This window comes from Melopsittacus undulatus, chromosome 6 (assembly GCF_012275295.1).
Source record: "Melopsittacus undulatus isolate bMelUnd1 chromosome 6, bMelUnd1.mat.Z, whole genome shotgun sequence".
Taxonomy (NCBI): domain Eukaryota; kingdom Metazoa; phylum Chordata; class Aves; order Psittaciformes; family Psittaculidae; genus Melopsittacus; species Melopsittacus undulatus.
In genome coordinates, this window is record NC_047532.1 from 38,687,405 (window position 1) to 38,975,762 (window position 288,358).

The following is a 288,358-nucleotide window of genomic DNA, read 5'->3' on the forward strand; positions in this document are numbered from 1 at the left end:
TTGTGTCCGATTCTTTACACTAACCATTGTCTGCAGCTGAGGCTATGTCTAGCATGAAATTGTAAATGAAAATGACTCAACTTCCATAGAATTTGTACCCAGCAAAACTTTTCATTTCAATGTTTTGAGGCCAGATTGATTAAAATATTGGTTGTTATTCATCTTCCTTCTTTAACATGAAGATAAGAAAGTGTAGATCTATCCCTTCACTTTGCCATGCTTCCCAAGCTCTCCCATAAATGTTTGTTAAAAAAATGTTTCATTTTCTTTCATAGCTAAAGATAAAAATGCCCCAAATCAGTTAACTCATTAATCAGACAAAGTGTAGATCATTCTCTGTGAATTTTTTTTTTTTGGGGGGGGGTGTTTTTGTTTTTTTTTGGTGAAGTACTCGGAGACTTCAAGTGATAATTCATGTTATAGCTATAAAGGCAATTCTTTTTGTAGGACAGAAAGTTAATGCACAGAGATTAAGATGGTTATAGCTAAGGTATCTTGTAAATCAGTTCAGACACTTGAATTCTAAGTAACTAATTTGGAATCTTTAATGCTGATCTGTATTACTAGAAGATTCTACAATTCATACCAAATTTAGCTGTGGTGTTTCTATAGAGATGCAATTTAGCATGAAAATTGCTGAAACATTTTGACATTGATTCTGAGACTGTAGTACATAATATCCTATTTTAATACTATTACTGACTCCCAGCTATTTTAAAATATAGAAATAAATCCTTCATTTCAGTAGGAGTCATGTAATGAAATATGTGAAGATACAAAAATTTGTCTCTAATATAAAATAAAAAAAGATAATTTCTCTATGTGTTGTAATATGCAACAGCTTGTTACATCAAGGATGAGTTAAGAGGAGTATTGTAATTTAAAATTCCACAAATGGGCTAAATGTTTATAGGTCTGTAGGGTAGGGAAAGGGAAGAGAAAATGTTAGTCAGTATAGATGCTAGAATTTTGCAGAAGTTAGAAGCATTGATTTGGGTTAGTTTACTTTATTGGCAATGACTGCAAGATTACTTTCAGAATAGCTTGAAGTGTTTCTAGAGGTGAAACAAAATTATCTCCCTGAACAGTCTATTGAGCAGCTGATGTGAAGAGAGAATTTTCTGGGGGGTTTCATCCTAGAAAAGGAGCCAAATCTGATGAACATGGTGAAACTGAAGATTCAGTGATTATAATATTATTACACAGGAAATTTAGTTTGGGTTATTTGCACTGCATGGCAGATTTTAGCAACTCAGATTTGGAATAGCAAGCTGAAGGAAATCCAGGGAGTTAAAATTACAGGATAAAGAATGCCTGTATTTTAGTGGAGAAAGAAGAGAAGCCTGCAGTATGGTGATGTTGAAAGCTAAAAGCTGGCCTGTGGTCAATCCAAATCAACTCATGCCTAGAGTTTGGGTTCTGCTCTGGGTGGAAAGTCTTACCCAGCTGTGAGGCACAAGCCTGAACTGCTTAAACACATGAGGTTTTGACAGGTTTGGATCATCCTGGTAACTCAGGGCACAGTGTGATATTGAGCTACCTTGGCTTTGTCAATGAGACACAAGTCACCGTGGTTGGGGAGGTTGTCCTAGATTTTCTTAGGCAGCATATGGTTTTGGATATTTAATTCTGGTCTTTAGATAGTTGCTGATGCATTTGAATGAGAGTAATTTAAACCCATTCAACTAAGATTAAATAAAGAATAGAAAAAACCCAATGATGATGGAAGAGAAGACAATCGATCAGATGTGCAGATGGCCATTATGAGCTCACGTATCATCCGCTTGAGTTCAGGAACAGAAATGGAAAAACTTAAATACTTCAATGTAAATTTTAGCTAGAATCTATCGTTTGTATGCATTTGGAAAGCTTGGATGAATTTTAACAATGCATAGTTGCTTGAACTGTGCATATGTTCAGTCAAATTCATACAGGTGCAAATCTTGAGGGAAATGGTTTATACCAGCTTTAGGATTGTTACAGTAGCATGCATCTCCAGTTGACTGTAGCATAGAGCTGTTTAATTTGCTTGCATTAAATACCATATGTTCTCACTTTGTGCCAAACTCTATACCAAACATTTGCATGCTGTTGTCAGTAATATTTACTTTAGGAGTAGTGCCATATCATTTAAAAACCCACTTTCTAAAGCTCTGCTCTGTTTCTGCAAAATGTATTACTCACAAAAATTTTAGTCTAGGAGCAACACGACTGTTCTTCCTTTGGGTGCATAAGCACTTCTATAATTTGTGCTGTCAAAAAAAGTATGCAGGTATGTGGGCCATGTACCACCATTACTTAGCTGTGGTTTGGGTTTTTTGTTGGTTTGGTTTTTTTTATGCCATTGTGTTCAAAACAAAAAGCTTTTCTAAGGAAATTAATGTGCTTCCTTTTTAACTATATATTCTAATTTGAACTAATATCCTGCTGTGTACAAAACCCCCCAGACTTAAATTGTTTTGGCTTCAGGAAATGAAGGTAATGAAGTGATTAGTAGACTATGTGGCTAATTAGGACATTTGACTTTCATTCCCATGAATGCCTGTGACTGAAAATCTGCATCTGTGAAATGAATGCAGCTATATTCAAGTAACTTGTAAAGAAGATGCTAAAAAAGTGTTGGGATCCCTTGTTAGAAACACTTCAAAGGAACAAACCAGCATTAGCTGCAGTGGGGTTTGGGGCTGGAAATCCTGATCTTCAAGGATCTGAGGCTGCTGCTGGGAATCACTGCCATGCTTGGGTAGAGAGGGGACTTAGTGCACTACACAGGAGGGAGGAAAAAAAAATACAAGGACTATTTCAGAAATTTTCAGAGTGATCTTCAGAAAATCTGGCAATACATCATCTGTCCTAAGCTGCAGCAATGCTGATTTCTATTCCAAGACTCTAGTCATCCAAGGCCCCTCTTTGCGGTGCTAACTCACCCTGCTTGTCCCAGCTTTGCTTCCATCATGAAGGTAAGAATGGTAACCTCTCTGGGTGTTTGGGTGCTAATGGGTAATACACAAGTCAAATCCAAGGTATTGAATAGGTATATTCTCTAAATACTCCCAGGAAATAAATAAATAAATAAATAAATAAAAACCCACAAAAGACTTTTGAATATGTGTGGAAAAAAATACCAACCCTGAAATATTTGTTTGTGTGTTGTAACCCTGTAAAGTGCTGTTATTCCTTACTAAAAAGGTTAAGTATTCAAATGTTAGATAATGCTGAATTCTACTTCATATGTTTGGGTTCTTTGTCATCTGTGTTAATTTTGCTTATTTCTGTGGCTCTGGATATACATGTACTGCTCATAGATCCTATTAGAGATCACTTTCTAAAGAGCTCAACAAAGGTTATACCAGTATCTCATTTCTGCTTTTGAGTCTCCAGATAATCACAGGGAACTTATTTGGGTACTAATGTGGAAGTTGTTAAGTGGATATGCATGACTTCCACTGAAAATCAGTGCTAATTAAAATATAATTATTTTAAATTGTCATGATACTTTAGAAACAATATTAGAAACACGGAAGGGGAAATTGAACGAATTGATTTCAAATGAGAAGCTCATGTCATCCAGGCAATTATGGTGGTTTTAAATGTAATTCTTCTGAAACAAGGGGTAGGTAAGCAGAGGTCAGGTAGTGCCTGAAACAAATTAACAACCTGATCCAGTCACATTGTGGAGCATTGAAGGAATCTGCACTAACTAATTGCTGTGATTTGTCATTATTGTAGCAAATATTTTGGTCTTCAAGGCAATGATGCACAGTCTGCTTTTCACCTAACTGCTCTTAAGAACCAGGGAGCAATAAATGCAATAAAATCATTAGGATAAGGTTTAAAATGGCACCAGTGCACAAAGTGAACGTCACGGTTTGCTGTTGCAGGAGGCTGTGGAGGGTCATTGCTCTGACATGTCCAAAAAGGAGATACACAAAAATGTGAACACCAGGTGCACAACTAGACCTTACCAGGTAGGGATGTACCCTCTGGTGTCAGCAGTCTGCCAGGGACTTAACTGATGGTTTACTTGCAGCGAATGTATTTGCAGCCACTGAAAAACTGGGAGAAGTTATCCTTGTCCATGTTATGTTTAAGTCAGGAAGGAAGTGAAATCAGATACCATATTAAAGGCTTTAAATTAAAATTAATTGATAGTCTGTATTTATTAGATTTCTATTTATATGAAGAAAAAGGTATTTCTCAAAAAAAAACCCCACCCAAATTACTAAATCTGTACTCATATCCAATGATAGCTGGAAATAAAATTCAAAAAACAGGTTATTAACATCTGTGTATGTAAGAGCCTGTCCTGTGCCTTGTGCAATGAAGACTGGTTTAAATGCAACCACCACTGTACTTTTTTTCTCTTAAAGTAACTGTAAAAGTAACAGTAATAATAAATTAAAACAGGTGTAAATTTTAAGGAACTCCTAAAATTAACTTTCAAATTAAGGAAATTTTTTTCTTGCTGGAAAAAGCAAGAGACAACTTGGAGGGGAGAGAGTATGGTGATAGGGGACATTTTGTTAAAAGGAGTACTCTGGCCAGGGGAAATGACGGTCACAAGGTTAATATACAGGTAACTTAAGATTAAATACAGCTTCTGAATCATGGGAACACTGAGCAAAGCAATGGCTGGGAAAAAAGTAAGATTTGGTGCTTAAATAAGTTTTGGGTCAAGTTTTGCATAAAATGTAGGATTAGATGGGAACAGGTTCAGGAAATGCCATATTTTTCTTTGTAGCAGAAATATGTGTGCTACGTGTAGTTGTGACTGCTGTGATTGTTCCTAGCAATTTATTCACCCTATTATCAATTAAAAGATTTCATTTAAAACAAAAAAGATCAGATACTTTTTTTTTCTATAAGACTTTTGGAATGCATTTATCTCTTAGGTATTGTTTTCGTGATATTATTTAAGACATGTCAGATACAACAGAGATTAGTATTTACAGATTTTTTTCTCCTTAATTATATTAAGAAAATGTGATAATAACTTTAGATTTTCTGTTGTAAGTTTTAGGTTGAAGCAATAACCTGCAGGTAGCTTAGGATGAAGAATTTTTAGGAAAGATGCTGGAAAAAAAAAGAAGATAAAGCTGAGAGCAGTAGTTCATGAAAGAGCTAACAAGATGCTTGGCTGCAGAGAATGGGCTGCTTGAATTCAGTTTTTTGGTAAACGTGGTGTGTGCTCCTTACTAGTGATCCTTGATTATCCACAGTGACAAGAAAAGGTAATTTTGAAAAGTGCAGTTATGGGAAGCATTAGAGCTGTAGGATTTGAGCTGCCAGGGGTGCAGGTTGCTTTTTCAGACTGAGTTTTTCAAAGTTCTTTTTCTTGCAGAGAAAACAAGATGCTCAACTGAAAAGGGTAGGTAAAAGTGACTCTTGAGGTTTTACTATTAATCTTGAAGATTTCAGTGTAATCTTGACTTGTTTTCAACAGCCCAATAAAGAGAAATCTCTGTGCCTGGAGATACACAGGTGATGATGATTATTATTAATTTTTTACTTTTTTTTTGTTAAAGTCCTACTGTTTTAGACATTCAGAGCTTTTTGAAATAACAGAGAGGAAACCCTGCAGATACGGTGACAGAAATGGCAATTACTATAATGCCAGGTCTTAGATGTCTACATTGATCACATCATGTTTGGGCATCAAGGTCTGTGGACTTTGAAAAGATGCCTCGGAGGAGAGAATCTCTGTGAAGGGGTTAGCTCCAATCTCCTGGATAGGACCATAACCTTCCAACTTCTTCACAAGGTGACAGATTTTGTGCCAGTGGAATTGGGCATTAAAAAACAACCAGTGTAATATGGAACAAATTGTGTATGATGTGATGTGAAAAAGACATGAAAGTTTCACTGGAAGAAATAAATGAAAATTCAGAGAGTATTTATCAGGCTGGAAGAGAAAATTCTCTCTTGAGACTCTGAGGGTAGGTCTAAGAAGTTCACCTAGAAGAAATTCTTCTACCAAAACTGGGCAGGGGTGGGGGATTCATTACTGTGGAAAATGTCCATAATTTCTCCGGGTGTCCCCAGGAACATCCATAAGACAGGGAAAAAAATAAAATATTTTTATTTATAGAGGGGAATTTCTTCTAAGCACCTTTCTTTTGCAAACATGATTTTATAATGATGAGTAATTTGGGAAGCAGATGATTTTTGCCTGTTATTCTAAGCACCTTTGGGGAAATGTGTGAGTACCAGGATAGGAATAATAATTATAATAAAACCACATGGTCTTTAATCTTTACTAACAAATTTTCAATGCTTATTTTTAAAGTGATAGTCAGAAATGATGAATCTCACAGACTTAGTGATACCATTGAAAGTAGATAAAACAATCTTCTTAATTCATTTGCAGATTCATCCATTGACTTCCAGGCTGATGCCAGGAAGCATCTCCATTCTTGTTGAACTCAGCACTTATACCTCTGTTTTCCCTGATGGCCCTATGGGAGAACGCAAGCATGGGTAAGGCTGGAGATGGCAATGGATAAGCATCACATTCTTCAAGAACTGCAATTCTGTTGTAAAAAAAGTGCTGGCTTTGTACTTTCAGGGGGAGTCAGAAGTTGTAACTGAGCTTGGCTCAGCATGATACCCAAAGCCAGCATGTGTCAGTCCTTTTGTATAATACTGCTCACTAATTCTAGCCTTGAAGTATGTTTTCCTCTTTCAGCTGTCTCTTCATAGAGAAGCATCTTTCCTCTTTTTGACTGTTTCTCTCTTTCAGCACCATGTGCTGGTGTTTCCTTCTCGGGAGGTACAAATTCTGCAGCCTTTCCCACTTTTGCTCTAGAAGCTTTGAGGGTGAAAAAAATAGAAAGTTTCCTTCTGATAACCACATGTCATTTGCATTAATTTGCGGTTACTGCCTCCATAATTCATTTGACAAGCTCAGCCTTTACTCTGGCAGAGGATTCATCTCAGGAACCCAAGTGTGTCCATATACTTACACGTGAATCTGACACACGGCAATGTTCTTGCTATTTACTTTACTGTTGGATAACGGAAGGTGGTGCCTTTTAATGCAGTGCATATGACTTTGACTACTATAAAAAATTTAAGGTGACAGTAAATAATGAAATAGCTTTGTTTTCTTTCAAAAGAACAAACAAGCTGAGAGGGGAGGGGAAACAGAAGCATTAATTTTTAAGCTGGTGGGGGGTTTTTTGTGTTTGTTTTTTTTTATTTGTGCAGTCTGGGGTAGGAGAAAGAGAAATCCAAAGGGATCAATCAAGAAATTATGCTTGTGCATGATTCTCCTGTGTTGTGGTCCTGTACAAGTGCTCTTATGAAGATCAGAGTGCTTGTATGTGCTTACTCAGCCTGCAGCAGGGCTTTCACAAGTACACTCCTTTATAGTTCTTTATAGGGGTAAAAAAAGTCTTAATTGTCAGGACATATATCATGCTCTTTTTCATGAAGGATGTAAAACCAAGCTCAACCTACTCTCATCTGGCATAGCAAAAAGATACTGCAAGTTAGACCTTGTCCCAGGAGTGAAAAAATGAAACTCCTTCAGTGGTTTCCTCTTTTACCTCCCCTGATAATGGCAAGTAGGAAAAAACTGAACACCTCTGTCCCTTTAGAGTTCTGCTTCAGCTACTGCTTTTAGGGTCATACCTGTGGCATTGATTTTCACTTGACTTATTTCTCCTTAGATCACTTTTGAATTTGAAGATTGTGCAAATAATATAAATAGCAAATAGGGATATTATAAATTGTTTTTCATATAAAATCCTAGGGTAGCCTCAAGGCTGTAATTTGAAATAATGTATTTGGTCAATACTGGCTTCTGTTTCAAATACCTGCAAAGGATGCAATTTAGATACAAACCAGCAATATTCATCGGGATCCTTAAATTCCTGATGTCTGGTCACAGTGAGATAGGTCACAGCTGATAATGTCCAGTACTTGAGAGCAGGGATTTGCAATCTGGGACATGGAATCAACATGTTTCTGGTAACATGATGATGTGGCGAGAGACAGAAGCCTTCAGGAGTAGGGCTTAAGTGTGCTAATTGTTTCTGTGCGGCCATATAGCTTTTCAGTCTCCAGCTAGCCTTGCTTAGTACTTCTGCATGGGTGCTCTCAGGGTTTCCATCTACAAGATTTACACAGGTAAAGGGCACAAGCTGCCATGCAGACATGCCCTGAATCCATTTTCTGCCACTGGTGTGGTCAAGAGCAAGCCAATATAGAAAACTGGATCTGCTCTCTGTGAATGCCATGAAGAACAATTGAAGAGGTTTGTTACTTTATTCACTGCTGAAGTGCTTCTCTGCTGTTTAGCAAGACAAGTGTTTTTGTGTGATGCGCAGCAGTGACACTGTGGGTGGATGCCTTTATGCACTGGGGATGCTCTTGAATGCAGCAGCCTGCTGTGCTGTATCAGGACAGTGCCAGAGCAGCACCCCTGTGCAATTCAGAGCAGTAGCTTTCTTTGTGTGCATATATCAGTCTTCAAATTTTGGGCTTTTATCCTAGTTTAGAAGTTATTTCAGCTCTGCTACTAAACAGGACTTTTGAAGAAGAGACAAATAGAGTGAATCAGCTGTGGGAACAATAATGAGTTTCATATTCTGCAAAGATCAGAGATAGGGTGACACTTTAAAAGCATCAGGTACCTGAACATTCCAGGTATTTAAAAAATGATGCAGCTGTAGTTCAGTTTGGAGAAAGTCTCATTTCTTTGTAACCAGAACATCAGTTCCCTTTTGAAGCATATTGTCCAGACTATAAATATGTTTGCTGCTTAGAAATTTTATGTAAACTGCTGTTTGCATTGCTGTGTAAACTGCATACTGACTGCTGCTTTGTAGTCAGAGGCTCCCCTTTCAGCCTGTACAGGCTGCCGTCTGTGTTTCCTTCTGCACAGTGCCTCTACAAATTTCTTTCACTGTAAATCAAAGAGAAATTCGAGCAATTATTTTTGTTATTCTCTTTACAGCCTTAAAGTTTGTGGCCCTCTCTGAATGTTGCACTTCTGAAGTCTTTTTTGTGCAGAATGCAGAGGTATTTGTCTGCACCAACAGGGAGCTGCCTATGATATGTATCTATTTACATATGCATACGTATATATACACGTAAGCTGGTTCTGGTATCCAATGATAGAACATGTGGGAATGGTTCAAAGCTGCACCAGGGGAGGTTTAGACTGGACATTAGGAAGTGTTTCTTCACTGAGAGGGTAGTCAAACACTGGAACAGGCTTCCTAGAGAGGTGGTCAATGACCCAAGATTGTTAATGTTTAAGAAGCATGTGGACAACGCCTTTGACAACACACTTTAAATTTTGATCAGCCCTCAATTGGTTAGGCAGTTGGACTAGATAATCATTCTAGGTCCCTTCCAACTGAAATATTCCATTCTATTTTATATATTTCCTTTCCCCTCACTAAGAATAAAGATAATGTGTATTGTGATGACCATAAGCTCTAAAAGTGGCCATTCCTAATTTTGCAGTTACTTAGTCTTTATCATTATTTCTAAATACCCTTATGCAAGGTTGGTAGAAATTGGTTACGTCTTTAGATTATTTCTGCAATATTTGAACACTTCCTATTCTAAAGAAGTGATCAGGTGCTTTCCTAAGGGGCAAAAGGACTACCACTGAATGCAGACAGGCACAACTATGTTGAGAAGCTGCTGTTCTCTGAGAAGGGAACACAGGGTGTTATGCAGAGGGTCATGCTGTTAGTTCATCTAGGAAAGAGTGGATACCAATGATAATACACTTAAATAGAAAAGTAAGTATCAGTGCTGAAGTGAGTCTCCATCCATAAACCTGCTTCTCTTAATCTGCCAGAGTCTGAATGCATCAACTGGGCAGTATTTAACTAGCAGTTGCAAGTGCATGACTGAGTGGCCCTGGCAAAAATCTCATCAGATGAAGGCTGTTCCCTTTTCTTTCTCTGGAGTGATTTATGGGTCCCTGAATCCTGATTCCCTTAGTTTCTTCAGTGCAGTGCAGTGTGTGAGCACTGCTTTGTAATGCTGCAAAACAGGGGTAGCTTTATTGATTAAAGTCAATAAAATTTTATACTGCTTTAGTGGATGGACCAGTTTTCACTTCATTTTTTACAGATATTTAACCAGCTGAAAGCATAGAGCAGGGGCTATGCATTTTAGCTTCAGGAGAGGAAAAAATGTTGCATACCAGCTCAGCAGGTACTTCTGTTTTGTTTAAAGGAAAGTTTTCAGTTCAACAGGTAATTTTTCTCCAAATATAAAAATACTTTTTAATTGCAACCAATCTAGCATGATTGCTTTTATTTTAGAGCATGATGATGATGAATCGTGCTGAGATAATTGGCTTGAATAAACTGTCCCTACCCACACAAATAAAAGATGGCAAAATTTGATCTAGTGTGAACACGTGGTGTTCAGGCAGGAGGGGAAAACTTCCGGGGATACTGAGGCTGAAGGCTAAGATTAGTGCTCATGATCTGCACCTATTAGTGATTTTTAAATTTTACTTCAAAATGTGCTATAGACTTCCACCTATTAAAATGAATCCAAAGTGCTGTAAATACAGTCATCCCTGTTGAGGACTGAGTAAAGTCTAGAATAATTCCAGGATATTGTGAAATTGTCTCAGGCTTGTTCAATGGTTGAGAATATGTGTGGGGTAGTTATTAGAGACAAATACTGCTTGGAGTTTTAGTCTGTGGTGATCTGCTCTTGCAGGTTTTAATTTTGTGGGAGTGTGTTTGTAAGTTTTAGACCGTTTGGGGAAATTTAATCAGAACATAATAATACAATTTTTTTTTTTTAATTTTATTTTTTAGCAGTAAAGGTTGTTGAGGATTTTGCAGCCTTTTTTTCGCTTTCCTGTGACACTCATGGCCGTAAATATTTGGCAGAGAAGTAAAAGCAGTTTTTCCTGATTGAAAGATGACAATTTCCAGGGGCTCCTTCTTGCATCCCAGACACCATCTTTATGTTAGCAAACAGCTCCAGACCATTCTCTGTTCTTTGGTAGGAGGGTTTGCACCATTTTAGCAAAGAAAGAAAAGCTGCAGAGATTCTTGACAAGTTTTAGGGAGGTCAAGGGGGAATTCCCTAGTTTAGCTGTGTTTGAATCAGACCAAGAGAAAAAAATCTTTTAAAATAATTTTTTCTCGTTAATCTGTAATTGTTTTATAGTATTATACTGTGAAGCCAGTATCTTAAAAATCTCTGAAATGTACCTGTGTGTACTGTGAAGGAGATATGTTGATGCCATTGTGTTTGCACACAACTGCTCTGAAGAGGGACAGAGCTGTTGACAGTGTGCAGTGCTTTCCCAGCTTGGCACTCCAAGGAGCTGACAAGCAAGGAAGAGCTAAAACAATGTCAGCTCATGTGTGTAGGACAAGAGGCTTCTAACCTTGCAAAGAAAGACAAGAGCTCTTAGTGGAGAAGATGGCTTTCCTGGACTCATTGATGTGGCACAGAGGGTGAGAAGTGCAAGACGGGGATGCAGCAGAGTTTTTTTTTCCTTTCTGAGAGCTGTTGTGCATCCCACCCAGCTCCCTTGTAACCAGCAGGGAACCGCTTTCCCTGAGCTTATGTGCAGCTGTATCTTTTTTTTTTGTTGTTGTTCTGCATTATCACCTGAAGTATCACTGTTGTGCAAACAGGATATATTTTTTTTCTTTTTCTGGACTCCCCTGTGAATTCAGAGAGGCTCTTAACCTATTTCTGCATTGCAACTTACTGCTTCAGCCTGCTGAGAGGTGAATGTGCTCCAAGCACACATCTCCTTTCTTCCAGTCAATAATGGTTTAACATCAAACTATATCGTGAATTTAAAAAAACCCCAAACTGTTACAGAATGGTCATCAGAAATATTAAAGTCTAATTGGAAGTGAAAGATTGGAGTTAAAAACTTCATTATAATTAATATTATTGCATAAGCACATAGAAACAGTTATATGTACAATTTTGTAAATCATTTCATCTAAACTGTGTCATTAATATTAGAAATATTTGGCTAGGAGACAGCAAAATTGCTGTATTTATTATGAAGCTAATGAGCTAGACTACTATTATACCTAGAAAGAAAATTCTCAGTAGATGACAAATTATTGGTATTAGAATGGGTAATTTTTATAATTATTTTACTTTGCACAATACAGGAGAGTTTAGAGGTTCATAACAGATTTTTATAATTATAAAGAAAAAATATTAATTCTTACCAGTAGTCAAGTAATACTGCTATATGTTAATATGATAAATGAGGTCTGAAAGGAGAGCTATCATTCTGAGCCAGCAGTCCCAGGAAAGATTACACTAAAAAATATCTTAAATAGAAAACACTAGAAAAGCTCATGACTGAGGATGGATAAAAAAAGATGAGTAAGAGTCACTGGGTAAATGAAAGGGGAGAAATAGGAAACAGGATGTATGGCAAAGAACAAAAAGTAAATGACAAAGAACCAGATGGATTTGATATTAGACTCATACAGCAGCAATATTACCTGTCCAGGAACTTGGGGGGATAGAATGAATAGTGTTGGATTGTGACAATTTAACAAGTTGTTGCAGGTCTCTGGAGAAATATGGATGTGGTTGGGATATTTCTGTCTGTAAAGAGTCAGAGTAAATATGTGAATTCAAGTATACCAAAGCATGCCATTTAACTGTCTTTCTGTTCCCAGAGATGGTGGCAATGGTCTAGCATTTTGGAGACTTTTGGAGTTTGAAAACATTGGCTGCACTGTATTGAATACAGAGCTTGTATTTATGAGATTACATAGCTTTTTGCTTAATATTCCTTTCCATCCTTTCCTCTTTTCTATGCTTTTTTCATACTATTTTGTCTTTTCCAATAAACAGTGGTAATACAGTGAGAAGTGGCAAGAGACTTTAATCTTCTCAGCTTGTGTGATGATCCTCCCCGTACTCCAATGCTCTAGAATATGGTGTCCTTGGGCTGTTCTCAAGCCATACCTGCTGTGGGATTATCTATCCCAGCAGCAGGGATTCCTACAGAAGGCCAGGTTAGCTGACGGTTAAACATGTTGTGTCATTTCTTCAGCAGTGATAGCTGTCTCTAACTGTATGTAGTGTGGATAACTGAATGCAAACTGTGTATACTGTGCATATGTTTGAGAAGGGTTTGTGAAGAAAAATAGTGAAGTTTGCTATTTTAGTTCCACTTCAGAATTTGTGTATTCCTCTCAGCTATGTCAGAGTTGTTCACTTACAACTTATGCCTCAAAGACATAGAATAGCTGTGTGCAGGTTGAAAAGCTTTGTTAGACAATTGTGTGCATTTGTGAGTGGTATGAGAGACACTGAAATAAACAATTTTTTTTTTTTAATTTGATGTACTTAGTGTTTGAAATCTGAGAATCATTTTCCTCTTTATTCAGTGGTGAGCTTTTACTTTCTTTTCAGAGACCAGTTGAATAAAAAGCTATAACAAATATTGAAGGTTTAGAATTCAGATAGCTCAAAAAAGTGTCTCTCTGACTTTCATCATATTGTCCATTCAAAAGATTTTGTTTTAATGATTTGAAATAAATTGGAGTCTGAGGTGTTTTTCAAGGACCGTTTAGCTGTGAACAACAAAATAGCTGTACAAAATACAGCTGCATTCTGCAACAGTTAAATGTACTGAATGGAGAACAATTGATTGAGTACCTTAAACGTACGATGTCCTCCTTCGAATCAATGAAGAAATTGCTGAAGATGTCATAATTAACTACGAGTGGTATATTGCCATTTCAGAAAATGTGTTTCATGCAGATTGAATTATTTAAGCAATGCTCTTTTCTTCTAATTGACTTGGCCAGCTCTTGTGTACATTAGCATCATTCATTTGAACTGATGGCAGCACCTAGTAACTCTAGCTGGAGAAGAGGCAACTGTGTCATGGAGGCAGCAATAGCACATGCAGTTGCTGTCCATCAAAATGCTGAAAGATACAGGCCATTGAAAGTATATGAGGATTTGTGAAACACATTATATAGCTCAGTGATAGTTGTTTTTTCTGCATGTGAAGCTCATGTGCTGTTGACAGGGGGAAGGGCAAGTTAAGCGTAATAAACAAACATAGGATTATGGTGCTGGGGATAAAGCTATTCACAGCTCCCATGTCATGATTCTTGATCACAGCTTTTGTTTCAGAGAATTAAGTGTAAATATCAGCAGTCCTGATTTTTGCAGCCGCGCCTATGTGTTATGAGTTGAGACTTGTTGCAAATGCAGCATTTTATCATTCCCTGATCCATATTCACCTGTATGAACAGTTTATTAACTTTGCTTAGTCAGACTGTGTATGTTGTGCATGTGCATGTCGGTGCATGTGTGTTTCCTTCTGTCATCTCCAAGGCAAAAGCTGTCTGTGTAATCCTCACAAATGCGTTGGAACAGAATTTTCTATGTATTTGTCATTGGGGATTAAACTCCATGCTATCCATTAATGCAGACATACCTTTGACTCAACACTGTGTCTGCCATGAAATTGTAAGTATAATCATCAACTACATTTGCTCCCAATGTGCAGCTTTTGAGTTAAATGATACGGGAAAAAAAAAAGAAAAAGCAAGGAGGGGCGGAAATTGTTTAAAAAATGTGCGCTAAGAGCAGACACAGAAAATGCTTGATCAAAACCCAGCTGAAGCTGCACAGTATGTGGCATAAAGCTGGATGGGTTTGGCTTCTAAGAAAAGCAACAAATGGGCTAATGCTATTCATACACTCTTAGGGGGGAGGTTGCCATAGAAGGAGCATGTACATTTTACAGTTACTTAGCTGTAACAAGGGACTGTACTTCAGCCTTGATTTTTACCAAGGTGAGAATAACCCTGTGAAAGGAGGGCATAAAGATAGTTGTCCTCCACACTCCCTGCCCAGTTTAAACATAGCCATGGTCTGTGTATACAGTCAACTCAGTGCAAAGGGAACACAAAGCGTCCCAAAAGTACCTGCTTTCCCATTATGGTGGTCACTGGGGTCTTTTGGGATTTGGTTGGGTCTTTTTTGCTGCTTCTACAATACCCAGACCAGCAGCATAGGAACATGTACTTTGTCGTGTTTCCATTTGCTGAGGAGAATAACAAAGCAGTTGCTTTATGGAAAGGGGCTCTCTTAATATAGCTGTTTTATAGAGGCTATGATCTCTCTAACATTGGAAAACCACCTCAGTAACTAATCCCACCACCTGACACCTGGAGAGAGCCAGTGTATCATGTTCTTGACATGGTGCCTGGACACACTCCAGGCTGTGCTAGAAAGCCTGTGATCATCTGAACCCAACATTTTGCTTTTGCATGAGGCTAAGCAGAGTCCCATTTGCTTGATATAATCTTGGCCTTGCTGATAAGTTTTCTGAATGCTGCTTCTCTGTGCACCTGTAGAAATACAACCTTCAGGCCCTGGTATTGTACCTGGGGACTGCTGATGGTCCTTCATTTGTGTGTGCAGATCACAGCCTGCATGTGCAGCTTCTGCCTTGTGGACACCTCCATTGTAATCAGAGTTCATCCCTTTAAAGACACGGACTAATCATGAAGGCAAAAACTTAGCAGTTCAGAAAATTGCTCTGTGTCCATTTTGCTAATGGCGTCCAGGACAAAGCTATTGTATGTGGTCTGCGATTCTGGGAATACCTATGAAAAGAGCTACTCAGCGAGTTGGTGTCTTTTTCCCTCCTGCATGTGACTATTTGAAAACATGGCATTTTTCTCATGGGTTTTTTTACCTTCAGTCTTGGAACCAGGCTGCTGCTCTTACCAGCTCTCTGTAGCGTCTTCAGTGAAAAAACTTCTGTAGCATGTTCTTTCACCTGTTTCTATGGCAAAGAATAAGCACTTTTTCTTACACTGATTCACTGATAAGCTGTTTCCTCTCAGGAATTAATACGCAGGAGTACAGTTTGTGGTATGTGGCAGCCTATTCTTTGTCCTGAAGAATTGTTTGTGAATAGAGCACCATCAAGATTTAGTTGCAGCCTCTTCTTAGGCTTGTTGCAGCAGCTCTTGGGCTTTTGATTGAAGGTGGAGGTAAAAGGACATCAGGAAAGGCAGACAAATAAAGTTTACACATACGAAGTAGAGAGTGCTCAATAACGTTTAGAAGGCAGAAGCTCTACTTACAGATATTAATTTTTTTTAAGGTTTTTCTTAGCACCACTGATAAATTATTTTTTATGCAGGTTGAAACTCTGCTTTTATGGACATCAAAATTGAGAAACAAGATCAAAGTAGGTCTTAGAGTATAGTTTGCTTGAGAGTCTTTTTAGGGTTTCCTCCATTGTTGTTTGTATTTCCAGTTTTCTTTTTTGTCAGGCTGCTTCCTTGCTTGTCTAATTTCATGATGAATCAGTGCTTTGGGCCTCCGCAATGGAAGTAACAAATGTGTTGACCAAACAGTTTATAATGCACTACTCCCCTGAGTTTTATTTGGTTTTTGGAGGGGTTGGGGTTTTTTTTTGCAAGCCATATGGTAGGAAATTATATGTTGAGAAACAGATCTCCATAAGCAAGAGAAGGCTATGAAATAATGAAACTGATGATTGTGATCTAGCCAAAAGTCTGTGTTTGGGTCTGTCAGTGCATTTCACTTGGTTGTAATGCAGTGAAAGGAATGAAAAATAAATAAAATAATAATGAAAAAAAAACTTTACTTGAGCCCCTTAATTAAAAGCAATGATGCCCTATAACTTAATGGCTAGTGGGAAGTGGAACCGAGTGACATCTTAACAATAGCAATTAGGTCAAGCAGCAGGCTTTTAAATTAGTTGGTTTAGGCAATTTTTAAGAGGTTGGGAATGAAGATATTTACAGAGATTGCTGCAGGTGGAAGCTATGATCTGGGGCAATGCACGAACATAGTAGAGCTGAATGCTATCAACAAAATTGTCGCTAAGGAGGGTCTTGATACTCGACAGAAATAGGGTGCTACACAAGCAGTAAACTGGAAAAAATAAAAACATTTAGGATGGATAATATAGATGTTCCTTGAAATTATGGAAAAAAAACCCCAGATAAGCCTGGAAGGAAGAAGGCTGAGGGAGGGAGGAGGAATGGAAAAGTAGGTGAGGAGAGAATTGAGGTTATTGCAGTGATAAGCATTAAAACAGGACTGTTTGCCAAGACCTCCCACTGTAAGATAGCAGAGAGCTAGTTTTCTGGACAAGAAGATGTTCTTGCATACCCATGCCTATCACTAGGGTTAAAGAAATGCCCATTTCTTTATATGTTCTTGCATACCCATACCTATCACTAGGGGCCTAAAGTAAGCCACAAGGTAACACTGTGTTATTGCACACTTATGGTGATAACGATAACTGAGATAGATCCTGAACTAAATTAGAAAAAAGCAAAAATGCTAATTTTAGCTCTTGCTCTGAAATCCATGTCTGACAGAATAAACCCAGCATATTTAGGAGAGCCTGAGGCTTTTTCATGAGGCATGAAGAATGCCTAATGCACATTTTGAAATTCAGCAGATAATGTTTTTCAGTTGCTGTTATCACTCTAAAGATAACTCAGCTCCCCCTTATCTTTTTCTTGATGTTAGTTCTGATAAGTATGCATTTCTTTCTATGACCTAAAGCAACTTTGAGAAACATTTTTTTTTTAATTTATGTATTTTTCAGCCATTTAACAGAAGAGTTGCAATCCCAGAAGACTGCTTGCATTCATAGAGTACTTCAGCTTCTATATGCACATTCTACTCCAATAATAATCCAGAAAAGGATGGTAAGTTTTCCATACATGTTTTGTGCCCTAGTCACTAAGAAAACTTAGCATGTAATTTATTAAATCTGATAGTTAAAATTAATCCCCTTCAAAATGGAGGAAGCAATTGTTCAGAGAAAAATATACTTGCACAGGGCAAAATTGCTATGTTACACAGGAAAGGGAGACCTGTGTGTGAGGAGTCAATAACTCCTGAATTTTAAATTGAAGTTTTATTGTATGTCAGCAGAACCTGTGTCCCACACAAGTCACATAAAATGACACCTATTTAGTAAAACAAAAAAATCCTCAAACAAAAAAACAAACAAAAAACACTCTAAAACACTATTTTAGGATTATCTGTTGAAACAAAACCTCTCCTTCTGTCCATCAAGTGGCACAGGTTATCTGCATCAGCATGAGGCATTCGGTGTGTTCTTCAGACCCCTTTTCCACAGCAAGACCTTTTTTCTGGGACCACCTTTCTGCCCTTTCCTTACCTATCACAAGCTCTGTAAGGTCGTAGAGGTTTCACCATTTATCTTCCTTTCCCTAACCTACATCCTTTTTCTCTATAAATTTTTTCTTCCTCAAGAAAAGGCAAAACTGAAGAGGTAAGTTTGATCACCAAAACACCTGCTAAAATTCGCAATGGGCAGTGAACCAAAACAATCAATTATTCAAACAGTTCTAGTCCCAGGGCTTTCTCTTTAAATCTAAGAACACTTAATTTACTTGCCTGCTCTTCAGAAGAATATTTTTGGTAAATATATTTTACATACAACAGAAAATGTTTAAATATAGGATTTGTGTGAATCTGTGTTTTATTTTTTTTGTAAATACAAAGTATTTCAGCTATTGTTTTTGCAACAGTAAGGGACTGAACAAAAGTAAAAAGCCTTGCTACTCACATACATGTATTAAGGAGGAGATGGTTCATTGGAGGACCTGAAGGCTCTCAAACTGTGGAGCAGATGTCAAAGCTTCACAGAGTGGCTGGGAAACCTTAGTCATCTTCCTCTTGAGTCTAAGGCGGAAAAGTTGTGCAGCTGAAACTAAAGAGTTTAAACTAGGACTGTCCAGCTCTTCAGAACAGGTGTCCTTAAAGACACTGAAGCACTAGGTTTATAAAAGGAATTTTGCACCAAAAATATATCCAAGAAAAGTATATTTCCAAATTGTCCTGGGAGTGAATAGTCTGTCTGGAGGCAGCAGCTGAGGTTGGCCTTAGTTGCTCAGAGAATTCCCACTGCAGGCATTTTCTCTCCTGATGTTTATGAAGATGAAATATCTATTTTATTATAATATATGTTGCCTTCAGCAATCAAAATTATTGCTTGGCTCAATAAGAAATCCACAGAAAATTAATACCAGAAAGATTTTTTAAGTTAATTTGGGAAAATCTTTATGGAGATGTACATTATGCTGTTTTTCTGGCGTGAAAAGTATATTTTTTGACAAAGCATTGGAGAAACAAGATGCCTGCCTTGGAAATCTTTAGACAGATGCTAAGAAAGCTTGTCATTTGGTCTTACAATTCCATGGTTGTGTTTTTTGGTTGTGTTTTTGGTGTGTCTGTTGACCAGGAGGGTGTTTCTTTGTTTAGGTTTGGGGGATTTTGTTGGGGTTTTCTGGTTTGGATTTTAGTGGGTGTTTTTTTTTTTTTATTTCTATTCATCTCACATAAAATCTTAAAGTTTTGAATATTTCAATTTGTTGCCTTTCTAGACATATGTAAGAATACCTATATGTTTCTGGTATTTGCATGCAGAAGGGGTATAGGAAGCATAACTTGCTGGGCCACCTAAAGTGAGGGGCAAAGGGCAAATCAACTGCCAGACTTTGCAGCTGCCATTTCTCACTTGCAACTCTGAGTGAGCATGTGGTGTAAGTATCCAGTAGTAATTGAATAAAGGAATTTCAACAATTACTTTTGTCATGTTCAAATTTCACAGTTAGGACAGCACTTTCCTCAACATGCAACTGAGGTAATTTCTGGGCTGGTTTTTATTTGGTTTTGTTGTTGGTTTTTTTTTTTTTTTACATTTTGTTTGTGGATACACTACTCCATGAAAATCTTTCAGATATATCATTGACTAAAATAAAAATTTGCTCAAGGTATGAAGATCGGCACAAATTTCAGTGGTTTCTATTTTGTCAGCTCTACTATTTTATGAGCCATCATTTTACATATATCTGGTTAGGATGAAGGAGAAAGGTATTTCTAAGGTTAACGTTATGTTAATGGTAAGCATGTTTTTGGCTTTTGTAAAACTTTTTCCATAAAGAATATAAATACAACAAAGAAATTTCACTTCTATTTGTGCTTTATGATTAATGTGTTGGAAAATGATTCACAGGTCTCAGGAACCAACACAAAAAATGTCACTTACCTTTTTTTAACCTTATTGATTTCAATAGATGATAGATTTAGACCTTCAAGCTTTCATATCAGGAAGCCAACTTTCATAATTTTTTCAGACAAGAAGAAATTACCTGTTCTTAAATATTAAGTCAATTTTCTAATATCATTACAAAGGATAGAACATAATGTCTGTCCATGCACATATTAGTGTAGTCTGCTTTGTTATTTCTGAGCCTGGGATGTGTTTTCTGAGCATGTCAGCTATCTCTGGGCCACTCAGTTGGCTGACTCATAAAATGCCATTGTAGAGGAAAACTAAAAAAGCCTTGTGACTATGATATTGATGAGAACAAAGACTAAATAATAGTGTCTGGAAAATAAAACTGTACATTCAAATCCCCTTAGAAAAGTTTGGTAAAGGACAGAGGAACTGGCTAACTACTTTTGCAGTCAGGGGACATATTTTGTTTCTGCACATATTCTGTCAAAATAACATTTTTTTTTTAAGCACCTCTTGGAATTACTTTGACTGGGTGGCTATTTGAAGCTGTCTGATATTTCCACATTTGGAGTCCTGTTTTGTTTGTTTTTTTGTTGTTTTTTTTTTTTCCTTCTATCCATCATTTTTTGTTTGTGCTTGGTAAGGCACTTCCTCTTACTCTGATTTTATACTCTTTTCCCAAGAGAGTTATATCTGGTTTAGTTTCTCGTCTATTGTTTTTCTAAGCTAATCTTCTTGTTTTCTTTAATTCTGTTGTTGTCTTTCCTATTTAGCCTCGTTTTGTGTGTCTTCATTTACAAGCTTTCCTTTATCTAGTTTTGCTTGAGAAAAAATGCTTATTTTGGCAACTGTTTTGAGGCTGCATCTATTTTTCCTTATATTTTTATTACCGTGACAAATCTTTCTATTTAATGATATCTTGCTAATGGAAAGAACACCTTGTTATCTTTGTTGCTTCATGTTCTCCATGGGCTTAAGGCTCCTCTGCTGACTTTATTCATTCATACTGTAACATCCACTGCAAGTGTTGACTTGTGAAGGATGTGCACTTGTCATGACCAACTGCAATTTTTCTATTTTTTCATTTGAGCTCTGCCTTTGAATTATCTGCTACAGTAATTTTGGTCACAGAGGAACTGAAGATGTGTTCATTCAGTGCATAGGGGAGAGTGATGCTGTCCCACGTTCAGGATGCTGAGTCAGTGGTTGGTAGGCGTTCACACCATCATGTATGCTAATGACAGTTATTTTCTGAAATTATGAGCAAAAATCTATTTTTATATTTTCTTGAAAACCCATTCAAAAAGTTACCTTTATTTTAAAGCTGAAAACTTTCCTTTCATGCTTTTTCCTAAAGAAAAGTTCCTTTTTCTTTTTTTTCCCCCTTAATTTATATTATTATATGTCCATTCTTAGTTCTCCAAGTTTTTTTTCCTTAATCTTTTTCAACTGCTTTTAAAAGGTAATTAAAGCTATCATTTATCAGGGAAAGACCTTAGGCCTCATTCACTTTCTGTACTGCAAGTGACAGTGTAAAAGGGGCTAAATCAAGCATTTGACATTGCTTTATTCATAGTTAGAACCTTGATATATTCATAGAAGTGTTTCTGGAGAAACTTTTAAAAGGTGAAATATGCATTTTGAATGCTGAGTTATTACTAAATAGCATGACTAGTATTGTTTCAGAAATAGGTTACAAAATGCAGTTTTGGGGTCTGTGTTATATATATATGGTATTTTTATAGATAAGCATCACCTAAATAAATACATGTATGTGTAAATTGTATGCTAAGATTACACATGTGAACTTGAATAACCTTGTTGGAAGTTCATCTGATCATGCCCAGGTAATATATGCCTCTTGCCATGAAAATGAGAGTGTGCAACTTCATTTCTTTGGCTCTAAAGAAAATAAGTTTTGAACTGATTCTAAATGTGGTGGATATAATTCACAATAATTTGTTTTAACCAGCAGATGCAATTCATAAATATCTGTTGGACCAGTGACTACCAAGTTGGGTTTCACATGAAACAAAGTCAGAAACCTGGGACCTTCATTATGTTTTACTGTGAGGGTGGTGGGACACTGGAACAGGATGCTCAGAGGAGTTGTGGATGCCCTATCCCTGGAATTGTTCAAGGCCAGATTGGATGGAGCTTTGAGCAACCTTGTCTAGTGGAAGGTATCCCTGACCATGGCAGGAAGGTTGGAACTAGGTGATCTTTAACATCTCTTCCAACCTGAAACATTCTAGGATTCTGTGATTATAAAAGAATCATGTATCTAAATGATGTCAAAACTCTATGGGAAATCTCATTAGACAACTAATGGGTATCTTCAAACTACCCAGTAGCTTTGAAAATAAAACCTTTGGTCATACAAACATTCCTAAGGCTTTAATTATCTATTTGCAAACAGCATTATCAACTTAACAGGAATGTTGTTATCGATTTTGTCCAAAGTTTTCCCCTTTATATTTAATACCATTGGTTATGGCAGCCCTTTGCTATCTGCCTTTTCTGCAGCTCTCTTGTGTGCTGTTATTCAGTCATTAAGAGGGTCCTGTACAAGCCAGCATGGACTCTCTGCTCCTGTAAACCACTGATTAGTTAGTTGGACTTTGCTTGGGAATTAGACCAATATATTGAGTGCCAGCCTGTGATGCTTTAGGAACAATATAAAATGTATGATGGAGAATACCCAGCTGTAATTTCATAATGTGGAAATTGATCTTAAATTATTCCTAGAATTAATCCCACTTTTATTACAGAAGTGTGCATGTAAGAGCGATTGTTTCTTACTGGAAGGCTGTATAACCCACATAGGTGTATCTACTTAATATAACGTGCCAGAAAAACTTAGATGCCATTAAAAAGCTATAGTAGGTGAAGTGCTGCCAAACCTGAGGGATGTTAACATTTCTGACAAGATTAACAGCTTGGGGAAATCGGACTCCCTGCATTGATCAGCAGGTTGATAGGAAAGCTGCCATAGCAACGGGGACAATATATTGTTTTCATCTATCAATCATCTCTCTGGGCTTGACTGGGAGACATTGATGCTGCATTTAGTTGGTGCTGTAAGGCAGGATGCTCAGCACACCCTTAAAATATAATTGCATTGCTCTTTGTCCTTTGAGCTCTTGCACATCCCATTGTACATCTCTTTTTAATTCTGTTTTGCTGACAGCAGGTTTTATAAAGGTGTATTGAATACCTTTTGGGGGGGTGGGGAGGGTTGTTTGGGGGGTTTTGGGTGGGGGGTCGGGTTTGTTTCTTTTTTTTTTTGGTTGGTTTGGTTTGTTTTAATTTCTCTTTGAAGCTGTAGCTACTGAGGCTGGAAGTGGGACTCCCAGACCTCATCTCCTTCTTGGTCTGTAGGAGTGACCTACCAGGATGGAAAAGCATTTTCTTGAAAACTGATAAGTAAAGGGTCAACTGAGTATAACAGTTCTGTCAGAATAAAAAAGCCATTAATTAGCACTTGTCATCTGTGACAGTCACAGGTAATTCCCCCACTGGCAGGTCTTTGCATTTGTCAAATAGATTGCTGTTATTCCTTCGACAACTGGACCATGAAATCTAATTTTACCAGGTATTGCTGTTTACACCAGGTTTTGAAATGCATCAAAATAAGCAGGGAAAGTGTCTGCAAAGTACCAGGAACACACAAGTGCTCCTCTCAGGACCAAGGGGCTTTGACCTGACAAATGGCAAGTAATTAATAGCAAACAGCATATTGGTCTCGCATGACAATTTTTGAGGTCATAATAAAAAAAAACAAAACAACAAAACATAAACTACTTATTGATGATTAGCAGCAATAAGTGAATGCTTGAAAGACAATAGGAAACACTACCTGGCTTTCATTCTGTAAATTATTTATTATTAATGAAATTGATGATTATACACTGAGCTATCTTTCACATACAAGTAGTAGCGGTTGGCATCTTAAAGTAACTGTGTTTTCGTTCTTAAATAGAAACAGCCTAGGAAGTTTTGTGCGGGTATGGCATTAGAAATTATATAAGTAGTAATGCAAGAAAGATACTTCCCATTTTCAAGGTCAGAATTATCTGTATAAATTCACATATATGGCATGTGCTTTCCTTAGATACTACAAAACACAAATGTCTCAGCAATTACTGAGAAAATTTGCACCCTATTAAATTTTAGGAAATTTCTATTCTTGGTTTCAGTGGAGCAACTGTTTCTTCTCTAGAGTAAATACATGTTAGACATGGGCAGGATTATGGACATTGTGGAGTAACTACTCATGTTGACATTGTCTTCCCAAGACTTTTTTGCTTTGTACACACTGCACTGATGTTTTCCCTTGAGATAACTTAGTCAGGCATGTATTTTGGAAAGCCTCCAATTCTCATTTCAACTCATAACATGCAACTGAGCACATGCTTTTGAATCTCTTAAAAACCAAGCATAGCATGAAGGCTGAAATGATGCATGACTATGTGTGTTAGTAATAGAGCAGGGAGCTTGAAATGGCCCAGGCATGAGCTTCTTTGTACTGGTGATATAGCTGACCTGTAGGGTTTCATATTTCAGGACTCGTGGTGTAAGCAATTGACACTAATAATACTTGGATTTTATGTGATCTTCCTACAAACAGAGGTAATATTGACTCTAAAGGAAGAGGTCTTCACCTAATTTGCAACAGATCTCTCCTGAGAATTTTTCTGAAGGAAGAGAGTGTAAGGGATTCAAGTTAACTATCCAGAAGGGAACAAAAATGGCACAGCAGGAAGAAAAAGATTTCTTCAAAAATAATTATAAAATGTCTTTTTGCTATGTGACTTTCCAGTAACTCTTTATTGTCTTTGCTCATCCATTTCTCAGTGTGTATATCTCTGTTGGTGCCTTGCAGACTGGTGCTCTGATTCCACATGATGCCTCTGACAAAATGATGATATAAAGGTGAGTTACTCTTACAAGACAGCTGATGTTGGAATTGATTATTTTTTTTTCTACTTTATCAGCAAATACCAAACCCAGCTTTTCCTGCACTTGCCACCTTAGATACCAGCATTTCCTCCAATACTTGGTTTCACTATTGCTTTTCTAGTTGATTATTTCTAAACTTTTAAGTTTTGCCAGTGCTATCTTTGTCATATTCCATAAGATAGCAACTTTCCACTTTACATTTCAGAGGTTTCTGGTGCTGAGATTGTAGAAGCATACATACCTTGTATTTGTCAGTCATCAGTGTACTGCTGCCTGCCTTGATTGATGTACTTCTATCTCTTGTAATTTGCTGTATCTTGGTAGCTTTCTCTCCACTTTTTCATGAGCAGGAAACACTGGCTACTGCTCTCCCATAAAAATAGTTTATATATATCAATCAATATTACATGTGAATGTGGTCTTCACATTTGTGAAAAGTGCAATGTGTTACAATGTTCAGAAATTTTATAAAACTGTAGAAAAGTTTGTTCCTTCCTACAGTCCATAAATACCCATTCTATAAAAAAAGATTTACAGTGCTGTATTTGTGGCACATAAATGCTCAAGTTACTCCATAATATTATTGGAATGCTTTTACTTGTCTATCCAGCTTGGATTTGTGTGTGTGCATGGATATGTGTAACTTATTTTTTGCAACTACCATTGCTATTTTAGCTATTTTATCTGATTTTGCATTGTAAACTTCTTTCTTACTTTTGCTAGAAAGATAGGTAATTTTACTTCCCTCTGTATGAGATGTGTGTTTGGAAACTTATGACTATTAAGTAAAAAAAGTATATAGCGTTTCATTTACTCTCAGCCTGCTTTTTATTTTCCCTCTACAAGCCTTTAAAATACTTGTAGCACGAGAAGAAGGTGTTCATTTTGCAAAGGCAGCTTTTCAATTAAGTTTATTTTTTTTGATCAAACTTAGCTCTCAAGGAATTCTGGTTCCTGCTGGCTCAGAGAAGAAAAAGACTTTTACTGAATATTGTACTGTTCTGAAATTTCAGAAGTGCTTACTAATCACAATATGCAAGTCTTTTAAAATATTTCATAAATTCACCCAAAACTATGACCTATGTTTCAAGAGACAATAAAGCTTGATCTTACTATTAAAGTAACTGGATAAGAAGTGGCAAATAGGTGGGATTTCTCCAAGCTTCTGGCTACTGTGAAATATAACTATGACTCATGAGCACCACTGAAAGTGAAAGAGACCAAAACGACTTCCACAGGAATAGCAGGAAAATTGTCTCTTAACTCGATTTTATGTTCATGCATATTTAACTTTTGGTTTCTGTATTTGAATAAATAATACGTACTTTTATATCATATAATCATAGAATAGTTAGGATTGGAAAGGACCTCAAGATCATCTAGTTCCAACCCCCCTGCCATAGGCAGGACACCTCACACTAAACCATATCACTCAAGGCTTCATCCAACCTGGTCTTGAACACTACCAGGGATGGAGCATTCACTACCTCCCCGGGCAACCCATTCCAGTACCTCACCACCCTAACAGTAAAGAATTTCTTCCTTATATCCAGTCTAAACCTCTGCTGTTTAAGTTTCAACCCATTACCCCTTGCCTATCATTACAGTCCCTAATGAAGAGTCCCTCCCCAGCATCCCTACAGGCCCCTTCAGATACTGGAAGGCTGCTATGAGGTCTCCATGCAGCCTTCTCTTCTCCAGGCTGAACAGCTCAACTTTCTCAGCCTGTCTTCATATGGGAGGTGCTCCAGTCCCCTGATCATCCTCGTGGCCCTCCTCCAGACTTGTTCTAACAGTACCATGTCCTTCTTACGTTGAGGACACCAGAACTGCACACAGTACTCCAAGTGAGGTCTACACGAGAGCAGAGTAGAGGGGCAGGATCACCTCCTTCGACCTGCTGGTCATGCTCCTCTTGATGCAGCCCAGGATACGGTTGGCTTTCTGGGCTGTGAGTGCACACTGCTGGCTCATGTTAATTTTCTCATTGACTAACACCCCCAAGTCCTTCTCCTCAGGGCTGCTCTGAATCTCTTCTCTACCCAACCTGTAGCTGTGCCTGGAATTGCTCTGACCCAGGTGTAGGAGCTTGCACTTGGCATGGTTAAACTTCATGAGGTTGGCATCAGCCGACCTCACAAGTGTGTCAAGGTCCCTCTGAATGGCATTCCTTCCCCACAGCTTGGTGTCATCGGCAAACTTGCTGAGGGCACACTCAATCCCACTGTCCATGTCAGTGACAAAGATATTAAACAAGACCGGTCCCAACACCGATCCCTGAGGGACACCACTCGTTACTGATCTCCAGCCGGACATTGAACCGTTGACCACAACTCTTTGAGTGCGACCATCCAGCCAGTTCTTTATCCACTGAGTGGTCCACCTATCAAACTGATGACACTTCAATTTAGAGACAAGGACATCATGTGGGACAGTGTCGAACGCTTTGCACAAGTCCAGGTAGGTGACGTCAACTGCTGCACCCCTGTCCATCACTTTTGTAGCCCCGTCATAGAAGGCCACCAAATTGGTCAGGCAGGATTTTCCCCTAGTAAAGCCATGCTGGCTGTCACCAAGCACCTTTCTCTTTTTCATGTGCCCTAGCATGCCTTCCAAGAGAATCTGCTCAAAGATTTTGCCAGACACAGAGGTGAGACTGACTGGTCTGTAATTCCCCAGGTCATCCATTTTCTCCTTCTTGAAAATGGGGGTTATATTTCCCTTTTTCCAGTCATCAGGAACTTCACCTGTCTGCCATGATTTTTCAAATATGATGGCCAGTGGCTTTGCAACTTCATTCGCCAGCTCCTTCAGGACCTGCGGATGGATTTCATCAGGTCCCATGGACTTGTGTACATTCAGGTTTTTAAGATGTTTTCGAACCAGACCCTCTCCTACAGTGGGCCCAAGGTCTTCATTCTCACAGTTCCTGCATCCGCCTTCCAAGACTTGGGTGGTGTGGTTGGAGCCACAGCAAAGAGTCATTAAGAAGTCATTAGAAGTCATTAAGAGGCAAAGAAGTCATTAAGAACCTCAGCCTTCTCCAAATCCTGTGTAGCCAGCTCTCCCCATATCTTCCAGAGGGGACCTACATTGTCCCTATTCTGGTTTTTATCTGCTATATACCTATAGAATCCCTTCCTGTTATCCTTAACATCCCTAGCCAAGTTTAATTCTTACTGGGCCTTAGCTTTCCTAACCTGGTCCTTAACTTCCCAAACAACATCCCTGTATTCATCCCAGGACACCTGGTCCTTGCTTCCACCTTTTATAAGCCTCTTTTTTCCCGTGATTTTTTCTCAGCAGCTCCTTATCCATCCAAGGAGGTCTCCTGGCCCTCCTGCTGCACTTCCTTCTAGTCGGGATGCAACACTCCTGAGCTTGTAGCAGGTGATCCTTGAATGTTAACCAACAGTCTTGGGCCCCCTTGCCCTCTAGGGCTATATCCCATGGAACCTTGCTAAGCAGGTTCCTGAAGAGCCCAAAGTCTGCTCTCTTCAAGTCCAGGGCAGTGAGCTTATTGCACGCTCTTCTCACTGTCTCGAGGACCTCAAATTCAACCATCTCGTGATCACTGCATCCAAGACTTCCCTGGAGAGTCACATTTCCAACGAGCCCTTCCCTGTTGGTGAGCACGAGGTCAAGCAGGGCACCTCTCCTCGTCGACTCCTTTATTGCTTGCAGAAGGTAGTTGTCTTCCACACAATCAAGAAACTTCCTGGATTGCTTGTGCCAGGCCGTACCGTTGCCCCAACAGATGTCAGGGTGGTTGAAGTCCCCCATGAGAACAAGGGCCTGTGAGTGTGAGGCTTTTCCTATTTGTCTGTAGAGTTCCTCATCCACAGGTTCCTCTTGATCAGGCGGTCTGTAACATATCCCCCCAGTAATGTGTCCCATCACCGATTTCCCATTAACCCTGACCCACAAACTTTCTGTTAACTGATCACCTGTCCCCAGACAGAGTTCCATACTCTCCAGCCTATCCCTAACATAAAGGGCAACTCCCCCTCCCCTCCTACTGGGCCTGTCTTTTCTAAAGAGCCTGTAACCTTCCATTCCAACACTCCAGTCAAAGGAGCCATCCCACCATGTTTCGGTGATGCCTATTATATCATAGCCCCGTAGATGTGCCCACATCTCTAATTCCTCTTGTTTATTCCCCATGCTATGGGCATTTGTATAGAGGCATCTGATCCGAGCTCCAAACGAAGCCGGCTCAATGGCTGGAGTGGCTAGAATATTACTACATTGCTCAGAGATATCCTAAGTGGTGGTAAGATGATAAGTTTCTGGCTTTGATGTGTTTCAGCTTTTTCTACAGGCTATGAAGCTCTAACCATTGAAAGTACCATAAGAGACCAAGGAAAATAATTAAGTGAATGGGCATGAATCAAGCTTTATGAAAAAATGCTGATTTATTTTTTTGGACTCTATGTACATCACCCAACATGTCATAGAATCATAGAATTTAGTGTTTGAAGGACTTCAAGGATCATCTGGTCCATCCTTTCTCAACAAAACATGACCTAGGCTAGATGGCCCAGCACCCTCTCCAGCCAAATCTTCAGTGCTTATTGTAAGTGTCAGCTGATATCAGGGTTATTATTATTTAACATTACTTCCCGGGCAGTGAATCTGATCTGCTCAGAAAATAAGGATTAAATTCTCTGTACAAAAACTTTCCCTGCAATTTTTCATTTTCAATTCAGAGACTTCAAAACAGCTTAAGGTAAAACATTTAATACTGGGGAAGAATGGGGTGTCAGCTTTAGAGAACAGAGGGAGGGTCACATTTATCTTCAAAAGCTTGGCCTGGACATATAATTAATGTATTTTTCTTTAACCCTAATGAAAAAAAGGCTAAGAAAGATCTGAATACTGTAATAATTAAAAAGGCAGAGGGAAAAAATACAATAAACAAACAAACAAACAAAAAACATAAAAAAACCCCAAGAAACCCAAAACAAAAAGAACAAAACCAAATAAAGAATTAACCCAAGCAATATACAGGTAATGTTTAGGTACTATTTACAATATGATAACGTAAAAAAGGATGACGATTACATTTGGAGCAAAATAATTGCTACAGTACTAGCAATTATACTTCTGAGATTGGGAAGAAGAAAAATTTTATGCAAGTGTTGAAAAATAGAAAACTAGGAATATGTATCTCAAAACTAATGTAAAAAAATTATTCAAAATAATGCAAAGTCATGTGACTTGGAAGCACGAATATGACAGTTATTACTGAATCTTAGAAGATTTTAGTCTTATTTCAGAATATAATGTGTGAACTAGAAGTTCTGAATCTTTATTTGAATGCATATGCCAAGTGTATGTAAATCCAATCAAATATTTTTTCTGTGGTAGTTCATGGTTGTACAATGCTACATTTCAAGTAACTTATCATTCTTATCCCGAAAAAATTTCATTTGGGCTACATCCTGAAAGAGCAAAGAATCTAATTTATTTCATAAGAACATAAAACCCAGTTATTTTTATTAAAATATTTATTTTTTTTTCTATGAAAAGCCCTAATTTCAGCTTATTAATAGAAAATATTCATATGTAAGTCAACTCTCCTTAATTATCAATTTTAGTTAATTATGAATTAAATTTAAAAAAAGAAAAATTACATGTTTAAATTACAGAAAGGAAATAATTCCTTGATTACTATGGCAGAACTTCTTAATCAATGACTGGACCTGCTTAGATTGAAAACAACTGATTTTGGTGGTATCTATCATACAGAGAAGTGAAGTTTCTCACACTTGCTTGTTTCATACTTCAGACATCAAGGGAGACCTGAGCTGAATTGCAGCAAAAGTAAAATTGATTGAAGTATATACTTTTGCTACAGGAGTGGGAAATGTAACAAATTTCAGGTCAGAAACAAATTCATAATCCTAGCATCTAAAACCCAGTCTTGACTCTTGGACAGGCAGATATTCTCAGGATCACATGCGACATCACAGACTGTCAAGGAAATGCTCAATTTTATTTTTTTTTTTAATATTTTTTATTACTTTTTTATTTTCTAGCTTCAACTGTCTCTTCCAGGAGTAGTCACAACCTCCTGACTTGAGCAAATGAGTTCCACATGCACCACAGGTCATTTTGAAATCCAGTCAGAAGAGATACTAATTGGATCAATCTTCTCCATTGTCCTGGGTTCAGCAGTAGCAGTCATTTTTTCTCCTTCTTGGTAGCTGGTGCAGTGCTGTGTTTTGACTTTTGGGCTGGGAACAGTTGCTGATAGCAAGTATGTTTTGAGTTACTGCTCAAATGTTTGGTTTGTCCACGGCCTTTTTGGAGCCTCATGCTCTGCCAGGGAAGGAGGGAAACAGGGAGGAAGTAGAGATAGGTCACCCAATCCAAGCTGGCCAAGGAGGTATTCCATACCACAGTACGCCATGCTCGAGGAGGTAACTGGGAGTTGGCTGGAAGGAGCTGGAGCTCCCTCTCTTCCGGGTTGGGCTCGTTTCTGCAGGTGGTATCGTACTCGCTCTCCTTGTTTATTTCCTCTATCATTGTTTTTATTAGTGGTAGCAGTAGTGATTTGTGTTAAACCTTAGTTACTGGACAGTTTTTATCTCAACCCGTGGTAGTTGCATTCCTTAGGTTCTCCTCCCCATCCCTCCAGGAGGGGAGAGGGGAGGTGTAGGGAGGGTGTGTGTGTGGTGCTGCGGGAGACTGAGGTGGGGTTTTAAACCACGCAAGCTGTGCGGATTGGTTTAAGTCACAACATCCATGAACACACATGATTATAATTAATTTTGTGGTTTTAGCTATTTCTTACACCCCTTGACAACATATTTTACCAAAAAGAAAGATTTTTTATGAGATTCAAAGATAAACATTCCTTTAGTTACTACTTGTATCTTGTTCTTTGGTCCAGTTATGGCAATTGATTTTGAGGTAAAATTGCTCCTCTTATGAACTGGAAAAAATTGATAGAGAGATGTATGATTTCTGAAAACTTACAGCTGTTGTGGTCAGTTGTTCCATGTGATCATGCTTACCAGATTTCTAGATTTAACAATCAATAAGGGTCATGACTCATGTCTTGGTATTTTCCTGACTACTTTCTACTATTTCAGAACTCTAATTTCTCATGCTATACTTAAAAAAAAAGGCTTTTTTTTTTTAAAGCCATTTCTTTAAGTGGTTGGGGTGAACAGCGCTATTTGAGATCAGCCCTTGAAAGAAACCAGGTTTACACTCCAAGTGAAAAATGTTTTACTGGAACTTGAGATCTTATAGTATACTTGGCTGCTATTTAGACTCTTCTCAAAAACTTTAGGGTTCATCCTGGAACATCCCTAGGTATTCAGTAAAGCAAATACAGAAAATGTTAGTATTTGCTTTAGAAATACAGACTAGAAGTATGTTTCAACCCAAAAAGTTAATCTGTCAGTATCAGGAAAAGCTATGTTTAATACACTGTGGATATTTGTTTTACTAATTTAACTAATTTGGTTGGACTGAGTGAATGTTTTTTAATTTGGGGGGAAATTCTGGATGGCTTTACACATTGCCTGGCATCTTTCCTCGTGAGGGTAGCTATTATAAGTGCCTGGTTGTTATTTGGACAGTTAATGTTAGTTACTTTATTTATTACTGCAGAATCAACTGATTTTTAGAACAAGTAAAGGGAATATATATATATATACACACACATGTATATACACTAAAGCTTCTGCCACTGATTATATTCTCTTTGACCTTTTTTCATTCTGTTTCTTACCAATAAAATTTAAAAGACTTTAAATCAATGTATTAAAAACTGTTGAAATATGCATAGTGTTGTTCTGTGTACTAGCAGATCGCTCTGTATGTAGGGTTTTGAATATGGGTGTTGAAGCAATGTGTTCATATTGCATTTTTGTAGTCAATCCAAGTCTTCCCATCATGTTTGTGGATTTGAAAGTGAAAACTTAGTACAAACAGTGAAATAACTAATACCAGTCAAGCTTCGCAGTCCTCTTGAGCATCCTACTGCTCAGGCATGTGTGAATGCATGACATAAAGAGCTGCTACTCTTTCCCCTTGAGCTGCCTTTCAAAAGGGATTAATCTGATTTATTTGATTGAATCTTTGAGCTCCATTCAAAGACATCCTGTATTTCAGGAGGAATGCAAAATTGTGTAATAAATTTCATTATGGTGTCTCTTCCCAACTAAATCAACTCTCCAAGTTATATTTAGCAGACTACCATACTTCTGAACTAGTGAAACAAATTTGTCTGGGCTTTCAATGGGGGTCAGTAATGATGTAATCTAATGCCTTGAATGTAGGTTTTTTTTTTTTTTTTTTTTTTTTTGTACTGTGTACTCTGGCTTCATAAATGCTTGAAAATTGTAAAATGCAGTATAAACAGAAGAAAGGCTGGTTAACATATAAAACTGTTATATGTATGTTACAGTTACAGAAATATTATATTTGAAATGCTTATTTTAAAATGTGGATTATCCGTGTATTTCTATAATCTTCAAACCAGATGAGGCTGAAAAACAGAGACTATGAGGCATTGTCATTCAGATCTGGAATGTCACCATCCTGAGAGAGAGGAACGTGATGGGTGAAGACAAATATGCAGCTACACCAAAAAAAAAAAAGTGTTTTGACCCCTTCATGAGTCTTTCATTCATCCTGTTTAAAGTAACACACCAGACAAAATACTGAATTTTATTGTTCCATGATGTTACTTTCGGATGCTCCTAAATAACTCATGTTGCTACAGCTACCAAGACTCACCTGATAAAACACATTTTGACTGAGTTAATCATCCCATCCTCTGGAGTCATAAAAGTGAGGCAACAGTTCATCTTTTCTGAAGGGTAGAAAATAGAACTTGAAGCCTCTAAGTCTGTTATGCTGTTAGTTATTAGGAAACTGTTCCATGCCTCATTTGTATAAACTCAGAAAACAGAGAAGAAGGAAAAGAGATTCTGGAATATTTGTCAAACTATGCAGTCCTATATATATTCTGGAAAAGAGAAGACTGTGCGGTGACCTTATAGCAGCCTTCTGGTATCTAAAGGGGGCCTACAAGGATGCTGGAGAAGCACTCTTCTTCAGGAATTGTAGTGATAGGACAAGGGGTAATGCGTTTAAACTTAAACGAGGGAAGTTTAGGTTAGATAAAAGGAAGAAGTGCATTACTGTGTGTCCTGATTTAAACCCAACCACACAGTCTCTCTCTCACACCCCACCACCCCCCCCCCCCCCCCCCCCCCCCCTCCCGCTCCCGGAGGGATGGGGAAGAGAATCAAAAGAATGCAAAAGAATGTAACTCCCATGGGTTGAGATAAGAACAGTAACTAATATATAACACAAAACACTGCTGCTACTACCAATAATAATGATAAGAGAAATAACAAGGGAAGAGAAGATGGTACCACCCGCTGAAATGAGCCTGACCCAGAAGAGATTCCCAGTTACCTCCCCGGGCATGATGTGCTGTGGTACGGAATACCTCTGTGGCTAGTTTGGGTCAGGTGTTCTGTCTCTGCTTCCTCCTGGCCTCCCTTGCTCCGTGGCGGAGCATGAGACTCACAAAGTCCTTGGTCAGAGTAAACATTACTTAGCAACAACTAAAAGCATTGGTGTTATCAGCTTTGTTCCCAGCTCGAAAGTCAAAACACAGCTCTGCACCAGCTACCAAGAAGGAAAAAAATTGACTGCTACTGCTGAACCCAGGACACTGTGAGAGTGGTGAGGCACTGAAAAAGGTTGTCCAAAGAACTGGTAAATGTTCCGTCCCTGGCGGTGTTCAAGGCCAGGCTGAACAGAGATTTGGATTACATGGTTTATGACAAGACATCTGTGCCCATGGCAGGGGGTTGGAACTAGATGATCTTAAGGTCCTTTCCAACCCTAACCATTCTATAATTCTATGAATTAAATGAGACATTGTAGGAAATAAGGGATATCATCCCCTCTAGACAAGTAGTCCTTTGTTTTCATCTTCTTACAGGTTAAGGTGTGCTTCTTGGCTTCTTTGGGGCTGAGCTGTCCTGAATCCCTAACAGAATATTTTGAATGCAGTCAGATTTTGAGCACAAATTAGAAATGTATAAAAACAATGGTTAAAAATTAATTCTTTCCCTCATCCCCTATGCCTTACTTATCCCAGCAAGTTCCCCTTTGATAGCTATCTCTCTGATTATTTTCTGAAATTTAAAAAAATTTTGTCATGGTCTGCATGGCTGTTTGCCCTTTGAGGCCACTTCTCTTTAATGATTTTGATGTTCAAGGCAAGAATTGTATCTTTCTGAGTATGAGAATACATGATATGAATTAGATCAAGGTTTTTTAATCCTCTCAGGCAGGTTTCAGAAGCCCTTTCAATTGGCAGAGATCAGAATAGACAAACTTTACCTAGGGGTACTGGTGCAATTTCTGTAATGGGAATGAAGGGAGAAATAAATGACAACCTTTGATTGTCCTCTGGCAACATCAGCAAATAGCGTTTGGATTTCCTACATTGTGCAAGACTTGGAAGAAGAATTTTGATTAGGTAAGAACTGCTTATCATAAGAGACCTCTTCTTTTTCTCAAGAAACTTCTTTAATCTTAGTTGTTTTAATAATTGGATAATATCTGTTGCTGGGGTGGGGTTGTTTTTCCTAGAATGCAAAAATAATATTTATTATTGCTTGTAAATTTCACACTTTGTTATTTCTACAGATTTCTTTCATGACCACCTCCATCTTTGATCACATGTATCTTTGTGCACTCTTCACCAAAAAGGTTCTCCAAACAGGCATTTTATGAATAAATGATGACAGTCAGAAAAAAATATTCTATTTCAAGTCCAACTTCTGCTTTAGTTCCTACAAACCTGTGAAGTCTCCTGAACACACTGGATGGCTGCCACCAGCAGCAAAGTCACTATTTAGATGTGTAGTTTGAATATACAAGTCTATTAGTTTCTCAAAGCCTACAGCCCACAAACTTATTTCTAATGTGATGATTTTCACTGATTTAAAATAGAAGGGGTGTAAGTTATGTATATAATTAACACCTGAAATTATAAGCTAGTGAAAACAGTTTAATTTTGTATTACGTACAAAAACTGCTTCATTCTTTAAACAGTCCAAAAGAATATAATCAAATCTTACAAGTGGCTTGAACAAGAGGTAGCCCTGTGCTAGAGAAAAAATGAGGGGAAAAAATCATTGGCTAAGAACAAAACAGTGCTTTAGGGGCCTGTGTTGGACTGCTGTCATTTGAAGTGTTTCTACACTTTTCCCTGTGTGAAGGGGAATGCTGAGAATATTTTAATCCTTTCTTTTTTGATGCCTGGGCACAGAGAAAAAGATTACTACAATCCTCTAAAAAGCAGTGTTTTTCCTTGTGCTTAAATGTGTTCTCTATACAGTCCCATGTAAAAAGCTGATTTATTTTAGCATGGATCAGAACAGGAGGAACACTACATATAATTTGTTTCATTGAGCTAAGTAAGCTCTTTTAAACAGCTGATGCTCTCTTCTGACTCAACAAGCATTTCCTAGCATTTTTACTACATTCTACCTTGCAAGATTAGGGTATTGCCTATAAACAGTGGGTCTACTGGTTAGCATAATATATTTGCGTAAACAGGACATAAAAAATGATTAGTTATATGTTTTCCTCCTATTTGAATCACATAATCAGATTGAATTGTTACGCATGCCTGAAAAAAAAATTATGGAGCAGTTCAAGTAATTAGAGCTATTGTTTTGAGTAGATGGAGAAACACTAATGAATATTGCATAAGTATTAATAAATAACGATATTAAGGTAACAATAGACTGTTTTCTTATATAATGTTCTGTTTGTTGTTCTGTATCTGCTGTTATAAATCATGCAGGATCCCTTCAGCTTCTAAGATACGCAGAAATAGCTTTTTCAAGGTTATCAGTTTAAAAATTTGTTTTTGCCAAAACCATCTGGTTTACATGCTCACCTTAACCCCAAATGGGAAATGGCATGAGGAAAACATAATTATCATTGAAACTGTGTTTGGATATTTGTACAGAAACCATGCCCTTGTTGAAAAACGTGAATATTGGTGTTGTGGTTTAAACCAAGTCCCCCAACTCCCGGAGAGTTAGGAAGGAAAATCCAAAGGATGTAGCCCCCACGGATTGAGATAAGAACGGTTTAATGGCTAAGGCATAACACAGAATCACCACTGCCATTACCACTACAAATAATAATGATACAGCAAACAACAAGCAAAAAGAATACAACACCCCACCAGCCACCAAACCATAACTCACTCCACCCTGCCCGGCTGAGCACCACGTGCTCCCTCCTCCATTTTCCTCCAGAGCTCTACCTCTCCAGCTCTCTCTTTCCCAGTATGCATCCTGGGCATCACGTGCTATGGTATGGAATACCTCATTGGCTAGCCTGGGTCAGGTGTCCTGTCTCTCCTTCCTCCCGGCTTCCCCTCCTCCACCTGGCTGGAAAAAAACCTTGAACAAAAACACCCTCAAAACATGCTCAAACCATGACAATTGGCAACTGTAGAAATAGCGCAGTTGGAAGGAATGGAATGACATGCTCAGCAAAATAAAAAGAAAAATAAAAAGTGCTTATGGAAATAAAAATTTAAAGATTGAATTCCAAATGCTTTCTTCTGTGCAACATTCAGAAGGAAGACAGAGCATAAAGTGAGAAGCATGAGACTAATGCAGTGGAATAATCTGAGGACTTTATTTAAATGTAAGGCTATAAAAGAAAAAATTGAATAGGCTCACAGAAATAAGGATTTCTATTGCAGAAAATTTGTGAAAATGTGGTATTTCAGTATGGGTACTTCTAGAAAATGAAAATACAGTGCCCTATTTGCAGAGGGACATGGCTGATTCCCAGCTAACTAGAAAGTGTTGAAGTTGCTGGCAGGAGAACAAAAGCTGCTACAGCCATGGTGTTCATGTTGCCACAGGCAAGCCCATGGAAATGGTCTTGTAGGTAAATGATTACAGTGTGAGTAAGGGGCATAGTTTTAAAGCTCTCATAAACTTCAAATGCATAAAGCTGTGTTTTCAAGACAGTCATCACATATATTTTTCTCTTTGGTCTGCATTGTGAGCCGTTCTTCAGAAAGAGACAAGAAATTATTGCATTGCATCAAAACAGAAGAGCTGCTGCATTACATAAATGGTCCCTTGGTTTCCTTTCTGTTCATAACAAGTTTCTCTTCCTGGATTGGTATAGCTGTTCAAGCTGCTGCAGGGCTGGGGAGGTCACTCTGACCTCCTCCATATGCAGCTCAAATAAGATTTCTTGAAAAGCTTGCTATTCCCTTCATGTGCTGTATCTGCCATGACCACAACCTTCCCCATATTTATATTTCTTTGTTCTGGTTTGTCTTGCCACTGCAAGGCCTCTGTTATGCAAGCGGATTGACCTGGCTCTGAGTAGTACCTGCACATCTATGAAAAACACTTCCTCTTTCACTGTGTCTTTAGAAGAAAAGAATGGAGGAGAGGACTGGGTGAGGAAGCAGCTTTGACTGAAAACAAAGGTGAGGACCTAATTTCAAGTAATTAAATTACTAAGTTGTCTTTTACAATCAGATCTTAAAATTTCAGATTGAATCAAGCAAACCAACAGACTAGCAGGAGATTTTATCTTTTCGATTGCATTTTTTTATAACCTTGTTTTTCTTTGTACATTTCATGTGATTTCAAGAGGCAACATAGTTGTGGAAAGGCTGCTCTGAACTGCAGCTTTCATTGAACTGAATGTTTTGTACTAATTTCAGTTTTGGATTTGCTACACTTTCAGCATTTTGCAACTAGACTCTCCCATTTTATAAAACTTGTGCTTTTGGTAGTACACGTATTTCCCTTGTTAGCTCTAGCTTATGGGGTTTATGTTTTGATGAAATGAATTAGCCTAAAGATAAAAAATGCTGCCCTAAGTTGCTGCATAAGAAATAAAATTACTTTTGCACAATATGTAAAACAAAACAATGTAATTGAAAAAGTTTTAATTCAGGGAGACTAGAATAAATATGACGTTGTAGTCTTGTGCCTAATTTTCACATATTTTAGATAAAGGGCACAGATTGATTTGTTGCAAGCTCCAAACAGGGGTAACTCAAGAAATGAGGACTTAATTCCTTTCTATTCCAAAATACACAGGTTTTAAAATTCAAACCACTTTTTAACGCAATATCACTTGTGCCAATCTCTGATTAGGTATAAACAGGGAGAGATATAGAAGGGTGCCAGCCTGCCTTAGACATAGCGTCCCATCATAATGGCAAATTCCATTTTTCTAAACTGAGGTATGCTCAAAAGATGCAGAAAAGCCAAAATTTCAACCTCATTTTGTGGTACTAAGGAAGATTAGTGGGTTCTGCACTCCTCTTCCTCCTGTATACCCACACTAAGAGGTGATTGTCCCAATTGGTTTAAACAGAAGGCTCTACTGAAGTTCCCATTTACTAACTGGACACAAACTTATATGAAGGATATCTTAAAATCTGCAGCATATCCCTTGTTTGGCCTCTGGAATCCTTCAGTTTTGCAACTGTGCTCTTAATTCCAACTGTATCTTTGAGAAGTTGACTTTAAGGTGATGATTCATCTCCATTATTCAGGAAAAAAAATAAAAGAGATTAAACCATGAGAAGTCAGTAATTTGGCAAAATTGAAAATGTCAGTTTTAGAAAAATAAATCCAGACTCTTTCCCCTCTATCTCCTCCTCCCTGCAAGTACCCCTGAATCTTATTGAATCTTATATTGAATTTTGTGACTGATTTCAATATCAAGCAGAGTGCAATTGTACCTCCCAATTAATTTTTATTCCATGGTTGGAAAATTTTATGGACTTATGTAAATTTTCTCACAGTTCCAGTCTTTACCTCAGTAGGTAAAAATCTTTTTTTATGGCTTTTCTCCTCTCTTTAACAATCAGTTGGGTTGCAATGAGTTAATGTTTTCACAGTATAAGGGTATGGGCAGGAAGACCTGCAGGCAACGGGATATGATATAGACAGACTAGAAATGAAAACATACACAGCAAGAAACAGGGCTGGGAAATGACTACAAGCCTTAACAGTTGCTCCTCTTAGACTAAACCACAGGTTTTACACCAAACTTCACAAACATTACAGCCAGTACATAGCTAGAGAAACAAAGGTTCTATATGATATATAATGGCACTGGGCAGATGTTAATCATTAATAAAATCTCTTTGGCTGTTTTGTGCTCTAGTAGTGAGGATATAAAACAGGAAATGGAATTTAAACACTTCAAAAAGTCCTGTGGAGAATTTTACCCTCAGTCGGGGTACAGTGAAGGCTTCAGAGGTGGGAGAAGAAGCAGGTTGGAAGCAGCTAGGGAGCTCTTTTCCCATGCTTTTTTCCCATGTGGGTGAAGAGCAGTTCTGGAAATAACTTTATTCTAAAACAAAACAGTGAAGTACGTGAACTCAGAATACAGCAAAGCCTGTGGTGTTTTGGGGATTTTTTTTTTCTGTTTTGTTGGAGATTTTTGTTGTATTTTTCTTTTTCCCCAGAAATGTCTCCTCATACAATTGAGGACAAATATACCTCTGGGAACTTCAGGTACAATGCCCAATAACAATTAATTTTTTAATGGGAAATAATATGAGTAATGCATCATTACTGACTACCATAATGAAAGTTTATAGCAGTTTCATTTTGTGCTATTAATAAACAGGCCAGTCATTAACCAAGAATGTATTGGAAATGCTGTTATTGAGTTATTACATTATATTATTGAATTGTTAGTTTGAATACACAGTATGCTAAATGTAGCATTTAATTGTAAATTACTGCTTCATTGCTCTGTATTCTAAAGGAACAGTACAATATTTCACTGCTCTAGTTTTCCCCTTTGGTTTTATACTGTGGTTTTCCACCATATATTTCTGAAAATGTTCTTTCTTTAGGACCTGGCTTGCCATTCACTGTTTTGCTCCAAGTCATTATTTTGATGAAACATGTAAGAACTAAAAATGGGAAGGTAATAGTGTAATGTTTCTTGAAATGATGTGCAGTGCTTGGAAGAATCACAATACTTGTACTGGGAACCTTCATGCATGTTTCCAGAATAGCTTTTTACATAGGAAAGGTAAGGAATTTAATAGCTGTCTCCCTTCTAGGGGCATGAGCATGATTAGTGCACACTTGCTTTTTGTAGAATGACAAACTAATTACTTCTTCACTGCTAAGATAATGATTTTAACATGCTAAAAAAAATTTACTATTTTGCAATTTTTGTACATGTATATCACCTTATAATTATGGGATTTCCATTTAAGACTATGTTAATGAAAAGTTTCAGATTTACAGTCAACAGGTTGCTGAAAGTCATTGAGCTTCAGACTTTGATTCAATTTGGGTATATGTAAAACTCAAAGTAGGCCTCAGAACGACAGTTGAGTACCTGGAAAACAGGATGCAGTTTTGATAATTGTACTCTTCACAATACAGGAAATTTACTTTGGTGTTGGAAGATATTAGATTTCTGAGCTTAAAAATTGATATCTATCTGCATTAAAAAATATTGAATTCAATATATCATCTGAAGGCCATGGTTCTTAGCAGCTGTAGAAATCATTTATAGTATGACTGCTGTTCAGTTAGTTATGTGAAATGAGCTTGTGGTCTTGGTCCAGTTCTTAGCTCTTGGCAGGGGCCTTGGTCACCAAACTGCACATCAGCTCTATGTCTTTTATCTTGTCTTTCAGCAGGGAAGAATGTATATGGAAAGTAAATTAAGGTACTTATATGGGAAGGTGGCATGACCAGTGAGTCAAGTGACAGATATTAATCCTAACCCAACACATACTGCATTTTCAAGGTCTGAGAAGATAGCACAGTTGACATTTAGATATCATTCAAAGAATATTCTCAAGAGTGGAGATCCTGGTAACAAGAATATTGGGAGCAGCAGGGAGCAGGAGGAGTCTGTGGGACTAGTCCTGTATAATCTTCATGCTTTAGCTTCTTTTAAGTATTTAAAGAGTAGAGGCCACTGAAGGAGCAGAATGGAATAAAAAGAAGGTGAAAAGGAGATGGTTCTAGTCATAAAACCTGCCAGAGAGCTATGACTTTTTTTACTGATGTAAAGTTCCCGGTATACCTCACTGAGTCCACTTCTTAAGAGGAATATTAGATTTCTGAAAGGAATATTTTTCTTAGTGAAAGCATCTAACTGTCAAATGGCAAAAATAGATTTCCTCTCAGTTACTATTTTAAAGGTTTCTGGCTTTGGTTTAGGTAAATTATGTTTGGAGATCCTGTCTTCTGTACCACCTTTGTGGAAGGTCTGTTTCTTAATGTCATTACAAGAACAAGAAATAGTTCTGTTGGTTTTCCAGTTTTCCTCTTTTTCTCTTTTGAGAGTTTATCGCTGCTGCTCTGCAACTTCAGGGTCTACTTCTCCTAGAAACTGGGGACACGTACATGGAAAAGATACACTGACATAGTTGTGCAAGGGGACCAGGCTATTGTTGCAAAAGCTTCAGTGTTGTGAGACTGTTTATGGCCACACACTGGGAATCTGGGAACAGAACAAGCTATCCCTAAGGTAGGAGAAAGACAGAATACCCAAAAGATATTCAGGAACGTCTCCTCAGTGATTTTCTGCCTTTCTCCACACACCATAATATTTAAATATGTACTTTAATACATAAGCCAACACTGCTTTTTCCCCTCCAGACAAACTCAGCTCCTTTTTATCAAGGTAAGCTCTTAGAATTTTCCTTGTCGTGACATTCTCTACATGATAAATATCTCTATATGCTAATGACACGATACTTGAACAGAAGTGAAAAACTGATGCTTAAAAGTTGGTTACTGGCAGTATAATGCCACTTACAGAAGCTTCTTGTTTTTAAGAAGGCTCAGTTACCTTTCTGAAAGCCCTAGAACATCACAAGGATAATGTTTCTTTTCAAGAAATCTCTCTCTTTAAGCTTCTTCCTGATGGGAAACCTCTGTTGCTGAAAGGTGGCAATTAATCCTTAAACAAAGACATATTTCCTGCTGGTGTCCAGTTACACAAGAACCATTTCTATCTGCTAAATCTGACCTTCTTGTGTTATTGTCTACTGTCTTATAAACATCTGGTATACTTTTTCTTTCAAATAAAAATTTATTTTTCATTTTACCATTGTAGTAGCTCTAGATGTTTTTTTATTTCATGGCAACATCCATGGGGACAAAGGGCTAATAGTGAGATTAAAATCCCTAAAACAATTTTCTTTGATATCCACACCCTCTTCTTGTTCTATTGGTATATTCAGAAGTTAGAGACAGATAAAAGCTGCTTTGTTAAAAGTTCATCTCGTGTCAGTGGAGAAATTGTTCTCTATAGCTTATTTCCAATGTTTGGACCAAATTGATATTTCAAAATTTATTGTAGCTGTCCATTAAGAGATAGATGTTTCTCCTCTTATTCAGCCAAAATTTCCATTGTCCTTATTTCATTACTAAATTTTAAACAATTCTGCTTGCTCCTTTCCCTGTCATTAATGGGGTTGACAACTATCAAGCCAACTAAGAAGACAGAATACTTATGTTAAAAGGGAATAAAAATTGATGGTTCTGGAAAATAAGGTTGTAGAACATACCCTCAGAATAAGCCTTCCTACTGAGTACCCTTCTGATAAAGAAGAGATGACTTCCAAGAAGGTGGTCCTCCAGCAGGGAGGGAAAGTTATAACAGTCCGACAAGCTAAGGCATGGACACCAGTACTGTGGAAACTTTGCTGAAATGGGAAGTAAGAAGAAGTTAATAAGCTGTGAAAGAGGAAAAGAAGTCAAAGTACCAAAACAGTAAAATAAAAAAATTCTTAGTCTGTCTCTTCCAGTCCTTTTTCTTATTGTTGCTGGCTGTTTTCAAATCTATTCATAGCGATATATTTAACACTTCTGTTTGGTTTAAAAATTGAAAGTACATCAAGGCTAAATATAAGCATTTCTCTTACTCTTTGTTCTCTTGTACAAAGACTGTAGTTAGGATTCTTCACTACCTTGCACCTTGAGACACTAATTACACATGTCAAATTAGGTGAGGACTGCTACTGCCAACATCAGAAGAGAGTTTTGTTTGATGTCTTACACCTTTCCTCCACAAACTGAAATCACTGCCAGAGGTGCAAGACATACTAATATCTATCTACCTACCTACCTGTTTGTCTTAAGAGAAAGCTTTCTCATTAAAATCTGGGAGCAAAACAGTGCTCATTGCTTTTGACATCCTGCTTTTATAAAGACCAGTCAATTAACCGTTCCTGTTCCACTTCACCTCTGTGAATCATGGTCAGATGCACAGGCAGTACTTACCTAAAGGCAGTTTGAAAGCTTAGTTCAATAACAGTTGTGATATGAGTTGTTATCTTTGTGGAGGTGTGATAAAAAGAGAAAACATGTTTAAGGTAAGTTTGACAAATTAATAAATCTTTTTCATAAAACCTCCCTAATGATCCTTCAGTATCTGAAGTAAACAACTGTAATCATCTTGTGCCTCTGCCAGTTTTCAGCACTCTGGAGCAGATTTAAATTCCTTTTTGCTCTGCTGTTATCCTTCACTGCATTTCTTCACCCAACTCACTCTTTAATGTGCAGTCAGTACCCCATGTCTATGGAGACTCACTCATTGACCTGTTTGCCATGGTTAAAGGTAAGCACATTCAAGAACCCTGGGACTCCAGCTCACATGTTCCTTCTGAGAAGGATCTTTCATTTATCTGATCTTTACACCTTTTTGCTCTTCTGCATAAATAACAAAGATAAGCCTATATAAGGCATTTGTCGTTTGAATACAACCTGTAGCACAGCAGAAGCAGAGATAGCAAAACATACGATTGTATTTGGAGAAAAGGGACAAAACTACAAGCCTTGATAAAACATCAGAGACATCTGTGTGTGATACGTCTACTGGGGACTGGGTATAAGCCTTCAGAAAATGTGCCTTATAGTAAACAGGTTTCAAGGAGACAGCTGTCACAATTTCAACTTTGAGCAATGAATACTGTCAATATAAATTGCCATCATAAAATACAGTAATTGTGATTTCCAGGAGTTTTACTTTCCTATTTATCCTGCTGCTCATACCCAACTAAGTGCTGTAACAATATAAAAATACATAAATTTGCTCAACTGCTAACAAATATACTGTTTAATTCAAATTGTTTTTTAAAATAGCTTCTTAAATTCTATTTCATTTTGTTATTTTTGGATTTATTACTGATTTAGTTCATAAAAGTGTTGGAATCCAAAAACTGAATTACAGTCCCTCTATTTTTCTTTTCTACAATAACTATTCTTGATTACTTTCCTACAAAACTATTCTTGATTACTTTCCTTTAGTTCCTCATGAGATAATAAAATAACAGCTTTTTATGCTCTATTTAAATTTTGAGTGCCAGCCAAGATCCTTCTCTCCCTCTTTTAGCATCCACTTTAAGTGACTTTTGTAATTGGCTATGCCCTCCACATGTAAAGTCTCCCTTCACCATCTTTGCTGATAACTCCAGAGATTTTTAGGCTGGGAAATTATAGGTCATGCTTCCCTAGTTATGCTTCTGCCAAGAACTGAGCCCTTAGGAAATTCGTGCTCTGAACTCCTTTTCCCCAATTTCGAGAAATATATAGATATCATGAGCAGATGGTTACATGTAATTTTGAAGGTCAACATTCAAGCAGGTTAGAAAACTGAAACTGAATATCTACCTTCACTTCTGAGTTTTGTAAATTTATTTAATTGATCTTAAACTCATTTTCTCTCAGAATGACTCAGTAAAAGCACTAAAAGGACAAAATTCAGTTTTAAGTAAAAATATTAGTTTGTCTCAAGAATCCTGTTGATTTGAAAGGGTCTTTGACAATAAACCAACCAAAGTGTTCACTAAAACACACTAAAGATTTGCATGCTATAGACAAGACCATAGAAAATAGACAAATATATGCTTGCATGCATGTGTTTATACAGACATCTGCAGCTGATGAGGTCTTTCTCTTTTAACCATAGGTGTTTCTGCCCACAGCTTTGTTGTGCTGAGTAAGGTAAAACTCTTTTCATCCTTCTTGAGGCTTGTTGTGATGTCAGTGCTCTTCCAGCAATATTTAACTGAAACTATGCCATGCACTATATCTGTCATATATTCAAGTCATATGAGGTAAAAATACAGCGGGGTGAATCTGGAAATCAGAACATGATTGCGAGGCTTCAAAGGACGGAGAAAGAATGCAGAGCTCAAAGTAATGCAGAGCTCAAAGTAATCCCATTCAAAACTGCTACACATTCGGAAAAACATGATTTCTCTCAACAATCTTATCACAAATCTCTGAGAAATTAAAAGCAAACAGATAAATTGACAACTAAAATGCACCTCAACACATCCTAATTTTTGCTATATTCTCTAATCTGCAATGGACTAATGTTACAAATTAAAAACTTGGATTTTAACTATGAAAATAAACTCTGCAAAGAAAATATTAGACTGCTTTCACTAGAAACGGTGCTTAATTGAGGCTGCAAAAAGGAAAAACCAGTCAACAGCAGGGAGAACTCATAATTGTGAGCTATTGTACTCATATTTTAACATTACAAGTATTCAAATGTGAGATGTGATTTCTCTGTAAGTCTGTGCTCTTAGAAGAGAATTCGCTTTTGGAAGACCCTATGATGTGTATATCCTCATGATGACTCACTAGATCTTCTTAATCCTTTCTCTTCTACCCTCTTATTATTGTTAAGCATTATTAAGACTTCTATTCATAAGATCTTTTTTTTAATATGTCTTCTGAGATGCATCAGAGATGCTTCTATGTTAAATATGGTATCACTTTTAATGTTTTAGTTGGTATTTTTATTTCATCCTGTTTCCAAGAATTCCTGTTTTTTAAAGAATGGTTCAAAAAATTGTCATCTGGCTCATGCAGTAAAGGTGAATAGATATGAAAATATTTCTACTAATATCTCCTTCAATCGATATTTTTATCAATCTTTCTTGGTTCTACTACTTTAAAGGTCAGTTCACTCCTTATTTAGAAGACCAAACTTTGAAAACCTCTCTTAACAGAGCAGTGACCTGGAATTTTGGTTGTTTTCTCATTTTCTTACAGTACAGCTCTGCTTGGGCTTCACAAGACCTGCACTTGAGAATAAGAAATCTTTTCCATGACATGACAAGGACAAAAACTCCTCTGGATTGCAGAGTTAGGGTTAAAATGCTTTTTCTGCAGTGTATTTTGCTGTACCTTGCAGTTCCCACCACTACTATGTTGTTGCGTTTTTTTACTCTCTCCTCTGCTGCCTAGTACAACTCTTTCTCTTGCTTCAGTTGGTTTCATCCTTTCCCTTTTGTCTTTTGTGTTTGAAGGCAAGGTCAGAGTGTGGCTTGACTGTGTGGGCTCCCAGCAGAGCAGGAGGTAGCTGACGTGAAAGCCTGGTCTGTGCCATAAAGGGGCATGGAGGACACCTGAAAAGGAAGTTCTAACAAGAAAAAAGAAAGCTGGAAGAACCCAGAGGTTTAAGGCATAACCCTTTGGAAACAAGAGGTCAGGTAAAGGTTTAAAATTATATATATTTTTCTTCTGGCTTTGATGGAAAGTTCCCTTAGAGCCCAGCTGGAAGAAAGGGCTCAAAGTGATGGGAGGGTTTGCAAAAGCACTGATTTTTCTGCTTTATCGTCAGTATTGCATACTTTGCAATACCCAACGTCTTTTACTTTGCTGTTCGAAAGTCTGTGGAGAGAAGAGTAAATTATACCCTTCAATGACAAATTGACTGTATGAGTAAAGTGCACACACAGAAAATTAATTATAGCAACTTTAACTGAGAAAAATTCCTTCTTCCTTCCTCCACCCAAAGAATGACTAAGGTAATGTTGCCTATAACAGCTTGCAGCATTATCAGTTCTCACTTCTTGTAGCTACATCCTGTGCTTTGAACAAGGTCATATAATGGGGGGAGGTGACTGTTTCTTTGAGCTCTGTACCTGAGATGGCTCAACAGACAGAGTTGAGGGGATCATCAGGCACTTTGTTAAGCTTTTATAAGCAATATAAACTACTCAGGTGAAACACATCAAATAGTCACACCTCTCTTAATTTAAAAAATTCAACTCCATGGACTTTTTGCATGAAAGAGCCTGCTTTGGCAAATTCTTTATGCTTTCTGCATAAATTTGAAATATGTGGTTTCACTCTATCCTTATTCCTAACCACTTTTTAAGAAAGAAATCCTTCCTTCATGAGAGGTATCCCTAAACACACAGGCAGCTTGGTTGACGTCAAAGGGATTAAGTAAAGGTTTTCATACTCAGGACGTACTTACTCTTTTTCATCATCTGTGAAACATATCTTTGACACTGGTTGACCTCATTTAGAAATCAGAGTAGATTGTATAACCTTCAGTTTCTAGAAAAGCTACATTATGGTGACTTTGATGATTTCACATTTTTACCCATTGTGAGACACTAGTATCACCCCATCCAAAGCTGCTGATAAAACTTGCATAGCCAGTATTGGTTTTCTTATTGCTTTTGTGAAAACTGTTAAAAATAATTTATGTAAAAAAGTTTTTTGCTTTTTTTTTTTCTGAAGTGTAACTATTACTATTGAGAGATGCAGTTTTATTGTTTGGCCTCTCTAGAAAAACGTCTTATAAGATTTAAATCAATTGCATGAAGGAAAAACCCAACGCATCCAAGCAGACAGCTTGGTATACTTTACAAAAAATTATTCCAACCTACTGCAAATTTTTATAATGAAAATTATAAACTATAAAGAGCAATCCTGGAGGTGGTGGTACAAATATACTTTGATAGATTATATCTTAAATCAAGAAAACCATATGCATATTGAATAAAGTCATAAAAGTATGACATTTCAGTTCCACTAGCTGTAACATTATTGGGTTTTGGGCAATTTTTGAATGAAAATATGAAGGGAGACTATGAATCCTTTGCTTTCCCTGAGGCTGGTGAAGGTAAGTACAAGGCACAGGCTAGCTCAGCAGCAGCTTGAGGGTAGGGGCTGTGTGTGCACGCTCATGTTTTGCAAACACCCACAGTCCAAAAGTTCAGTTGGCTATTAGATGACTAATTTGATGCTTTTAGTTAATATTACTTAAATATTCTTGATAAATTATTGGATTAATTGGGCCCTAAATTTACATATAATGTCTGATACTAAGTAGTTATGCATTCATTATTCACAAGTGTTTGATGAACAGCTTATGAAAAACAAGCAAACAAAAAAAACAAAACCATCAAAACAAAAATCCCAACATTAACTGTGTATTTTGTAGGATGATTGACTCACTACCAGTGACAAATTGTTTGTCCATGACTAAATAGCTAACCAAAAAATCCTTTAATCATAGAAGTGCTGAACCCAGTTGCACTTAAGTGCATTGTTGAGACAAATATAAATATCCTAAGAAAAAACAATTATCAGTCAATAACAGAAATAGAGCTGTTGTAGTTGTGAGTATGGAGTTCATGACCTATTTTAACATGCTTACACTGAAGAGTGGCTTGGAGCTGAATTATGAGGCTGGACCTGATCTAAACATGCAACTGAACAGCACAGATAAATTGCAAATAACCATAGAAAACTGGCTATAAACAACATGTAGGTCAAGAACAGATTGCTTTTGAAACAGTGCAAGGTAAACAGGACTATCCTAAGCTTCATCAAATTATAAATTCTGAAATCAGTTCAGTTCTGTTGTTTTTCACTTTATTCAATGTCAAAAGTCTCAAAGGTCTGAGGCTATGGAGGAGCCATTGATGGATTTTTTTGATAACCATATATGATCTGAATTGAATTTTTAAATTTTAATTTTAATTAGTAAGGTAGACAACTTGTTATAGCAGCACATATCTATAATACTGCTAAGCCTCTTGACCAGTGTGACAATGTGTGGAAAGGTGCATGTTCATTCCTTCACTAGCCTGGGGAAAAGAAAATGTCAATCCATAAGACAGTACTGGAAATCTTTAGGAATATGTTCTGTTATTAATGTCTAAAATGCCCCTCACCACTTGAATAAAGAGCAATGAGCTGTTTATATGAAAAACCTACAGAAAAACCTACACAAGCTATTTTAATTGATTGTTCAGTCACCTGCAAATGAGGCCTCTGGCTACAAAATGCAAATTTGCCTCAAAATAATCTTGTTCATATGATGAGATAAAGGTCTGCTGTGCTTTGAATTTCAATAAGGTTGGCTTGAAACTCTCTCCTCTGAACATAAGTTATATATATATATATGAATATATATAGTATAAGTATACAGATTATATAATTTAAATGTAGGCATAACATCTATTTATTTATATATATTTAATAATGTGGACTTGTAGACAATTCCAAAAGATAAAAAAGATACATCACATCAGGTTTTGCTATTGAGTGAAAACAGAGATGTTAGCTCAGGGGAAGTACTAGCTCCTACTTTAGTTATGAATCTGCACTTTGTAAACATAAATTATACACTTAAGGAGATGAAAAATCATATAAGCCAATGTTGTGGCGTAAGCTGAACCCAGGACAGCCTCTGACAATGAGCCATGTCTTGCACAGAAAGAACAATGAAGTCCTTAGACAAGACTTGCTGTTCACTGCTGTGTGATGGGTATGTATAACCCCTTTCTTGAGTTCAGTGGACATTTTCTGGTTAAAGAAATGTAGTCACAGACTGGGGCCTATTATTATTGAAGCAGTGGACTTTCTATAACAAGTCAGATCAGCTTAATTAGACCTGAAGCTGAATGGCATCTTCTACTGCTGGGAGAGGGGAGAACCAAAAGACATAAAGTTGAGAAGCAGTAGACAAGTTTCCATGGCTTGTTTAAGCAGGTCATTCTTTACAAACATAACGGTGGAGAAAGAACTGTAGAACATGTTCTCTAAATGTTGATTCCTCTAACTGAATAACAGAGCTATATAAACAGCTTTTGTCTTTTGTTCAATGATTTTTGTTGAGTCTCTGTGCCCTTAGCCTGACAGTCTCTGTTTACCTCTAGCAAAGCTTGATGTTCCATTAACAACTGGTGGCAGGGTCCTCTGCTCTTCTTGGATATCTCCTTTGGTCCCCATGGTAGAAAAGCTCTGTCTCACACTCATTTGGCAAGAGCTTAAAGAAGTGTCAGCTGAAAGTAGTGATAGGACACTTGTCACCATTTGTCTTCTAGATCATCCCCTCAAATCCTGGAATATTTGCTGCATGTTGTATTTTTCTGGTATTTTTGCCAATTGTGTCTTAAGTTATCTAAATTATAGGGTTAATACTTCTTTTCTTGAGAGACTATTCCCCAGTCTAATATGTCTTACTGTTGAGGAGATTTCTTCACATGGCTTTAAGCTATACGTTACCCTACATATTTTTTTCAAACTTAGTTCATCATTTTATGTAGTTTATATACCTATTTAGCCATTACTTACCTAAATGTTGCATACTTCACTCATCTTCTAGTCTTTAAGTATTTTCCTCAAAGGTTATTTTAGCTCAGTATACGATTTCATTGCTAATGCAGAAGAAAAATTATTTTTCCAGATTTATATTACTGTAAATGTATTAGGGCAATATCTGTACTTATTTATACCTCATGCAGTGTCAGTGAATGCAAATGTATTAAAAAAGTATAGAAATCAGCTTGCTGGGCTTGTGTTGCACTTCGGACAGCACTAGGTAATCTGAAGTGACATCCAGCTGAAAAACAGCAAAGATCAATGATCCAGAATACAGTGCCTTTGCACAGGCATATATCTTTGCCATCTGGTTATTGAAGAGGCAGAGGAGTCATGTTGGCCTGTGGTACAGAAATAAAAAGTACATGTGTGTTTGTACATACATATATCTGAATATATGAACATACAGGCATATGGATGGCAAAGAGCAGTGGAGCTGCTTACCAAGAGAATGAATAGGAATGAAAGCATGAAAAGAAATTTGTAATAATTGGTATTTTTCATGTAATTACATTAATACTTTTGTATCCTTTTTGCTGCAGTTAGGGAAATGCATGCATTCTACATTTTTTTCTTATTTATAGGTACTAAAAATGTTCTGTTGATGCATACACTCTATTCTGAGCATGGCAGCCTTGTACTGTGCTCCAATCTTTCTTATTGACTTCAATAGCATGTGAGCTGCACAGAGGACTGTGTTAAGTTTCAACTTACTGAAATTCACATCCTTGAACTGTCAGAACCCTTGTATAGCTGCCTGGTGGGGGGGTGTCGTACAGTTCTCAGGTCAGTGGTCTTGAGTTTGATTGGGGAAGTTATTCCTTTTGAATTCTGTAACTTTCAATTCTTGGCTATGAGAAAGTGTTTGGAGGCCGTAGTGTTTAGGCCATCTGCCAGTGTGAAACCCCAGCCTGAGCCCCTTGGGATTAAGGGAAGAAACTTCTATCGGTTATTTCTGATGTTAAATCAATATAACTTTTCAGGCATGTGGCACTTTCAACATTCCTTCAAGAATGTCATGTATAAAGATATTGGAAGGCATATTATGGGGCATACAACCTCTTAATATTCCAGGCAAAGAGATCCTCCACAGATGTTGCCTCTTCACTGGTTTTCTTCAGCATGATGTTTTCCTTCCCACATATGATATTTCATGCTTGTTAGCTCTTGGCAGAGACCAGGAGGTCCTGGTGGCCTTTCACTGTCTCCATCCTCTACTGGCAACTTCTAAATCCTGCAATAACCTGAGACTTTTTAGTTTGTCACAGTCTGCAATATGACAAAACTATCTACAATCCAGTGCCCACACCTCCAAAGGCACCGAAGATAAATATTACTATTTCCTTATATAAACAACTACATGAACAAATGTTTTAAAATCATAAACAGAAAACCCACAAAGAGTAAAATAAATTTTACATGGCAATCCTCATAAGAACTGTAAAAAATTAACACCAGAAATACCTCAAAACTGTTGATACTCTCCAGGAGGATAATGTACAACACCTACTACAACGTGAATTTTGTAAAACTGTATACCCAGTCTTTGAAGCATATTTGAAGTATATTTGCTCCTTAGACACTTGGAGGAATAGGAGAATACTTTTGCACACCCCTGTGCTGGACAAGCCACCGAGGTGGTGCAAACTGCTTCTTTGTAGCCAGGAGAGGGACCAGTACAAACTGCAGCATAATAAAATCTAGTCTTTTAATAACCAGGTTTATAAGAGTATTAAGAGCTTCCATGTTGTGTGAAATCCTCTCCCCTTTGCTTTATGAGGGTATTTGATATATACAGTGTTCCTAGTTTTGTTTTTACCTGACACAAGACTACTTTTTATGGACTTAACCTTATCTTTCTTGTCACAGCTAAATCTGTATTAAAGGCTGCTCAAGAAGAATTTACCTGGCAACAGATTTACTTAAATGCCATCACCTGGATCCTTATCAGTCCATGAAGCTGGGGAAAACCTCAGGGAACTTCTCTGGCCGTTCTTATGATTCTGGGGTGGTGATGGTGTTCATTGAGCTGTGCTTCCCAAGGAACTGCAGTAATGTAGTGAGATAATAGTAAACAAGTAATGTGGTGAGTTAATAGTAAATAAGGTGAGACCTATGGGCATTCTGGAAAACTGCAATATCTATTTGTGGATTTCTTGCTCTTTAGGTGTCTATTTATCTCTTCTCCAACAGGTTCTGGGGAAAAAATGTCTACCAGAGGCTGTCTAACAACTTGGCACCATACCAGCTGGACTAGCTGGAGAGTTGTTTTCAACTGCAGCATTAGTGCTTCCAGTGTCACTGTATATGAATTTCCATGGGGCTGACAGAATTCAAACAGATATCTACATGTTGCCTATATTTATTAATCCCTTCTTGCAGCTGTTGTAAGTCTTCATTGGTTCAGTAGTTTTCCTGGCTGTCTCTATCTTGTCTTAGTTTTGTGTTGCACTGTTGTTCCCTGTAGTTTTATGTCCTGGGTTCAACAGTAGCAGTCATTTTTCTCCTTCTTGGTAGCTGGTGTAGTGCTGTGTTTTGACTTTTGGGCTGGGAACGGTTGCTGATAGCAAGTATGTTTTGAGTTACTGCTCAAATGTTTGGTTTGTCCAAGGCCTTTTCTGAGCTCATGCTCTGACAGGGAGGAGGGGAAGCTGGGAGGAAGGAGAGACAGGACACCTGACCCAGGCTAGCCAAAGAGGTATTCCATACCATAGCACATCATACCCAGGATGTAGCTGGGAGAAACCCAGAAGGGCTGGAGGCTCTGGGGGGATGGAGGAGGTATCGGTTGGTGCTCGGTTGGGCAGGGTGGGGTGAGTTATGGGTCGGTGGCTGGTGATATGTGGTATTCTCTTCACTTGTTATTTCCTTTACCATTATTGTTTGTAGTGGTAGTAGCAGTAGTGATTTGTGTTATACCTTAGTTATTAAACTGTTCTTATCTCAACCTGTGGGGACTACATTCTTTGGATTCTCCTTTCTAACTCTCTGGGAGTCGGGGGAGCAAGGGAGGGAGTGAGTGCACAAGCTGTGCAGTTTGGATTTAAACCACGACATTTTAGTATTTTTCTTTTCTGTGTAGTTTCTTGTGCTGAAGAAAGCGTCACCTACTGCTCACCCCAGGCTGAGTTGGCAGAAATAAAGTAAGGAGGGAAATGGGTGCAAACCTTCACACTTGTAGTATAAAGGTACACAACCCCTGAAAGCTTGATTTCAAATGTGGACAGTACTTTTATTTCTTTATTTCTTTTTAAAACAGCAGCTACACTGCCAATCTCACAGCTGACTGTAACTGTTGCGTTTGCTTCTCAGAACCAGTAAATAAAACTGAGAAAATGGTGTCAGCATTGTCAGTCTTGACCTATGTGAATCTTATTGAAGTATCTAAAGAAATGTGACTGTAATTTAATTACCTTCTTGTGCTCCACAGAAGAAAATAATAAAGAAAATGAGCATTGTGGAGTTAAACAGAAAAACATTCTCTATGATTCTCCAGTGGTAGAAAAGTAGACCAGATTATTTCCTCAATTTATTCAGAAGAGGAAAAAAGAAACCTACCATAGAATATTGGCTACCAACTGTTTTCTTGGATATCTTCAGGGAAAAATGAAGCAAAGGTAGTAAAAAAGTAACTGAGAAAAAATTACAGAACGAATTATATATTTTTCTTTTATTAGGGGAAATTGTACAAAAAATAAATATAAGTAAGTATTGAGTTAAAAAAACCCTAAGGTAGTAATGGTAAATGTTCAAAGACTCAGAAGTGGCTGAGCTACTTATATATACACATAGTTTTAGTTCAGCTTTTTCATATATTTGCGTTAAAATAGTCTTAAAGTAGTTGCTCCAGTACAAGGCTTTTATACTTCAGATCTGTTCTCCATTCTGAGTTTTTGATTCCCTGTAGAACAGAAGCTATAAATGAAAATATATAGTCCTTTCAGTTTTGAATTGGGAAGGTAACTTTTAAAATGCTACATTAAGCTTTCGAGCACGATATTTCTGAAAAACAAGACAAGATAAATAAGAGAGTTGGGAAGAGTGCAAATAAAAGAGAGAAGGGTTTATAACATCTAACTTCAGGAAAGTTGAACGTATTCAGCTTAGAAGAAAGGAATGACAATAAAGTAACAGGCTGCAAATCTATAAAGTGATTTCATGGGAGGAAGAGGGACTAATTGCTTTTGTCAGATTTTAAGATTAAATTAAGGAGTTATGGGGCTAAATGAGAAAACAAAACAAGAGGCTTTAATGCTCCTGCTATAGGACTGTGTCTTCAGTTATTAAAAGTTTTGCTGAATAGTGACACCATAGGTTAATTTGTTCTTTGATGAAGTTGTATTATTCAGACTCTCTAAAAACAAGTTTTAGTTGAAGTTGTCCGCTTTCAGTAGTGAGATTAGATAAAGTTATAAGGAGTATAAAGTATGCTTTAGGAGCAATAGTTGCACATGTTGAAATGTTTTGGTTTTGTGCCTAATTTTTCTTTTCTTAATATTCTTTCCTTTTAATTAAGAAGGAGAACAATATTAATTCTTCAGGGGAAAGCAAGAAGATACTTTTCCATGTTTTGAAAATGCTCAGAAAGTTCGAAATCCATAATAAAGCAGGAAAAGTGTATTTCCTTTGCCCCCTTTCTCGTCTCTATCTTTCTTAATTTTGGGATTCTTCAAAGCTTCCAGGAAAAGTGTATTGACAGCAAACATGCTTTTCTTAGTCACCTTCAGTGCTGCACTAGTAATCCATGGCCCCTGGTGATCTGTAAATCAGGAACTGAAAACAGCTATCTGGATAATGAAAGCTGCAGGAGTACTCATTTAAAAGTTACTTTGCAGAAATTATGATTACTGAGTCTTGCAGCAATGTACGTAGGCATTGTCTCTTGACTTCAATGGAGTCAATTAAAGCCACTTAATTAGGGCAGTTAGTAATCATCTGCTAAAATTACAGACTTTGTGTTATAATTTTTCTATTCTAATACCATTTGAAAAATGACCGTATGCAGACAAATTTGGTTGAACATTTTCTTTAGTTGGCAGCTTGCTCTTGCTCTAAATGATTTTTTTATATATATTTTTTTTTAATTTGGCAGGCCTTTTAGTATTTGAGACTTACAGGAACAGAACTTCTTGTTCAGGTGTATATTTTCCCACTTACTGATGATTTCTCCTTTGAGTCTTTGTTATTACTCATGATTAAACCTTCTGAACTGAGACTTGTGCCTCTGTTTTCCTTGGCTTCCTCCTCCTCCTCCCCCATTAATTTATTAATCATGAAAAGCCAGCAATCTTTCCTTATGGAAGACTGCTGTTTAATGCATTGGACTAGACTCTTAGATTGCACTTTGATTTTGAAAAAAATCTCTTCTCTCTTTGAAGCAGTTCCGGGACAAGGAAACGTGATGATATTTCATTAAACATACTAGGGAAAAAGGCAATGGCAGAAGCAGATCCTTTAAATCTTTACTACCAGCACTGTGCCAGAGGGGCAATGGGCTCATGACTGCCTGGGAAATTTGCTTCGCAAAGTGGGGTGGGAGAGACCTTGGATCTTATCAGGAAAGGCAATCATAGTTAAAGATTTTTTATATTGATTCTTTTTAACTTCTACTAGCAACAAAAAAAAATGTTTTTACACTCAGCAGGGATTCTGTTATTGTACTCAGTCTGAATGGTTATGTCTAATGTGCCACCTGTAATGTCCCCAAATGGGCATTTTTTTCTGACTTGGAAGTAATTCTCCAGAACACAAAGCAGTCCTTTTGGATGTGGCTCACATTTAGTTTCTGGAATTGATTCTATGAGAAATATCTTTAATTTTGATTTTCTCATGTTTGTCAAACAAATGGGAATCCAAAATATTGCCGGAATTATTTTCAAGCAAAGCATTTGACAGTATTGAAGAAAAAAACAAAACCAAAAACATGCCCCCATAAAAAAGGATGGGGTGGGTGTCAGATGAGTTTGAAACACCTCTGCTTTCCTGCTTTCTAGGTCCCTATCAATAGCAGACCAGTTTTACATACTGGCTGTACAGCCAGGAAATTACCTGTCAAGAGGGAATAAGATCACAACAAATGATGCAGCCCACAAGAACAAAGTGCTCATGGGAGAGGAAGCAAAAGGTTCTCCAAAGATGTTCACACAGACAAAGCACTTCCTTGTCTCCCTTTGCCTTGAGCTGAACCAAAGTACCTCCTGGGCACCTGAGTGAGCATTGCACAGCTTCTGAGACACAGAGTGGATAAGGACTAGCAAGACTCCAACATGTATGTCCTTAAGAAGATACAGTAGTGATTTTATAAGGCAATTGCATCTCCACTGGGCTGGCAGGTTTTATTTCTCCTTTGGAGGATGGGGACACATTCTGGCTATGCGGCATACCTTGCTTCTTTGCTGATATATCAGAAACTCTTTTCTGTTTTGCTGGTCAGCCTGGAAAAGCATCTTGCCTTCTGAATTGAAGTAAATCTGCTGCTGCTTTTTCTTTTTTCTTTTTTTTTTTTTGCCTCCCCCCCCCCCCCTTGTCTTTTTTCCTCTTAGATTTGTCTGCAATCTTTTCTTTCTCCACTTTTTTCCTTTTTTTTTTTTTCTTTTCTTCATAGATAGACTCTTAATGGATTATATTTAGTCTCAATTTGTGCAAAGTGGAGACCCTTAAATCTTTAACATAAATATTATGCAGGGAACTGTCTTCATCTGGGCAAATTCTCTTCTCAGTTGCATGTGTGTATCCAGATGTATTGGACTGAAGTCAATAGATATTTCAGATTTATTTTGGCCTTAAAATTCCAAATCTGAATTTAAACTCAGTTTCATAGTATAAGCATAGCCCAAATGAAGTGGGTTTTAAATAAGCACATTTGCTCAATAAATATGTTATTTTGTTTTTTTTAAGTATTTCTCAGATTTTAGTAATAGAGAACCATACAGAATGTTCCCCTTACATTTGTTTTATCTATGTGTGTGCATGGTCTTGCTCTTGTGAAAAATGTGGTAAAAATATATCCGTGTGACAGACTGAATTGTAAGAATTCCTACAATACAGAGATCAATAGCACATGGTGGAACACTGTTATTAAACATAGCAGTACCTCAGTAAATGAAAAATCCCATCAACTTTCTATGAACCAATATTTTTTAGATGGAGAATAAGCCATAGATCAAGCCTTGACAAATTCTTCTGTTAAATAGATGAATATTTTGGTTAGCAGCCTCCATTCCTCCTATTGGAGGGAAAGTACTTCATGTTACAGAAACAAAGTGATTTTTAAATTATATAAAGGAATACACAGCTCCAAACACAAGTGTTTTCATTCAGAAGCAACTCTTCTCAAATGCTGGTGCACTATAAATTTAAAAATATGCTTATTTCCACATAGGGATAATTCCTGTTCTAGGGGAGAAAGTCTTTTCTGTATTTCTGACATTTTGGAAAAAATGAAGTTGTTTTGTGTTGTTTCACACAAACTGGTCATGGATTTGTAATTCTATTAATTTTTTTTTTCCTTCACAAAAAGAAAATTTAGTAGTAAAATAATAGAATATTAAAATCTAAACTTTTCAAAAGGTATTATAATTGACTTTTTTTTTTTCCTTTTCCATCCTTATTTCATAATTGATTTGCAAATTGAAAGTTATTGCAGGCTTTATTTCTCAGGAATTCATTTTTTTTGCTTTCTAATTGAAAATGGTAACGACCTTAAGCCTGAACTCAAGCTTCCATGGCTTTTATTTCCATTAAGTTCAAGTTTTAATGTCCTATTTTCTTCTTTGTTTTACAGATGAACGCAAGAAAGACATCTTGTAATGACAAATTCAATTGTGAAGTGACAGCTGTCAACTGGACATAAGTAAGCAAGTGGAGTAACTTGGTTTGTTATATTTATGGACTAGGTAAGACTCTTTTGTCTTTTTTTATGGCTGGTTTTATGCTACTGATGTGCTTATGCACTGTCAGTCAGTATTAAAAACATTTTGAAGTTACATTCTTTACTGTGCTGATAAGACCACATTAATAAGGAAGCCGCTAAACTACTGTATATAATAATAAGTGAAATATTTGTGTTAAACATTCTTTGGAAACAAAGTACTGTTAGTTTTTAAGACTGTAAAAATTAGTTGTAGCAGACAAAAGAATAGACTAGTAATTTTCAACCAGGGACCTGGGACCTTCTAAACTACTTTTAAAAGGCCTTGAAAACCCATTGGTAGCATGTTTATGTACTTTCTAGAGAACTTCCACTGGAAGATATCCAGATAGGTGCCCATAAATTAAGGAATGCTGAAAAACAGCCAAAGCTGAGTGCTTTTGAAAATTCTATTTTTCCTATACAGATTTTATAAATAAAGTTAGGAAATTTAATAAGAAATGTTAACTTTTTCATTTAACATTAGTGGTTTTTTTGAAATTATGCAGCTTATTTTCACAATGCTCTGAAACTTTTTATCCAAAACTGGATGCCATTATTATAACTCTCTCTATACACTGGAAGAGAAGTCAGATTTTTCTATAAACATATATTACACAGCTTGGCATTATTTAAATGCATCTTCTCACTTCTGGTAACTGCAGGATAAGCTGAAAACAATTTTTCCAAAACAGATTGAAATACAATATCCAAGTAAAAAGAAAACAGTGTAATGATAGGGGAAGGATGTGTGACTTCTGTCAAATACTGTATTAATAAACCACCAGAAGAGAAAAAAAAGAAAAAAGATAAAGTAGAAAGTATCAGAAAAGATAAACAGAATACTTAGGGGGATGCCAGTAAATAATACTTAGGGGTACTATTAAATATCTAAAAATCTTTTCTGAAATATTGTTATATGCCTATATAGTCTTTTGGTCCCTGTTCGTGTATTATTTGCACGTTCCTGTAAATCCCCATCATCTCTATTTACTAGAGCTCTATTTTTTTTTCCTCCTGTATTTGTGACTGACAAGGAGAAGTAATATAATCTCAGAAGTGGTAAAACATTATTTGATGGTTGTTCCCAATACACCCCATAGAAGACAGCACAAATAGCTTGCCAGCCTTTTTACTCATCTTTCCTGTCTCCAATTGATGTGGAATAATTTTAATAAAACTCAATGTGAAATAAATTGGCTTTCAGCAAACATTCATTGCAGCCTGAGATATCAGTGGAGAATTTCTTTATCCAAGGATATTCATTCTTTTATTAGTTTGACATTAAAACTAAAACTAATGTTTTCCTTTTATAAATAAGATAAAGGAATTTAGTCTGTACCTACCTTGACAGGTTTTTATGGACACAAGATAAAAAGTTGTTGATGGTTAATGATGTAACTATAACTGAACTTATCTGCTTTCCCAGTAAGTTGAATGTAACTGTCTCCTGGTAGTGTCATTTATGCAAAAGACTGAGGAGCCAAGGAACATGGGCTGGAAAGGAGACAGAAGCGTGGAAATGAAAGCGCTGACAACCTGCTTCAGTGATGAACACTTCTCACAGCTTTTGGTGAGCAAGAATTGTTCAGGCCACTTAGTGCAGCTCCAGACCATGGCACTTACCTCTATACCTTCCCTTGCTTTTATGAATTGGGTCCTTGAGTACAATGTAGCCTTTAGAACCCACTTTTCTCCAACTGACCATGCTGTACTCTCTGCTCCTCTGCAGGGCTGATTAGCCTAATGAGGTGCCTGTTTGCAGCTTCTCCTCATGGATGAAGAACCCTAATTCTCTCTCTGAATAAATTGTTTTTAGTGACCCTGTACTATGGGGAAAGACCATGGGACTAATAGCCATCATCTACCAGATGAACACCTGGAAAAACAATGAGCAGGAAAAATTTCAGATCAACTGAATGAGCTCCAAAATTATTTGAGCTCAAAATTATTCTCCCTCTCATCTCATGCGTTAAACCCAAACTAAGAAAGCCTGGGGCTGCGTCCCAGCATCAATGCAGATGCTCATTTTCATTAAATGGGGGTGCATTGTAGATGGGAATAGCATGCCATCACCAAGGCTCAGCTGTGGCTTTTCATGGCAGTAGGAAGAAAAGGAGAATTTTATGATTAAATATGTTGCTAAATTCTTCTTCAGGCTGTATTTCAAGTTTCTAGGGCTCATTTAAACAACTGCAATTTGTTATTGTGACTACTTTGCCACTAAATGTGCAGAATTAAAGCTTCCCTTAGGCTGTCCTGCACAGTGCCTTCCTATCCACTTGTCAGAAGAAAAAGAAGCTTTTCTAAGATGTAAACTTATTAAATGTAATAGCTGCATAATCCCATACCCACTGAAAATGATCTCACATCATAGGACAATACATTCAAAATTATAACTATTTTTAAATTACTCATCCATGCCTGTGAAATTCAATGTCTGTGTGCTGAGGGATCCCATTATAAGTGTTGTGAGTATAACTTTGGCTGGCCTATTTATTTCGGCTGCTTCTCTGCTATGTCACTGTGACACTTTCTAAGTGGCTGTAAGACTGCAGACGAGAACCAGGTATTTTCTATATGAGGCGATTTCAGTCAACAGTTAAGTCTTTTACTATCTTTGCATACTGAGGTGCCTGCATCTTCTCAAGTATCAGTGGGTTCCATTAAAGTTTCTTATACACCACCATCCATCAGCAAGTGCTGTGGAAAATGTAGTTATTTTTTGTATATTGTGTTTGAAAGTTTGGTCATCATTCATAGCTGTTTATATGTCAAATACAACATCTGAAGTCCCAAAACTGTACCAAATAAGCACATGTAGTCAAAATATCTTTCAAAATATGAGATATGCTACTAAGATACCTCTAGATTATGTCAACAAATATAACATGGAGGATAACTCTTCCTATAAATGTATTATATAAGCACACATGATAAACTTTGAAACACAAGGTATTTGAAATTTCCTTTGATAGAGATGCTTCTCGCTAAAGCAATTTCTCTCAAAGAAATGTGGATCTAATTTGCCAGCAGTGATTTGAAAGAAGAAATATATGTATTGATTTTTTTTCCACATAGGATAGATTTTACTCCAGAGCAGGGAATGGGGAGAGAGGACAAAAGTACTCAGTTTGTCTCCCATATTATCATATCATCAAAGGCTTCCTGTAAGCAGAGATGTTCCCCTCCATAGATGCCATAACTCCATGTATCACCAAATGGTTTATTTTTAAAGCTTCTATAGCATTGTGTGTTAAGAGTGATGTTCTAATAAACCCTGACTGCAGCTAAAGGCTTCTGTAATACCCAGTCAGTTTGCTTCATTGCAGATTAGTATTTTAATTTAAAGGTAGAGTTTTTAAAATAAGCTGGTAAGGAAAAAGCATCTTGACAAATGTTTCACTGTTTTTCTCCATGCAGTAAGTGTGTTGGAAGACCAGTAGTGGTGTTACTCATCTACTTAACACACAAGCATGAGAGGAAGATAGCAAATTTTGGTAGGGTATCATGTAATGAGGTATCCTCAGCACCATTGAGACTTACTTTATATTAACAAAGGTATTAATTTGAAATGCAATGGAATTATTTGAAAGAAACCATAGATTAACACTTTTTAAATGTTTTACTGTATTTTCCAGTTGTGTTGATAACCAGAGATGGAAACAGTTTCAGAGTGGCAATTCCCAAATTCTACTGTGTAAAGCCACTAAAATGAGAAAGTTCAAGCATTTGTCACAGGTTTTGCAATTATCTCTGAAGTCAAAAGTAGTCACGTAACTAAAAGTAAAATGCATGATTTTTATAAGATCTTCTGATCACATATCATCTGGGGCAAGGTGATGCTGAGCTTTGTCCTTGTTATCTGTTATTTTAACAATGGTACTTTGGAGCCTTGCAAGTATTCTGTTGCCACCAAGTCCAAGGAAGATATGAAAAAAATGGATAGGAATGACAGGGAAATGAATGGACTGAGGAACCCATGCAAAATCCCTAGCTCTTCTATTTGAAGGGCTTAACAGTCATTTTGTGCCTAGCCTTACAAAAGGAGCTCATGTTGTCCACCTAAGATCATTGCTGGAATAACAGAAATGGCCTGGGGAAGAATACTCAAACTTGAAACAGAATTTCGTGAGAAAAGCTGAGAATTTTGTTTCTTATTTACCACTGAACTATACAGAGAATGATAGGCTTCACAAGGGGAAGAAACAACAGTATCATAAAAAAACTGCAGTCAAGAAAAATAATAAATACTAAGTGCTTTGTTGTACACTTAAGTAATTGAAGTTAAAAAACTTCTGTGGGATTTTTTTTCCCCTTCTCATTAATACATTATCACAAAGAAACTGTTGCGATCTTGTAACTACTCCATTTTGCTATTGTTCACCTTGAATATTTAAATCTCAATTTTGATATTTACACAAATAGAGGCTTTTTTTGAATGCAGCAATATGAGAGTAGAATGCCTACACTTTGAATCTAAATCAAAATGGCGGTATTCTGCTGTTCAAAATCCAGACTGCATTCTGTAGCTAAAGGAAGATTCTCTTTACAGTGTTTTGCAGGTGCCATTGAAGCAGAATCACTTTCTAACTTAGCAGTTACAACCTCTATACATCTTTCTCTGCATTATAGGACAGGTAAATGCATATTGCTGGGCCACTTCCATGCTATTTGAGTCATGGCATTTTTTTTCTTATATTTTGATTCCAAAATATGATATAGGAAGCAAAATCAATAATGCTTGTTTTTAAGGTAAAGAGCATGGCTGGATAAATAATTCATAAGTCATTTGATCAATGCAACTTCAGAATATATCCACCAACAGAGAACAATTTTCTCAGATGTACACATTATCTGGAATTATCCAGTTATTTTCTTGGGTAAATTTTTTAAGTCCGTATATTGACCACAACTAATTTTAAATAAGCACTTCCTATTTGTGCTCTGCTGCTTCTTTGTGACCTGCCAGGTCTGAGTCACCTTGTGCTGCCTGGCTGATTGTATCAGCAGCACAGCTGTTCCCCTGCAAATACCTGATGAACAAGCGTGAATAAGCCCTGAAAGAAGGGGGACAGATGTGAAGGGGGAGAAGCTTGTGGGGTGGGGGAGGAGGAAATTTCTTGGCTCTGGTCACAGGCAGACAGAAAAGTGAGTTAAAACTTGGCTGCAGTGAACTGATTTGAACATGAGATTGGTGCACTTCTCATCCAGCTCTGGATGGACAGTCTGGAGGCTGCTACACAGTTACACTCCCACAGTTCTGGTATCTTCCCTGGAACATGGCAGCCTCTTCCAGACCCTCAGTCCACAGTACCAGGTTAGAGCTGGATGTAAATAAAGCATCCAAAATACATGGGCTGGATAAGTTCATGGATCTGCATGGTTGGTAGGGCAGCATTAAGTTACGAACAGCATGCATAATTGTATCCTATATTAATCTTGCTGTTGGTGGATTGCTACTCCAAGCTGGAGTTTCTGCCTTTGCTTCTGCTGGACAGACAATGGGTGGGTGAAGGTGTAGAGAAATTTTTGAATTGTCTAGTAAATTCAAATGTATACTGGCAAAAGAGAATGAAGATCTGTTTTCAAAGCACCAATAACAGTGCTAATACTCAAATATGTTTTATTTAAAGCACTATATTTTGTTAAGGTACATACATCACATTTATGTTATGAATAGCTGTTTAGGGCATCAGCAGGTGTCTCTTTTGGAGGCCTTCAGAGCATGTGCACTTTCTTGAAAAATGTCATATTAATGAAAAAAATATCCCTGTCATTAAGAACAATGCAGCCCTTTTCAAGTGATATATTCTAAGGACATATTGTCTTGAGTCTTGTCTGTTATCCTACTTATTCTTTATTGGCACTGTGGAAACAATAGTTACAAATACATTAATCTTACCATACTCTCTCTTAATCATGCATTTTGAAGTATGTAATACATTTATCTTTCAGTCCCATGCGTCTGATCTGAATACTATAGAAATCAATGGAACAATGTGCAGTGCTTTCAGGGAATAGTGGAAATGTTTTAAAAGGAATTTGGGACACATTAAAGTTGAAGATATTATTTTGTGAAAGGCAAAGTTCAGAAAAATGTTTGTGCTGGTGATTGGCAGAATCCACTATCAAAAAAATTCAGAAATTACAAAGATGTAAGCACATACAAAAGAGGCATTAATTGAAAGTTATTTAATACTCAAGCTTCGCTTGCATAGTTCCCACACTAGGTTTCTGATACACATCTCCTAAGTCTTGTCTATATCACATCTTTTATATGAATTATTTGTTTTTCTCCACTTTTTGACAAGTGTTATCTTGCCCACTAAAAAACTTGCATCTGATGACTGTCCTAGTCCATTACTTGGAGCTTGCAATTTATTACTATGAATATTTGTCCTGGGTTTAGCAGTAGCAGTCATTTTTCTCCTTCTTAGTAGCTGGTGCAGTCCTGTGTTTTGATTTTCAGCCTGGGAACAGAGCTGATAACACCGATGTTTTTAGCGGTTGCTAAGTAATGTTTACTCTGACCAAGGACTTAGTGAGTCTCATGCTCTGCCAGGGAGGAGGGGAGGCCAGGAGGAAGCAGAGACAGGACACCTGACCCAAGTTAGCCAAAGAGGTATTCCATACCACAGCATGTCATGCCCGAAGAGGTAACTGGGAGTTACCTGGAAGGGCTCTCTCTCTTCTGGGTTGGGCTTATTTCGGAGGGTGGTATCGTATTCTCTTCCCTCGTTATTTCCCTTATCATTATTATTATTGGTGGTAGCAGTAGTGATTTGTGTTATACCTTAGTTACTGGACTGTTCTTATCTCAACCTGTGGGAGTTACATTCTTCCGATTCTCCTCCCCATCCCTCGGGAAGGGGGGGTGGGGGGATGAGGAAGGAAAGAAAGAGGGGGTGGTGGGTGAGAGAGAGACTGTGTGGTTGGGTTTAAACCACGACAATATTTAACTAGTTTCTCTGTTTTAAATTGTTGCAGAATCAGGTTTCTTTGTTCCTAATGTTATTAACAGCTTATACATCCCTGAATGTATTATTTCTCATTCAGCTTTCCAAGTCTGACTCCTGCTATGATCATACAAGGACAACAGCTCCCATGTATAGCTAATAGGTATTTAGCCATTATATCAGTTCTGCAGCTCTTTGCTCATGTGCAAATTTACTTCTTTATCTTCTTCCAAAACTCTTAATTATTTTTACTATAGCATTTACATATAAAAGAGGAGCCAGGGTGCTGATGCACTTGTTTATCCTTCTGATATTTATTTCCGTGTTTTTGCGTGCTCCTATCTTGTTGTCTGTCTTGGCAAATTTCTTGGCTGGGGAACTTCCCTTGTAACAGATTTAATTTCTCATATCCCTACTCCATGAATTGTATTTATGGCATTGTATTTATATAGAGATTATAGGTAATTTTTCATATGTTCTTATAATGTATAGACTTAAACAGGGAGAGTATTTTGTAAGTTATGTTTAGGAGCTTCATCATCAAATCCTATTTGGTTTTTGGATTTCTGTTCCAATTCCCATGAATCCCTTTTGACATGCCTTTTTCTTCACAGAACAATTTCAAACAAATTTTCTGATTGCTGGGTGTTGTTTCTTCTTGAGCAGGATAGATTCCTCTGAGGTAAGATTTCTGAAGTTTCGTATGTGCTTCTCTTATCGTGACTGAGAGTATTAGTATTTGATTTCTGCATACTTTCATTGTCTTGAGTTTCCTAAAATTTTCCATATGAATAAACCCATGGAGATTTTGTTAGGTGCATGTGGATATAAAATAACTAATTTTTAAATCTGTTCTTGGCTTCACTGCAATCTTGTATGTCTCAGGCTTATTCTAACCACAAGAAGTTTTGCTAATCGTCTCAAGAGACAAAATGATTTTTAGGATATAGCCATGACAGTCAAACACTGAGGCATCCCAGTGCAACAGCAAAAAGTTCTTATGACAGTATAGCTGACTTCCCTAATCAAAATAGTTGATGAGTACTAGGATAACTGTTGGTATAATCAGTTTGCAGCTACACTAGGAAGACAGATGATATAACTGCACAGAGAGAGATCAGCACCATGAATAAGACTTCAGCATTTTTGTATCTCCATTTTCAAACTGTAAAATTGAGACTTCCTATGGAGGAATGCCATGGTTATCAATAGTTTCATATTATATAATTGAGTACTCTGGTAGTGCAGTAAGAACTGACATAAAATACTAACCAGCCCAACAACGTGATAAACCATGTAAGTGATACTGTAGAACAGAAGCTAATTCTGTAACATTTATGTTCAAAAAACACCTCTGTTAATCTGGTCAGTAGTAAGACCAGATGATATGGTATGAATAGCATGAAATGTTAGTGTGCAAACATCTTCCATATGTCCTGTGCTTTCAAATATTCTCACTGCATTGCTTACATTGACTCAAAGACACTAAAACTGGTGAAAGTTTTGTGGATCTGTGGTATTTGGGAATTAGACCCATGGTAGAGCAGTATTCCTAACTAATTAGTTCAGTTAAATTGTTGGATAGCCAGGATTGTTTTAAACTCAAAGAATGAACTACTTTTTTGGTCTACAGCTTGTTACTAGTTCAGGGCTAGGTACCTAAGCCAGTGTAATCCAAACAACGTATGCTATACGTACACGTTTGCTGACTCAAGCCTCTGCCTGTGTAGATTATTCCATTTCCTCATATGGGCTCTCCTGCTGTTATGAAAGTCATCCAGGTAATTATATCATCTTTTCTTCCCTAAAGTATGCTGTGCCTTAAGCCTTCAGTTTATCTGGTGCTTTACATATTTTTAACTTTTTCTTCAAATGCCCCAGTATTTGTCAGGTCATTTCATCTTATCACTGCAGCTGTGATCACATTTCAGAGAACAGAATTAACAACCTACATTCTAGAGTTTGTTTTTTAACTCTCAGAAAAGACAACCAAAACTAAGCTCTCACTGTTCTGAAGGCTTAATTCATTTGTCTTTCACAAATTAAGTCTCTAATATTCAATGCAAACCTTCAAATATAAGTCTTATTTACTGCAGATCTTCGGACAAAATCTGTTTCCTACATCTTTGCTTACAAAAAAAAAAAATAAAACAACCCCATAAAACCCACACACATAAAGACAAGGAAACAAACAAACCCACTAAACCAAACAAAAAAAACCCAAACCAACATCTGCAGCTCATTTTTTATATTTGGATAATACTATTACAAAGATATTTGAAGCAAAAATCCAACATGCAAAAATGCATATTGTATTACCTCAGGTATATGAGAATGAGTTACTAGATTTGAGCCTTATTTATTTTCCATAACAGCTTAAGAATATTAAAGAACAAGTTATATAGTAGTCACTTGTTTCTTTGTTCATGTTTTTGTTGATGAAGCACTTGGAGTTTTTACCTGTGTTGTTTGGATTTTTTTTTTCCCTCAAACTTTGTCAAACCAGAATATGAAAATAGGACACTGTAACAGACTAAGGAGGGGCATTGTACAGCAGAACACAACCCCACATCTATCGGTGATGGAGCCACAATAGGCATGTAGTATCACACTATGGTTTTGAAGTTGACTCTGCATGAACAATGCAGTTCAAGAGCTCTGAAGCTAGAAAAGTTATCTGCCCCATGGTGACTGCTGTTCAAGGCACACACTGCTGCTTGGCCATTTATGCACCCACTTCGAATGTCAGCCTCATCCAGTGCCAGGAGAACCAGGAAAGGAAAAGGTGGTCTCATGCAGGATCAAATCATTAGTATTACTGAATGTTTGTAGATTGTTAAAACCTGGTCCTCCTACCATATGAAATGGTGTCCTCCACCTTAGCCAGTTTTGACCTAAGAATTTAGGGGCTGAGTTTGTGAACTTCCAAATGGGTCTAGAAATGGTAGTTGGCTGTAAGAAATGCAGGTCTGCATATTGTCCATCATAATATTTTGGAGAAGGTATTGAAGTACAGTGCTGAATGTTTGGTTTCCTTCTTGTTATTTCTTAATTTTAAAGTGTCTGTTATCTTCAGAATGGCCAAAATCTCTTGTAGAGGATTAATACACAGCAAAATTAGTTAACACCATTTAACTGCAGGGCAACACCTCAAGTCTGTAAAAGGCTGCCTTGCCTTTGATGTCTGCAGGAGTCTGGAGTCTGGTGAAAAGAGGGCACCGGAGGGCAACTGCTTCCCTCAGAAGTCTGAATCCATCAAACAAAACTTTAGGACATTGTTGTAACTGCTGAAAGAAAAGCAAAACCCTGATATGCATACTGCTTTGTAGAATTAATTTGTGGAATTTACAGATCTTTAGTGAGTGAGTGGACTGAGAAACAGAAATGCTTTCTTAATGCTTCACTTTATATACCCTCCACAGTGATGGAGTCTTGCCACAAAATTTCCCATCCAGGATCTCTGATAAAAACAGGGAAGTTGTGAGTGCCCACAGATGAGGTGGCTCTAAAATGACATTTTTGTGCACACAAATACAGATTCCATCACTGCAAGAAGAAATAAGAAAAGGAAGACTGAAGCTTTTTCAATACTGTAGCTTCAAATCTTGATGATGAAATTATAGTCTGATCACAGATTTAATAAGAGGATGCTGGTGAAATAAAAGTAAATACACATAGCTACACACCTGTGCAAGGAATTTGTACATAGAGTTAGTGCCCTTCTCTACTGGACTAGGATTCTCATCTAGATGCCTCACATAGTCATGGGTGTCCTATCTGCGGAATTTCATTTGAAATCATTAACTAGGATTTTTAACAGTAATATAATGGTAACTATAAATGCAAATAGATTTCACCAAGCACCAAGAAACTTGGCAGCTGTATTTTCTTTTTATCAAAAGCAGAGTATTTTTTGAAATATTATTAGAAATTCCTTGTTTTGAAGCAATTCCTGGTAAAGATAAAGGTTCAGTTCTGTTACATTTAACAAGCAGAGAAATGCTTTATCAGTATAAATACATGATCAGTGAATTTCTTGGTTTGTTTCAAATGTGTCAACATATTAGAAGAAATGAGAGAACAGATTGATGCCTTATGTTGATATTTATATCAAGTTTTAAAGATTCATTTTCACATGGGACCAGCTTTAAAATTGTGTTTTCCTTTTCTAGAGTATAACTGTTGCTTTATGAACATCTGAATTTAAGGATTTTAAATAAGTTATTGGCAAACTATATTTACTTTTCCATGAATGATCTGTGCTATTTTTATTAAAGTAGAAGAGCAGACTTTTCATTTTGCCTCCTTTTTATTTTAGGTGTTATATTTAGCCTAATTTTAAAGTCAGCTTCAGCATTTAGTTTCACTTAAAAGCATACCAGTTTAGTTTTATTTGTAACTAGAAGTATGGAAAAGCAGTGAACAAAAATCCAGAATTATTGTTTTGATTACATCTCAAGCCTACTTTTTAGTAGCAAGGAAATATTTCAGTCCTCTTGACTTCCTGCTATCCTTACAGAGACTGCCAGTTACCGTATAGTCACTTGTCCACCAGCCACTGGACTGACACCACCAATTAATCTAGTTTATGTCCCTAACTAGCGATCAGACTTACAAACTCCACAAACCTTAATGGCGAAGTGGTGATCTCACTGTAAAAGGCTGCCTGGTCCCTTTTGACTTTTGCTGGCAAGATCAAGGTCCAGGACAGCAGTCATACAGCAGAGGTGACTCTGAAAGAGTGGAGAAAGAAGCAACACAGAACCTTTAACTTTGAATGGTAATACTCCTTTCTTGTGCTGTTATGTGTTCAGACACATTTGCAAATAATTATTTTCAGTGTCTTGCTGTTGCATTCAAATTTGTTAGTACAACCAATTCTCACTTTCTTTAGAATCAGATAATTTCTGCTTAGAGGTAAAGCTTCACTAGCCTTCACAAAGCAATATGAAAAGGGAATGTCTGTAGGGCTATGATTAGAGATCTGTAAAACTACTTGTGGAAATACCGGTGCCTGACAAGTCATTAATGAGATCATTAAAAATATACAAAAATTCAATCTAATCTGAAAATAAGAGACTTCTTGTAAAATGCTTTAAAATATATTAAAAACCTGTTAGATATTTTAAAAATGCACAGTGAATTTTTCTTCCTAAAATAGGGCATTGACTGACATACCAGTGGAAGATAAATATCAGTACTTAAATCAAATTGGAGGGCAGGCTGTAACTTTTCCCATCTATGGAAATATTTAATGTGTAAATTGTGCAAGTATTTGAAATGGCAGTTTACAAAGCCCCTTAGGGATATGGTGGTGTGGAGACTGCAAGTCTGATCATACCCAAAGGTAAAAACATTATTGTAAAAACATTGTCTTGACAAATACGTTCCTTAACGAATTTCATCATGCAATTTTATTCTTAGAAATTAGTAACAAATTCATCAAATTTAAACCATCTGTGGATTGGAGCCCGGGAAATGGAGTTCTGTTTGCAAGGACAAATGCTAAAGCTCGAGGCTTTAGATTTATTAATTTCTCATGTGCCTGGACTGGACAGACTTGTGTCATCCATGAAAAGTCAGATCACCTTGGACTGTCAATGGAAAAGCCTTATCCAGCTGGATAAAAATCAAACATGTAGTAAGGTTCTGGTTCTGCATTAAGTGCCTCACATGTGTGGTGGGATGAGCTGACTGGTCCATTTACATCCAAGTTGCTAGGCAGCAGAGAACATAGACAAAGCCCTGGCAGAAATGGTGGCTCCAGGAATGAAACTCTGACTGATGAAACTCATGGGGTAAGCTACTGACCTGATCAAACACTGCCTGAATACCCCTTGGTGTGAACCATGCCTGGACACTGCAGTCACTAGTCATCAACATGGGCATGTCAAATGATGTTCCACATGCTGAGAGATAGAGATCAATAGTCCTCACTGTGGTGCTGCAGTGGAAAGTTGGGGAATCAGCTCCTGCACACCTGATCCCCAACCCAAAGGGCAGCGCTCAGGCTCAGAATACATCAGCTCTCCATTTGATAGACATATTGTCCATAATCTCTTGACAGACTGTTGCAGATAATCTCTCTATTGATTTTTACTTAGAAACACCTTGAAATATTCAATCACTAGTAAAATCTGAAGTTTGGTTTTCAAGACATTTAACTTAATTGGAGGCAAGGCTTGTTTATTTTCTGATGAGCAATCATAGAGTTCTGCTTGGTTTTTTAAGTAAAAGCATCAGACAGACAACTGACAACTGAGTCAAAAATCCATCTAACTACACTGAGCTCTAGCCCTGCAACTGGACTCAATTTGGACTCTTAGTGTCCTTATACTTGTTTGGTTTTCTTCCTTATTTTCTCTCTCTCCTGGTCTATTTTCCCAATTCAACTGGGGGAAAAAAGTCCACATATCTTTCTGAGCCTGTGTTTCCTTAACAGCATGCACTATTATTAATATGAAGTGACAGATGTCAATGGGCCCAGTTTGGAAGGACAGGAAAACTTTCTGATTGCCTTTCATTTTGCTTTCATTATCTCCCTTTCTCTTATTATCTCCACTCTGCTTCAGATCAGATATTGTTTTTTCTACAGCTCCTTACAGATTTGCTAAGAAGCTGCTAAGGTGAGACAAAGCTGTAGGTGCAAAGTTTGGGGATTGAATTAGGTGTAAAGATGGGCTTGCCCACTGGGGTGGCCTTCCCATATCTCATGCCAGGTGGCTGGTTTGGTGCTTACCTCTTCAGGAAAGACAAAAATTACCAAACAAGGGAAGGCTAAGGTATGTAACTGGCAAGAATATGGAGGAGCTTCATGTCTTCAGGGATTTTTTTACCTTGAAGTAAGGCCAAGTTTTTAGTGAAAGCACAATGTCTTATTTAATTGTAAGTTCCTCAGGGCCCTTGCAAAAAAGCAGTAATATTTAATTGCATAAATAATATACCTAAATCTATATCAGATAATGTCTCACTTTTCTATTTATTTAAATGATCAAAGATGGTATTTTATGACTAAGATAATTATCTGACTTTTTCTGTTTTGTTAAAACGGATGATATTTAGACTAGAAAAGAAGAGTAAGAGCAGCCATCAATGGGTGGTTTTATTGGTGAAATTTTAATGTTATTTTTAGGCAAATAATGAATTACTTTGACTAATAACTACAGAGCCAGACATGATTCATTTTCATAATTAGGCTGACAGTCATAATCAGTCCTGTAGTTTCAGTTCATCTGATTATAAAATCTTGTCTTCTTTTCCCATATCACATCTTACCAAATTGCACCCCCTGAAATATGATGTGCTTGATGGGTCTTTGTTTGGAGAGTAATCAGAATAACTTTTGCAATTACAGAGCTATAGCTGCAGTAGGTCAGTACCCAGCCCTGAGATTCAGGCCATAGCCAAAGCTTGTGGAATGTTGACAAACTGGAAGAGCTTTCAGCCTTTGCAGATCATAGTTATTTTTGTAGAACAGGTAAACCTACAAAACTTTAGAGGAAAATCAATCTGTCTTGGAGGAACTGAGCACAGCCAAACTACCTTACACTTGTTGAGCATATGCCAGCAGCCCTCAAGGGGACTGAGATAAAATTACACTCTCTTTAATTATGCACATAGATCTGAAGGAAAGAAGTTACCTTGCATGTGGCAAGAAGCTTTCATATGTTCTAGGTAAGACAGGTGGGTAATTTCTCAAAAGCTGGCCTGTATGACACTGGATTGAGATAGAATCATAAAATCAACTATGTTGGAAAAGACCTTTAAGATCAACAAGTCCAACCTCTACCGAAGGGCTGCCAAGTCCACCACTAAACCATGTCACTAAGGGCCTCATCTACACAGTTTTTGAACATGTCCAGGGATGGTGATTCTACCACTTCCCTCTGAAGCCTGTTCCAATGGATGGCCACCCTCTTGGTGAAGAGATTTTTCCTAATATCCAGTCTAAACTTCAGCTGGAAGAGCTTGAGGCTTTTACCTCTTGTCTTATTGCTTGTTACGTGTGAGAAGAGACCAGCCACCTCCTCCCTCCATCCTCCTTTCAGGTAGATGTAGAGAGCAATAAGATCTCCCCTGAGCCTTCTCTTTTTCAGACAACCCCAGCTCCTCTACAAGGATGCTGGAGAGGGACTTCTCATTAGGAACTGTAGTGATAGGACAAGGGGTAGTGGGTTAAAACTTAAACAGGGGAGGTTTAGATTGGATATAAGGAAGAAATTCTTTACTGTAAGGGTGATGAGGCACTGGAATGGATTGCCCAGGGAAATTGTGAATGGTCCATCCCTGGCAGTGTTCAAGGCCATGTTGGACGGAGCCTGGGTGGCATGGTTTAGTGTGAGGTGTCCCTGCCCATGGCAGGGGGGTTGGAACTAGATGATCTTAAGGTCCTTTCCAACCCTAACTATTCTATGATTCTGATTCCTCAGCCATTCCTCATAAGACCTGTGCTTCAGGCCCTTCATCAGCCTCAATGCCCTTTTCTGGATCTGCTCCAGCACCTCTCAATATCTCTCTTGTAGAACTGAGCACAGGATTTGAGGTGTGGCCTCACAAGTGCTAAATACAGGGAGATTATAATTTCCACAGTCCTGCTAGTTATGCTATTTCTGATACAGGCCAGGATGCTGTTGGCCTTCTTGGCTGCCTGAGTACAAGCTGGCTCATGTTCAGCAGCCATCAATCAGCACAGCATAGGTTCCTTTCTGCCAAGCAACTTTCCAGCCACTCTTCCCCAGGCCTGTAGCATCACATGGGTTTGTTGTGACCAAAGTACACAACCTGGTACTTTGCTTTGTTGAACCTTATGCAATTGGCCACAGCTCATTCATCCAGCCTGTGCAGATCCCTCTGCAGAGCTTTCCTACCCTCCAGCAGATCCACACTCCCACCAGACTTAGTGTTGTCTGTAAAATAAACATTGCAAAGAAGCTTTCTTGCTTCTTTTTGTGAAGACTATGTACCCAGCAATATTGAATATTTGAGAAAGACACTGGAATTGGTTTATTATGGAAACTGATAGCAACTCTTTTATTTCAGTAATCTATTAACTTTAATAAAAAAAACAACAAAAAACACATATATTCACGTACATTGAGATGTTGTTTCTTCTGTAGATAAAAATGTATTATCTACCTTTGGCCACAGTCCCAGAAGTAAGACAGACAAGTTATTTGAACCTTCCTGGGAGTTCCCACAATAGTTTGCAAAGTGTTTGTCATATTGACATGTAGGAGAATAAGCATTTATTTACCATCAAACTGTAGAGCTTTAAAAAAAAATAAAAGCGGGGGGGTAAAACTTTTTGGCATGTGCAAATAGCATATAAGCATATTGCCCTGGTGTTGAGGGCTGGGTGGCTCTTAGGCAGACAACTTTCATTCGTTGCTCCCTCTGCAAGAAGAAACACTCCTGTAATAACAGCTGCCTCACCTTCTCAACTGTGTTTTTATACTGTAGTTCACACTTTTGCTTGTTGACAGATTTAGAGCACTTTGTGAAAACAATAATTGGCTTGGGAATATAGCTGGCATGCTTCCCCAGAAAAGAGCTTGAATTAGATGATTGCCTTAGGTCTTTCATTAACTGGTGAAATTAATGCAATGTGCTGCTGCAACTGCCATGCCATTTCAGGAGCATGCTGAAATCTTACTGCAGGAACCACGAGGACATCATTCACTGTTCCCCCTTCCCAGCCTTCCCTGGCTGTGCTGGAGCTTTTTGGCAGCTGTTGTAAACATAATAATTTTAGCATTTCTGTAGTGGTTTCCCTCATTGGAGTTCCCAGGCATCCCCCAGGTGACATCTCTTTGCTGCACCATGGGAAGGATCTGTAACTCCAGATCTGTAGCACATGGATCATCACACTTTGATCTGTAAAAGCAAAACTACAGAAAACTTTCATTCTCCTAAAGATGCAGTGCACTGTGATCTCAATCTTTGGAATCTTATGAATGAGCTGAGAAAGCTGCGATGTCCTAAGATGCAAAGGTGAGTGCAGGAGCGACCTGTGGCTGGGTGCTTGATGCAGGGCATGTTGTGAATGCTGGCACGATAAGCACAGAGATGCTGAGCTGATCTGTCTCAATGAAAGGATGCTGAAGATGGGCAGGGAGGTCTCCTGTCTTGCAGCACTCCCCATTCTTTCTCTGGAAAGAAGACAGAGCTGGCCAGGGGTGAAAACATTCAGCTGGGGTATGGGTTGGTTTATTTTGGTTTGGTTTTCATTTGGGTTGGGAGGGATGAGGGTGTTGTGTTGCTTTTAGGGGTTTGGTTTTGTGTTTTTGGTTTGGGTTTTTTTTCAGTCTTTTATTTACAAAAAAATAAAATCCCTTTTCATGAATCTGCAGAAATGTGCTTCAGGAATTTGCTGCAATAGTATCATAGTCTGGCTATTAATATTACTGCCCTAATCCTGGATTTGGATGTGCTTTTGTGGTTTAAGCCAGGTGCCTTCTAGAATAAAACTACAAAATTGTGCACTTTTCAAAGATTTGTTAATAGCACAGGAGTAAAATGTAACCTATTTGAGTTTTTTTAATATATATATGTATATATATAAACCTCCTATCTAAAAAAGAATATCTGAAGTGATTCAAAGATCCTGATAGAAATCCTGTAAAGGTGATCTTTAGATTTATTGTTAATTATTATAGAATCAATACCTAAGGAGCTAAAAAACTTTATCTGTGCAATAATTACATGTTTTCAAAAGGAAGAGAGATGGGATAAAAGGCAGTGGGAGGGTAAAAACAGAATTATCATGTAAATTTGTTTTGGAAAGAAAATAAGGCACTTTTTTATCTAAGGCATCCCGGTTTGTTTGGCTGACTGTGGTTATATTTCCTTTGGGAAAAAAAAATAAAATCCAAAATCCAACTGATTATATACCTTACTCTTGGTTTCATTCAGAGAAGGTAATTTTAGGAAATTAATTTCCCTCGTTAGGTTCTGTAACTCTATACTAATTTTCTGAAATTATGTAGGGAAGAAGAGGTAGACTTCTCTTTAGATATGAAGGTATTTCAGTAAGAAACCCTGGAAGTTTACTATTTCTGTCAGTTTAGAAAATACTGTTAAGATGCCTGATTTGAAGTCTATGAAGTCCCTTATAAACCCCCTGCTTTGGAACACTTGAACACTTTAAAGCTGCTACCATATTTCTGTCATGGATGTGCTACTGAATGAATCAAAACTAAGCACATGCCCTTAGGTTAGACAAAGTCTTTGAGTCAGAAAAAAAGTTCCTATTCAGGAAAATCATATATGTAAAATATAATTTGTCTTGAAGTGCTTCTGACACTGTATCCCTGAAACAGCTCCTGCAACTAAATAAGAAAAACCAGAATTCATCCAGAACGCCTTTCTGGTTGGTTGTTTTGGTGGTTGGTTTTTTTTTTTGTTGGGTTGTTTATTGGGTTTTTGGGGTTTTTTTAAGAAGAAAGTAAAACAAGATAAGTACTACATTGAGCGAGTCTTCACATTTGGAAGTCGATCTATATTGATAGCAATTTGCTTAGTAAATTCATATATATTAAGTTATAATATAATTCATTATTCCTGGAAGTGTAGATATCTCTATAGGTGGTCCAGGCAGTAAATCTAAAGTAGTAGATTAAAGCAAAAGTAGTAACTTATAATCTATTAAACCTAGCAATACCACATGTACTACAAGGCTCCTCTGTATAACACAAATCTGTGAGATGGATTAAATATTTCAACACATCTACACAGAAGTGGAGTATGTGAAATAAAAAAATAAAAAAATTAACCTCTCCCCATCCGAACCCCAAACCAATTCAAAATGTTATATGATATAACTGTTGAGATGGCTTCTGCAATTACGTTCCCAGAAAATTTATACTCATATTTTTAAACAGCCCTCAGAAATAATAAAAACATAAATATCGCTGGCTAGAAAATTACCACAAGTTAGTGTTACCTCCCAGTGTTTTCACTGATATGGAAACTGACAAAGTCTTCCTGAAGTCCTTCCTAAAGATTTTTTCGATGAGGGTTTTCTCCTCCAACAGCTCTCATTGAGACTATCAATGAGATTAACATTTATTTTCTCAGGCTACAGAGAAAGCCACAGTTTAAAGTCTTTGAGAAGATTACGTTATGGAAGCTACTGAGATGTGAGGTAAAGTTTCATTATGACTAAAAATTAACTACGAAAATCAGGTGAAGAAAAAAATATCCTCAAAGCAACAGGCAATGGGGAGGTTTCGCTGTTAACAGTGAGATCATAACATTTGCAGAATAAAAATCTCTTGATATTTAACAAAGCTAGACAATATTAGAAGAAGTCAAAAATGCAAGGCAAAATGGTAGTGCAGAGGCTGATACATCCATTGTTGGCAAATAGATCTCCATGCAATTCTGGACATCAATACAAGATTTTCATTCAGTATGCATCAGTTTTCAGACTAGTAATCAAAGTCGTAGTGTGCACAAAGTATAAGGACTACAATACAGAACAGGGAATAGGTGTTATTCTGCTGATGAAAGCTAGATACTCAACCAGAATATTCTGTTAATTGCTAATCAGTCTGTCAGAAAGAAAAAATATAGCAAAAAAAATATTTCAGATATACTGAGGCAAAACACTTGATTTCTCAGAAGATTTCTATAAAAGCTGAGAATCAAAAAAATAAGATGCTGAAGACAAAACAAATCAAAGGGAATATGCTGAAGTTGCATTTCCCAGTAAATAATTAATGATGTACTGATAGTAAATTAGCTGCTGCTATTTGCTGTTTTAATAATACAATTAGAAAAGATAAATTGTCAATCACACAATTTGCTACAGGAGAGATACCTATGTATTAAAAAAAAAATCAAACAAACAGTAATAGCAGAAACCACTGCTGTAACTTTAAGTGTATCAAACAAAGCTCAAAGTTTAACTGGGAAAAAAAGTTATACTTGGGAGCCTGAATCTGAATCGTAGAATGGTTTGAGTTGCAAGGGACCTTAAAGATCATCTAGTTTCAACCCCTTTGCCACAGAATCCATCCTTGACTTTTCTGAAGAAATACACGTCAGCATTCCTTTAGGCATATTTCACCCTCTGGCATTCGGTTGGAAGCTAATTTCTTCAAAGAAAAAAAAAAAACAACTTTTGATTTCATTTACCTGTGACAGGGTTTTTATAACTTTCTGTGATGGATTTGTAGCTGCCCACTGGCAGGAATAAAATGAGGTGGCCATGAGTCTGCTGTAGTAAAGAAATTCATTCACCCTGTGATATGTTTCTTGAAAAGAAACTGTAGGTTTGGTTTATACATTGGCTTAACACTTCATATTTAATAGATTAATATTAACCAATATAGACTGTTACAGAAGGAACACTGATACTATGGATAAAAATATGTGTGCATTCAAATATCTTTTTTTCTTTGCATTCACATTTAGAGATAACTGTAGGTGCTAAGCCATCCAAGTATAGATCTGTCTGGAAAATTTGAACTTGCTGTTTTAAACTTGGATTAGAATCAAACCTTGACTGTAAGGATCTTATTTCTATTAATGTGTTACAAGAACTGTGCTGAAGGGCCAGCTGCTAAAACCCTGCCACTAGCTCAGGGAGAAGATGGAAGCAATTTAGATTCCATCCTCCTGAATATGAATCAATTTACCAGTCTAGTCTGCTAGAATGACTTCTCACTGGGACTCCCAAGCATACTTCACAAGAGCAAAGTTTTAGGTTGGTTTTTTTTTCCTTTGGAGGGAAGAGGTTGTTCTCTACAGGGTATTCACCCTTCATCTCAGCTTCAAGCAACATAAGAACCACAATGAGTCATACACAATATGGCACAGGCCAAAATTTTCAGCATTGGATAGTGAAAAGTAACTACTGAAATTCTAAGGATCAAAAAAAAAAAAAAAACCAAAAAACCAAGCAAATCCCTACAGCCAAAATATTTTAGTATAAAACCCTTCTAGTAAAATTCAGATCCTTTACGCACATAGAACTAGATTACCACAAATACCTGAGGCAGCATCCAGATTTGCAGAGGACTTGCAGACACTCATCTTGGAGGAAAAAAGCTGTTCCTTTGTTAAGCTAACGTCTAAAATCTTAGTAAAGAAACAGGTTTTAAATGACACAATCATAACAAAACAAAAACCCATAAAAGTAGATAGTATCACCAATATAAGGTAGTGAAATGACAGATTTGGACTTGAGGTCTAAAAAGTCAATACAGAATGGAAGAAGTTGATTAATGCTCTTAAATCACAGTAAATAATGACAGACCTTCCAGAAAAACAGACTTTGCTGGTTATGCTTTTCAGTATAAGAAATGAAGCCACAAGTTGAGAGTAGAACAGTAAATATATGTATAAATATATATAAATAATAAATATAATAAATGATAAATATATATAAATGATAATTGGGAATAAAAAATCGTAAAAGACAAGTTAGTGTGTTAAATAAAACATGAACAAATGGTTAACAACATTTTACAATTTTGTTTAGCCTACACAGGACATCTATGTCTGTCCCACTTCATTTTGAAATCTAAAGTATTTATGGTCAGTAAATTTATGAATTTAGTCCACACACATATTCACATGCACACCCCAAATTCAGCATGGCAGAGAGGCTTAAACAGACTATAATAGGCTGAGAAAAGACATAAACACTGATATTTTGGTCTATTTATGATCCCTGACTGACTTCAGTTGGGCCATGTTTTTAACTGAAGGTTTTATTTGTGACAGCTTGGAGGAGCCTACATATCTTAAAGTATTCATGTAACATAAAGATCTCTGAAATTAAAGCTAAGAAAACCTTTATGCTCATGTTTGAATTAAGTTTATGTTCTAAACCATTGTGATGGTGTGAGGTTAAACACATGCAGTGACAAACATATGCACATGGATAAATATGTGGTGTTTACTACAGCTGTAATACGTATAATGATGCTAAGTTTTATTTCTCCTTTGGTTTAAAACTTTTTTTTTTTAACTAAGATTTTTTTACTGCTGCCCTCTTATTGTTAGTCTTCTATCTTGGCCTCAAAACTCAAGTAAAAGTATTGTCTTGTATATTTCCTACTTTAAGCAAAGCATACAGGTTTAATCTAATGCCTTGATTTTGAATGCTTCATAAATAAACAAAAGATTGCCTTTAACATTTTAATAGTTGTTAAAGCAGCAAAAGAGATAAAAGAAAGGTAAAGGACACACAAAAATTGAATTAAAGCATTTCCCAGATTTTGATGACAAAGTTACAAGGAATAAATCAATTTGCAGTCACTCTGGACAGATAGCTAGGACTGAGGCTGAAACTGTTCCCTTGGGAAATGTGCTAAAAGATAAAAGGAATCATATTCTTTATTTTGTGTGAAGAAACATAGAAAGGTTTTTTACAGAACAAGAGATATACAAACCTTTTCCAGGAAAATGAGAAGAGAGAAGACCATGTATATTCTATTTCTAACATTTACCAATTAATATTGTGAAGATATTTCATAGAGTTTAGAATTTAAAGTGAAACATGTACATCAATTATGAGAATTCAATTATTTAGAAATTTAACAAGGTTTCATACATATTGCTGTTCTATAATTTATTTTAAAGGAACGGTGGGTTCCTAATCAAGAGTCCCAAATCCATGAACAAATATTTCCCCCTCACACCTGTCCTCCTGCTGCCTCTGGTAAACTAACTGCTTAGATGCTGTGATCCAGAGCAGATGCAAGCTCCCTGGGGCTTGTTTGCTTAGGCCATGTTTCCCAGTGCCTTTAGACTCCCAGAAATAGAACCTAGCTTATATGGGTTTTATAATAGAGTGCCTGGGCAGTTTAGGATAATCTCTATTTTTTTCCAAACTTTGCCTTCTACACCTAGAATGTCTTCAGGGACATATGTTGTCAGTGGCTTTACCTGTCCCTCTTTTTCTACAGTATAGATTTATGATTATGTGTATTTTGCACTGTAGCTGCCTTCTGTCTTGGTCCCTATCTTTCATCTATGGCTTTTGAAAATCTTGAAATCAACTAAGATCCTGCTTAAGTACAACACTTTACTGAGACTTTCAAGCTTTTGATCCTTAAGTAATTTTGAAAGTGTGATATTCATTCTTCAGATAAAATGCCAAAATATTACCCTTGATGTATTACATTTTTTCTTCCTCAGTTGCAATGTAAAATTTGAAGTGCAACTCATCACCAGGATCCCTGTTGTGCATTGGAAATTGCTTGCATACCTGAGGCTGCTCTCTGTCCCTTCTTTCTCATGGCCAGATTCAGTCCTACTGATGCTCTGAAGATTCTTCATGTCCTGGTGTCTGCCACAGGGGAAAAGAAAAAACAGGTGGAAATGAAAGTCTAACATAACCTCCAAGGATGGAGTTACACACTCTTGGCCACCCTCCTCATTATGGCAGTGGGGGATTTTAATTTGGAACATGCTACTCATCAGAGTAACTAATAAATAACTTATTATTAACAACTTATTTAATACTTATTAATAAATAAATAAGTAGCATTATGAGATGCTGAACAATGTCTCATGATGCTGCTGTAACCAAGAGAATAATGAATGGTGGTAACTGCTGAAGAAATCATCTGTATTCTTCTGCTTGGTATCCACATTTTCTCTTAGGCTGATATAGTCATTCTGGTACTTAGCTTCTTCTTTCCAACACGAGCTCTTCTTTGCAGAAAGCTGCTCAGGGTTTCATCTGTACCACTGCTTCACGAATGTGGTTGGATGGTTTGTCCTTCTAGACCTTGCTTCAGTTCTTGGACCTTCAGTGTTGGCTCTTGATTATAGCTTATAGCAAGTTCACAAAGTATCACTTGAAGTAGTGTTATGGAAAAGATCTGTAAACCTGTTGACTACTTTTTAACATGTCTGGAAATTTTCTTTGATTTTCTCTCATATTTTCTTATTTGTTTTTTAAACATTCACCAAGAATCCCTAAACATTTGCAGATATTTTACATTTTTCTCAGAGTCATTTACTGTCCTTATTAAAATTTTGTCACAAAAACGAAGATTTTAATCCCTCATAATCATGCATCAAATGGCAAGCTACTCCATCTCCTCAAACTTTACAGCATTCTATAACTGGATTAACTGGCAACTGTTGCTCTCCCCTGGTGCAGTCTCAGCAGCCTGCAAGGATGGGGAATGGCCTGTTGATGAAAATAAAGCATTTTAAAAGGTTGGTGTGGTTAGTCAGGCTGGGGTTTTGTTCTGTCCACTTGCTAACTCAGGCATGAAGATTTATTTTCTGTTGATTTATCATCATGAATCAAACTTGAAAAGACTAAACTCAGTAACGACAAAGATGAATTTGTGTAGTTTTGACTGTAACAAGAGAAAGAAATAGTGAGGGGTGGGTTGTTTTTTTTTTTCCTCTGCTTTATATTTTAGGTGTGTGTGTGCTGCTAATTGAAACCTATTTCCTGGGCTGCAGCTGGTGGTGTTACAAGTGGAAGTGCTCCTTCAGTACAGTAGCTAAGGTAATATCTGTTAGGATTTGAAAAGATTCAATCTACCTCAGACAGCAGATTAATTCTTTTATAGCATATGATACATGGGAACAGTTAAAAATTAATTTCCATATGCCAGAGCACTCTTTCAGTGTTTTGGAAGAGACTAAGACAGTGATTAAATCACTCTGGAAAACACTGGGCATTCCTACTGCTTCAGCTTCGATACCATGCAGAGGAGAGCTTCTTGGTTGCTCAAAAAATAGGTATGAGACTCTTGCATTTTATCAAACAAGAAGTCATACCAACCATCCTTTAATGTAGCTAATGAGCCTGGGTGATTTAAGCTTGGCTGTATCTGTCTGCCCCTATCAGCTGAAGAGAGAAAAGGCAGCTGCTTTCTGAAGAGGACAAGGTCAATGAGATGCTCTAGGAGAGGTGAGGGGCCACTCTCTTCCCATCTGACAGAGAAACCTAGCTTTGCTTGTCTGCTGGGGGTATGTCACAGTGCCCATTTCAGAGCATATAGGTGTTTCCTATATACTTAAATGTATGCTTGCATACCTAAAAGCTTGTGGTTAAAGGCTCCTTTAAATAATGATGATGCATTAAAAAGATTATAGTTTAATTCTTTTTTTTTTTTTACAGCTATAATATATAGTCTCTCTCTTTCTCCAAGTTTTGTAGCATGAGAATTATTTCAACCCTGATACAAAGGAGTTTTCATGGTAAATCACAGTACTTGGTGTTGGGGTCTACACATACTGCTAAACTGATATCCTTTGGATCCATGTCTAAACACTAGTAGTGAGAAACATCAAAGTTATACTGCAAACAAATGTCTGGATACCATTTCTAAAAGCACATTGAAATGTTCTGAACTTCAGTTCCATGAATATTTCCCTCCTGATCTGTACATGGAGTGTAAGTGGTTGTCTAGGAATAAAACTGAATATTTAGATATAGTCTAAAGACCAGTAGTCACATTCAGTGAAATCTGCTTAACTGTGCAGTGGTTGTGGTTGTCTATGTAACTGGGAGAGATGGCAAAATACTTAAGCACTTCTAGTGAGTTTTGTGTCAAAGCTATTTTATAATAAATTTGTCTTCAGCATTGTGCTTTGTGTTGTTACAGACCAGATTATAGTCCCTTTTTCAAACACAGCCCTAATTTCATCCCAGATGAGACAATATCCCTGAAACATATCCTTTTAAGAGGAGATTTTGTATTTTTTTATGGGGTAATTGGACAAGAAATGACATTTTGAAAAATTAGGGATTTTGAACAGTCTGAAAATGTTCAGTATATTTTTGCTATCTCATAACTCAAATGCAGCTTGACCTAAAAGTGTTTAATTTGCTATGTTGCAGTGTCATTACTTTGGGCACATATAGTGCAGTTGAGTTTGGAATGCTTTGGATATCCGAATCCAGCATATTCTGTTAACATTCATAGGGATGAGCATTATTTTCTCTTTCCACACCCATTTCAATTTTATACATATATATATGCATGTATATATAAATCTTGCACTTCCAGCATAAAAGTCACAAACACTCAAAATAGGTGAAATCTTTTCTATTCATACTCCACATGAGACTTTGAGTGCTACTGGGGGCTTCAGTAGTGCAAAATGATAATGCTACCATTTATTCTGGGCAATTTAAGAAATAATCTAGTCAGCATATTTTTCCAAACATCCTTTAAAAGAATGTGATTTCATAAATATAGCCCTCTTAGTGAAACATTTTTTCTTGCAAAATTATTCAACTTGGATGGAGTCTTACGGGTATCTTAGAAATGTCACCATTCCAAGGAGAAGATGTTTACAACATTTTTATCAGGTGGTTTTAATGTCTGGAAGAGGTGTGGGATTCTTATTTTTAGGTTCTGTCTTTTTCTTCTGTTCCTTCCAGCTCCCCCAATACAGGTGTTTCCTTGGAAACCCTGGCTGTCAGATGGCATCATAAAAATACGAAATGACACCAAGCTGTCATTTGGGGGAGGTGATTATTGTGCAAATAATGTGGCAATGCTGGCAAAAATCTTGGGTTTAGTCCTGTTCCTGAAAACTATAATTTCAGTCAAGATTTAGGGGAGGGAGGAACCTGTCTCTGCTGCCCTTTGCATACCTTGTTGAGAACGAATATTACTGTGAGGAAGAGAACATTGCTATGCAGCTGTATAACCTTTTTAAGTCCTGAGTTGTGCTCCTGGCGCTGGATAGATTTGTTGTCATGAAAGCTGTATACTAGGTTGCATAACTCTTTAGAGGTGTTTATGTACAAGCTCTCCCAAGGGTGATGTTTTATCAAACCTTATTACAAAAACTCTCCTCTCTGCAAGCTATCAAATTCTTATTGAGTGATTAAAATTCAGTATTGCACCTGGTCAAGGATAAGCCGCAGCTGTCTTTCATATTCATGGAAGTAAGCTATAGTACCTAGAAATTTCTGGAAGATTTTATTTGAGCCATGGGTATCTTGTGCTGTGGTCATCTATAGAGTCCTGCACAGGTTGGAAGGTTGGTTTTTATTTTATTCAGATTTTTTTCACTTCTCTGCATAGCTTGATTAAATGATTAAAAGTGCCTTGATTTACTCTTTTCCTATCTCTTCTGCCCTCTGTGCTTACCCAAAACCCTCTCTTGTGTTATGTCTGGACTCCTTAACTCCTTCATCAGACAGTGGAATTTCTCTAACCAGGTTTGGAAAATAAATTAGGTTTCATTACTAAAATGTGCCACTACTACTGATTGCATTAAAGGAAATGAACGGCAGCTGGGTTGTTATACATTAAGAATTCAAAGCTAGTTTCTTCACTGTGTTGGAGGTTAGGGAAGGAAATGAGAGATTCCTGGCAGGGTGTTTTCCACCAGAGACAGGCAGCCTCTTTGCTGTCTTCTGCCACCTCTTCCAAAACAGATCAAGTCTGGAATAGCAGCTGCAGTCTCAATATTGACAATCTCTCCCCTCTCATCTACCAGTAGAAGGGAGAACACTGGGGCAGTCAGAGCAGGAGCAAGTCCTGCCTGGATGAACTTAACCATCTCTCAGACTCATGGCAGTTCCTTGAGCTCACACTGTACTCCTGGACTTCATGTGGATTTTGCTCCAGGCTTAGATTCTATGAAGATGAATTCTATTTTTGTTTGTCTGCAATATGTAAATCCCTGGCAGCCGTTGTGTTTGAGGATTATGGTGCATGAGCTTAGCCAAGGTAAAATCCATGGTAGTGGAAGTACTGTTGCTCTGCTGCAGGGGTTATTTTGGTGGGATATGCCCATCAAATGTGGAGCAAGTGTTGGAGCTTTCAGCTAATTGGATTTAAACTTACCAGCAGCTAACACATGGTTTACAGGATGCTTAAGATGTGAATAACAGTGTGATGACTGTCTAGGTACTAAGGAAGGATTTGCACATGGCAATAGTTTCTTTTCTGGGTAAGGGATAGCAGTGCTGCTGCTTGGCAACCCTGAGCCCATGGTTTGCAAAGCATCAATCTGGGTGGCAGGGCAAAACTGAACTGTCGCTGCTGCCATACAGATTTATGGATACTGCTAAGATGTATGGGGTTGTCTTCAAACAGACCAGACGTGTTTAAGACACACCAGGTGACCTGTGACTGAAGGAAGGAGCACCTATCCATTTACATTTTCTTCAAGTCTTGGAGAATTGGTCTGTAAGCTCTCTATCAAGTGTTGCCTGACAACATCTAGGAAGGATGTTTTGCAACATCTATAAGTATTGCCAGGCAACCTTTACCTTTACAAAAAGAGATATGTTTTCTGGGGTTCCTGCATCAGTTTGTGATAGATCCATTTTCTTAGTTAACACTTTATATAGCCAGTCTAGACTTGCTTATTTCTCAAGTTTTATTTCTTTTCATTATGGTCACTTTGCCTCTTGGACCCTATCCATTCAGTTTTCTCCACAGTGACACTAGGTTACTTTCACAGCAATTAACATGTACACTCTGAGTTGTCATTATTACCACATAACTTGTGTGTAACCTCAGTTACAGGCATCTCTTGTCCTTTTTTCCTATTCTGTTGTTGGTTTGGGTTTTTTTTTCTGTCATGGTTTGAGCATGTTTTGAGGGTGTTTTTGTTCAAGGTTTTTTTCCAGCCAGGTGGAGGAGGGGAGTCTGGGAGGAAGGAGAGACAGGACACCTGACCCAGGCTAGGCAATGAGGTATTCCATACCATAGCACGTGATGCCCAGGATGCATACTGGGAAAGAGAGAGCTGGAGAGGTAGAGCTCTAGAGGAAAATGGAGGAGGGAGCACGCGGTGCTCAGCTGGGCAGGGTGGAGTGAGTTATGGGTTGGTGGCTGGTGGGATGTTGTATTCTTTTCACTTGTTGTTTGCTGTATCATTATTATTTGTAGTAGTAAATGGCAGTAGGGGGTTTGTGTTATGCCTTAGCAATTAAACCTGTCTTATCTCAATCCGTGGGGGCTACATTCTTTGGATTCTCCTTCCTAACTCTCCGGGAGTTGGGGGACTTGGTTTAAACTACGACATTTTTTGGCGCCCAACGTGGAGCTCGAGGGTTTGAGATAAGAACAGATCTGAGCGGATTTATGGTCTCTTGTCACAATGCTGATTTATTGGCTCTTAGAGGTTTTTCTCTGGATCTCGCTGTTTCGGGATTTTGCCGGGTACTTTGTGTATGGATTGGATGTGTTTGTCAATCATGGGGCTTGGGCTAAAGTTTTTGTTTCACTGTACTTTGTGTTGGAGGCTTGTAATACGGTGGGGCTCCGGCAGCAGGGGGGGATGGACGTGGCCGTGGACTTGGACTTGTACCAGGCCGTCCTGCTGCTCTTCGGCGTCCTTGTCCTTATCCTCATCTGCGTGAGGCTGCATGAAGCCAGGAAGGAGCGGCCCCGGGAGCTGCCGGCAGCTGAGGCTGCCAGGGAGAGCAGCACGGGGAGCCAAACGGCTGTGGCAGAGCAGCAGGAGCAGGCGGGGGAGGAGCGGAGCAGGGCAGTAGCTGAGCAGCGGGATCAGGCAGCGGGGGGGGTGAGTCCTGCGGCCGTTCCCGACCCTCCGACGGCCGAGAGTGTCCCCTGGAAGTCACCCGCCGACCCCCAGCAGGATACAGGAGACCACACAGCATTTCCCAGCAAGGCAGAGAAAGAAGATCTGAACTCAGGAGAAGAGAAGCTGGTGGTGGGAGAACTGGCAAGCAGGGCAGCTACATCAGCCCCAGTGACAAGTGCAGCAGCAGCACCTGAGAGTTCTGACGGTTATGAATGGCTTTTGGGTGCCCTTGGGACCTGCCTGCTGATTGTGATGGTGATCGGCATGTTGGCACACACACAGAGTGTGTTCTACCCACGGCCATTTTGTCTGATCCCAAAAGTTAAGCAGAGTCAGGTTTGGGTCTTGTCTAGGGTTAGACAAGGATATAGGAGCACCAGGAGACTGTCCCCAAGGCTGGACAGACATGAGTGGCAGGGCATGTGGGACAGTATGGCCAGGTATCTGATCCACTGGGCCCCTCCAGTGCTTTGGAAGCATTGGAAGTGGAAGGCAGCTGTATGGAGTCCCCAGCAGCAAGCTGTAGAACTGCTGAAGGGGATGGTGAATGATTTTGAGCCTGGTGGGCCCAGATACTTCAGGCTATCAGTCCAGAGATGCAACATAGAGATGTCTCATGATCGAGGGGTGGACTTAAGAGTGATGGTGTATTTGAAAAGTAGGATCTGGGCATGACGTGAATGGTATGGAATAAGGGGTGGATAGTGTCATGGTTTGAGCATGTTTTGAGGGTGTTTTTGTTCAAGGTTTTTTTCCAGCCAGGTGGAGGAGGGGAGTCTGGGAGGAAGGAGAGACAGGACACCTGACCCAGGCTAGGCAATGAGGTATTCCATACCATAGCACGTGATGCCCAGGATGCATACTGGGAAAGAGAGAGCTGGAGAGTTAGAGCTCTAGAGGAAAATGGAGGAGGGAGCACGCGGTGCTCAGCCGGGCAGGGTGGAGTGAGTTATGGGTTGGTGGCTGGTGGGATGTTGTATTCTTTTCACTTGTTGTTTGCTGTATCATTATTATTTGTAGTGGTAAATGGCAGTAGGGGTTTTGTGTTATGCCTTAGCAATTAAACCTGTCTTATCTCAATCCGTGGGGGCTACATTCTTTGGATTCTCCTTCCTAACTCTCCGGGAGTTGGGGGACTTGGTTTAAACTACGACATTTTCCAATTTTTTTTTTTACCTAATTGCTCACTAAAGTCAGCTGTTGCTTTCATATCAAAACGAATAATTATTCTTCTTTCAGCTGAGTTGTACTTATGGAAATTGTTATGAAATGGGAGTGATTTCTCTATTTTGGCACAGGTCTTTCCTGTTCTTTTGATGTTGATCTGTGTATGACACTTAGAATTTTGAATATACATTAGAAACTTCCTTCCTCAATTTTGCTGCTGCTGCTTTAAGTTTTTAGAGGTTTATATCATACCTGTAGGGTACTTTCTCTATTTTTAGAGATATATGTGCCATTGACAAGTGTATACATTATATATTTTATTCATCTGTGTATTATAATGGCCCATAAAGAGCTGATTAATCACAGAATCACAGAATCCCAAGGATTGGAAGGGATCTTGAAATATCATCTAGTCCAACCTCCCTGCAAGAGCAGGGTAACCTTGAGTACATCACACAGGAACTTGTCCAGGCGGGCCTTGAATATCTCCAATGTAGGAGACTCCACAACCTCCCTGGGCAACCTGTTCCAGTGCTCTGTCACTCTTACAGTAAAGTTCTTTCTGATGTTAACATGGAACCTCCTATGCTCCATTTTACACCCATTGTCCCTTGTCCTATCACTGGGTATCACTGAAAAAACCTAGCTCCATCATCCTGACACCCACCCTTTACATATTTGTAAACACTGATGAGGTCACCCCTCAGTCTCCTCCAAGCTAAAGAGACCCAGCTCCCTCAGCCTCTCATAAGGGAGATGTTCCACTCCCTTCATCATCTTTGTGGCTCTGCGCTGGACTCTTTCAAGCAATTCCCTGTCCTTCTTGAATAAAATGCTTTGTCAGATTAAAAGTCTAAATGAATCCTCCATGCCATCAAGCTGACACTTGAGGTTTCCTTGAGAAAATAAAATATCACTGGAAATCATAGTACTGAATAAACCTGGAAATTCAAATGTTTTACAGGTGGGATATGCTGCTGGATCTGTAAGACAGTGCTCAGGGTAAAAAAACACTTCATCACAGCCTGTAGTAGCTGTGAACATGAACTGTGTGAGTGTGTGTGAGAAGCTGGGAAATTAAAGTTAGGGGAACTGAGGTATGAGACATAGAATATAAAGAATTAAATGTATGTAATGTCTTTCTACTCCTTGCCTGAGCAAGGAAGCAGGTAGAACAGAGATTTTCTCATTCATTCAAATGTAAGTCCACATTACTTGCATGTGTGAGTTAGGATTTAACAATGTACGTTACATAATGATGGAGCCCTGTCCACAGGGATTTAAAAATAAATTCACCCACAGAAGTACTTTCTCATTTAATATCCACATATGCATATAAAAATACCAGCAAACACCATCTATCAAAACCTATATAACTATTGCACAAAGGCTGAAAGAGAACAAATTCTCTGCCTCCAAAACAGAGAAATTGCCATATTAGAGTGGGCTGGAAATGCCCCTGTTTTAACCTCTACTTCTCATAGCCATTCCTTAGAAAGGTGTGAGAAATCTGTCACAGGCAACTGGGGAATGATTTTCTCACAGGGAAATGTTTTTTTCCTTCCTCCATCAGTTAGCAGCTGATCTCTGGCCTGAAGTGCAAGGCTTCATTTCTTTGCTACAATTATTTTTATCCTAGGTAATGTAAAAATCTCAAATATTTCAAAAACCTTAGAAAACAGATACAATATTCACACAGTGTGAAAAGGAAAGGAAAGCATATTTCTTTCTCGTTTTGTTCTTCCTCCACAGAAAATTCAGATCATAAAGAATCAGACAAAAATATTTGAGGAAAGGTCACTCTACTGAGCGGCTTTGAAACTCAGATAAAAGTACAACGATAATCCCATTATAGGGTAGTGTTAGATGCTTTAATTCAATCCTATATAACGGAGACTCTACAGGGGACTTCTCAGCCACAGACCACACAGAGACTTGCCTGCCTACACAAAGTTTTTGTGCTGGAAAAGAAGATGTTGGTGACACCTCAGGCAGCCAAAGCCAACCTGGGACAGGGGATGTGATGGTTTTCTTGAGTGATGATAGGGGGAAATTGCATGAATGTGGTAATGCTGAGGAAGAACTTTTCTATTCCAGAAATGTGACACAAAGACTTATCTAAATTGCAGCTTTTGTAGACTTAAGATTTTCTTTTTTTAAACACTTGTTCATTCTCAGACTATTCTCCTTGCCCAGAGAACCTGTGGATGCAGCTGTTCAAGTCCATTGGATGGGGCTTTGAGCAACCTGGTTGCAACCTGGGGGATTGGAACTAGATGATCTTTAAAGTTCTTTCTAACCTAAACCGTTCTGTGATTCTATGGTAATGAAAGGGCTCCATTATAAACCTGTGGCTGTGCAGCCTTCCCTGGTGGGGTGCTAATTTACATAGTGCTACTGTGCCATCCCCATTGTGGGTGGGAAGAGGCACTTGGCACCTTTTCCTGCTGATTGAGCACTGTGAGGCCAAGTAAAAGATTTTTATTTTCCATTTGGGTAGTTAAATTCTGCACTCTCTTCAGTTACTAACTTCTATTATTTTAGGAACCACAGCTTCAGTGCCTGCAGCACAAAACCTGTGCCAGTGTTACTAGGTCAAATCTGATGTCCTCTATTTATTTTATAACTGAGCAATAAAGGTCAGTTTTCGTCTGTGAAAGGTTATTTTTGAGTAGACATTGAAGCAGTAAGGTACAAATGGTGATAAAGCTATCTTTTTTAAAATGTCTCTTATTAATGTACAAATATTATGGGGTTTGGAGTTTTTTGGTTTTTGGGCTTTTTATCTTGAATTAGAAAACACCAAGTGCAGCTATCTTTGCTTCTCATCTGACATAGCTTTGCCAGCCTCTTCTTATCAATGCTTAGCCAGTTGCAATTATTGTCGCTCTTTTCAGCTAGGTTAATAAGTCTCTGCCAACTAAACAGAAATTTATGTCATAAATAGGGATTTTACTAAGTGCTCTGAATTTGCTGATATTGTTTTAAACGTAAGAGCTGTTTTAGAAGTAGGAGTGGCAGGCACAGCTATACTTTCTTCTTTGAATTCACAAATTGCACTGGACAATTCTAAAAAAGTTGAGTGCATAAAGAAACTTTTTCCCTTCATTATTGTGAGGAATTATATTTTTTGAGAATAGCAATTTAAGGTAGAATAAACATGAGGAAACGTGCACAGGATAGAGCTTTTGTAAAACATGCAGTTAAAACGTATAGCGTATTGGAAATCAGTGTGATGCCATCTAAACTACCACTGAAAGCATTCACGAGTCACACGTATACAGTATAAAATACAAAGTTTTAGTAATTAAGAAATATACAGAACCAAGAAATATCTAGAACCCAAGGACAGCTGGGCTTCCCTTGCCATGTTTTCTCACTAGCATTTCTAGGAAATGATCATATATGGGAAATAATGCGATAGACAGATAGATGTTGATGAGGTCGATGAGAAACTGAACATGAGCTGACAGTGCGAGCTCTCAGCCCAGAAAGCCAACCATACCCTGGGCTGCATCAAAAGGAGCGTGACAAGCAGGTCAAAGGAGGTGATCCTGCCCCTCTACTCTGCTCTTGTGAGACCTCACTTGGAGTATTGTATGCAGTTCTGGTGTCCTCAACATAAAAAGGACATGGAACTGTTGGAACAAGTCCAGAGGAGGGCCACGAGGATGATCAGGGGACTGGAGCACTTCCCATGTGAAGACAGGATGAGAAAGTTGGGGCTGTTGAGCCTGGAGAAGAGAAGGCTGCGCAAAGACCTCATAGCAGCCTTCCAGTATCTGAAGGGGGCCTACAGGGATGCTGGGGAGGCACTATTCATTAGGGATTGTAGTGATAGGACAAGGGGTAACGGATTAAAACTTAAACAGGAGAAGTTTAGATTGGATATAAAGAAGAAGTTCTTTACTGCAAGGGTGATGAGGAACTGGAATGGGTTGCCCAGGGAAGTTGTGAATGGTCCATCCCTGGCAGTGTTCAAGGCCAGGTTGGACAGAGCCTTGGGTAGCATAGTTTAGTGTGAGGTGTCCCTGCCCATGGCAGGGGGGTTGGAACTAGATGATCTTAAGGTCCTTTCCAACCCTAACTATTCTGTGATTCTATGTAGGTACTCCTCTGAAAAGAAAGATAATTTCAATGCCTCTCTGACGCTAGTATCTGGTTCCACCAATGATATTTCACATCTCTTCCTAGTGCTTCCTGCTAATAAATGCTTTTATTTTTACCCATCTTGGGGATTTTGAGATCGTAGGGAAGTGACACATAAGACACCAGTCACCTGTGGGGTGCTCAGCAGCTGTGTAAGCCATTACAGCTTTCGATGGTGTCCCTTGTCAGGAAGTCTGAGCAAGCTCATGACTGTTACATAGGAATTAAGGATCTTTTTACAGAAGGTAAGGGATTTACAAATTATTGCCTCGGAAAAAGTTTACCTTGTTTAAAAAGAGCATGCTTGTTATAGAACTGTGGGGCAGAAGGAGTAGTGGTGGCTCCTCTTCCTCCTTGCTAGTCTTCTGTACTCAGTTGGTAGAGGAGATTTTCAGTTCAACATGTATTTATGAGTGACTTCAGGCATAGTACATGTTTTTCACAAGGTTTTTCATTCTCTTTGTTAAAAATAAACCAAAGGAGCAGAGAGACCTCTTGCACCCAATAGCAGAAGCCTGTGCTGGGGAGTCACAGCAGAGTGGGGGAACAGCCCTAAGATCATCTGTCTGTTGCATCCTACCTCTGGCAGTGGCTAGGACCAGATGCCCAGGGCCAGAATGTAAGAACTGGGCAACACTGAGAGATAATTCCTCTGGAAATTCTCTCCCAGCTTCCAGTAATCTGCTGTTAAAGGTTTTACTGACCTGGAAGAGGCAGCTACATCATTGCATTTAATAGCTCTCAGTGGAACCTTCTCACTGCAAAGCCTCATTATGCCTTGCACAATGGGATGCAGACTTGATCAAGCAGTCCTAAATTAGAAATTTCTTATTTGTTAATGCTGGGTTATGCCCCCCTCAGAAACATTCTTCTAATATGATTTAAAATGTTTTACATGTATATGTACTTATGCAGTGGTTCTGCATGAAAACCCAGCCTCACAACCGCTCTGAAGTTGAAGTCATTCTAGTGTCATCAGCATGGATCAAAAGATCAGTATACTCAACAAAATACTTTGGTCCTGGAGTCCAAAGCTGTGTCTGAAGATTGTTCATGACCACAATGCAAAGCCCTGGATGAGTTCCCTTAGACAATGTTTCTGTTTTGTGGCAGTATTGGCTTTTGCACTGAGAGGAAAGGGTTAATGTTTTAAAGGCCAGTGGAGATTTTTTTAAAAAAAAAACAATAAATTTATACACTTTCCTTCTCTTACTACATATGACTCGTGCATAGATAAAAAACATCTGCTTCTTTTGGAAAGAAAAAAAAATAGTTACTGTGAGGAAGAAGCATGAAAATGTGAAGGGACTCCTTTGGCAGGAATGAAGTACAGCAGGTTATGTTTTGACATTGCAGTGTTCTCTGCAGATGTTTCAAGGCATAGGTGTATATAATCATGAAAGAAAATACTGCTTTTCCCTCCCACATTAAGCTCATGCTTTATTCTTCAGTTTGTACTGAAGAGCAATGGATTGATCCCACCTCTGCTGGACTTCGAGGAAAAGTTTATTGAAAACCTCAACCCAGACGCGACTCAAAGGTATGGAATTTGGACTGCTTTTGTTAACCGACAAATAGTTTTGATGTGGATTGCAGTTAGGAAGCCTTTTGTTTTTATGTATGATAAATCCTAAGGCAAAGCCTCTTTATATGTTCATAGGATCATAGAATCGTAGAAGAGTTAGGGGTGGAAAGGACCTTTAATATTATCTAGTTCCAACCACCCTGTCATGGGCAGGGACAACTCACACTAAACCATGTCACCCAAGGCTCTGTCCAACTTGATTGTGAACACTGCCAGGGATGGAGCATTCACAACTTCCCTGGGCAACCCATTCCAGTACCTCACCACCCTAACAGTAAAGAATTTATTCCTTATATCCAATCTAAACGTCCCCTGTTTAAGTTTTAATCTGTTACCCCTTGTCCTATCACTACAATCCCTAATGAATAGTGCCTCCCCAGCATCCCTGTAGGCCCCCTTCAGATACTGGAAGGCTGCTATGAGGTCTTTGCGCAGCCTTCTCTTCTCCAGGCTCAACAGCCCCAACGTTCTCAGCCTGTCTTCATATGGGAGGTGCTCCAGTCCCCTGATCATCCTCGTGGCCCTTCTCTGGACTTGTTCTAACAGCTCCATGTCCTTTTTATGTTGAGGACACCAGAACTGCACACAATACTCCAAGTGAGGTCTCACAAGAGCAGAGTAGAGGGGCAGGATCACCTCCTTTGACCTGCTGGTCATGCACTTTTTGATGCAGCCCAGGATATGGTTGGCTTTCTGGGTTGTGACTCCACACTGAAGCTGGTTCAGGTTCATTTTCTCTTCGACCAACACCCCCAAGTCCTTCTCAACAGGGATGCTCTGAATCTCTTCTCTGCCAACCTGTAGCTGTGCCTGGGATTGCTCTGACCCAGGTGTAGGACCTTGCACTTGTCATGGTTAAACCACTCGTTACTGATCTCCAGCTGGACATTGAACCGTTGACCACAGCTCTTTTCATGTCCCCATCCAGCCAGTTCGTTATCCACTGAGTGGTCCACCTATCAATTTAATGACTCTCCAATTTAGAGACAAGGATGTCCTGTGTGAGAGTGTCAAGTGCTTTGGACAAGTCCAAGTAGATGACATCAACTGGTCTACCCTTGTCTATCAGTTCTATAGCCCCATCATAGAAAGCCACCAAATTGGTCAGGCAGGATTTCCCCCTAGTGAAGCCGTGCTGGCTGTCACCAAGCACCTTTCTCTTTTTCATGTGCCCTAGCATGCCTTCCAGGAGAATCTGCTCCCAGATTTTGCCAGGCACAGAGGTGAGACTGACTGGTCTGTAATTCCCCAGGTCATCCATTTTCCCCTTCTTGAAAATGGGGGTTATATTTCCCTTTTTCCAATCATCTGGACCTTCACCTGACTGCCATGATTTTTCAAATATGATGGCCAGTGGCTTTGCAACTTCGTTCTCCAGCTCCTTCAGGACCCGCAGATGGATTTCACCAGGTCCCATGGACTTGTGCACATTTAGATTCTTAAGATGTTTTCGAACCAGACCCTCTCCTACAGTGGGCCCAAGGTCTTCATTCTCACAGTTCCTGTGTCCACCTTCCAAGACTTGGGTGGTGTGGTCAGAGCTTTTGCCAGTGAAGACTGAGGCAAAGAAGTCATTAAGAACCTCAACCTTCTCCAAATCCTGTGTAGCCAGCTCTACCCATATCTTCCAGAGGGGACCTACATTGTCCCTACTCTGGTTTTTATCTGCTATATACCTATAGAATCCCTTCCTGTTATCCTTAACATCCCTAGCCAAGTTTAATTCTAACTGGGCCTTAGCTTTCCTAACCTGGTCCTTAACTTCCCAAACAACATCCCTGTATTCATCCCAGGCTGCCCGTCCTTGCTTCACTTTTTATAAGCCTCTTTTTTCCCGTGATTTTTTCTCAGCAGCTCCTTATCCGTCCAAGGAGGTCTCCTGGCCCTCCTGCTGCAATTCCTTCTAGTCGGGATGCAACACTCCTGAACTTGTAACAGGAGATCCTTGAATATCAGCCAAGAGGCTTGGGCCCCCCTGCCCTCTAGGGCTGTATCCCATGGAACCTTACTAAGCAGGTTGATAAAATGTTTATCAATTTTGATGAAAAAATTGAGGCAATTTTGTAATCAGACCTATTAAATTCTTACTAATGGTGTCTTTCTAAATAGGTGTTGTGCTACCAAGGCTCTTAGACTCCAAAGTATGAACAGCAAATGTTGCAATAAAGATGGTCCAAACTGCTAAAAATAAGTTGTTCGGGGGTTTTAAATGACATTTGTACTTCCAGCACAGAAATTAATTTGATTGTCACTGACAGAGCCTTTGCTCCCTGTGGATTTGTCTATAGAACTGTTTCTTCAGGGGACAATTAAAATGTACAGTGCTGAGAATAAGGGAGAAGAGTATGGACATAGTATAATAATAACAACAGATTGTGTCTAAAATGTTCCTTTCATTACTTGCTTCTCTTTAGATCTCTTTCCTGGTTTGTCTCTTTATCTGTGTTTGTTTTGCATGCAGCAGCAGGATGCAGTGTCTTCATGAATATATTTCCGCAAGTAACTTCACTAGAAATAATTTACATTTGATCATACATTTTCATGGGACCCAAAATCCAACCGAGTAAAGAACCTTAGATCCAAAGAGTATATATATTGAAAACCAAACCCAAATAAACTAAAAAACAATCTCCCTCCAATAAACCCAACCCTCTGTATACCCTACTGATACTCTTATTTCTACTCCTTCTCTCTTCCTTTACTCTTGATAGCTTGTAAATGTGAATTGAACAGCAACACTGCTTCAATAAATTCTGGATCAGGCTCCCACTGTTCCTGTATCACCATAAAGAGCATCTCTTTCAAAAATTTCTCAGGTTTGTTATAGCTTCCTAGAAAGAAAATCTCATTAAACCCTTTGAAGCTAATAGAGAGGACATTCTGAAGAACAGGAATGAAAAATCTGACCCAGCTATGTCTGTGTAGCTGCAGGTAAGCCCCTGCCTCTCAGAGCCTAGGCACAGTGGGATAGCAGTACAGCATCTCCAAAATACTTTGAGACCTATGGAAAACTACTGTATCATTCAAGTTTTGCTGGTCTATTACAGGCCTTTGACCAACTTACAAGATATATACACAAGACTGATTTAATTGAAATGCTTAAATAACATCATCTTCCCCTTCATGTGCATACATTATTTCCAGTATTTAGAGACCTTCAAAAATTCTGGAGAGGGACATTTTTACAAGGACATGTAGGGATAGGACAAGGGGGAACAGATTTAAACTGTCAGAAGGCAGGTTTAGATTAGAAATAACAAAGAAGTTCTTTACTGTGAGGGTGGTGAGGCACTGGAACAGGTTGCCCAGGGAAGTTGTGGCTGCCCCATCACTGGCAGTGTTCAAGGCCAGGGCTGCACAGGGTTTTGAGCAACATGGTCTAGTGGAAGGTGTCCCTTTAGAAGGTTTGGAACTAGATGATCTTTAAGGTTCCTTCAAACCCAAATCATTCTATGATTCTATGATAATGATAAGCTAAGACCTATAATTATGAAGAATAAAACACAGAAGAAAGTGTCTTTGGAAGAGAGGCATGAGTGGTCATAGGACACCGAAGCCTGTCACAGGACACAGAGCAGGGAGTCAGGCCTTGGAGAAGGGTTTTGTCTCTCTCTGCCCTTGCAGCTCTTTGAAAGTTCTATTCTGTTGTCTTCTAAAATCCTGATTTTAAGCTAAGCCTTGGGTGAACAATTAGTGTGTGTGTTATTGCATATTCCGCTACACTTGCCTTAAAACCTGCATGATTTCCTTTCCTGAGCTGTCTGTAGTTCCATAGTCTTTCTGTGCAAGTCTTCATCTAGCATCTCAGCCGAGTTAGCTCCCAGGGCTTATAGTACACAAACATCACTCGCTTTGCTGTTCAAGTTGCTCTTCAGAACCTGGTGCCAGCAGTTCCTCAGCACCAGGCTGTTATTGCAGCTGAACCCAGGACCCCCTGAAATGGTGCACTGGCTGTAGGGACTGTTAATTATAATTTTTCTTTCTTTTGCATTTATAGGTAGAAATGCTTGGGTTTGTATTGGTTTTATTCTGGGTTTTTATTACCAAAATACAATGTCATTGGATACATAAAGAAAAGCTAGTAAAATATACTTGGCTTGCTAGTCACTGCCTTTTAACAGGCGTATTCAACATGTAGATGGGATTAGAGAGAGGTTACCTAAGTTCAAGTGAGAATTTAAATGTAGGTTCATAGATTTTTAAAGCCAGATGGCACCACTAAGATCATCTTGTCTGATCTCCTGCATAACACAGGCCATAGAATTGCACCCATTAATTCCCATGTCAGGCGCAATGTAAAAGAAATATGTTTCCTGCAGATGTTTTACTTCTTCATCAGGCCAAAATCTGAACTGACCCCATATCAACATTGAAATTAGTGCTATTAATAACCCAGATTGCTGCAATATTAAAGAGGAATGCTTTCAAGGTCTCCACTGGAAGCTTGTTGGCTTGGTTGCAAAATTATTATTTTTTAAATTTTATTTTCATAAGATAGATGGAGCTGTACATTTGGGTTTAGTAGTATTTAGTAAAAACTCTAGAGGGAGGATCTGACAGCCTTGTTCCGTGATGTACTGGCATGTCGGAACAGCATATGGTAAAAAGAGGAAAAAAACAAGAACCAAACCCAAACCAGAGCTTTTTAGAAACATCCTGAAAATTGTCTTGGTGAATAAACAAAGGGGTTTTGCTACCGAAAGTACAGCAGCAACAACAAAAAATTTTGTCTGATTTTCCATTCTTTCAGAAAATAATTCTTTTATTTGTTCACTTTGGGAGCTTTTAATTGATATTGTTTATTTTTCCAGCAGGATTTCTCACTGTCTTGGGAAAACAATGGACCTATGAAACTTTTCCAACCACAAACCTGTTTTTGATGAGCCCTAGCCAAATCTTAACATTGCTGTGTCAGCCAGCCAGTGCAAATGTTTCACAAAGTACTGTGAGCCTGGCTCCCTGGTCTTTGTTCACCCAAAACAGCATTTCTTCTTTTGAATTTTATTTGGTCTGACAGGAGCTAGGCAAGTGAATAAAACATTATGCAACATGAATATGATTACAGAATTAAATGTTACATGTGTAGCTGGTTTTAGGTAGGAATAAAAAAAAAAGAGTGTGAGTATTGTTAATTTTTCAGCATTAGCTGAACTGAGTTATATTGGGTCCGGCTCAGACCTGGGAATTTCAGCCTTTTGAGTAGTCCCACTAGAGATTGGAATGTTTCAGCACTGCTCCAGAAGGCGTACTGAAATGAGCATCTGTGAAGGGGTAAATGGTAAAGGACAGCAACTGGACAGGGAGTAGAGGATTAGTAGATAGTACTATTAGTAGATAGTAGGCTATTAGCAGAAGAATGGATGATATGTATGCTAAAAGGCCTTTTGGAGGCTCAGCCTGCAGTGTCTTTTCTTATCTCTCCTCTCTGCAGTGACAGCTTGTGATAATATGGTAAAAGCTGGTGTGGAAGTTGGTAGTGTAACCTAGCCTGCTGTGCCTCAGCCTTTTGCAGCTTCAGCTTGAGAGGGTATAAAACAAATCCTGTTTTAGTCATGTATCCTATCTGAATGTCTTTCACATAGACACAAAGGTAATTGTGGGCTGTTTTTGCATAGCTTTCAGAGAACACGTGCTAAAAGTAATAAATAAATAAAACTCCACAAAACAAAACCAATCCTCAAATGTATAAAATATATAAGACTTATTGTGGGACAGTCTGAAAAGGGGTAATCCCTCAGCTGAGATCTCCAGAAACAAGCAACAATCCTTTCCCGACTGTGGCCGTAAATACCCCAGTATTCCTCACTTGCTTCCTGGTCAAAATGTATTTCATTTGCAATCCACTGAATAATCTTCACAGCCTATAAGCAGTCTTTAAGCTGAAAATACATGCTATAGGAAGAAGGAAGAAAATCTTTTGGTGTTAGTCCATAGAATTTACAACTCCTGACAGGATGCCTTTTAGAAATGAAGGTTTCAACATGGCTTAGTACACACACGCTATAATTTGTCATTTCTCTGAAAGTTCATTGGCATTGTCAAGTTGTGTTTAACTCAGTAGGGAAATCTGAATTTTATCCTTAGTGATTTCATGAACCATTTTGATAGCCTTAAGATTTCCGACTAAAACTGCACCTTCAATCTCCTCCTCACCTCCTCTTGAATTACTGTACTACTTCACATGACTTCATTATGGAAATTATCCAAAATGAATCATGAATGGATTCTTTCAAACTATGATTGTTCTTTAAAAGGATTAAATGGCTGTTCATGCTGGAATACCTGCATATCTGGAATCTCTCTGAATACATGTGTGAGTGAGAGTCCCTCATGCTATAGACAAATAACAGGCACTGGCAAAAATCAGTTGTTATGTTGATATCAGATAGCACATTTGTGTGGTCTTTGGATGAGTAAATATTCCATCACCATGTCAAAATGAGAATGTTTATATCAAAACATTCTGTATTTTTCACTGTTTTATTATTTTTGTTTTTTCAAACTCTGCTGTCACATGCACACACACCATTGTTATGAAGAAGTTCTGGACAGTACAATTTTATCTGATAAAATTGAAAGACAATTTTTATAACCAAAACCTCGTGCCATTAAGAAAGAATGCATTTTTTTTATGGTATAATGGAGCGTAATTGAAGTAAAATACTGGTTTGAAGAATCCTTTCTTCAGTTGTAGTCATTGTATGTGAATTGGATCTGCATTGTATTCCTACCAAAGGACGTGAGACTTTAAGACAACTTTGTCATCAGAATCCAACAGGGCACTATGCTGACATTGTCTTTCAAACTGAAGCTTGGTTATCAACTTGGAGGAGGGCAAGAATGGAGGTGATCTCTTCCACTGACTCTGCAAAATTGACTGTTGGCTAAACTCCACGAGTAGATTATTACTGTGTGCTTTTGTTTTACTGCTTAGACTAGACAAAGCTGGCTGAGGGATATGGGATATGACAGAGCATATTACTGTTAACAAGTGCTGGTTTCATCAGGAACATGGGGCACTCTTTAATAACAGTGCCTCATACTGCAAAATGTACTCACTCTTGTTCTGAAGGAGATTTGAGAGGATCCCATACTGACATGTTGTCAGAGCATCACTGAAGTGAGAGAAGTAAGGTATGTGTTAATGTGACAGATATGAAGAGAAGCAGGACTCCATGTGAAACCATTCTAGGGCAGAACCAGCTGCCATAAGTAGAACACTGTAATTGGATATTTCCTCTTAGGCTTCTCCAACACTTGCAAAGCATTGCAAGGCTTATTTGAGGGGATATTTGTTTTGAGAATTGATGTGGTTAAACCTGCATTATGTGTAAATAAGGTGATCTAGATATAACACTGTGAAAATACTAATAGATCAAATTTTCTTTTTTAATGTGATGCATGTCAGCTTACTGAGGTTCAGATGTTGCTGAAGACTTACTGCTCCCCTGGTTGTAGTAAATCATTGCAGAGAACTCACAAACAGATAAAAAAAGCCTTCACATCTCCACTTCACCTCCTTACTATCAGCCCCTTACAGAATTCAAGAGTGGAAAAACAGTACCCTTCCAAGAAACTTTAACAATAATTTTTGTGGTTGTATTGCTAAAACCCCACTTAATTAAGTAATTTCTTCTTACAGATGGAATAACTCCCTGCAATCCATACATAAGTATTTAATTTTAGGTAGGTACCCGGATTCCAGTGATGAGTGGTGCAAACTAATCACATTTCATAAGCATACTTCCCTCATAATACATTTTTTTTTTGTAGACACAAAATAACGATTCTGCTTATTTTGCTTAAATTTTTCTTTGCTTTTGTCTGTTTAAATACAAAAAATGTGAAAGTGGAGGAAACCCTGTTGCCTGTGACAAATTAAATATGTACAGAATAATTAATGCACAAGATTTAATTTTTCCCTACTTCTCTATAAAGATATGATAATGTTCTGAACCAAAATTTTAAACTTCATATTACTATGTTCTATTCATAAAAACAAATGCTACTTTCCTTTCACAGCTGTTATTTAACATGCAATATATTACAATGCCTAATCCTGCAGCTGTTATTCCAAGCTTCTGTTGTTGAGCTTCAGATATTCAAGGAAATATGCATGTAATTCAGTTTAATATAGGTCTCTCCAATGGACTTCATAGGCTTAGCTTTGCAACCAGGTTAAACCTATTGATCTCAATTTTCCCGTGTACGAAACCTAAACATACAGTTGAGTACATGCAGAAATGGAGCATGACAGTCTTATTCTAAAGGTGTATCACTGCAAGCAGAAACATCTTAGTAATCTATGGCTTATTGAGAAGTTCCACCCAAAAATTTAGCCATAGTTTAACAGGATAAATCAAGAATTCAGATTCAAAGCACGAACAGTATGTAATTTGTGAAAATAAACTCAGTAGCTTCAAATTCACAGATCCTTTTTCTCTCTCTCTGCTGAATATCATCTTTCTACTTGTTTGTCACAATAATATCTGGAGTTTCATGATATGCAGGCTTTGGCAGCATTATTGACTTTAAAAGTTCCTCTCTCCTTCAAGTTACATTGTATTCAACTCCCAAGAAAAGTTCATATTTATACTATATAGATCTGCTCCTATTTATTTCAAGAATAAGATACCATTTAGAAAGAAGTATGATCTCTTACCTCTTCAAGAAGCGTCTAAATGTGTTTAAAATTCCAATCCTAACTATTTGTAAAAGTTAGGCTGATGGTACTTGATACCTCTTTGAAGGAATCATATCAGGAATATGCCCAGCATAGCAAGAGACTGGACTTCATAAGCCAGGAGATCAAATTTTGCTGATAATTTTTCTTAATTATGGTTTTGGGGGCGTTTTACTCAGGGCTATTTGGCTATATTGGTAGTAAAAATAATATCCCATCATAGCTTTGACACCCCCAACAGCCAAGTCTCTTCCATCAATTTCTACTCATCTCTAAGGACCCCCCAGTCAATCTGTCTGCCAAGGTATAATTAATTTACACTTTGTAGCCCAAGGAGAAACAAACAAATGTCCATCATTTTGCACGTTCTAACACATGAATGTCTTAGTATCTGGGATCTTACTAGTGTTTATTTGAATACTGGTAATAAACAAAGTTGTATTTTTTTGCCCTTCATTTCCTTCTTGATTGTAATAAATCAAATTCAGGCACTAATCATATTAAATCCACTTATTATTACAATAATTCATACTAATAGAGGGCCTGACCTTGCTGCTTCTACTGTAGTTATTTGAGAGGGGAAATGGGTATCAGCTAAAATAATAAAAAACGAAACATCATGCCTCAAAATTGCCTGTGGTTTAAAAAGTAAAACTTATATTTGTGTTCCAGCTACTACACTTTAAAGTATTTGGTGATATAGAATTTCTGCAAAGGGCAACAAAAGCTGCATGGTTCTTAGTCCAGCTCATGAATACATTTGCTTATTGGTTTGAGAGCCTGAACTTCAGCATCTCATCTGAGAGATGCAAAAGGCCTGTTGTCTGGAGCTCCTGTTTTAATTGAGAAGATTTTTTTTTACCTTTTTTTGTGATTTCAGGGAAATGTTTAAATAAATTTCATTTTACTGGAACTGAAAGGATTTTTTTTTTTTTTTTTTACAGAATAGTGAATATTGGTACATGTTGGTGAATATTGGTACAATTTTCATCTGAAGATTTTTATTCATTTTATCCCCTTCAAATCTGGCACTCTATTTTCTCTTCCACTTCTGAACTGAGCTGTCAGAATGCTAAATTTTAGGATCTAGAAATGTGCAGTGAGAAAGAAGAGGAAAAAATGCCATATTTCTATGTTCTTTTATCTCCTTAAGTTATCAGGAGAACTCAGTATTAACCAGAGCTTCAATAAGAAGAAAATACAACTGTAGAACAGCACATGAAAAGAAAGAAAATAGTAAATAGCTATTAAATGCTATATTCTGGTAGATTATTATATAAGTAAAGCAGTAATGATTCTTGAATTATATGTATCATCTTTCAGATTCCATCAAAAGTGTTAAGTAGCTGGGTACTGGTAAACAGTGTCTAGGTCATGAAGGAGTTACAGAAATCCCTAGCCCCAAACCAGGGTGCTACAAGTGTAGGGTGTGAATGTTTCAAAAAATGAATGAATATATTAAGCATTTATCCACTTGGAGGCCAAAGTCACAGGGTTCCCACTGCTAGTACTAAGTGATTCAGTGGCTTAGCACGCATGTGAACACTGTTATAAGGTAACTGGAATTAGAAAAATTAACAGCAGATTATACAGTCTCACTTTATCTATGAATTACAGAATTAGTAGTGACTTGTAATGTCAGAGGCTGAAAGCATGGATGGTAATATAGACCATAAATATGGGATATTTCTGAAACCATTGCTGTCAGGACATTGCTGCTTGGCAGACACTATGTGGGGAATTGATGGCATCTAAATGTCTAGCTTTTTTTGTGTCTTCTTTACCCTCTTTAGCTTCTCTCTCTGGAAACTACACCTTGAAAAAGTGACTATGATGATGTGCATGGGCAGAGGTATGGGCAAGTTTTTAAATCCAGAGAAAATATTCCACTTCCTCTGAGGCAGATAATGATCAGCACAGCCAGTTATGGCAGCTCCACACTCTTTAAAGACTGGAAGCATCGTTTTCTTGTGACTTCCAACCTTTTTGCCCTTTCCCAGGAATGTTTGTAGATGACAGAGCCTTCATGTCCCTAAATCTTTTGAAAATTCCACTTACTTAAAGAGTACTTGAAGCATAAACTTGATATTTATTTTCACAATGAAATATGTTATTTACTTCCTTTCTCTTCTGAATACCAGAGAAACATTTTTTGTTTACAATTAATTAATAACACTTGGCATGTTTTGCTGCACGTTTTATTGCATATATTTTTAGAACTAAATTTAATTCAACGTCACATTATGAATATATATATTAAATCCCGAAGTCATGGTTCTTTTTTTTTTTCCTCATGACATGCATTTAGTAAAAGAAACATTTCCAAAATTCCCATCTGTTCTGCATGTAAATTCAGCTAATTATAGACTGATTGACAAGGCTGTAAAAGGACATTTTTGTTAGATGATAGGTTTAGCGGCTTGCTGCACTAAAAATTAACATGCGTAGGCATTCCACAATTTTCCCATGGAAACTATATGTAGGAGTTAGGGAGATGCAAATACTTACAACAAAATTTGCTCTATCACCCATATAGTATCGTAAAGGGTTTGGGTTTGTTTGCATGTATTCACCCACACTGAAGCAAATGTGCACATTGTGAGGGATCAATAATCCAACTCTAATGACATAGCTTCAGGAGTAGCAGACATCAGTCTTGCCCACACCTTACCTGAATCAGCAGGTTATAATTCTTCAGGGCTCTGCTGTTGGCTTGAATGAAAGCTGGTTACAGTCCAGAGGACTGTAGATGGCTACACAAGCACATACGAGATGGCCAAAGTGGATGAGCTGATTTCTAGCCTAATCGAAATCCTGAAGCCCAACTGGGAGCACTGAAACAGCAGGAAGTTTTGTCTTTTCACAGAACATTGAAAACCTGGAGTTTTCAAGCCAAAAGATATCAGGTGCTTTGTTTTCTTAAAAATATGCATATAGTGGCGGTGGTGGCAAAATAAAGAGTGAAGCAGAAAAATGCAGTGTTACCTAGAGAAATGTTGGCCTTTATTCCTGCATATGTTCTCATTGTTAGTAATCATACCTTATCCAAAAGGGTGATAGATTTAACAGTTGATCACCTCGGATGTACTGCAGCACAATACTGATAGCTGTAATAATAAATTCTGGGCGTTACCAAACACCCTGGAATTGATCTTTAAATGCTAGAATTTTGCCTAAAAATAGCCATGATACAATCTGAGTTGCTCTGTTGTTTTGTAATAAACTAAACACCTTTTAAAATAATTCATATTATGTTCCTTTGTCCTTTCTATTCTTTGTTGTTTGTTTATTTTTTGTTTTGTTATCGAGGTAGACCACTTCCATTCTAGGAAAGGAAGAGGAGAGTTTGTGTTAGAATATAACTAAGAGAATCTGGGAGAAATGTTACCAGGAATTTTTGACATAAATGGAAGGAAATTGAATGCAGGAAAGGTCAAACAGAAATCAGACAATTTCTTAATTGTGTTCTTAACAAGGGTAATTAAGCATTGGAACAGATTAATTATGAATGTGGTTCATGCACCATCAATAAGGTTCTTTAAAATGAGATGGAATAACCTCCTAAAATGTATGATCTAATTTCAGCGTCAATTATTGTGTTAGATGAGGGGCCTAGGAAATAAAACCCCAATATATGGCACAGAAGAAATGTTCATAGTATTTCTGATAGCCCTGAAATTTTTCTCTGGAAAAATCCAGTAGGAGAAAATTCAATTGTTCTACTAACAAAAAAGGTTAGAATAATAAGGTTAGAAAATTAACACGTTTATGAAAGCTGTAAACATATTCATGCTAAAAATATACCATGCAATATTCATTTTTGTCTGCTCAATTTGAGTTGCTGGGAGAGAAGGAAGAGCTAATCCTGCACAGCAGCACATTTAGGAGTAGCAGGGGCATTTGCAAGTTAGCATCTTGCAAAAAGTGCACAGATCCTACTGTGAAGAGTACTCAGGTAGGATGTTTTGTATACACAGCGTGATTCAGTATTCACAGAGGCTACATTCCCAAGACATTGCCCTCATTAAAGTTTGAAAGTACACCTGGTTTATGAGACTCCCAATGCCTGTACTCCCATAAATCTTTATTGCCCATAGATAATACAGATTTTGTGGGCTTCTTTTTTCCTTTTTGTTTCCTTTTTTTTTTTTTCTAATATATATTTTCTGCTTTGGAAACAATGTTAATGTAATACTAATTGATCACATCAACAAGGGCTCCTGGCCACACCCCGCTGCTTGCTGGGGTTTTTTCAGATCTTTCTAAGTTTTTTGCACTTTTCTGTTTAACAGGGTGGGAGAATGAAAAAAAGCAGGAAACAATAGAGTTGAATTGCTCTTCAGATGCTCAGTCACAGAAGCACACGACTGCTATCCTGTCACCCCCTTTTCCTTCAGTGAAATATGTGGGTAGCACAGGCTGCAATTCAGAAGCATCATTTAGCCCTGCAGTAGCAGCCCTAACAGGAAAAGCTGAATCTGTAAATGATATGTTTTAGTACATGAAATGACTTTTTATGAATCAAATGGCTCATCTTCCAGCAGGCAACAACTGAAAACTCTGCTCCAGATGGAGAATGTCAAGCTCCTCATATCATAATTAATCTAAAACAAACTTCTATCTAATTAAACGAGTCGTAGTTCACAGAACAATGTCAATAAGGACCAAAACATTAGCTAAGATCTGCGGGAAACCTTAAATCAGGGAAAACTAATACCATTAGCAACTCAATAGCACTTCTACAGAAAACACCACTAATAACTCCCAGAAGTCAATCCAAAGTGACTATTAGGTTCTTCAATCTTGTGGTTAATATGACAGTACACAGTGCTTGCTGTGTACAAACATAGGTAACGCCATGTTCACAATTCCACATGATTTGGTGACATGCATGAGTATCATGCACTGAAAAGGGAGAAAATCATGAAATATCTGAAAATATTGAAACCAATAGGAAATTTTTAATTTGTTTTAGAAATGGTCAATCAAATATTTTGAAACTAAAAATTGATAAAGAGCGATACAAGCATTTGTAGAAACAACTGCTACTTGATGAGGATACTGTCCAACTTCTCTATATAAATTTCTTTCTTTCAGTTTCTACACTTCAGCTGCTGTATTCAGGCAGCACATAAAATAAACTTTAACAAAAAAAGAGGTTCAAGCACCTTTCCATGATGGAAACAACTGTTTCAGTGCTGCTTAAAGCTGTAGCACAGAAAAACTATTCATGAAAAAATGATACAATAGAGACAATAGTTGTCACTTTGGCAACTGTCACTACAATTTGTTAGTAGCAATTCACATTGGTTTGGTGATAGTGATTTACAATAACTTTGCCCTTCACAACTGAATACATCTGTAAGATGATTCCGTGACAAATAACATGTAATGCTTATATTTTTTTACAGTATGCTTGTTAGAATATTAAACCATCCTACCATCAAAGAAGCCTCCAAAGTATAGGCACTCGTCAAACCACACATTAGATAGAATGCACAAAATATGTAACAGAACTATCAAAGAGAATGCTAGACACTGGGAACAGAGAAATGAGGGAGCTGAAAGTAAAAGAGATTTTTTTACAAGTTTTCTCTACATTTTTAGTTTTAAATTTTAATTATTTTTAAAAATATTTTTATTTATTTTAATGGTTTACATTTTAATTTGATCACTAATTTTTTTATTTAATCAGTACAGGTTCAGCCCTGCTTATTCAGTTGCTTGGCAAGTTTTCACTCTGGAATGACAGAACCCTTCACAAGGAAAATTTGGGGAAGTGATCCCAGTGCCCCACCCAGTGCAGGACTAATCCCCAAATTTGATTACATTTCTCATTGCCTTATCGAAGGGGGTGGAGATCACAAGATTGGTATTGGACTTTGTGTCCACTGCCTCTTTTTCCACACCAGAGCTGGACAAGTTAGTCCAGGTGGGGTGTTATGGCTCCATGTAGAGGGGAATAACTTGATGCCTTGACCTGCTGTTTGTGTGCTAGTAAAGCACACCGAGTGTGACAAAAAGCTCATGAACCCAGTAAAGGCTGCCTGGGGACCTTTCTGCCAGTGCATATATCTCCTTTCAAGCAAGCAAGCAGAAATATAAGAGTTTTACTCTTTTTTTTTTCCTAGGAAATTGCACTTCGCTATTTCAGTGCTCTTTGTTTCCATTATTTCAGGGAACTATAGTTTCTTAAATGTGATTTTGACACTATGAAAGCATGTAACTGATAATTGCACTCCAACCTAGATGTTTACTGTACCTGGCTCTATGTCAACAGTCAGTTATATCCCAGTGAATAGCATGAAGGTCTCAGTGCAATAAAACCGGGATGTTTTGAAATAATGTAACTTCTGTGTGAATGAGACTTTAATTTTACCTTTTTTCTTATAACCAGGGGTACAAAAATATGTTTTTTTCCCTCATTGCTTTTAATTTACATCAGAACCCTTAGTAAACACTGCTTAGTCACCAGGGGTCTAAATGTATTTAAGTCAATAACTAATTAGGGTCTTTAATGCATTACCTTTCACTTCAGAATTTAAAGAAATCTAAGCAATTAAGTTTGTACAGTGATATCCTACTGTTTTCTTTTTCTTTCTGTTTGACTAATTTTAAATGTAATCGATCATTTCTAGATTTCAGTATCACATTGATTTCTTTAGCTGGTTGGTCTGCTTGTGTAATTTTAAGGAATGTAATGATTACATTTTTGAGTGGAAGAATCTTTCATGTTAACTTTCATTTTTTCTAGAAATGGAACATAAGATTAAGGGGTATGAAGCATTATATTTTTAAACCACAAGGCAATGCAAAGGAGTATTTTCCTCTTACTTGTACCTTGAAATTGTTTTGATTAGAAGCAAAAAATTACTTCCATGGGAAAGAATATTTGTAATGTATGAATTACATCACCTCCAGGAAAAATGGAAGTGTTGTTTTTTTTTTTTTTTTTAAATGTATGACAAAATGAAAACCATTTTGGGAGGAACAAAACAATTGATACATGCCTGCTAGTCTCATTTCTTTATATAAGTGATTTATTTATTTATACATATATATGCAAATCCTTGATATTGAAAAGCAATCTAATTTACAGTAAATGCAAGAAGCCAAAGGAACTTACATTGTAGAAATAGATATTTCCATTGCATGAGGCTCATGGTTTAGTACTTTGTAATTGTTTTAAGAGTTTTCAGGGTTTTACATAAAAAACTGAAGAAATTAGCACTAATTTAATTAGACTTGCAGGACAAAGTGGTTTACCAAAACATCCTAAACATTTTAGTATAAAGCTAACCATCATTGTAGCAAACAAATTTCATCTCTTCATATTGCCATTATCAAGCTTTCTGCAATTTGGTGGGAAATATGAGAGAATAAATTGCTATTAACTATTTCAATCCTACTAAAACAGCCTGGAGAACCAAAATATTTAGCAGAAATAGCTTCATGATCACTCAGCAAGTGAAATGAAGCCTTGGTTAGAGCTGCCATCACTCTAATCCTATCTCAGACCTAATTTATAGATAGGTGTCTTAAGCAGTGCAGACCTGGTGCTGGATCCTTCTATTGCTCTAAGCCTCTGCTAAACAGAAGTACAAAAAACATGCAGGCATGCACATAAGTACTGGAAATGTCCAAATTAAAGTAAACTCATGCCAAAAAAAATCTTTTTGGAGCAGAGGCAAATGATGTTTCCTGGGGTTTATTTGTTGTGGGATTTTTTTCTCATTGATGAACCCAGGATAAAACTCTGGGCTCAGGGAACTCCAAGGCTCATGAATTTTACCCTAGATAAACTAATGGTGACTTCAATACTCAAGTACTGGTTTAGTCCCTAAATAGTAGTGTTTAAATTAAATTATCATATGTAACTCATAATTATCTTATGGTAAGTCTGTCTCAGTAACATACATGTTCTGCGCTCTGCATTCTGGTGTGGGGCATATATAATATTCAGTACAGATATTGCTGCACAGATTTATCTTCTGCTAGTTTTCAGGAACATTTCCTAAATAAGGCCAGGATGGAAACAGTACATTATGGAGTATGACTGTATCTAGATTTAGTTTTTACCCTGGATAGAAATAGTGGCTGGCTGTTGTATTTTAGGACAGAGTCTATTTTAGAGTAAGCATCCCAGAAAGTATTTCTGGTTATTACAGCACTGTCAACCTGAAATTGTACTTTCTAATACTTGGAAGTCCCATTCACACAGAGAGATACCAATTGTAACAAATAGTGTGTTAATTAATTTTATTAGTATTCACCTTATTTAGACATAGTATTAAAAAACAAACAAAAAATCCCGCAAACACCTGCTGAATGTTTCTGGATGCATATTTGTCATTTATGTTTCTAGAAGAATTGGTAGATTTTTCTGCTTTTCCCCCCAAAGTCTTAGGAAGAGGTTTCTGAGCTGCCTAAAAAAAGTTGCATCAGAGATTATATTTCAAAGATACTACCCAAAAAGTAAGGATATTGTGCCTGTTTCTGTTAGCAGACTAAGCTTATTCTTAGAAACAACAGCCCAGTAATTGTAGCTGATTATGACATTAATTAAGCAATGCAGTATGAAGCTCTGATTTTGTAATCTTTTATTCATATGAATAGTTCGAAATTCAATGTAGTCTAATGATTAAGACCCACTTGAAACATTTGGTTCTCCAAGATGTTTTGTGCTACAGCTTTCAGCTCCCTTTGACTTACAAGTGGCTGGAACGTTGCAAATCGCAAGTATGAGTGCAGCTAAAAATGGAAAGGGAAGTAAATAGATAAAATATAAAGGAGTATTTGGACTCTCACTCCTGCTAGCACAACTCTGTGTGCACAACAGCAATACTTGAAGAACTGGAGGGAAAAATGCTGGGGTTTCCAATGAGCTAGTGCTTTTTTGAATATTGCACATTTGTTGCCAGACTTCTGGTGCCATGGTTGTTGCATGCTCTGTGCTCAGCTTTTTTGGGTATTTGGTCCAGAGCACGACCCTGCCATCTGCATCCACAGATGAATCATCTTCTTATGCCCCTAATTTTACAGTTTGTTCAAGTACAGCTAAGGTTCAGCATGTAGGCCAAGGAAGGGTGGAATGACCTTGAAAAGCAATGGAATCACACACAGGTACTTGCTTGCTGTTGACAAAAAAGTCTGTTATCAATCAGCTCCACAGAGTTTTTCTTTTTTTTTTTTTTTCTGTATAGACAAGAAAATTTGGAAATGTGGTTTAATTGTAATCTGTGACATAAGCTTATCCTATAAAAATATTTTTAATAAGGGCATGCTACAATAAGCCAAATCAAATGCAAGCAACATTCTTTTAGTCTAATCTGCCTCAAGAGAAATCATAGATTCATCTCTTGAATGTATCTTTTCCACCCTCACTATATTCTTTAACAGCCTACTATTAGACAAATATATTGTATACCCTATGCACAAATGTATAGGAGTTGGACTTATGGATCCTTTCCAAACTGAAATAGTCCATGATTATGAAATAAAGGCTGCAGGTAAATACTGACTTTTAAAAATAATACTGCCACTAGATAGATAGATCTTTTAAGAAACTGCATGCATTTTCTGTCTTGTATGGGACAAGAAGTACATGACTGATCAAATTAGATCCACAGTCTGGCAGTTCCTGGTGACTTTACACTGTTTGTGGTTTTCAGCTGAACTTATACCACAAGGAACTTCCATGCCATACTGAGAAGATTTGATAAAGGAAAAAGCAGAGGGATAAGGTGGCAATAAATATCAATGCCCTGTTGAACACAGGCTACCTGTCGGGACAATTCATTCTAAGTTGCCTAGGAAAGGTTAAAAGAAAATTAGAGGAATAGCAAGCCTAAATAACTCCTGGAGATGGGACATCTGGAAGTTCCTGGGACAGAGACAAAGCTTTTCTCTGTGCTGCAGGGAGTTAAGAGTCTCAGGTTATCTGAATGGTCTAAGTTCCAAGTTTACTTGGTTTTATTTAATAAGAAAAATATTTAATCATCCCATTTTGATGGGAAAAAAAAAATCATTTTTTTCCAAATGGGTCTCCTTCCTGAATATGTTTTCCCCAAAATACTCCTGAACTGTACCTTTTCACCTTGATTTTGAGATGAAAATAAATATTAAAGTTTTGGAATTGTCCCACAGGCCAGAAAATCTATTTTTGAACCAGATTTGTACACAACATCTGCAAAATAAGAGAGAGAGATTTCATTCTCTACCTGGAGGATAAAACCCAGCTGTTGTTCCACAGTTCAGAGCCATGAAGAATATCTTAATTAAAAGACACTGACAGGGGTATCTCAGGTGGAACATTAAACTCACCTGTACCTTACCTCTATACTTAGCAAACATTTTTATGAAAAGCATGTTTGAAGTTAATGATAGCACAGGTAGCTCAAACTCCAGAAGGAAACATATCCTTTTTGCTGCATAAATTCTCCCCTTTCAGCTTTGTTTCCATATACAACTGTGTAAACCAAGTATAAAATGCAGCTATTTTTGCCTTTGTAGTGCTTTATGTCTAGTTTGAACAATTATAAAAGACAAGGCAACCAAGAATTGGACCTTTTCTGTCTTCTGTTTGTTCCATGGTGCCTGGTTTTTATGTGATACCTTTTACATAAAAACAAAGTCACAGAGGCTAAACAGTGAAATAAAAGCCTGACATGTCTACTAAATTTTATTCTCCAAACCAGAATAATTTTAATGACTTAAAAGTTTTATCAATAGGGTCCCTGTGGGAGGAAACTGTTGGATTCTTAGCAGATTTATTTTCCATAAATTTGTGAATTTCAATCAGGTTTGATCTAATAACTGTCAGCTGACCTGATTAAAGTGTACCTCTCTTCTAGCTGATTTAAATCAGCTTGGCTACTCACAGTAAGCTAAAATACATGCTATTTTAGATGGCCATCTGGTACACTAAATTAATTTATTTTTGAGGACTTTGCTTTAATTCAATAACCAGGACCATGCAAAGAGCAGTTGAGGAGGAAACCATTTTTTACAAACATGCTTTGAAGAACTGAAATAAATAACTACCTTTGCCTTGGCTTTCATGGTGAGGTGGGTGGTGGATTTTAATATTTTCTGTTTTGGAGAAAGAAATGTTTGGTTTGGAGTATAAGCTGAGCAATGGCTTTAGACTTAAAGGGACCAGATCACACATGAATCATTTAAAAGGAGCAACATTAGGGCCCTGGCATGTTACTGACTTAGCAAATTGTTCCATGTATTTTCAGCTTCATGAGGAATGCCAAGAATGGATGTCACAGAGCATATGGGTACAGAAAATTACAAAGCCTAAAATAAAGAGAAGAAAAAGGAGGCAGGTACCCTCACAGGACTATTCAACCTTCAGGCATGTCCACAAAATTAAATGGCCTGAATTTAACCCTCAGCATGAAGTGAAAATTTCAGAAATCAGAAAAACATGAAACTGCTACATAATCTTTAAAATAATTTTTACTTTCCTGTTACTCATAGGAGATAAAACTTCATAAAAATGAAGGAAACCATTCATAAAAAAATACTAATTATCATACATATACTATTGGCACAACTTTGATAATTCAACTCTTATTGCAAATAAAGAAATATTTTTCTACAATAACTATGTTAGATCAGGTAACAATGGCTTCCATTGCTTGCTGTTCCCATCTCATCGCTCTCCAGTATGTCAAGGCCTTTTGCTGTCAGCATCTTTTTGTGGCACCTCCACAAATCTGTCACACAGATAAGCTCTCCAAAATACATTTGTAGACCACCCGTTTGAGCAGATGAATGAAAAAGTATGAAAAGCTTTGTACTGAGTAAGAGCACACCATGAAAAGAAAATACTGACTTGGCACATCAATTGGCACAGGATGCTTAAGTTAGACTGTTTTCCAGATTTGGTGTGCTGCAGGTGTAGGAGAGAAATCTGTATTTCAGGTTTTTACGTGGGATATGGTATAGGAAACTGAGAAGTGAGAGGAGGGCTTGACTAATATAAAGAAAACAAGAAAGGAGTTAGAGAGTAAGAAAGGATTTCCCTGAAAGCTTTAATTACAGTTTTAAAGCAGAAAACTTAAACAGGCTTTAGAATAAGAAATGTTTAAAATAATTGTATTGTGACCTTACGTATTACTGCTAGTGTTACAATGCAAAATCACGATAGAAATTATATAAATACTGCAACTTGGTTAACATTTTAAGTAGCTGACTCATAAATTACCATTAAAATGGTGCATATTTTAGGATCTAATCAGGTCTTTAGCTGTTGCTTGGCTTAGAATTGTAGATCTGAAAGACAGAGCATCAGAGACAGCTCATGTCTGGCTTTTGTGTGGTGTTCAGAGCTCTCTTGTCACATCTGTCAGCTGTTGGGCAGGAGCTGCACTTGATAGATGTGCTAGCATGAAGACCAACAAAGTGTGGTGGATGCTCTTGCCTAACGGGAAAACAAAAGTACTTGTTTAAAAGTACAAACTGAGTTCCTTGTCTACTGTTGAGCTCACAATAACAGTTGTGGCTATTCCTTATGAATAACATAAAGGTCATTTTTTATCAGTGTTTACGTTAAGAAAAAGAAGTAGTTTTGGTCTTAATGATCCTTTTGATATATCTTACATGAAACTTTGGTTTTTGTAATTTGAAGCAACTTCTTTTTGGTTTGTAATTCAGTTATTTTGTACTACTTAAGTTGAAAACCAAGAAGGTTAACACCTTCTTCATCAGTTTTGAAGATAACAGAAGAAAATCTTTTACCAGACTTGGTATAAATCTGTTTATTGATTATGATTTTTCAAGAAATTGATAGATTTTTACTTTTAATCTTAATCTGGGAGGAAAAACATTCAAGGTCCCAAACACCACCACTAGAAATCTATTTCTTGCTCAGCTCTACTCAAACTGCAGATTTATTTCACTATAAATTAGGTTACCCTCTACTGAAAGGTCAAATAAAAATGTTTTTTTTATTACTGGCCTGATTTTTTTTTTAAATTCTGAATATTTTATTGTGTACAGATAGAGAAGTGTTGGTGTAGGAGTAGAGAAGATGGGACTGAATCTGTGATAGCTTCCTCACTACTGAACCAGCATCCCCTTGTTGTCCCTGTACCCATGGCCATCCTGCACCACAACTGAGCTTCTTTTGTTGCCACATCGTGGTATTTTGCTCGCCTCACAGCATTCTTGCTTACCTTTCCTTTGCAAAATATTGCAATATTTTTTACCGTTCCCCCATTTTTTTCTGGGTTTACAGACTTAATCAGTCGTGCTGCTGCATCACCCTCCATGCCACCAACATCAACCTGGGAGTCATGAAAGGTCACCCAGCTCTGAAAAGTAGCTGAAGTGAGGAGTTATTGCAATCACCCTGAGCATCAGCAGCTTTCACTGGCTCGCTGTTATGACCTGTATTCTCAACCACCTTTGTTTCATTAGCACAATGCTATAAGAAAGTAAGAGTTAGTGCCTGCTTCAAGGCCCTATAATCAAAATGGATGGTTTTCATCTATTAAAACCATTAGTCAATTGGAACATACGTAGTTAAATAAATGTGGCTGACAAAGATTTAATGTGTTACCAAAATAAAAAAGAAGCAGAGAGAGAGAGAAATAAAGACGGAATATTGGTGGGTTTTCACATTTGCTACCACTTTAGGGAAAAAACCCTCCATAAATCTGCCATACAGGCAGAGTAGGGTTCATTTCAACTGGTTTCATATTTCTGATCAACTACCTCATATTCTGGTGAACAGAGGTTGTGAAATAAATTCATTTTTCATCCCTCATTTAGATTTTATCAAGTTTTAAATAGATCCATAGTGGCTAGATAAAACATTCAGATAACCCAGTATTGCACAAATATGTTCAATAAGCTTAATTCAAACTCATCTTGCAACACTTGTGAACCTATGTATGAAAAAAAAAAAAAAAGGAAAGCATAGCTTTTTGGTAGGAATGATCACATTTGAAACAGAGAGAAAAATGTGCAGTGCTAAAATAATCTTTAGAATGAGAGATTGCAGAAGTCCACATATGAACACAACATGGCAACTGTATGGGGCTGAAATTAATGTAATTCTTCAATTTCTCTTTAAACTGCTGCATAGGGAGAAATGCATAATGGTTGCAATACACATGCACTACAAACTACTCATTTTTTTAAAGTTCAGCAGGTAGAACTGAACTAGAATAGATGGCTTGGAGTTGATTGGGGATACCTGCAGGTGTCAGTAGATGTCTATGCATGGACAGGACTGGTTGGATGAAGTTTTTGTTCCTTGGATTAGCTGCCGACCTACAGCATCTTTAAACACTACTTTGGCCAGTCCATCCCTATTTCACAGAATACGAGTGTTCACTTCACGTGTAATACAAAGACTGTGCACAGGTAATTTAGGCAAATTATAATAAAAGAATTTTTCTAAAGGCTAAAAGCAATTTTGCCATTGCAAAGTATTCACAAGCTTCCATTAAATATTTTCTCTTTTTAATTGCAAATGTCAGCTTGGAATGGTTCTGTTTTTACTGCAGTTAGCAGCATATTAGCCTTTTCCCTCCAGGGGAAGAAATGAATTTTTCCCCTCCAAACAAATGTAATATAGAACATTTAAATAATTTCTTTCACAAGCACATTTTTCTGTCCTGCCTATGAATGAAAACAGAGATTTATTCTTTGTGCTTGATTTGAAGTTGTTTTTTTTCTACAACTTTGTCTCTTCTACTATTTTTAAAACGAAGATTATCTCAAGCAATTTGTTACTCAATTTTTAAATTCCAGTTTCAGAGAAATTTTCTGACTAATTTCTATCTAGCAGGGGGAAAATAGAGCTGACTGAGGACATTAGTAGTGATAAGTATCAACTGACTTCTGACTGACTAATAGGTTGTAGCTCTCCAAGTCCTATTGTGATTGCAGGATTAGATATATACTTTTATTTCAGTTTCGTATTTTGGATCAATGCCGTCTGAGAAAGAAAGAAACTAATAATTTCTTGTCACTAGCAAGCTGTAATTATATGTATTTATATTTAACCTTCCCATACACTACTCATTAACATTTAATGGCACAGGCAGAGTTTACATTTTGATATACTGCTTTTATGCAAAGGTTATAATGACGATGGTAATCTTTGACTTGCTATTATTCTCTCTCCTGAAAGCGGCGGGGTGATGTCAAAACATAAACCTGGGAGAACAAGAATTGAGTTATAGATTTTACTTTATTCTGCTAAACAATCTCACTATGGTAGTCATAAGAATACTAATTAAAAAACAATAAAATAAAACCAACAAGAAATTATTAACAAACGAGTTCTATCCTTAATGCCATAGCACTGTGAACTACTCCAACATACATAGAATAAATTGTTGTAAGGGACCTTTGGAAGATATCTGGCCAAACCTTATGCTCAAGCCAGGTCTGGCTTCAAAGATCCAACTTGGAACAGGCTGTTCATGGGCTTGGTCACACAAGTTTTGAACATTTTCCAAAGAGTAAACCTATCAGTGCCCACTGAGGAGCAAGACAAGACACCACTCTAAAGCACATTTCTTTTCCACCCTGTGCTCTGGAGGGACACTACTTTTCTTCTTTTTGGTCCCCAAGAATGAGATGTTACAGCAGGAAATGCTGAATTCTCCACCTTTCTGATCTTCCTCAGAGGCATCCATAGAAAATAAAAATGTCATGCACAATTTTAGGTAGAAATAAACATAAATCTATTGTCATGACTATGACTATCCTCATTATGGTCTAATTAGAAAAAAAGCAAGAGGGATACTTTGAAAGACACTCTTTCTCAGAAGGGAGGAATTTTATATATTTGATTTTTCCTTCTTCTCCAACAGCTCCCTCCTCTGTTGTCTGAAGTTGCAAATAAAGGAAAAAAAAAACCACAAAACAAAAAGACGTGATTTAGATGAATTTTGGTATTCATCTCTGGCCCCTGTAAGGCTATCTTAATCTTACCAAGGTGGATTTCTTCAGTAACACCAGTTAGTGGAATTGGATATAATTAACTATTCACCACATATTGTACATTTGGAAACGTATATTAGCACCATGCACTTTCAAATGGTTCTTTTGTTTTCTTGTTCAGGTTTTTGGCTGGATATTTTTTGGTTGGTTGGTTGGTGTTTTTGTTTGGTTTTGGGTTGGGTTTTTTTTATGTTTTTTTTTTCTTTTGTTTGAAAAGCAAGGAAGCAACTGTCTATAAAGATAGTTGTTAATATTTCCATCTTGTCACTGTTTGAACCCAGCTGGCAACTCAGCACCATGCAGCCACTCACTCACACCCCAGATTACACCCTCTCCAGGCAGGATGGGAAGGAGAATCGAAAGAATGTAAACCCCACAAGTTGAGATAAGAACAGTTTAATAACTAAAATAAAATAAAATATAATATTGATAGTTATAAGGGAAATAACAAGGTGAGAGAATACAAAACTAAGAGGGGAAAGGGAAAAAACCTCCAATAAGCACAAGTGATACACAATGCAACTGCTCACCACCCACAGACTGATACCCAGCCTGACCCAAGCGGAAATTGGTCCCTTCCAGGTAACTCCCACCAGTTTATATACAGGGCTTGATGTGCTATTTTGGCTACTTTTGTTTTGGCTATTTTGGGTCAGGCATCCTATCTCTGCTTCCTCCTAGCTTCTTGTGCCACTCCTTACTGGCAGAGCATAAGAGACTGAAAAGTCTTTGATCACAGTAAGCATTACTTAGCAACAACTAAAACATCAGCATTGTTCTCACACTAAAACCAAAACACAGCAGTGCACCAGCTACTAAGAAGAAAATTAACTCTATCCCAGCTGAAACAGGGACACTTGCAGATTTCAGTCTTGTGGATGGATCATGCAGGTAATAAAGAGGAGAAACCTGGCCTTGAACACTTCCAGAGATGGGGCAGCTACAGCTCCTCTGAACAAACCTGTGCCAGTGTCTCACCACCCTCATAGTGAAGAATTTCTTCCTAATGTCTAACTTAAATTTACCCTCCTTCAGTTGAAAGCCATTCCTCTTTGTTCTATCCCTACATGCCTTTGTAAAATGTTCCACTCCATCTTTTATGTAGGCCCACCTAAGGTACTGGAAATTATGCTGAACTCTCCTCTGGTGATGCTTTTCAAAAAATTCTTATGTGATCAACAGTCATAATGCTGCTTATGACTGATATTTCCAATTGGCATAGTCGTTATTACCAGCTAATTATCTGCTTTAAATCAGTTGTGTAAAGCAGGTGAAGTGATAGCCTATGAAAGATTATAGATGATTAGTAAAAATAGAGTTCCTTGAAAGACTGAGATGTCAACTGATTGAAAGTTATTTCTTCAGTAAAATTTCAACAGTTCAGGAGGACTGAATGGTATTATCAAGAAATCTAAAGTTATTAAGCTATTCAGCATGTAAAAAAATAGTCAGGTAAAAAAACAAGCCAAAAAAAAAACCTCTCTAGATTATATTTGATCAAATAAACAGAAAACCTGGCAGTTGAATAGCTGATAACAAATGAGAATGAGATGCAGAGTGAATTTTTGAACACTTCAAAGAGAATTAGTTGCTGGCAAACTGGAGAAGGGAAAGTGTATTTGGCAGTGTTATTGACCTGTGATTTTTCACACATGATCTTAACAACTTAGAGATATTCTGGTAGACAGCACGTTAAATAAAACAGTGGTTACTGGGGTGTGTGTGTGAGGGGGGGTGGGGGAGGGGAGGGAAGAAAATTCAATTAAATAAAAATCCACTTTAATTCTGGACAGAGAGCAGCTATATGAACATACATTAATGTTTCACAGAGAAATTTGCTTAGAAGCATATACTGGAAGAGCAAGCACAGTGTCTGAATCTGAATATCCTATAAAATATTGTAGTAAAAAAATCTTGGTGCAAATTATTAAAAGCAGATAGAAATCATAGAACAATGTAGGTTTTTAATAACTACCTTGTGCCACTGTTATACGTTGAGCCTAACATCTTTTTAGAGCTACACTACTGTGTTTCCAGTGAGGATTTAAAATAGTCCCACAGCTTGGGCACACCTCATGTGATCAGCAGCTTTCTTAAATCAGGAGTGTACACAGTAGGCAGATCTGAGTGACACCAAAAAATCCCAGATACTTCATTCAGTACATGTTCTGTTCATTCTTTTCAAAGTCCTTGATATATCCTATAATAAAAATCTTCTATAACATTTTCACTAAAAATGATATCATCCTATCAGATCCTACCATGGTCTGAAATAACTAAGTAAAACTAGAGACAAGTCTTAGAAACATTAATCTGCATGTCAGTATCCCCGTATCTGCCAACCTCCAACTTTCAGGAAGTTTAGGTTGGGAATTGAAAAGCGGAGGGGTTTGACAAAATGTATTGTGTGGTATAAACCAGAAATTCTCCAGTCTTAAATTTTGGAGAGTTCATGTTTATAGATATGCTTTGCTGTCAGCAGACAAATACTGAATTTTATTATTATACAATTATCATATAATTATATAATTGTAATATATGGGATAAAAAACACCAGATAAAATTCAGAAACACACCTAGTTCCTGATTTTTAGAGCATTGAAGAGTTTGTGTGGTGGTGTGTTCCCCCCACCCAACCTGATCTTCCCAACTCTGTGCAAATGATAAACATCAGTGGTGTTGGTAATGGGTGTGTCTGGGTGGTGATGGCCTGTTACTGTGAGACATAAAGGCAATATCCAAGGGCTAATCTGAACAATGTGCACCATCTTCCCCCAGCCATAATACTGGTCAAGGGCTGACTCAAGCCAAACTGCTGTAGTGGTATGCAAACATCACTCTGAATCAATTATCTTACTCTATGAACAGTGGGCAGCCTAGGTCCTACGGAGCTATCCTTCATGGCAGTGGGCTGCACACCAGGATCTCCACTTGAGTAACGATATCTCTCAAGGTTACTCCTTGAGTTTGAATGGCTCCTTGCAGTAACAGATCCTCAGTAAGTGACTGTTAGCATGTTAAACTTTGAAATCTTAGCTAAGTGGTACAAAGGATTGATTGTGTATATATAATCCTTTAGACATAAGCCACTGATCAAGCCTGGAGTTAAGTCTGTATTCAGCTGCATCTAGTCTCCTCTCTGAAAAGGTGTTTAGAACACAAGGGAGTCCTTTCTGAACCTCATGACTCAGTGAGAGGGTCTCCCTGACAGTTCTGTCTGACCCTGCCCTCTACGCACTGAAGAGTCTAACGTACTTCACCATCAGATCTTGTTAAATCACTCTTGCATTTACTATTAAACTTTATAAAATCACTATTTTACATTAATATATTGCTACTTCTTTCTTATGAATGAAGTGCATCATTCCATCCATGACAGTTTGATGATAGGGACTGGCAAATTGATCAGGGAATTTGTAGTTCATACAACAAATATTTGCCCATTTCTCTGTCTACACCATTGAAACCAAGTTTTTAGATGGTTATTATTCGTTGTTAGAAAATGTTATGATTCACCTTTCTTTTATAAAGTCACCTTATGCTGAAAAGATTACAATGAGAAATAGAATATGCCTTTGTGAAATTTTCAACTTCAGCTCAGTGTAAGTAACCTCATAGAGGCCTCTGAGGCTCACAACTGGGGACATGCTGAAGGCTTCATTTTGGATGCTCCCAGTAGACCCTGCTGTGTACTGCTCAGCAGAACTGCTGATTTTGGCAGATTCGTGGGGGGTACCTGCCTGCAGTCACTTTAGAGTTGGCTCTTAATGTTTCAGAACAGTGCTTTAACTCTCAAGGTTCCTGTTTGGTCCTTGATGGACAAGGCAGATGATGCCCTGAATACTGGGATGACCTGAATTTTAATTACCTGAAATCTGGGACAAACAGACCTTCTTTGAGTAGAAGCATGGACAAAAAAGTACTTACAATTGTCTGTGCAGATCTCAGTGCAAAATTTCACAAACTTAGAGTCACTATGACCAGTATAAATGATAAAATCAAGGTATCCTTCTAACGGTTTGATTCTGACATTCACAGAATCATATCCTAGAAGAATGACTGAGAATATTTTATTGTATTTATATCTGCTGGAAATTTCTTTTATCACTCACCTAAAACTGACAAACAAATGCCACCTGCCAACCATGAACAAATTTAGATCATTCATATGAATAAACACAATGTTCTCACAGATATTATCACACATTATCTGGAACAGGCAAATGTGCTGTGATTAAAACACCAAGGAAAATTAGTTTTAGTTTCACATACTATTAGGAGTTCTGGGTTTGAAATCATGTTTGCCTTGACTGCAAGTTTTCAACCAGTAGGATGTCTGATGTTATACCAGTTTGTACACAAAGATCAAATTCTATTTCATTTAAGACTGAAATTATTGCTCATGAGTTTTTATGCTGAAAGATATTTTATGGTCCTCGCTGGATGTCAAACTTGCAGCAATGTCTCAGGCTAGATTGGCTGTGTCTGGGTAGATGAGATCCTAACCCTTGTCTTGGTCATCTCACAGTCCTGGTCTCCTACCTTGCAACTAACCCATCATTTTAGAAATCTAATAGATCCACCCGAAAACTCTGCTGAGAGAACAACCCTGTCCCTCAGATGAGTCACCTTTTCTTGCAGTGAGATGTTACTGTGCAAGGCAACACACAGAGTAAATCACAGGAGTTTCTGTTCCTGCAGTTTGGAAACCTCAGTCCCTAAATTTAGCATTTTGAAATTGCTTTGTAAGGAGATTTTTGTTGCGGTTATTGTAATGCTCATATCTGCACACTGATCTTCCTTCAGCTGCTTTCCACTGAGTAGCTGAAAGAATCTTTTAGTGAAGTCCTGGTGGGAACGAGAAATTTATTTACCCTCTGAAATGTTCTTGATCAGCAGTCACCGTTATAGCCTCAGTCCTGCAGCTGCCTTTCCTTCACTGCCACTTCTCCAGCCAGCTGGGAATGGGGTGCACCCTGTGTACACTTTCTAAAGGTAGTCTGATTCCTGAGGACACCTAGCTTCATATGGGGGGGGAATATCTGGGAATACTTCAGCCTTTTATGAGTGCAAACCCAAAGGAATGGGATAGGGAAAAGAGTATCCTGCAAAGTCTGAATGGGCATGGCTGTTAAGGAGTCAGCAATGGTGTTAGGGCTGGATGTCTCCATGTGGTGACAATGACAAATTAAAACCAGTGCAGGAGAACTGTCACATGCAGAATTACAGTGCACAAGTTACACTAATCCTGCCCCCACAAGGTAAAATGCTGCCTTCACATATCCCTGAACACAAAGCCTGTCAGTGCCATGGCCCTACCATGGGATGCTAAATAGGTTTTTTAGAACAGCTAAGGTTTCAAAAGGGTTTAGCAAAAATTCTGCAGTTGTGCAAGAAAAGAGATGACAAGCATTTGGGAAGTGCTGGTGTGGCTTTAAGAGCCAGGGAGGGGGTGGGCCAGTCATCAGTGCCAGCTGGGGGTTTACGGTGGGTTTAGGTTTAGGCTAAGGTTTAAAAAGGGGGAGGGTGAAAAGATAGATGGTTTTATTTTTGCTTCTGGAGAAGGGAGGGAAGGTGATTTGGTTGTGATATTCATGCTGATGAAGGTAATACTTTTTACAGGTTTGGGTTTTTTTTCTTGTTTGTGTTAATAAGTGTTTGTCCCATTTTATGATACTGAGTCCTAGGTAAAAATCTCTGCTTTGATAATGCATTAGATATTCTTTAAGGTGTTAAAACCAAAAAGAACTTGTGTTTTCAGAAGCATTTTGGCACGTGTGCCTTCAGACAATGAATTGCTGTTTGCTAACTGGTATATGGTTAATGAAGTATTCTTTGATAATTAATTTGTCAGATTCAATTGATTATTTTATGCTTCCCCACAAAAAAAAAACCAAAACAACCCCCACCCCCAAGAAAAGAACCCAAAACCCAAAAAAACCACTAAAAATTTTTTTTTAAAGTTAAAAAAGAAAATAAAAGAAGTAAAAATTAGTCCTTGTCTGTTCCTGTGTGTTGGTTTTAGGGATTTCAGCCTGAACTTTCTGGGATAAGTGTGTGGTGGTGCCAGAGGTGATCTGTGTTGTGTTGTAACTATTTATGATAGGTGAGCATGAGGCCTATTTAACGTTATGTAAACTTGTTTTGGGTTAATTCACCCTGGGGAGTGATCCCTCCAGCTGTACAATCTCAGTAATTAGGGGGCTTTCTTGTAGGGAGATTGCATTTTCATTCCATGATCTCAAAGGTCTTGGAAAATCAGATGCTTACCAGGGAAAATACTCATGGTGGAAGTGAGCATTACAGGAGCGGTTTGCTCTGCATTGAACTGCTATAGGGATTTGGTCTTCTGTGGCCTGAAGCAATACAAGTGAAAGATAATAAATATCAGGGCAGCTAAGCGTTAGCCGGCAGTTTCTGTAGTTCATATCTTAATGATAAAATACTGGTAATTTGTGAATTCTGATATTTTCCTTAGCAAATCCTAATATGTAGCTAATGCAATGGAGTTTTGAGAGCTTGGTGCTCAGAAGTCAAGTAACAAAAGCTTTTCCCCTGTGTTCCCTGCGTGTATTTTTTTTTCATGTTAATTAGAAGTTAATTAATGTGGAAGTTTATACTTCTCTCTTTTTTGGTGTTTCCCCTCTAAGGCTTCTCTCTGGTTATGCAAGCATTAATAAACCTCTGCTTGGTTGTTAATTGCTATGACACTATTAACAATGACAGCCTGTTTCTACGGCAGACACACAGAATTTCTTACGTGTAAACATTGGTTGAAGAAAAATAAAAAGCACCCACCATATTTTCTGTTCATAATAAACATGAAATTGTGATTAGAAGCTTCCTAAAGCTGTATTAATATATTGATCTTGCTGCTGTACTCACCTGCTGAAGGCATTTGGGCCCATGTGTTTTAAGAAACATTACCCACCTGTGAAAATTGTCAGCTTGGTTTAGGGCTATTCCTCAGACTTATCCAGAATATCATTCCCAAGCACATAAAAGAGTTAGTCCTTGTTGGTATATAATAAAAGCTGGAATAGGTTAGCTTACTGACTAACCTGGTCTGTCCAAGCAGTTGGTGGGGTTTGTTGGTGATTGATGGGTTACAATTGCTTGGATGATCTCTTTGAAATGCTGTAATTTTCTGCAAAAAAATGGAAGGTGCTGGTTACTGTATATGACTTAGGGGAATTGTCAGCCCCATGAGGGATGAAATGCATATGTGCATATATCTACATCATTTTCATGTCCTCTAGAAGATCTGCTTTTCCCCTTACTTCACCTCCCAGCATTCTTCAGGAATGACATCACTTCTGATGTGCTAGCTGCATTGTGTATGAAACACAAAACCTAAGGGTGGCCTGCAGTATTTTGTTATGCTTTGTCATTAAATTTCATTAGGGTGACATACAAGAAAATAATTCTCATGAGTTTAGTTCTGGGGTTTTTCCCTTCATGTTTTATGTATTTACTCTCCATTTTTAATAACTGCAGTACTTTGCCTAGAGGAGGTGCTGCATGTCCCTGTCGTGATGCTTTTATTTAAAGGGGGTCAGTATGTGAGAAAATGACTGAATGTTTTCTCAGACCTCTTAATGTTTCCTTTGGACTTTTCATATAGAGGAAAGCTGAAATTAATCTGGAAACCTTTCAAAGGGATGGGAGACTGTGCTCTCACTTTTTCTATCACTAGATGGCATGCAGTGTGTAGGAATGTACTTCTGCCTTAGCTGAAGCTTTGAGATGCTGAGCCCTGCCAAGCGGCAGGTTAATTTGCAGAGGCACAGAAGTAACGGAGTAATGACAGGCAGTTCGCTTGGAGAAAACCTGGGTGAAAGGGACAAAAGCTGAGCAGACAATTAGCTCTGAGATGTCTGGCATGCGTTGAATGGGCAGATAGCAGGGAATGGGTGCAGATGACAGGCATCAGACTGACAGCTCTTGAGCGTATGACACAGGCAGAAGTGAATGCTTGGTGTTAAATCAGGGAAGATTGCTATTTTTTTCTTAATGTTATTTATTTTTACTGTAGATGCAACAGGTACATAATAGCTATCAAAGAACAGCTAAAATCAGTTTCTGTTCAATATTCCAAATGGTTGTTGTCAAATGTGTCCTCTGAATCGCAGCAAAGAGGCATCAGTGACAGTTCATGCACATATTAAGAATGGCACTTATAAGGAGAAGCAAAACTAGCACTTGGAGTTTCAACTGGAAGCAGCCAAGCTCCCCCCTGGGCCTTCACTGGCCAGCACAAACCTGCTCTGTCATATTTTAAGGGGGGGTTGCTGTTTGTTCAACACTTACCTGAGAAAAAAAAAAAAAAACCCTACCACTGTTCTGGACCCTTAAACTCAAGGAGACACGCTCACTGATTCTTTTGGGAGTGATGCTATGACCTAGCCTTTTCTTCCTACATGCATGGAGTTTGTTGCTGTAGTCTGCTGCAGTCTCTGATAGTAATGTTGACTTGTCCTTTGTGTTTCTGTATCACTCAGTGTTTACTGGAGAAGTAAGAAAGAGAAGGGGGGGGAACAGTAGAGGAAAAAATAATCCCCAACTTCAAACAAGCTCTCCCCTTGCCCAGCCCATGCTCATTCGACAAGTACAATGTCTTGCTTAATTTTCTGTTTACTACTAAACATGCTGTGTAAACTAATTAAGCTGAGATCTTCTGCAGGGAGCCAGGGTATAATACTCATGATGAAAGTAATGGGAACTTGAGTGAGCTAGGACCTCATTGATTATGTCATGTGTATAAAGGCTATCAAAAAGTAATCTCTAGCTTCTTTAATGTTATCCACAGTACTCTTCCCACCTGTACTTGAAATATTATGCTTTCACTCTTACCACTTATTGCATTTTGGATTAAAACCCATCCAAAAGCAAGTGCACTTAGTGTCCCCCTAATTGAGATGCGTCTGCTGGGGTTGGACAGATGTGGAGATCTTGGCTAATTGCCTCAAAATGAGCAACTTGGGTAATGAAAGAAGTATTGATCTGTGTACCAGTGAAAGTTGCTCCTTTGTATTGAGATTGGTTTGTGATACTCGAGTGTCTTTGGCTTAGTGGCGATAAAGGAGTTGGTGTGTTGTTCCAAGGAATGTGACAAATCTGAGTTTTGTCAAATGCCTGCAATTCCTTTAATATGATATGAAGGCAAAGATAAATCTTTGATGGAGGCCCTATTTTATCAATATTTTACACCTTTCCTCTACTGGGTACATTTTTGATAACTTAATGACAATCCTAATATCCTGGGAAGATCAACTGACTACAGAAGACTTAAGTTTTGACTGTTTCTGTGCATACTTGTCATGAAAACAGCATGATATACTCTATTTCTGGTGCCATTAAGAGCTTCAAAAATGCACTGCATATTGTCTCCATTGTAGGCAGCTGGATCAGCAAAATCTTTGAAAAACATGGTTGCAGTATCAGTGGAACTTCTAACAAGCTTCGATAGTTTTATCACCCCTTGAAGAAAACTCTAGCACTGCAGTGAACAAAGGAACAAACAAAGCCCCAGATTAACTTAAATGCAACAAACTCCAGTTTGTGATAGAAAGAACTAAAATCAAGCCTATTTGTATAAACATGAAGCATGACTTCTTTTATGGTAGCTAGTTAGTAAAAATTCTCTAGAAAATAGGGAAATATGGCCTTTGTAGAAGTGCAAAGTGACAGGAAAATGAGTGAACTCCTAAGATTGCTGAATAAATATCTTGAAATAATACTACAGTACTTGCAATGTACAGAACATCTGCAGGAAGAATCTCAGATCTAACTCTTTCTGCCACAGCAGTCAGGTTCCTATTAATGCTATAGTTTTTTAATTGGGGTGTTTTAAAGTGAAAATATTGAAATAATGCACATGTTCAAATGTGTTAACTGTGAATTTATCATTGGGTTTTTAATAGCATCACATAATCAGGCAAAATAACAAGATAGTACATTGCATGCATAGGGACTGTCCACATGAGGTCTGTTTATCCTAGAGAGAATTAGGGCTTTTGCTTCGTTTCCTGATTCACCTCATATTTTCTTGCTTTGATCATTTTAGAAGCAATTTTAAAGCAGTTTTTGTGGTGCATTACATTAAAAAAAGAAAAAAGAAAGTGTTGAAATAGAGATTGGTCTCCAATTTTGGTTTTTGCTCTTCCATCATTGAGCATGTACACATACATGCACTGAAATACTCATGCACTGAAATACTGTCACTCTGAAAGTGATCTCTTCTACTGGGTCTATACACAAGGAAATGTGTCCTTGGCAATAAAATCTTGCCTTTTTAATTAAATACTTAATTTTAAACAAGGGTTAAGTTCTGTTCTTATCCAGTAAGTATGTTTTTATACTAAAAAATAAAAGAAGTTTATATGTTGGCACAGCAGCTCCTTCCTTCTGCTGATACTCCCATACCAGGTCTTTTGACCTGCAGCAGCCAGAAGAGTATTCCTTAAATGAAAACAGAGACTTCGTTATGTTCCTGGCAATTCAAAAGGCCAGCTCATATGGGTGTACTGGAGAACTTCAACTGCAATCAATCATTTTATTACTTTAATCTTACACAGTTGATTTTTAAATGTTAAGAACTAATATGGTTATCAAGCTATTGCTTCCTCTGGTTATGAAACCTCTCAAGTGAGGTCAGGCATGTTCATTTAATCACCAGTTTTATAACTGGTTATTGATGTGACAGTGTTGAGTTTGGCTGCTGTGCTAACCAGCTATTTTTGTTTGGTATTCAGCTCATAACATGCACTCAGATCAGTACTGTACTGTTTTACTTTCAGGTCCATAATCCTGGAGGAGTTAGGGGTGGGGGTGAGAAGAAGGAAATAATGAAAAAGAATATTAATTAAAATTTTAATTTGTTCAGCAGAGCTTTGGGAAGCACAGAAACTTTCACTCCCAATATATTGAGCAGAAGCAGTGCATGTCAGTATAAATATGGCTGCTGCAGTGATGCATGCTGTTATTACTCATTACACTAAAACCTAGAATAAAGACAGTTTAATTAAATGTCTTTTCTGTTCCATGCCTTTCTACAGAAGATGTGCATTCCAAAAGAAAAGGAGCCCCCCTATACATCTGTCATGACAAAGTCTATACCTTGACTTTCCATGTGTGAAATTTCTTAAAAAAAAAAAGAAATTCTTTCATATGTATCTGTTCTAAACTGTGGTGAAATGTGTGGGAAAAGCAATGCATGTTGATTTCGGCAAGGAGCTGGATACTTTAAGTTGTACTCTTGCAGTTAGTATAATGTGTAGTGCAATACCTATCTGCATAACTATACAACAGTGATGCAGTTTTAATGGGAGTAGATTCTGTACAGAGCAGTTCTGGTGTAAAAAATATGGGAGATAGTAATTTTCAGGTACTAGACCCTACGCATGCATATTATGAGGTCAGGCGGCTTATCCCTTGAGCGCTTACCATAGCTTGTTCGTAGAGCCTGAATAGTTATCTGCATGAAGTAAGATCACATTTCAGTAAACCAAGTTTTGGTGTAAATAAGTCTAAATGGGATATAAGGTAGTAGGTTGGGCAGTGGTTTTACTTTAGGTCTGTAATGCAGACAGAAATATTTTTTTGTGCAAATGATGTATATATTAAAAAGGAAGAGTAAAGGGAAAAATAGGTGGTTATTTTAAGTTGAGGAGTAATGGGGAGGAAAAACAGCACAAAGTTTTCATGTGTGTATGAAATCCAGAAATTAACTGAGCAGATGTGTTGCCCAGCTTGTTTGAAATGTGAAGCTAAACAGCATGGGTGGTGGTGGCATTGTCATTTACAACAGTCTTGTCTGCAGGAGAAATGAGTTAATACTGTGTATTTGTCAATTTCTAGCCTAAGAACAGACAGGCCTCCATCCAACAGCCATTGAAGTAAATAGCCTGGTATAGGAGGTGGGTAGGGAAGGAGACAGCAATGAAGTGGTTTTTACTGGAATGAACCACTGGGTCTGGACTTGGAAAAGTAGTTTGAAGCTGACTCGCATACCTCTATCTGGTTTGAATATCCATCTGCTGAAAAATCAGGTCATGTGCAAGATATGTAGTAAAAGAATAAGGTTGAAAGAGCCCTGCTGGAAGAGGAGGAAGAGGAAGGAAGTCTCTGTAGTCCTAACAAAACCTGTTGTTGTGTATATCTTCCAAAATTTGATTCTACCATCTCCTTAATAGCCTTTTTAGTAGGAACAAGTACTTCAAGTTCTTGCAGTAAACCGATGCTGGACCTGTGTGAAACAATGGGTTGTGGTATATTTATACCAAGGTAGTTTATAGTGAAGTTTGAGTGAGTATGCTATAGATTGCAATTAATGACATTATTTCTCAGCAGCAAAATCCTATACTATTCTTTACTCTAAACTTTAACATTCACCAAAAAATCAAATGAGGTGACATAACATAATTTCCCCTTATTTGAAGCTGTATCATCTGTTATGTAATTCTTATGAGCAGCTCTTTTCTTGAGAAATATTGCTGCTATCAATGCCACTTTTATATTAGAATCTTTTTATACAAGCATACAATGCAAAGCTAGAAAGAAAAATGTATTATTTCTTTCAGTCACTCATCCCTGTAAACCCTAAAGACAAACAGCTGAAATACCTGAGGGTGAGGCATTTATTACTCCAAATTCTGGTGCATAAAGCCTAAGAGATCAGACTGGTTTCTGAATGCTGAAAACAAACTGACATACTTTAGGAAAAAGGTGGAATTTAATTCGTGAGTTTTCACAGTGGAAAAACAGGATGAAAAACTTGTTACAGAAATAGAGATGAGATTTATCAGGGATTACTTAATTTAAAATCCTAGGTAAACTGAAACCTTTCTGAAGAAATGTGCTAGCTCCTGTTAAATTTTATTTAGTAACTTTCAGCATAATACCCAGCTCTGAAACAGCAGCTCATACATAGGGACCTCAAGGCAATGATATTTTTTACCCTTGTTTTATAAATGAGGGAATTAAGGTAAGAAAAGAAGATAAGAGGCAGTGTCAGAAATGGAGCCCTGTGGGGTTTTGGGGTTAGGTTTCCTAGTCTTATGTAATTAGGATAAGTCACTAAATCTCATTACTGATAATTTGATTCATCCTGGAATAATTGTTTCCAGTGTAGAAGTACAGAGAGGTGGTTGCTATTACATTGACAACTTCCCAGTCCCTAACCACATGTGCTGGCTTGTGGGGTAAATAAGTGCTTTGGTAGCTGAGGTAGGTGGAGGTTCAGCCTTTGGCTGTTGCATCACCAGGTCTTTAGGATGAATCCCAAGGATTCATTTATTGGGATAATGCTGAAGCATACATTGGTGGCAGCTTTATATAGCATGCTCTCAGGGTATGTGGGATCATTTAAACAGTCCTGTGCTTACAGCCTGTCAGAATAACAAATCCTTACATTTAAAACTACAGGATTTTACAGTTTGATTGGGTAATTTTGGATACCAGTATTTATTTTCACTGCATGCAATCCAAATGCATTCCTGTATGTACTGAGACAACAGTACATAAACCAAGGCAGATGCTACAGTGAAAAGCATCATATCTGTACCTGGTAATTCCTTAATCCAATACCAGTATTGATTAAAGCAAAACATGCTGGGATTGTGGCCCATTAGGGGTCTGTGTTGAACTTTATTAGTGGTGACCCAGAATATATGTGCTGCTTAGAATCAGGAAAGGGACATTTTCTCTATACCTAACAATGGATGGGTTTGGTTTTTTTAGTCTCAGACTTTAGATCCTCTCTCAAGCACATAGCTGTTTCCCTTGGATGTCAAAATCCTACAGGAATTTACAGATACTTGAGATTCTTACTTTCTTCAACAAATATTGGCCCTTGAATGGCACAAGATAGCCATGCCCAGCAGACTGCCATGGGTTGTTGCCATGCTGGAAACAAGTGTCCTAGGAGATGTGTATATCTTGAGTTACAGATTGACCCATCTCTACTTTCAGCTCTATGGCTGAAAGATACTATTGTGGTCAAGCATGATTATTTGGGTTGAGGATAAATGGGATATTTAAACACTGGGACAAATGCTCATCTTAATTGGGAAACAATTAGAAAATACCTGCTTCAGCCTAAAAAGTTTAACAACCAGAAAATTCTCTAAGAAATTGCATGTGTGAGTGTACTTACTGAAAGGAGTGGCAAACTGTGAAGAGACACTTAACAGAATAACTGTCTCCACAGCTATCATAATTCAAGTGAAGATATGGGCCGCTTTTTATGATGAGACTGACTATTCATATTTCTCAGGATAGTTGATCACTGCTGGGAATTTAACAAATTAACCCCAGTTAATCTTTGAGAGATGCACACACACCTTCAGAGAAGTGGAAGCAAACAGATCCTTATCAGATGGGTTTGGGCCAGGCTTTACTTACACAGTTTCAGTTCTTGAGCTGTCATGGTCTGTCATGGTTTGAGCATGTTTTGAGGGTGTTTTTTGTTCAAGGTTTTTTCCAGCCAGGTGGAGGAGGGGAGTCAGGGAGGAAGGAGAGACAGGACACCTGACCCAGGCTAGGCAATGAGGTATTCCATACCATAGCACGTGATGCCCAGGATGCATACTGGGAAAGAGAAAGCTGGAGGGAGAGAGCTCTGGAGAAAAATGGAGGAGGGAGCACATGGTGCTCGGCCGGGCAGGGTGGAGTGAGTTATGGGTCAGTGGCTGGTGGGGTATTGTATTCTTTTCACTTGCTGTTTGCTGTATCATTATTATTTGTAGTAGTGAATGGCAGTAGGGGTTTTGTGTTATGCCTTAGCTATTAAACCGTTCTTATCTCAATCCGTGGGGGCTACATTCTTTGGATTCTCCTTCCTAACTCTCCGGGAGTTGGGGGACTTGGTTTAAACTACGACATTTTTTGGCGCCCAACGTGGGGCCCGAGGGATTGAGATAAGAACAGATCTGAGCGGGTTTATGGTCGCTTGTCACAATGCGGATTTATTGGCTCTTAGAGGTTTTTCTCTGGATCTCGCTGTTTCGGGATTTTGCCGGGTACTTTGTGTATGGATTGGATGTGTTTGAGGCTTGGGCTAAAGCTTTTGTTTCACTGTACTTTGTATCGGAGGCTTGTAATACGGTGGGGCTCCGGCAGCAGGGGGGGATGGACGTGGCCGTGGACTTGTACCAGGCCGTCCTGCTGCTCTTTGCCGTCCTTGTCCTTAACCTCGTCCTCGTCTGCGTGGAGCTGCGTGAAGCCAGGAAGGAGCGGCCCCGGGAGCTGCCGGCAGCTGAGGCTGCCAGGGTGAGCGGCACGGGGAGCCAAACGGCTGTGGCAGAGCAGCGGGAGCAGGCGGGGGAGGAGCGGAGCAGGGCGGTAGCTGAGCAGCGGGATCAGGCAGCGGGGGGGGTGAGTCCCGCGGCCGTTCCCGACCCTCCGATGGCCGAGAGTGTCCCCCGGAAGTCGCCCACCGAGCCCCAGCAGGATGCAGGAGACTACGCAGCACTTCCCAGCAAGGCAGTGGAGGAACCGAGTCCTGCCGCCGTTCCGAACCCCGCAGCGGTGGAGAAAATTCCCCAGAAGTCACCCGCCGAGCCCCAGCAGGAGGCAGGAGACCACGCAGCATTTCCCAGCAAGGCAGAGGAGGAAGATCCAGACTTGGGAGAAGAGAAGCTGGTGGTGGGAGAACTGGCAAGCACGGCAGCTACATCAGCCCCAGTGACAAGTGCAGCAGCATCATCTGAGAGTTCTGATGGTTTTGAATGGCTTTTGGGTGCCCTTGGGACCTGCCTGCTGATTGTAATGGTGATCGGCATGTTGGCACACACACAGAGTGTGTTCTACCCACGGCCATTTTGTCTGATCCCAAAAGTTAAGCAGAGTCAGGTTTGGGTCTTGTCTAGGGTTAGACAAGGATATAGGAGCACCAGGAGACTGTCCCCAAGGCTGGACAGTCATGAGTGGCAGGGCATGTGGGACAGTATGGCCAGGTATCTGATCCACTGGGCCCCTCCAGTGCTTTGGAAGCATTGGAAGTGGAAGGCAGCTGTATGGAGTCCCCAGCAGCAAGCTGTAGAACTGCTGAAGGGGACAGTGAATGATTTTGAGCCTGGTGGGCCTAGATACTTCAGGCCATCATTCCAGAGATGCAACATAGAGATGTCTCATGATCGAGGGGTGGACTTAAGAGTGATGGTGTATTGGAAATGTGGGATCTGGGCATGACGTGAATGGTATGGAATAAGGGGTGGATAATGTCATGGTTTGAGCATGTTTTGAGGGTGTTTTTTGTTCAAGGTTTTTTCCAGCCAGGTGGAGGAGGGGAGTCCGGGAGGAAGGAGAGACAGGACACCTGACCCAGGCTAGGCAATGAGGTATTCCATACCATAGCACGTGATGCCCAGGATGCATACTGGGAAAGAGAAAGCTGGAGGGAGAGAGCTCTGGAGAAAAATGGAGGAGGGAGCACATGGTGCTCGGCCGGGCAGGGTGGAGTGAGTTATGGGTCGGTGGCTGGTGGGGTGTTGTATTCTTTTCACTTGCTGTTTGCTGTATCATTATTATTTGTAGTAGTAAATGGCAGTAGGGGTTTTGTGTTATGCCTTAGCTATTAAACTGTTCTTATCTCAATCCGTGGGGGCTACATTCTTTGGATTCTCCTTCCTAACTCTCCGGGAGTTGGGGGACTTGGTTTAAACTACGACATGGTCCTTCCTTACTTTTCTCCTCCACTAACCTGATTCCTCACATGGTGTATCTGTATGGAGGTCTTCTGTGTTTGGATCAACTGTGATTGGGTTAATTGTGAGATGAGTCAATCTTCCTCTTTAATTATGAAATCTCACAGTTGATTCTTTACTTTTAAAGCTATTCTTGTAATTTTGGCAAGATGCAGGTGGTGTACTCAGAGGAATTTTAGAAACTGTTTTGTAATGCAAGTTGTGAAGTACTTTGGCCTTCCTGCACCAGTGGATCTTTCTTTGATATGGTTAAACACCTGAGAGGTAAGCCTTGGGGCTTTCCTCACTCTGGGGTATAAAATGCGGATTATTTCTTAAAATAAAAAAGCCCCTACCTTTGAAATGTGCTGTGTGAGGAAAAATGTGCAAGGTTACTGAAGCCCTAGGGTGATAATAACGTATGCTCCGCAAGCTACACAAGTTTGACATTGTGGAGGTTTTATATAAAAAGCTGCTGTAAAGCAGCACTGTGCAGAGCTTTTCAGTGGGCTCCTCATAGCAAGATCTCTGTGATACTGTGAACTTCATGAATTAATTCATCAAAATTAATACATCACTAAAGAGTCTGAAGTGTTGTTTTCAGTGGAGAAGAACTTTATTTTCATCTGAGAAGGGACTGGGGGAACATTTTGAAATGATAAGTTTTGCTCCTTCTACTCAGATATAGCTGCAGTGACCCTGAAGGTGCACTATTCTTTTGGTGGCTGGAGGGACCCCTACCTCTGCAGGGAGTGTTTGTTATGTGGAATGGGAAAAGTACTCCTTCCCGAGACATTTTCACCTGTTAGGAGGAAAGGATGACAAGTAAATCAATTTCTGTATTCTGGAATGTTTGCTTGGTTTCATGAAAACAACTGAAGGCTGTTGTAGAATAATTTTTGTTTTTCCACAGGAGCAGCATTGTTTAATTTAGTTCTTGGGCCTTATGTGCATCTGCTGACCACTTCCAGGGGGAAAGAGATCTATACATCCTTTTTTTTTTTTAATCATATTAAATAAAAAGCGTAAGTTTTAAGTGCTTCCCTTACTCTCTCTTACCTTGTTGTTTTCTGCCTTGCAAGATTCTTCCTGCACAGTGGAAAAAGGCTGTGTGAAAGAAGGATATGTTGCTGTGATCAACAGTAATCTTTAGTGTCACTCTGCCATAATCCATCCTGCTATACAGTCCTTGAAAGAATGACTTTTCACATCTTTGGGGATACCTGGATTTTATCAGTGGAAAATGGCTTTCTTTGGAACTGCAGCTTAGTTACAAATCGACCTTCCCTGAACTCTGGTTTCTGACTGGTTTTGTGTTATTTTTCTGACTTTGACTGCATTTGTGATAAAAACTGAAAAAATGTTTGTGATAAAAACTGAAAAAATATTAATGTGTAGGGGAACTCTCTGTATTGCTAATAATTTTCTGCCTTTACTCTTAAACTTGGAGCTTCTGCATTTCCTACTGTTAAATGTGTCCTCAAGACTAAGCTTAGTCAATGTACTGTACTTACTTGAAGAAAGTGAGTTTGTATCCTTGACCTGTGTATCAGTGATGCCTGTGGCCTTTTCATATCCCAGGACAATATCTGAAGTATGGTACAAGCTGTCTGACCCTGCTTTTCTTCCCCCTGCTTTTCAATGTGTTCAGCCTTTTGAGCCTGTGGTAGCTGTGGTAGTGACGTAAATTCCTTCTTTGAGGTCTCTGGACAAATCAGTACCTTGCCAAAAAGGACTACGGTACTATAAATACACACAAGTATCTACACTTTATATCCTTAGGACCCTGGGCTGGCTGGGATCACAAGTAAGCCTCTAGAGAATAAGCCTGTACATGCAGGTAGTTGTGGAGCCACTTAGTGTTGACAAATTAAGTGCCAGATCTTTAGCCACATGTCCAGCTTCAGTTTAATTATTCATAGCTAATGGAAGCAATCTTGAAATTATGTACAATTGCAAGAAAACACTTAACTACAGTCCAGGGCTATACATTTGTTTTTAAATAACTTAAGTGCTTGTTCCTCAGAAATATTCTATGTGTTTGGGGTCGTGTGCCTAATCAAATAGAGAGGCTGTTAGGAGAGAAACAAAAGAAAAACTTAAGGCTAAAGAGAGGGAATCTCTTTTCCTAGTTCAGTGGTAGTTGGACTAAACTGAACTTGGCCAAAATCTTCAAAGAAAGATGTTAAATTTAGTTATTCCAGGTATTGAAAGCAATCTTTGATAGGGCTAGGTGGTTTAGTTTTGGGGATTGTTAGTTTATATGTGTGGGGTGGTAATGTTTGTCTTGGTGGTGGTTTTGGGTTTTGTTTTGTTGGTTATTTTTTGTATAGTCAAATAAATGGTGTTTTGTTTGTAATGAGCTCGTTTTGAGTAATTTGAAACAGCCAACTGCCATTCCCTGGGGCATTTCATTCACAGCCAATGGTAGATGGAAACCGCAGTCCAGAAATGTGATTTAAAACTTACAAAACAGAGTCATTTCCACCCAAGAATAACTAAAATGCAAACAACTAAGCCCCCATTCTAGATGAATGATGAAGCAATGGAAACATACCTCCCATAATCACAAAAAACAAAAAATGCTGTTCTGTGTTGGAAAATAAATGCATTAAGTTTGATTTTAAATGGTGTGTACATGGGTGCTAGAGGTTGTGTTGCATATTGTTTTAACCTTATATATGCCTTGAGCACTGTACATCTTGTTCTTTCCAAGAAGACTGTGTGTAGTAGCACACATTTTTACAAAATGGCAACAGCAGGGAAATTAAGTCTTCTCTAGTTCTCTAATAGAGCTATTTTTTTATATTGGAATACAATAATTTTTCTATAGTCTTTTATCCTCTTATTTGGTGTTATCTTTGTGGGAAAATCCCAAGGGAGTTTATCAAATTGAATTTGGACAGGAATTTCATCTCTTCCAGAATGTGTTTTGCTGTTTTGTCAGAGAGCAGCATTATTTTGACAGTGGAATAATGCAGATAACTGATATAAAGAATGGAAAGAATTCATGACAGGAGTGGAGCTCTGTCCTTGTTGGGAGCCTGCACAGTGTGCTTCATCATGCGTATTGATTCAGCCCATCAAATTGTGTTGTCATAAATGTAATTTATGCTCTGACCTTCAGCCAGTTTTTAACTGCAATAGAAAAACACTGTACAGTTACTTACAGATGGGTCTACTTATCACTTGATGCAGGGAAATGCAGGATAGAATTTAAGCAGCCATACAGTCTGTAGGCAGGAGCAACTTTCCAGGGTGGGGGGGAGGGGGGAAGGAATTTTGTTCTGTAGACATTGCTGCAAATAAAATTCAGCTATAAAACTCACTGAAGAATAATAACTCCAAGGGAAAGGAAAAAAGCAAAACTCAAAACACCTCTCCCCTGCTCCCCCTTTCAGCTTTTTTTTTCCATTTTTTTTTCTCCCTCTCTATTGTTAGATACTAAGTCATTTTTAATTTTAGTTTTGTTTGGCCCAATTCAGAGATCTGAGAACTTGTGTAGTCACCTGTGAATGGGCAAGGTACATGGGAACAGTTAGAGTGGTAGTTTGTTGCAAAGTTTAAGGGTATACCTGAAGGAAGAGAGAAATGAAACATACAATTGAGAGGGGTAAGCATCACTGTAAAAGCAAAGAAAGGCATGGGCTGTAACTTGGTAAATAAAGGACTCTTCTTGACTTCTACGGAAAAGTAACCTGTTAGCTAACCTTTTAGCAGGATAACCTAGAGTGGGAGGGTGGAAAAGTCTGTGAAGAGTCTTCACTTTAATTCAATTAGAATTACAGTGTATAAATAAGCTAACTATATGTTACAGTGCATGGTGGTGAGTATGGCTTGTGTGAGTTCTGACAAGATTGAATAGATGTAATTATGTGTATAAATGTATACTGATACATGTAAATCAATGTCAAGTGTCAGTGTATCAGTTTGCTATATGATACCCTGATATGTTATAGTTGGTAAGAATTTAGGATGACTTTGTGTGTTTGAGGATGGGCAGACTTGTAAGTGACTTAGACTGGGCTTTCTTTGTATTGGATTAAAAACCCTCTTACTTGCTGACACTCTGGCTATGAAAACTTAACAAATCTTTCAAAAGAGGTTGTAGAAATTCCGCTTCTTATCAGAACTGTTTTCCTATCTTTAAGCCAGACTCCACGTATTGTTAATTCAGTTGCAGACTGATGAAACTGTATCGTGTTACCATGGTATTGAGGTGGGGGGAAAATAAGTAGTGGTAAGAAATGCTAAATTTCCTTGTGGCAGTACATTTTGTATGTTTGTGTGCCTTCAGTGTCATGGTGCAAGGCTGATGTACAAGTTCTTATGTTTTGAGGTGAAAAAAGACAGGCATCTATCAGATTGAATTGTCTTTAATGGCTGGGAGGTTCTGTGTCTTAAAGTGCAGTGACCTCAGGACATGAATTAATTTACATATAGACCTTTAAGTGGTGTAAAGAACACATGAAGTGCTGCTAAGAGACCCCAAAACCAACTAACAAAACAATTAGTAAAAATTCACCAAACCCACAAATCCCACATCACCAAAATACTGCTTTGGAAACAAAAATGCAAATCCAGTCTCACTGTGAGAACAGAAAATGGCACATCACTTATTTGCCCTGAGAAAGTAATGAGAATAGGGAAAAGTATAATCTCATTACCAACTTTATCTTCTGGCATTTTTTGGATGCAGTACAAGTGTCAGTCTAGAGACAAAAGGATTATTTTTTGGCCAGTTATTCAAGCTTGAATAATCTTGGTGTATAAAGCTGGTTGTTCTGAAAAACCATGGCACTGAAGTCATGTAAGATGGATGGTGTTCTGTTGAAGATATACAATTTGTTTGTTTAATGAGATTTTGTCATGCAAGTATAGATAGTGTTTTGCCAGACGTGAGTGCCTTTGCTGCTGCCATATGGTATTTGTACTGTCTCTGCTGACTTGCCTAGTGAAGAAACCAGCAGAACTTTAGATGACCATTCCTATAAATTAATTTTCATAATTAGGCTCTCCCAGTGCTCCAGGTGATGCTGTGGAAATAAGGTTTCAGTGGATTCCTCCAGAGCCCAGCTGCTGAATTCCCTACTAATCTTGAAAAGTACTGTCTGGTGCTATTTCCCAAAATTTTCCTTGCTCATGCTATAAGTCCTGATGCAGTGTAATTATGATCGATGAGTGGAGGCAATGGGCATTTAACGAAGAGGTATTGTTTCTTTCTTTGCACAGAAAACTTAACAGGGTCATAAAGCCCAGCAAATGCTCATGGAAAGCCTATAAATAGGTACAGTCTCATTTATCCTGACATGGGTATGATGTAAACTGGTGAACGTATGAGTAAATTTCAGGCATTTATCTTTTTACTGTGTGGCATGGCATTTTTTTGTGTTTTTTTTTTTTATTGTTTTTTTGTTTGGTTGGTTTTATTGAGGGGGTTATTTGTGGGGGTAGGTTTTCTTGGGCTGGATTTTTTTTGTCTGTTTGTGCTTTTTCAAGCTAGACAGAATACCCTGGGTTTTGAGCTCATCTGTCTCTTAAGCTGTACAACCTGAGAGCAGCTCAAATGAAAGCAGTGGTTTGCTGGCAAACAGCTTGGGTGCTGTGGATCCAGGCAGACACTGTACTGACCAACTTGGATGACTGGGCATTTTCAGTTCTCGTCTCCTGCTGCATGACTGTCACCTCCTTGTGGGGCAGTGTCACCTGGCCTCTCTGCCTGTAGCCTTGCCCTTGCTGGTGGATGGGGGTTACCAATGGCACAGGTGGCTGTTTCTTTTCTTTCAGCACCAATTTATCCCAGATGAGCAATGTGAAAATCTAGCCTGTTACAAAGCTGGTATATCTACAGACCTTGCAGACAGTGTCCTGCTTGGCCAGCAAAAATAATAATTTCTATTGGTTCCAGGCATAAATATTTTGGGGTTTTTGCTTGCTTCTCTTTTGTCCAAACATTTCTCAAAACCATCAAGAAGATCTATGCTGGGAATATAAAGTTTTGACAGTTTAAGCTGGTCTGGGTGACAGTACAGACATATTAGCATAAAATTTAGTTTGGGCTAAAGTTAGCTCTAATTAGGAGAAGGATCTGTTGAATTACCATAGGGATAGGCATATGTGGTGGGTCTGGTACCCCAGTTACCTCCCTCGGAGTTACCTTAAATGACTGAGACCATCACTCAGCATCTGAGCCTCTCCAGACTCCTATTTCTATATATATGTATACACACATGTGTGTGTATATATATATATAATGTATATATAAGAAATACACTTATAAATTTCTTGTGTAATGTATGTTGTGGTTTAAGCCCAGTCAGACAAGCAGCCACTTGCTCACTCCCCATGCCTTCCTCATCCACACTCCCGGAGGGATGGGGAGGAGAACTGAAAGAATGTAACCCCCACAGGTTGAGATAAGAACAGTCCAGTAACCAAGGTATAACACAAAACCACTATTGCTACCACCACTAATAATAAGGATATGGGAAATAACAAGGGAAGAGAATAGAACTGCTTACCACCTGCTGACCGATGCTCAGCCTGACTCAAGCAGTGATCTAGCCCTTCCAGGTAACTGCCCCTAGTTTATATAGTGAGCATGACGTGCAATGGTATGAAATACATCTTTTGGCTAGTTTGAGTCAGGTGTCCTGTCTCTGCTTCCTCCTGGCTTCCCCTCCCCCATGGCAGGGTATGGGACTCAGAAAGTCCTTGGTCAGAGTAAACATTACTGAGCAGTAAATAAAACATTGGTGTTATCAGCACTGTTCCCAGCCTGAAAATCAAACCAGCACTGTACCAGGTACTAAGAAGGGGAAAAAATGACTGCTGCTGCTAAACTCAAGACAGTGTATAACTCAAAAAAAAGGGTTTAGGCTTTTTGGAAAGCCTTCAACTCTTAACCAAGCTCCTGATCCAGTGATATCATTGTTTTTTTTTTCTGAATAACTTGCTGGGTGTTGTGTGTTCTGAGGTTATACTCTGGATCAGCCTAATTTGTCTTTTTTCTTTTTCTCTGTTTCTTTTGTTTTGTTGGTTGGTTGGTCAGTTTTGGGTTTTTTGGTTTGGTTTTTTTTTTTCCTTTTTTTTTTTTTTTGCTAGGCAAGTTGTGGATGGAGTGAAGTGTGCATTGCTTCTAATCTGACACATGCTGATGTATAGATGTAGGAACAGGCCACTAAAGCTCACATTTCCCTCGCATTGGCACTGACTGAAGGATCCTTACTGTCTGGATATTTGGTGTATTTCAGTACCTGCTTAAACACCAGTGTTACTTAAAGGCAGGTTTTGTGCGTATGTTAGGTAAGTAATTATTAAAGAAGTCCCACTGCATATCCAGTCAGTGCTACATTATGACTATCCCATCACTAATCTAAGGGAGAGGGGGAAGATCCTGGGCAAAGGAGCACATGTCTCCTGCTGCTATGGCAATAAAAGCATTTACTGTGTAACATGTTTAGGGATTCTTAACATCTGTCACAAAGCTAAGATTATACATATATACTTGTGTTGAAACTTGCTGTGAAGGACCACACACAATTCACATGGGGATGGAGCCTTGCAGCTGTTCAGGAAAACTGCAGGTGATAAAAATACGCAGCAAAAAATGTGACTGAAAAGCCTTGAGCTACTATGACTTCAGCTTCAGGACACTGTGAAAAGCTTTTTTTGAGCTCTCACAAGACTCCCAGTAAGCTCCTGAAACAACCTGTATCATAGAATCACAGAACAGTTTGGATTGGAAGGGGCTTCAAAGATCATGAAGCTCCAACCTCTCTGCCACTGGTAGGGAAACCTTCCACCAGGCCAGGTTGCTCAAAGTCCCATCCAACCTGGCCTTAAGTACTACCAGGGATGGGGAAGCCACAGCTTCTCTGGGCAACCTGTGCCAGTGCCTCACCACCCTTACAGTAAAGAATTTCTTTCTAATATGTAATCTATATCTATATATTGGGAAACTTTGAATGTAGACCTTGCCAGGATGTGGAATGGGGACTTGTATTCATAGAATCATAGAATAGTTAGGGTTGGAAAGGACCTTAAGATCATCTAGTTCCAACCCCCCTGCCATGGACAGGGACACCTCACACTAAGCCGCATCACCCAATGCTTCATCCAAACTGGCCTTGAACACTGCCAGGGATGGACCATTCACAACCTCCTCGGGCAACCCATTCCGGTACCTCACCACCCTCACAGTAAAGAATTTCTTCCTTATATCCAATCTAAACGTCCCCTGTTTAAGTTTCAACCCATTACCCTTTGTCCTATCACTACAGTCCCTAATGAATAGTCCCTCCCCAGCATCCCTGTAGGCCCCCTTCAGATACTGGAAGGCTGCTATGAGGTCTCCACGCAGCCTTCTCTTCTCCAGGCTGAACAGCCTTAACTTTCTCAGCCTGTCTTAATACAGCAGGTGCTCCAGTCCCCTGATTATCCTCGTGACCCTCCTCTGGACTTGTTCTAACAGTTCCATTTCCTTTTTATGTTGAGGACACCAGAACTGCACACAATACTCTAAGTGAGGTCTCATGAGAGCAGAGTAGAGGGGCAGGATCATCTTCTTCAACCTGCTGGTCACACTCCTTTTGATGCAACACAGAATACAGTTGGCTTTCTGGGCTGCAAGCGCTAACTGCCTGCTCATTTTCATTTTCTCATTGACCAACCCTCTTCACTTGAAAGAAAATAAATCAAAACAAATTAATGATTTCTCAACATTGAGTGAATAATCCTATGTTTAAAATAAAAAAGAAATATACAGGGTATAAAAGTTCTGAGAGATGACATTGCCCAGCTTCTGTTCTCAGAGTGCTACATGATACCAAACGGGTGTGCTTTTGAATCTTAAACGGTAGTAGAAACAATTTCTGGTTTAATTATTTATTCAATTTTAAGTGGGATTTGGCCACATGCCTTTGATTTATTTGTGACAAATATGTAGCTTAAGGTGTTTCATTCCAATGATTAGTCTATAAACACCATGCTTTCTTGGCTTTGCATTTTTGGTTGTGTTTTGTTATTGTGTGTGTGTTGCATGACTAACTCAAAGGGACCATTTCTGTTTTGTTCAGAGGTTTTTTGGTATCTCCAGGAATGGAAATGGAATGTTTCCCATGCTGCTGACTGGGGAGTGCAGCTGGTCAGTGGGAAAGGTTTTTATATGGAATACGAGATTTGTGTAAGAAAGACCACAACTGAAAAATAAGGAATAATAAGGTCAGTATGACTCTGATTTCCCTGTCACAGTGGTTTTGAGCATCTTAAAAATACTTCCTGATCTGCAGTCTACCCTCCCAAGCAATTTAATTGATAAGGGGAGTTGCTTAAATTAGATATAGGAGAGTTTTTGGGAGTGTGGGAGTGCAAAGTTACTGGGGTCATAGAAATCATAGAATCACAGAATAGTTAGGGTTGGAAAGGACCTTAAGATCATCTAGTTCCAATCCCCCTGCCACGGACAGGGACACTTCACACTAAAGCATTCCACATTAGGGTTTGTCCAACGTGCCTTGAACACTGCCAGGGATGAACCATTCACAATCTCCCTGGGCAACCTGTGCCAGTGCCTCAACACCTTTACAGTAAAGGATTTCTTCCTTGTATCCAATCTAAACTTCTTCTGTTTAAGTTTCAACCTGTTACCCCTTGTCCTATCACTACAGTCCCTAATGAAGAGTCCCTCACCAGCATCCCTATAGGGCCCCTTCAGATACTGGCAGGCTGCTATGAGGTCTCCACACAGCCTTCTCTTCTCCAGGCTGAACAGCCCCAACTTTCTCAGCCTGTCTTCATATGGGAGGTGCTCCAGTCCCTTGATCATCCTTTTGGCCCTCCTCTGGACTTGTTCCAACAGTTCCATTTCCTTTTTATGTTGAGGGCACCAGAACTGCACACAATACTCCAAGTGAGGTCTCATGAGAGCAGAGTAGAGGGGCAGGATCATCTTCTTCAACCTGCTAGTCATGTTCCTTTTGATGATGTTTAAATTCTCTTCTTTTTTTTTTTTTATGAATAATTCTTCTTATTGAAGAGGGGGTGGCAGCAGGCTTGAAAGACAGCTGAAGCATGCCAGATGTGGTGGTAATGAATAAGGCTGCTTGACTGCTGGATGGCCCATGTCCACAGTTCACCCTTCCACTTGCACCTCCATGCTACTCCACGTGGTTTTTAGCTGCTGTCAGCTTCTGTTTGCTCTCTGCCAAGTTTGCCGAGTTCACTCTGTGTTGGGCGGAGGTTTATGGTGTCAGCTGAAACAGATGGGAGGGGCTCATGGAACATGGCAAAACTTCAGCTTTATGTGACAGTCCAAATGGAGTAGAGCAATGAAGAAACACCATACAGTGCTCGGCTTTGTTGGGCAGATTGCAATAAAACACCAGCTTGGCTTGTCTTTGTGCATGGGAGACAAATATCTTATTCCACTACAAAGAAATACCTGATTTTTTGTTTACTCATTCTTGAGAATGTGGCTATGCTTAATATCTGATAAGTTGTTTTTTTTTTTCTTTGGTTGTTTAAATTGCTTTCAAACTAATTGAATTGGGTTCAAATTAACAGCTGGCTAAAATACAGGCGAAGCATTTTATTTCCTGGCAAAGCAAATCTACTGAATAAACATTAATTTTCTACTTGTAAAGCCTTGTCCTGCAGGTTAGGTGGGTTTTTTGTAAAGTCCTTAGTTACTTCACTGGTACCAGCATATTAATCACATAGCATACCCAAACTACAAAATCACTGACAAAAATCCAGTGCAAATGCGGAGATTTTATCTATTTGCTAGTTTTGATTTTTTTTTTTTAACAGTGTAAGATCATGCTGAGATCCCGTCCCTGCTGCTGCCCAAAACATGGGCATTTCACAATTGAAGGGGACCTGTACTCAATGGCAGTGAAATCAGACAACTAACTGAAATCTAATTGCTGGGATTGTCTAAAGGGTTAGAAGGTGAAGTACCAAACTATGTTTTAATGAATACAGGAGCTTGAATATTATCATTGGGCAAATACTATTGGATGTCATGACAGTATCATCAGTTGGTGCATCTATAAAGCAAAGCTGTACATGAATCGGTGTAGTGACTTAGGTAGCAAATATAACAGTAACTTGTGGGCTTAATGAGGGACAGAGCTCAGATTTTCATTAAGAAAATTTGTCTCCTTCAAAAAGGCAAAGGAAGGGGAGTGAGCATATCATACAAGTAAAAGTAGATCAAAAGTATTCTCCCTTTCACCCAAGAGATCCTGAATAAATAAGGGTACAATCGCCAAAATCTTGGGACTCTGAAGTCTGTTGCATGAGGCTGAAGAGACCCATGATTCCTCAGGGGAATGCTTACAGTATCCTTAAATACATTTGACATTGATGCAGCTAAATATCTATGTGTCCCTCTTGCACAGAGGTTGGAATATCAGATGCCTCTGCAGTGTGGCCAGGGACACCCTGGCACTGACATAGTATGGGGAGTGTACTAAGGGTGCAGCAGAACAGCTTATGTTCAAAAAAAAGCTCTTTTGGTCTTTGGGCTCACTGGAGGCACCAGTGACAGTGATGTGCCCCCTTTGCAAGCAGTAGTTCAGGTTAAAGAAGCAGTATGGTTATCACACTCAACTGCAGTTGCTGCTCAGACTTTAGACTTCCCTTCAAAGGTTTTTGTTTTTTTTTATCCTCAGCATTAAAACTGAGGTACATTTGCAAGCTACTGTGAACAGTGAGAGTGCTAACATTTACTGATGGTGTTTACTCTATGATTGTTTTGAAGTATGTGCTCTTAAAATCCTGAGCAAAGTAAAGATTCTTGAGTAGCTTGTTAAAACTTTAGTTCTCACAGACTGTACACAGTCAAGTATAACAGTCCCTTTGCTGATGAAGGTCAGTAATGATCACAGCTAATACTTGCTTATGGAGACGGGTGAAAATGCTTGAAATATTTTGCTATTGTCTGCAGTAGCATTACCAAGCCAGCCCCATCCTTTGATTCCTTCGTGCTTCTGGAAGTGTAGATGCTGCAGCATCCCAAGACAAACCATGTGATCATTACTCGACATGTGATATGCGTTACCTAGAATACTGTGTCTGGATTTGGTCCTTCTCTGTTTAAAAGAGCAGAAAAACTAAAGAAGACCCAGTGAAGTGCCACCAAGGTTTAAGGAGTTGGGCAATCTTGTCTTCCAGTGTCAGAAACAGCAGAAAATTTAAGGAAAATGGAATTTATCCCTTCATAAGGATGCAGTGTGGTAGGATCAGAGGCACTCATTTGCTATGAGTAGGGAGCAAGGAAAAAAACAAAAAACAAATACCTTCCCCCCCCAGATAACGAAAAAACCCGCACCACACTACAACCCCCCAAAGAAAAAAAAAACACAAAAAAACCCCACAACAAAAAACTCCAAACTAACAACAAAAAAACAAACCAAGTCCCAAAACAACCCCAAAACAACCAAACAAACAAAACAAAACAAAAAACAAAACCACCAACCAACCAAAATCCACATTGGAAAAAATAGCCTTGAAGTGGAGGACTGTCCCTTGTTCTATATGTTGAGCACAAGAGGCTTTTTTTGTTTTTCCCCTTTGTCCTCATCCCTCTTCACAGTCAAATGTTCCTACAAGCTTCAGGTTAAAAGCTGTTCAGAGTGTGGCTGCCTGTTGGTTGTGAGGTGGTTTTCTGTGTGTTAACTTAAGAAATTACAGTGCACAACTTTCTAAAACCAACACCCTCAGGCTTCTGCTTGAGGAGCTTGATACAAGAATCCTATTTCAAATTTGTCTTCATCTGCATTGTGGATGTATCATCAGAAAACGAATCTGCTTGCATATGTATGGCTGGCTGCCTGCCTGCAGTGAACAGCATTCATGTGGACTTGAGCAGTTGAGCGCCTCTAGCCTTTGTGTTTGCTAGATTTTATAATTGAGCAAAGTACTTTTTTGCTTTTATGTATGAGACTATGTCTGGAAACACAACAACAGTTATTGTGGTATATTAATTGCTTTTGGTAGGAATATAGATACTGTTTTCAGTTTTTCTGGAATTGAAATCCCCTTGGTTTGGTGCTTTGTTCCTCTTCTCTCCATCCACACTGTTTCCGTCCTCCTGCCCCAATGGCACAGCTAATCAGTGGTCTACATTTAAATTACTCTAGAATGAAGTTGCAAATGGAACATGATAGCTGTTTCATTATATCTGTATTTATTCCAGAATTATGAAACAACATTTTCAAATTTCATTTTGTTGTGTGGCTTCTTGAGATAACACTTGTATATGATAGGCTGAGATACAATATAAACTGTTTTCATATATTAGTTTGAGGAAGCAGGCATTGAAAGGTTCTGCATTTGGTCATGAGTATGTATATATTTGCATACCTTAACTAGAACAAATGGATGTCAGCGCTTAGACTTGGATTTTCAAAGGAGCTCAGGATATTATTTTTCTCTTTGAATATCCTGAACTTCAGAGGAAGTATCAATTGTTTTGCAGTGACTCAGTAGTTTCATAACCATCAAGAAGAAATACTGATTATGTAGTAACTCAAGTTCAGTGACTGTCCTTTTTCAGCCCATCTCCTTGTAGTTATCTTGAAGACTTTTTTTCTGCTGCTGTGTCCTCAGTTTGTCAATTCTTAAGTAATATTTCCGAAATTCTGTCCTTTTTAAACAAACGGTCAGCATCTTATCTGCTGTCTTGACTGTTGTGACTTCATTCATTCTCAATCCTTTATCTCTTAGACTCTCTTCTAGTCCTCTTTGAAGTTGCTGAGGTCATTGTTGTTGTCTCTGGCACTGACAGGCCCATCAATTTTGTATCCCTTCACTGGTCTCCTTTTTCCTACCACATGAAGATAAACTTTTATTTTTATTTCTGAAGACTTTTTCTCTTGTCTGGTGTCAGCTCTTATCATGTTGCCCTCTTGATGTCAGCTCCAAGTGCCTCAGTGATTTCCTAATGTGGATCGTTTCAGACCTGTAGCACAAGCTTGTGTGTTCGTCACTCCCTTCTTGGAAGCTTAGGGCTTCCCACTGTTAGCTCCTCCCTGTTCTGCAGGGGCCATAGCTTGCTTACATAATTAGAAAAATGCAATAATTAAGATGATTAATCAGATGAAGTGAGCACAGCCAGCTGCCCGCCTTTCCAGCCAGAGAATGCATGCTGGGGAATTGCCAAGGCCCATCATGCCTCTTCTCTGACATGTTCGGAGAACATACTGTCCTCTGCGACAACATGGAAGATGCCAAGGAAAACTTGATGGTGGTGTAGGTAGTCCTGCCTTTCCTGGTGAGTTGTCTGTACTCTCCCTGCAGGGAGGATGATGCTTCCTCTTCCACTGTGGAAAGATGGACAGTTAAGCCAATTTATCCAATGAACCTTTGTTATGTGAGGTTGTTTGATCTTCACATCAATAACTTTGTACTATTTTTTGTTGAATCACTTTTGCTTTATTACTGATGAGTTTGCTGTTGTGATCAAACACCTCTAAGGGGTTTCTCCAGCTTCTTGCAAAAAAGCAGCTTACTCTAATAAAGCCATTAGTTTAATCTCTGCTGCTTGAGAGTTATCCCAGGTCTTGTAACTGGTGTGGAGTTTGAAAAACTTAAGACTTGCAAAATGCTGAACTTTTTCAGAGGCAAGTGCTGCCATCTTTGCGACTCAGCCCCTCTAGGCAGAGCATAAAGGCTCTCCATGTGAAAGAATCCACCTCTTATTTTTATTGCTTGCACTAAAGTTCACCTATTGCTCTCTCCAGCACAGCACACAGTCTTCTGAGAGCCTAGGGGACATGTTCAGTCAACATGCACTTGCTTTGAACAGCATCCTGATTTCTTAAATTATTTCCAAGGACAAACAGTTGCTTGCAGTATCTGATTAACACTTAAGTGACCAATCCGGTTTGTTCAAATAATCAGAGTATAAATAATTTTTAAAATGTTGCATGACAAAAAAATATAGTCATTGTAAGATAATTAACATCACATGAATATTACAATGTGCAAAGGTGCATTTGATCCCATTCTTACAAAAGCCTGATTAAATTATGGTAATGAGTCTTCTGAGATGCACTGTTGTTAGAATAAAACTTCTTTTGAATGCAGCACAGAAATAATTCACTTCCTTTGATCAGAAGAAATGTCAATTATTTTCATATTTGTGCATTGAGATCATATAAACAAGTCTAGTTCTTTCAATACTGTGAGTATTTAATACAAAAAAGTAATTAAAGTACTTCAATAACATTTATCATAAAGCATATGTGGAGACTAACAACAAAGTACAGAATCTTAACTAACTTCTCGCTGTTCTCTAAGTTAATAAAAGATTTTTTACATCAGCTCAATAGTAGTATGCATACTGAAAACACTTTCCTCTTCAGCAGTGTTAGATATTCTTAATTTTCCAACTTTTCTAAAAGAAGAAAGGCATCTCTGTGGAATTTAACTAGTGGGAAACATACACATCTGGATCTTGAGAGGGGCTTTATGTGAAGCCATCTCTGGTAAGCTGTCTTCCTCTTGAATATGGAAACTGATGTAAAAGGTCGACTGGACTGTTCTAAAACTGAATGAAAAATGGCAAAAGTGTGTCATCAGTTATATCATTGAAATTCTTAAAGGAAGAGCCTGGCAGGAGGATATCATAATGTTTTTTTCCTATGTGCAGAAGGTGGGAAACTTCTTGTAATGCTGTTCTAGGGGAACTGAGGTGCACATGTTTTTAAAGTTTGTTCTTTTATCAGCTAATAATAAATGGGCTAATTTGGGTAAACAGCTTATGTGTGTCCAGACTAGTATGAAACAGTTTATCAAGAGCTCACTGGAAGGACCTACTTAAGAATGGAAAGCTTTTACAGCTTCTTTGCTAGCCTATAGCAATGGTCATGTGCAACTTCAGAACTACTGGTATTGTGTGTGAGGAGGAATGGCTTAATTAGGAAGGACAGAGGACCCACTTGCTTCTCTTCCACAGTTCTAACATAGGAGATGGGGTGCAGGAAAGATGGGCTTGGATTTTCTTAGTTTTAATCCTGGTGAGCGAATGTCCCTAGCTCTGTTAGCTAAACCAGTGTTAGTACTGTAGCAGAGAAAATAGCTGAAATCTGCACCTCATCCAGAGAAGCTACTGAAGAAACAAGAAGCATGAAATTACACAGCAGTTGACAGTTACCAAGTACCTGTAAGTTGATCTGTAATGTAGTAACTTCACTGTGTAAATTACTAGGGAAAGTTCATCCTAAAAAGTAATTTTAGTGGTAGTAGCTAACTGCTTTTGGGACAAGTTTGTATTTCATAAGATATGTATGTATACTGACTAAAATTTTGTGTCTGACCAAAGCTGAATGTCAAGGAAACAGGAAAAATATTCACTCTCCTCCCTTGCAAAGTATTAGGCATGTAGGCTTAGTGCCAGTGATGTGCTTTGCTGAATAACTTTTCATCCAAAGTGCTGCAATATGTAGGAATTTTTATTTTTATTTTTTGTATTTTTAGTATGCAGGTACATGGAAGGAACTGTCTAACTGGGCTCTAGTGGTAAGGATATTGGTGTGAAGTATCAATGGTGGTACCATGAGGAAAAAACAGGAGTCTCATTATTAAAATGCAATTTTCATGTTGTGCAACACAGGGTTTGCACAGTGCATCTATCTCAGCAAGCAGACATTGCTTTGTGTCACTGGCCAAAATTTACGTGGTCTGCTTTGACAGACACTTGCAGAATAATAAACAAGATTTTTGTATGTGTGACTGCAGGAAATACTTGTTGAAGGTAACAGCCGTATTTCTTTTAGAAGCCCTGCCAACTTCAATTAACAAAGGTTTATTCTGGATCACAGTAAGATTAGGAACTTGTTTGCAATCTATTTGTATTGTAATATACAAATCGGAACATAGTTCTCCTCATGTCTTACTGACTGCAAAACCTGTCATCTGGCTTCCCACAAGTGAATTTGAACTCAGGCCATATTCTCTGCTCCATTTAGCTTCTGCTTTTTTATCATAGGTTTGGGGACACTCACCATTTTTGAACAGTTGGGGAGACAACAGTTGCTTCCTGGGCTGCATGCCCTTGTCAGACCTAACAGCCATCAAGTTCTCAATATTTCTATTCAGATATGCTTGTGTCATATTCTACAGGTTTTTTTTTATGTTGCCTTCTTCTCATGCCTTCTGTCTGTTGTGGTTTAAGCCACACAGCTCATTCACCCACTCCCACTCTTGCTCCCCCAACTCCCAGAGAGCTGGGGAAGAGAATCCAAAGAATGTAGCTCCCACAGGTTGAGATAAGAACACTTTAATAACTAACGAATAACACAAATCACTACTGCTACTACCAATAATAATGAGAAAGGAAATAACAAGTGAAGAGAATACAACATCTCACCAGCCGATGACCCATAACTCACCCCACCCTACTGAGCACCGACCAATACCTCCTCCCAGCCCTTCTGGGTAACTCTCAGTTACATTCTGGGCATGACATGCTGTGGTATGGAATATCTCTTTGGCTACCTTGGGTCAGGTGTTCCTGCCTCTGCTTCCTCCCGGCCTTCCCTCATCCCTGGCAGAGCATGAGGCTCACAAAGTCCTTGGGCAAACCAATCATTTGAGCAGTAACTAAAAACATTGCTGCTATCAGCACCGTTCCCAGCCTGAAAGTCAAAATACAGCACTGCACCAGCTACCAAGAAGGAGAAAAAATGACTGCTACTGCTGAACCCAGGACACTGTGAGTACCTGGTATTTCTGATTCAAGGACTAGGTTGCAATCTCCTTGAAGAAGTTGCCTCTGACCATTCATGTGCAGTGCTTAGAACAGAGGGATTGCTCCTGGGGTACACATGTGAGTGCACATTGGGTGTGAGGCCTCTGGTGTAATTCCAGAAGAGTTGTATAAAGACACACATACATGCCTTTAGCAGGTCTTCCATAAAGTTCAAGAACAAGTTCTTGGAGTATTTCACTATTGATAGTTTTATCTGTAGATCTGAAACACACTAGGATATTCAGCAAGGCTTCTGCAGAGATACTGCTGCACCTTCTTTTTCAAACCCTACTCAATTTTTAAGCAGATTGCTGAGAGCAAAGTTTTGGGTTAATGAAACAGAGCAAAGCACATTGGCAGTGGTAGTGCAACTAGCCAAAATAATAGTTCCTACTGTGGCTGGGAAGGAGATAGATGCTTTTGTGCTATAGTGAGAGAAGAGCTATTGTGCTGTTGGCTAGACAAGGGAAGAAAAACTGTGATAAGGGGAATGAAGGATAAGGGAGTACTACTGAGTTCATTAGATGATTGTGTTGAATTCTTTTGACATGATTTTCTGAGGAAGGAAGAAAAGTTCTTCATGCCTTTATAAAATGCCTTGTGTAATTTTTTTTTGTAGTAAAATCCATTTCTAACATTGATGTATTTTGAGTCATCACTTGAGATTTCAGATCTGTATGTATTACTGAAAACTAATTATGAAAATGTTTTCATGACAGGCTAGTCTCGTAAAGTACAGGAAAAGCCATCGTGTGCTGTCACAACCTCTCCATTGGCACTGAGTGTTGCATTTGCTATTTCTCTCTGCTCACATCATGGAAAAAGGGAATTTTACCTTGTGCCTCTTTTAATAAAGTGTGCTGACCCTCTTGGTGCTACACTGCCATACTCCCACCCGTGGGAAGAAATTCAGGGCTGCCCCATGCAATGTGCTATCTGCTGGGAGGAGGTGGGTCATGGTCAAAATAGTGCTGGAAAGGTGGCCTTCAGCCCTGAGTTTACAGCAGAGCTCTGTTTTATTTCTTCTGCGACTGCAAGCTGGCCTGGGTCAAGTGAACCATTTAGCCAGCAAAGAACCTTGCTTGCAGAGAGTGTGCTGCAGCTGGAGGGCATGGTCCTGCCGCAGCAATAAAAGCTCTATGAGAGTGCAGTTACTCTTCTAGGTGGAAATGTAGATTTGAGCTGATTTTTAAAGCAAACATTTGTTGCCCAGGAAGACAAGAGATGGCAGACTAGCTAAGTAGCCACCTGCTTGTTCTCTTGTTTGAAATGTAACTTGGGTGTCCCCTCATGTCACAAATGCTTTGAGTTATGGCCAGGTATCAAATACTAATGCTATTTGGTATAATGGGGCCCTTTATTCTCCTCTGAAGGACCAGCAGGTCTATAATCATTGCCTGAAGGGTTTTAAAATTTCAAGTATTTTTCCTCAATAGTTATGTGAGGTTCTTCTTTGAAAGAAGTCCTGCCACAAGGGAGCCTGCTCTTCTGTCGATAAGCAGGCATACAGTAACTCCTTCTGACATTAATGGGATCTGTGCCTGTGTGAGGACTTGATAATAGATTCTATATAACAAAGCTCAGCCTTGAGAATATAAAATGTAATGGGGAAAAAGATAAAATCACAAAAGGCCTGGTTCTGATCTTAACTAGCATCAGTTTTAAAATGATGGAAACTTATAATTTCCTGCAGATTCATTCCTTGTGTTAAAAGCTGATGGTCTCTTAGATTTCTTTCTTTCCTGTAATCAGTCTTCCTCACTCTGCACTCAAAGGCTGTGCAGGCCCTTCTGGTTCATAACCCAGACATGAGTTGAGGGCAGGCTGCAATCACCTCTGTAGCTTCTCTGTCCACTCCTGCTGGGGTACCATCCATCAAGTGAACAGGTTGGAGGAAAGCACAGTAGCTGTCAGAGCTGCTGACCTGAAATAAAACACAGTGCTGAAAAAGAGTGGCTTCTTGTTCCTTTTTTATTTTTTTTAATTAATTTATTTATTTTTTTCTTTATTACTAAACAAAGGTTGCTGTTCATTTGCATGATGCTGGAAGAAGTGGGCTTCAGTGCACTGGCTTTCTGTGCCAAAGAGGCTGGAAAGGGTAGTGAGGGCTGCAGGGTCTGGGTCTGCTCAAGCCTTGGGAGGAAGTGTCTTGTGTTGCTCAGTCATCCCTGTGTTAGTTGGTGTAGCATGGTATCATCAGGAATTCATGGTTGGAAGAAGCTCATCCACAAGCACCTGGGAAAAAATGGCAGGTTTGGTTTTACTGACTCTTATTAACTGTCACTTTCAGGTTATAAAACAGTCTCTACTTCATTGTATGTGATCTGTATCCTGATAACTATCTGAATGCTGGCCTTTTCTTGAATAAGGAATGCCAATGGTTCTATGTTGTGGTGGCACCATTTGCAAGTGTTTCATCTGGGATAAAATATGGAGGTCTTAATTTGTAGCTTGTTCATGACTGGGACACATATTTAGGGAAAGCTGATTAATGTATTTATGAAAGATAGAAGACAAAAGCATGAGAGAAAAAAAAAACTTTTGTTGGTAGGTTTTTTGCAGTTGTACCATTGACTTTGTAACACAAGACCCATAGGAAGTAAGGATGCAAGAGGAACCCTTTCCTTCTTTTCTCCCCCCTCAAAAAGAAAAGTAACAGGAAAAAACCCTTCTTTGAGTTCTGAAAGTATGCTTCATATGATAAAACTGACCAATCTCTCTTGAGTGATGTTAAGTGGAAGTACCAGTGCATTGGAAGTTTAACTTATCTAGCTGGAAAAGTGCATGGACCTTTCTTGAAGCTATTCTGCTTCAAGGAGCAATCAGTGATTGTGGACAAGACAATGAAATGAGGAATACTTCTGTAAACATCCCTGATCATGCTGCATAAACATGTGAACCCTCATGGATTGCCTTGATGGAGAATAAACACAACCTCCCCAGAGTTGAGGCTTAAGAAATGCTGCATGCAGGTTGCATGCCATGGGGGAACCAAGCTCCTGTCAAGAAAAAGACAAAGCTAATTACTAGTGTATTTTTTTTCTGAAAATGTTATGAGTTTCTGAATTTGACTTCTAGATACTTGAACTTAAGAAGAATGGTAGCAGCTTGGTTTTCATGTCTTTTGCTTTATGAAGGTTCTTGTGGCTCATTCATTTTTCACTACTTAAAGGTGAATTCATGGTTAATATGGATATCTTTAATTTTCTTTTTTGTTTTCCTTTTTACGGTACACCTTGGGACACTTCTTTTTTACAAACCTTTTGATCATGTTTTGAGAGCTGCCTTTATATTATTCAAGCTATCTTGGTGGAATAAAAAATGGGAACTGAGATTTGTCCTTGATGGGTCTATTTCCTGTGGAGGCTGTTTGAGATACAAGCACACCAGGCTTCACTTTTCAGTTTCTAAACCAAGACTTCCAGGTGTGTCAGGATTACACATGGAGTATAAGAAGATTTAACGTGTTTCTACTATCAAGATACAAAATTGAAGTAATGTAGGTATTTGATGTAATACACTATACTATACTATACGTGCTCTAATAGAGTTCATTATAATGCATGTTTTCAAAGTAGTGTTATTGATGAGCAGCTGCTCTGCAGAACCCAGATTGCCTCTCCAGTGTGCTTTCTGCTCATAAGTTGTTTTCTCTGTGGGAAATAAATTGTTTTCACTGTGGGAAGTGTTAGTTGTTTACTAATAAGTTGTTTTCTCTGTAGGAATAGATTTTGAATGTTAAGATAGAAGATGGTACTTTGTGCTGTTTAAGGAAAAACAACATGCCTGAAACTCTTCAACTATCAAGACTTTTAAAACAGATTTATAATGCTTTGCATCAGTCTTGCACCTAATACGTTTTTAGAAGATGTGGGGAACTGTATCTTAACAGCTGCTCAGAACTGGGGGTTTGTGCTGTGGTCAACTCTGGGCAGTGCAGACTGCCCAGATGAGGCTGGCTACTGATGGTAGGTGAGGATGGTTTTCACTGGAACTTGTATTCATCTACATCGTTTCCAGGGTAGATAATCTGTTTGTGTTTGTAGGTGATACATGCTCCTCAGTTTCCCATGCATTGCAACTAAATACAGTCTGTATGTGTTTGATTCCTACACATGCTCATCTGTATTCATGAAAAAAATAACAAAATCACCTTTGTGTGCTGGTATGAGCTCTGAATAGATATTTACTTCTGGAGGTGTTTGGTACTGATAATCAGAACAGACACTGGATGAAGTATTTTCAGTGGAACAAATTTTTCATATCTAGGAAAATATAACTGAGGGGAAAAATATTCAGAAATTAATTTTCTTCATTGTTCTTCTTTAAATTATTTCAGTAGGTCAAAGTATCTTGCTGATGACACTTTAAGTGAAACAACAAAAAATCATCCCCAAGTTCCTCAGTATTTAATGAAACAAAACATCTCAGAAATTGTGCTGAGAGTATTTTATCTAAAGAGGTACCAGGGTTTGTTTCCTTTCTGCTACTGGAGGAAATCATGCAGCTCACTTTTTCAGAAAATCAGGGTAGAACTCAGTGATAATTGACCTGGGCAGAGCCACCTGTTCAAGTAGAGATGGGTGCTGTTGTGGGGATGTGAAATGAAGGTCAATTCTTCTCTGAGAGAGTCCGCTCTAGTCCTAAGTGTGCTAACTGGATGCACACCTTGTCATCAGTATTCTCCCATCTTGCTTCCTTCAATGTTTTAAAAGTTCCGTTGCTGACCTGTATGGTTGTTCCAAGAGCTTTACTTGGTTCAACAGTAGCATATGGTGATTCACAAAACCCTTTTCAGGTCACCTTATTTGGATGCAGATTGCTTCGAAATTGTCCCTCTTCCACTGGCTTGGGAATCATAGAATAGAATCATAGAATAGTTAGGGTTGGAAAGGACCTTAAGATCATATAGTTTCAACCATCCTGCCATGGGAAGGGACACCCCACACTAAACCATGCCACCCAAGTCTTTGTCCAATCTGGCCTTGAGCACTGCCAGGGATGGAGAATTTGCAATTTCCTTTGGCAACTCATTCAAGTGCCTCACCACCCTTACAGTAAACAACTTCTTCCTTATATCTAAACTTCCCCTGTTTAAGTTTTAACCCATTACCCCTTGTCCTGTCACTACAGTCCCTAATGAATAGTCCCTCCTTAGCATCCTTATAGCCCCCCTTCAGATACTGTAAGGCTGCTATGAGGTCTCCTCGCAGCCTTCTCTTCTCCAGGCTGAACAACCCAACTCTCTCAGCCTATCTCAGATGGTTCTGTATGCATCAAGGTTACCTATTCTCAGTCAAACAGCATCTGCAACTCCAACATTTCCTCTGAATTAGGAATAGGCTTAATGATTCTTCTCATTTTTATTGTCACATGTTGCCCTGGGTTCATAGAATCATAGAATAGTTAGGGTTGGAAAGGACCTTAAGATCTCCTACGTCCAACCCCCCTGCCATGGGCAGGAACACCTCACAATAAACCATGTCACGCAAGGCCCTGTCCAACCTGGCCTTGAAAACCTCCAGGGATGGAGCATTTGCAGCTTCCTTTGGAAACCCATTCCAGTACCTCACCACCCTAACAGTAAAGAACTTCCTCCTTATATCCAACCTACACTTTCATTGTGTCATGGGTTCAGCCGTGGCAGTCATTTTTCACCTTCTTGTAGCTGGTGCAGTGCTGTGTTTTGACTTCTGGGCTGGGAATAGTTGCTTGGTGGTGAGCATGTTTTGAGGGTGTTTTTTGTTCAAGGCCTTTGTTTTTGTTCAAGTGCCTTTTGTTCAAGGCACGTGTTCTGCCGGGGAGGAGGGGAGTCCGGGAGGAAGGAGAGACAGGACACCCGACCCAGGCTAGGCAATGAGGTATTCCATACCATAGCACGTGATGCCCAGGATGCATACTGGGAGAGAGAGAGCTGGAGGGGTGGAGCTCTAGAGGAAAATGGAGGAGGGAGCACGAGGTGCTCGCCGGGCAGGGTGGAGTGAATTATGGGTAGGTGGCTGGTGGGGTGTTGTATTCTTTTCGCTTGTTATTGGCTGTATCATTATTATTGTGTTATGCCTTAGCTATTAAACCGTTCTTAACCCGTGGGGGCTACATTTCCTAACTCTCCGGGAGTTGGGGGACTTGGTTTAAACCAGGACACATTGTTTAAGTTTTAACCCATTACCCCTTCTCCTATCACTACAGTCCCTAATGAAGAGTTACTCCCCAGCATCCTTATAAGCCCCCTTCAGATACTGGAAGGATGTTATGAGGTCTCCATGCAGCCTTCTCTTCTCCAGACAGAACAGCCCCAACTTCCTGAGCCTATCTTCATCAAGCACCATGTTGTTTTTCATGTGCCTTAGCATGCCTTCCACGAGAATCTGCTCCAAGATTTTGCCAGGCACAGAGGTGAGGCTGGCTGCATCAGGAAAAACTTCTTTACTGTAAGAGTGACAGAGCACTGGAACAGGTTGCCCAGGGGGGGTTGTGGAGTCTCCTACGTTGAAGATATTCAAGGCCTGCCGGCACAAGTTCCTGTGTGATGTACTCTAGGTTACCCTGCTCTTGCAGGGGGGTTGGACTAGATGATCTTTCGAGGTCCCTTCCAACCCTTGGTATTCTGTGATTCCAGGAGATTTTGCCAGGAACAGAGGTGAGACTGACTGGTCTGTAATCTCCTGGGTCGAATGCAGTGTTGTAAATGAGTACTTGCAGCTGCAGTGGGCTGGAGTGGTGTATACCCTATGAAGCAATGGGGGACTGCTTGCTTCCCTCCGGATTTGTAGAGCTGTGAGTGCATGTCATGTTCATGTTCCACCTCTCCATACAGAGTGTTGGTGCATTTCCAGCTTCTGGGAGTTTTAAAATGATGGTCCTTTCAAAGGTAGCTGAGAGCTACCTATGTGTTGCTTCTGCAACTTTGTAAGACTTAGGAATGTCAGCTGAAATTTGTGATCTAATGCCTCCTGAAGTGTATTTGGATCATCATAAGATCATACCTGTCCCAGGCGTAACACTGTAGACAAGACATTTCATTACATTAATACTTCTTTGACTGAGTCCCTTCACACCCAAAGAAATAACTTGAATGGCTTGAAACTTTCCCTATATTGGTAAACTAGTTATACCAACTGGAGAGCATATTAAAATTTGACAGCTTGACACATCTTATAACAAAAAAAACCCACATCCAAACCCCAAACACCCTAGTGATTACACAATATGATCTTGAGAGAGGGTGTAACAGCATTGTTGGCGTCAGATGAGGCTTGTTTCATTTTCATACAGTTTGCTATGTTTGCCATTGTAAATACAGATTGAAAGGAGAGGTGCCAGCTTTAGCAAAGCTAAGCCTGCGACCATGCTTTGCTGATGAAATGCAAGTTGATAGAGCATGGGTGATTTCACCCAAGTAATTAGGCCAGAGTGACGTACATGGTGAGTGAGCTGAATAAAACTGAGCTTATTGAGGCAAGTTAGAAATATGTTATTCTCCAATGTATGGATGGAACAGATGGCATATGAGTGATGATGAAAGCTAAAAGAAAAACATTACATGAATTATGTCACTTAGGTTCATATAAAGGAGATAGAAGAAAATAGATCAATGGAGAGTGGAGTGAGCAAGGCAAAGTCTACAAATAGACAAGCTTAGGTCATAGACACCATAAAAGGGATGTTATTATTAAAAACATAAATTTAAGGAGTGATATACTAATGAAGCTAAGACACAGAAATCCCAGTTGCAGAAGTAATAGGTTTTTAAAACTTCCCTCTCTTCTTTTAAATATGTTAAGCTTGAAGGAATAAGTCTGTAATCTAAGTAGCAAATCAGTGCAGAAAATAACTCATTGCTCTACAGAATATAAGTAAAAGCACTGGTGCTAGCAGCAACAGGTTTAGTGAATGCTGCATACACCAAAAGCTCTGACAATATCTGCTGGCACAGAATGCAAGATCTAAAAGCAGAGGTTCTGTGCAGCTCACGCAGGTGTTCGTCATTTGGCTGAGGCTATAAATCATGGCTTCAGGAAAAGAAAACAACAAAAAAGTAAGTCTTGCTGTAGTTAGAAGTTAAAGTCTTCAATTTAATCTATTATTAAAAAAGTTGTATTCTGTAGTTATGGCAAAACCCCATACTTTTGAAGAGTTTATTGATCGTGTATCAGTCTTGTAAAGGAGATTTTGAGAGATGATAAGGCTGCGGAGTGGCTGCAAAGAAGTACAAAGCGACTGCTGTAGTTGAGGGTGGTCAGAGTGGTCAGGTCTGCATGCTCCTGAAGCTGTAATTACCTGAGGGACTATGTCGTTTTGATTTTGAGTAAATGTGGGGGTGACTGAACACATTTAAGAAGATATATCTTTATCTAATAGCATATCAAAACATCTTAAAATTGTTCCCTTTAATAATAAGACAATGGTAGTTACAGAAGCAATAGAAAACAAAAAATAAGTTATGCCAGTGCTTCACATGGAAACTCCAGACACAGCTCTGCCTCACAGTTTTGTGCAGGATAAACCAGGCTCAGGATAAGCATCCTGATTTATTGTCTTCCAGAGTTCACCCCTACTCAACATTTCTCCCTGCCAAAGTAGGTGGTATTCCCATAATCTTCAGGTATTGCCTGCCTCTGAATGCACACAAGACCCCTTCCTGCCTATGCATCTGTGTGCAACTGCTGTGGATAATTTAAAGCTGATGAGTAGGTTAGCTATTATACATTTAATTTAATAAACATTACCCTTTGCTGCTGTATATTAATTCATTCTAATTCTTATTAGGTAAGATGTTTTGCAACATCTTGGAAGGTTTGATCTCTTCAAGAAGAGGTGAATAAAAGTTGTTTTGATGAAGGTACATGCCATAGAACACATTTAAGGTTGTCTTGAGTTTTCTGTGCTCCTACTCACTCTTCAATACACCTTTGATATGTGCTTCAGAAAGCAGGGAGGCTACCTTACAGATTGGAGCAGAAGTTTGCTCTTCTGTTCTGAAAGAAAATTATGTAAATTTTGGAGCCTGCAGGCTCTGTTGGGTTAGCCACATGATATCTTACTAAAGACACCACAATATTTTTCTTATACAAATGCAAATCCAAGGTTATTCCCACTAGACTGTGTACTGGTATAATTTATACAAACTACAGGTTTTGTCATATACCCTCTTCCATGCAGGGAATACATCTTAATAGTACCAGGGATGCATAATGTTATCTGAATAAAAGAAAAGCTTAACCCTACCTGTGATGTTTCAAAATTTTGGAATATGAATCTGACCCATCTACAAAGCAGCTTTTTCATAAAATGAGTACATGATATCTAAACTGCCTTGTGAAAATTACTGGATCTGATGGATTGCCTGCTCTTATTCTTAACAATCTGCTATTAGCTATACAAAAGTCATCATAATTCTGTGGAATTTTAAAGGAAGCTTGGTGTGCATTTTCTGTGACACTTCTGTTCAGGTGAAATCATAAATATAAGATTTCAGAGTTTTTGTGCATGTTAATTGTATTGTTTATTGAATAGAATGAAACTACTAGAGAGGGGTTTTCCAAGGAAAAAGTAAACATCTAACTCCTAAGTTCCATGAAACAGAGCAAACTGAATGTGTACTTGCAGATGTGTGGCACAAAGATGTTTTGGATGGGGGAGGATGCCATGTAACTTGGGGAAGAACCTGTATGATTTGGTACCTATTCCCAATAATAACTGGTGTGTGTGGTCCCTGTTTGCTCGCTTGTAGCACTCCCAGAACACTCAGAAATCTCACAAATTTGAGAGTTTCGCATGTAATAGAGAATTTGCATGTAACAACTGCAGTTCCTGTTATAATTCTTTGGGTGCTGGAATGCCAAGCCTGAGTGAACACAGATGTTATCAGTGTTGGTGCTGTTGGTGTTATCAGTAATTTAAAAGAATGTCTGAAAAAGGACACCTTAAAAAAGCAACTGACAAAAAACCCCCAAAAAGCAAAACAAAACCAAACAAATACAGGAACCCTACAAAAAAAAAAAAAAGAAAAAAACAAAACAAACAAAAAAAAATGAGGGAGGGTCAGAGTAAACCAAGGAAAAATCTGTGTGAGGTAGAAGAGAGTGGCAGATGTGCAGAAGAAAAATTGCAGTAATTAAGCAGCTGTGTGCTGGTGGGCAGGGTCTTTCTTCCAGGCTGTGGGAGAGTTTGCTCAATGTTAGGTTGGGGACTTGCTGGGCTACAGCAAATTCTTCCTACTTCTTTCAGGAGTTTTATGGGTCTGAGTGGTGATGGAGAGGGGCTCGCTCTCAGGTCACTGATATTCTCCAGTTGTGCTTTCCACCCCCTCCAGGCTCCCAGAATCCAGAGGTGTAGTGCTCTCCTCTTCCCCTTGCTCCCCCAGCCCCATACTCCCAAATATGTGGGGGTGAGCAGGAAGTTTTTGGGAAAGAGTATTTAAAAGCACTGAGCAGCAATGCAGGCTTATGTATTTGAGAGGAAGCTAATGATCTCTGTCATGGTTTAAGCCCAGTCAGGCATGCAGCCCTCACTCACATCCCCCCCTTCCTCCCCCTGCTCCTGGAAGCATGGGGAGGAGAACAGAAAGAATGTAACTGCCAGAGGCTGAGATAAGAACAGTTCAATAACTAAGGTATAACACAAACCACTATTGCGACCACCAATAATAATAATGATAAGGGAACTAACAAGTGAAGGTAATACAGCTGCTCACCACCTGCCAACTGATACCCAGCCTGACTGAGCAGTGATCTAGCCCTTCCAGGTAACTGCCCCTAGTTTATACAGTGAGCATGACGGGAAATGGTATGGAATCCTCTTTGGCTGGTTTGGGTCAAGTGTCCTGTCTTTGCTTCCTCCTGGCTTCCCCTCCTCCTTGGCAGAGCATGAGACTCAAAGTCTTTGGTCAGAGTAGACATTACTGAGCAGTAAGTAAAAATATTGGTGTTAGCAGCACTGTTCCCAGGCTGAAAGTCAAAAACACAGCACTGCACCAGCTACTAAGCAGGAGAAAAAATGACTGCTACTGCTGAACCCAGGACAATCTCAATGTGGTAAGATGCAATTTTAACTTGTATAATTCTATTTTCCAAACTGACCTATACAAAAAGAGTCTTCTCTCAATCACAGTACATGAATGAGACATTTTAGGTCCCTGATCTTCTGTTTTTGCAAACATTGAGAAAAGTTCATTAATAGAGCAAATGGTTCTGCGTGGTGTACAATGGCCATGTCCAATGTAATGTTCATATAGAGAATACCTTCCCAATATACTAATAAGTATGATTTATCGCTACTCAATAGCTCAATTAAAATTTACTTTTCTTTTTAATAATGTAGTCAGGAAATATTACTGGGATCTCAAAAAAAAAAAAACCCAAAAAAACCTTTTGAATTTTCTCCATTATGTTCCCATTCCTTTGGATGTACTGTGTTGCTGTCTTTAATTAGAAACATTAGAAAAGTTTCAGTTACCTTGAGGTAAATTGGTTGTAGCTTATATTGAAGCAAAAAGAATGTAAAAGCACAAAGTGAAACCTAAGAAGAGGTAGATAAGTTCTTTTGCTGACTTTCCAGATTACTTTCAGTGGCTTGGTGTGTTTCTTCCAAGATCTGGTCAAACATACTCCTTATTTAGGTAATTTTCCTATAGTATAGTTAAAATCTTGATCCAATTTTCAGTTTACCTGGAAAAATATTATCTATGAAAGACATGGTAGTGAGGGGTGCTTCACAAGGAGCACAGCTGGGTGTTTGTAGGAGGAAACTGAGCCTGCATGTGAATTGCAAGAGCACTTTTGCCTTACTGAATATGGGTGTTTGCTGATAATCAGGGGCACAGTCAACCAGGACTGTTGTATTTCAACCCACTTTAACATTTTTCAAAGTATGCCAGCTCTTATTTTATATGCAACTTCCTGTTTCTCTCTGTTTTCTTGCTCTTCCAAATTGGTCTTTCGGGATCAGATGGTGGTTCTTAGTTTTGGTCTGCAAGTTGCCTGGAAAGGAAGGAGGGTGAGGAAGGAAGCAGAGTATAGAGCAATTTCCTGTAACGGTGATTCCAGTATCCTAATCACCACCACCCTCACCCCCCCAGCAATCTATTCCAATATTACTTTTCCTTTACTACTTCTTTATTTAGATGTTTCTTGGATTACTTGGAAGTCTGTGTGTGTGTGTGTATATATATATATATATATATATACATATATATATATACATATATATATATATATATTCCTGCATGGAGAATAGTTTATTCTTTCCGTTCTTCCACTGATTTGCCTTTTTGTAAACTGCTGTTTCCATTCAGTTGTCTATTCTTCAAGTTCAAGTGGCAGCTTGTTCTATTTAGCACTATAGGCTGTATTTCCTGGCAGGACAGTGCTCCAGATGATACCTCCACAGTGACGCTTAGAGAGGGAACATCTTTATTGCTCATTTCACTGTACTTCTTGCTTTGACATCACTTTAGATTTTTCTAATAAAAGGACTATAACACTTAAAGTTACAGAGCTTGGGCTGGGAGTTCATGTTTTCATTTGGCTGTCAGTAAATAAAGAGAAAAGGGAAAGGCTAAAAATAGGAGTTTTTTGGTGTCTGAGCAGAGGAGCAGGTGGATAGCTGCTATGGTTTCCATTAGCTCGAGTTAAGGGAAACCTTACAGCCAATTGCAGAAGTTGAGACTGGTAGTAATGCTGAATTAGCAGATTTTTTTTCTTTAAAGTAATTGTCTGCTACTGTGGACAAGTAGAAAGAGATGAAGAGCTGACAATAGGGCATTTTATATATTTGACTATGGAACTCACATTGCTAAATTGAATTATAATGTTTGCATGTTACCAGGAATGGTGGGACTGAGGAGTTGGGAAGAGATTGCTCTTGAAATTCAGAGCAGTATATCATGTCTGCTACTGTGGGCAGTAACTCTGTAGAAGTATTGTGGTAATTCCTATTTAGCAGTCTTCTAAGAAATTACTCAGGTTTTCTTAGGCTTTATTTTGTAGATGCAGCAAGGAAAAAAAAATCTAAGTAGATTAATGACTTATTTTAACTGTGCTCTGAATTGTGGAAGACCAGATACTTAGGATTCAAGTGGTCTTAATTTTGTCTTATAAATTAATAAACTGAAATAAGGCTATGTTAATTCCAAGTGTCTGAGAAGCTTTGTAGTTGGTAAGGCAGTTTTAACTGATCCCCTTTAACTTAATATTTTTAGTTAATTCGAATTATGTCTCAATGTCCCTGTGCTGGCAAACCCTGAGAGCAAAAACCATGTTAAAATTAGCTTCTTGTTAGAGATAAAGCAGAATATTGTTGTTCGTTTCAATGGGATGGCACCATTTTATAGCACTGAGGTTTTCACATTGCACTTTAAATCTGGAGGGCTTTCCCTCTTGATGAGATTGTGACCAGACAAATATTTTTCTTTGGATGTCTATTTTTCTTTTTAACTGTTTACAAAGTATTTCTCATGAATGTATTTCAAAGGCTGATCTGTGAAAGTTTTTATTTTCTTTTGGAATGAGTTTACCTTTCACAGGTAAGATTCAAAATGTTAACTTTTCAGTGTGCCACTGGCACTTGCTTAATTTACTGAAGTGGTATTATATGTTAAACTGTGGGGTTGTGAGTTGTTATAAATTAGGTTAAGTTGGAAATAAAACCAGTAAAAATGGGGAGGTAGTAATTGTTCATCTCAATTCGTATCATACTCCATCAATATTCCGTCTGCAGGAAGGGAAAGCAAGTGTTGGAAGGGTAATCAGAAATACTTTGGATCCAGTAATAAGACATCTAAATCTGGAAATAGTTTGTCTGCTTTTAGAAAGCTATTGACTCTATTGAATAAAATAGCAAGACTGTTGTTGCCATGATGATGGCTGGATGAGACACACAGGGGTAAATATTTAGCTAGTGATGAGTAACCAGAGCTGTTTATAGACCTGAGCATAATTTCTGAACCACTGTGCAGAAATGCATTGCTACACATTTCAATTTTATGCAAGTTAAAGATAGTTAAAAGATTTTTCAGGTTTTTTCCTGCATATTAAAATTCTAGGATTGTGATTTTTCTTTTTTTTTTTTTTTTTTTTTCCTTTGAGGAACTATTATTTCTTTCTCTTCAGTTCTTAGATAATCACCATTTATTCTCTCCTTGTATGGCAACAATTTGCTGGTGGCTTTCTTAGAGCTTCCAGGCTTCCCGTGTCAAGTCTGTATACAATTACTGTCATTTGAAGGACGTAAATGGCTATGCAGTTATTCAGGCAACAATTAAATAGCTATTTAGGCTTCTTAAAATATGCTTACATTTTTGCATCATTACATTTAGTAATATATAAAATTATACCATGGGACTTCTGAGTATTATTCTGTATGAAACTACTTTGGCGCAGCCCTGATGCAAGGAGATGATTCACCTTTCACATCATTCCCACCTATCCCTGTGGGTCTCTTTTCCCACTTCATCACTTAAAGCTAATGCTCTTCCAGCCACTTCTCATACACCATGGCAAGCCAGAATTCCAGCTTTTGTCCCCATAAAAACTAGATCAATATTTTTGTATCTTTTTTTCTTTTCTTTTATGGTACAATATGTGTTTATGTGGATTATATAAGAGAAGTCTTGCCTGGTGAGCATGCCAGACAAAGCAAATGCTTCTACATGAAATTACCAAAAAGAAGGAAATACCTAGTTGTATGAGAATCTGCCATCTGTAACTTTTTGTTTGTTTGCCTGACAAAATGGGAAAAACTAAAGGAAGACTTCTTTCTTCTGTGAAATATCTATACCTTAATAAAAGGACACAGAATTTAAGGGCACTCCTCCTTTAGGTATTATTTCACAAGAAAGAAAAATTACTGATGTGCAGTTTATAATATTCCTAGAAATTATCTTACTTTCTTGTCAATACAAATGCATTAGATGACAAGTCTGAAAATGCCTTTCTCCTCTTTTCTAAAAGAGATAATATTACACTTAAAATTTACATACAGCATTTAGATAAAATGTCAGTAGAGGCTATTATATTTTGCCTTTTTTTTTGTCATCCTATTTGGTGCATTTTGTTGTATTCCATGTATACATGTGTTTCTTAATCCCATTGCCTCTAGTAAAAGCATCTTGCTTCATGTAGAACTTCATGAATAATATTGAGATATATTATATTCAAATACTGGCAAGTGTAAGTCTGGTAAATTGGTGTGGCGAGCCATAAAAAGGTTGAGAAAAGACCAGCTGGTGTTGATGTGCAGCATTTGGGATGCTCTTAGGTGCTAATGCAGGTTCTATGCCTTCTTAGAAAATGGACAATAGCATTTGGGATGGCATTTTATGTTTTGTCACTGTTTTGACATTGTTATAAAAAATATTTATCAAATATGCCCAAGGCACTAGAAAAATCTTGATGGGCAAAGGCCTCCCAGGAATAGATGTCAAACCTGAAGCAGGCATTTTGGGCCTGCTGGGCTCCATGACAAAGTATGATCTATAGGTATAATCTTAGCCATTAATATATCTGTAGCTATGGTCCAGGTGATGGAATTAGCTCAAATATCTTTTAACAGCTCATCAGGGATCTAAAGACCTTTGAGTTTAAAGATTTTTCAGTTCATTAAGAAATTAAAGTAAGTGAAAGGTAACTACTAAATAATCACTTATTTCTGAAGGCAATTTGCCATCACATAAGTCTAATATTGAGAGGGAAGTACATTTGAACTGCTCTTATAAAGGCACATTTGAGACACATTTTTCCTTCCATGGCAAGCAGCACATGTTTTAACTGTGTGATGTTTCCTCCCTGTAATATCAGCTAATCTTGACAATCTTTTATTTCTGGGGATAGATTGAGAAGCTACGATCTTCCTCCACCCTTTCCCCATGCTTAATATGGAAGGGAGACACGGGAGTTTAAAGCTATAATATATGACTCTTATGGAAAGTGAGTGGGTTAGTGATGGTCTCCTGCATCTCCGTAGAGAAATTTTTACCTATAAGGAGAAAGCTGGGTGATGTACAGGACTGTACTTAAAATTGAAAAGGCAGAGAACAAAGCTGCATGAGGTTTTCTCCTAACATATGTACATTATGGCCTCTTGAGGCAGTCCACCTGTTGACCCGTATTGTCAGTAATATATACATAACAGCATAAAACCTGATGTATTAAGGTGATTATTTTACAGATGTGAACATCATGAACTATTTTCCCCAGTGCCTGTGTATTGTCACGCATACTGAATTAGAGTAAAAATTGATCCCACATCTTTTTTTTTTCCCCTTCTTTTCTATTTGTGTAACTCTCCTAAACTTTTTGCAGACTAACAGCGCTTAAGTGTTTCAGTGTAAACTCCACTTCTTAGATATTTACAGTTACACTTGCTACCTGAGCTGCTGTTACTCCCTGGACAGAATTAAATGTCAGATAAAACAAATGCCAGGGTTTAATGGCAAGAAAAGAACATAACAATGGCTTCAGATTTTCTTAGTATTAATATTCTGGTTCTAAGTGATTGACTTAAAATTTTGTTTTAATCCTGATTCCTGCAATTACTTCAATTTTCCAAGGCATTTACTGGTTAGCAGTGAGTCACATTGAGTTAAAATAAATTAAGTAAAAAAAAAGTAATTTATTAGATTTTAATGGGTTTTGTGCTTCTTGGTTTATTTTTGGCTGTTTTGTGAAGTTATTAAAACAGTGAAATTATTTTTCCTGCTGTTTAAAGCACATTGTGATGAGATTTGTAACAACCATTTTGAAATATTTATATATGTTCATTTCTTAATATCTTCATTGCTAATTCCCGGAAGCATTTGTATGTATTTTTGCTGTGTTTGTTTTTCTTTCTGAGAGTGCACATCAAGTTGGTTGTGCTATTAATACTGATAGCTAATAATCTTTGTTTCAAAGTTCCCAGGAAAATAACTTTCTTCTTCCTCATGTTTCCAATCACATATGTAAAGCTTTAATTCTTCCAAGGATAGTTGTGTATTGTTGATTTTGATATAGCTCTGGTATATGTGTTGAAAAGGATCATTTTCTGACAATAAATACTTCAGTGGATTACAGCAAAACACGCAGATGCTTTTGACATAACCATAGGAGCATATATTTAGATGAGATAGTAGGAAGAAATTCTTTCTTGTGAGAGTGGTGAGGTGCTGGCACAGGTTGTCCAGGGATGTTGTGGATGTCTCATCCCTGGAAGTGTCCAAGGCCAGGTTGGATGGGGCTTTGAGTAACATAGGCCAGTATGATCGTTAAGGCTCCTTCCAAACTAAACCATTCTATATCTGGAAATGAGGTTGTGGGGAAGGCTGTGGCCAAAAGGTTGGATGAGTTCAATTTATAGTGTTTCAAAAGTAACTCTTAGCCCACCATGCTGCGAGCTGAAATGTGCCCTCCTGTACTTGGAAAAAAAATGGGCTCATACCATGTCTTTGCTTGGTCAACGGTCCTGCTGATGGTGGTAATGTGTTGCTATGGTATGATCTCTCACATCTGTGGGAGTTAGAGCCTCCTGTTCAAAGTATAAAAGCTGCACTAAGCTAAAAAAAATGTATCAGTTTTAAATCAAAATCTTGGAAATGAAAAACCTAAGAATACAAAGCTTTTTCAAAACATTTCTCATGGCTTACATATTCTGACTCAAAAAAGTAGACTCAGACAGCCTTTATTAAAAATATTTAGAAAACATCAAAGTTTATCAAACTTGTAGAAATACACATTTTCTTCTTACTCTTGCAGAAATGGTTTACAGCATTCCAGCCTCACACTATCTGCAGTTTTTGTTGAACCACATGGGACTATGTTGTCTGTATAAATTTTTCTTATTTTTTTGGTGTTCAGACTCTGTTCTTTCTGGATGGGACCTTGACATCTAGGGAAATGTAATCAGCTCTCCCAGACATGTTCCAGAAAGAAGCAAAAAGGTGGAATTTTGAGGAATAATTATATATATAAAGAAATATAGATACACATATGCATGCTTGTACATGTGTGTATATATATATATAAAATAACTTTTGTCTCTTTCCACATTGATTTTAAACTGATAATGGCAGTATGGAAATGGTGTGGCTATGCCATGTGTGATGTAAAATTGAGCCTGTATTATATTCACTTTGAGTGGCTCTGGTCCCATCCATCCTTCAGACAGCTTCTTTGTTTCACATCCCTTATGTGTCGCAGCAGAAAGGTGCATACTTATTTGGGGATAATTCCTGTGTTCACTTATGGAAAATGCCTTGTAGTGTATCTAACTACTTCAAGTGGAACTTGGCAGCTTGTCTCTATTTAATCCCAAGACCCCACAGTTCTTAGCTGCAGCTGTTTCCACAATTATCTCTGTTCTGTGTTATTTTTCCCTTGAAACTGTAAAATCTTGTACAGTTACTTTAGAATGAAATTCACCCATTGTAAAGTATCCCCATATACACAGCAGGCTAAAAACCACTCCTGTTTTCAGGTTTTATCTCTGAATTATTCCACACGGATGTTCACTGCTTCCCATGCACACTGGTGTTTTGTTCTCAAAAGCCAAAGTTGTCTTATGTTAGCAACTGCTTGCAGAGCTGGATACCTGTCACTGTTAGAACTTGAAACTACATTGGAATTAGCTTTAAAGTTGAAGATTTGGTTCCTCATTTTTCTAAGGGCACATTTTCTACCCTTAGAAACGCAACCTGTAAGTGATCTGTATTTTAAACCTAGGAAAAAACCTCTAAATAAAACTAAGATGTTGTATCATAAGTGATCAATTAATCACTCTGGGTAAAGCAGTGGAACAGAGCATTAAGCTTATTGGGAAAGTTGATGTAACTCTGAATTTTATTTGCACCAGTTTCTGTGCTACCAGCTTCTTGTAGCTGCAGAGCAAATGTGTCTTTCTTGAACTTGGTCCTTAACTTCAAAACCTTAAACTGAACATTGATGTTTAATGTTCTGGGATGTAATTTAATGCCTGATTTATTACATATTAATTCTTAAATACTGTTTGGTATAGAAGTGGGAGGAGGAACCCACAGGGGCTCTAGTTGTTACACTTTAGTTTAGTTATTACCATTTTCTTAATACAATATTGAATATTTTTTCTCAACCCAACGCTCTTTTCACTTCAAAACTAGGCATTTTGTTCACCTAATGAACAGAGTGTATGATTTAGCCTGAGTTTTATGTAGTTTACCCTGTTCTTTATGTTCATCATTAGTTGCAATCCAGAACTGAAGAACATCAATCAACAGCCTCTAAAAATGCTGGAATGGGCACATTTACAGGCTTCTGAAAAATACTCAGCTGTTGATTACAGAGATATTTTTGAGTAGGAAATGTTTCTGAAGAGATCATTTACAAGGAAGCCGATCTGACTGAGTTATATACTAGATCTGTATGGCTTTTTGTTTGTTTTTCTGCAAGGGAAAACAGTAAAAGATGATACTGAAAATAGGCATCCTGTCCGGTGGTTATAGCTGCATTACTATAAATAGTGGGACTTCTGTGGACATTTTGGGTGTTAGAGTGAAATGAATCTTGTGATAATTATTATACTCTAAAGAAGAATCAGCTTAGATTTATTATATTTTGGCATGAGAAACCTTACCGACAGTACAATAACTGCAGATTATGCAAACTGCTCAGCATCTTCCATAGGTGTATAAGTAACCATATATCCAACAATATATAAGCTTAAATGTGATTTGTTCCCAACACTATTGCAGCTTTTCCCTAGGTGTGGGTCCTTCTCTGGCTTTACCACCAGGAAAGTAAGAAAGTGTAGTACATCATAGCACAAGAAACAGTCTCACCTCCCTAAGACAAAAACTGTCTTGACGCATTGATTTGCTCTTGGAGAGAAGCAGAAGGAGACTGACTCTTTTTCTATATACTTTAGAAAATGGTTTTAAGTGGGTGCGCCATTTATCTGTGATCATGGGTTATGTGTGTCTTATGTGGTTTTTTTTTTTTGGCACGGTAATTAAAGTATGAAAAGCATAGGTGTTTGTGGGGTTTTTTTCTTTGGTCGGCTTTTCCTCCTCTCCCCCTCCTTTTTGTAGGGGTGGGCTGGTGGATGATGGGGACCAAAGCCAACACAATAACAACAGATCACACTTTTGATCCATATGCTCAATAATTTTGATTTTAGCTTGAACTTAAACACCTTGCTTGACTTCCTGTTAGATGCCTTGGAAAGCTTGAACCCAAATCCTGTGAAATTTTGCATTGGTATCTTATCTAATTTAATTATAATAATCAAAATGATAATTTTAAGAGGAACTTGAAAAATAATACCAAACAGAATTTTAACTGTGTTTTTCATTTCCTGTCATTATCTAGAGTATTGGCTTCAATTCTGATCCAGTCAACCTCGAGACAAAGCAATAAGGCTATCCTGACTTCTCTAGGACCAAGATAGAGCTTGCATATAATGCACATAAAAGCTATGAATATTTGTTACTACAAGCAAGCTAGTTTTGAGAACTCCAGTTCCTTTCTTTAGCTAATAATCTTGGAACAGGTTTTATTTTCCTACTTAGCATTGTTTTTGTGTGGTGTGTATGTTCAGCAGAGATCATGAGGAGGAAGGGACAGCACATAGTTAACATTGTATAGCTATATTACATTTCTTCAAAAGGCTGGGGGGTATTTGGGCCTCCAGCATACAGGGTAGTTTTATAGGCACATAGTAAGCTGGATAAGATAATGGACTGAATGTAAACAAAATTATTTTGTGGATGGTTTTAAGCACTTCTCAAGCTTTGAATTCGGAGGTCCTTTGTTATACCAGTTTGGCAGATTCCACTTCAATGTCTGTGTGCCCACCAGGATCACTAATCACCTGGTTTTATTTTGGAGAAGCTGTTCATCCATTTATGTACTTGATGTAGATATAGATTCAAGTACAGTGAAGGTTTCAAGATACAGCTTAAACATTACTTTTCTAACACCTTCATGGGTATTAAAAATCATAGCATTTGAGTCCAACTCTCTACAGACAATGCATAAATAGGTTTCAGTGAGAAAACAGTGTCATTAGCAGTTATTAAAAAAAGATTTATAATTAAAGCCAAGATATAGCCCTTCTATTAAAAACAGAGTGAATTATTATTTTATGTTTCATATGGGTCCTTTTTAAACATGAATAAAACATTTCCCCTGTACAAATCATTCCTCATGATGAAACCTTATTGAAGGATTGCAGAAATGACCAGCAAAGGTGAAGACACTCATGTGGATTTCTTGATAATGGAAAGCTTTTTTAGAAACAAGGAAAGAAAGCAAAATGTGAGGAGAAATACAAGTAGAGGTGAACAAAACGGCATCCTGACTAAATTAGTCAGGCTCTGAAGGGTGATTTTCAGCAAAATACTTTCACTCAAATATTAAGAGTGTCCTCCTGAGGAATTCCTGCTGTTCATGACATCAGTCACAGAGCAATCTTGTATTGAAATTGCTCTGTGAAAAAGTGATTTAAAGTCTACAGTGGTTGTTGCTGTATTACTCATAAGGGTATAGTGGAATGAGTAAAGCTTTGACTAGATACCACCCTTCAAAATACATATTACATTAAATCATGTTGCTGAGTCATAAACCAGACACATGAACAAAAGATCAAGATACACAGTCTCTTGTTATTTCTGCCTTATTTGTGGCTGAGCTTATCCTACCTGCTTACAATTAGTGCTGCTAAAAATAGTTGCGGCTGCTTGGAAAGAAAAATCACAAAAGCATCAATAGCTGAGAAAGTCATATGAGTAGCATTTTAGAATATCTACTACAAATACTTATAAGCACTTCCTCTTGGCTGAGATACTCGTAGGATAAGTCAAGCGTCAGCATTGTGGTTGTTTTTCCTGCACAACAGTCTGTGCTGACTTGATGTATGCTGCTGGATGCAGCAGCAAGTGCTCTGATGCAGTGCCTTTGTTTAGGATCTCGATTGCCAGAGGTGAAGTTGAGTTCCATGGAAATTGGCTGAGTTGTAAACCTACCTCAGGCCACAACCTTTGGCCGTGATCTTACATGGCTTTGCTAGATATTACTCCAGAGATTTTGACAGTTAAAGAAAATGTGGTAGCTGTAGCACCCTTTTTTTTTAGTGGATTTTTTTTTCCTCTGTATGAGTGAATTTTCATACAAGTATCATGTCAATAGCATTAACAGATGCATGGAATCTGCCGACCCTTCTTAGGTACTCTGATGTGTAGCATAATGGGGAAGTGCTTAACATCACTATGGCTCATCTGGCAAAATCAGATTAATTCTACAACGGCAGTCTGAAATATTAATTCAAACCCCTCATTCCAAAACTGCATTTTTGACATTTCCATTATTTTTTATGTCACCTGGTACATTTTGCTTAATTGTTCCGTGTGTGTATAGGCATTGCTCTGTAAAACCTGGAAAACTGTAGTCCATAGCAGTTAATTAACACTACTTAGCAGCTGTTAAAAAGGATAATTGCCTGATGTTAGCATCACCTAACATTATTTTTAATGCTAATTATGCCCAATTCACTTTCCCTATACTCACCCAACTCCAGGTATGTTTCCAAACCATGGACTGATAACAGAAACATTTGAATGCATGCCAGCCATGGTCTGTGTAGATGTAGCTTGAGGATTTTGTGACTGCACTGGTAAATTAGAGCTAAATGTACTTTGCTGAAGTATAACCTCAGAAATGCATGAGACCAATGCTTTCTGAATGCAAATGTAGTAGTCTTGCATGCAATTTGTTCCCTGTTGAATTTAGCATAGGATAGAAAAATGTGAAGAAAACAATCCACATATTTCCACAGGTCAGTAAATAGCTAAATCTTTTGTTAAAATGTTTCCCTGGAAATTGCTTCCACAGTGATTATCGCTTTTTTTTATATGTACTTTATTCTGTCTGTCCACAGTCTTGTTCACTTAAACCTTCTTGACTTCACCATGAGTTCACACGTGGAAAGCTTGTAAAATTATATATTTATAATTATGTTTTTAAAATCTAGCCTCTTGATGATGTCTGTGAATTCCAGGTGTTGTGTTTTTTTTTTTTAAGAAATATTTTAGTTTTATTTGCTCCATAGCCTCCTGCTAACATCAGTCTGAATTTTCCCCTTTTTTATAAATGACTCGTTCTTCAGTTTCTGTACAGGTTTACATACTGAATACAGAAATATAAATTAGAAAAAGAAAGGTCTGTTGAAATTAACATTTTATGTCCAGTATCAAATTGAAATAATTGCCTTAAAGGAAAATATCCAAACCAATGGTCACTAGAAATAGAAGTCATAGTTGCAAATAAAAATACAGATTCCTTTGGAAGCTGCAGTAAATGACTGGTTGATGAACTGATGTTTAGTTGGTAAGCAGAGATTTATTAGTTTGTGTAGATTATGATGAAAGATATCTGAGGAAATAATTGGTCTTATTTTGTGAAAGTAAGGCAGTCCATTAAAACTACTGCATGTAGTGATGAAAGGAATACTCATTTGTCTTTCCTGTGACTTTTAGCACTATCAAAACCAGCCTAAATTCTAGCCAACAGAGAATTCAGATAATTCATAACATTTTGTTTGTACATATATGTATCCTTGGAAAGATACTTGTGCATGTGTATGCACATAAATAACATGAGCAACACCATATCAGCAGCTCCGAGTCTCTGGTAGCCTTTCATGGGGTTGCAATTGCAGGCAAAAATGAGTAGCTAGGTATCAGTAGTTGACGTGGAGTTTTTACAACTGGTTTCAGGGATGGAATCAAATTGTTGAGAAAGGTAGTTGCTGTCAAAACAGCTCTTAAGAGATGGAATGTGCAGCCAGTTAGGACGCATAGAAATAAAATGCTTGCTTATGCACCCTTATAGATGCAAAAAAATAATTCAGAGTAAGACATGAATAAAATAGAATCATAGAATGGTTTGGGTTGGAAAAGACCTTAAGGTCATCTAATTCCAATTCCCCACCACGGGCAGGGACCACTCACTCTAGACCATGTTGCCCAAGGCTCTGTCCAGCCTGGCCTTGGACGCTGACAGGAATGGATCATTTACCACTTCTTTGAGCAACCTTTTCCAGTGCTCAGCACCCTCAGATATATCTATATCTAACCTGAACTTCACCTGTTTAAGTTTAAATGCATTTCCCCTTGTCCTATCGCTATAGTTCCTGAAGAAGAGCCCCTCTCCAGCAAACTTATAGGCCCCCTTCAGATACTGGAAGGCTGCTATGAGGCCTCCATGCAGCCTTCTCTTCTCCAGGCTGATCAGCTCCAGCTTTCTCAGCTTGACTTCATGTGGGAGGTGCTCCCTTACCCTCATTACACTTCTCTGAACTGGCTCCAACAGTTCTGTGCCCCTCTTATGCTGAGGACACCAGAATTGCACACAGTACTCCAAGTGAGGTCTCACAAGAGCAGAGTAGAGGGGCAGGATCACCTCCTTTGACCTGCTTGCTGGTCATGCTCCTTTTGATGCAGCCTAAGATACAGTTGGGCTTTCTGAGTGCATGCTGCTGGCTCATGTTTATTTTCTCATAAAACAACACACCCAAGTCCTTCTCCACAGGGCTGCTCTCAATCGCAATCCAAACATGCAGGTGTGCCTGTGATTCTCCCAACCCAGGTGTAGACCTGACACTTCGCACTGTTGAGCTTCCTAAATGTGGTGTTGGACACCTCAAGTGTGTCAAGGTCCCTTTGGATGACATCCCTCTGCTCCAGCATATCACCCACACCACACAGATTGGTGTCATTGGAAAACTTGTTGAGGGAGCACTCAATCCCACTGTCCATGTCACCAACAAAGATGTTGAATAGGATTGGTCCCAACACCTACTTGTTACCTGTCATCAGTTGGACTTTAAGCCATTGACTGCAACTCTGTGTGCGGCCATCCAGCCAATTCTTTATCCACTGGGTGGTCCATCCATCCAATTTGTCTCTCCAGTTTAGAGACAAGGATGCCATGTGGGACAGTGTTGAACACTACATAAGTCCAGGTAGATGATGTTAAATAGATCTTTTGTTTCAGGACAGAAATAGGTAAAACTAAGAAATTGCTAACTAATGTGGAAAAAGGTAGATGGAGTAGAAATCTTTGTTGGCAGCAATGTATTTTCTGTAGGTTTGATAGAGACACAAAAATACATTTTATCTTTTCAAATGTGCTATTTCATATTCAGATCAATCATCTAAATATGCAATTAAACAGGTATACAAGTAATCAAACCATTGAGATGTTAATAGAGTATCAGTATTTAATTTCATTAAAAAGTTAGTGCCTCAACTAAATTTGTTCTTGAAAAGCTTTTTCAATACTGACTTCAGGATTGGTTTCAAAATGAGACATGATCTGCTCTGTGGAGGCACTTCTGAAAATGTTGCCGTGTTGCAGGTGCTTGAATACTGAAGCTTTTGCATATTGTATCTCCTTGGTGATGAATTAACATGAACATATACAGCCAGACTGCCAGATATTCTTGTACAGACAAATGTACATAGAGAAAGTCTGAGTGAGAAAATAGTAGATGAAGTCCAAAATATTGCACAGTTATCTGTGTTTTTTTTTTATTTAATAAAGTTGCCTTGTAATAAGACTATATTCCTTTTCCTAGCCAGATCAGCATATTTAAGAATTAATTTCAGTTTTAATTATTCTGTGGCAGACAAGGTTTGTTTTTTTTTTTTTTTTAAGGGTAAATTGTCTTTTAATATGGCAAAAGTTAATGCTTGGGTTTTCAAAGGGCTCAGTACTTTGGATAATAAATACCTTGACAACAATCATGTCTGTTAATGTGGAACTGTTAACCTCCTTCTTGACACTGATTTATAAGTCTTTGTGATTTCTTCCTTTTGACAAAACAAAAGGGGGTTGCACTTTCAGTTTTCAAACTCTGCTGTAGTTGGATGACAAAACTTTTCATTCTTGATGCCAGGGATACAATCCTCTGTGGGTAAAATGAACTTTGAACAAAATATGATTTTTTTTTTATAGCTGTGTTTCTGGAAAGCAAAGGATCCTGCAGTTTGGCAGCTTTTGAAGGTTCTTCTTTGTCATCCTTAAGGCATTTCTTTATCTATATTGGGAGTATTTGATTTTGATTTCATATTTTCAGAGCCCAGTTTCATCTTACACTTCTCTCTCTGCTCTTCTCCTTACTAATATTTTATAGGATCTTCTGTATATGAAATGCAGTGCAAATCTGACTCTTTCGTAAAAAATAAGATTGAGTTTGCCTTTACCTGTTTTCTCCTACTTCTGGTAGATTTGCAGGTGAGCATATTTCTTGCCTAGTGTAGAACTTGGAATGTTTTTATTTTAAATGAAAATCCAGATTAATGGCAGTGTAATACCTACTCATATCTCTAATGTAAGAAGTGAACTAGGAGGGAAATTAGTATTGCAGTGAACAGTACCATACAATATGTAGGAAACTGAGAAGTGTAGAGTGCTTTCATGAAAATATCTATATGTATGTGTAATGGCTTCCAGTAGACTGAGATAACTATATATAAGTAAGAAGACATGTTTCCACACATGAACAAAGATCACTGAGCGGGCTTGCAAGATTACAGGATACGTATATGCCTACTTATTAGCATATAGCATTGATAGATTACGTAATTTTTAACATGTGAAAGGAAAATTAAATATTTGGTTTTCCTTCCTTTACCTGCTTCTGTAGTTTTGAAAAGCTTACCCTGCTGTCCTTCAAACCTTCTGTTGCAGCAAGACCTTCCGGAGGTCAACCTTTTTGCAAAGGAGAATCATCATATGCTGTGGTTTTCAAAGCTGCTCTCATTTCAGTTAAGCATTTTCAGCCTGAAAAATCTGTCAGAGAAGCCCAGTTTATTTTGAATGATTTGATATGGTGGCTCATGTAACAAGAAGCTGTTCCCTGCAAACCACCATGGTGTAATTGTACTACTGCTTCTTTACACTTGTAGGAGTGCACCTTTTGGCTGTGTTTACATTGCTTTTGATGGTGCTTTTGGTTTAAAGGTTCTGCTAATTTTCCAAAGTGTAATTAAGAGTTTCTTAGACAAAATTGAGTAGGTAGACCAAGGGGGAGTGCATGGGGTGCACTTCTTGCAGCTGTGTCTGCCGGTCAAGAGGACAAAACAATGGAAACTTACTTGAAAGACCAGAAGAGAAGTTGTGATTGCAGATTTTCTTCTTATGGAGATGCTAGCCACTGTCATGGAGAAAAAGTGGCATGGAGGTATTCAAAACCTACTTGGAAAAGTCCCTGAGCCCCTGGCCCAACCCTAGTCCTGCCCAGGCAATCTCAAAGGTCCCATCCAACCCAAAGCATTACATGACTCTGGCAAGACTGTGAGATGACTGTAGGCGGGTCAGTGCTGACTTTACTCCAGTGATGGGGGGGCAAAACATTTTTTTTTTTTATTCTGGATTGTATTTCTTTTCAGGTATCTGAGTATAAAAATACTTTGTTTTCTGAGATGGCATTTGTTGCGCTTGCATAATAATGTAGAAATCGTGTTTTCGAAAATTACTTGTGAATTAAAGGGTATTTTGGGTAATGGGACTTGTTATGGAAATGAAAGTACCCTTCAAGAGCAAAGTTTATTGTCCTGCTTGTGCCAGTATCCTTTTTTCTTGTGTTACTTCAAGGACAATGCCTCTGGCAGAAGACTTAAGATTTTATTACATAGTAAGAAAAATTCAAACTGAATTTTACCTCAGCATCCAAAAATTCAGCTGCTTGAAAAGTCCTGCTCTGCTCCATAGGCCCTGCCTGCTTTCCAAAGTGCCTGTAGCAAGTCAATTTGTCACCAAAGCAAACGGGCAGAAGGTTGAATTCACTGACAGGCACAGAGGAAAGAAACAAGTTGATGGATGGTGGAGGTCCCTCAGCTAAAACAGTAACCTCTTGTGAGTAGGGCCAGATCCTGCCAGGTGCCTGGAGCTCTTAATGCCACTGACTTCAGGTCTTAAGAAACACATTCTGAGAGAGAACCTGCAGATATCTTGTAATGAGGCCATTATCTGATTACCTGGATTTCCTGTAAGGAAGCTGCTCATATTGGATCTTTTCCTTAACTGATCTTCACTGGGCAAATATGAGGGGTAAATACAACTCTAGCTTTCCTAAAATTTGAAAAGATCACTGTAACTTCTCAATTGCTTCAGCCTGTGCTGGAGGTGATATGTCTGTAGTCCTATTCTCTCCCTGACAATGTCACAGTGGAGGAAGGTCACCTGATGGATGCAAGGGGACTTATCAGTCAATCTCTTACTAAGGAAATTAATTATATAAGCAAATATAATTTCCCAAAGTCACTTAATAAATTCATAGTAATTTTGTATAACAGCAAAACATTTTTTCCCCAATAAAAAAATATACTTTAAAGCAAATGCTGATTGGAATCTTAATATGTGTTTAAAACTGGAGCCCAATGTTGTGGTTTGTTTTTCATCTCCAAATATATTGGAGAGAGGGCTTGGCACGCTGTGCATGAGAACATGGTGCAATACAATATTTTCTCAGATAAGCTCTTTTTTAAAGCTGCACGTACTACTAACAGCACAGCCATGGTAGCACCTGCCCATGAGCTTGCTCTAGCCAAGAAAGTCAAAGGTAATTGTATTACTATTTAGCCTGAGCTCAGAGTGAGCAACCAAAGAGTAGTATTGCCTGGTATAACAGATCAGAGCAGTGAGCTCACCAGCTGTTGGGCTGTAGCAGATTGCAGGAAGTCATAAAGAATGCCAAGTGTAGAGCTCGGTGATGCTGCTGTGTGCTGTTCAGGACAGTTGCAAGTAAATTACTATGGTTTTCCAGCCTTGAAATTCCAGAGGGTGGAAAGTGAAATTCAGTTCAATGCTACAAAATCCAGGCAGGTAGCCTTGCATGTTGTTCTGGTGGCTGATAGCACTATGTTTTGTTGGAGTGGCTTAAAATAGAGGAACTGATGAAAATGAATTTTCTCAGAGACTTAGAAACACTTGAGTGTTGAATCTTTGCCAGAGTAGCTGCGAGTATTAGTGGTGTTAAATAAAATAAAATTAGCACAAAAAAAAGTACAGAAGACAATTCTATTATTCCATTTTAAACTACAAGCTTATCTGTATGCCAGTGTAGCAAACAATTTTCATTTTGGGTGAAGAACAGTTTTCCATGGAGTGGAAGAAAACCTTCAGAAGCTGTACATGCCGAGGTCTTCATCAAATGCTATATGTAGATTGATAGGCTCAAAATGATGCAACCTCTCCTGTGTTTCTGATAATACTAGAATATGAATATTAAATATGGTCCATACTCTGTCCTTTGCCTTGACAGATGTCTTGTGTGGGATTAAATTATTTAGTAAATATCTTTTCTGTCTGACAGTTTAGAATTTTATGCTTTGGAGGTAAATGGGTTTTGAAGCAATCCAGTAATAGGCTTACAAGGCTGAGAGGCAACAGAGCTGAAAAGTGAAAAATCAAGAGTCTGGGCCATTAATAACTTGAGAAGTTAATAGGTTCATGACAGCAGCCTGGAATCTAAATAGTGGCTCTGCAGAGGTGTTTGTCTCAGGCTGAAATTTTGCACCATGTGTTCTGGTATGCAATACTTATATATTGTATATTAAACATTTGTGGTTAAATATCTCTGTAATAAAGATGTAATGTGATCATCATAGATTTTCCAGAATTACCTGGAGGGGTGAATAGTCTGAAACAATCCCTCCAAAATAAAACTAGGCATGCAAGTATCTGCTAGTACACCTATCAGATACTGTCTTGTATGGTCTGAATTTAGTTGTGTATCCTGTATTTTGGCTCAGTGCTGGGATGACCAGGGCATGATGGAGTCACTGACTCCAAATACCCAAGAGAGGATAATACTGAAGGACTATCAATGAAGGCTGAGGTTGGTTCTTCTAAGCCTTGTCAAAGAAGATGTCAGTGTTGGTGACCCTCGTTTCAGTGATTGTCAAGAGGAAAAGCAGAAAATGAGAGGGTCTCTGGTGGCTTTAGGAACTGGACAAGAGGCTGCAGATTGTTCAAGGGTTCAGATGGTGTCTGGAGAGAGGTCAGAGGAAAGGAAAGAGAAGGAAAGTCATGGGGGGGGCTAAAAGATTAGTGATGAATGGGAAAAGAAAGATACAGGGATGAGAAAAGCTATGTGATCATGTTATTAACTGAAACAGAAAAAGTAAAAGAGGAAGCTAAAAGCTAAAATAAAAATATTGCCGAGAGTCAGCAAACCATTTTGCAGAAACTGGAACAATATTAGTGTCCAGCTGCAAAATGGGCTGCTGGTATTTTGCTGTTCCTGTTGTCTGTCTGCATGGTAATTTAGTTTCCTGAGGTTTGTAATGTATTTGTTGTAAACACAATGTTTCCTCTCAATATGGTGGTAGCTATGTATACCTAATTACCAGTCACTTGTATACAGATTTATATCGAGACCTTTTACCACAAAATGTCTGGAAAATTCTAAGGGTATTACTAAACAAAACATGCAGATTTTAATGCGACTGATACTGGTTTCCTGAAAGATAAATCCCTTGCAAAACTGTCCAGAGATGCACTTCTCTTCAGCATATTCTGTTATGTAGTTTAGTAATCCTCTACTCAGTATGTGGCTATAATGGACCTTAGTCTATATGGTGTGTTTAACGTTCCTCTGCATAACAGGGGAAAATTAAGCACAGCCTGAAGCGATGAGTTTTTCTGGAGTGCATCTGGAAGCAGGTATGTGGAAGCTACCTGTGGAAGTTTGAAATATTGCCCAGCCCTAAATCTTTTTGTGGAATTTGATCTAAAACTGTTAGTTCTGATTCTGAAGCAACCCTGCGGTTGTGTGGTCATGGCAGAGATTGAGATATATGTGTGTGTATATTTACATATACGTTTTTATATATATATAGAGAGAGCTATTTCTTTGTGCTAATTAGAGTACCTTGTAAACTACAAGCTGTGACAATTGGACTATGTTTCTGGCTTAGCCAGTACCTCGGATTCTGAATGATGGGGAGAAGCATGTCACTAGCTCTTTGGCTTCTCTGCCTAATTGCTTCTGACCTGTTTTGCTTACATCTATGTATGATATAATCACAACAGGTACTGGAGGACAGGTAGATTATGCATCCTTCTGTATACAAAGAGCCCTCAGCAAAACTATGTAGCTCAAGTGAGCAGGGGTGCTTTTTGATTTTTCTAGGACAAAATGTCAGCTTTTCACTGCTATCTCATGGTTTGCTCCTGGATTTCTACTAGCTGGTCCACTAGCTCAGAGAAAGGCAACATATGTTTTCTGGTTGGCCAGCCTGAAGCTATCTGTAGGCTGGCTGGACAGCTGGGTAGCAGGCACATGCATTCACACTGGCCAGCTGGGGGGGATATTCAATTTTGGCCATCTGGCTGCTGTCTCTTAAGAGCAAAGAATAAGTCAAAGACTGGCGTATTGGAAGCTGGAGAGCCTAACAAGTGGATGCAAGACTGCATGGGGACAATGGACTTTTCAGACCTGTTTTGCAAGCTTCCAAGAATCTAACTAGATTTTTTTTTTTTCAGTTGGAAGCTTTTTGTTTTGTACTTTTCATGTGCTGATATGGAATGTATGGTTTTTACACTATTGACATTTTAACTGAAAGAGGAAATTTCTTTTTATTGATGTATAACAATCACACTTTTTATGGTTTTGTAAAACGAAGGAAAATACCACTTTGTAAAGACTGAAATAGTGCTCTTCTTTTTCTGTATGAAAACATCTCTGTGTTGCAGTGTAAAAGCTGACACTTAGATCCTACAACTCACTTCACCAGATACTCTATTCTTTGACAATTCACATCTGATGTAGCCTAACTGCATGCTTGTGGAGGGGATTCAGCCACAAGGCAAAATGTGAAATGCATATACACTGAAATGTTGTTTTATTCTAAGATAAAGACTGTTTACATGTACAATTTAAGATATGTGTATTACGCTGACTACTACATTGCTCGGATAGACAAAATAGACAAAACACCTCTGGAAACAATACACATCCATTTTTTGATAAAATCTGTCTATCCTTTTTTAATCATTGTCTTACATTTCTGCTGTCTAGAACACTGGGCAATGCAATGACTGCTGAGTTAAAACCATACAAAAAAGGCTATTGGAGGCTTAGAAATGGATAGGCTGTTTCTAAATATGAATATAGTTTCTCTTCTTACTAGCATTTGGTGGTTTGGGTAGTTTGTTTGGTTTCTTTATCCATGAGTCACAGATTACCAGTTTGGTGACCTTCTGTGATGAGGCTGCTGAACTGGCAGACATAGAGCAGTTGATGTCATCTACCTGGACTTGCACAGTGTTCGACACTGTCCCACATGACATCCTTGTCTCTAAATTGGAGAGACATTAATTTCATAGATGGGCCTCTTGGAGGATTAAGTAGCTGGATGGCAGCACACAAAGTTGTGGTCAATGGCTCAATGTCCAGCTGGAGACCAGTAATGAGTGGTGTCCCTCAGGTATTGGTGTTGGGACCAGTCTTGTTTAACATCTTTGTCGCTGACATGGACAGTGGGATTGAGTGTGCCCTCAGCAAGTTTGCCGATGACACCAAGCTGTGTGTTTCTGTTGATACGCTAGAGGGAAGGAATGCCATTCAGAGGGACCTTGACACGCTTGTGAGGTGGGCTGATGCCAACCTCATGAAGTTTAACCATGTCGAGTGTAAGGTCCTACACCTGGGTGGGAGAAATCCCAGTCACAGCTACAGGTTGTGCAAAAAGGAAATTCAGGGCAGCCCTGCGGAGAAGGACTTGGGGGTGTTGGTCAATGGGAAAATGATCATGAGCCAGCAATGCGCACTCACAGCCCAGAAAGCCAACCATATCCTGGGCTGCATCAAGAGGAGCGTGACCAGCAGGTTGAAGGAGGTGATCCTGCCCCTCTGCTCTGCTCTTGTGAGACCTTACTTGGAGTATTGTGTGCAGTTCTGGTGTCCTCAACATAAAAAGGACATGGAACTGTTGGAACAAGTCCAGGGGAGGGCCATGAGGATGATCAGGGGACTGGAGCACCTGCTATAGTAAGACAGGCTGAGAAAGTTGGGGCTGTTCAGTGTGGAGAAGGCTGCATGGAGACCTCATAGCAGCCTTCCAGTATCTGAAGGGGGCCTACAGGGGTGCAGGTGGGGGACTCTTCATTAGGGACTGTAGTGGCAGGAGAAGGGGTAATGGGTTGAAACTTAAACAGCAGAGGTTTAGACTGGATATAAGGAAGAAATTCTTTCCTGTTAGGGTGGTGAGGTACTGGAATGGGTTGCCCAGGGAGGTAGTGAATGCTCCATCCCTGGCAGTGTTGAAGGCCAGGTTGGATGAAGCCTTGGGTGATATGGTGTATTGTGAGGTGCCCCTGCCCATGGTGGGGGTGTTGGAACTAGATGATCTTAAGGTCCTTTCCAATCCTAACTATTCTATGATTCTATTCTAATTCAGAAGAAATGGTGGAGTTGCAGATGCTGTTTTACTGAGAATAGGTAACTTTGATGCATATAGAAATGTCTGAGTTGTTCAACATACCCACGCTGGGCTGGCATTTTTGAGAGCAATTCCATAAGTTCTGCTGCCTTCTGGAGTGAGACCTGGTATCTTGCTGAGGTTAGCATGACACTAGGTGCAACAGAATAAACCCTTTCCTAGATCTCATTTCTACTTGTGGTACTACCTGGAAACAAACTCTGCTTTTTAGGGTCGTACTTTATATTTTGTCTTTTTTCTCCTGGTGCTTTTTTTATCTCTCAAATGACACAGCTTTTCAAAGTAGTAAGCAGTTTTAGTGAAGCAGGTCTATTAATAAAATTAGTATGTCATAGCACAGTGTATGTTGCCTGATATTGATTCTGTCTGAATTCAACAGTGAAATTAAGACTTTTGTCATTGACTGCAGGAGAAATGAGTTTATGGGTTCTTAACAATAGAATAGTTCTTCTCTCCTCTTGGTTATCCATCTTAATTGTGGTTTGTGTGGTTTTTTGTACAGTTTCCTCGTCTTGATACCTATTTCTTCTCTGATGGCTCTTTTCTACATTTTCCCATCACTTTAATGCATACCTGCCACCATCCACACCACTGATAATATCCTTCTGGAAAGAAATTTGCTGTTCTATACATTATGTACTGCAAAAACACTAAATTTTCTTGGACTGGAATTTTGAAAGGAGCTGGATATTATTTGAAAATCCTTTTGTGTTCTATTACTTGACTTGAATGAGTAGGCATTTCCTGAAATTCATGAAGTGCACGACACCATGGTGTGGACAGTCTTTCCCTGCCCTGCCCTGCCCATCTCCTGATGGGAGAAGTGCAACTGCACTGTTGCAGGCAAGTGAAGAGGAGTGATCTGTTCATTAATAGTGTGGTTGACAGTTAGACATAAGTTGAAAAATTCTCTTTAGTTCCTTGCATCTTATGCAAAAAAAAAAAACCAACCCATCAAAAATTCACAAACCAAAACCCAACTACAATAAAAATAACCCACAAAAAAAACCTCTGAAGAAAATAAAGAGAAAACAAAACAAAAAACCAACACACCAATCCCCCAAGCAAACATACCACTCCCTGCTCCCTACCCCTCTTCCCCCCCCAATAAAACCCCAAACAAATGTAAAATTAAATTGCCTTTAAACAATAAGGAAACTTTTAAAGTGTTCAATTAAAAGGTAACAAGTAGCTGTGTTTGTACACACTGTGGTGTACTCCTGTCTTCAGGAGGTAGGAAGCTGTCTCTAGGTTGTGAAGATTCAGATGATGAGTCTCAGACGCCAAAACACAAAGGTACTTGTGCAGATGGCACCTTGAGTATACTGCCTACACACTCTCTATAGTTACACATTTTACATTAAAAAGGAAATTGTTGGGTGGGGTTTGTGTGTGTGTCTCTGTGGTGGTGTTTTTTTATTTTATTTTTTTAGGGCTTTTTTGTGTTTTTATTCAGGGGGGTTTGTGGTGGGGTTTTTGGTTTTATGTTTTTTTTTTTTTTTTTAATTTTTGTTTGTTTTGGTTTGGTTTTTTTGGTTTTTTTTGGGTTTTTCAATAGTATAGATAGAGCATAGACAAGACAGGCACATTGTACTGCTGTAGGTAAATCATTCAGATAAATGATAATTTCTCTGCCCATAAATTAACAAATGGTATTTCCTTTCAATTTCAAGCTTTGATTGGATAGCTAAGACTGTAAACTAGTTTTAATCTATAACTATTGTCAGTTATAATACACCTGTCTTCTGCATCTTCATAGAACAGTAGCAATTTATCATCCACTTAACCACCAAAAAAAAAAAAAAGCCAAAAACCCCCTTCTTGGCGGTGTTGAGTTAACCAGGAGAACAGATTCTTCTTTTTGATCCTGAGGATATACGCTGCAGTGGGAAATTTCTGCTGCATTCTCCTGCCTGAAAGAGAGACCACACTTAATGACTCACTTGTTTTTAATGAATGCTGCTTAAGCAAAAGAGAATTTAAGTCAGAAGGACGAGGCAAGGATGATTCACAAATCAACTTCGAAATTGCCTAGTCATTAAATGATATAAAAATAAAATGCATTCCTATTTTTTTGGCTTAAAATGCTTCCTTTGTGAATAATTGCAACTCACAGATTTGCACTTGTTGCAGTCATTAAGAGAGATGCCCCTTGAGGAAAAGTTGCTGCCTAGGTCTGTGCTCTGAAATTTCTTTAAGTAAAGGTTACCAAATGTTTGTGGGAATGTTTGTAAGCAAGGGACAAACAGCAAACAAGCAAGTAGCAGTTTTTCTACAAGGAACAGGAAGTAAGAACTGGGATGTGATCCTCCAGGGAAAATGGAGCCACGTGTTTTGGTGATTCCCTTGGCCAGTTTGAGGTAACATCTAGAAGCTGAAGGACTGAGGGAAACAATAGGAAACGTTTGTGGACTAATGCATCTCTAGACTGTTGGTATCTCTGTAAGTATCTACTGCCTCTCCACCCCCCAGGGGTGCTGTGTGAGCTTTCAGAGTGCTTTTCAGGGGTGCAAACCACAGCTGTCCTAGAGTAGCCACCTGCTTTCTCCTAGCTTCTCCAAAAGTGCTTAGTGGAAGCATTTGGTACTTTAACACTAATTGTTTCTACCTATCTGAACTTATTGCATTTTTCTGTTGATGAAGAAATTATATTGATAGGCAGTGGAAATATTCCTGAAAATCGTGTTTCTGTCCATTGTAAATACTCTTGCTAGAATTCCTGAACCTGTCCCTGGTACATGGTATGAAAGTGCCCTGAGCGTCCTCCCTTTAGATAATATTTTATAGATGCCTGAATTCTGGTACCGTTTTCCATGTAAACTGGAAATGCCAGTTCTCTAAGGAAATAAGTCCAACAGTAGTCCATATGGAAGCACTGGTTCAACTGCTGAGAGTGTTTTGTTATTTAGCAAAAGCTGGAACTACAAAGAGTGGCTGTATGCCAGGTTGTAAGTATAGAGATATCAAACAGAAAAAACCCTCACCCTGAAACAGCAGAGGACGTGCAATACAGTGACAGACGGATTCAGATGGGAAGCCAGGAGGCTGGGACTGCAGGGGGAAGTTGGACAGTAGCAGAGTAACTCACACTGGACCAGACCCCACTGTATTTTGCAGGCACTGTGTAATAGGAGCTCTTCCCATCAGGCTTATTACTGAAATTTAAGGTAGGAAATTACTACCTGGAGAATGGGAGGCAGATGTAGATGGGAAGTGTGTTAATGTGAACAAATTGAAGTCAACTCAGCGCAACAGCATTAACCTGCCAGCATATACTAATTTTATAGCTTGTACTACAGGAATGAGAAAAATGAGATACTTGGGTCTTCTATTCAGGTCTGACTTTTTAAATTGTCAATTGATTTGGTAGCAGACAGGCAGGTATGGTTTGCTTCTGCCTCTATGTAGCCATAACTCTAACCTTCAGCCTATATTAATACATAAAGACCAAATTAATATTATTGATTACTATGAAAATATGTCTGTGGATGAGGACCTCTGGAATAAAGCTATGGGATTTGCTGCCTATCTATACTATTTACTTAAAGTTCTGTTCAAAGTGAACATTTACTTTAGAAATCAATGCTGCACACCTTTCTTTCATAACTATAGGAAGTATGCATTATATCTAATGAAATATGAAAGGTCCTATATCTTATTCATGGATGTTGAAAGTTGCTCAGCAGCAGTCTCTAAATGCACCTCTGCACATATCTAACTCTACAATTTATGTGACAAGTAATGACATGCTAACATCTTTGAAAGTTAAGTATTTGTGTTAATTATTCAAGAGAGACACTTCAAGTGACAAAGTGAATGATATTCTCTGGAAAGCCACCTATCTTCTGTTGATGAAAAAAGAGAAGAGTGGAAGCTCTGAAATATTTAGCTATACAACTTATAACTTAGTCCCTACGTACCCTCTTACATCGGACTCTGATGTCTGATGAAAGCGGATGTAATTTATTTTTTACCAAAATTTGTGGCAGACTTAGCAGGCTGTGCAGTCAGTAGAGACTTACTTATATTTGTAGGTTGTTTGGTTTATTGGGCATTTTGTATTGTTGTTTTGTTTTGTTTTTTTTAATGCTTTTCCATTGTTGAAATTTACTGACCAAGTTCTGCTGAAATAATGTATGGAAATTAAATTAGTAAAAAAAAAAAGAACATCAAGACATAGAGATTCTCATGCTTGTGTTTAGGGTTCACTTGGTTTTTGGGGAGAATCTGCTGCCTGTCACCCAATCCTATAGGGGCAGGCAGCTTCTTGAGAGATCCTGGGTGCAATACAGTTGTTCCAGTCAGAGCATTTTCTTCTAGGCCCTCTGCAGATCTGGTCATTTCACTGTTTATGTCATGACTCAAAGTACCCTGGAGGAGCACAGACTTGCTCTCTGGGAAGAAGCAGCTGAGGGCAGAGGCATTGACTTATACTGTATTTACTCTGTGTAGCTGATGAACTGTGCTGAAAACAAATGTATTTTTCACTGATTAAACACTGGTCTTGATTTATGTTTTACTACTGCCATTATTGTTAGACATAGTCTTTATGCTATATACATAAATATTGATGGTGTTTGGTTCTTGTTTTGACTGATCTGCTGGTGTGTAGCACTGTGTGCTCTCTATAGGCAAAATCCTTGTGGAGACACAGAATTAAGCAGTTCTTTTAAAAATTTAATCAATTTGTGTAATTATAAAAGAAAGTATCTTATTTTACAAAAGTCTTATCAGCTAGAATTAAAATTCTTTAGAAATAATTGTGTGTGCATTGCTATACTGCTTAAGTTTCATACCTTTTATATTCCAGCATACTTATGCATGTTGCAGTATTCCCAGAAATAATAAAAAGCCAGCATAGGAAGATCTTGCCTGGCAAAAATGCAAACTCTTGCAGTTATTTTTTTTTTTTCTAATTCTCTTACCAACTGACAGGTGCTACCCAGCTTGAACTGTAGCATTTTCCATGTCATCCTAGTACATGGCAAAGGGAAAGTAATGTCTTTCAGGGAATAAGATAACCACTGAATATGAGAACTCTTTTAAGGCTTTTGTAGGCACACAATTTTTGTAACTCCTTCCTCGTGAAGATGCTGTGGAGAATGGGATTTTCAAGCTGAACTTTATTTCCTGCTTCAGTGTTTTGAGACTGTTACCATAATCTGATTCATTATATGCTTGTCATATTTGAAAGGTTGATTCCTAACAGTGTGCCACCTCATTGTACAAATATTAAGGCAATGTCAAGTAATATTCTGGTTTAGTTTAAAAGTAATTTTTTTATCTGCTTCTTTGTGTTTAGTGATAAACATCAATTTCATCATCAGCTGTACTACAAGTATGCATGTGGCAGTAATTTAAATTCTACATAATATATGAAGTTGATTGAAGGTTGGCACAGTACAAAATTTGCCTGAATATATACTTTGCCTTTTCCATTTAACCAGTAGTTTTCATTACTTAGTGTGTGAGATTCTCCTACCCAATTTCTCATTGACTTCACTGTCAGTTTTGTCCTGAATGTTAGAACCAAGTCAATACTTTCAGTTGTTAAGGAGACAGTCACCCATCGGTTATATACACCAACTACTGGAAGTGACAGCTTTGAGTAGCTGCTCTCCATAAAAGCAACCTGATAGTTTGACTTAGAAACATAGAATTATAGAATAGTTAGGGTTTGAAAGGACCGTAAAATCATCTAGTTCCAACCCCCCTGCCATGGGCAGGGACACCCCACACTAAACCTTGTCATTCAAGGCTCTGTCCAACCTGGCCTTGAACACCACCAGGGATGGAGCATTTGCAACTTCCTTTGGCAACACATTCCAGTGCCTCACCACCCTCACAGGAAAGAACTTCTTCCTTATATCTAATCAATATATCAAAAGGAGCGTGACTAGCAGGTCGAAGGAGGAGATCCTGCCCCTCTACTCTGATCTTGTGAGACCCCACTTGGAATATTGTGTACAGTTCTGGTGTCTTCAACTTAAAAAGGACATGGAACTTTTGGAAGAAGTCCAGAGGAGGGCCATGAGCTTAGATTGGTTATAAGGAAGAAGTTCTTTACTGTAAAGGTGGTGAGGCACTAGAATGGGTTGCCCAGGGAAGCTGTGAATGCTCCATCCATGGCGGTGTTCAAGGCCAGGTTGGACAAAACCTTGGGTGAGATAGCTTAGTGTGATGTGTCCCTGCTCATGTCAGGGGGGTTGGAACTAGATGATCTTAAGGTCTTATCAAGTGCTAACTGTTCTATGATGCTGTGAGTCTAATCTAAACTTCCCCTGTTTAAATTTTAACCCCTCACCTCTTGTCCTACCACTACAGTTCCTAATGAAGAGTCCATCCCCAGCATTCTTATAGGCCTCCTTCAGATACTGGAAGGCTGCTATGAGGCCTCCACGCAACTTTCTCTTCTCCAGGTTGAACAGCCCCAACTTTCTCAGCCTGTCTTCATAGGGGAGGTGCTCCAGCCCCCTGATCATCCCCTGCACTTGTTCCAACAGTTCCATGTCCTTTTTATGTTGAGGACACCAGAACTGCACACAATACTCCAGGTGAGGTCTCATGAGAGCAGAGTAGAGGGGCAGGATCACCTCCTTCGACCTGCTGGTCACACTTCTTTTGATGCAGCCCAGGATACGGTTGGCTTTCTGGGCTGTAAGCACACACTGAAGCCGGCTCATGTTCAGTTTCTCATCAGCCAACACTTGTGCATACTTCTCTGCAGGACTGCTCTGAATCTGCCCAACCTGTAGCTGTGCCTGGGATTGTCCCTACCCAGGTGTAGGACCTTGCACTTGGTATAGCTGAACTTCTTGAAAAGTTGTCTGTGCTTCTGCATCCTTAAGTGGAACTGTTGTGTGCTTATGATTGTAATGCAGTTTTTTTAGCATTGCTTCTCTTTGACAAAGTGAACAATACCATACGTTTTGCCTTCTGGGGATAGGGTGGTGATAGGTTTATTATATGTGTATACATGCATGCAGTTGTGCATACAAACTCTATATTTGCAACTTCCCTAGCAAGAGCCATAAGGAAACAATAAAAATCTTTGTAGAATGGTGAGGCAGGGTTGTCATTATGATAACTGGCATTATGATATTGATTTATAGGTAGCTATAACAAACTCATGGTGCCTGATTTAGAGATATTTAATTATTAGGATCTCTGTTGGCTGAAGTACCATGCAAGTGGAGTATTGTAGAATCATAGACTGGTTTGGATTGAAAGGGACCTTAAAGATCATCTTTTTCCAACTCCCCTGCAGGGAGTATGGGACACCTTCATCTAGACCAGGTTTCTCACAGCCCTATCTAACCTGACCTTGAATACTTTCAGGGATGGGGCAGCAACAGCTTCTCTGGGCAACCTGTACCAGTGCCTCTCTATCCTCATAGCATACAATTTCTTCTTTAATGTCTCATGTGAATCTACACTCTTTCAGTTTAAAACTATTACCCCTTGTCTTATCACTACACGTCTTTGTAAGAAGTCCCTCTTCAGTTTTCTTGTAGGCCTCCTTTAGGTATTGGAAGATTGTTATAAGCTCTCCCCTGAGCCTTCTTTACTGGTTCCTGTCAAACCAGAGCAATTTTTGTAGCTGGAAGAGATTTATTATGGTCATAGAAATTTTGTGGTGTTTTAAGGTTATGCTTTTCACTTGTTTCAGTGAAAGCAAGGTTTCCCAAAGGAGTCAGACTGACACCCTAGGAGAATGAAATACTTTATTTTCCCAGCCATGAGCTTAGACAGTGCCAGGAAAAAAGCTCTCCAAACCTGTTTCTACCTTGAGAAGACTTGTCTCAGCTGTGAGCTCTGATTAAAGCTTTAGTTTACGGTTGCATGAGAAGCGCTGTGAAGTGTGTGTGTGCTTGGACTTTTTTAGGAATTTAAGCATCTAGGAAAGTCCATATGTACTTGCAGTGTCATTCAGGTTGGAAGGGGCTCCAGATTTCTTTGACATCTCAAATTCCACACTTGCCAGCCCTAAAATATTTAATTTTAAAGTTCCTATTAATACTGCTTTTCAATGGAGTCTCACATGGAATGTTCCTTATCTGCCTAATGACCTTTCTTGGGACATCCCTACCAAATTTGACTTTGTATAAAACACAGTGAGAGTTGACAAGACTCACTAGCTGGGCAGCTGATTTCTTGCGTTTAGTAGCCCCATTACTAGACAGTTCAAGTCCAGCTATGTGATTTTTACCTTGTATTAATTTTGTCTTTAGCATTTATTGTTAACATATAGCCTTCTTTTATGACAAGATTATTGCTAGAGGTAATAAGATGGTTCTTTGGAGATATGCAAAATGATTCATCCAACTTGATAATTTAGCATAAACCACTGGTGTTCTCCCATTTGCATTCCCTTAATAATTAAAAAACCTTCTAATATTTTCAGTATAAAATCAATCTCAAATATTCCATATCTAGTGAAGTACTGAAATCAAAACAGAACAGTTTTATTTATTTATTTATTTTTTTTTACTTACATGAGATCTATTCTACAGCTTTGTTTCACATTGTCAAAAAAGCTAGTCAGTGCTGTGCTGGTTTCAATACAGAATGAAGCTACAATTGTCTGTGAGTAGCTGGTATATTAATTTAAATATACTTGGCTATTAATTAAGTCTCCTTCTTTTTGCATGCAAATAGATTTCTTTCCAGGGATTAATTGCAGAACAAATTTCAAGCTAATCTATCTTTGCAGTCCAGTGTGATATTACTCTCTAAACTTTTAAAATGAAGCTGCTCCTCAATTGCTATAATTTTTTTTCTTGCAATTTGTCATTATACAGTTAAAACCAAGAATCAGGTTATTGCTTGATCCTAAACATACCAGCACAGTGCAGTGTCATTGTTTGAAACAATTTCATAGGGATTTGAGAGAAGAACAGTTGATGGATTTGGATGTTTTTTAACAGGCACACTGAAATTTGGGTTCGATTTTGATTTTTTTTGTCTTGAACATAATAGTAATTTTCCATAGAATCAAGGCATACACTTTTTATTTTTTTTTTCTCTCCCTTCATATCAATTTTTTTAAAAACTAAACCTTCCTAATAATCCATTTACTTAAATTGTTAGTGATTATTTCCCTCAGGATTTGAATATCCTTTCTGTCAGGAACACCTGGTCTCCTGTAATGAAGACTAGCATTCTGGACCTTAGATCCTGCAAAGCCTTATCCCTGTCTTTATATTTAGAAACATCAGTAATAGCCCTGTTGAGACATTACTAGAATAAGTCTTCCAACTTTCTTTAAAGATATGAAAAACTGTTTGTATGTCCTAGACTGTTATTAAAAACTCCTCAGTCGTGTCAATGAGTTAATTTATGCTCTAAAAAAAAAAAAAAAAGCCAAACAACCCCCCACCCCCAAAAAAAGGAAAAAAAAGGAAAAAAAAATCGAACCCCAACAACACCACAAAACCAACAATAACGAAAAAAACCCACAAACCCTCAAAACAAAACAATTAAGGAGAATGTGGGGCAGTTTATTTATCTGGAAGTACCATCAAGATCTGGAGCTAAAAGCAATGATTTTTTTCTAATAGTGATTAAAACTATTGGTCTGGAGGAAAAAAATAACAGCTGAAGAATGCAGTGGAGATACTTACCAATGCAAAACCCTCTGAAGCAAGAACTCTCTGGTGCCACCAGCCATTCCAGTTCTCCACTGTACAAGTCCAAAGGGCAAGGATAGTGTTAGAGATTTTGTTCAGTGTAAATGCAGTCTTTTTCATGTCTTGGATATAGCTAACCTCATTTGAAATCTTTCGCCTCCTCCACCCCTTCACCTTCCCCCATTTGATTCATTTTTGCTTTAAGTGTTGACCTTTAGGGAACTTTATTGAGTGGAATCACTTTTCATTTGATCCTGCATTTTGGCAGTTTTCTGGGTTACCTGCATTTTCCTCCCCAGGAAAGGTTAAGTAGAGGTGACCTCAATCCCATTTTTCTTATTTCCCACTTCACTATGTTCTGGCATATCTCTCCTTCAAGGAAGAATTTGTCATTGTTGATCTCATTTACTTTGTGTAATAACACAAAATCTGCTCCTTCTTAGTTCTTACATTTTCATATCTACAGCTTTCCAAGCTCCAGTAAGCTCATGTCCTCAGTCACTATCATAATTGCTTCTAGAGCAATCTGAGTAACACAAATATATGTTTTTAAATGCATTGTTAAAACTGTACTGGAGCATAGTTCATTGCAGTTCAGAACACACAGACTTTTGTGACAAATTTTTTATGTGGTTCACGAGTTATGGCTATTCACCATAATTATATATTAAAATAAAGGAGTAAATAATGGCTGAATACTAATGCTCGGTTTACTTCAGCTTTTTTGGCTGGCATGGAATTTGAAAAGCTTCATGGTTAGGAAGCATGGAAAACATCTTTTCAACAGCTAAAAATTTCAGTTTTGTTTTTTGTACCTTTAGGGTAGTTGTCTCTTTCTGAGCTGTTCAAAGGTGAAAGCACAGTAGAGATCCAGCACTTATTTATACTGTGGGGCAAAGCTGCCTCAAGCCTTCTTTATGGTAAAACCGAAGGGGCCAGATTATATTCTGCATTTACCTTGGGACAATATATTTTAAACACCTAAAGGTGAAAGTGAAAACAAATAGGAAAAATAAAAAATCAACACCTTTTTTAGCCTTGAAGACAGAGAGCTCGTAGACCACCAAGAGTGAGAGCTGCAATAAACCTGGGAGTTTTATTGGTTACTGAGAGAAGTGAAAATGTTGAGAGGACAGAGCAGTAGATGTTGCCCTGGTTAGAGGAAAAACAACTTTTCTTTGGGGTTTTTTTGGTGTGTTGTGGTCCCTGGAAAATTTTAAGAGTGCCTAAAATGTGACCTAACACTATAAAAAATATGGATATGTATGATCAAATACATATATGCACATACATTTCTTTGCCAGAAGAGGGTATGAATGGAGGTAAAACTGCTTGTCTGCTGGTCACTGAAAGTAAACGGAGTGAAAATTAGTTTTTGGCCTTTGCAGACATAGGAGGAATGTGCAACTGCAGCACAGCATCTAAGCTACAGCTTTCCTAAATATCCTGATCTGTTCTTTGAAGTTCTGGCTATTGGATGGGCTCGAAAAAAGTGCAGCTTTAGTCTCTGAAAACTGTATGAGGAGGTCTTTTTGCAAATATGAACAATGAAAAGTTGAAATGGCGAGAGAATGAGATGGACAACTGCTAACAACTACAGTGGCTTTGTTTTTGCTTTGACACCCATGCACACAATTTTATCAGTTTTAAAAAAATTATTTTCTTTTATCTTTTTCATGTGAATGTTGGACTTCTGCAGGGGCTGCAGGAAGACGGAATGAAGAGGTCTCTTGCTGTCATACAGCTTGAATGCTGTTAAATAAAGAAGCCCAGCAGAGAAATGTACTGACATTCACAATGTAGCAGCTGTCAAATAGTGTGCACCAGCTAATCAGCACTCAGAGCTGGTACTGTAGCATCCCATATTTAGAAATGGTGAGGCAAGCCGAAAAATGAAACAAAACACAACAAATCTAAAGGACATTTCCTAACCAGAATGTGAACTGCTGGCAGATGTCAGTTGCTATAGGTGCAGAGCAGCCTATCTGAGTCATTCTTCTCTCGATATGATATAAAATGAAATTGTATTTACATTTTAAAATAGAATAATGTGTACATGTCCAAAAATATGAAAATTGCCTCTTAATGCATAATTGGATAGTCTAAATATGAATGATAACTCAATAGAAAGTGCATATCTTTTATTAAAAGAAATATCTTTTAATTACGTATTCCAGGAAAAATTATTACAATATACATTATGTATGACAGTTACCATTATTATGAGGACTTTGGAGTGGGTGTTTTCTGTTGAGGAGGACATTCTGTTCCTTCTGTAGATGAATTTCTTTAGAAGAAATGGTTTAGATTTGGATGCAGACCAAGTACTGCATGTAGGGGAGATGTGCATTTGTAACACTTTTTTTCTACCAGATTCAAATTAAGTTCTTATGAAATCTAAATTTCCCATTCACAATACAAAATACATGTCAAAAATGCATTGAGGTATCTGCATGTGTGTGTGTGACCACCAATGACTCCAACTTAGACAAAATTATGAAGTTTAGATTAAAATTAATGTAGTTTAATCAGAATATCCATATCTGAATCAGTTATTAATCAGAATGGCCATATCTAAAATGGTCCTTGAGTTTTCAATAGAAATTTTGGCAAAAAGAGGTGATACAGGTATAAAGTTGGACTTGGATAAAAATGTATTTCATGTGTTTATAAGACCTCATTGATTCTTCCACTCTTTCACATTGGAAGAACTGCACTCATTAATGATATATCAGAAGGTTGCAAAATTTTCATATAGCTTTTAGTCTTGAAGTATAATGGATGTTTCTGAAACAATACCAAAAGCTATTTGACAGAAAGAATTAAAAAAAAAAAGAGATGAGAAAGTGAACCTCCCCTGTGAATTTATGTCTTTTTGATTTATCTGGAAACAAAAATGAGTTCTTGTGACAGGAGTGAAAATGACTTTGAATGACTCCTGAGTTAACCTCAAAGTATTCTGAATTTCCAATAATGAATATACAGAATGGAGCATAAGAACTTGTTGACTGTTAAAAACAATATCCTGGTGTTTTGTTGTGTTCTGTTTTTTTTTTTTTTTTTTCCTTTTGGTAATTGCTGGCCTTTGTTGTATTTTCTCTTTGTGGTTTTTCATCAATATGTTCAAGATTCAGTTACTCCTGGAAAGAAATTACACTGTAATAGATTGAGACTTGGGTATCTTAAAGATATTTACATGGTTAAGTTAGGCATTTGTAGGATTTACCAAAGCACCTGTGCAAATTAGGTATATAACTGCTATAGTTTAATGTCCTCAGAGCTACATCTGAAAAGTAATAACATTTCCTTCAGCCATCCCTAAACATGCATACAGCTGATAAATTCCAAGCTCTCTACTTTTGCAAGGATATTCTTGCTTTGCAATTTTAAAATTGCTATTTAACCTCCTACATGATGAAATTCGGTACAGTCTTGTTGGCTCTGCATTAATTGGCATCGGTTGGCTCATTCATGGCAGACCAGTGATGCGCGTGTGATATTTTCCAGATACAAAGACCATTTCTCATCTCCTTCATTTAGTTTTACTGGCAGGTATCCAGGCTGAGTAAGGCTATCGGTATGCATGGAGAAACCCCCTACCTTCTTGCCCTTTTAAAATACTTTTTTAAAAGAATAATTTTATTATAATAAGGGAAATGACATTTCTACTAGCCCTTTCTAAGCAGAGGCCCTGCAGGGAGCTTCAGGACATTTGATCTAAGCTCGTCAGTGTGAGCTGTCTTTTGCCTCTTTTTTTGACCACTTGTTTCTAATTTGGTTGGACTCCAGTAGTGTCTTCAAGAAAGCAAGGCATTTTTTTGTGACAGCTATGTTGTTGCCATCCCTTGACTCATTTTCCAAACAGTTGACTGCACTTTTGTTTCAGTACAAGTCATAAATAAATTAATGTTGTTAGTAGTTTAAAACAGGTAGATCCTTTGTAATAATAACATATCTAGATGCTTTAATTCCTAAATCAAAGCATGCTAATCAGTGTACAACTGGTACCCCACTCCTGAATTCTGGCATTTCTGAAATTAAACCTGGGAACATGCGAACTTCTGACAAGGAGATTGATGCTTTTAACTGTCTCTCTCCCATCACAATAGTTTTACCAAGCATCAGAGTTGCTAGTTAAGATAAAGGATTTTCTTCTGTTTGACTGAATCTTCATTTCTGCTTCTCTAATTTTTTAAGTAAAGCTCATCTCTTGCATTAATATACTTCTAGTATTGCATAAAAACTACAGAAGTCAGAATATGTGCAATTATATTAATACTCCTTTGTATGTGTAAATTGTGACTTCAGTTTGTATATGGTGAGAACACAAGGAGAATATTATTGCTTGTTGGATATCACCTCATCTCTGAAATACAGTGTTTTAGTATTCATGCTGATGGTACTGATTAGATTTGAAGAGCCTGCAACTGCTTTGTACTCCATTCAGCATGTCTTTCAAAGTGTCAGAGAACTAGTTCATTATTCTTTCCAACTTTTGATTAATTATTTGAAATCTTCCCTTTCTTCAGCTGTATATAAGATGTTTCTTGTTTGTTTTCAGTGGTTCAAATTCTTCATGCATAAGAATTGAATGCTATTATGGTTCAGCTACAAGAGTTTTACATTAGCCAAAATATGAAAAACAAATTTGTAATAGTTTATATAAAGCCAGACATTGTAAGTAAGTTGTATTGGTGTGTTGTGTTTAGAGAAATCTTTCTTTCCTATTGTCCATTTTCACAATGTAAACTGATTCTTTTACCTCTCATGAGAGCATGTTCCATTCAGGGAAATGCATTGGAGCTTAAATTATTCAGTGTACATTGTTTTTGATGTTCTAAAAATCAAAATCAAATATAGCAAATAAATCTCTTCTTATATTTTAACAATGGAATAAATATGGATATTTTTGCCACTAGAAATTCTTTTCTGTTTGTTTACCTTTTACTTTTCAAAGTAAAATGGGACTTCCAGTTTTTGCTGCATTCTGACTTCTGTTTAGGTGTGACTTTTTAGCCTAAGCTTAGAAAGATGTGCTACGGAAAAAGCAGTATGTTTTTCGTCCTCCCATTTCTTCACAATGCACGTTGGTATAAAGGACTTGTTGATGAAAGAGAATAATATGCAAGCTTTATGCCATATTCTTCATAGTGGATTCAACAATATTGTTCAAAGTAATAGGAAAACAATTTGAAGGAAGCTCTTTTACTTATAATAGTTAATTATTCGTTCAGATTGCTATATGATTAAGACTTCTACTGTGTTCTTTGCATAGAAGCCCACTTTACAATTGGGACTGTGTAGATCTAAACCTGACCTTTCTATGATAATGAACTGTGTATGAGTAACCAAGGCTCCCTTTTTCTAGTACCCAGTTGGTATCCAAGATCCCTGTCAGAATTGTATTACTCTAAGCTGAAGGCTATTTACAAGAGAATACATTAAGCAACTTTTGACTTTCCTGACAGTATTTTTAGGGAAGACTATACTTATTTGCCACTACCAGTAGATCTGAGGTAATACCTAGGGATAGGCATGAAAATTTGAGGTTGGATCCTGCTAGAGCACACACAAGTACATTTACAAGCAGTTTCTTTTCTAAAGACCTCAAATATTATTGAAATGTTACAAAATGAGTAAGCTAAAACTCTTCATAGTAACGTCAAGTATGTGGTGGATTTTCCAATGAAATTGACTTGCTTTAGAGGAGAATGTGCTACAGAGCGCCTGGTTTCTCTTGGCAAGGAAGATAACAGTGTCCAAAAAACAGTCAGAGTGAGAATGGCACCTTGTGTGCTTCTAGATCAGCCTGAGATGCTCATGCTGTGGCTTTGGACCACAACCTTTAGCTGCAGGTTTAAAGAGATTTTCATAAGCAATTCTAGCCTTTATGGAAATAGCTCAGGTTGTGAACGAATTTGAAGACTTTATTACCCTCCCCTTCTGCAGACTTACGAGCAGGCAATGTTTGAGTCTTAATCCCTGTGTTAGCAAAGCCTCAACAGGGAGCTGTGGCATGGGAACTGGGGGGTGTTTATGGGTAATATGTAATATGTCACAGCAGCTAATTTTAATTGAGAATTTTTTCAGTTTTCACTACAGATATGTTTATTTCATGGACATAAGTACTGGGATTCCTGAGATAAAGGTGCTGGAGATGGGAGTGCTCTGCATGTTGCTGCCATGTTGCAGAATTGGGTGTAATGACTGTCAGTCATGTTGTTGCCTTGGTTTTCTTCCTTTCTCTGTTCTTTCATCTAAACAAATTTTGCTGCCCTTCAGTTTCAGAAATCAGTATTTCCCTGTTTTTATTTAACTTTCTCTTCAGGGATGACAGTACTAACTCATGTGATGCCTGTGTTAAATAGATTGTTTGATGTATTTACCTTCATTTACTTGAGCCTCTTACTGTCAGTTTTTAATCCTTCTCTGACCTTCTGAGAGTTTATGCATGGTTTCAGAGCTAATAATATCTGCTAAAACAGGCATCTGCTAGAAACCATGTGCTGTCCTACAAATCACTCTAGAACAGGTTTGAATTCAGCTGGAAAATTGAGGAAACACTGTTAATGTCACCTATTAGCTGTCTTCCTAGAAGAATAAAGAATAAGTTGATTTTTATAGGACTGGTTAATAATCACCTTGAAAGTACAGCTTAAGTACATGAAGACACTTAAAATACACAGTGATGGCAGCAGGCTTTTTTTTTTATGTTTAATTTTTTCCTTTTCTAAAACCTAGAGAAAATATCAAGACATTTTAATTAAGAATTGTCAGGGAGAACCAACTACTGCAGTTAAATGGGGAATCTAAAAAAAAATCATGTGCTGATTTTAGGCACAGAAGACTTTTGAGCTTTGCAGAACTAAACTACCTGGGAATCTAGCCCTTATTCTTCATCTTTCTTTCAGTTTAAAATAAATGGCAAAAAAAAAAAAAAACCCTTCTAAGACACTGATCATATTTATGGGAACGAACCAAACATGAAGATGCAGACTATGTTTTTAATGAAGTCTTTGCCACTAGATTTGTATATAAAATTCTGATGAAAAGGGTCTTCCCCTCTGGGTTCTCTGTGCTGTGAAAGTGTGCTGGTTTTGGCTGGGGTAGAATTAATTTTCTTCATAGTCACTGGTAAAGGGCTGTGTTTTGGTTTTATGCTGAAAATGCTGCTGGTAATCTGGGGATGTTTCAGTTACTGCTGAACAGGGGTTGCACAGTCAAGACCTCTACTGCTCCCCACCCCACTGAGAGTAGGTTGGGTGTGCATGAGGATTTAGGAGGGGACACAACTGGACAGCTGATCCTGACTGACCTAAGGGATATTCAAACCATATGGCTTCATGCTCAGCGTGTAAAGCTGGGGGAAGAAGAAGGAACAGGGGGAGTTCAGTGTGATGGTATGTCTTCTTAAGTAAACCGTTAGGTGTGATGAAGCCCTGCTTTCCTAGGGATGGTTGAGTATCTACCTGTCGATGGGAAATGGTAAATGAATTCCTTGTTTTGCCTTGTTTGCACGCATGGATTTTGTTTTACTTATTAAATGACTTTGTCTCAGCCCACAAGTTTTCTCACTTTACTCTTCCAGTTCTTCTCACTCATCCTACCAGGGGCAAGTGAGTGAACAACTGTGTGGGGCTTAGTTGCCAGTTGGGGTTAAAACACAACAGGGAGTAGTAAAAATAATTATATTTTGTGTAGATGTACAAAATACAAAAGCAGAAGGAAGTACTACTGCAGAAGGCTGTGGGTTAGCAGAAGACAGGATTTTGTATCTTCTGATTTTTAAGAAATGGAACTGTGTTTCTATAAGTAATTCTGCTCTGAAGGTCTTGTAGATTTGGTTGCATTTAGGAAGAGTAATTTTGTTCTGTCTTCTCCTAGCAGATGACCCTCTGTGATTAACAGGCAAAATATCCATAAACTAGTATTTGGGAACAGCATTTGGTAAAGCATAATTTACAAATTTTGCAAGTCATGAGTGTTTACCTCACTTCTTACTTTAGTTACACAATAAGCTTTACTTATTGTAACCTTGTTTGTATTAAGAAGAAATGTCAATAGATGTTTGAGCCCCAGTGCTAAACAGTTCATGAGACCTGTTCACAGGGACTATACACCTAGTCTTGCCGCGGTGGGCTAGATGTGCCCTCAGCTCTTCTGAGCAACCAGCACCAGTATGTGGGACAGTAAACCATCGAGCAGTGAGGAAACATTGGCAGGTGGCAGACATGTTTGCTTCTTTGGTGCATGAGGTTTCCTATTTGCTGTCTTCCTAGCTTTGGGTCTGCTGGCGGTGCCCTCCCCAGTTAATCCCAGATGAGCCATTCCTGCCACAGCTCATGGAGGGAGTGCTCCACTGCATTCTCTTTGGAGACAACAATAATCAAAAGGCTGGTAACTAGAGCACAAAATGTGAACTTGTGCACAATAAATTGAGTGTACTATGTGTGAAGCTTGCTTGACTTGATACGAAAGCTGCAGAATTCTTTGCTTAGGATTGTATTTTGTGTTACTACATATCAATTTAAAAAGGTAACTTTTGTCTTCATGGTAGATATGTGCTTGGAGATGTATATATGGGTCTTTGCAGGATGGATATAGAGATGGAGAACTGTAATGACTGCTGCTGTCAGTGCAGCATTGTAAAGCTTTCACTCTGCTTTGCAGTCCATTTAAAAATCTCTGTCAATGTCTTCTGGGCTGTGATTTCTATAATAAGTGTTTATTACATTTATGAATATTTATGCAGTATATGAAATTTGAGAAGAAGAGAACTGTTAAAAATATTTCAAGGTTGAGTGTATATATAAGACAAACAGAGGGAACATTTCATTTGATAAATTTAGTTTGAATTTGCCATTAATCAGAAGTTTAAACAGTTAGAGTGATTAGTGTGCTTCTGGTTCCTTGGTATTATAAACCCCGTGAAAACAAATGAGTGGTAGTGGCAGATTAAAACAATCAGAGCTCCTATTCTAGTCACTAAATCTCCAGCACAAGCGGTCAAATTGCAGCCTGCTTTCTGCAACTACCTTTTAATTTTCATTTTTTGTAAAGCAAAGTATTCCTTTCTTTTCTTTTTTCCTTTTTTTTTTTGTTTCTAGATTACAGCTAATGAAAACTCAGAATTGATAACCTGCTTCCCCTTGCTTTAATTTGATTTAAATTATTGTCTTAAGAAAAATGTTGTATGGTGTGACATGTCCCTTCCTGGATCTGAACTAAGAACTTGTTTGGCTCTGAAAAAGTATAAATCCAGAATAATTAATCTATTTTGATGTAGTTAAATTAATCCAAGTTCATAGGTTATGGGGAAAAGTATGATGCTCTCGATGATAGTGTCAGAGTCATCAGAAGAAAATGAGTGGGAGGAAATCTGGTGTAGGAATGGAGTGTTTGAGGTTTGGTGCTAGAACAGCAGACCCCTGGGAAGCGTGTAGTACCAATAGTTCCCTCTTGTCTGGAGCAGCAAAGTACTTGAGATAAACATGTAGGGCTTGGTCCCATGTACACAAATGTTTTGTGATGAGAATGAAAAACATGATTTTGACAGGATGTATAGAATCACAGAATCATGGAATAGTTAGGGTTGGAAAGGACCTTAAGATCATCTAGTTCCAAACCCCCTGCCATGGGGGGGTCTGTATCTAGAAAGCAGTACCCTTCAGCAAATATGAGGAAATATCTCAAGCTTTATTTTTTCCTATAGGAAGAAATACATTCCATATGGAATGTTTTTTATTCTCTTTACCACTGTTGTTAAATCTGCTGTATATTCAGTATATGATTCTGCACTTATTTTTGTTGTCAGGCAAAGCCTTCTTGCAAGTCTGTTTTCTGGAGGAAAGGGAACCCTATAATGACTACAACTTCTCATAAATGTTCTTTTTTCTGGCTCTGGATTTAATGATGTTTTTCTTCCTGTGTTTGTTTATTTCTGTTAGGCTCACAGCTTTTCTTTCCTCAGTCAAACAGGTTTACAAATGAGATTTCTCTGAGCTGTTATTTTTCTCTGTGTTACTTTCCTAATGATTTATTTCCCCCCCCCCCCCCAAGACCAGGTTCAGCAAATTCTCTATTTCCCAGTGAAATACCCTCTCATTTCAAAGAGGGATCTGAACGAGGACTCCAGAGCTCTTCCTTTAGAGGTTAAGAGTCAGAAGCAGAGTTTATTCCCTGGCCTTTTGTAAAGATTTTGTCGTGGTTTAAACCAAGTCCCCCAACTCCCGGAGAGTTAGGAAGGAGAATCCAAAGAATGTAGCCCCCATGGATTGAGATAAGAACGGTTTAATAGCTAAGGCATAACACAGAATTTTCATCACCACTGCAATTACCACTACAAATAATAATGATACAGCAAACAACAAGTGAAGAGAATACAACACCCCACCAGCCACCGACCCATAACTCACTCCACCCTGCCCAGCTGAGCACCGCGTGCTCCCTCCTCCATTTTCCTCCCCTCCAGCCCTCTCTTTCCCAGTATGCATCCTGGGCATCACGTGCTATGGTATGGAATACCTCATTGGCTAGCCTGGGGCAGGTGTCCTGTCTCTCCTTTCTCCCGGACTCCCCTCCTCCACCTGGCTGGAAAAAATCCTTGAACAAAAACACCCTCAAAACATGCTCAAACCATGACAGATTTGCATTTCTTTATTAAACTGAGCAAATCTTGCAAATCTAAATAGTGTTCCTCTTGCTGTGCTTCCCTGATGGAGCACTTCTGAGACCTGGCACAACCCATTCAAAGGCTCCTTGCAAAGGGACCCTGTGGAACCCACCCAGCCTTGTGCCAGGGGACATACAAGATCTCTCTGATATGAACTCAGCGACCCTGCAGAACAGGTCTCCCCTTGAGAATCATTGTACACAGTTGCCCCAGAACTACTCCAAAGCACATTTTTACAGGGTGTCAAATCGCTGGATAAACTTTCAGTAGTCTAGATAATAACACACAAAAAAGCCTGCTACATTGCAAAGATAATCTGTGCATGGAAGTTCCCTTCCTGTTTGCTCACTGCAGGCCATTTCTCATTTCTAGGTTGTTACTCATGCCAATAAAGATTTGCAAAGAGTGAGACATAGAGAAGTGCTGCTAAAATACGTGGTCGCAGGCTGTGGGTTAAGCTCAGGGGTATGGACAAATCATCTCTAAAGTACTGAAGCAGTGATTATGGTATGTGAAGCTTCCTGTGCATGAGCCATGTGAATGGTCCTGTGCTAGCACAATAAATGCAGAGTTCTTTGGTTCATTGGAATAAATGTCTGGAAAGTCTCATACTGAAATACTGCTTTGACTAGGGTGCTGCCAAAACCCCTTGACTAATGCAAATGCCATATTAGGGAATAAGCGGAATAAGTCTAATGGAATAAGAAAATGTGCTCAAGGAATTTCTCGAAGTCCCAGTGAGTGAAGAAAGGATGTATTTATTTTGCACTTCTTTCTAAGGCTGAGTCATGTTCCCTGAGTTTTGAGCACATAGTGGAGTGCTTTTGAGCACTGAGTTGCCTTTGAGACATTGTTTGTTCTTGAACTGATTTGTCTGTTCACTTAGCACTATAGACTATAGATGGAAAATTCCTTCTAGGTTAAAAATACCCAACAAAATAAATTTAAAGCTAGTTTTGGACTTTCCCTGAGAGCCTGAATGAGCTTCTGCAGTTCTTTGCAGTTCAGTAAGGGTGTGTGTGGAGTGGGAAAAACAAGAAGCTCTTCATTTGATAAAGGCAGAACCAGTAACCTAATACTGATGGGATCAATGTGTAAACATTTCTGGCAGCATGTTTTCCCTCTGCTGAAGGATTATGATCTGTATGAAGAATTATTCTAAGCCAGCAGCTCCCTTCCTATTTACAGATCATGCTATTTAGGTCAAGAAATAAAGGCTTATGTTTTGCAAGAAAATAGTGACCAGAATGAACGGCCACTACTGCTTGCTTCTAGAAGTCCTCCCAGGGTTGATATGTTTGTTTTCTGTCCAGTACCTCTCTGCCCCTCAATAGTTTCAGATCTGTGCAACCTTTTAATGTGGAAATTACTTATAAATAAAAACTATTTTGTTTTCTTTTTCTCTCATATTTCTGTCATTAAGACAGGATGACTCCACTGTGCTTCAGAGAAGTTACTGAAGAGCATTTCTAATGTTTGGTTTTTTTTTTCCCGATTTATGTGAAAGAGCAGCAAAGTGTAGGATTTTTTTTTTGTTCCTGTCTGCAGTAAGGTTCTGAAATATAATTTTCCTCAGAAAAACTGCATTTCGCATATATCCGTGTTTCTTGCCTGTCTCAGAGGAGACACTTTCACATACACTTATACATAGATACATACATGCAGATATATATTTAACTAACTCCTTACAAGTAGCTTCTTTTTCTTCTGATTTCATATGTAAATGAATAAATATTGCTTAGTAATTACTACTAAGTACATATCAAACACAGCTATCTGTATGCCGCTACATGTACAGCTGCACATTGCTGCATATTGTTGTTGTAGCACCAAGCGTATCTTTCACCAAACATTTAGTTCCTAAGAGTGTGGAACACTTTACTAGTTCTTAATTTAAACAGCACTTATTTTATGCGCTGGTATGCATTGCTGAAGGATTAAGTACATATAGTTTTTGAGATCTCTTCATGAATTATAAAAAAATAATCTTTTTTTTTTTTTCTACAAAGATGACTTCAGAAGCTTGTATTAATTTAATCTGGGATGTTGCTGCTATATATTTTACAAGGTAGGAGCAAAACTTTAGTTGTATAAGGCCATTCAGGAAAATCTGCAGAATTGCTGTAATTTTCCATTGATTACACGAGAATTTTTCTCAAGGGAAAGATGTATTTCTTCTTCTTTCTGGTTTAATTTCTGATGTGATTAGAAATTTTAGGGAAGCGTCACTTTGGGAATTTCTACCAGTCATTTACACAGGTTTTGAATATATCCTGATACTGTAAGTAATTCCCTTGGTGTCTTAGAATAAAGAGGTTATGATTGCAAAATAATATGGGAAAATATGGGAAAGCATACTGGGAGTGTAAAGGTGCGTTAACACTAAATTACCTGGCACCCCTTAGGATTCCTTGCAGCAAAATAAGCAGGTCCAATGTTGTGTTGATGCACATGTGTTGCTGCTTTCAGGGCTGGGCTCGCTTTGGGAATTTGTGCAGAATTTGCCATTTCTTCGGTGTAGGAATGGCCAGTTTTAGATCTGCATGTTTTTAATATGCAGATGTTTACAAGATTAACTTTCATATCTGATTTCAGGCACTTAATCAGCTGCAGGGTGTCCCATACACAGAATAATGCATATTAGCTTCTTTTCCCATTTAATTTTCTTTCTTTGTTTTGTTTTGTGTGTGTGTATGTGTGTTGGGGTTTTTTTTGTTTTTTTTTTGTTTGTTTGCTGCACTTAGCTGAAATTAGGGTGAGCGATTAGTGCCTGCAAGAGTCATGTTGCTATAATCTATACCAAATGATCAAGTCAATTAGGGTGATGGATTAGACTGATGGGATCAGATGATTTTTATTCTGATACAGACTTTCTTAAGAAAGGCTTTTTAGCATCTGGTAGAGCAGAGACAACAGCATTTTTAGTCCATAAGAAACTTGAGTAATTTCAGTATTTTAGTCCCACCTCAGGGCAAGAAGTTGAAAAACGCAAAGATTTTAAAGACATGGAATACTTATGATGTTTATCCAATTCGATTGAAATGTTAGGCTGAAATAAAATATTTTTATATTATTAAACAGAAATACTTCTATTTATTCAATTTATTCAAAATGATTCTTTGAGAGGGAGCTTTCACCAGTTTTGAGCCTTCCATTCAGGGAAAAATATCAATCCACTCGAGTTCTAGTGATAACTTTGGGCACCAGCTGTCTCCATTGGGTGTCTAAATATATACTTTTGGTACATGGACATGGGCAATAACACAGTTAATTCTTTGTAGGGAAGGAATTGTTAGATTATGCCTGAGTGGAAATGGTAAAGGGGATGTAGGGGAGCCAGGGTTGCCAGGGATATTGAGCAGGAGACAGGTAGAGCTGAAGTAGGTGGCTGAGATACTGCAATGCTGGTTTAAAAAATAAAATATATGTGCATTTTCTGTGAGACCTTTATTCTAATAATGACATATATTTGTTGCCATGGTTTTATGAAAAGTTTGTTTTACTCCAGATGCTCTAGGAAGCAGCGCTGGTGACTGCTTGCTGATGGTGTTCTTGCTGTGTTTAAGTGTAGGAGCTCTGAGAGCCTCAGGAGTCTACCTACCCCTCAAGCAAGATTTGATATTGCAACACTGTGAAAGTTCTCACTGCACATGCTCTGAAACACTTTGGCATGTCTTTACTTGTGCTTAGTACTTTGGCTTTTGGTGGAAACTGGATCAGAAATTTTATTGTTGTAACGAGTCTGAGTGCCAGCAGTGCTCCTTTCTGAATGCCTCTGCTAAATGCAGCTCAATTTTCCTTGTTTCAGTTTGTTGGCAGTGACTTGGTCAACTATTTTGTTCAACACTGTTTCTCAGGATACAGTTATGCTTTTTATTGTTTTTTTCTGTGCCTTTTTTCATTTTTTTCTCTTTTTTTTTCTTTCCTGTGCAACAGCTGTTTAAGCAGCATTTCTCCTGGCAGGGAGGTAAGGAGTTGAGCACTAACAACTTAAAAGTGAAGTCACTGTCAGAAGAGTGAAAAGACCATGGCATTCTCATTTACAGTTGTAACAAAGCATCCCCTGAGCACTGTGGGGATGAGGGTGAGTGCTGATGGGAAATAATATGTTAGCTGTTTAACAAAAAAACAGCAAATGAGGGGCGAGGCGATACAGCTGGTAAATGGATCTAAATCATGCGAGAGAGATGCCAGCAGGCTAGGACAGCCCATGACTCTAGTTTATTAGTGGCTGCCACTGGTGTATATATACCATGTATTTATTGTTGCTGCGCATGAGAGCTATTGTCCCCCAGCACAAGAGAGATGCAGCTCTACGGATGTGAGAATTATTGCTTCTAGGAGAAGGCACTGCCATCCAGGAATGTGGAAAAATTGCTCAGTGAAATTAGGGACAGCCCAGCAGCCTTTATCTGGCTTTAGGGTAATTGCTGAAGATTTTTTTTTTCTTTTGATTCAGCAGTGGGCTTTCGACACTATGGTGTTTTGTGATTGCATTTTGGTTTTATCTTGATTACCACATGCCCCTAGAGTCATTTTTGTATCTTGTTGCTTCCAGTCCTGCCTCTGTCGTGGGCTGGAAAGCTTCTTTTATCTCTTTTATAAAATATTAACAATGAGAGGAATTTGAGGGACAGTGTTGCCTTATTGCCCTGCTTTTTCCATCTCTAACACTGCTGCCATCTAGGTGAAGAGTTCTGTATTGTTTTGTGATGGTTTTCTCAGTTAAGAAAAGGTAAGCCTTCAGCTTAGATATAGTTCCATGGTTTTCACAGATTTTGTGTTTGATTTTCAAGTGAACATCTGGGCTGCATCAATGAAAGTAAGACACAGACTTCTCTGGGGGGGTGTTGGCCTTAGCATGACATTCTTCAGTTCTCTCTTCTTTAAAAAAGAAATAGCAGTATTACTCCATTTCAGAGTGTTGTGAGAATAGATGCATGGAGAGATGTGAGATGCTCAGACACTACAGCAGTGTGAGCCATGTAGGAGAATAGAATAGGCTTTTAGATGTTTGTCTCAGCTTGTGTTTTGTAACAGATACCTGATAATTAGGATTCCTGTTCAGCTGCTTTTTGATAGGATTATTACTTGCCCATCATTCATTTATTTTTAATAGGCATTTTTCCCCCTTTTTTATTACTTCCATCTTTCCTTTTGCCTTCCTGTTTACACTGTGTCTTGTGCTGAAATCTACTGGAGAATACTTTGGATCTTTTTCTTTTTTTTTTTTTTTCATATTTACCTACCAATAACTTGTTCTTCATTTGTTGATTTAATCAATGTCAGCTCTTTGATCAGTGTTGACTCTGATCATTCAGTGTTTTATAACATTTAGGGGCATCTAGGTTATATTTAGCCAAATCTACATGCTAAGGTTCAGAGTCCTATTGTAATTTTTTTTTTAAATCTCCTTGGATACTCTTTTGCTGGAACCTTCTGTTTATTGTTCATTTCACTCTTGTTTGTTAAGTACCCTCTCTTTGAGTAAAGCATTTTCAGAAGGCTTCAGTTGAACTAAGATTATTTTTTTCCTTGAGAGGTCTAACTTGATGAGACTATTCAGTTGGTAGAGAGGAAGATACAGCTTCATCACAGTGGGAAGAGGACAGGAGAGCTCAAGCTCAAGTAAATCTACAGCTTAAGCCAGCTTTTCAGTGGAAAACTCAGAGCTGAGGAGGGAGATGAAAAGCTTGTCTGTGCAAGTATGAGCTGAGGTCAGCAGGTGTGCTATTCAGAACCATTCTCCTTTTCTCCTATCCTCAGTATTGTGTACTTAGAAGAATTAAAATTTTGCTGTTCACAGTATTTGGATGTACCTCCAAAACCTCCTGTAGCATTTACTTACAACATGTTCTTTGTTCTAATTATGACTATCTAAACATTTCTGTTCTTTGCTATCACTGGCAGTACTACGGATTCCATTGCTTCAGTTTAACATAGATTTCCAGCTTGTGTTTTCTCTCTCAAAGCCCATTGCACTCATTCTTGGGAATATGAAAGCAGCAGGTTGCTGCTCCAAAGAATGTGACATCTCTTCCTCCTTTACTTCAGCACTTCAGTATATGAGAGGTACCTTTAGTCCATCACACTCTTTCGAAAATTACTGATTTTTAAACTGCAGACAACTTAAAAGTTACCAATTCTAAATTCAAATCATCAGCTTCTGTTACCTTTCCCTTCCGTTTCTGCAGCTTTAAAATATCTCCGTCTTGCTATGAAGTCTTTTTTAAAAAAAAAGAATTAAAAAATAATTTAGTTACCATTGAGAAAAAATCCTTAAGCTCAGTACCAAAACCTAATCCCTTCTTCACTGCCAGGCCTACTTATTTTTTACCAGCTTTAATCACTTGAAGTCTTTGGGAGGCAGCTGACCCAACCAGACCAACCCAGGGTCCTCAGTCCTGCTCTGGCAATGCTGTGGGAAAAGGAAATGGGTTTCATTGTAAAACCCATTGTGTGAATGTGGTTCTGTCTAGATTGCCTTTAGAGCTGTTGTGTATAGAAGGGGAGCCTCTCAGTGCCCTGTGGTGGCCAGAGGAGCAAGATCAGAACTCCTGTGGGTCTTCACTGTCTCTCTCTCTGTGAATAATATAATATCGTTTTGTTTTCCTTCATACATTTAACAGCAGAAGAGCCTCCTTTACAAAGTTGTGGAGGAAATTTGATATCAGCTATGCAGCCTAGAAAAAGAAAAAAAGAAAAGTGGAAGTATGTCATACCTGTAGATGAATTCTTTGTTCAAATATATGACAAATCTTTCCAAATAATATCTTTAGGTTACATGCTGTTGCCAGTTCAATATTGCCGTGTCTGTGAATTGGTCCTTGTATTTCCATTTCATTTGCTGCTGTAGGTGATGAGATTGGTGGGTTTGGGGTTTTTAGTTTATTTATTTTTTTTATTAAGTCCGTAATACATTGGACATCTTCAGGTTCTTTCTGTCAATATAGTATTTTTCCTTATGTTTCTAGAGTGTCTCAATTTGCTCATAGACTCATACTGATATCATTTTCTTTTCTATTCTATTTCATATTTATATCCTTCTTTTGGCATTATTATTCATGCTCACAGGTTTTAGTATTCCATTTTTGCTGACAACTCCAAAATCTATTTTTCAGTACCTACTGACCCAGTGCTGGCTCTCCCGTAGCTGTGTGATTGTCTTTATGACATTATGGTTCAGAATAGATGTCATCAAAAATTCTTATGTTGGATTCAGACAAGAATGAATTGTAGCTTGAAGAGCTGTCTCAATATTACTTTATATTTCTTATTTGCCATTGACTTTGATGGATGCATGCAAAGTCTTGCATGCCTCACTGTAAGATCTGTAACTAAAATATATTGTTACTGTTTCATCATGGAGATCTTGATAGCAATTAAGAGTTACAGTAGATGGTGCATAATCATATAGAGCAGAGCCCTACAATATAATTTTTACCATCAAATTAACACAGACAACTGAAATGGGTTCAGTAGTTAAGGATGCTGGCCATGAAGCTGTCTTGCTAGTATCATGTGTCTGTTGTGAAGTCCAGTTCAACATAAAACTTAAAATAATTCAGGAAGTAGTTATGGGCACATAAATTAAGCACCCAAAATTACATGCCCAGCAGTTTCTGTGAATGCCCACCTTCCCATTGGCAGCTGTGAACCCAAAGAGAAAAAGCATCTGCAGAGCCTTGCTGAAGTACCAGTAAAACCAGGAGTGCTGAGGGGAAACACCTTGTTAGAAAAAGGGTGAAATTTTATGTTAAAATAATTATATTTGAATGCTTGCAAATCAATAGTAGGCCTTTGATTTTGCTGTTCTGTACCTTAGTTAATAGTTTTGTACCTTAGTTGTAACTTTGCTGTTCTGTACCTTAGTTGTAATTTAGGCATAGGTGGATTTAAGAAAGTACTGTAAAACCTTATCCAAGCAGAACATGCAGGCTGACCAGAGGCAGCCAAGTGAAAACAAGAGAATGCTGGCATCCACATAATGGTTGGGGCCTGTCCAAAGAACAGACAGGTCAAAAAAGGACAAAGCGAGGAAGACTTCTTACTTCATCTGAGGAAGACTCCTTACTTCATCAGGACAATCACCAGAGGGGGACTACGCAAGCGCAGAAGAGGCTGATGTCGTAATAGACTGATGATGCAATCCCTAACGCATATGTATTAGTCAAGGTAGCAATTTAGGTTGAATATGCATTAATTGCGAAACTTTTGATGTATAAATTGCGAGTGTGATGTGACGGGGTCGAAGCCAGATTTGGGTGAGTGCCCCTGGTTTCCCAGCGCTGCAATAAAGCACCTCATATAACCATTCCGGTGGTTATGTGTGCATTCTTACGCTAACAACCTGAGCTCCCATCACAGAAAATTACAGACAGGCTAGGTCATATAGAAGTGTATTTATGGAAATATGAAGCACTCACCAATACGCTTAAGATGCATGACAATTAGTGGAAAATAGCAGCCTTTTATGATACATTGCATATTGCATGCAAGTAATTTGGATTTGGCTGTATAGGGAGAGACAAGATGTCTCGTTCTGTGTGACTTCCTGCATGGTCATTTAGGAATGCAGAGAAGTTTCAGGAATGCTACCTTTTGAGCCATCTTGCTTAAAAAAACCCTCCACAGCTGTAGTTTGTAGTGTTGAGGTGGTTAAAACTGAGTTCTACTTTATGATTTCCTATGTGGTTAAATTCTGAATAGACAATAGTTTTCTTCAAATTTTTAACTTTGCTTCAGTCTTTACCCTTCTACTGATCTCTTCTGTATCTCTCAAACATGTATTGTTCATGTACATGTTCTGTATCTCTCAAATCTGTACTGTTCACACAATTCTTTATCTCATCACACCTATTGAGAGACCTCTCTGCTGACTTCACCAAAAAGAATGCTTGTACATTTTTTGCATAGTATTTTTTTTTTCCGTCTTGGAGTTCTCTCTGGTTTCCTAAGTCTGAGGTTTACAGCTAGTTCCTTTTGAAAAGGAGCTGTTACATTCATGTACTTCATTTAACTGCTCTTTAGACTTCTGCATTGTACTTCTGAACATCCAAGTTCAGGATTCATTCAGGCTTTAAAATATTTCAACATGATTTACAGATCAGCTTCAAATCAATCCACTGTTGAAACACCAACATTGGCCCAATCTATAAATTTTTATTATCCAAAGAATTGTGCTTAAAATTAGGGACATTTGTGGCTGCAGTAACAAGTTGAATGGCAAAGGAAGTTAGACTCAAAAGGTGAGAAGTTCAGTGATTTTACTCTGTTATTCTGAGGAAACCTGGAAGGCAGATTTTGTGGTTTGTAAGAACTGGCCTCTATCTCCTCATCAAAACCTGGCGTGTGTTGATATGTGTAAGCAGATGCCTGAAGGAGGAGGGAAAATAATACCTGGAAAAAGTTTACAGGAGAGTTTTTCTTTAAAGAAATAAAGTGAATACCACTGCCTGGGAGTTGTCCCTACAGGGACAGGGCCTGCTTCATGGGAAGAGCACCCAGACCATGGAGGGGTTGCAACATCTGGCGTGGTAATGTGGAGGTGTTACTAAACATTAAGCCTTGTTAATGGCATTCACATACTTCTTGCCGCCTTTGATTTTAATCTTTGGGTGTAATTTCATTTGCTTTTTGTCTTCTGGCCTGTTTGTTTAGTTTTGAATTTTAAGTGATTATTCCCTAATCAGAGTTTTTTTTTGAGGCTATCTGTAGCTTCATGTTGTTTACAAGGAGGATGTTGAGCATTGAACAGTGGATGCCTTTTACCATTTTAACCTTAATTTCTTATATGTTTGCTTGTATTATTCCAGAGTTAGTTGTTTAATGAGACATCTTCAGGCACACAGCAGTTCAGCTTTCATCATTTGGGACTGAATATTGACTACCCCTGTGAAGCCACAACAAGTAAGACAGTTCTGGTTCTTTTGAGTAGCTGTAAGAGTGAAAATATCTCAGGGGTATCAAAATATGTTATTCTCTTCAATTTGGTATAAATTAATTTACTGGTGTACTTAACACTTTACTTTCTTTAAGTGGTAGCTCCTCTATCGTAACTTCTCATTAATTTACACAAAAATTCTAACATACTGAACATTTGGCTGCTGAGAATATTCTAAAATGAATATATGGTAATTGTTTGTAAGTCCATAGAATTTAATTAAACTGTGTTTAAATGTCTTAGAAACTGATGACTGAAAATCAACTAAATAAAAATGTTTACAAATGGGCACATAAATATGCATACGTGATTAGGAAACAGGCTGTTTACAATGCTGGGCTCATCTGTTTGCAAAGGCAACATCTAGTACAGCATGTCTCTGATAATTACGTTTTGGTTTAATAAACAGAAATGGGAAGGATGCTTTTTTTTAATTATGTTAATGCTTTCTTTTTTAATGGATCTCACTAACATGATGCAGAGAGAGAGATGCTTAGCTGTTATATTTCAGGGGCAAGTGTAGCAACTAGATTTTCAGAAATGGGTGTTAAAAGAAGGAACAAGTTTTCATTCTTTGTGTAAAATGTAGAACGTATTTCAAACCTGCTGTATCCTCGTGAGATTTCTGAAAGGCACATTGAATTGATTGTATGTCAGAAGTGTGTCTTACTTTTATTCATCAGTTTTCATTCTGGAAGATTTTGTCCATATCAGATTACTACATTGATATGTCACTGATATGTGTATCTCATATGTATGAGTATGTATTTATATAATATGGGTATTATTTAAAGCCCCTCATTACATCTTTTCTCTGGCTGTGTTTGTACTGCACTTAAGGGAACTGAGCATCTCAAATTAGTTTTTATGTCTTGCTTATGCATGAATGAAGCAATGTTTACATGAACATGAATGAATTCATGTTTAGCTTCAGCACCAGTCCTCTAAGTTTGCACTGTTCCCTGTATACCGACTGGACAGCTGACCTGCCGTAATTACTGTGTTCATTTTGATGTGGTGACTCATGCACATGCAGCTTCTCTCCAGTTTAAAGATCTTCAGCTGGGTCAAAGTTTTGCCACAGGTGTGAAGGAAGGGACTGGATCTAGCCCAGGAATCTTTATTTTTCATCTCTCTTTTTTTTTTTTCTGTCTTACACCTTTGTAAAAAGCCATGCGAGGTGAGGCTTTACACCCACTTCTAGTAACGGGGTTTTGACAGTTTTTAAAATGCTTTGCTAAAAAAAAAGTCTAGTAGAGCAAGACATTGCCAGGGATTTATCCACGTAAATTGGATTTCTGGGTTCAAATTAACTTTTCAAAAATGTCACAAAGCAGTCACAAAAGAAATGTAGCTCTGTTCTGGTTAGACAGAATTTATTCCTAGTTGTTATTTAAGAAAAAAAAAAAACAAAACAAAACAACAAAAAACCCCCACAAAACAACAACAAAATAAAACAAAAAAACCAAATCTTTTAAATCACTTGCTTCAAGACACAGAGTGAATTTTACAATAAGAACAAAATCAATCTTCCGAAACAGTCATAATTCTTTTCACCAAAAGAAAATGAAAGGGAGCACAAGCTTCTTCCTGGAGAGCTTAGAAGTATCACTTTTTGACTTGATTCTTAGATAATGGGAAGTTGTATTGACCAGTTCAAGCTGAGTACTTGGAAGGAATGCTGGAGTCTCCGTCATGGCCTATTTTTATTTCACACTATGTTTATTTATAGCTGAAGCAGACATTGCAATTCTGCAGCCATAGCCTTTTTTTCTTCCTTTTTTTTTCTTTTTTCTTTTTTTTTTTTTTAAGATATGTGAAAATCAGTAAGCTGTAGAACAACAAACACTACTGAGAAGTAATGCAGTGGCTTCCTGTGCAACAGCCACAGTAATCTATGTGATGAATAAGAAGTTACTCATAGATGCCTTTACTGTTCTTTTCCTTTTCATTATTACCATGTTAGCAATTTTTGTATTCTGTTGAGATTTGTGGGTATCTCTTGAGCTGCAAGAACAACTGAATGGCCTGAAGTTCAACAGTGCCGCTGTGTGTATATACATATGTATACGTATACTTGGCAAGAGAGAGTATGCTGTTGGCTTCCTCACTTGTCACCTTTCATGTCTGGGTCTCCTTTTTAAAATATTAAAAAAACTCTTGATGTTCAAGCATCAGCTCTATAATTTCTTGAGTCATATCCACCTGTCAGAAGCTGGAGGAACAATGCATTAATCTGGTAACAATAGTTTCCACAATCCAACAACCCCTTGTACAACATATGAAAGGAAAGAACTGACAGCTTAAAACTAGTAGGGGAAAAAAGTCTGTTCCTGTGTTGTAAAGGCCTGAAAATGTGTGTCAGGGTCATTTCTGCATTTCTATAGAGCCCCAGTGAGTTCACTGCTCCTGTACAGAGACTGCAGAACTAAGGCAGTTAAAAAATTGGGTAAAATGTTTTGTCAAATAATAGTAGATACCACTCTGCTTGCCATAGATCTTAAGTAATTTTAAAATGTATTCACAGGGAAAAAAGTGGTTAATAGTGTTATTTCCAAATTTTAATGAGATTCCTCAGGGGCACAGCAATGCATAGTGACATAACTCATTAGACAACTTGAGCTTACATCAGGAGGAATTTGGATTAAAACAATGCCCTCTCTGAATCAAGGGACCTGACTTCAAGAAATGATGGGTGGGGAGAAGAGTAGTTTTCTTGGCATTTGTTATTTCTCCTGTGTTAAGGAAAACTTCGTTGCAATTAAGAAAATGAAGCCCAGTGCATGATGCTATCAACATCAATCTGGGGCTGTTTATACCACTACACTAATTAAGAATTGAGAAGATTTCTTCTTTCAAGCATGCTGTTGACAACAATGTGAGTTCACAAAAATCGGAATATAAAATTCATCTCATTGTGCTTTCAAAGCACACACTGCAGTATGCACAGGATCCTGGGCAACTTTCTAATGTGTTTCTTGTGAACTGAAAATATCACACAAAATCAATAAACTTAAGTAAACAAAGCGTTGAAAGCAAACAAGCAGGGGGTAATTTTAGGAAGTTTGCCAAGGTTTCTGTTAAACTGATGGAAATTAAATGACTTGGTTCCAGTGATGAGCAGGGAGGATGGTAGAAACACTATATAAAGAGTTAAAAAGGAGGGTAAAGGTCCCAGAAAAAGATTTATTTTATATCAGAATAATTATATTCTTTATGTGATGAAAGGACTTGAATGCCTGACTGTTGCTCTGAACTTAACCTGAAAGTCATCTTCATTCCATGGTATATGACCTGTTTTTTTTCTTCTTTCCCCCACATTTGAAGATGCTACAGCCGGTGAAGAAAGGTAGCTGTGCCCAGCACGTTAGCAGGACATACATAGGTCACAGTGCTTAGAAAAGCTTCTGATCATGGCCAGTGGATATTTTCTAGGATAACACTTCTTCTCCTGCCCATCCCAATTAAATAAACTGATGGTTGCTTAGTGCCATTTCCTAAGTCTTTCACAGGTGTTTTAGTTTGTTTGTCTGCCACCATGAGGAGATGTGGCTCTTGAATAAACATCAAATGTACATAAACTGGTGAAAATTGGTAAGATTTTTGGTCTTAGCCTATGTATTCATTTTTTCAAACTGCTACGTGCATTAAACAGTAAACTCCAGACAAGCCACTGTCCATGTCTGCTGGCATTTCAGTCATGCAGAAATGCTCTGATATGTCAACACCAAGAGCGAATACAAAACAAAAAATATTTACCCTTTTAGTTTGCTTTATCAGCAATATTGATTTCTTGTTAGAATGTTCTGAAGATCTCTCTTTTACATCAAAAAGGAGCCTCGTGTTTCAGGAGGCTTTAAGCCTGTGCTCCACTGAAGGAGGTCTCTGTCCCAGGACCTGCGACGTTTGAGGGCTGAACACTGCTTTCAGTGATAATTACTTGCATGGTAGACAGCTTGCGTGGTACACTGTGATTCTACTCATACTCTGTACTTACAATTTCATCTGTTCATGGGGAAGATACCTGCAAACATAACTGTACCTGCCACTTCCAGTCCAGTGCAAGCAGGCAAATATATTTTCTGAGGTCCTCTATTTTTGTCCTTTGCATAAAAGAAGCATAGCATGCATTTGCTACTGTAGACAACACCCATCTGCTATGCGCCTTGGTTTCTAAGTTAAATGAAGGAAGGTTGCAGGTATGAGGAGTTTGGGTTTTACTTTCTTGTTCTGCATATTGTCTTGTACAAGCATTTTGCTGTACAGCAGAGTGCAATCAATTCACATTTCTTTTCCTACTCATCCTCTCCACACACCGCTAGATCTGGAAGATGTGCTCACTGCTGACCATGTAAATGTGCTTTACCTTTACCTGGCTGCTAAGAGCTTGTAGGAAGATTCATCTGTTGAAAAAAAATTTCACTTCTATTTGAATCCTTGAAAATTCATATCCCTTCTGAAAAAGATACTAAACTAATGCTACATTTCCCTCACTGTGCACATGCTTTGCATGTTTATTGCAGATGTCTATAAAATGGTGATCCTGATGTTGTTAAATATTTAACTATGGAAGAATCAAAGATGATCTGAATTTAAAAAGTTTTGCCAAATAGTTAAATGTTTGGTGGAACTATGGATGTTGTAAGAGTATTTTTAATTTTTAGAATATTTTCCTTCTAAGAAACTCAGTTTGGGTACAGCACAAGTTTTTAGATGTCTTCTCTATAAATTCAAGGATAATAGAATTATTCTAGGGTATGCATAATAAAATTAGAGCTCCATCACCAGAATGCAGCTTCTTTGGAGGTAAAAGGTAACAGCTAAACATACATCACATCATTGCAAGGGAGACGGGCAGAGCAGACATTTTGTCTGATGCCAAGAGAATCCAGGGAGCTCAGACCTGTTAATACAAGTACTTCTGAGCCCTGCTTCCTGGTAGTGAAGCTGAGAGATTCATATGTGAGCCAAGATCGCATTTAACCTGTATTTCAGCAAATGCACTCTTTTGCTGCCACTATTTTCTCCTGACCCTTGCGAGCATATGAAAAGGAGGCTTAAAATGATCTGTCATAGCTTTATGCTGCTGCTTTTGCTCTTTTTTAATTTTCTTTTTTTATTTTCTTTCTTTTAAGGACTTGCAGTATCAAATTATCAAAACTCAACTCTTATAAACACCTTTTTGGAGGAGTGGGTTGTAGGGGATATTTTTATGCAAATATCTCTTCAGGATTCTGCTTAGTGGTCCAGCAATAAAAAAACAAACAAACAAAAAACAAAAAAAAAGACCCCAACCAACCCACTCTCCCCCCCCAAAAAAAAAAAACAACCCACCAGAACTCCAAACCAACCCAAAAAAACCCAAACAACAAAATCACACAAAAAAACAAAACAACAAACCGAAAACCAGCCAACCAAAGAAGCCCCTTTCAAAAATCATAGGGAAAGCTGCTGAGTTTTCAACATCTAGATCTAGGTGACTTTTAGGGTTATACTGCAGCATTTGTAACTTAGTAACTTTCATGGTAACAAGAAATTAGTAAGTAATGTAAACGGTTAAAATTATTTTAAATTCAGAGATATGGAATCTTCTGAGTTTGTCTTATGGGATCATTATCACAGCTGTTGGGAGCTCTCATTTTGTGAGTAGGAGTCTTATTTTGTACAATTTCCTTTTTTGACTTCTGTGGCTCAGGATCAGGCTATGGAGATTGGAGATAGAAGCCCTATTGGAGCCCTATCTCTATTGGAGATAGAAGTGTTATTTTTGTCAGTAGCAATCATTGATAATGAGATGTATCTCTTAGTTTCATTTGAATTTTAAAATATGTTTAAAATTATTTTTAAAACTTTATCACCAGTGTCTGAAGCTAAAGATAAAGCACTAAGTATGAGACACATTTGGAAACTATGCTTTTGAGATAGACTAGATAAAGGGTCTGACTGTAAGTGGAAGAATGATCTCAGTGTCATGCTAGTAATTAAATTAGTAAATAAATATGCAGGTGATTAGAATTCTCAGTGCTGTTAATTATTTCAGCATTTCTTCCTGCAGTATGAGAAAAATATGCATTACTTTCACACTCAGTTTCAGTTCTGCGAGCTAATGGCTTTCCTTGCACAAGAGGAGAGATAAAGGGATATTCAATGTTTGCTTTTCATTGAGGGATAAGTACTTACTCTAATAGGTCTCTACTGGTATATGACTGGGCTTTGTGAAAAAAACTAGTAATTCTCCCTGTAAATCGTCAGTTGAAAACACTTGTTGAGCACTTGTAACTGTATTTTTGTTAGTGTTTTAATGATACCATTGCCATTATTATGAAAACAGTTTATACCACAGTGAGTTTTCTTAAATACACTTAAATTTCTGCTAGAAAAACATTTGTTTGGCCCTCCAGAACCTAGGTGAGCCCTCGGTAGCTCTTGGCCAGTGGGATGACCATTTGAAGTAGCGGCAGAGACCATGGAGAGAGTGGTGGTTCTTGGTTTTATTAAGGGGAGCCTTAGGTGACAAATTTGTACATTACAGTTGATGGGCAGATTTCCAGCACCATATTCTGTGTATATGTATATAAAAATACATACGTAGAATGCTGTATACAGCCTGGTTAGCCCGTGTCACAATGGAAATATTTTCTTCATTTTCCTGTGCTTCATTGTTTTACACAGAACAACAGAAATTCATTTATTCATGTATTAAGCTGTATCAGTGGCTGGTTTTCATAAAGTCTGAGACTACAGTATTGCTCTGAACTCCCTCCCAGTCCCTGATCACAAGCTAAAATAGGTTGCTTATGCAAGTTTATGAAATGAGAGAATCCAGCTCATTATTAATAACTGTAGATCTGTCAGACATTAAGCGCACATGCAGTAATGAGCACATTCCCTGGCAGACTGGCTTGCACATACAAAAAGGCGCTCCATGTATTAAATATACACTTGAGAAACACTATAGTAAATGTTCCAGTTGTTTCAGTCATATGCTGCTGAGAGTATTCTGTAATTTAAGGCTCAATCATATGTTCTCTAAGGAAACCCACTGATACCTAATTACAGGAAGATTACAAAAGATAATGACAACATAATGAATTACAGAACCTTTATAACTTATTAGCACAATTTCCTGCTATGAATCAAGACATCTAGATGAAATTTTAAGGATAGCTTTGCATGACATTTACTCCTATCTTCCATGGTGAGCATAAGGGGAAATACAAAACTGCATGATTGGTTTTATGAGGATGGCATAAGTTCTTGTGCCTACTATGGTTTTATGAAGTTGGAGCCAAGAAGGTACTAATTTTGTAATATTTCCTAGCACCTTACTGTCTCCACTCATAGCATGGTGTCATAAGTTACGTCTGCTTTTCCAATTTATAAATTTCTGAGGTCTTATATTTTCATCTAGTTGGCTTTGCTGTCCTACCCTACAGGTAAAAGACAGGGTCAGGGTTAGGGTAGGACATTGGAATAAAATTGCAAAAGAAAACCAATTATGGAGTCTTGATAAAACCAAGATTACATTTCATATCATTATTCTTCCTTCATGTAACCATTTTTTTTTCCCAATTACTATGCTCCAACCATAGAATCATAGGATCATAGAATAGTTAGGGTTGGAAAGGACCTTAAGATCATCTAGTTCCAACACCCCCACCATGGGCAGGGGCACCTCACAATACACCATATCACCCAAGGCTTCATCCAACCTGGCCTTCAACACTGCCAGGGATGGAGCATTCGCAACTTCCCTGACAACCCATTCCAGTACCTCACCACCCTAACAATAAAGAATTTCTTCCTTTTATCCAATCTAAACCTCTGCTGTTTAAGTTTCAACCCATTACCCCTTCTCCTGCCACTACAGTCCCTAATGAAGAGTCCCCCACCTGCATCCCTGTAGGCCCCCTTCAGATACTGGAAGGCTGCTATGAGGTCTCCACGCAGCCTTCTCTTCTCCAGGCTGAACAGCCCCACCTTTCTCAGCCTGTCTTCATATGGGAGGTGCTCCAGTCCCCTGATCATCCTCATGGCCCTCCTCTGCACTTGTTCCAACAGTTCCATGTCCTTTTTATGTTGAGGACACCAGAACTGCACACAATAATCCAAGTGAGGTCTCACGAGAGCAGAGTAGAGAGGCAGGATCACCTCCTTCGACCTGCTCGTCACACTCCTTTTGATGCAACACAGGATATGGTTGGCTTTCTGGGATGCAAGCCCATGGATGAGACCAAGGCATACCAATTCTGACTAAAAATCTCAGCTTACTCAATTAAGTGAGAAAGCTGTCACAGATCTTAAGTAAGTCATATTTAACCCCTGATATGCCCCTATTTGCAATGGCTGTGGCTCAAGGTCTTTTTATATTTATGTCTCATGCAGGTCTTTTTATATTTATGTCCTACATATATTGCTGAATTCAGTGGTGACTGGAGGAACTGGACTTTAGTTTGAATAGCTTAACGTGAATTTTCTTAAGTCTTTTGAAGCTTTATTAGCTCCTTGCATAGCTTGTCAAGCATTCAGCAATTTCCAGGGAGAATTAGATATTATGGTTATCAAGGATGGAATTAGTTTCAACCAAATAACGAGAAGGATCAGATCTGGAAGAAAAAATAAAGCCTTTACTTAAAAGATGAAACAGATTTAAAAGAACTTGCAAGGAATATTTCCTTACAATGATGTATTATGTCTCATATTAAGCAGACAGCAAATGGCATAAACAATAAATTAAAATAAATCTTGTATTTGTTTACCTCATTAAAAGTCAATATAAACCCAATGAGCTTCATACGCTTGAGAAGAAAACATTGCTTGTCACTAGTGTCAAATGCAAGAACAAAGTTCATAGTGAGAGGTGAAATAAAAACTTCATGAAACCATTGTATTGAGCAGAAGCATAATAACAAATATCATCTGTGTGTGTTTCTGTCGAGTAGTTGACAATGCTTTGGATTTTATTCTCCATGGAAACGAGCATCTTTTCATAAAAACTGAACCCTGAACTCTGCTTTTCAATAAAATATTACTCTCTTCCTGTTGAAATAAGACCCTTTCCAGTAAAAAAAAGGAAAAACAGCAACTACAAAACACAAAATCAAATGTCTTTTTTCCCCCTCCCTGATTCCTTTTGGAAGGGGGTTTAAAATATTTTGCCCAATGTTGTTATTGTCATGTTTAGTTTTACCATGTTATTAACTCCTTGCAAAATATTTGCAAAAAACACTTTTGTCAATGTGTTTCACTGTCTGAAGTTGAGCGCTTCATATGGGCTGGAGAGCTTTATCCCCATCTTCCCAAATACATCTCAATGCTTTTTATACCTGTTCCCATAGCTGGAAACCAGCCAAAGGAGGGTGAAGCGGCACCCTGTCCCTTGTCATGTATTTTCTAAAAATTGTTCAAACTTACTTGAATTCTGTTGTGTATAAAAAGAGAATTGAAGAGCTGCCCTGCTATCTGGAATTAACCTATAGTGGAACTAACTGTAGGGTTGACATCAAAGAGGATTATACAGATCTGATTTAGATAAATAGATAGTCAAAGGCTTTTTCTGGGTACACAGAAAAATCTTCAGAAATCTGTTCCAGATCTAAATGCTGATCAGTCGTGACTTTTTAAGAAAAAGTCAAGAAAGATTTAAAATAAATAAATAAATCTTGATTAGTGAATGCTTTTCTTTCATAGGGATTTTTCAATCAGATGGTTTGGACAAAAATTAGTATTGAAATTTGAGAGAAATTGTCAGTATGTCATTATAGCATATTTTAGAAAGATGACTCCAATCTGCTGATCACATGTGTTATGCTATATACACAAAACTAAGGATGAAATGAAACCAGTTTCTTCATGGTCAATGACCTAAAATGTTCTGTCCTGAACAGTTTTTTTTCCTAGTAAAAATGTTGTAATTATAATTCTTAAAGTTTGGACCTTCTGTTATTTATCATCTCTAATAGCCATATGGCCTTATTCCTTTCTGTCCCATACAGTGAATAATAGAGAGTCTTTGACATTGCTTCGAAGTATATTTTCTGCACCATGAATCACTGTCTCTTCTGTCCTGAAATGAAATTATCTTTAAATACAATGATACTTTGTTCTTGTAGATAATCTTCATTATTGGGTAAGTGTCTAAATGTTTAGACACTGGAAGTTCTTATGTTGTTTTTACTTGTAACTGTCAAAGTTCAAATAATGTTTTTCTCTTTCCTTTTCATTGCTCTAGTTACTCTTAATTAGAAAGGAGGAAAGATGGTATAAACCCCAAAATGTAAAATTTCATATTTTGTTAATGTAAACTTCATTTATGTCATGTGAGATCTGGTTTTCTTCACTTTGAAAAAGGAGGCTTCAGGCACTCCTGTCAGTGTTGGAACAATTTGCCTCAAATGGCAATTGAAATATATATACTGTGACTGAAAAAATAATTCCTCAACTAGTCATATACTTGCTTGCAAAGAAATCAGATAAGCCCCTAAAGGGAGCTTAAAAACAAGTTAACTCAGTGAAACTAATGTAGCATGCTGCTTAGCTCTGTTTCTCCAGCTTATATCAGTGTGCTGCAACCACAGATATTAAGCTGGACAAAGCATAGATTTTATTCACAGGCAGGGGAGCTTTTGGCCAGCAGTGAGGCCAGTTGCAAATGACCAATGATGACAGGAGCCTTCCAAGTTGTGTGTATCCTGGCTGGAGAAAGTGCTGTAGCTGCCTAGATGGTGACATCTCCAGTGAAAAGGACAGGGAATAAAACTTGTAGGAGAGATGAAATAGTAGCAGTTTGGAAAGTAAATAAAAATATAAAGGAGAATGAAAGGATAATATAACCCCCATTTTCAAGTAGGAGAAAATGGATGACCCTGGGAATTACAGACCAGTCAGTCTCACCTCTGTGCCTGGCAAAATATTGGAGCAAATTCTTCTGGAAAGCATTCTAAGGAACATGAAAAACAGCAAGGTGTTTGGTGACAGCCAGCATGGGACCTTGACACACTTGTGGCTGATGCCCACCTTATGAATTTAACCATGAATTTAGGAATTTTGCGAATTTGACCTTACGAATTTAACCATGACAAGTGCAAGGTCCTACACCTATGTGGGAGAAATCCCAGGTGCAGCTACAGGCTGGGCAGAGAAGAGATTTAGAGCAGCCCTGTAGAGAAGTACTTGGGGGTGATGGTTGATGAAAAACTTAACAGGAGCTAGGAGTGTGTGCTCGCAGCCCAGAAAGCCAACTGTATCCTGGGCTGCATCAAAAGAAGAGTGACCAGCAGGTCGAAGAAGGTGATCCTGCCCCTCTACTCTGCTCTCGTGAGACCTCACTTGGAGTACTGTGTGCAGTTTTGGTGTCCCCAACATAAAAAGGACATGGAACTGTTGGAACAAGTGCAGAGGAGGGCCATGAGGATGATCAGGGGACTGGAGCACCTCCCATATGAAGACAGGCTGAGAAAGGTGGGGCTGTTCAGCCTGGAGAAGAGAAGGCTGCGTGGAGACCTCATAGCAGCCTTCCAGTATCTGAAGGGGGCCTACAGGGATGCAGGTGGGGGACTCTTCATTAGGGACTGTAGTGGCAGGAGAAGGGGTAATGGGTTGAAACTTAAACAGCAGAGGTTTAGATTGGATAAAAGGAAGAAATTCCTTACTGTTAGGGTGGTGAGGTACTGAAATGGGTTGCCCAGGGAAGTTTTGAATGCTCCATCCCTGGCAGTGTTCAAGGCCAGGTTGGATGAAGCCTTGGGTGACCTGAAGTGTCCCTGCCCATGGTGGGGGTGTTGGAACTAGATGATCTTAAGGTCCTTTCCAACCCTAAGTATTCTATGATTCTCTGATTCTAAAGCCAGTAAGAAAATCAAATTAGGATTTGCAAAACATTGCAAGCAGGAAAGGTTCTGAAGGTACTTGAAACAACTGACATAACTACATTGGTGAGAAGGACTTTTTTTGGACAAGAAAAGAAAACTACTTTCTTTCATGAGAGATTGTAATTTTTTTCTGTATATTTTGAGTATGAGAGCCTTAAATGAATTGTTCTCAAAGAATACCTTGAATTGAACAGTGAATACTAATACAGCATTCAAGAAATCTCAAATTGTATGCTCATGAATCTAAGGCAGTAAGATCCCAAATTAATATTTTTTTTTCTGATGACTAGTTTCTAGCATTCTAATGCTGATCATCTGTTCTTTTACACTTTGGTTGCTATAGCCTTTACCAATCTGTTTCATCATTTGCATATATGCTACATGTTAAATTTTGTAGGAGAATATAAGGAACATGGGGAAAAAGATAACCTCTGTTCATTATCTTTTTCTTCTATATTCTTTTTATTCCTGAGACCTGGCCACCTTTGTCAGAATTCTCAAGATGCCGAACCTTCATAACCATTTCAAAAAAGTTGTCTTTTCAGCTCTAGAAATTACTCTCTTAAATTGTAAGATCTGGATCAGTGTCCATATGGAGAAGTCATAGTGAATTAATAATAAAAAATTATAATTTGACTTATTTTTCTTGGAAATTCTGTAGAAGAAAGTAATTATGAATTTGGATATAATGAGCTACGAAAATGTGTGGGTTTCAAGGTGTCAAAACCTTCAAACCTTCTATTGAGCTGGGGTGCTACAACTTCTAGAGGAATAAAGTTCTTTGCTTTCTTTATAATGTATATGACTTATAAAAATTGTGCTTTTTTCAAGGAAATTAAAAAAACTATCTCAGTTATATCATATTCTACTTTCTGGATCAGAAAATAAAAGTAACTGACAGACTGTTCTGACATTTTGAGCAAAAGAAACCCAAGAACTGAGTGTAAACAGTTGATTTTCCTTCCAATAGTTTTTCCAAAGAAAGCTAGTTTATTCCTCAGAAGAAAAAAGAATAGATGAATGTGTGCATGTTAGGCAAAATGTTGCTGAAATATAAAATGGCTTATATTAGTAAATAGAGAAACTCAGGAAATTTGAAGCCAGATTCAATAACTTATGAAATAATGATAGATTTACCAAAAGCTGCTACAGAAAAGGATTTTATTGCTGTACAATAATAATTTCAGTCCAGAAGTGCCAGCCTAGAAGTGTTGAGTTGTATGTCTTGCTGGAATACCTGCAGCAAAGAAGGAACATATCACCAGGTATTCAGCAAATTCTTTAATTTAATTTTTTGCATCTGTTCTGAAACCTTTTCAGCTGTTCTCATAGTTAAGGCAGCAATTTCAAATGGTTGTATAGGAACATTATATCTGATGGAAAATTGCCTGCCTGTGATTACATGCTAGTTCAACTGTTTCATGATAAGAGCAAATGGTTAGATGATTTCTGAAGTATGCTGAAGCTGGAAAACAGAAAGCATAACCCTTAGCAGCTCCAGGCTCATACTGCTCGTACTTCAGAATGAAGTAATTTATGGGGGGAGTGTTGTCAGATTTGTTGTGGTTGAATTTCCGAGTTTTATTTATTTATTTCATTCACTCCGCTGTGCCAAAAAGCACGTATGGCGTAAATGGAGTGGTTTCTTCTGTCACTGTTTATTTATCGTTTCCTTAAGCACCCCAGATATCTAGAATATGAAAATACAGTTATCAAGGGGTAACGGGTTGAAACTTAAACAGCAGAGATTTAGACTGGATATAAGGAAGAAATTCTTTCCTGTTAGGGTGGTGAGGTACTGGAATGGGTTGCCCAGGGAGGCTGTGAATGCTCCATCCCTGGCAGTGTTCAAGACCAGGTTGGATGAAGCATCGGATGATATGGTTTAGTGTGAGGTGTCCCTGCCCATGGCAGGGGGGTTGGAACTAGATGATCTTGAGGTCCTTTCCAATACTAACTATTCTATGATTCTATGATTCTATGCATTTGGGTGGAATCCAGTGGAAGTTAGGACGGTGCATGAGGGCTCTTCTTGAGTGTTTTTTTCTGTGAAAGCTGCAGTTAGGAATGAAATTCAATGCCATTTTGCAAGTTTTATGAAAGGACATTTCCCAGTCATTGCTAGAGAATAAAGAATTATTCAGTTTATGCTTACTAGGGGTGATATATATCCTAAAATCAATTTTAGGTGTCTACTGACACATTAAACATTCATCATTAAAAATTCTGACACAATCTAGAAAGTCTTTACGTGCATACCAATGTTTTATTACCGCTTCAATTTGAGAGGCTAATTTGAAAAATATGCTTTCATCCTTATAATTGAGACTTTTTTCTTTTTGTGGGTTCTTCAGTAGTTTGTTTTTATTAACCCAATTGCAAACAGATGGCAGTACATTGTCCTCCTTTTTTCTTTTTCTTTTTTTTTCTTTTTAGTTCTGTATTTTTCTCCCATCTGACCTCATTCACATTATATCAGAGATTTCCCAGTCAACTGTGTGCTGGTAGCTGAATGGGTAACACAGTTTTAACATTTGAAATTCAAGTCGGATCTTTGAAAGAATGCAGTATCATATACAAAGATGACATACACAGATCATGAATAATAAAAATAACACCTGAAATTTTCTTGTAGCTCTAGAATAATTTACATCTTTTCAACATCTGCAGAAAACACCTGGGGAAAGGTTTTGTCAATGTGAAGCCAAAGCAAAAACTAAGTAATCCACAATACTAAATTCTCTTGCAACCAATTTTTCTGGTATGTCATGTGATGTCATCACGTCTTCTCTGTCTGCTTCACGGTGGATGTCAGTTATGGTAAGTATTATTAAAATCTCAAAAAAATACTAAGGTAATGATTTTCTCAGGAAGGCAGTGTGAAAGAGGAGCTCTGATCACCCACTGCCAGACATTTACAAGGGTGCTGTGTCACTGCAAGTTGGAGACTCACAATAGTGCCTGAAAATTGTCCCAGCATGGCAGTGCACCCCAAGGCTGGCCTGTGCATCCAAATTTTCATTTTGAAAAAAACACATGTAAACATTCTACCATGTTTTCCCTTGTGTTTGCTTGACAGCGCTATAGCAATAGATGAATCTTCCTTGACTCCTCTAAACATTTTGCTAGTTGAATAAACTCTTGATTTTAAAATATTGAAGAAAAATTTATGTTGCATGAGCTGAAGCTAATCCTGTAGTAATTTTATTTGCTTTTTGGGGGGGGTTGCAATGAAGACGGATTTGATCAGAGAAGTCTAATCAATCTATTGTATCTGAGTAATTTTATTTTGTAAATGCGAATTTCAGAATAACTGAAATTAATCAGGTTTTTCCTCTCGTTAGTACCAGAGGAAAAAAAAACAGTCATCTTCGACATAGTCCAATGGTATTTTATCTAATAAGGAGTACTTGTGCCTTGTTTATTTCTGCAAAATTGCTACCCCTTAAATAGCTTGTATCTTTTTAAAATTGTAGTTGTTATTATTATAACCATTCTGTTTCATCGTTCATTCTTGTCCTTTTTGAACTGAGGCAGCCTTGGTCATACTCAATGTGTGTAATCAAGATGCATATGGGGAGAGAGTTGGAAGTCTAAGGTATTCAGTAATGCCTGCTTAGTATTTAAAGAAACTGTATGCACAAGTTTTACAAATATGTTATTTAAGACAAGCAAAACCAACTCTCAAGCGGAGGAGGGCAAAGGACATTAAATCTTGTGCTACAGAAGAGTCAGTTTCTGGTTTTAATAGGCTTTAATTTATTACCGTAAATATTGGCAGATCTGTGTCTCAGTGGCAGTGACTAATACCCAGACTGAGCAGCAGGAAGGGGGAATGAGCAAGTGTGCTCCTGCTCTTTCTGCAGCTTACCAGCGGACCCCATTTTATGCCCATTGTTATAGAGGTGGCTAACAGGCCAAAAGGATCAGCCTCCACCAAAAGTTCTGCCTCTCCCAACAGCAGCATGTGAGTTGGGCCTTTCAGCCTCCCTGTGCCCTGACACCTATGCAGATGGGGCACTCCTAAAAAAGGTGGTTCCTGTTTATATCAGGGTTGAGAATATATACAGTCTGGCTTGCATCCTGTATGTATTACCAACTGTTTACCACAAAGCTTTTTTTTGCAAGGACATAGAGGTGACAGCCGAGGTAGTTTTGGTGCTGAAGCCTATGCAGAAAGGTTCTCATTGCTTTACAGTAAGAAACAGCTTTGGATTAGTTCTGGCATACTTTCTGGTTGGTGTTGAGAGTTACTGCTCTGAAATGTGGTACTTTTGTTTGATTTTCCTGCCTTTTGAAATATCAGAGTGACTGTGTGGTGGTTTATCTTTCTATAAATCTGATTTAGTGTTTTCACTGACGAGCTTTCTTCTTGAAAATCTACTGTAGGTAATGTGACCTCAGTTGCTCTGCATAGAGTATTTCACTGGCCAGGGAAGGGCTCGTTGGAAATGTGACTCTCCAGGGAAGTCTTGGATGCAGTGATCACAAGATGGTCGAATTTGAGGTCCTCAAGACAGTGAGAAGAGCGTGCAATAAGCTCACTGCCCTGGACTTCAAGAGAGCAGACTTTGGCCTCTTCAGGAACCTGCTTAGCAAGGTTCCATGGGATATAGCCCTAGAGGGCAAGGGGGCCCAAGACTCTTGGTTAACATTCAAGGATCACCTGCTACAAGCTCAGGAGTGTTGCATCCCGACTAGAAGGAAGTGCAACAGGAGGGCCAGGAGACCTCCTTGGATGGATAAGGAGCTGCTGAGAAAAATTCACAGGAAAAAAGAGGCTTATAAAAGGTGGAAGCAAGGACCAGGTGTCCTGGGATGAATACAGGGATGTTGTCAGGGTAGTTAGGGACCAAGTTAGGAAAGCTAAGGCCCAATTGGAGCTAAACTTGGGAAGGGATGTTAAAGATAATAGGAAGGGATTTATAGGTATGTAGCGGCTAAAAAACAGACTAAGGACAATGTAGGCCCCCTCCGGAAACTTTCGGGAGAACTGGCTACACAGGATTTGGAGAAGGCTGAGATTCTGAATGGCTTCTTTGCCACAGTCTTCACTGGCAAAGGCTCTGACCGCAGCACCCGAGTCTTGGAAGGCGAACACAGGGACTGTGAAAACCTAGACCTTGGGCCCACTGTACATGAGGATCTGGTTCGAGACCATCTTAAGAATCTAAATGTGCACAAGTCCATGGGCCCTGTTGAAATCCATCCGCGGGTCCTGAAGGAGCTGGCAAATGAAGTTGCAAAGCCACTGGCCATCATATTTGAAAAATCATGGCAGTCAGGTGAAGTTCCTGATGACTGGAAAAAGGGAAATATAACCCCCATTTTCAAGAAGGGCAAAATGGATGACCCGGGGAATTACAGACCAGTCAGTTTCACCTCTGTGCCTGGCAAAATCTGGGAGCAGATTGTCCTGGAAGGCATGCTGGGGCACATGAAAAAGAGAAAGGTGCTTGGTGACAGCCAGCGTGGCTTTACTAGGGGGAAATCCTGCCTGACCAATTTGGTGGCCTTTTATGATGGGGCTACAAAAGTGATGGACAGGGGTGGAGCAGTTGACGTCATCTACCTGGACTTACGCAAAGCATTCGACACTGTCCCACATGACATCCTTGTCTCTTTAATTGGAGAGTCATTAATTTGATAGGTGGACCACTCGGTGGATAAAGAACTGGCTGGATGGTCACACTCAAAGAGTTGTGGTCAATGGTTCAGTGTCCAGCTGGAGACCAGTAACGAGTGGTGTCACTCAGGGATCGGTGTTGGGACTGGTCTTGTTTAATATTTTTGTCGCTGACATGGACAATGGAATTGAGTGCTCCCTCAGCAAGTTTGCCGATGACACTGTGTGTTTCTGTTGATACGCTAGAGGGAAGGAATGCCACTCAGAGGGACCTTGACACACTTGTGAGGTGGGCTGATGCCAACCTCATGAAGTTTAACCATGCCAAGTGCAAGGTCCTACACCTGGGTTGGAGCAATCCCAGGCACAGCTACAGGTTGGGCAAAAAGGAAATTCCTGGTAGTCCTGTGGAGAAGGACTTGGGGGTGTTGGTCAATGAGAAAATGAACATGAGCCAGCAGTGTGCACTCACACCCCAGAAAGCCAACCATATCCTGGGCTGCATCAAAAGGAGCGTGACCAGCAGGTCGAAGAGGTGATCCTGCCCCTCTACTCCGCTCTTGTGAGACCTCACTTGGAGTACTGTGTGCAGTTCTGGTGTCCTCAACATAAAAAGGACATGGTACTGTTAGAACAAGTGCAGAGGAGGGCCACGAGGATGATCAGGGGACTGGAGCACCTCCCATATGAAGACAGGCTGAGAAAGTTGGGGCTGTTCAGCCTGGAGAAGAGAAGGCTGCATGGAGACCTCATAGCAGCCTTCCAGTATCTGAAGGGGGCCTACAGGGATGCAGGTGGGGGACTCTTCATTAGGGACTGTAGTGGCAGGAGAAGGGGTAATGGGTTGAAACTTAAACAGCAGAGGTTTAGACTGGATATAAGGAAGAAATTTATTCTTGTTAGGGTGGTGAGGTACTGAAATGGGTTGCCCAGGGAAGTTTTGAATGCTCCATCCCTGGCAGTGTTCAAGACCAGGTTGGATGAAGCCTTGGGTGATATGGTTTAGTGTGAGGTGTCCTGCCTATGGCAGGGGGGTTGGAACTAGATGATCTTTAGGTCCTTTCCAATCCTAACTATTCTATGATTATGTGCAGTTTATGATTTAATCCATTTTAAACTCTTCCTGTAAGTATTTATATTTTTTCAATTAATTGTATCCATTTGATCCTCGGCAGTCCTTCAGGAGACAAAGTTATTGGACCATTTTCTAGTCATGAAGCATTGATTTGTGCTATATAAAGAATGTATGGGTCTTGCTCTTTTGAAGTGTGAAGAGCTCTTTGTACTTGATCTTGTAAATGGGAGAACACTTTTCCCTTTGTGAACCTCTGTCTGAAATTTTTCCAGATCACTCCTTTATTTCTGTTCAACGATACACTGTTTATAACACCATTATAAATGGCATTTACATTGTTCTTCATGACCTTTGAATTCTGATATCATCTAATGAATTGACATACCTAAAACAAAAGCTCTTTTCAGTATATATTTGGATATTGTTCAGAAAACCATTTTGTTAAAGTGGAATTGCCAGTTGATACAATAAGGGACCTGGCACAATGGCCAGTATGTAAGATTTTCTAAAGGTTTGTGATAGCAAACAGGGTCTCTTTGGCACCATCGGATTTAGCAGTGTGAACTACACAGCTGGCTTGATTGTAGTAAAGACTTGAAGGAGTGTCAAGAATTATTATGCCCCCCTGGTTGAGTATTTTAGCTCCCAGCCTAGGTATATCCACTGCTTGGATGTGGTTGCTGCATATGTTTCTTGGGGCACTCAACATCTTTGTTGCAGGTACATGGAAACAATTTCTCTGTGTGCACACATCTGCTGATGCTTATGAAAGGAGGGTGGTTGACAGAAGCAGTACTGTTGGTGGGCTTAAATGCATTTTCAGATCACTCTGAAAAATTATCATAGATTGTGTATGTCAGTTTTTGTGTCCACCTGTGTTTTTTCACCATACTAAAGTGAGGGCTCTCAGATACCAAACTACTAATGGATCATTTTCATGATCGGGTGTATGTGTTTGAGGAAGATCCTTACTTTTCTCACATGTATGACTAGTGGCTTTTATAACAATCAGGATTATGTGTTCCACTGTAGTAATGGTAATGATAACTGCTGAAGTAAAATCCAACATCAAGTTGGTATGTTTTAAGTTAAGACAGTGCTGTGGTGCCGGACAGTTTGAAATTAACCATTAACCCTTTTCCCAAGAGATAAGTATTACCACCATAAAAGTCTCAATGCAGTTCATATGGAAAAATGGAAAACAAGGTAATTACAAGCTGATGGTCTGCACATTTTTTTTACTTCACATCTAATAGCTTTGAACATTCATTTGCTAAAGGAGGTTCATTCATGGAGGTTAAAAAAGAAATCTACTGCTCTGAATTCAGTAAAATGGAAGAAAAAAGTGCTCCAGAAGTCATTGCAGAAGTCATTGCATTTTTTCTATTCAGATTTAAATGGGAGCTGTTCAGTTGAGCAGCGGAGCTGTTGAGAAACTGTCTAAATGCAAGCTGTTCATTATATGCTACTGGACTAGGGCGCTGCAGGATATTAAAATTAAGGCCTTTGATTTTTCTCTCAACAATTTGTGAGGTTACATGAGGGGAGGAGAAAGGAGAGGAGAGTGTGGTGATATCCTGTCCTCTTTTGCCTAAGAAGATCTGTAGTTTGTCATCTGGATTACATTTGTCTGGGATTCTTGCAGTGTCCTTGGCCAATGGCTATACACTCCTCCACAAGGAGGGGGAGATCATAGAATCATAGAATAGTTAGGGTTGGGAAGGACCTTAAGATTATCTAGTTCCAACCTGAGATGATTCTTTCTTTAGTGCTTTTATGAAACTATCCTGTTTAATTTAGGGACCTTCCTTTTGGTCAGCTAACTAAGAAGTTAGGTACAGGATAGGTTAGGTAAAGGTCAGATAAAGGATGTACAGGTCAGATGGATGAATAATTACTAATCCCTTGATTGCATCTACAGAAGCCAGAAGAGAAGTAGCTGAAAAGCTTGGTGCTGTATGAGCAGCAATGATATCTGCTGAAGTTATTTTTTTTGTGCTTCCAAAAAAGATCCATTGGTACCTCATAATTCTTTATTTACTACCTGTTAACATCCTTGTGTCAGAAAGTATAATTTTTCTAAGGAAAAAGGGAGCAATGACCTAAATGTGCTTATGACCTCCATGGTGGCTTGAGTCATGGTAGAGTTTGCTGGAAATTGCTACTGGGGAAGTACCTGTGGGCTTTGCATGCAAGCTATAGCAGTGCCTGCACCATGTGAACACAACCCACACCAGTTAGAAAAAAATCAGCCTGAAAAAGGGAATTTAGGCTGCTGATCCCAAGAGGGTAACATATGGAACATACCCAAGAGGGTAATATATGCAGTCATACATATGGAACAGAGTGGAAATCAGGTTGAGCCTTGGTTTAGGTGAGAACTAGATGATTAGCACAAGCACACAAGAAACTGCAGCTTTCCTGAGAAGTGCTCAATTCCTGTGCTTTTTATTTATATAATATTTGGTGTATGTTGTTAGATACTATGGCTAAATTGTATTTATGCCATATTTTAGGAGTTCATGCAAGCTAAATCTACACATTTTTCAACAGTCTATCTCAAATATGAAAGTATGTGCCTCACTGTTACTGCCCTACATCACTACTGCTTGCAAAAGCCTGGTGTGCTAAGGTTTACCCAATGTCAACACACTTAAAACTTTTATATTTGTTGCAAAAATCTGAGGGGATCAAACCTTGTACAGTCACTCTGAAACCACAGAGGTGTCAGCTGAGAAATTGCATTTACTGTAAATCTAACAATTTAAAGGGAAATGCAGAATATCTTTTAGAGAACTAGAAAGGGAAAGAGATCTAAAGTTTTCAATAGGGGATTTCCCCATGGTTCAGATGAATATTTTGCAGACAGGAGGCACATGCAGCAGAAGCAGACTGATTTGTGATTGGTAAAAAGCTTGATGTAAAATCTGGGTTCACATTTTATTTGTATCTAGAAATTACTGGTGTATCATTATGGAGTAAGGTGTCTGTTGCAAAGACTCATTCTGCTATGGTGAGATTTAAATAGATACATATTATGCTTTAAGATTTGTTAGAAGATCACTGGTACTCCAGCTTCAGAAGAAAACGTGTTTGAGCATTTTCCTGAACAAGCTTGATGTAAAATCTGGGTTCACATTTTATTTGTATCTAGAAATTACTGGTGTATCATTATGGAGTAAGGTGTCTGTTGCAAAGACTCATTCTGCTATGGTGAGATTTAAATAGATACATATTATGCTTTAAGATTTGTTAGAAGATCACTGGTACTCCAGCTTCAGAAGAAAACGTGTTTGAGCATTTTCCTGAACAATCTTTGAGATTTTTCTTGGATTTTAGTCTATTACAACTGATTGCATGAATAACCTGAAAATTTTGCTTATAGGTCCAAAAGTCTACTAAGTCAAAACTACCTATTCATGTGTAAATATCTTAAAATTTATGGTCTTGGGTTTTGGGGGGGGTTGTTTTGTTTTTTAGTTGGAGTTTTTGGGTTTTTTTTGTTTGTTTGTTTGGGTTTTTTGTTTGTTTTTTCCAGTGTTTATCAGTTCTTTTATGTTTTTTCCTTTGGTGAATTCCACTAAGCAGGTATTTACTAACCAAATTTATAGTGACCTTACATCTGATATGGTACAATATACCAGCAATTCTGGAGGAATGATCAATTAACTTTAAATATCAATTACTGATAATTAGTTATTGATTACTTAAATGTGATGTTGACAATGTCACTTTCTGAAACAAAGTAAAGCTTTTTCTAAGCCCATTCCTGTAGCAGTATTTCATAAGAAAATAATGAGAAGGGAGCTGGAATGCAATAGGTATACATGTAAACTTCTTATTAAGCTATTGCAAATAATTATGTCTACTAAGAGCTCTGTCTAAATGAAGGCTGAACCCACATCAGCTGATTCTGAGTGAGCGCCTTCCCAGTGCATCTGCTTCTGCACACATGTACTGATGCTGTCTGGCAGTATCTGAGTTAGGAGAGCAGGAATAGTAAATGAAGGAAAGGGCTCCCTGGGCCTCCTGAGATTGATGGGAATCCTCATCTATAGCTTGTTACTAACACAAATCTTCTGATTGTCTCTTACAGATTCTCATTTGTTACAGCCCTTTGCAGCCATTTATTCCTCTGCCTTGTATCTCTGTGTTAATATTCAGTAAATCCATTTGCTAGTCTCTCGCAATTGCTCTGCCCATGGCACACTAGGCTTGGAGGTGTAAGTCATTATGAGTGATACTACTACTAGTGTTTCTTCAGCTGAGATAGCATCTGGAAGCCACAGTCACAGACTGAGATAATCTTTCCTGGTGTTAGAGACAGGCACTACTTTGCGCTAAAACAGTCTGCAAGACTTGGTACATTAATATGATTCCATGTTGGTCATGTGGACCATTGGGGTATATGCACCCAATACACATTCCAGTTAAGGATAAGAATTACAAAGAAAAATTAATCCTGTAATAACCTTGAACTTGTTTATGCAGGTAACTCTTTGTATGACTCCTTTGTTCTTCTCATTCTTCACTTCAGTCCATGCCCATGTCTTGTGGAAGCCTGTATTTCCTGTGGGAGAGCTACATGTGTCCTGTCCTCTGTGTACCACTGCACCAGTCACTTGTTTTCAGGACTAACACATTGTCATTTCTGCAATCTGTTCTTTATTTATATGGTTTTAGAAGAGGAAAGTGAATTTAGGTGTTATGGTAGTGTGGGTGGTGGATAATGGTGGCATTTATTCTACTTTGATTAAAATGCATCACAGGAGAATTTAAAAATACTAGCAATATTTGTAGGCATGTATACTACTCCAAATACATTCTGATGAATTATACATATTTAATGTATTAATCATAGCCACATAGAGGCACACTAAATAAAGTTAATCATCTTTTTATTAAGAAGACTATTATCTTCAGAAGAATACTTTGGCCTTATAAGAAATTTTAAGGAAAGTTCTTTGAACAGTTTAGATTGGATTGGGAATTGACTAGGAACCAAGTCTTCATGTGCTTTTGCACTAAATTAATTTCATTCTATTGAAGAGTTTTTTGTTTGCTTCTTCAGTAGAAAACAGCTCATAACAAGAAATATCGCTACTGATTTGGTCACACCATTCCTGATATTGGTGTTTTCTGGCTAAAGTCTGTGATTTTGATCCATATATCTTACCCAATGTCTCTGTACCCTACTGGCCTCATAAACAATGCCTGTATCTGCTGCCAACACTTCAGCTCCTTTCCCAAACTGTAGGTTGTAGTGCACTATTTAATGCATGTCAGATCCTTTATACATCTAAATTTGTAATGAATGTTGCTGCTGGTTTTTCTAGGTTGCTGGGTTTTTTTTATCTAGTGTGCTTTCATTTAATATACTGTGCAAATGTGCCTTCTATCTGTAGCTAAACTGTAGCTGACAGCATCTTCTGGTAATGCGGCAAATAACAAGACCACTTTGTTATAAAAAAAATAATTTAAAATACATAAAGTAGAATTCATTATAATCTCTTATAAAAGCAATAAGAAAAGGAAGACAGCATTTCAGAAAGCCATAAAACATGCCTCATGCAGTTAACCTTAAAACACAATCTAACTATGGGTAAATGATGCCATAAAATAAGCCTTGCCATCCTTAATTGCTTAATTAACACTGTATTTTAACACAGAATTTAAATATAAGTTGTTGCTAAGCACCAGAAAGATTCACCTGAAATAAAATTTAGGAGTGAAGTAATTTTCTGATGTGTTTACAGCAGACCTCATGTCAGCTTTTTCTGTACCCATTATTACAACTATCAGAGTCAGCTCTTGATGCAGCCAGCTTCTGTGGGCAACTGGGGATATGATGGGGCAGGACATGCCAAAAAAACCCAAAAATGTATTGTAAGCCTGAGGCAGGGCTGCAGGGTCCTCCATAGCCTTTTAATCAGATGCTTCACTGACATCCCAGAGGTCAACTAAGTTGGTATTTCCCATTAAATATCCCAAACCACTCCCCCAAGACATGTTTACCTGTTCATATTCCTGTATCCATCAGGATGGTTTGTCAGAGGAGTGCTGTGTGTGGCCAGACCTCAGAGACTCTGGGAGTCGTGCGGGATTCACTGTGGCAAGAACCATGCTCACAAGTTTACCGTTTCTCTTCAAAGTGCCATAAGAGGCAATCTGAGATTGCAGGGTGAACCTGAGCAGGGTGAGAGTAATGGTGCTGGTCGTTATTTCATCCCCTTCCCTGTGACTCACAGGAGCTGTAAATCTGATCACTAATTGAGGACATTTTTAAAATGTGTTCGTAGGGTTGGGGTTAGGAAGGAGCCCAGATGACCGCTGCTTCTAAGACATATCATGGTATGTGCTCAGTAGTAGCCTGGGTTGCAGAACTGCTGCCCTCCTGGGTCATTTGCCTGAAAGAGTTATACTGTCAGCATGAAACTGTGCCAACAGTTTTAGATGAATATTAATTTATCCGCTGTGCCACCATGGGACAGTATCTTCAGTGACCCTGCGACAGCCCATTAGTACCTGAGCAAGGAGAAGCAGTACACAGATAAATAGTCTTCAAATGTAGAGTGGTGTGGTTTGAAGCTTAAGTAATGTTTGTAAAGCACCATAGGATCTTTTAATGAAATTAGCTCTGTGTGTCTATGCTTTTATTATTGTATTTATATAACCCTGCAGTGCTAGTATTAAGCTGAAATCTAATGAAGTATTATGACTTGGAAGAGCTGCATAACACAGGACAAAGTCAAATTATACTTTCTTTTTTTTTTCCCAGATAGGCTTTTTGCCACTGTAGGCAGTACAGGGCATGGTGAAGCACTGAGACACTCAGGAGCATCAGTCTGTATTAAACCAGTTGCATATTATGATGATTCAATAGATACAGTTCCGGTGTGACACAGCATTATACATCAACTTCATTAAGTTTTGTGGCAGATTAGTTATAATCTTCAGATTTATAGCTAACACTTTCACAGATGGTGACTGACTGAACATTCTTTTGACATATGGTTTAATGTTACGTTGTCTGAAATTAAGCAAATAAATGAACTATAAATTTTATGTGGAAGAGAAATTAAACTAACAGGAATAGGATGTGTAAGCCCAAATATAGGTGTGTAGGCCTTGCAAAAGTAAATACAAGGTAAAAAAATCAAGAGTGTCGTTTAGACTATCATTTTGGCCATTAATGCTATTTGCTTCAGTTCTGCAATTCTTTCTTATTCAAGCCACTTAAGAAATAATGCCTTGCTGAGGGTTAAAGGGTTGTTACATAAAGCAGATTATTTAACTAATTTGTAGTAGCAAAATCATTACACGCTTTTAATAATGAAATGAATCAAATTTAGTTTCCCTTGTTCTAGAAATTCCAGAGAATTTTTTGATACCTATCCTAGTCCATGCTTAAGACATCAAATAATTTTTATACCTGATATTCCCTTCCTGCTTTCTGAATAGCTACTGTGGGATTTTACTGGGCTGGTGGCTGCGTGAAGGCTCAAGCTCTACATGCTCATGTCCAGGACCAATCTATATATTGGATGAGTACATTAGGTGGGAAAATGCAAATCCACTTTTTTTTTTTTTTTCCACCACTTTCTCTTGTTGAGGCAGTTCTGCTTAAAACAATGTATTTATAGTAGGTAAAACTGTGCTAGCAGTTAGACATTTATTAAGAAACACAGAAGCTGTCAGTTCAAGTATTGGGAATCCCTGAAGTACAGGCAGGGTCTGAATTATGGCATCTTCTTTTCCACATGTGTCTGCATGGCTGGATACATCAGAAATTCTCTGAAAGCCTTCTGTAAACATGAAAAATCCACAAACCAACAAGGAGTCTAAGAGGAGCGTTGCTTCTGTAACAAGTCCCTTTGCTTACTTGATCTCTGTCTGCAACAAACGCTTCTTGTGAACACACATTGAAACTAAAATAAAAATACACTAGTATTATCGTAATGTTTTTCTTCAATTGCACGGTACTCCTTATAAATTGATAAACGGGGAGGGGGGACAGAAGTACGAAATCCCGTGCTTGCTTTTTGATTCATGAAACCTAGAGAAATCTCAGCCTGATGCTAAAATTAGTTTTCCAGTTAAAAATGAATGTTCTCCTATGTTGTTTTTCGAAACACATTCAAAAGGAAAATGTTTGGATGGAAGACTTCACAAATAATTATTTGTTTTCCTGAAAGACACACTGTGCAATCTAAGCAAATAGAAATAGCAATTCTAAAATAGCAACTATTGTTTCTGTTTGTGCTGCTTCATCAGCTAAACCAATTTATGATACTGTTTCTTTATCAGAGACATTTAAATTAAGGAAATGATTTTTAATACTAGGGCAGAAATTAATTTCATGCATCTGCTGACAAATGCTTACTATCAAGAACTGCATAAACAAACATTTGCACATCTGCTTCCACTATATGAAAACGGAATCTCAGATTATAAAGGAAGTTAGGCTTTGTTTTTTTTTTTTAAATTTTGATAATGCATTTTGCCATTTAAAATAATGTAAAGTGCAGTGCAGAACGTATGTATCCAGGGTGAGTTCAAAAAATGCCTTTGATGAGGTTAGCATGTGTCTTCAGTAGAAGCTACTGCTTTTTAGTTTAGCATAGTAGTATTTAGTATTTGAGAGAGCCCAAGTCACACACATGCAGTTACTGGCAGAAGGGACTCCAAGGATGTTCCCCATCTTAATTTCTAGCAACTGACTAGTAAAAGCTGAGGCAGAAAGTCAGTGTTGGTCAGGCTGCTCTTATTATTTGAAATGTCATGCTGCTATCCTTTTGTGAAGGTTGTTCCATTGTCTGCTATTTGACTTTGACAAGCTGTAGTCATAAACCTGGCAAATTCCTGGGGCAGAAAGACAGTGGAGCTTCTGCTGCTCAAAGCAAGAGCAAGGCATAAGCATCAGGTTTGTGATCTTCCTCTGTTGAATGTATTCAATACATTGTTGAATGTATTTCTAGGTGATTCTGTGGCTATTGCAGCCATCTTCTGAATAAAAAAAGAATCATTGAATAGGAACGTATCAAGAAATATTAGTCCAGGCTGATGTAAAGTGATGTGCATTTGTGTATAGCAGATACTTCTTTACAATTTTATATTCTTTCATAAAATAAAGGGTGCTAAAATTAAGATATGGGGCTATCAGGCCTCCTCAGGAAGCTGTGTGTTACTGTTTAATATTAACAGCCACCAAACAAGGAAGCTGAAAAATTCTACTTCACTGATTTAAATAGAAAATATTAATGCCAAGACTCTTCATAATAAATCAGAGCTTGTAAGTGGCCTGATTCCTTAGGAGCTGAACAGTGGGGTAGCTCATCGCTACTGCTGATGGTTCAGCCATCATGAACCATGTATTAGTCCATGCCTGTCCTATCCCACTGGCTCCTAGTCCTATTGTCCACCTGAGCCAACCCAGGCCCCTTTGACAAAGGGAGGATCCAGAAACAAACATTAATCCTGAGAACAAAGGAGAGCCATTTTTTGCATATATGTAATGATTAGAAATCACTCTTAGACTTGTGTCAGCATGTAATTTGTTGGATACCTGGCTTATGTGGGGTTGAAAGAACAGAGAGCGATTGTTCAGCAGGTAAAATTATTTTATGCCAGTCTTGATGAAGGAAGACAGATCGATAGATGGGCTAGTCTCAGGGCTTAGACCTTTAATTTTCTAGATGTATTTAATTATCTCATTAGGGCAAATGAACTAAATAACGGAGTTCGTATCTTGAGAGAGCTGAGTGCTGTTGGCTAAAAGGACTCTCATGTTGGGAAGTTTTGGCTTTGGCCTAATTGGATCTGTTTGCTTTCTCAAGTGTCACATGATACATGCTGCAGTTTAGAGTATGTGTTAAGAGTGGGAAATGGTCTCTAAAGAAGAGAGCTTTGCATAGATATTTGCGCACTCTTTACTGAATAGAAAGTAAATACCCTTCGGCAGTAGCTTTACTGATGGAGAGTATTCTGGATGCTGTTTATATTACACGAATAGCCTTAGAGGCACCAGAAAAGATTTGAAAGTCTATATAGGAAGAATTGTGCTAGACATCTGATTACACGCTATAAATAGAGATTGAAATATGCTTCAAGTAGTCTTTAAAAGGCATCATTTAAATCAGTTATAGATATTCATACGCAATACCAACATAATAACATTTCATCTCTGACAGTGACTGGGATTTTATTCTCAGGTTGAAGTTGCCTAGATGTGGCTGCTTGCAACATGTTCCCAAAAAATCCTACCAAAGAAAGAACTCTGATCTTGTTCATCAAAGTAAGCTGAAGACCAAATGAAGCCTGTGTAGCAGTAGCTGTATATAATTACTTGTGATCTCCTGGGTACAGCCCACCATTTGATGGAATTGGTAAAATAAGAGCAAGAAGAATACCCACCCCAAATCTAAGTTAATGTAAAGTATTAAAGGTAATACTGGTTTTATATCTTCAAAAACACAGAGGAGAAAGATTAGGGAATGTGATTTGTTATTTTAAGAATAAAACTGATGCTTTTATATTGTAGTCAGAAATTCTTCTATTTTTCTTATTTTTCTATTGATCCATGTGCCTTAATATAAAGCATCACACAAGGTAAATAATGGATCAAAGGTATCATTCACCCGACCTGCTCTTCAGTACACAGGTAGCAGGAAACTATAGTATTTTGTTTGCCCACCAACTGCAGTAAGAATAATCCTATATTCCTATAAAAAAGTCAATGAGGGCTTTAACATTATCCTTCAGTGAGGCCCAGATTTCACCTGGTAAATTGCTGAGGTCGTCTCTAATATAAAGCCTATTGAAGTAGATGGAATACCTTCCTCTGATTTTAATGGGTCTCACCTCGGGCCCATAGTGGACATGATGTTAATATTACATGCAGTTGACTCACAATGCTGAGCTCTCATTTTGTTTCTTTTATACAATAAAATACAGTTTGTTAGTAACAAGAAGACAGATGTGTTCTGGCCTGTTGTGAATTCTCTGACTGCTTTCAGAAGAAACTGAGGGTACTAAATGCACCGTTTTGTTTAACCCCTAAAACTTACTGGCAGGTGCCACCTTGTAGAATAAGCTTGCATTTCAGCTGTCCTGATTTTACGTAAGACAAACAGAAAATACAAAAATCTTCTTCCAAATTAAAGACACTAAATCTTAATAGCGAGAAAAACTGTTGGACACAAATCTCTTGAATTAAAGTAGCTGCCTCTTTGGATGGGTGAAACAGAGCATGGAGTAAATCTCCTCAAATACCAGCACTCTGGAGGATTAGTTCCATGCTCTATTTCCTTCTTACAAATGTGCTGTGGATTGATGGGCAATCACTCTTATTCTGCCTTAGTGAAGGTATGCTATCTCTGTGATGCAGATACAGCCAATCATTGTAAACTTGTTGATCTAGGTGCTTTTAAATTGTAGTTGCTTATTAAAGATTACAAAATGGTCATAGGGTGGAAAATAGGTTGTTTTATTTTTCATTGAACCAAATAAAACCATGCACTAGATCAAAATATGATGTGTTAATTAATCTGTAGCTTCTTTTAAAAATACCTACATGCTGTGTAGCTAAAATTTTTTGCATCTTGCTTTATTTGTTGATTGTGAACTGCTTTGTGAAAATGCTGTCATTGCAGTGTCCAAGAAAGGAGCCATATTAACTTCTGCAGGAATGTGCAGATTATTTCTCACTCCATACCTGCTCTGACATATTGAGGTAAAAACATGTGCCTGATTTACTTTCTTTCTCTCTCTCCTATTTCTTCTTCTTTGCCCACGATCCAAAGCCTTTCCATCTGTACCCAAGGTGATTAATATTTCAGCAGCTTTTTGTCTGACTTTGCCACCTGCAATGCAGATAGGAGTGCAGAACATGAGAATGTGTATTATTTTAGACCAAAAGATATGCATGGCCTATGTGTTGCTTTTGTTGGATTGTTTGCTGTAAAGTTCACTCGTAAAGACTGTTGTATTAGACAGAAATACAGGGAAAGGTAAAACCAATGACCTAACTACATGGAACATGTTTTTGGTAAGTGATCTAGCCTATAGTCATAAAAAGGTCATGGGTCTTCTTGTGCCAAGGTTTTTGCCAAAATTAGGTTGAGCAAAGGATACTGGCCCACATGGCAGAGGGGGTGCAGAAGACTTGGAGGCAGGTAAGAGCAATCTGGGAGTAACTTGGTCCCTGAGAGTCAAGAAATGCCAATAGTTGGATGGTCTGCTTTGAGGCCAAAAGGAAAAAGACAAACAGCCAGTACATGGGAATTTTGGTTGGTTTAAAGCTGTCCAAGTAATATGAACCTTGGAAAAAATGTTCTGTTCTTTGTAGAATATAGTCTGTCACAGTCTCAACTACTTTTTCCCTCCCCCGGAAGAAAACCTGTAATAGATACTACAAGCCTTTCTGGTGTGCAAGGAGGTGGGGGATGACCAGTGGCCTTAGCTCAGATGCTCAGACTGGGCAGTATCATAAGAAAAAGTTGGGCAAAATGTTTAAGGAACATGACGAGGCAGTGGTAGCGTGCTCTGCTGCTTTAACACCTATTAACATTGTCCCTGTTGCCTGAATGCGCTTAATATTTGTCCCAAATCATAAAGGACATCAACATGGAATAAAAGTGAAGGTCTTCTCAGTAGCCTGAGGATTAAGAAACAAAATTATGACAGGGTCTTGTAAATATCTGATAACCACCTATTTCAAGTCATGAATTTAGGTTAGTGTTTATGCTTAAACCTATTCCAAACATTGTTTAGGTAAAACCTGTAACTTCAGGCTAGACATGGTGAATTTACTGACCTGTATTGAAGAACTAATGTTCTTTACTGGCTGCATGATTTAATTTCATTGTTTACAATTCAGAATTGTATTAAAAATATTACTGTCTTCTCCTTTATGCTAGTAGACCGAGGCTGGAGTTTGTTGTTTTGTAAAAATACAAGCAGGATTGGAAAGTTGATGGAAGGGATGTAACTAGATATCTTTATTTCTGTATTCTTTAAAATCATTCTGATCAAATTCTAAAATACTAAAATTCTGAGTAAAAGGTTGTTTTCCACTGAAAAGTAATTCTGGATAGCCATATTGGCAGGGCTGCTTTGAGCATGGACTGGGCTTTGGTGTGCACCCTGCACTCCACCTCCTAGGGTGAAGGAAGAGTAGAGAGGATTTGTTACAAAGAGGAGAAACATACTGCAAGGGGAAGATGTCTGCTCTGCTAAGTAGAAAGTAGCTGACTGAGCTACTTCAGCTACTCTTGCCCTTTCTTGGTTGAAAATCAAGTAGTTGAAAAGTGGTTGCCACAGGTAACTTTGATTATGTCCAGGTCCTACTACTGGCTCTCTACTGTTCTTGGCTGCATCTGGAGCAAACATTGTCTGATTGACTTTAGTCCCTCCTGAGTCCCTCATGGAAACTCAAAAGCTCTGGAGAGTCTGCTCAGAAAGGAAACAACCTGAGCTTGCAGGCTTTGTAAGTGCTAATCAAGGGCTGAGGCCTCTGTCCATCATGAGATGGACATGGGCACTACTTGGACACCTTCAGTCATTTCTCTGCTTATGCAGTATCTTCTCTGTGTTAATGTTTCTGCATGAGAACATTATAACTGAATAGCTAAATCTATAGCTGCTGTCACTGTCTTCTCAGGCTAAAAGGAAAGTTATTTTGTAGCCTATCTGTAGATTCATTTTGGAAGAGCCTAAGAACACACTCATAAAGAAAACAGGAATCTACTACAAAATTCTAGTATGTCCTAGGTATATTACATACAACCTGACATTTATATAAAATTAAACCATAAAAAAAACCCAGTGAAAACAAGTCAAAGGATGTTATTTGTCACTACATGAAATGTTGCTGTGCCCATAGCTTAAGCAATGCTGCTTCAATTCCTGCATCTTGGGAAGGAAGTGAAGTTAGAGAAGTTACTGAGAAAGGAAAGTAAAATGATCAAGGAGTAGAGCAGTAGGTTTAAGAGGGGAAACAGGAGAGGATGCAATAGTTCAGTTTGGAGAGAAGCCTGAGCAGTGTGATTGAGGTTTACAGACCCATGAGTTTGAGGTGAAGTTTCCAAGAGATTGCACTTTTTATTTCAGTGTATGTGTTTTAGAATGTGTTAACTTTCCAGATTTTCCTATTTTGCACATTATCTATTTATTAGTTGTACATATAATTTTTTCTTAAAAGAAAACTCAGATACTTAGACGTACTAATTTTGTGTAGTTGAATTAAATGTTCTTTTCATCATAAAATAAGGGTTTGTAAAGAATAGTGCTTAAAGAAAGAAGCTGTGAAGACAATACATTATCTTTCTCTTAAGATTTGACCTCATAGGAGGGCAGCTATAGCCCATTCAGCAACAAAATGATTTTGCTCTGTAAAAGTGTTTAGAAATAGATTTGATTTTATTTTTTCTTCCTTCTGGAGTGTATACGAGGCACAAGAACTGATTTTTTTTTTTTTTGAAAGAAAATAAGCTCCATAGTGCAAACTGTCTTAATTGCTGAGTAAAATACCAATATTCTGGATACTTAGGCTAAGTTAATGTTGAAATACTATGCTAAGACTCCTGCCCTTTTGTAGTTAAATACATATCAGAACAGATTTAAATGGTAGTTTCATGTGTGTAGGGTTTTCTTCCAGAAAATTGGTTGTGTTTTAGAAGAAATTATTACATATAGTGTTTGATTGATTACTTAATTTGTTTAACCCACTCACCATTATTCTAGATATTGTCTTTTAGCATCTCTACAGCTCTCATCCTGCTTTCTCTAGCCAAGCAAAACACATGGAGAAATTTCATGAGATTTTGACTTGTGAGGAAAAGTAGGATGAATTTCCTCTGGTCACTGCTGTTTCCAGGAAACACAAACTGAAAGAGAAAGTTGAACCATGGGAGAAAATGGCAGAGTGGGCAAAATAGCTGTCAAACCAAACAGTCTGATCTGCAAACAGATACCTTGCCAAATAATTTACTGCACAAGTTGGATCAGCTTTTAGGGTGTATAACCTGTGCAACCTAGATTTATGTAACTTGTAATTCAATCTGACACTGACTTTGCCAGCATTGCAAGGATCGTTTCATGCTGTTCTTGAAAAATCCCTACGATGAATGAGCCATGACTCATGCAATAGATTTAGTGTTTACAGCTGACGTTCTGTTGATAGAATAGCTTGGGGGGTCAATATTAGCAAACCCAAAGAGCAAAACAAAATCTTTGGTAGTAAAGTCATCTTTGTGTCCTTTTGTGTTTGAGGGTGGTGCCTGAATTTCAGAATTTTGTTCCAAATTCACATTTGTGTTTTGGATCTCCTTTGAGGAGTTAGAGCCAAAAAACCCCAAAAAAACTCATGGAGTTTAGTGCTGTCCTGCACCACTAGTTTTTGTCATTTGAGGATTGAAAAGGATTTTCTTCTTTTTTTTTGGCATCTGTACATGTGGCACACAGTGCTTTAATCAAGTCCTGCAAGTATATATAGCAAAATTAGCAGAACTGAGTCCAAGCTAAAATATGAAAAATAAATAAATATTGATGAAAGGAGTTCTTAATTTCCCCAGAAAGTTTATCTGAAGCACTGCCATGATCCTTTAATTCTCCTACCCACATTGTATGCAAAGTAACAGCTGGAATGGAAATGGTTATTCAGCCCTGAGAGCAGGGATGGTGAAACCTCCCTTCTGTTCCCACCACCATGCCCCAGTAGCTTTTCTGCAGCTCAGCTCTGCAGTTCAGCAAGGCTGCTTGATGAAAAAGCCCCAATAGTGTGTTGTTGTTCTTGTTTTTTTTTTATTGCTAATTCCTTCTTATGCATTAGTGTTCAGTTTTTTTAATCTATAATAAAAATTCCAGCTGTTAATTTTTGTGGGTCTTGCTCTTGTTCCTATTGCTGACTGGGGGCAAAAGTGCAATACCAAGAAATGGGAACAAGATCAGGGACTTCCAAGAAAATCTTTTCCAAATGCAATTATTAGGGTCCTTTTTCCTATTCAGTTCTATTTTAGTTTGAGTGTTAATGTTTTTATTTTTATTTTTTTTAATAGTGAGGAATTTATACTTTATGCACCAAACTTGAAAATACAGTGCTTGTTCAGGACTAAAAATTACAGTGGCTTTCCATTTTTAATTCTCTGAATTTAGTGCCTCTTTCTGGTACACCACTTCCTCCCCTGTTTCAGTTTTCTCAAAATAGTTATAACATCCAGAGTCACAGTATTTTCTATTGTAAGAGTTCTTGCAGGATTTTTGCTTTGGGGTTCGGTAATATTTCAAAAGGAATGGAAATTGCATTTGCTCTTTCATCTTCAGATTTATCTATCTCATAGAAGGCTTATATCATATAAATTACATTTCCTGGAAATCTGTGCTTAACTTCACATGCAGAAGGGTGCACAAAAGGTAGTGTGCCTGTAGGATTTTGACGCAGATCCATAATTATTTGTACAGAAAGAACTCAGAAATTAAGATTGTGTTCTTGAAGATACAACTTTTCTAGAGCTGAGTGGGGTGGGATTTCACTCCAGTCTGGATGACATCATGTAGAAAGCTGACCTGGGAGTTATTATTTGTCACCCAAGACTCTTTTGAATTCAGTCTTCCCAATAAAACTTGAGTAAGAAACCCACCTTTCAAAGTTTAGTCTAACACTCATGTGCATTTTGTGAGCTCTACTGATGAGTTTTAGAGATGTCTGCAGAAGTGTCCAACTCATTTCTGAGGAGGCTGAGATGTATGTAGTTGGATATTTGGATTAATATTTTACACATATTTAAATGGCAGCACTAGTAATGTGTTTCAGGAAAGTTAGGAGTGCAGCTTCTTAGAAGTATTTGGTAATACAGTATTTATAGAGAGAACCAAGCCAATTTTGAGGTTCTTATCTGTAAACAAGGATAATATTGATTTCTAAAAATTATCATACTTACGAGATACAGCTTAATTTTTCAGAATAAAATAAGGAACTATGCAAAAAATAATGCTATTGAATCAGTGATATGATCAAATGAAATTTTATATAAGAGCAGCATACCAAAAGTAGTAAGGTAAGAATGGTAAGTATGTATTGATATGCTTAAGAGTGGTAGAAAAGAGACAGGCATCTGGGGAAAAATACATGTAAAAGCTGCAGAGAAAGATAGATGACTTTTTAAAAATCTCAAAACAAATATATCTGTCTGCTTGTGGAGTATGTTAGTGGTGAGGTATAACTACAAAGCTATTTTGCACCATTGCTCTGAGCCCCAGCTTCAAGCCTTGCTGTATTTTATAAATCCCAGCTCTTGTATTCATGACACAGTGGCAACATAGTGTTTAAATCGTAAAGCTATTGACTTAATTTTATGTAACTCATAAGTAGGTATGTAATTGCACAAAAATGTAAATCAGCATTTAGCAGCTTAAAATAGGAACAGAGCTCTGCAAGATACTAATTAGCTATTATGGAAGTTGCTTGTTCTATTAATAACATCTAAATGGTCAGTGTGCCCTGAAAGTAGCTTTCTTAGCAGCTAGAATAACAAAGCTGTACTAGTATGAAATATTCTTTAAAGGTGTTACTGTCACCATACCAACAGGATCAAGGCAGGAGGATGCTGCTTAGGTGGCGTTAATCTCTATGTTAAAGGAAATGTCCCCCTGGAGAGATGCGAATGGTGGGTTAGTGATCTGCTAAGGTGAGACTGCAGCAACTCCCCAGTCAACTCAAGCTACTTTGATTTAGCCCTCTTTTAGATTAGCTGGAATAAGTCTTAATTTAGAATAATAGAAAGATCTTATTAACAAAGATTAATACTAAATCCTCCACTTTTGAAAACTGGTGTGTGAGATAGCTTCATAAGGGTTTATATTTTCTCAAAAAGCATTGGAAATGCATTGTTGAATGAGAGGGAATTAGGAAGCTTGAGAGCATTAGGAATAAACTGTTGCTGCAGTAGAAGTCCCACACATATATAAAACATATAGTGTTTTACAAGCTGGGATGAATATGTACTTCTGTGTTTAGAAAAAGAATGCTTCATAGAAGTATTCCTTAATAGGAAAACTGTCTTCTTTCTATGTTTATTTATTTATTTAAATAACAGTTTAGATACGCTTCTGAATTATTACCATTGTAGAGTGCTGATGTAGTGGGCAGGACATGGGCCTAGAAAAGTCCTGAATGTGTAAAATAAAGACAAGCTTTCTATCAGTTATTCCACCTCTGAAATGTAAGAATTTCTCTGTCTCCCAAATCCTAGCTGTACATTGCTTATCAGGCTTTGGTTTTCTTTACATGGGAGTCCAGAAACTTTGATCTATGTGTTTGTCATCTCCAGAGCTGCTATTGTCTTACTCTTTATGATTGAAAATAAAGGGAATAGAGAAACTACAGTTTTGGCAGGATATAGTAGTCTTGTACAGTAAGCTAAATTAAAATAAAATCTGTTCACACTTTATCTGCTATTCCAGCAGGACACAAACAGAAAAAGCAGCTACGAGTTATTTATTGTGTCTCTATTACATTGTACACTGTATTGGAAATCCACATCATTACTAAAACTTGAACCTTTACATGTTATACAATTTTATGAAGAATTTATCAACACTGGCAATATCAACTTCACTCTTTAGGTCAGTTGCAACTGCATCACTTTGCCTTTTGTAGATTGTTTGGCAATCTATTTCAGAGCTCTGTAAAATACAACATGAAGTTCATTGCCATCTGGTGAAACTCCAGACTGCACATTTGAATTCAACAGTGCTGGTAGAAGAATACGTGTCCTTTTGTCCACCAAGAAAGCTCAAAACAAAACAACTTGCCAATATGCATGTTCAGCCAGAAACTGAGTGAAAAATATGCAGTATCATGAGGTGGTTAAAAAAAAAAAAGACCTATTTTAATATAAATTGGAAGTCTGGGCTGCTCACTTGAAACATTGCAGCTACCACATTAATAACCAGTGAGAGAAATCTCAGTCCTTATTTCCAAAATTAACGAATCATTCACATTGATACAACCAAGAACAGAAAAATATTTTTGGGAGGGGACAGGCGGACAAGGGACAGGAGGTGTGTTCAAATTTTTTCCCTTACCACCAAATGATGAGCATTTACATCAGATATATATTGTTCGTATGGTTTCATATGGTTTCTTGCTTTATTTGTAGTTAGGAAGGTATTTTAAAATAACAAGTACTTGCAGACTGTTAAAAATTGACAGAACTGTAGCTACAGAAATTAGCACCTTTCAATTCTCTCTTAAAATTCTGTGGTCCCAATGACTTACACTGTTTATCTCATCCCTTGTAGTGGTGGCAACTTTCTGTGCCTGTCTGATCTTTTAATCCTAGACCTTTTGACCCTGTTCTCACTATCCTTTCCAGGACCCCTAGTTTAAATCTGGGAGTTTAAATTTTGAGAGTTAAGCTCTCAGTATTGCTCTATGGATATTTTGGACTCTCCTAGAGCTACTGCAGCCACTGACATTAATTCTGCACACAAGAATTACTTATCTCACCTCTGGATAGATAGAAATGGGTAGATATATATTTCTGATGCACAGAGATTTCTTCGGAAAGTGACAGCACCAAACACTGAACCTGAAGTATAATCAAAACTTTCAAATAATAAATAAATGTGACGACCTCTTTAAATGTAGGTGTTGGCAGAGAGCATTGATTTGAGCTTGAGCCCATCCAGTGTTTGGTTTCAGGCTGTGTCCTCTGTCTAAGTTGATATGAGGAAAGCAACTAAATTCCTTTCAAGCAAGACAAAATAACTTGCATACCAGGAAATATCTGGTACTAGCTGGTTAGAATTTGGTTAATTCTAATATCTGAATTCTTTTTCTAAATTAATATTGTAATGTTGGCTGCCCCCGTTATCTGTTAAAAAAATAAATACACAGTTCTTAGCATCCGACTAAATTCACAGCCTCAGCAATATCATTGTGGTAAGGAATTCAACTGTCTAATTAGCTCTTGAATCAAAAGAAATAACTTTCCTGGTTTGTGACCTTTTAGTTTCACATGCTGCCCCTGAATTCTCACATCAAGAGACTAGAGAACAGAATGACATTATCTCTGTGTTGTTAGTAAATCTGTATATTTTAATGATATCTTCTTGCATTTGCCTCCTCTCTGAAGAAAACAATTTTACTTTGCTGGAAAATTTTTGCATGTCAATAATGATTCTTACTGCCACTTTCTGAAAGCCATTTAGTCCAGTAGGATGCTATCTGAGATGATGATCAGTACTGAGCACCATGTTTCAAATGGCAAGAGTGAATTGGGACTTTAAATAATGACATTATAATCTTTTCTATATTATTCCTTATCCTACTTATGTGTCCTGATGTTTTGTTTCCTATTTCAGCAGACAGTTCAAGTCAAAGGACATCTACTTTTAGCTACTGAAAATGATGCCCGTCATTTTCCCGAGTTGCTACAATTATGTTGAAACTCATAAGGGAATCTGTGAAGTTCAGACTTTCCTCTCCTTTATACATCACTTTGTATTTCTTAGCATTCAGCTTCATTTGCTATCTGGCAGTACATTAATTTAGGCTGGATCTTCATGGGGAAGCTGGGGAACACGGAGCTGACAGCATTTATATTTTGGCAATAGTGTTTCGTTTCCATGTTGGATGTGGCTCACTCTTAGTGTTTTCATATGGCTGTCATACAGCTTATCCCAAATGTTCATTTTAAGTAATTTTAACTGGCTAATAGGATATTTTATTTTTTAATGTTTCTGCTGGCATAGAGTAATTGTGGGAGGCAGACAATTTTCTAAATCAAAGTGGAATTCCTATGCAGGTACATATTATATTTTCCTTAATACCTAGAGAGTGCATGAAATTATACTGCATTACAGTTGGATGCCAAAGGAAAGTGTAATGCTTTGTAACATATATAAATAAGGTATGTTTTATTTCAAGCTACATGAAATAGGATTTTAAGCTCTGATTTTTATTATTATGACAATGCCTTTATGCATATATTTAGCTGTTTTCGATTTAGATTTTTGAAAATTATATTTCAAAGCATTTTTGTATCTGTAAATATAAGGCCCATAAATGTATAAGGCCCAATGAAAAAAATATATTGAAAGACTATTTATTGTCAGGATGGTGTCTGACTTGCAGGAAGTAAGGGGAGGTGAGGTTTTTTTGAGCTGGAATACACTCTACCTAACACTGCAGTTGTGGCTACAAAGTCAATGCGTACACTGAATTATTGCTCCTGCTTTGCAGAAACTTCTCCCTTTTAAGTACCATGCTTTGCATTTATGTCTATGCTGTACTTCTGCCACTCCTGCCATATGTATTGCTCTGGTAGGATAGGTGAAGATTTGGAACTGCATTTCCTGAGCTCTGGGATTTCAGTAAATTCTCCTGATGTGTTTGTCACTGGCTTGTGATCCATAGCATGAATCTCCTCCTTCCATATTGTATCTTTTTTTCTTATTACTAACCATGGTTAAAGCAGTGGTAGCAATCCCACCACCAGCTAGTTTGTTTGTGGTGGCACTGGAAAGCAGCTTTTGCAAAAGATGATTGTATCCCTTAATTTTGGGAGACCTTTTCTTGTATCAGCCTTATTTGGTACAATAAGGCTCCAGTGTTCAGGAAGAAGATTCAGTGCTCAGCACAGATGGCAGATAACTGCAAAGATGGAAAAAATACCTTTAGGGTTTCAGGATAACAGAGAGTATCAAGGGAATGAACAAACATCTTACTGTGGGACTGCAACACCAGCACCCTCATTTGAAGTTTCCTCCCTGTCAGATGGCTGGAGCTGGCCACTGCTGATAACCTGCAGTCAGTGGAGGCCTGTCACCTATTGAAAACAAACACAATGGAGGAAATTGAGGGCTATGACAAAGGTATATTGGCTGCATGTTATGTAGTTTGACAGCCTATGGGAGGATGATTTTCAGTCTACAAGATTCCCAAAATTCAGTAATAAATGGAACCCTGTTTGCCTAATTATTGTCCCTGTCGTAGTTTAAACCAAGTCCCCCAACTCCCGGAGAGTTAGGAAGGAGAATCCAAAGAATGTAGCCCCCACGGATTGAGATAAGAACGGTTTAATTGCTAAGGCATAACACAAAACCCCTACTGCCATTTACTACTACAAATAATAATGATACAGCAAACAGCAAGTGAAAAGAATACAACACCCCACCAGCCACCGACCCATAACTCACTCCACCCTGCCTGGCCGACCACCACGTGCTCCTTCCTCCATTTTCCTCCAGAGCTCACCCCTCCAGCCTTCTCCTTCCCAGTATGCATCCTGGGCATCACGTGCTATGGTATGGAATACCTCATTGGCTAGCCTGGGTCAGGTGTCCTGTCTCTCCTTCCTCCCGGCTTCCCCTCCTACACCTGGCTGGAAAAAAACCTTGAACAAAAAACACCCTCAAAACATGCTCAAACCATGACAGTCCCAGATGCAAATACTTAGAGAGTTCATCAACAGAAAGGAGTATTTCTCTGTTGTCCTTCAGGCTTGACTGACATCTGTTACTAATGTTCCCTGTGCTGACTTTTCTAATTCTTCTCTGTGCTGGGCTACAAGAGCAGCACTGTAGGAAGACACATTGCAATGACCCATAAACAAGCTGGAATGGAGGGTCCACACAAAAAGCAGAGGCAGTGGTGGGAGCTGAATATCACTCTGGCACATGCTTAACTGTCAGCTTGGTGGCACCCATGGCTATGTGTTCTGGGCCCCTGTGAGAGACTTGCAAGGACCCACCTGCATGCTGTGACCAGCAGTTTATGTTCAGTTTTGTGTCATGGCAGCTGAAAAGGGCTTCCCAGTCTCCCGAGAAAGGCTTGGTAAAGGTTGTTTTAAATTCACCTTTTGCCTTTTAACAACACTATGAATAATAAATTACAAATTTATTCTAGGTGTCTGACTGTTTCAGGCTTATAGTCAGTATTTAAATACTGTCTCAAATACTGCTAAGAGAAATTGTTAACAAGAACTATAAAGATTTTGCACGAGTGCCTGTATATGCATAAGAAACAGAGGAGAGGCATTTGATACTGTCTCCCACAGCATTCTCATAGATAAGCTAAGAAAGTGTGGGCTTGATGATCAGTGAGGTGGATCAAGAACTGGTTGAAAGGAAGAAGGCAGAGAGTTGTGGTCAATGGCACAGAATCTAGCTGGAGGTCTGTGACTAGTGGAGTCCCTCAGGGGTCGGTGCTGCGACCAGTGCTCTTTAATATTTTCATCAACGACCTGGATGAGGGAACTGAGTGTACCCTCAGCAAGTTCACTGATGACACTAAACTGGGAGGAGTGGCTGACACACCAGAAGGCTGTGTTGCCGTTCAGCGAGACCTGGACATGCTGGAGAGTTGGGCGGGGAGAAACTTGATGAAATTCAACAAGGGCAAGTGTAGAGTCTTGCATCTGGGGAAGAACAACCCCATGTACCAGTACAGGTTGGGGGTTGACCTGCTGGAAAGGAGTGAAGGGGAAAGGGACCTGGGGGTCCTGGTGGGTAGGAGGATGACCATGAACCAGCAATGTGCCCTTGTGGCCAAGAAGGCAAATGGCATCCTAGGAGGCATTAGAAAGGGTGTGGTTAGTAGGTCAAGAGAGGTTCTCCTCCCCCTCTACTCTGCCTTGGTGAGGCCACATCTGGAATATTGCGTCCAGTTCTGGGCCCCCCAGTTCAAGAAGGACAGGGAATTGCTTGAAAGAGTCCAGCGTAGAGCCACAAAGATGATTAAGGGAGTGGAACATCTCCCTTATGAGGAGAGGCTGAGGGAGCTGGATCTCTTTAGTTTGGAGGAGACTGAGGGGTGACCTCATCAGTGTTTACAAATATGTAAAGGGTCGGTGTCAGGATGATGGAGCTAAGTTTTTTCAGTGATATCCAGTGGTAGGACAAGGGGCAATGGGTGTAAACTGGAGCATAGGAGGTTCCACGTTAACATCAGGAAGAGCTTCTTTACTGTAAGAGTGACAGAGCACTGGAACAGGTTGCCCAGGGGGGTTGTGAAGTCTCCTACATTGGAGATATTCAAGGTCCACCTGGACAAGTTCCTGTGTGATGTACTCTATGTTACCCTGCTCTTACAGGGGGGTTGGACTAGATGATCTTTCGAGGTCCCTTCCAACTCTTGGAATTCTGTGATTCTGTGAGGGAGCTGAAAAATTCAGAGCAGTACTCTGGTAAATATAAAATACTAAAGATCAGCTCCACTGAGTTGGTAGCATTCTACTTTCCATTTATCTACCCCCATGAATTCTTCACACCTCGTAAAAAGTTTAAAAATGTTTTGTTAGGAAACTTTCCCAAAGTGTTTTATTAAATTTGTGTTCCTACTGACACATTGATGAAGTTGTTCTCTTGTGGAAGCTCCAATGATTCTAATTTTGTCAGGAAAATGCATGAAAATCAAGGAGAGAAAAACCATCAAACTCTAATAAATCTTTTAGAATGAATTAAAGTGATAACTGAGCTGACATTCAATTTTCAATAAAAAGGATTTTCAGCAAGCCACAGGCATTACTCAAAGACTTAAATATGTAAACCCAGAATTGTCATTGTTTATTTGCACTTGAGTGCATTAAACCAGCTGAGTGGTTGATCTGTAAAACACAGCACTGCCTGTGCTCCAGTTAGCAGGCCAGTTTGGTAGTCCTGACACTGGAAGTTTCTTATTAGTAACAGAGAAAGACAGAAAAATGGCTTTTCTATGAACTTACTGCACCCAAATTATGTGTAGTTTCATGTCTGGCTCATCTGCAGTTCAGCTAATTAATGGTAAGGTGTAGAATTCATGTAGTGAAAGTGTAGGTAAAAAACTATGTATGTATGTTGTTCACACATACTTTGAATAGTGCCAAATGTATCCTAGGGGACCTCAGTTTCTTGCTTCCTCATCTGAACATGAAAATACTGGAAAAAAACCCCACAATCCTAGCTGAAAAATGTCATTCGTTCAAGTTTCCCATTTAAGGAGAACACAGGATAACATACTGTAGAAATAATATTAACCATGTTAACCATTAAATTACAGAGTGTTGGTCTAAGTATTTCACTGCAACGACAGCAGTACTGTGTGAGAAAGTTCCTTATTGGGTCGTTTGTGAACCTGAAAGGAAATTGATTATATGATTCAGTTTTATCTGCAAAAACTATGATTTAGGACCAGTATTGTTGGTTAGTATACCTGTCATTGCTTAGAGACCAAAAAGTTAGTCATTACTGTCCTCTGTAATTCTTCTGCCTAAGGGCTCATTACAGTTTAAACTAACACTCAAAGATAAAAACTGTGTCCATAATGTCTCTGTATTTTGTTTTATTAATTTCTTTACTTTGTGGTATGTCACCATTGTTCATCTTGTGTGCAAAGGGGTGTATTTTGGCTGAATACCTAACAACTGAATAAACTCCTGAAAATAATATGGTGATTTCCTAATAATAGTGGCAATTACTCTCTCTGACTTTACTTGTAGTCTTAGCTTGATGTGTTTCTGATTAAGTATGCAGCATTTTTCAATCATGAAGCTATTTAAAAACACCCTTTTAGGTCTTAACAAGTGGTGTACATTGGATGCCACACTTTTACAGTTTAGTCTATTAATTTTTTTGATGATTTGTGGATGTTGCCTCACACTCCACCTTTGAATCTATACTTTACTGCCTTCAAAGCTTGTGGTGCTGTTTTTATAATGAAATACTTAATAACGGTGACAAAAAAATGCAAGGCTTGAACACGACAAAAAGTGGGTTATGATCCCTAATTAAGATTGGTATGTTAGTGCAAAGGAATTTCTCTTTTATAATTATTCAGCCATATTGAATACAATATGATGAGAGTCTCAGGTGGAACAACATCAAAGGTGGGATGCTACTGACTGCTGAAGAGGTGTACTCCTTGGGGCACTTCAACTTTTCATGATTAAACTTCATAAAGTTTCTTGTATGTAGGACATAAATCTTTATTGGAGATGATCTGCCAGTAACAGCATGGTAAAAATAACTGTTGAATTTTCCTGGTAATTTGCAGTGTGCTTCATTGGTCAGCCATTAGATATTGGAGAGGTTGAGCAGCATGCAGTGTGGGCACCAATTTATTTGGGAATTTCTGCCTTGTTAAATGGCTGTCAAGAGTAACAGCTGCATTTATAGCAAGAGTTGATGTTTGAGAATTTGTCAGGACTTTCTGACTTTCCTGACCTAGTCGTTAATTTAGTCACATATTTTCATTTTCAGCAGGTGCAAAACTAATGTGTTACACAGATGGATTGGTTGCTGTTTTTCATATTAACGGATCTGTTTCCACACGATGCTGATTTTGTTAGTTCTGATGTTCTTTGAGGCATCGTATTAACTAGATAGTCTGGTAATGAAGGCATTAGTTTAAAGCCCTTTGGAACGGGGGTAATATAAAGTTCCTCAAGAATTACTGGGGGGTTCTAAGGATTAGATAAATGTTCAGTTGCTACATTTCCGAAGTCCGTGTCATAATTAAAAAGAAGAAAAAGTACTCCCAATTAATATCAGTTCCACAAAAAAGACTTTCACTAAGATTTTTTTCTTTTACCATGCAGCAATTCTGCTATGTGATTTACTGACATTTCAGATTATCTTAAAAGTATACCAGTTCCTTCTTTATGAATATGCTGATTGTCAATTATAAATCTATCTTGCTCCAGGTTAAAAGAATTTGTTATGTATCAAAAAGTCTGTATCGATTCTCATTTGTTACTGGGGCACTTTTTTCTTTTTTTTAGAAGGACATGCACTTTTTTAGGAAGGAAATATTTTCTGGAAATAATTTAGTTGGGAGGAAAAAAAGCTCTTTCTTCTCTTTGTTACTCCAACAAAAAAAAAGCACCTGTGATTTTGTTTTGTGAAGAACAGCGCAATGTTATGTGCTCAGCTGTGTCAATTTAATTTTATTCCATCTACAAAGCTACTACTGGTTTGGAGTTACATCTCTGAGCTTTCTATGTCACACCCCCAGTCGTTATTTTGTTGTTGGAGTTAAATTTCTGTTTGATGGTTCATTGTTTTAAAATCAGAAATTAACTGTGAAATGGAAGATCCCAAAATTCCCAGACTGATCCTGAAAGTGCGTTGAGTGAGTTGTCTCTCATTTCTTTGAATTATCTTGTCTCCTGGTGGATGCATAACTCAGTTGTGTCTGCTTATAGGCAGGTGCCAGTGGTTTGTAATAGCATGTATTGTATTTAAGTAGTTGCAGGCAAGGTGGGGAAAAAGAAATAAAAATAAACTGAACATCAAGTACAGCTTGAAACATGTTGAATGCTAAATATATTACTAATGCCTCCTACATATTACGGTGCTAAAGCTGTCCTGTAGCTAATGCTACCAGAATTGTCTGGTCATCAGTTACCCTGGTGTCTCTGTTGAGATACCTCAGGGACAGACTCACTTTTCCCGCCTCCTCCCACTGAGATCCCATCTGCTTGGAAGGATATATTTAAGGATGGAAGGAGAGGTTGGGAAGGGTGGGGTGAAAAGAATAAGAAGTAGTAACTTCCTTGAAATATATGTGACTGGTTTTCATCCTGATTGTTATTTTTTTACCTGAACTTTCCATGTTTTCCTTAGGTTTTATGTACACTGCTTAATCTTGTTTCTGTTAGCTGCATGGCTCTCGTCGGGCTTTAAGCATACTTGCTTAATTAGAACTTCCTGCCTAATTATGGAACACAAAAAAATATATATATAATCTGAATAGCCTCAGATTTTCTAAGATTCCTGAACAGTTCAGAACAGAAATCTGAAAATAGATGTTATTTTTCATAAACTATGAGCACTGCATTTCTGTACTTTAATCTGAATGATTAAATACAACATGCAACTTTATTATAATTTAATGGAGGGTAGATGCAACATTTTTTTTTTTACTAGATGATAAGTAACTTTCAAATATTCATAATTGTAGATCTTTTCTATAGATTTTATGAGCCACAACAAAGTTCTAGATAGAGTAATTCTTTGCATAGAGAGATGCAGGGACTGTGAGAATGAAGACCTTGGGCCCACTGTACATGGGGATCTGGTTCGAGACATTCTTAAGAAACTAAATGTGCACAAGTCCATGAAGAAAATTTTCATGAAAGAAAATTTTCTTAAGTCCATCAATAGTCATTGCAAAGATTCCTGCCTTTAGGCAGAACAGGGAAATCAAGGAGAAGGTGGGGAATAAAGTGAAGAATATTAAATATTAATAAAGTAATGAGCACTGGGTTACTGAGCTTCATGCAGTATATCATGTGTTTAGTCTCCATCAGTTTATTTTTTTAATTATTATTTTCTACATTGACTGCATATTTATACCTAGAATATAAAATTTTTTTTGAGGTTATATGGAAGACTTCATCAGTTACTACACCTGATCCAGCATTTTCATAGAATAGTTGGAAAGGACCTCAAGATCATCTAGTTCCAACACCAACATGGGCAGGGACACCTCACACTAAACCATATCACCCAAGGCTTCCTCCAACCTGGTCTTGAACACTGCCAGGGATGGAACATTCACTACATCCCTGGGCAACCCATTCCAGTACCTCATCAACCTAACAGTTAAGAATTTCTTCCTTATATCCAGTCTAAACCTCTGCTGTTTAAGTTTCAACCCGTTACCCCTTGTCCTATCACTACAGTCCCTAATGAATAGTCCCTCCCCAGCATCCCTGTAGGCCCCCTTCAGATACTGGAAGGCCGCTAAGAGGTCTCCACGTAGCCTTCTCTTCTCCAGGCTGAACAGCCCCACCTTTCTCAGTCTGTCGTCATACGGGAGGTGCTCCAGTCCCCTGATCATCCTCGTGGCCCTCCTCTGCACTTGTTCCAACAGTTCCATGTCCTTTTTATGTTGAGGACACCAGAACTGCACACAATACTCCAAGTGAGGTCTCATGAGAGCAGAGTAGAGGGGCAGGATCACCTCCTTTGAACTGCTGGTCACGCTCCTTTTGATGCAGCCCAGGATATGGTTGGCTTTCTGGGGTGTGAGTGCACACTGCTGGCTCATGTTCATTTTCTCATTGACCAACACCCCCAAGTCCTTCTCCACAGGACTACAAGGAATTTCCTTTTTGCCCAACCTGTAGCTGTGCCTGGCATTGCTCCAACCCAGGTGCAGGAGCTTGCACTTGGCATGGTTAAACTTCATGAGGTTGGCATCAGCCCACCTCACAAGCGTGTCAAGGTCCCTCTGAATGGCATTCCTTCCCTCTAGCGTATCAACAGAAACACACAGCTTGGTGTCATCGGCAGACTTGCTGAGGGCACACTCAATTCCATTGTCCATGTCAGCGACAAAAATATTAAACAAGACTGGTCCCAACACCGATCCCTGAGTGACACCACTCGTTACTGATCTCCAGCCAGACACTGAACCGTTGACCACAACTCTTTGAGTGTGACCATCCAGCCAGTTCTTTATCCACCGAGTGGTCCACCTATCAAATTAATGACTCTCCAATTAAAGAGACAAGGATGTCATGTGGGACAGTGTCGAACGATTTGCGTAAGTCCAGGTAGATGACGTCAACTGCTCTACCCCTGTCCATCGTTATTGTAGCCGTCATAGAAGGCCACCAAATTGGTCAGGCAGGATTTCCCCCTAGTAAAGCCACGCTGGCTGTCACCAAGCACCTTTCTCTTTTTCATGTGCCCCAGCATGCCTTCCAAGAGAATCTGCTCCCAGATTTTGCCAGGCACAGAGGTGAGACTGACTAGTCTGTAATTCCCCGGGTCATCCATTTTGCCCTTCTTGAAAATGGGGGTTATATTTCCCTTTTTCCAGTCATCAGGAACTTCACCTGACTGCCATGATTTTTCCAATATGATGGCCAGTGGCTTTGCAACTTCATTCGCCAGCTCCTTCAGGACCCGCGGATGGATTTCATCAGGTCCCATGGACTTGTGTACATTCAGGTTCTTAAGATGGTCTCGAACCAGATCCTCATGTACAGTGGGCCCAAGGTCTAGGTTTTCACAGTCCCTGTGTTCGCCTTCCAAGACTCAGATGCTGCGATCAGAGCCTTTGCCAGTGAAGACAGAGGCAAAGAAGCCATTCAGAACCTCAGCCTTCTCCAAGTCCTGTGTAGCCAGTTCTCCCGAAAGTTTCCGGAGGGGGCCTACATTGTCCTTAGTCTGTTTTTTAGCCGCTACATACCTATAAAATCCCTTCCCTATTATCTTTAACATCCCTTCCCAAGTTTAGCTCCAATTGGGCCTTAGCTTTCCTAACATGGACCCTAACTACCCTGGCAACATCCCTGTATTCATCCCAGGACACCTGGTCCTTGCTTCCACCTTTTATAAGCCTCTTTTTTTCCTGTGGATTTTCCTCAGCAGCTCCTTATCCATCCAAGGAGGTCTCCTGGCCCTCCTGCTGCACTTCCTTCTAGTCGGGATGCAACACTCCTGAGCTTGTAGCAGGTGATCCTTGAATGTTAACCAAGAGTCTTGGGCCCCCTTGCCCTCTAGGGCTATATCCCATGGAACCTTGCTAAGCAAGTTCCTGAAGAGGCCAAAGTCTGCTCTCTTGAAGTCCAGGGCAGTGAGCTTATTGCACGCTCTTCTCACTGTCTTGAGGACCTCAAATTCAACCATCTCGTGATCACTGCATCCAAGACTTCCCTGGAGAGTCACATTTCCAATGCGCCCTTCCCTGTTGGTGAGCACGAGGTCAAGCAGGGCACCTCTCCTCGTCAGCTCCTTTATTGCTTGCAAAAAGAAGTTGTCTTCCACACAATCGAGAAACCTCCTGGATTGCTTGTGCCAGGCCGTACCATTGCCGCAGCAGATGTTAGGGTGGTTGAAGTCCCCCATGAGAACAAGGGCCTGCGAGTGTGAGGCTTTTCCTATTTGTCTGTAGAGTTCTTCATCCACAGGTTCCTCTTGATCAGGCGGTCTGTAACATATCCCCACAGTAATGTGTCCCATCACCGATTTCCCATTAACCCTGACCCACAAACTTTCTGTTAACTGATCACCTGTCCCCAGACAGAGTTCCATATGCTCCAGCTTATCCCTAACATAAAGGGCAACTCCCCCTCCCCTCCTACGGGTCCTGTCTTTTCTAAAAAGCCTATAACCCTCCATTCCAACACTCCAGTCAAAGGAGCCATCCCACCATGTTTCTGTGATGCCTATTATATCATAGCCCCGTAGATGTGGCCACATCTCTAATTCCTCTTGTTTATTCCCCATGCTACGGGCATTTGTATAGGGGCATCTGATCCGAGCTCCAAATGAAGCCAGCTCAGTGGCTGGAGCGGCTAGAATATTACTACATTGCTCAGAGTATTTATTATAGGTGCTGGCAACTGACTGGGTGTGTTGGGATGGAATGATGCTCCCCTCCCCCAGCACAACTAGTTTAAAGCATCCTTGACAAGTTTGGCAAGCCTCCCAGCAAAGCCACTCTTCCCTTTCTTTATCAGAGCAGCTCCACCAGCCCCCAGTAGGCCTGGCCCACAAATGTGGGCCCCATGTCCAAGACACCCAAACCCTTGACTATGACACCACCCTTTTAACCATTTATTAACCAGTCCAATCCTCCTTGCCTTTGGAAGGTCCTCCCCTGTGTCTTGGAGAATTGTCGAAAAGACTATCTGAGCTCCAGAACCCCTGACCACCTCTCCCAGAGCTCTGTAGTCCTTCTTTATACTCCTCAGGCTACTACTATCTATATCCCTAGCGCCCACATGTATCACTAGAAGCGGGTAATAGTCCATGGGTCTTACTAGAGCAGGCAGCCTCTCTGCAACATCCCTGATCCATGCCCCAGGTTGGCAACACACCTCCCTTGCGACCGGGTCAGACTGACATATGAGTGCTTCTGTCCCTTTCAAGGCAGAGTCCCCTACTACTACAACCCGCCGCTTTTTCCTGACGGCACCAGTAGAGATCTGTACCAGTGCACCAGCCGGCTGTTTCTGATGCAAGTGCATTTCCTCATCAGCCCCCTGCAGGACAGCAAAGCAGTTCTGGGTGGGTATAGCAGATTTAGGAGGAAGCCCCTTGCTTTTAATTGCTCTCTTCCTCCTTTGGTTGTTTTTTTTTTTTTGTTACTTATTCCCAGCTTCCCTGATCAACAGCTTCCTTCTTTCCTCCATGAGTTAGAGGGGTATCTTGAGGCCCCTGTGCTCTTTGGTCCTGGAGCAAGCAGTCCTGCTTCCTCTCAGCGGTAGCTGAGCTCTTTGCAAGTCCTGTCGAGGACTTGAGGCTCCCTCCTCAGTGGCTCTTGTCGCTCTGTGGTGAGGCTTCTGGAAGTTGATCTCCCCCACAGGCGTCCTTTCTCAAGCCACCCCCCTCAGCTCATATATATATATGTATGTATATATATGTAAGAGAAATAAGGATAACTAGATTTAATAACATGCACCATCACTTGCTCAGGAGGGCATCTTATTTTTTCCAATGCAGAGGAATAAAAAGATAAGACAGTCCAGCAGTGATCAGGCCAGGATTTATCCCTGACTTCTTCTGTAGGTGGTTTGAGAAACAGGCCCTATTTTTAATTCCCATGTCTGTGCTCGTGAAGGTAGGAAAACCATCAAAACAAAAGGCTGTTCGAGCACTGCTAGCAAAGCTGGTAGTTTCAGTGGCTAGTGGAGAAATTACACTGAGGTACTTTTATTGTGTGAGTTTTTAGCTATGATTGTAGTAAACAATATGAAGCAAAGGGGTAAATATCTGGAGCGCTGGAATAACCATGACTGCTGGTGATAAAATCATATGTAATCTAATAATCTGACATGTTGCTGTCTGGGAAAACACTCAGATGGAAGTTGGATGCCAGAAAGAGTGCCATGAAATTGGGCTGCTTGTCATTAAACCAAGTATTCAGTATGATTCTGCCAAAGCAAGAGCAAGACAAAGGTACAAGTGGGAAGAGGAGAAAAGTAGTCTTTGCAAAAAGAAATAACCTGAAACAAAGAAGTATGGCTTACCTTGGTTATGAGAGAAGTTTTGCAATAAATCATGGTTTTGTCAGGTAGAAGTGGTATGTTCTAACAGGTATGATTATTTTGGAGTAGTTATTTAATAGTACTTTTAACCTTTCTCTCTGGCATTGCAATAAAGTTTGCAGGAGATGGGAACTTTTTTGGGAAGTGCTGCTGCCACAGGGTAGCTCTGTGACAGTGTAACAGATTTGGCTGTAGTTTTTTATTTATAGATAATAAATATAGATAAATAGATAAATATAGATAGGGTATGCATTATACTGAGTGGCAGAAACTTCAGAATTCAAAGAACTAAATTTCATTGCCTGTGTTCAAACTTAGTTCCTTCCATATAAAAAATATACGTAAATTTTCAGGTTGTATTACTCAGCTTTTATGCATCTGGATGTGCAACATTAGCAGAAGATTAAAAGCAGTTTTACAACAATTGGTAAGTAGTTTTATGCCTTTCTGAGAGGTTGTGGTAGAGGATTAGAGAGACTGACTCTGTAGGTTTATGCTCCTCTTCCAGGACAAATCATCTGCCCTGTTTAGCTCTGCATTGGAGTGTACAGCATTATATAGTCTACATGTTGTGTTTCTGAACTCTAGCATTTGATAATGCAAAAGAATTCAATGAATAGTGGAAGTACACATCTCTGGTGTTTCCTCTTCATGGACTTCTTACTTTTGTATATGTGGTTAAGTGTCAATTGATTTAGGTATTAATTCTTGGTGAATTTAATAGCAAGAAGAATGTAAACAATAAATCGAATTAATTACCCTGTAGTAAAAACCTGAAAACACATTCCTCCCATCAAGTTTTGATATAACCCAATTAAATATATGATAGAACTCATCCCTTTGTCTTAATAGGCATGTTAAATCAGCTATTTCTTCCTAAGAAAAAATATGCATAGAAACAAGCTCCATAATGTTTAGGAATGGGAAAAGACTTTATTTCTTGTCCCCTGCTGTCTGTAATCTGTGATTAAGTGGTGTGAAATGGGGCTAAGCCTTCCTTTTGGTGCCTTAGAGCACTTCCTTCTCCCCTGTGCACTCAAAATATGTCTGGAACAAAAGTAGAGCATGGCAGTACTAATCTTCATTTTCTCCATAGCGTTAGAAAATCTTTTATAACGATGTAAACGCTAAACAAAGGCTGTCATTTGTTTAATCCTACAAAGCTGTAACTTTTTCAGAGGCATGGATAAAAAGAAAGAAAACCTAACTATATGTATTTCTTACAATACATGGTAAAAGTAATTGGAAGATATCTTTCTGTCTCCACACACCAAGTTAATTTCTTGGATTCTATTTTTGCATGTGCATTTGAATTTTCAAAAGCTAGCATCCTGCTGATTAGAGGCTGGCCTGAAAAAAAAAATTCAGTCGATGTTCAGATATATATTATCAAATATACTTACAGTGACCCTAGAAAACATGTCATGCAGTGACTTTGCAGTGAATTTCATTGCTCATGTTACCCACACAGTGATCTAAAAAGTTTCATAGAAAAATCTCCTTTCCCAGGATATTAAGCAGCAGGCTGGTGAATGCACATTTTGTGAAACAGTCCTGCATGACTACATTGAGGAGACTAGGAGATCAGGTCTTGCCATTTGGGGAGCATGAATAAAAGCAGCACTATGGATAAAAGCTTAATTTTGAAGTTCTTCACATCTTACCACACGTTGTCAAATGTGATCATAACTTCAACTTGTTTACCCATTTGATTAGAAAATGTTCCATCCTACAAAGTCATTACTTCTTTTCTTTTAATTCTCATGCTGTGCAGCCTAGGATAAATATATTTCATTGACACTGATTTTTACTTGCATCAGAGCAAATGGAAAAACACATTGCTATCGTATTGTTTATGTAAACCTCTTTTCCCAGTGGAATTGTGAATATCTAAGGTTAAGCAAACTGATGTGAATAAAGCTTTGGCTGAAGTAAGCTTATAAACCAAATGATTATTTTATCAAGAGTGATAAAGGTGTGCACACAAGTGGTCATAGAGGCACACAAACAGAAAGGAAGGTCTGAGAATTCTAAACTGGCTGGAAGCAGATGTGTATATGAAATGGGGAATGCCTACTGAAATGAAAGGTCACTTTCTATATTATATATAGCGAACCTTAGGGCTATAAAGTGCTGAAGAGATCTAGTGATGTGTCAGAAAATAAAATAAAATGGGAAGTACACTATTGTAAGAAACTAGGCAAACAGTAAATCAAGGATCACCAAATATTTGGGAAGACTGACAGAATGACAGACTTGGTATATTAACTACAACCATAGATTGCTTGACTATCACACAAACGTGCTCTTTCTGGAGGTACATCGGCCATGGAAGAGGGATTGGGTTCTTGGGCAGGGAATGGTGAAGCTGTTGTTTGGGTACTGTATAGCTTCTAGAGGTTAATAGAGATTTCCTTTTTAAGAGATACCTGTACTGAATTTGTTAATTTTCTTACTATTTCATTAGATGTAGAATGAGTATTTACTTATATATTTCAGTTCTTTACAACAGAAGCTGTGTTCCTTGCTTGTGTTCTACTCTGCATCATGGGGATGTGGGATCTTTCTCCTTACTGCAATAGTAAAAGCACAATAACTGAGCTGTGTGTTTAAGCCAGTGAGAATTTGTCCACAGTGCCAGGTCCACTCAACAGCCTCATCTTGAAAGGCAGGAGCTTTGATTAAAAAAAACTGAAGCAAAACCAATAAAACAGCAGGTGCTGTTTCCATGGTTTGAAAAAAAAAGTTTAATCTACTTGACTGTCCAGTGGGTAATAGTAGAATTTAGTATAGTGGAATGACAGTAAAATTTAGTATAGTGGATTTTGTTATTGTATGGTACTGAAATACTGGAGAATTGGCTTACTGTTTCCATTTAGAGAAGATATAAATGTTCTAATACAGAAGGAAAATCTTTACTGAGTGGCTGCAGTACATTCACATAGAGAAATATGTTAGCATTAAATTTTATAGAAATTGGTTTTTTATTAATAATTAGCAACAGTTCCCCACCTCTACAGCTACTCTTTTCCAATATGTGATGATAATTTCAATTGCACATGTTTATCTATTTTGTTTACCTAAACTGCTTTCCTAAGCAACTGGGCTTTTTCAATAATTTGTTCGTAGAACACCTTCACTGCCAATATCTCTATTCACATGTCACATACTGTATCCTATTTTTATTTTTTAGTGGAATAAAACCATTCTCAATTGAAATTTGAAACTACCATAACCACTATATGTAGGTAAATTCAGTACTAGTGTTTCTGTAAATAATTTGATTCTGTGGTTCCTCAATATACAGTTGTTCTACTGTATGTACTAGCTAATAATAGGAAAGTATTTGCTTTCAATTAGGTAATTGTACTTGTTAATTAAACTCCATTTAATAGCAAAACATTCTATTTAAACCTTGTTGCCAGAAATATTTCGTAATATATACATAACTTGTTTTGGGTGAATAATTAAACTGCATATTGTTTATTAATAAGTCACAGGCATGATGTTCCTCTAATTTCCCCATAGCACTCTTAACTGGTAGGCTCTACTGATTTCATGGCATTTTCCTCTTAAAGAGACTGCCAGTGTGCTAGTGTAATTGGTAGAGCCCCATTGACTTCACAGGAGACTCAGCAATTCTTACCATCATTTATTTGCATCATTAAAGACATTTAAAAATATGATCTTGCAAAGAACAGATGATGTGGTATCAAAAGTAAAGATCATTGTTTCATATGAAATCCTTTGAAAGTCATCAGAGGAGGGAAAACTCCACTTTTCCTGGCTTTTCCTATCTCTTCTGTCATGCCAGTGGTTGGAGTCATGATGCCAGGGACTGAAAGTGCCCACATGCTGTTGGCATCCTAGGTCCTGTCTTCCTCCTGATGCTTCCCTTAACTCCTTCCACTGAAGCTGCCTGAGAGCAGCTGGGAAGACTGCTTGGCAAAGAATTTGCTCCAAAGTAACAAGTACATACATTTATTATTGCCCTATCAACAAGCTATAATCTGCATTATTGATTTATCTGAATATTTCAATTTTTAAAAACAAATTTGTTCATGATACTTTCCTACTTGTTAAAATAAGAAAGTGATAAACAAAGCTGTTTTCCTAAAAAGTTGTTTCTTATTATTTCTTTCAGTGCTCCACTAATACGGCTTGATGGACTTTGGCTTTCTGAATGTAGTTATCTTATTTAGAGGCACATGTGAAGTTACTGATTTAAGTTGTAGAATATTGAATAGTAGCATTTTAATTTTTTTTTAATATGTACTAATATGTACTAAAAATCTATACACAGAATAATGTCAAGTAGAGCAAAGCAATTTTCTGAGCACTCAGTTATGCATGGGCAAAAACCCCAAACCCATTTTCCTAAAGTGCTTAGGCACTCACCCGCAATTATTTTTAGTTATCTACTAATAGACTTAGTTCTAAATGAGCTGTAAATTTGGTTTTCCCTTGAGCATAAAACAATATTTATGCCTGTAGCACATACAATTCATGCATCAGTCTATGGTCATTCATTAGACTTGAGCTATGTTTAAACTTACAAGAAATAGACAAATCTGTGGTGATGTAGCTGTGGAAGAAGAAGGATGGCTGCTAATAAAATGTGAGAAACCAAACCCCATATGTTTTAGCACAGTTAGAGATAAGTTTCCAAAAGCAGAGTTCATTTGCAGTGTAACTGCTCACCACCCTGTAATAAACGTCAGCACTACTGCTGGGATCATAGTTCAGCCTCATGATGTGGTAATGAGCCGGGATGGCACAAGTATGAAAGCAGGGTAAATAAATATCCAAAGGATTATGGTAGTGTGACAGAAACTATGATCAGATACATAAAGTCCAGATTGAGAGGCACTCCTTGAAGAGCAGAAGGGGTTTTGTTACTTAAAATGGTATAAAAAATGGTAAATTGTCTTGTGTGGGCATCATTTTTGATTTAAAAGCTGTTTAACTCACTGTCTAAAAGGCTAGATCATTTTTTTTGCCCATGCAATTCACCCAGAGTACAGGAAGCTATAACAGATAAAAATCTTCTAGAGCTGTTAACACTATTTTATTTTGGAATTGATACACTAGTCTGCCAAGTAGCACAGATGCATAATACGCTCAATTTGTGAGGGAGATTTTAATCTTCACAAGTACACATCTTTTTATTTTCAGTCCCTGGCTCTCTTATGTGAGAAGGAAAAATATTCAGACAGGTTGAGGATACAAAACAAACTTAAAGAAACCTCTAGTCCCTGAGTTTGGCACTTATGGATCTTGAGGTTAGACTGTGAAAGTACCTGGTATTCAAGTGTATAAACTGCATGTTTATTTCAGTAAATCACCATTGGATATAAGGCAAAGAGCTTGACAGGACTGCAGAATATCATAAGAGTGGTTCTCAATGCTCAGGATTGAAATGCAGCTTCCAAGAGGAGTCAGGACTTGTCTCAAGGCTGAAGAAACTGGGATGCAAAGTTGAGCATTTTCCTTCTTAGCATCTGCCTCTTCTGGTACTTTTGTGTGTATGTGTAAGTACCAGGTCATCCATGTTCATTGCTATTTCAAACCAATTACACATTTTTTGTTTCTTGCAATATTTCTGTTAGACCAACGAGTGCTGTTCTACAGAAAAAGGATTAATTAATATATAACACCACTTGTGGAGAGAGGAAAAATTAAGGAGAGCACATTCTGTATGTTCTAGGTTGAGATTTTAATGGGTTTGAGGGGGTTGATTTTTAAGTATTGGTGGATTCTACTATAATCTGGTACATACGCTTTTTTTTTTCTTGGCTACTGGTTGCTTTAGGACATTGCTAAAACATTATCAGTGGGTCTGCTCCCCAGCATCATTCCACTTGCTGTTGCTAATGGCCATATTCCTATCCTCTAATAGTGTGGTTTTGTATTTATGGGTTAGCTCATGACATTTCATACACTTTTCAGTGGTAGCTGATTCAGTTACAGGTTGGAGTGTGCATAATGAAGGAGGCTGGGTAGTGGGATGTGTGACCTTTGCAAACATAGAAAAGGCCCCTGGCAAGGAATCTCTAATAAAAAGTATCTCCAAGCTCTGTAGGTTCATAAGCCCAAGGCAGGAGCAAACACCATTAAATTATTGAATGGCAAATAGGCACACAGCAATACTGTGTGGGGATTGAATTGTAGTTTGAAAAGAGGTAGCTGTTAAATTGGTTTTATTTGTGAGGTTTATTGTATGAATATTGCTTTGCTAGAAGACAGTCTCAACTCAGAAATTCTTTCCAGCTCTTCCTCTTTCTTTTGGTCATTTTAATCTCTTTCTCTCTGAGATTTTTGGTAGCATTTTTGGAAGTGGTAAGAGCACTGATTATGGTGATAAGCTTTCCTGTGTACTTAGCAGCTGTATAAACACACCAACTCAATTTAGATTGACGTTATAGCTAGAGACATTCACTCTACCCTGCACATGCCAAGAGCTATGTTCATGGCAAAGGTCTCTTTTATTATAACAGCCTTCTCAGGTCTTCCTGATCACACTGGTTTCCATTTGGGAATTACTGTTACTTATGGATTTAAATCTGGGGTTCAAATTCACAAAAGGGATTAGTGCTTCGAGCAAAAGGCAGTAAAACTTTATTGGGACTGTTAGCCAGTGAAAGGTTTGCAGCAGCTATTGATTGAAAGCTCATCCCATATGCAGTTCGGTCAACTGACTGACTGTCAGTGACTTCAGTAGGGTTCGGATAAACCCCATGGTATATTTCTTATAGAGAAAATAGCTACAACAATGATTTGCCCTCAAAGATCCTCCCTCCTCCTCTCAGCTTAAATAATGCTGTTTGGCAATACGGATAATGACAGCATTGCTTAGATTATGCTTGATTTAATGAATGTCATTTAATTAAAACCAAAACCACTCCTGATAAAGCATTGCAAGTAACAGTTGGGACTCCTGGAAGTACAAGTGATGGTTGCTTATCCCATTATATTGGACAAACGTCTCTAAAGTAAGTGTGTTCAGAGCCAGAGCACTCATAATTTTGTAACTGCTTCCTGGTCTGGAGCACAGATCTAGATTGACATGACTTAGCTGCAACATTAAAAACCATAATGGAGTGCTTGCTAAACCAAGATACTTGGTCATGATGCTACTGAATAGCAAAGGAGCTTCATTAAGATGTTTCATATATTGTGTAAGCTCTAGGGATAAAGCCTGTTTAAATATTCACAGGTCATGCAGTGCTTCACATTCCTGTTTCCCGGTGCATGACTGAGGCTCTTGCCCGCCACCCAAGTGTGAATAAATGTAGCCATCATCACTATCATTACAGATTTTCTGCTTAGCTTAGCCATTCCTCGGTTCTGAAATATGCTCGGACATAAATTGCTCACGTAACAAATATGAAAAGTGGCTCTTAGGGCTGTAGATGCAATTCATTTGCAATACTGCTATTTAAGTTGCTTTACTTGTGCTGCATCACACCATTTCTTAGAAGGAACAAGTTGCTTTGGCTGCTGTTATATGCAGAACTGCAAAAAGCTCTGTGGAAGACAGATAAGCTAACATTCTTTATACAAAAACCTCAATGTTTATAATAGCTCAAGAGCATTCATATTTTTATTTTGCATTTTCCTTGTACACAGTGGATAGAACTGATTTAATCCTGGACTTGGTGCTTTAGCTACTCTGTCTTCACTCTTGCAGGGAGAAAAAGCATTTTAATGGAAGCAGATACTGTTCTCTTAGATGGGATTTGTTATATTAGTTTCAATTTTAAAAGGGAGGCAAGTGGAAAGGGACGTTCAACAGTGAGACAGGAAACCTCTTTGTCTTTCTTTGAACTGTTGGCAAAATCACTGCAAACAATAATACCCGCTATTGGGAGCCGTACATGGGCTCTGAGGTGCAGCACAGTGTGTGGAGTAGTGCAGGGTCAGAGCACCAAAGAGATGTGAAGCAGAGGCACCGCCTGCTCTGAGCGCACGCATGCAGCTGAAGTTGGCTCAGACAACTTTGCTCTGGAGGTGCTGCTAACATGGATCTGGGGGAAACCAAGCGAAGGGGCTGCTTCAGGGTGATGCCTGAGCCCAGTCATGTATATTCACACCATGCTGTGTAGATGTTTATCACCCATCGGCCTGCAGCCCATGGTTTTAGCCTTCAGATATTTCAACAAAGAGAATCTTCTGCACCTGATGACCACTGTCGATCTGGTTAGTGCACTTGCACATCTCCGGAGCATCTCTTCAGGCAAGAAAGAGATGCTGAGAGGGATGTGGAGAGATGTGTGAGGCTGGCATACAAGGTGGTGAGCAATGCAGGCTCACTCACTTTGGGTAGTAAAAGTGTCCTAAGCTTGACAACAAAATACAAGTAAACCAGTCGCCAACTGAAGCACTTTGTGCATAATGTCATTGGCAACAGTAAAAAAGAAAACATGTATTCAAGCTATAAAAGGTACATCACATTCCAGAGTTGATAAAAATTAATGATAAACGCTTACCTGGAGGGGTTTATAAGTGGAGGCCCTAGCAGGAATGCAAAATGATTTTATAATGGCTGAGAAAGAAATTATTTATTATTTCATCAAACATAAAAGAATAGTTAATGATAGCATGTGTTACAATCTTTATTGTGCACATAATTAGCAATTTCTGCTTCTATCTCAGTGCAATTGCAAGTATGATTTATAATAATATTACAAAACACACTTTTTCCTATCAGAATTAATGAATTCTAGTAGAGAGAAACAGTAAATGCATTTAACCAACATTTCAAACTCTGGCCCTAAAATACCAAATTCTGAACCAGCTGCCTTTTGTCTTGGAAAGGCTTGTGCCATTTGCCCCAGCTTGGATGGCATCTGTGTGAGCATTGCTGGTGGTTGAAGGGAAGGGTGGGAACAATGTTTTCTCTCTTCCTGCATCCTTGGTTCAAAGGACATTCTGGGGATAGAGGTGATGCTTATTCACTGGGGCTCTGCTATGGTGTGATTGTATGAGAGCAAATAAATTAATGCAGGCTTGCTGGCACAGGCTTATCAGGAGTATTTCCAGGGGCTTGCCACTCTAGGATATGTGTTATGTTCAGTAGATGATCTCTAATGTTGGGTGTCACTAGTGGTTTTGACTGATATTGCAAGTGCTCAAGTTGTTTGAAACAAGAGGCATAGTTGCCCTGTTGGTGAATAATGATTGCTCAGGCTGGAAAAAAGAGAAGAATTTCTATTAACTTCTAGCAAATGGTGTCATTGCTGTCCTGTAATGTCTTTTATCTACAGGGCAGAGGGGAAGCTCTGCGCATGCAGAGTCCTATCTGTACAGAATATATTTGATGAAATGAGGCTTCATGGAGCAATTAAAGTGTGGAAACACAGAGGACTGAGTAGTGCATGTGATACATGTAGGTGCCTGGAGGCAGAGAAGCAGAATTCACAGCTCAGAAGTTGCAGGTGGTTCAAAAGCAGACCACATGGGAGAGGTAAGATAGGATAAATTTCCAGTGTATTGATGGCAAACTATTTGCCAAGCTTAAAACATGCATGGTCTGTGAGCCCGTACAGCACAAACCTGTTCTGCATACCACAACCTTGACACCTATAGTGGGTTTTGGTTTATGTGCTATAATAAAGCATTCAAATTAAGTATTAATTGACTGACTTCATGGTCAGGTTACTATTTAATGGTGTGCCACAAATAATGTTTTAGTACTCATAAAGCAATGTATTTTACTTGCGTCAATTGTGATTAAGCCCATTGAAAGACCTTCTTCTATTTCTTGTGTTTAAATGTGAAATTTTAATATTATTCTTACAAAAATGGCACCCTTGCTCTCTCTCAGACCTGATATATTTAAAATCAGAAAGATAAACATACAAGACACACAGTGAACATGTTGCTTGCCTCTAGTCTCATAGAAAGCTGTTTGCCAAAGTCTAAGTCTATGCCTGTTTCAGACTATTGGAAGTCACATTCCTAGCAATAATCGTCATTACTGGAATATTTGGGTCATTCATAATATGCAACACATTTCTGTTAAACATCCTTATCAAGCAGGCAGGTAAAACTTTTAGGCCTTCTTTTATTTTTTTAAATAAAGAGGACAGGGAAGCTGTGGACTTAATGAGACATTAGATGGCCCAAAACCAAAGATCTCAGCTTTACAAGGAAACCTCTCATTGAGGAGGCAATTGAACATGACCTTTGGATTTAGGCTTTCACCATCAAAATGTACATATTCTTCTGCAGTTGGCTCAAACACTTGACCACTAAGAATTCCTAAGTTATCATATGCTAACATTCATTTAAGGAAGGCTGTATAGAAGTTCATTTCCTTCACAGGCCACAACATGGGATTTATGGTAAAAAAAACCATTTTGTGTGATTCTAATTTTATAAGTGCAATACTACAATTGCGCAGGATGTAATCACTGTAATTGAACAGCATTTGTGTTTTTCTTTATTGAACACTTAGATTCTGTCAGAGGGGTTGTTTGCACTTCTTTGAATGGAGTCTAAAATACAGAAATCTGAATAGATGTTACCTACCTTGGTAAATAATGTGGGGAGTTTTGTCTTTTTAAATTCATTATAGTCCCTTTTGAAAACAGCAAAACAAAGGTATAAGTACTTTCCTGAACCAGTGCCTATGTCAGATGATTAGACTTTGCAGATATCCTGAATTGCTTAAAATGTCTCAACACATTTAGGAGCATAAATATAGTATAAATAAATAATGCAGATTATTGGAATGTATGGCACATCCTGATGTGCTTATTATCACTGGGGAAAACTGTACAAGTTAATTAGAAATTCACAAAGAGTATATACGATTAATGTTATCAGCTTACAACTCATTAATGATTAGGCTTCAGATACCCCACTCAGTACTTACTGGTGCCTTCAATTTTTCTGAAAATAATTGAGATAAATATTTCAAAATTTACGTAGGCCAATATTTACTTCTGGATTTAAATTTAGGACTTGTGATACTCTGCAATTGTTTCTGACTTTCTAACCTATAGCAAAGCCTTTTTCTGTATTCACTTGCAGCATCTTCATCTTTTTAGTAGGGTTCATCTTTGTATTCAGCATTAGCTTACATGGGGGTGTTGGCCTAATTCAGTTGTGGGGCTCAGTTAAGCCAAACCAGCTCAGAAAGCTTATGTTTGAAGAAAAAATCATCACAAGACTGAGAAAACAAAGTCTTTCCCTTCTCCAAAAACATCAATGGAATTTACTTTTGGAGACATTAAAAAAGCCAAAAAAGCCACTGACTGGGTGGAGCACCTTGTCCAACTATGCTGAATTCTGCACCTAGTCCCTCTGACATTGGGTTTGTGATCATGGTATAGATGCTGTGTGCATTAGTTAATTTGCTGCATTTTGGAAATTGGGTTTTGACTATTGGTTATGCTTACTGTCAGTATTACAAAACACAAAGATGAATAGCAATATAATTAATCTTATTTACTGGGAGTGTGTGGGGAACTTGAGCTGAAGTACTTTATATAGAGATCAATATATATTTGGGCTATACATATATGCATTATATATCCATAGATATTTTTTAGGGGAAAAAAAAAAAAAGGCACCTTAGATCCAACTTGCACCCAGTGGAAAAATTCTCACTGATTTCAGAACCTTGGAGGAGAACTTCAGTGAATTTAGGAAGATATTAACTTTGTTTTGGAGATGGATGGGATTAAGAGATCAAACTGGAAGTTAACTGAGCAGAATACAGTCTGAACCTGACAGATCAATCAGTTGTTTTCATAGATTTTTAAGCAACAAAGTGCCATTAACATCTTTTCTGACCTCCTGTCTTTGCAAGCCAGGAAATTTAATATGTGCTTCCTGCATTAGAAGAAACTGCTCTGCTCTGTTTCATAAAATGATTGTCTTGTTTGTTTTGTTGAATAATATTTTACTTTCTCAGGCTATAGAATATGAGCCATTGAAAGCCAATGTTGCCTCAGTTTGCTTTATATTTGTTTTAAATATATATATATATGTACATAATAAAGGCTTCATGAAACAAACCGTACTGAAAGCACCATGGTCACTGCACAAATCTGTTTCCATCACAGCACAATGCTTGGGTTTTTTTTCCCTCTCTTGAGGTTACAGAGAGCTCTTTTAAGAGCCTGCTCTTACTTGGACCTCTCCTGTGCCTGCTTTTACCATAAAACTAGGATGAAAATCCTCACATTAGTGAAATATTCACAAGAGAGATAATCACCATTATTAGTGAAAGAATACTGTGAAATGAAGGTAAGGCTCACTTGCAAAAATTATGCTATTTTGGAAAGCTGCCTCCAGCTTAGGAAACTAGAAGCAGGAAGTGGATTCCTGGCCAAAAAAGTTAAGTCCAAAGGTAAAATTAGTAGGAGAAATTGCTGAGGGAAGGTACTATGTAGGTATTATTACATCTTCACATTCATTATATATACAGAAGTGAGCCCCCTACATTGAGAAAATCTTTGTTTCTGTATGTACTGGCACAACTTCGGTGACTGTATTTATCTTCCCCTATTTGTTGGTGAAGAGATGTGCAATCTCAGAGAGAAATTTAGGCAATTTGACTATTTTATTCAATCAGACTATATTTTTAGGTTTAAAGAAGTCTGAATTTTCTATGAAAATTTAAATATAAATTGTACACAATATATTCAGATCTGTGAATATAATAAGATGTAGTAAAATTCTAAAGACAAATTCATTCAATTAAACTGTTTTGGCCTGCAAACAGTTGCTTCCTGAAGAGTTATGGTGATTTTACTGGTGGTTCACATTAGTATATCCACACATTTTGCACATGGCATGAGCACAGGATGCAGAATTGCTACTGTGGGGCCCTGGAGAGTATCAGCTTTCATCATCTTGCAGACAACCCTCATATGGGACTAAGACCCTACATATGCACAGGGGTCAACAGTGGCATTTTCTGTTGCAGGAAAGGAACTTATTTTCACAACTATAATAGGATCCTTCAGACTGTATTTGAATATTTTGTCATTTAGCAGCGATCCGTGCCAAATTATTTAGCTAGAAAACATCCAATTATATTTGGATAAATGGCACATGATGTGCTGGCAATAAATTAAAACAAATTATCTTCCTGTGACAAATACCTTAGCTTCTTTTTTCATTTCATAGCTGTAATAAAGTCACTGTTATAGATAAAAGAATTCCTCTGCCATTTTGCAGGTAAGACAAAGTATTGTTGTAGACTTTAACTTCTGTTTCAAATGCTCAGGCTTCTTTAAAACTTACAGTTTTGAAATAACATTGCTTTTTGTGGCACTATCAGTTAGACTACTTAACTACTGTGTTGAAACATTGTGTTTTATATAATCTGACTTGTGCTGCCCAAATTCATGGAAACACTATTCTGTGGCATATTTAGAATCACTGCTTTATCTTAATTATAATAATCAGCAATTTGGAAAGGCATTGAAGTGGAAAAATAAACAAAGTAGAAAGATCTCAGATAAATGCTTTACCAGTAAAGTAAAAAAAAAAAAACAAACCAGTAAAAATTATTTTCATTGTCAAACATTAACTATTTTGGAGTTCTAAATATTTTTTTCAGCCAAAGCAATGTGTCTAACCCATTTAATATTACACATTAAAAAAAAAAAAAAGACAAATAACATTCTGATCCCACGAGGAAAGAATGAAAGTGCTAGAAAACATGAGTTTGTTTCATTTGGAACAGACTAACTAAATACAGAGTAAGAACTTAAAAACCCTGAATAATGTAATTCCATGGTAATATTTTGCAGCCCATACCACTTCTGCCCAAGATAGAAGCTGGTTTCCAGCAGCAGTATGCAGGGTCTCTGCATGCCTGAGCCTCATGCAGAATGTTGTTTGCAGAAGATGCTCGACATCTGTCAGATCCAGCACAGTGTTTGTGCAAGGATCTGCTCTGCATCCATGAGGCCCCTCTCTGGCATTTTTGCTACTATACATCAACTTTTACAGCACTTTAGTACATATAACTACAGCCTCACTCAAGCTGGGAGTCTTTGCTACAGGTCCCTAACTAAATATCAGAGAATCATAGAATAGTTAGGGTTGGAAAGGACCTTAAGATCATCTAGTTCCAACCCCCCTGCCATGGGCAGGGACACCTCACACTAAACCATGTCACCCAAGGCTTTGTCCAACCTAGCCTTGAAATATACTTCATGTTTGCAAGATGAAGAGGTGCTACTCCTTTGGTGGTTATAAGTGTTCAGACATCCATGGTATCCAGGGCTGCATTCGTGAAGTAACTTCTCGTATAGGCAATAGATATTTTTTAACAGTTTGGATGTATAATACAACCTTTTAATGCACAGAACATAAAATTGGTCTTCAGGGAAGACACTGAACAATACATATTGTATCTTGCTTGCTTTTTTCCCCCCCCCCCTTCTTTTAAGTGGGAAAATACTTATTATAGGCTATGACATCTTACATTTTATGCATAACAGAATTAGTTGACTTGGGAATCCCTAGGCAGCTGTGCTTGCACTGCCATAGGCTAGCTAATGTACAGATTAGCTGGTGTTAAATTATGTACAGAGGTCACTGAAACCATAGAGTTTTATGAAAAAACCCAAAATAAATGACCAGTGCCATGTGGGAGAACTGGCAGAAGAATCTGACTCTAAGAGTATTATCCTAGAGTATCTAGTATGTTAATGTTTTGGTTTCTGATTTTTAACAGGTTTTCCTCTGGAAGCTGTTTTTGATGTATAAAGCTGGGACGTGTGGAAAAAACCCAACCTGAAATGATGTTTTGAGATTTTAAAAGTATATTTCTAAGAGTTTTCATTGTTTTGAAAGAGGTGAGCTGTAAATAGAAAGACCAACTTGATGCAGAGTAGAACTTGTGTTGCCATCAGAGGGAGAAAAGGGGGAGCAGCAAGGGCTTTGTTTCATGCTGTGCTACTACCATCACCAATTAAAACTAATGGTGTGGCAAAGCTAAGAATAAAAAATAAACAATCTAGCTGCCCAAATCTGAATGTATAAATTTTGCAGAACAATTATGTCAAGTTCTTCTCTGTATGAAATACTTCAAAAAGACAAACTCTGAAAAAATACCCTAAAGAAAGTCAGGAACAGCTTCATTTTTGAAAAAGTTTATATTTCAGCATAAAATCCAGCAAGTCAGAGTAAAAATCATTACCTGAGGGGTACCTGAGGATATTGGATGGCTCGGGAACACAAATGTAATCTGTGTGCTGGTTTTGAGAAGCTGCAATATCCAATCAAAACACACTGGAAATTCATATATCTACTGTTCAAACCTTTGTTCTTGTGGTCTGGGTGTTTTCTTTTACTCTGGAGTGAAACAGGAGATACTAGAGGGAAAGAGAAGGGTGTAAACTCTTATGCAGACATTGTTGATGCAAATACAGGTTATAAAGGTGAAGGTTAAGTGTCCATGTGCCATTCAACATATTTCCTTCTTAAAACATTCATCTTCATAGGAGGCTCATGGGGCAAAGGTGTTTTTAGCTCTTCAGAGTGCTCTAACCTTACCTAAGCAATTGCATTGTCAGTAGTGTGTTTGCTTATTCTGCTGTTGCACCCCTCTCAGATCACCTCTGCTATTTGCTGAGAGCATTTCTGAAGAGTGATAAATCACCTCTACACATATATTTTAAAAAACAGTTTTCTTTTTTGAGACCATAAAAAGAGAGAGAAAGATGGGTGCCCGAAACCCAAGTGCTCTTTGACTTTGCAGGCTGTAGATCCATATGATCTTTCCTGAGGAATTAATTATAATTCAGTCCTGTGTATTACAAAAAAGAATGTTATGGGATGCTGTCAGGCTGTCAATGTTAAGGAAAGTTACCTGGTTTAGTAACCAGGTGATGAAATTTGTATGCAACTCATAGAAAAATATCATGGTACCTTACCTTCCTGAGTTTGTGTTCCTGACCTCAGAGGGTCTGTTTTAGTGCTGGGTAGGAAGTGGTACTCAGCGGTTCCAAGCTGAGGTTGCTGGACTGAGCAGGGCACCAACAGCCAAGGTGTTTTCTAATGGCTTTTTCATAGGTGTGAGCACCCACAAGCTGGGGCAGTAAACCAGGCCTGCAGGTGCATTTATGAGGAGGCAATTACAGGTCTGGGAAATCTTACCCAAAGAAAGTTGTGGAGGCCCCAGTGCATCAGAAAAATTTAAGCCTCTCTAACACAGTGAAATGCTCAAAGAAAGATGAGATCTAAGTGGTTTATGTCTGGTTTATGTTTCCAGGTGAGTTAATAAAAATTAATTTCCATTAATCTGCATCCATTGAGTGTTGTCTGTGTGTCTTTGTGGCTGGAATGATGCTGTGGTCATGTCTTGGCAATGCTAGCAGAGCTTAAAGCTTCTTATGTCTGTGAATTAGAAGAATCAATCTCTTAGAACACATTTTAAATTGATCTTTGATTTGACCACATGCCTCTTGGATAAGGTACCCTAGTATTAATCAATTTGACTTGGAAAGATGATCTATACTGAACAGGTGCTGACTGCAGAGTGATTTTTTTTTTTATTAGTGTGCTGCTCTGTTTGTGAAGTCCTTGCTGTGAATACTAATGTCTGCACCCAGGGCTCTGTCCAGAATTGTTAACTTGGGCATTTGCATTAATGATCAATGGCTTGTAATGTTGCTTTAATCCTGGCTTCAAATTGCTCAGCATCTATAACATAAAATGCTTCTACATTTTCTGCTTATAAAAACTTATTTATGTCTAACATATTACACAGAGCTGCCTGCTAGTTTGAAGGATCTGGCTTTAGTTCATCACTTCCTTTTCTGTTTTTGTAGTAGTTTGAATTTAGTATAAAGGTCTTAAAAGAGTGTGATGGAGATTAAGGTCCTGAATTCCCAAAGGAAAGGATTGTATTCAAGCACCCAGATGGAAGGGTGCCTTCTGGTACATAGCTGTAGGTGTCAGTGGACAGTGTGAGATAAAGGCAGCTGCTCTTTGCAGCAGAGTAAATTTCTTCCTTGATTTCAGCAGGACTTGCATGACCTTTACACAAGTGACAATAAAAAAAGGGTGTGAAATGCTGAATAATTGTAAACCAAATGTCAGTAATTTATACAGGTATGGAGACCATGATGTATCTTGGATGTTCTTTCTGTGTTTCTTGCACTTACAGCAAAGAAGTGTTCAATTTTATAATCCAATAATTACTTGTTTTATTAAGCAAAAATCTATTCCTGTTAGATGTTAAGTATCTTCTGGTTTCTGTCTCACTCACTTGCAATTTTATAACCCAACCTAATTTCTAAATTCAGCTGATTTTAGCCAATAATTAAATTTTCATAGCTAAATTAAAACTAACCATTTCCCTTTATCGCTTGCCAAAGAAGATTTGTAATGGGAAAACTGACAAGTCGGGATACTTATGAATTTATATCCAAAAGCTTTATTGTGTCAGCTTCTTCAGAGCTGTCCTAATGTGTTTGCCTTGTCAGCTGCATCAATAACAGAAGGTGAAGATCTGTAATGAAGGGAGATGAGATAATTTTTCTAAGTGTAGGTCTATGATACTTTCCCATAACTGGAAGCTGCAATTACAGTGGTAACGCTGGATGTTTCTCTTCAAATGCTTCACAGACTTGCAGTCTGGAATAGCCACTGATAAATAAAATTAAACCATCATAGTAACATGTTGCTTATGTATACAGAAAACTAGGTCATATCTTCAGTTTTTAGAATATAGTTTAGATCTCTGAAGTACAAAATACAGCATTTTGTCTTTGTTTCATTATTACTGAGTTTTCTGTTGTATTTTTCCACATGTAAAAATGAATTGAGCTGGAGAGCTGTAGGTGAAAAGCCAGAGCAGTACCAGCCTCAAGTGGCTGCAACAGGAAGTGTTAACTGGAAGCGTGAAGGTCACTGCTGAAACCACCTCTTGAGCCCCTGTTCTGCTGCAGAGCTGCAGGTCATGGAGGTGATAGTCCAGCTGGAGGGAGACCAGAGCACCTGGATCTTCCCCTGCCACTATCTGAGTAAGGAAATATGTCGGGTTTCTCAGGCAAATATCTAGCCACCCAAATGTTTATTTTTTTACTGGGTGTGTATGGAAAAAATATGTTCATTCTTCTCTTCCTCTTTACCATTGCTATGACTAAGTAGGACTTTTGATTTGTTGAGGGGAGGATTTTTTTCAGGAGGGAAGTAGGGAAGGTTGGTTTGGGATTGGTTAGTTTGTGTTTTTTTCTTGTTTTGTTTTTTGGTTTTTGTTTGTTTTCTGTTTGGTTTTGGGTTTTT